This window comes from Arvicanthis niloticus, chromosome 22 (genome assembly GCF_011762505.2).
Source record: "Arvicanthis niloticus isolate mArvNil1 chromosome 22, mArvNil1.pat.X, whole genome shotgun sequence".
Taxonomy (NCBI): domain Eukaryota; kingdom Metazoa; phylum Chordata; class Mammalia; order Rodentia; family Muridae; genus Arvicanthis; species Arvicanthis niloticus.
This window is the reverse complement of record NC_133429.1, coordinates 39993457-40281814: the sequence shown is the minus strand read 5'-3', so window position 1 is coordinate 40281814 and position 288358 is coordinate 39993457. Positions and strand designations below refer to the sequence as shown.

At 42.1% G+C, this 288358-nt stretch overlaps 1 protein-coding gene, 2 long non-coding RNA genes and 1 pseudogene across 4 annotated transcripts; 1 reads left to right on the top strand and 3 right to left on the bottom strand.

Annotated features, from left to right (window-relative positions):
* The first annotated feature begins 72341 nt into the window (after positions 1-72341).
* Positions 72342-219578, top strand: LOC143435728 (uncharacterized). 2 transcript variants are annotated; one of them, XR_013106187.1, is made up of 4 exons: positions 72342-72438; positions 86410-86540; positions 102606-102732; positions 219448-219578. It is a non-coding gene; the product is annotated as an uncharacterized LOC143435728 (long non-coding RNA). The 2 variants fall into 2 exon arrangements; XR_013106186.1 differs by lacking the exon at positions 219448-219578 and adding an exon at positions 167502-167812.
* On the bottom strand, positions 205499-209850 carry Ifng (interferon gamma). The gene is made up of 4 exons (XM_076919190.1): positions 209649-209850; positions 208384-208452; positions 208112-208294; positions 205499-205837 (listed from the first exon to the last, which is right to left on the bottom strand). The coding sequence occupies exons 1-4, from the start codon at positions 209757-209759 to the stop codon at positions 205730-205732; spliced, it is 471 nt and encodes a 156-aa protein (XP_076775305.1). The 5' UTR covers positions 209760-209850; the 3' UTR covers positions 205499-205729.
* A 2782-nt stretch (positions 219579-222360) lies between the features above and the next one.
* LOC143435624 (ubiquitin-conjugating enzyme E2 variant 2-like) lies at positions 222361-222897 on the bottom strand (annotated as a pseudogene).
* A 54061-nt stretch (positions 222898-276958) lies between these two features.
* Positions 276959-288048, bottom strand: LOC143435726 (uncharacterized). The gene is made up of 3 exons (XR_013106185.1): positions 287912-288048; positions 286056-286260; positions 276959-278312 (listed from the first exon to the last, which is right to left on the bottom strand). It is a non-coding gene; the product is annotated as an uncharacterized LOC143435726 (long non-coding RNA).
* Between the last annotated feature and the right edge of the window lie 310 nt (positions 288049-288358).

Here is a 288358-nt window from a genome sequence, read left to right as displayed (position 1 = left end):
GCTTCAGACTTTCCCACATCTATTACTTTTATAAGTTTCTCGACAGGATGAATCTGAATTACATCATGGGAAAGTAAGTTTCATGACTCCCTAGGAATAGTTGTGGTATTAAATGAAAATCAATTAATAGCTAAATGCACAAAGGTTAATGTATCTGAGTGTGTGTGTGTCTGTGTGTGTTTGTAAACTTTAACATCTACATAACTGCTCAACATTACTGTTTATAGTGTTCCTGTAGCCACAGGCTCATTCAGGAAAAAGAACGTTGTCTCCTTTTGATCACTTGTAGCACCTGACTCAACCTAGAAACCATAAATATTTTTGAATGAATAGATATTGGAAGGTGATACCTAAAGCAAAAAGAATGTTCAGGAAGAACCACTGAAACAAAGGAAGCATTTGTGCCTGAGATCCTCACTGCTGGAACAGAACCTTGGTAGAGAGTAGAACGGGCCAGGCTGACAAAACTTGACGCAGAGAACAGGAAGCCCTGAGAGATACAAGAAAAAGTCAGAGAAGACCATCCTGCCACAGAAGGAAGCCCCGCAGCACTTCTTTGGGTGTTTCCCAACTTTTACCAAATGAAAAACAGTTACATGATCCTGTCAGACTCTGCATAGATCCAGCAGGAGATTGTAGACACAGGATCTGGGTCTGAAGCATGTTCATGTACCGCTAAAATAAACAGGAGAGCCAAAGTCCACCCTTGGATAAAGAACTTACATAAACACAGAAGGATGAGGTAGGAAGCCAATCACTAAAGAGACAACAGAGTGAGTGGAATCTCAGCCTGGACCTACAATCTCCTACTGGGAATAATGGCAACTGGGAAGGTCACTCACAGTAAAAGAGCTTGGCAGAACCAGGCATAGCATAGGACCATGTGGGACCGAGAGTGACTAAGGCTCTGTTTCTCTCTGGTTTCTTATTTGAATTATTAGGGCCAGCCAGAAAATGAAAGCCATGAATCCAAGTCTCTCAGATTGGCGTGTTGCTAAAGGCCATTAGGTAAAGAATTGGTAGAATACATTTTTAAACCCCTCGTTACTCTGTGTACTGTGTATTACTCTGAAATTTCTAGAATCCCAGCTCCAGGTAGTCACTCAAATGCCACACCTCTTGTTGATATGTAAAAAGTGATGACTCTTCAAACTGAATTGAGCACTCCGCAGACAACTGAATTTATTTATAACAGTGTGTGTGCTTAGTTTTTGAAATGACTTTCTTGCTCTATCTGATTTATGATGCTTTAAAAAAAAAAAGTGATCTCTGAGCCCGTTGGGAGAGGGATGGCTGTGGCAGGCGCTGTGGCAGCCACTCCCCTCCTGCCCTGGGCTAAGTCAAGAGAAGAGCAGCTTCCTGTTGCTTGTCATTTAGGTGACACAGTTGGGGCTTTGGCTGAATCAGCATTTGCCACTTTGTAAATAAAGCATTTGCTCTGGCATGGGTGCATGTCAACAAATGACTTGGGGGTTCCCTGCAGAAGGAAAGCCAGTATTTCCTGACAGGATTCAGCATGGGGATAGCCTTCCCCGATGCCAATGCATTGCACACTATGGCAGTCATGGAGACCTTTGCGCCTTCCAGACAAACCTGAGAGAGGCAACACTGAGGATGCTGGGTGTACAGGTAACCCCTGTGGAGCTCTGTACTCCTGGAATATTTCCACTGTTAATTATTCATCGGGTTTTAATTAGGAGCAGGCACTTCCCCTGAAAAAGTGCCACCAACAACTAACTTCAAAAACATCAGACTCCCTAGCTGCCTCACCTAACACAAAGACCCAGAATAACTTCAAGGTTCTCCTCAATTGAGAGGAAGAGAAGAAAGCACGATGATCAGGTTTAGAAGTGAGGTCCTGGAAGCAGCCTCCCCTTCCTGAGAAAAATCAAAGGCAACAGACCTCTTTGTGCGTGACGTCATTGTGGCAAAGAGTGGCCATCAGAGCCAGCGGGGCAGCACACACCAGTAACCCCACAGCACCTTGGGAGGTGGAGGTAGGAAGAGCATGATTTTGAGGCCAACTGGATTGTGCAAAAGATCCTATTAAAAATAGGAGGCGAGGAGGGGGTGAGAAGAATAAAGGCAGGAAGAGGGAGACAGGCAGGAACGAGGGATAAGGAAGGAGGGTAAGGGAGAGGAAGGGATAGAGAAAAGGAAAAGGAAGGGGAAGAGAACAAAAGCTCCAAGATCCTCGACTATGGAACTCTTCATATGTTAAAATTCTAACATTGGTTGGGGTGTCCAAGAGACCCTCAAAATGTTACATGCTATTGCTGTTGCCCTGGGTTGCCCCACAGAGGTGGCAGGTACATCCCTCTTTGTAGTCGGAACAGAAGGAGCCCCTCTATGTAAGCTCTGGGGTCCAGGACTGCAAAAGCATCTCCTGCAGGAGGACCTAATTGAGAACTGCCTGAGAGATGGAGGATTACTGGTGCAAATGATGCCAGCCAATCAGGAATTGCTGTTCAGAAGAGATGCTTTCTTAGGACCAGTGGCAGTGTGGGTGGAGGGTATTAATGGAGCTTACAGCTGTGCTCATATGAGCTTTCTGCAGTGTTCCTCACCTGCTCCTGGGGTCTGTGTCATTGATGCTGCACCAACTTGCTCCCAAATCCCAGGGGCAGGTAAGTCGGGCTGAGAGCTGGCCAAGGCACAGGCAACACCTGCTGCTGAAGGTTCACCATGCACTTCAGACACAGGAGATAAAGGATCCTGAACTGGAAGGACCTGAATGCCCACTCCCTGAGGATTAGCTTTTATGATATCAGAATACACCATGCAAGCTTCCTAAGGAGGGAGACAACCAACAGGCCTACTCGGCTCCAGCACCTGTGAGTTGCCACAATGACCCAAAGGATGCAGTAGTGACACACACACCTCGGTGGTAGCCAACAGTTCTCAACTTGGACTTAGAACTAACTCAACAAGAGGGAGTTCATGGCTAGTACTAGAAACCTCAGCAACTTCCCAGAGCTACGGAAGGCATGGATCTTGGAGGAGAATCTACTATGGCCACTTTACTAAACATGAAACAGTATTAACTACATTCCAAACATCTGCCCTTATATTCAGGGACAAATGTAGTCTTTGGGTTTTATCAAGGAAAGTTCTCTTGGCGATGAAAATCATTACCAAAGACCATACCCAATCAAAACGAAGAGTTATAGAGCCCCAGTCTAGAGGATGCATCTCCAATACGACTCCACCCCCTAATGCATGGGGATCACTACAGAAGGAGTAGAAAGATGGTTTGTACCAGAGAATCAGGGAGTTTGCTATGAGATTATGTCTCCTAGAAATGCTAGAAACTATACTCATAAAATCTCACCAACGTTATTGCCTAAACACGAATAAGTACTACAATAATAAACATGCCAAAGCAGATGGGGAAAAGCCGATGAGGCTTCAGTCTTCACAAAGAACCACGGAAAACTAAGGAATGTTGGAAGCCAGAGGCACAGTCTCCCCTAGGAGACAGCACATCAATTGGTGATCTAATACCAAATTGTCAGCCTTGAAACATACACACAAGTAACATTGTACACACTGAGCAAGTAGCACTTATATATTAAGGGGCGTGTGAGTGTCTACCAATGAAAGAAAGAGGCCATGAATGCAATGAGAATGAAAGCAAGGAGGAGTAAGTAAGAAGGTTTGGAGGGAGGAAAGGGAAAGGGGAAGTGATGTAATTATAATCTCAAAAATAATAATAAATAACTAAAAATGAATTTACTTAACCAAATAAGAGTCCTAATGTTTTAGAGGAGACATAGAAGACCAATCCCTGGAGCAATCAGAAGTGCCTGTGGCATATAGAGCAGACGGGGACATTAGGCTCATTTACCTCCAGCCAGACTGTCTAGGACCCACCTCCTAAGCATGCCTGACATGTTTCACTTCCCAATGTGTGCTTCTCTTGCTTTTGCCAAGTTAAATGCTTGTATTACTCTACCCTGCAACTTTTACCTTTCCAAATCACATGCATCTTTTGGTTTCCCTGTTGTCCTTCACTCTCTCAGGATATCTAACCCAATGTTCCCCTCAGGTTCTCCTCTGAAAACAAAGCAACAGTTCAGGTGACCACCTGTCTCCAGGATTATTTGTTGAGAGAGCGGCAGGGAGACATGAGAGTGTATGGTGATGAGAACTAAGTGATGAGATTTGTTAGCTTCATATATGATCTTTCAAAATTCAAGTATTTCTTTTCCCCACTTTGGACTTTATGGTGTCTGCCTTAGTTTTTTGTTAACAGGGCACATGTTCAACAGAAGAGAAACAATGTGGCCCCTGGGTCCTGGGCAGGAAATTTACAGACTCATGCTCCCAGGGGAATAGTAAGAGTGAAGATGGAGACTTGACCCAAAGTGAAGGCTAGGGATTTGAATGTCAGCCTGTGGCAGTTAAAAATGTTGAGTCAGAGTACAAAGAACCTCTAAATAAGGAATTAATGTTTGGAATAAAATACCCTGTGACATGAGAAAGCTTCTGTTAGAATGTCTGAGAGTGAGGAGGGAAGGCTGGGATATAGGAACCATGAATAGCAGAGCTGACCAAACAAAAAGCTGACAGCAAAAGAGCCAACCAGCAGAGGCTTGTTGTCTGGAGATGTTGAGAAGTGCATTAGGAAATGAATAACACAATAGTGACGGGGATATGCCCTGCATAAGATACATTTGAGAAATAGTGGCACAAACAGTTAAATTACATTTCTTTTCTACAAGATATTTCTGTCTCCTGTGGGTTGTGATTTTTCCAAGAAGTTGATACATTTGACCTAAGATTCCCTCCCACTTTTTTTTTTTCAAACTGTCTCTTAGAATCAGTGTTTCATAGGCATAGACAGTCTTAAAAAGAGGTTCTCAGAAAGAGAGAGGACTTTAGCATTCTAGAGACATAAAAGAGACGGAGAACTTCAAAGCTCAGGGTGATTAAAAACCACGTATATTATTCTCCCTAGATAGATAAGTAGAAATGTAAGTAGAAAGTTGTAAAAGTTATTTGAAAAATCGGAGGGGATAAGATGCAAAGATAACACAGGATGTACATGCCGTGTCTCCTATTTGACCTACAGACACAACGCTATGGATGGTTTACAGGGCTTTGAGGACCCCCAACTATAGATGAAAACACTTCAGTGAACTCCACAAGGCTCCTACAGTCCTGTATGACCCCACCCACCCATCCTGCACTCTCATCGGCAGCCCCATCACTCACTGTTTCACCACCTTATAGTCTAGTCCAGTTGTTCTCAACCTCTGTATTAACTGTATTAAAGACTGCAGACCTCCAATGCAGTTCTTCATGTTGTGCTGGCCCCCAACCATAAAATTATCTCTTTGATGCTTCCTAACTGCAGTTTTTGCTACTGTTATGAATCACAATGTAAATATCTTAAATGCAGGATATCTATATGTGACCCCTGTGAAAGAGTCAGCTGACCCCCAAAAGGGGTCGTGACCCACAGGTTGAGAAACACTGCTCTAGTCCCCTTGAGTACTTGCAGGTTTTGAATGACTTTCATCTCTGACTCATTGTGTTTCCATGCCCCTGTCTGGAATACACTCTCATTCTCTTCTCTGCTAACTCCCAGCCTTCATTGAAGTTTCCATTCAGATGGCTCTTTTTCCAAGAAGCAGTCACCAAGTCCTCCAGACTCCTGTTAGGGGGCTCCCAATACCCTGGTTTCTCATCCTGGTTCACTGTAGTACTTTCTATGCTTGTCTTCATTGCTATGATCTCTAAGCATCTGAGGGAGCACCTCTGACAAGCTGCTCCAGCAATGCATTGTGGACCAGACAGGCTCTAACAGCTCCCCCCCACCCCCAACAGACACACACAGAGAGAGAGAGAGAGAGACAGAGACAGAGACACAGAGAGAGACAGAGAGACAGAGAGAGAAAGACAGAGAGAGAACACCAAGGCTCTGGTACCACTCCCATGTGCCATACACTTTGAAACAAGGAGTTATGCACTTACAAGTGTATTAACAAAAGGATGGACACAATTCTTTATTCTCTCTCTTGAGGATCAAGGCCCTTCCTTTGACTATTGTAATTCCGGTGACAATCTGTTAACATAAGGGGACTGTCCTGATGTGAGAGCTGCATCTACAGGTTGCTAAGTTGCCCACTGGCTCGGCTGGCTCATGAGACAGGCTCATGATGCCCTTCAGTTCACTGGGTATCACTGGCATCTAGAACGGTTCCTGGCACGAAGCACGCGGTAGGTAGGTATTCGAGACTGGTGGGCAATTTGGTGTCCAGCAGAGTTTCCAGTCATTCCTGCTCTGAGAAGTGCTACAGGCTGACCCCCTCAGCAGAGTGTCACCCCAGAAATGAGCTAGAGAGACTGAGTAGCCCATGGTCATGCCTTCTCGTGGGGACAACCTTCAAACGATGACTGCTCGGTGTCAGAACTGTAAGGCAGAGATGCTTAAACTTCTTCAATTGTGGTCTCTTTTGCTTGATAAATCTTTTCGTGACCCTAGGACCTTATATGAAATGGACATACAAATCATTTACAGACAATAAACCAGAAAAAAGTTATTATAAAGTAATGCTTTGGTATACACATAATTTTAGCCTTGAAGATAAAACCAAATGCCTGTGCTAACCCAATGGATGCACCTGTTCATTTTTACAGGAAGGATTACATGTCGCTGAATGTTTGATACTGCAGGACACAGAGCACCGGCAACACTTCCAAAGAGTGGATGAATATTGTGATGATACCATCATCCGTGTGTCCATGCTGAGAAAGCTGATTTCATATACACATGTAGCATATTGCAGAAGAATGCTTACGGTCATTTCAGAAACTCTCTTAATCTAAATCCAAGATCCATTCAACAATATTCTATGAAAATTAAATCAGCAAGTCAAACCCCAAGTTTTTAAAAAAATCAAACATGCTAATGTAATACAATCCAAAATGAACTAATTATATAATATATTTAACATATATAATATATATTATATAATGTATATTATATGTAATATGTATATGTATACATATGTATGTATGTAACACATATATATTGCATGGATATGTATATATACATGTGTATGTATATGTATGCATATATATATATGCATACACATATATGTATATATGCATATATGCATAGATGCATCTATATAAATGCATATATACATCTACCATCTACATATCTATGCATATATACATGTATACATAGATACATGTATACCTATATACATATATCCCTATATACATATATACATACATAAAACATATATATACATATACATGTTTTATGTATGTATATATCTATCCATATATATGCATATATATGGATAGATGTATATATATATATGGGCCTTGACAGTAAAATACTAAAATATTTTGTTTTCCATAGCAAGCCATTTTGTGTAAACTAGACAGTCAGGTCAATGCAATTGGTAGCATACAACAGTCTCAAGTCTGGAGCTGAGATGTTCCCGGTAGTTCTGTTAGCTTGTGTGGTGAGATGGTGTGGGGTGTGCACAACACGACTTTTCAGAATCAAGGCTGCAGGGAGGTTGCTCTCAGAACATGCATGAGCACTGCCAGAACACCCAAATTCATTACACATTTGAGTCTGAGTTACATTTTGATTACCTCACATTCGAAAACCTTTTGCTTTTGCAAAATTTTCCATGATTCCTCCCATTTGATTACGACACAACCAAGTACTACTAATAATGTTTTCACGTGTAGACTCTATTAACAAGGACTTTGGGGATCAGCATCTGAGACATGAACACTTGAGTAGATGGTTACATCGATGGGAGTCTCTACCTGTTCAGTCAGCTCTGTCCCATGTGCCAGGACCACGTGGACAAGGCAAACAGCATCTCTAATTTTAAATGGCTTTTATTCTCATGAGGAAGTATCAAAAATGACATTTCAGATGGTGGTCAGAGCACTGTAGCTAGGTAATCGAGGGGTTCAAGATGAAGGGGCAGCCTCGTGTACTTATCAGAAAAGCCTGCTTTCATGATGTCATCGGAAATGTTCATTTAAAAAAAAAAAACCAAGGGCTGGACTTATAAAGATCAGATCTCGTTGAACAGTCGTGATTACTGCTAAGGCCAGTGGCTGGATTGAGGCTGGCACAGCTGAGGAACTCCAAGGTTGTGTTTCTCTGCCACAGTGAGAGAAAGAGAGAGTGATTTTTGATTATGCTGCAGAGGAAGGCAGGACATTGATCTCACAGGTCCTGTGGCCCAGTAAGGGAACAACTAAATTATACTACTAGGCTTTTAATAGCAAGCATTTATAATTGTCTCTTTCATCCTTGCTGCTACCATTAATACAAAGAGAGAGTATTATTTTTCCATATAGGGTTTTCAGCTATCATCCAAGAGAAAACTTAAGGGCCATAAGTTTCCTTCCTTTGAAGTAAGTATAGGGTGTGTTATGAAGTCTCTTCGCACTGTGCTCCATGTCTGAATTCTCCAGCGATTCAATTAGGAAAATCTACACATGACTGAAGCTTTCTCTGGGATGGTGAAATCACATTGAGGTTGGGGGTGGGGAGTGGCTGTTTCACCTGCCTTGGCAGATGATTGCAATCCACAGTTCATTAAGATCTGATCCTGTGACTACAGAACCAGGGAATTCCAGATAAAAAGCATTAAGATCAAAACGAGTTACAAAAAGATAATTTTACCAGCTCATCCATTAGACTATGATCACAATTTAAGCACTAAATTAATTCTGCCATATGATTATCCAAGGCAGATGAGCAGTGCCATTTAATCTTTTGGTCTGGTGGAAGACAAGTTGCTTCATTTTTAAGGCAAGAACAAAAGCATCCTTACAGGTTATAGAGATAACGGCAAACTATTCACGTGGATCTTAATCACAGGGACTTGGAAAATCCAACAGAGCATAGCTGCTACACACACACACACACACACACACACACACACACACACACACACAATTTCAAACATATTCACAATGCCATTTTTTATATCCTCTCTTGATTTGAATAACTGAGACCACAGTACATGATTGTGGTTAATGTGGCCCTTTTGATGAGGTCCTGGGTTGTATGGTCAAATTTAATTTAGTTGCTGACCAGACTCTCATTGATCTGATGGATGGTTAGTGTTCCCTTGAACGCTCACAAATACATCATTCATCTTAATCAAGATTATGACAGTAGGTTAAGAGCAGGGTCTCTGAAAACAGCCTAAGTGCAGATGGTCCATCGTGTGGGAAGAGAAATCTATAGGATGATTAGATGCTGCACCATTGAGCCTTATCTGAAACACATTATCCCAAGGCACCAATCATAATTGTCTCTATACACCACCCTTCCCTTCTCTGGGCAGCTTGATGCCTCACTGAGTCTGTCCTCTCGAAATCACGTCCTTCCGTCTGTCCTCTCTCAAGCTTGCTGTCTTCCAAACACCTGCTGCAAGCTATACCCTTTGTCTTTAGACCCTGAGTTTCTACCTCATTCCCTTCTCTGCCCTCCTTGCCTGTGGCCCTGCTCTCCAGCTGCTGCCTAAACTTGTGTGCACTTCCTTTCAAGCCTCTGCCCAGCTCCCCAGTAAACCCATAGTAACACTGAGCATCAATCGAACCCCTTTGAAATGTTTATACCACCGTACTGCCATCCAGAAAATAACATTAACCACAAATGGAACTTTAAATTTTGTAGTAGCCGTGTTCCAAAGTAAACAGAAGCAGCTGGTTAATTTTAATAACTTATTGTACTTCATCAAATCTATTTGAAAACTATCACCCAACATAGAACCAGAATCTTTTTTTTTTTGAACTTTTGATTGATTCCTTGTGAATTCTACATCATGCACCCCAACCCCACTCATCTCCTTATCCCTTCATATCTGCCCTTCACCCTTGCAACCTCTCCCACCAAGAGAAAATAAAAAATTAAAACCAAAATAAACCCTAGTCATTGGAAGTTATAGTGTGTCACAGTGTGACATCCTTTTTCTACACATCTTCACTTGCAAATGTTCATTGCAATGCGTCATTGGTCTGGTTCAAGGCCTCTTAGTACCCAGATCTCAAGAACTTTAGAGATGACTCAAGGTCCAGTGAGTATTTTCGATGTGCAGTATGTCATCACTCTGTCTGGATTTTAAGTACGCAGGAGTTACCTGAGACTAGTGGCCGCCATGCTGGATAGCACATCTCCCAGGCTCCTCAGGCAGCTTCTGTCTGCAGCCCTCAAAAGTACTTCGAGTGGCCAGGCTATTGCTGTGGAGTCAAAATTTAAGTTTTAGGACACAACATGTCAGGACAAGGACTCAAACAGTGCAGAAATCCGGAGGCAAGAGCTGACACAGAAGGCACAGTGGGATGCTGCCTATTGGCCGGCTTGTTTCGCACAGGCCCAACCTGTTAAATTATAGACCCTGATCTCTAATAGAACCATCTGCACAGGGATGGCCCCACCCACAACAGGTTGAGCCCTTTCCCGTGATTACTAATGAAGAAACTGCCCTACAGCCAGTTCTTATGGAGGCATTTTTAAAATCGAGGTTCCTTCTTTTCGGACAACTCCAGCTTGTATCAAGTTGACGTAAGATTAGCCAAGACTGTTTTATTAGCTCAATTATTCATGTAACAAATATTTATGACGTCCTTGAAATACGCAGTACAGGGCCAGAGAGAGGAATTACCATTCAGGCTATTTTGGGGCTTTCTCATTTACTGATGACTAGTGCAGAGGGTCTGGTTCAACTCCCAGCTCCCACATGGCAGCTCACGGCCATCTATAACTTCAGTTCAAGGAAATCCCACGTCTTCTGACCTCCTCAGGCACCAGGCACACGTGTGATGCACAGACATACATGTAGGTAAAACAGCCACACACATTAAAAAAATAACTCAGAGGGGTATGTTCAAAGGATTTCCCCACAATAAAAAGTGCATGTCTAATAAGGACTATTGTCTTCCTTACACCAGGCACGGTGGTGTGCATCTGTAATCCCAGCAGTTGCAAGGTAAAGGGAGGGGGATAAGGAGCCTAGAGTCATCCCTGGCTGCACATCAAGTTCAAAGCCAGCTGCACACATGAGACATTGAAGATCAGTAGTGAAGGCCGAAATAAACATGGAAAGGAAAGAAGGGCCAACTGGGTAAAGCATCCATTGGGGCTTGTGGTGGTTTGTATATGCTCCACCCAGGAAGTGGCACTATTAGAAGATGCGGCCTTGTTGGAGTAGGTGTGGCCCTGTTGGGGTGGGTGTGTCACTGTGGGTATGGGCTTTAAGACCCTCATCCTAGCTGCCTGGAAGCCAGTATTCTGCTAGCAACCTTCAGATGAAGATGTAAAACTCTCAGCTCCTCCTGCACCATGCCTGCCTGGATGTGGCCGTGTTCCCGCCTTCATGATAACGGACTGAACCTCTGAACCTGTAAGCCAGCCCCAATTAAATGTTGTCCTTATAAGAGTTGCTTTGGTCATGGTGTCTGTTCCCAGCAGTAAAAGCCTAATTAAGACAGGGCTGCTGTGAGAAGAGACAAGTGACTATGTGATTATGGAGGGCACCTTGACCCCAGATCTTGTTGTGAGGTTTTCTTCAGTCATAACTGCTAAATCAACATCCAATATTGCTCAATCTTACCTGGTACTCCCTTCTATCTACCCCTTCCCCCACATCTAAATACACACACACACACACACACACACACACACACACACACACACACACGAGGGAGAGGGACAGAGATGGACAGGGTAAGGACCACTTGGGGATTTTGCTTCAGTGTGCTGTAATTCATAGCCAGCTCTGTATCTGGGATCCTGGTTGCTCACAGCAAGTAAAATGGAAAACTGCTGGGCTCCCAAATCACAATAGTTTGTTGGGTCTTCCAAGAGCAATGAGGCCCCTTCCACTGTGTTCCAGCAAAGCTCTCTGAAAATGAGACAGCTGAGAGTCAGCTTGGTGTGTTGACAAGCCGAGACGAGATGCAAGTAATGAACCTGATGCGCCAGCAGAACAACACAGACAGAACCTTGCTTTCAAAATAAGGAGCTATTGCCATGGGGACTGTGCTAAGAATATAAGAGAGACAGTAACAGCCAGCCAGCCTGGGGGGAGCACATTATCTGGAAGTTCTACCTAAAGTGTTGCTAATAAAAGTGTGGGTGGAGCTTGTATCTGGGTAGACAATCCACAGTGACAACTTTTAGGGTGTTGCTTCATCCGTTAGCCTGGTACATGCTGTATATGTAAGACATTGTGCCAGATACTTGCAGGGCTACAAATGGGACATATTTATATACTCAAGGGGCTTTTCAGTCCAGGAAGAAACTGGGCAGCTATAAAATAAAGAACAGAATTAAGGCGACTTGGGCTCTAGGAAAATAATTCCTTGAAGACATCACTTATGACAAGAGATATCAGGGGAAGTATCTTGAAAGCATCAAGCTGAGGCCAGAGCATATAGGCTCAGATTACTATGCTTCAGGAAGAGCAATGGGCACGTACATAATATAGACATTGATGGGAAAGCATCTTGACTTGTCTAGAGCAGACAGCCTATGGAAAGATCCAAAGGAATGAGAATCTGGGGCTGTCATTTGGATATATCTTTAAAATGTCTTGACTGTTATCTGAAGATGGTGGGCAGGGACCAGCAGATTCATATATCCAGAGTTGGATGGTCCCTAAAGATTGACACATAGGAGAGACCACTGAAAACTGTAGTTGAGTAGGGACAGAGCCTCATCTAGAGAGGATTGAACTATGAGACAGTAGACGTAGACCCAAATCAACACACAATGGCCTTGTGGTCCATGTCTCAGAAAAGCATGCACTGGAGGAGCCTGCGGGGTTTCTACATGCTTCTTTGTCTTCTCCAGCATGCATATGCTAGACACAGTGATGTAGGTAACCCAGAATGATTGTCATTCCCTGGTGCATGGAAATTTTCCTGGGGAGACAGAAATAAATGCCTAGTCACCCCAGACCAAAGGAATGATTCTACTAAAGTCCAGCAAGGCAAATTAACAGGTTTGCTGGAGTCACTTAGAGGAGAAGGGATAACTCAAAGATCGCAGAATCTCTGAGAAGCCAGTGATACTACCGGGTCAGTCATGAAAGCCTCATCTCTGGAGAACGCTGAATGACCCCTACGCAGATCCTCATGACTTCACTGGCTGTTCATGTGACCTTGCCAATGGGCCACTTATATTTGGATGTTCATGCATGTCTAAGTTTTGTATGCACCCCCAAACTCACAAGTTTGCCCTTCTCCTTCAGCCGGGAAAGTTTCAGTTCAGAGGAAATCACTAAGCAATACTTGGGACTTTCTCTTCTGCTCCATAAAAGTTACTTGTCAATGTGCTTGGATTGGCTGACAGTAAGCAAACAGAGGGCTAACTCTGATATCACTGAAGGAAAGGTTAGGATCAATGGGGAACACAAAGCAAAAAGAGAAGAGAGTAACTGACGTGGGTACTGCATTTTCGGTTGTGTAAACAATGGATGACTTTTAGGCTACTGTGTCTTTTGGAGGCACTACTTTAATGGACTTCTCTTGAAAAAATAAGGTTCCATTTCAGGTCTTCTTAGCTACCTCACCAAAATGCCAGCAAGGTAAATGCCTCAGGAGGTGGGGAAATCTTCCAAAGTCTCAGCTCTAGATTCAGGGCTGTGTTGGTATAAAAGCATGCACCAAAATGGAGAGAAGGGTTTCAAATATCATCTGAAAGTATACGAGTATTAAAATAAGTCTCCAGAGTCTGAGTGTTGTCCCAACTAGCTCTTCTCTGCAACAGTGAAGCTAAGAACACTATGCTAGAGGGACGATCTCGTCATCTCTTTGGTGGCAGAAATGGTGGAGAAGGAACTTACCCATTGGGTACTCTAAAGCTAGAGGCAAAGGAGAAGAAGAAAAATACTGCCTTGTCCTTTTGTAGGTAGTTATCATGTTACATGCAAACCAAACACGAACAAAAGATTCACAGGGCATCAAACCACACACCTAGTTTCCAGAAAAGTTCAAGAGGGGAACATAAAATCCTCTCTCATGACTGAAATTCACATGCTTGCTATTTGTGTGTTTCCACAGGCTTTTGGATACAAAAGCCAAATATGGAATTTAATGAGTTCTACACATGGTCAATGAAAGAAGTGGTATTGGCTCAGGTTACCCCAAGACCAAGTTCTCAGGACAAAGGAGATTTATTTTCCCAGAGAGACAAAGAACAGGAAATAAGAGACAAAGACAGGAGATAGAGGGTGAGGAAGAAGAGGAAGGGAACAAGGGAGATGGAGGAAGACTATTTCCTGGAGGGACATGAAGAACTGTCTCCGGATAGAAAAGAAACAGGCATGAGCCATAGGAAAATATCAGTTTATAAAGGTAAATGGAGAAAGTCCCTGTTAGGACGAGGTGTTTAATTTTAATTGGGCATGTTAATTAGACAAGCCAAAGGGAGCTTTTGATCACTGGACTTTAAAACCTTGATAGCTGGACCTTGATAGTCAGCCTCAGGAGGAGGAAGTGACCAAATAAGGGAACAGGCCTTGGAGGCTCACATTATCTAATGGGAACATTATCTAATTTTTTTTTTTTTTATCAAGGCAGAGAGAATAAGGCAGAAGAGCAAAGCCCTCAAGAGCCATACTTGCCATGCTCGGACTGGCTGAAGTCCTTTCAGTGTAGGCAAGAACCCCCAAACAAGGTGTGACCTTTTACACAGTTTTGTGTATTTGGGGAGGGAGCTGATACCTATCTTGAGCCCCCTGGGCATTAATTATGATGTGCGTCTTAGCCATAGCAACAGACTAAACCAGGTTTCTAGGCTAGATTTGTACTTCTGGGGTGCTTAGAGCAACTGCACACACTCACATGTTAATGCTTATCCTCAGAAGGATGCTGTGGCCCCTGCAAGGTGAAGGGAAGGACCAGGCACAGAGCAGGAGCTACAGCGGTCAGGTGGGAGCTGCGGTGTCTTGAACTACTTGCTCTTAAGGAGCAGCTGCTTGCTGGTCAGCATCTCAGCCCGATCCACTCTTAACACCTCATTCTCTTGCTTTTCTAGTGGAGACTTATGGTCTCTCACTTTAACTGCCCTTTAAAGGTGAGTTTTTATTCGCTGAAATGAGTCTCCCCGAAATTTCCGTGTTAGCCTCATCCCCGGGCATCTCAGATGGTGGTTTTCATTAGAGACGGGGCTTCAAGGAGACCATCCAGATAAAAAGAAGTCATCAGTGGAAAGCCTAATCCAGTGTGCTGGGAGCATGATGGCAAGGGCAGGGTGGTATTTTGGGCATATAGACAGACATACACAGAGATATACACACAGAGACACACACAGAGAGACACACACACACAGACACACACATCACACACAGACATACACACCAGATACCCACGCCCCCACACAGACACACACATCACATACACACACAGAGACACATACCCACAGAGACACACACAACACACACACACAGACATACACACCAGATACACACACAGATTCACACACATACACACAGAGAAACACATACACACAGAAACACACACATCAGACACATACACACACAGATGCACACACAGATTCATACACATACACACAAAGAGAGACACACACACACAGATTCACACACATACACACAGACACACACATACACACACAGAGAGATACACACACAGACACACATCACACACGCACAGACACACACAGAGACACAGACACACAGACACAGATACAGAGGCACACATAAACACACACAGACATACACAGAGATACACACACACAGACCCACACATCACACACACAAGACACACACACAAACAGACACACACACCAGACACACATAGAGGCAGACAGACAGAAAGAAACAGAGATAGAGAGACAAAGAATGGCATATAAAAATGAAATCAGAGACCAGTTCAATTAACGCCTGTTAAGAAAATCATGGTTGCCAGCAGGCTACCAGAAGATAGGCGGACATATGAAGTGGATTTTTCTTGCATGGCACTCAGAAACAGCCAGCCCTGCCCACACCCCTATTTTGGATTTCAAGACTCCAGAGTTATGAGCAACAGATCTTGGTATGGGAGCCATCCTCTTTGTGGACTTGCTTTCATCATGAGAGCCCTAATCAACCCCTGGTGTTCTTCACAACAACGACCTGTCGCCTGTCTCCCTTCCCAGGCCTCCCACTTGTACCCCATCAGCTAGCTCACTGTAGGAATAGCATTTAGCTTTATGCTCTGTTTCCCTTCTCAGCACATCTGTGCCAATGGAGCAGACCAAACATCATCTCTTACAAGAACCCTTGCTTCATCTCTGTGTATGACCATCAACCAAGAGGCATTAACCACACTCCCTGTCATAAGGCTTCTCTTTAGACCAGTGCTTCTCAACCTTGCCAGTGCTGTGACCTTTTAATACACCTCCTCACATAGTGGTGACCCCCCCCAACCATAATCTTTTTGGCAACTTTGCAACTGTAATTTTCCTACTGTTAAGAATCATAATGTAAATGTCTGTGTTTTCTGATGGTCTTAGGCAACCCCTGGGAAAGGGTCCTTTGACCCCCACGGGTTGAGAACCACTGCCTGAGATCATCTTCCTTGCTCACTGCTGTCTCATGCTGTAAGCTGCATATTTACTCATTTGTCTTTGTGTGACCCCCTACATGGTTTTGAGCCCCTGGAGGACAAGCATAAGTATGGTGACTGTGTTGATTCTCCTTGGATACACTGTAAATATTTCCCTCACTGCTTGTCTATAGCCATGTATCCGTATAGTAGACTATAAAATGAATACACGGTGGGAGGAGAGAGAATGGGGTCCTGATTAAATGAATGAGTAAACGCAGTGGGCTAACGCATTCTTCCGTGGGAATGGAGTTGAGAACGAAGGATCTCAGAAAGTAGAAAGGAGAGGAGACTAAATGGTGGAATGCAGGCAGCTTTCGGTCTGCTATAAAAAAAATATTCCCCTGAGACTATGGTTTATAAAGGAAAGAAGGGTACCAGGCTCAGCAGTCTGAGAACACCGTGGGGTATCTGTGAGGGCCTCATACTTCTACATCTGACAACATAGAAGTGGGAAGGCAAACAGACACATTAGGAGGAGGAGGTACATAGAAAACACAGGGTGGGGATAAAGGTTTCCATTAATGACAACCTTGTCCTTTGGGAACTGATCTATTCCTGAGAAAACTGTACTAATCCCTCTTAACTACGATCACCTCTTACACTTTTTACTGCTTCTCTACAGTTATGCCAGGAACAAATTTCTGCCTAGTTTCCTAAGGCATAGAATACATCCAGGCATAGGACTCATCCAGGGCTTGTCTGATAAGAAGTTTAGTTATCAGGCTTCCTATTTTCTCAGTCACTCTGGGAACATAACCTCGAGAGGTAGCTGCTTCCCAGACTCTTTAGCTTCTCGCTATTGGGTCTTTGGTTCACAAACTCCCTCTGTTTTGTCTTCACACTTTTGGAGTGATGTCTGTCTAGATCTGTCCACTAACCAGGACAGTGGGTGAGCCTTGTGTTGTGTCATAATGTCTCATTGTGAATAGAGAAGGTGACTTTGGGGCACTCGGGAGATGGATGATGCAGTCAGTAAGGTTCCTGCCTGGAGAGCATGGAGAAGACCTGAGTTTGGATTCTCCGACCCACGCTAAAAAGTCAGGCATGATGCCCCTCGTCTATAAATCCATTGCTGCAGCTGCAGGGAAAATGAGTGAGGAGAGAGCAGACAAGCAGAAGGTTGGAACATGCTGGCTATCCAGTCTACCCAAACTGATGAGCTTCAGGATCAGGGAGAGATGCTGTCTCAAGAAGTAGAGTGGAATGGAGAGCCATCTAGGAAGATGGTGAAAATCAATTTCTGGCATACATACATATGAGCATGCACTTATCAAACACATATGCAAGCAACACACACACACCACAAATACCACACACACATATACACACATACATACACCTATACATATACACATACATACACACACCACATATACACATATCACACATACACATACATACACACCACACATACACACACCACCACCCCTACACCACACATACACATACCACCCCATCATCCCACACCACACATATACACATATACACACCCCACACCACAAATATCTATACACACACACCATACATACACACACCATCCCCTACACACGCCACATACACACACGTACCCCACCCCTCCACACAAATACCACACACACACACACACACACACACACACACACACCCCACACACATACTGGCTTGGGGCTGGGGTTATGTTTGGTTCCTAAGAAGTCCGACAACAAAGAAAATTGGCTTGAATTACATCCGTGTGAGTGTCTCAGGTCTAAAATGACACACTTGTCAAATTGAATTAATAAGCTGCCGTTCTGATAGCTACGCAGCCTCTGTGGGGTTGGGTTAGCGAGAGCTAGTGAGTCCAATCGATTTGAGCCTTCAGAAAATGAGGAAATGAGGGCGCGGAGTACAGGAAGAGACACACTGTAGACACTCGGGGCTTAATAATAAATCGTGTTCCTCACTCTTACCGTTCCTCACACCGCCCTTGTCAGTCACCAGTATCTGCATTGGAGCCAATGCGGGCTGGCTTCCCCAACCACTCCTCCATCTTACTTTTGAGACAGGGTCTCTCACTGAACCTGGAGCGTATTGGTTGGTTAGAGTGTTGCTTCACTTCCTGGTCCTAGAACTGTGGGCTTGGCTTCTCTCAGGAAGCCTGAGGATCCAGGCTCAAATCCTCATGCCAACACAGAAAGTACTTTGCCAGCTGATGCATTTCCCCAGCCCCTAAATGTCTATTCTTAATCTCCGTGCTAAACTACATCGACACTATTTCTATGTTTGAAAATATGATTCCTATTTCAGTTTGTAAGCAAGGGCGTTGCTTTGCCTGTCGTGCTTCCCGGACAGATCAAAACGTCGATGGAGACTTTTCTATGTCATAGGACAAAAATCCAACGGACTAAGTCCTAATATCCAAGGCCTGTGAAAACTTTAAGAACGGTTTTCGTGAAACACACTGTGGGGAGTTTTAAAGGCAATGGCTCTGAGATTCCGGTGAGCTTTGAAGACATTGGAATTTGTGGGCTGTGACCCTTCTGTACTGTCTCCCAGCCCTGACTCCAGCACTTGCACACGGGTAAGAATTTGCATGCTCACACCTGTACATGCCTTCAAGAACACACTCACTGTTGACAAAAGCTAGGTAAAACCCAGTAGCCCATTCCAGGATCTTTGAAGTTATCGGTCAGCCTGACAGGGGCCATTTCGGTGTATAATCCCTATGAGAAAGAAGGCACCAACAGTGGAATCACTTGAATCACTGTTTCCCATTTCAGAGATGTTTGTGAGCTCCCCGCTGTCTTGCTATCACTCATTTATACCTGAATTCTCTCATGTGGGAGAAAAAATTTCTGTCCAAGGAGATGGGAGTTACACAAAGCTTGCAGAACACTTCTGCAAGTTGTGGCTATAGTCTTAATAAGTCCCAATAACTAAATTACATCTCTGTTATAATACTGTTTGGTCTAATTTCTCCACTAAAAATGTGGAATTTATTCAGATTGACAGTAAGTGACAGTTCTTTAATTTTTTAATATATAAAGATATGTGTTCTTTAGGTGAGATAATTAATTCTAGCTTTAGCTTTTTGAAAATATACATTTCAAGAAAATATCTAAGACCCAAACAAAAGATTCCATGAAAGTAAATTCAGAGAACTCTGTATATTTTTTCCCTTTAATGCTTCACAGCGTACCTTATTTTATTGAAGTCTCTAGATACCCCACAAAAGAAGCCTGATTAATTTTCTATGACTTAGTTCTCCAAGCTAAGACCTGATTAAGAAGCCCTTATATTTTCTTTCTCTAGGCATATTATCTTGCCACAGAAGTAGTATAAGATTGAGTGTTGGAAATCTTGCTATTAATTTCTCCTGAGGCAGTGTTATTGGTGTATATTTGTTATACAAAGAGATAGATTGCATAAGGACATTTGTATAAGTATCTCATATGCTTTGAAAACATTCATTCTACTCACTTTTTCCTGTCCTCCCTCCTCCTCCATCCTCTCTGTTCCCTTCCCAAATAGTCTTTCTTCCACTTTATGTCACACACACACACACACACACACACACACACAGAGAGAGAGAGAGAGAGAGAGAGAGAGAGAGAGAGAGAGAGAGAGAGAGAGAGAGAGGATATTTATCTTTCTGGAGGGTTCTAGATTTGTTTTTGGATTTTTTTTTTTTTTTAACAAATGACATCACTCTGTTCCATTCTTCTTTATATGAATAAAGCTTTATTAGTCTTTTCTCTGCATTCATCTGTTAATGGACATCTAGGCTTAGAGAACAGTGCTTTAGTACACGTGGATGAGCAGCACATCTGTTGTGTGATGACTTCATGGAATTTCCAGGAAAGGTGTAGCTGGATAGTAGTTACTGATTTCTGAAAGCGAATCTGTTGTTATTCTTGGAATTCCCTCCCATATCTTAGAAAGGAAAGAAAGAAAACAGAAAAGAAAGAGAGAGGAGGAAGGAAGGAAAGAAAGAACAAAAGAAAGAAAGGAAGAAAGAAAGAAAGAAAGAAAGAAAGAAAGAAAGAAAGAAAGAAAGGTAGAGATGGGTGAGGGGACCATTTTATTTTTCTAAGTACAGGGACCTAGTTCATACCTGTTTTGTAGGTTTTTATGTAAGTAATGACTCAGCTCTTATCAAGAAGGAAGCGAGGAAACCATGCACACCAACTATACTGCCATATGTAGCTGACATGCATAGGAAGGATGGAAACATCCAGCATTCCAAAATCCTATCTTGCACACACCTCCCATTCCACGATAGGCCTCAGTATGTGAAGACTTCACCCCACACTATTCACCATACCCTTTGCATGCCCTTTCTCCAAGGCAATTGATTTCTGCTGTGCCTCAGGAAAACATCACAGAAGACAAAGAGCCTGCCCTGCCATCCTGACGGAGCTGCACAGCAACGACAGACACAAGTGACCTAAAACCGACCACAGTGACAGTGTCAAAGGTGGACTGATACTTTTGTGCATGTTTCCTTTGCGCCTAAGAACACCTTTTGCCAAAACAAGCCTAAACAATGAGAGAAATGTGGCTTTTGCCAGCGCAGAGGATTAACTGTACTGCTGAGACTTTAGGGATATTTGGCATGAGATTACAATTTTCAGTCTTGCCCCTGCCCCTGCCCTCCCAAGGATTCTCCACAAAAGGTTTTCTATGAAGCAGTTAAATGAATTTACTTTGCCCCACACTGCTCAGGGAAGGAATTAAGAAGCTAACTATTGAGACAATTTATGTTGCCATTTGGCTCCCAATAAGTACACGACACAGTTACTCATAGAAAATAGTTTCAGCCAGCTCAAACATCCCAAGGCCAAAGTCACGGGATTTGGACAGACTTAACATGCCCTATTTGTTTCTGTTCTTCCCCCTGGGCTTGTCTGAGCAAGGAGGCCATCCTTAAAGCAACCCAACCTCTCTCTATGAAGCCAGCATTGCATCTGCTCAGGTTCTTGCGAGTGCTTCCTCCACAAACGTCTTCCAAGGGTAGACCTAAGGTAGAACTTACATTCTTTTCCACCCAGTTCTATGCATGCATATATTGACACAAGAATGGACAACAAAAAACAAACAAACAAAAAATAAAAAACCCAGTAGTGTTTGATGTACCTGTAACTTTTTCATATATATATATGTGATATACATATGTTTAGTTATTCATACCTGACAACTAGCCTTCTTTATGGAATGTACTGTAGACTACCTATACTTGGGTGTTATCTCAGACTATCTATCGGACTTGATAAATAATCTGATATGCTCTTAATCCTGTTTACTAAATTGCTTATCCTGGAACTTCTGTGTCCATGAACACTAGAAACTTTCTGGTAGACACTACTTGTAGATACGCTTGAGGAATATTTTGTCTTCTCTTAGATCCCTCAGATGATGAAATCTAGTATAACTTTTTTGAGACAGGGTCTCTCTAGATAGCCCTGCTCTCCTAGAACTCACTATGTAGACCAGGCTGCCCCAGAATTCACAGAGATCTGCCTGCCTCTGCCTCCCAACTACTGAGATTAAAGGCTTGCACCTGACTGAAATCCAGTATGATAAAGAAACACACTTAACTTAAACTTAGTGTTTGTAGTTTATTTGCCTATGGAATTTAAAGTTCTCATAAGCATACATAGTCCATCCAGAGAGGCTTAAATTAGCTGGCATTCAAAATCTTTGGAAAGTAGCCACTTGAGTAGCTAGCCCGTGTCCCAACTCAGCTTGGAGAATGTTACCTGTAGCCATAAGCCAATTACTAACCAGAGTGGATTAGAGTGTACTTGCCTAAGAGATAGGACATATCTATCTCTTATCTATCGGCACTAGGTCTTATTAAATCCACTTCAGTTTCCCTTTGCCTGGATCTTAGTGTGCGTGAGTGAGTTTCACAAGTCAGTCCTCAGATCCACTGTCTGTACCACTGCCTTCAAATTAACACTGCACACAAGTTTCTACAGGACTTACTGCTATGCAGTGCCAACCTGCTAATTTTGATGCTTCTTGTCTGACGACTTCTTTGCAGTACCATCTCTGTGACTTTGGGGAGTCACCAACCCTGTTTCCTCATCACTGCCCTGCAACCAGGAGTAATGACAAGTGGCTAAATAAGAGCTGAAAGATAGCTGTGACTGAATGATAGATGATAGATAGATAGATAGATAGATAGATAGATAGACAGACAGACAAACAGGTAGATAGATGATAGAGAAATAGATGGTAGATAGATAGACAGATAGATAGACAGGTAGATAGATAATAGAGAGATAGATAGATAGATAGACAGACAGATAGACAGACAGATAGATGCTAAAGAAATAGATGGTAGATAGACAGGTAGATAGATAGATAGATAGTTAGATAGATAATAGATAGATAAACTTCAAGTGGCTAAATAAGAGCTTCAAGATAGCTGTGACTGAATTGTTGGTAGATAGATAGATAGATAGATAGATAGATAGATAGATACAGATAGATAGGTAGGTAGATAGATAGATAGATGTAGATAGATAGATAGATAGATAGATAGATAGATAGATAGAGACAGGTAGATAGATGACAGAGAAATAGATGATAGATAGATAACAGATAAAGAGATAAAGATATGGATTCATAGACAGAGATAGATAGATAGATAGATAGATAATAGAGAGATAGATGATAGATAGCTGATAGATAGCTGATAGATAGATAGATAGATAGATAGATAGATAGATAGATAGAATAAACATTCGGCAAATTTCAAGTCATTTTCTAAAAACAAAATGTTCTATAGTCTTAGTAGTAATGAAAAATATTGTTAATTGCAGTGGCTGAAATAATCCCACTGTGGGTTCTGGTTTTAAATGCATCATTATACATGCATCATTATTTTGGGTCATCAAGCCTCCAGGCCTTGCTATAGATGACCCACCACTGCCTTGGGCTGAGCCCAGCATACTACCACTAAAGCATGACATGACAGCCAATAGCGTCATTCAGCTTCTTCTTCCTGGATTTTCTCTGGTTCTGGGCTGTCCCTTCTACTTCCTCAGAACTCTCAGCCTAATCAAGTAGAACACTTCTGATCGGGTCTGTTACTCCAGCAGCTTCAAGGACATGTATTCTTCCCATGATGCTTAGCTCTTTGCTTATAGCTCACTCTTGCCTGAGAAAAGGAGACTTCCAGACTGTCTCTTAGTTTCCCTGTCCTCTTCTCTGGCCTGTCTATGATCTTCGTAGGTATCCTGGATCACTAAGTGTTTCCTATGAATTCTTAGAGGAAACTCTGCCAAGTGTCTCAACAGTATTCTCTAAAACAACTTGGTCTAGCCCGTAGTACTCATTGTGTTCTCTATGATGCTTGGATATTCATTTTACACAGTACATGTTACATGTTCACTTCCACAAAAACGATGCAAAGCAACAGTGAAAAAGCCAATGCTGAGCAGAAAGATTAGCCAAGTCCCTTTGGGAGAAAGATCACTATAATTTGCTTTAATACTGACAGATATTGATGCCGATGTGGAGAAGATAAAGGGTAAGGAAATGACCAGAGGGAAATTACTGAAATATTTAATTTTTCAAACAGGCATTGATCTAAATAAATTATGATGGTTGAGCTTTGTATAGAAAACCAGATTAAAGGCATAATTAGGAGAAGTATCAAGCGTTCTCCCACTTTTAAAAAGTAAACTATCTGAAATAAATCGAATGATTTACTGAGAGTCATAGAGTAAGCCAAGGACATGTTGCAGATTCAAATCCATCTTCGGATTCCACATCTTGGCCACAGACGTTATCCTGGTACAGACAAGAGGGTATCTAGGTTGACACAGGTTGTGTTATTGACACAGGTTGTGGTGCTGTATCCAGGTTGGGTTAGCAGAGTCAAAAGAAGTAGAGCGGACCCCTACAGGAAGGATGAGGAATAGTCCAGTAGCAGGTGCAGCTGTGGTTCAAGGCTGGACATGCTCCCCAATGCCTTCCTCGACCACCGAGATGCATTCCAATTTTAAATTTTAAATAAAACACATCGCATCTTAGAACTTTGTCAACTCTAAGACTCGATCAAATACATCCCATGCAATCCAGTCCAGAGAATGACCAACCAGTAAAAGTCTCTGGTACAAAACTGCTTGCCCCAAGAAAGGCATGTCTACCTGTTTCTATGAAACGGGTAAGAGGAAACAGTTGAAAATCAGATGTGATGCGATCACTGTGCACTGTAACTCCTATCAAGAGGTCACGCCGTGCCTGGAAAGAAATTCAAATCATACAGGAACAAAGTGAATGACAATCAGAGTCAACTGCCTTTTCAGTGTAATCCGGTATTGATTCGGAGCTCAGGTCTGCTAGGTAAACTAGAGGGTTGTACCTGACAACAACTAGGAGAACAGCTCCCATAGGTTGTTTTTGGTTTTATGTTAATTAAACTTAATTTATGAGTATTCTCTACAGTTGATTCTTCAGTTTTTGCAAGTACAAATTCTCTCTTGCTTTCTCTCTCCTTCCCTCTGGCCATGATTTCCTCCTCTCCATGTATTTATTAGCTTGTTACCTACTCCTGTGATAAACGACGGTGACCAAAGGCAATTGGGGAGGAAAAGGTTTATTTGGTTTCCATATTTGACCACAGCCCATCACCGAGGGAAGTAAAGACAAAGCCCACAGAGGAACGCTGTTTACTGGCTTGCTCCCCATGGCTTGTTCAGCCTGCTTTCTTAGACAACCCAGAACCATCTCCCCAGGCGTGGCCACACCCACACAAAGTAAGCCACGCCCTCCCACATCAATCATTAAGAAAATGCCTCCCACAAGTTTCCCTATAGGCCAATCCAGTGAAAGCATTTTCTCAAGTGAGGTTCCCTCCTCCAAGAGTCCCTGACCTTGTTTCAAGTCAATGAAAAGCTGACCACACTCGTTATAGCCTTCATAACCTGTGATTGAGAATATGCCCAATCAGCTTCCTGGTCCTGCCCTCGGGAAGGATAAAAGGATGAGAAGCAGGCTGGCGAGAAGGCTCTTGTAGAGCAGCTGAATTCAATTACCAACACGCACAGAGGGCAGCTTATACCTACTTAAAACCCTAGTTCCAAACGTTCTGATGCCTCTGGCTTGGCTCCAAGGCCACTGGCATGCGTGCACACACCCACACATATAAGCATAATTATAAGTTAATGACAACTTCTTTAAAACGATGAGAAGAAAGGGTGAGACTTGGTTGTCACCGAAGTAAAGTATGTCGTCAAGGCTGAAAAAGAACAGTGTCTATATTCCTTTAGCTGACCAAGCCTTCTTTTACATCCCTAAGAGAATAAGGAAGCTGTAAAAACAAACAAACAAGATTTTTAAAAATGAACAAATGAATTGCTCTCCCATAGGGTTTCAAACCCTGAACTTCCTGTTTTGGTATTTTAAAACGTGAGAACATAGTTGATAGTTTTGGACATATTCTCAATATCAGAGAAGAGATCTCATTTCAATTAAATAAGTTTTTTAAATGAGAGGACTCTTTACGTTCAACCTGAGTGCATTGTTGACCCTGGAATTCTTTTCTCTCCATTTAATGGAGCTCTGGCATCAAGAACTCAGAGTTCTCCCTGGCAATGCTGCTACGATCTCTTTCACAGCCCAGAGAAACAGGAGGAAGAGTTGATGGGCTATCCTGCCTGCCTCAGAACTGTCTTTCAGCTGGTATGAAAAGACAATGCTGGGCTCTATCTCACCACTTTGAAAGATAAGGATCTCTGCCCACCCGTGGGACTAGACTTATCATCGATGGCCACACCCTATGAACTTTCCTCAAAACTTACACTGACCCAATGGATAGAGATTAACTTAGAAACAAGCAGAAAAAGAATTCATAGACTTAGTGTTTTAGCATTAGATTGAGAGAGAGAGAGAGAGAGAGAGAGAGAGAGAGAGAGAGAGAGACAGGGAGAGAGAGAGAGAGATCTCTAGAGACATGAGTGGCCACATGGAATAATTAAAATTACAATTAAATAAAGTGCGACATCCCAGGACTGCTCTATAACTCCCTGAAGATGACTGAATGCTGGGTAAAGGGAAAGAATTGCTTTTTGCTTTCTCGGTGTACGAGAAACCTCCAGACTTCCAGAGTCAGAGAAGGCCATGCCCCACATGATAACATTCCATAAGCAGTGGACACTGCATGTGAGAATGGTCCCCCATTAGGCTGCAGAGGAACAAAAATCATTCTAAACCCTGTAGAGGTGGTAGCCATCCCAGCATCATAGTAAAATATGTCACTCAACTGTTTGTGATGATACCAGTGTAAACAAACATACTGCCAGTTGTATGGTGTGCAACACACAAAAATCATGTACATATTATATCATATTATTTGTATATCATAATATATCATATTGTATTGTATTATATTATATGACAATAAATGACTGTCACTTGTGTGTATACTTAATATTTTTTAGCACTTCCAGAGTTTACTCCTACATGGTTTATGGGCTGTGAAACCGTGTTGCTGAACTACATCCATGAGGCATCCCACATCGGTTTTTTTAACTAGGTCTTAATAGTCTCAAGAGGTCACATTGATTAACTGACCTACAGCATCCCCCCAACCCCCCACTATCTATTTTGTGCACGTGTTCCTTTGCACAATGATAAGACTGCCTAGCAATGGATTAAAAAAAAAAACAAACGTCTCATTGTTTAGAGATTTCCATGGTCAAATGTCGTTATCCACTTGACTGAATTTATATTCACCACGAGAACTCATTTCTTGGTGTGTCTATGGGAATACTCCCAGAAAGGTTTAAGTGAGAAGGGAATGTCCACCTTAAATGTATGGGCCTAGGACAGAATAAAAAGGCGAAGGAGGAAGCCAGATGGGACACCAGCATTCAGCTTTCTCTGCTCCTGACTACACTACGGATGCAAGCAATATGGCGGCTGCTCACTCTCCTGCAGTGGCTTCCCATAACGGATGGGCTATACCTTGAAACTGTGAGCAAAAATGTGTCCTTCCTCTAGTCACTTTTGCCAGGAATGGTGTCCCCGCATTGAGAAAAGCAATTAATACAGTAGTAAATGGCTGTAAGTGCCAGGCAGGCTCGGCCGACATTACTCCCTTCCCAGTCCGGTGCACGTCACCGTTGTCAGCCTCGTGGAGAAGGAAATTGACCTCATACACTTCATCTTCAATCTCCTCGTTACCAGAATCAACACGTCAATAACAACACGAGTTACAGGGTTGTCGGGATGCCCTAGGGCCAGTGCATATGGTACGTTTGATGTTTCATCAGTAACATATCGAACACAAGCACAAGAGTGTCCCAGGACTGCTGAAGAAAATGACAACATTCAGTGAACTGAGCTCTTGAGTTCAGGGGGTATGTGAGCTCCGTGTCTCCGTGGAACTGGGAACTGAAGTTGGAAACACCTTCCGACCAACTTAGCGTGGGCTTTGGGAGTGGATGGGGCTGGGGGGAGGCCTTGAGCATCTCCCCTTCTCTCCTGTGAAACGGAGAAAGCCAGAAAGCTAGGATAGCTGAAGAGTCAGAAAGTGGCTCCCTTTCCACAGGTCAGTGTATGTATGCCCACCTAGAAAGTGACCTAACAACTCCGGCTACAAAAGCCCTCTTTCAAAGGATCATCTGCTGGAGCTAGAGAAATGGTACTGTTCAGGGCACGTGCTGCCCTCCCAAAGGACCCTTGTTGAGTTCCCAGTGCTCACTTCAGCCGGCTGGCTCACAACTATCCTGCAACTCCAGCAGCTCTCCTCTCCGTAGGCATCTGCACTCACATACACATACAAATCCACATACACACATGCACGCATATAAATAATTTTTTTAAAAAAAAATCATTTTTAAAATCACCTATTAAAATTAAACATGGCTAATTGTAACAACTTTAGATTTAAAACAACTTCTCTTGAGGGTTCAAAGGCTCAGAACTTACACCAGCACTGGAGGGACATTAAACCTGCAGCCTCTAGCCCAGGGGTTCCCAACCTTCCTAATACTGTGACCCTTTAATACAGTTCCTCATGCTGTGGTGACCCCCCCCCCAACTGTAAAATTACTTTTGTTGCTACTTCATAACTGTAATTTTGCTTCTATTATGCACCATAATGTAAACACCTGTGTTTCCCCATAGTCTTATGTGACCCCTGTGAATAGGTTGTTTGACCTCCAATGGGGTTGAGCCCCACAGGCTAAGAACCGTGCTCTAAATAAAGCAGTCGACGATTCCTCAAAATGTTAAAGACTGAAGTTCTATGTCACTCAGCAGTTCCACAACTACATACACATCCGAGGAATCTGAAAACGTGTCTACAGAAAACACGTTCACTAATGTTGCAAAATTATATCCTCCAAACTGAAGCCCTCCCTCCTTTAGAGGAGGAGGAAAGCTGGTCAGAATCAAGTAGGTCCTAAAGCTCACAAGGTCCCTCCCCCAGGTGATGCAAGCAGGAAAAAAATAAAGGGTAGGGTGGGGTGAGGAAGGTGGGTGGAGTTATGAGCATGTTACACAGGAAACCCCAAAGATGCAGCTTTTCAGGGTCGGAACCCATGGTGTAGTGAGCTTCCCAGTGAAGCAGCTGCCTGTGTCTTCCGTGCTCCTATGGGTGTCCACAGTAAGCTAGTCATTTTACTAAATGAGACTTGGATGGGACCATTTCTGTAACTGTCATCGTGGGGTGAATAGACATTTGTTGACATTCCCCCAGGAAATAGAAAATAATTCACAGAAGCATTATTTCAATAGTCTCCAAATAGAACCAACCCAAATACCCATCAACTACTATGTGGACAAACAAAACACAGTCTATCAGCACATCGGGGAGCTGGGGGTGAGAGGATTTACTTGGTCCTAAGTAAGAATGGGTCTTTACTTGAAAAGGCTATGCTAAGTTAAAGGATCCAGACACAAGATCACGCACTGTAAGAGTCATTTGTATTGGCTCTCTGTAACAGGCAAAAGGCAGTAATAAATACAACAGAACATACGTTTGCAGCTGCCAGAGACAGAGCAAGGAAGGAGATAGTATTTGGTCCCACATGTATGTGGGATTTCTTTTTGAGATTATAACAATATTCTGGAATTTGGATAGTGGTTTTGGTACACAACTTTGTGAAAATATTAAAAATAACATTCAAAATGTAATTCAAATGTAGACTCAGAAGGTAAATGTATGAAGTATATATAGATCATGTTTCAGAAAAAAAAATCAGTACCCACTTCAACAAATTATATCAAAAAAATTGAAGGCCAGCATGAGCCTCGGTTTTCCAAAGCTTCCTTTAGCTACCTGAGCAGTTGGCTGCATTCTGGGCTTCTCATCTGGAGAGAGATTAGAATAACACTTGCCAGCCACATCTGTGACGAGGCCTGTGTGTATTTTTGAAATGCCGGTTTCCAAGCAAGAGGTGATATAGAGACACAAGGTATTGTTATGATGATAAAGGTTACATTGCATTCCATGTAACTCTAAATAGAGTCAGGATGTGGTAGGTGAGTCTCAAGTGTATGCCCAGGTATTCACTGCTCACTGCCAGGGAGTGGCCCATTTAGTGCACCATTCTCTGTGTTGGACATCCGCAGATGCAAAGCCTGGAAAATCCTCAAACACATGTACTCAGGCACATAGACACACACAGGAACATGTATGCATGCCTGCACACACATGCACACACATGCATATGCACACACCTACACATCCATGCACACACTCACACACACAACACAAATGCAACTCACTCAACAGTAATTTACTACATTATATAGTTGTCTGGGGAAAATAGGTGCATTTGTGTGCACACTTGTGTGTGAATGCATGCGCCTCTACATGTGTGAATGTTTGCATGTATGTAAAGTGGACTAGTGTTCCTGTTTTACTTGGAGAAAAACCTTCAACTTTCTACCTACTTTTCCATGTGTAAACTCAGTATAACTTTTCTGAGGTCTCACTATAAAAATTAATAACCCAAGTTAGGACACAAGGACGTCCCTAAAGAACAGATGGGAGCTGGCATCTCCCCAGGGGCCTATCGCTGAGGTAATGAGCAGAGGAAGAGCGGTGGAGTGAGCAGCTTACCTCACAGGCAGTACCTGCTCCTGTGGAGACCAAGCTTCAGGAAACGAGGGGATAAAGACAGTTCACACAGCCCACACACCAGGTCATACAGTGTATGTGTGTGTGTGTGTGTGCGCGCGTGCGCGCATGTGTGTGTGTGTGTGTGTGTGTGTGTGTGTGTGTGTAGGGGTGATGTGGGGGGGGTATATATGTGTATATGTATGTATGTGCACACTCCTGTGTGTGTATGCCCACCACCACTACCATCCGCCCCACTGTTACACTATCACCTGCTTTGTTTGTTACAAAGGCATTTTGAGGGAAAGCTGAACAAGAGTGATCAAAAGCAGGCTCACTGTTGAAATTACCTTCATCCCTTTAGATCCCTCTTCTTCTCTATTTTTGAGAGAGCCTCTCATTCTGTAGTCCAAGATAGCCTAGAACTCACTAAGTATAGCCAATGCTAACCTTGAACTCACAGTAATCTTCCTGTCTCAGACTTCAGAGCATTGGGATTATGTGGGCATAGCAAGACGCTCAGCTGCTACCTTAAATATAAATTTGAAAAACTAATATAAAATCTTGGATGTTAATCTTCCTTTACAGAAAAGTGATGCTTTGTGTCTAATAACGAACAGTGGGGTTGCTGAGACGCTCAGCGGCTAAAGGCACTTGCTCAAACCCTGGTGATCCATGGTGAAAGGAGAGACCCAACTCCTGAAAGTAGCCTTCCAACCTCCACATCCATGCCTTAATGAGTATGCACGCACACACACACACACACACACACACGCACACGCACACGCACACGCACACGCACACGCACACGCACATACACACACACTTGCAAATGAAGTTTAAAAGTATTAACGTAGATTCACAGTTGATGTTTGCTTTTTTCCAGTTACACAAACACTCAACTCTGTATGACAATGAATTCACTGGGAGAAAATCCGGTCGATGAATCTAAAAGTTGTTTATGTTACTTCTTCGGGTTCCAATGACTGTCTCTGTCTGTCTGTTTTCCAAGCATCAGCTATTGGACAGGCTTTCGTTAATTGAAAAGGATAAGCCCTGCTTCCGCGTATGCTGGAGTCCTTGAAAACTAACGTCAATTCCGAACTCACTTACAGTGCCATCCAGCTCTGACAACGAACACTGTATGTAAATCTATTTGCCAAATACTGTCTTGTAAATGTTTCCCTAGCAATATTCTATAGCTAGTAGCTATCCTCTGAGCTACTCAGAAAAGGGGGAGGATTCGATGCTCTCATTGAGCCGCTCAGGGACTCCCACAGCAGGCCAGTGTGTTGGTTGCCCCTGGAACACAGGGTAAGCAGCCCTGTACAGTTAGTTCCAGGGATCTAATAAGGAACCACCCGGGCTGACCCAACCAAGCCCGGAGTTGGCCCCACTCACACTGGTTGTGTCTGAAATTGTCCTCTGGCAAAACTGAAAGGTTTCGAGTGTAGTATGAAACGCCTCATCCATTTTCTTTTCAGCTCTTGGCTAAGTCCCAGCTGCACATTTGCAAAAGGAGTGATTTGTGTGAACAAAATTGGATGTGTTACCTCAGCAAAGTGATTCAAAGAGCCGTCCCCTCCCCCATCTCTATTTAAAATGTGCCTGGAAGAACTAGGTTACTCCAGCTAAGAGGTGCAGGAGTGCTGGGGTTTAGCTTTGTCTGTGGCTGATGTAGAACTGTCAGCATTTGCTTTCTGATACAGGGCTGTCAGGAAGGGGCCCAAGGGCTGGACGAAGAGGTGTGAGTTTGTCAGTAACTGATAGCCAGCGCCTTCCTCCTTCATCCCTGCCAAAGGAGCCACCAGCAGCCAGTTCAGAGAACAACCCGCAAGGGAATGCCCTTCCTTTTCATTGGAATGACTTAAAGAGTTCTCGTCTGGGAAGTGGAATTTGAAAGATTGATCTCCCTGGGACTAAGATAAGCTGGTTGTACTCAAAAGAGCAAACGGTGAGCAAGCAGCCAGGATAGGAAATGGATTGCTATGTCCCGTGTTAGAGGCGTGACCTGATGAGTGTTCACCGGAACTTCAGTTCTGAGTGTTGTTTTCTGGTGTTATCTCTCTGAGCATTGCCAACACAGCGGTGCCGGTACCGTGTGATGTTTCATCTCCTCATGTCTCCTAAGACGGAATATTTGTTAGTAGATCAGAAGAACGCGTTAGTAACCACAGCATCTTTTATATATTAACTATAGTCAAGTTTTAGCTCAGACCTTTCAAATTGCTCAAATAATTACTTGTCCTTGAACCAGAGTCACGAGGAAGCCTGCATAAAACCACATGGCCTCCTCATCCCAGGTAATCGTAATTTAGTAGTTTTTTTTTTTTTTTTTTAGAGGAATCTGTGTTTTATCATTTTTTATTACTAATCATTTTATTTGTTTACATTTCAAATGTTACTCCTCTTCCTAGTCTCCCCTCCATGAACTCCCCCCCACACACCCCATTCCTAAAAAGAGGGTGCTCCCCCACCCACATTTTATCATTCTTATAGATAATTTTGCAGTAAGCCAAACTTTGAAACCGACTGAGTTAGAGGCACGCTAAGATAGTCATTTTGATTTGTTCTAATAACTTTATCCATTAGAGTATAAGGAAAGGGACACCAGCCGGTTATATAACCCCAAATTCTCAGCCCTGCAAAATATCCAAATATATAGATGAAACATGCTATATTTGGGAATATAGATGTATGTATATATACATTGTGTGTATAACAAACAATTAATTTTAAAGGGGGCCATGAAATGAAAGAGAACAAGGAAGGGCATATGGGAAGACTTGGGGAGAGGAAAGAGAGGGGGGAAAATGATATGATTATATTGTAATATCGAAAATAGAAGAAAAAGAACTAAAAGTTATAACTGAACAGCAAATCAGTTTTGCAAATCTTACTTGTGCATGTATGAGTGCATGTATGGGTGTGTGCATGAGTGTGTATGGGTGTGTGTATGGATGTTTGTATGGTGTGTGTATGAGTGTGTGTATGTGTGTGTATGGGTATGTGTATGGGTATGTGTATGAGTGTGTATATGAATGTTTGCATGAATGTTTATATGATGTGTGTATGAGTGTGTGTGTATGGGTGTGTGTATGGGTGTGTGTATGGGTGTGTGTATATGAGTGTGTGTATGAGTGTGTGTATATGGGTGTGTGTATGGGTGTGTATATGGGTGTGTGTATGAGTGTGTGTATAGGTGTGTGGGTGTGGGTGGGTATGTGTATGAGTGTGTGTATAGGTGTGTGTATGGGTGTGTGTATGGGTGTGTGTATGGGTGTGTATATGGGTGTGTGTATGGGTGTGTGTATGAGTGCATGTATGAGTGTGTTTATGAGTCTGTATGGGTGTGTGTATAAGTGTGTATGGGGAGGGGTCAGCTTTCACAAGTCTGACCTCTCATTTCACTATTGGTCTCAGGGATTGAAGTCAGGTTGTCAGGCTTGTGCAGCAAATAATTTTATCCAGTGAGTCCCTTTGGGAGTCTACAAAGCTTTCCTTTTACACATAGGGATGTAGACACAACCTGTGTCCCTTTCAGGATCCTATTTGACTAAGTCATGAAGTAGAAACTGAAATGCCTAACTCTGCAGACTGTAGAGTTTAGGTTTGAGTGCCACAATTCTGCTAAACTCTGCCTGGAAACCACATCCTCTCCCATAGTGATCAAGGTTCCTTTGATTCCTACCTCTTAACAAAAGTACGCGAGATTAGAGGCCTTTCTAATTAGTTGTCAGTTTCTTGAGGGGTGGAGCCTGTCCGATGGACACCTCCTCCCTCCTCCAGCAACACAGTAACAGGTTTGCAGTAAGCGCTATCTAAATGTATCTTAATCTTTACTAGTTTGTAAATTTCTAATTTATACTCATTTTTAAAAATTAAGAACGCCGATGAAATTTAAATGTAATTACTGTTAACAGTTTGAAAGACTTGTGTGTATTTGCAAGTGTATTAAACTCTTTGGGGAAAAAAAAAGAGATGTTTTCTAATTTCAAGTTATTTCTCTCAGGGATGGGAAAATGCTGCAATTTGCTTCGAAATAGACTCCCAAGTGTTGATTTAGCATCTTTCATAAATACAATCCCTACGCCTCTGCTTGTAAATAGAGTGGCAATGGGTGTATAATAAACAGATCTCTTTACAAACATCTGAAGACACCATTCAAATCCACCAACACACAAGACAAAGCTATACATCAATTTGCTGAATACTTAATTATCCTTCCTAACCATCTAATACTATGAGACTCCAATACTTTGCTTCCCGCTGACATAACATAAAGCCATGAGAGGGGGAGGCCAGCAATGGTGCCCTGACTAGCCAGAGGCTTCAAGAATAAAAGAACAATAACCAGTGGGCCAACACCAACCCAGTTTAGCAGGGGCTTCTAAAGCGGTCTCTGTCCTTTGTGAGATCACAGTCTGGAGAAGTCACATGCATCAACAGTCAATTACTGTGAAATCTGGAAAAGGCCACGTGGTTATGTATTGGGAAGAAAGAGAGAACTCCCTGGAGTCAGGCTTAAGAGACCAGAAACATGTGATCGAGTCTTGAAGGGTAAACAAGAGGTTCACCCAACAATACTCCTGACTCTGTAGACAGGAGTCAAGTCTATTCAGGGGAGTTTTCAGGTAGTTTGGGATACCTCGCCATGTGCTCTGAAATGGCTCAACAAGAAAATGTATGTGCCAATGAAGGACTGAGGAGAGAAGCCAGTCTCAACAGAAACCAAGAGTCCAGTCAATACTCTTAGACCATAAAAAAAAAAAAAATCTCGTTATGCTCATGGAAATGCAGGCAGCAGGGTGCCCGGCTTAATAGATCAGAGGAATGGAAGCATCCATAAAATACGATTTACTCACTTTCCCTAGTAAGGACCGAACCTCTTTGTGTGTTCTTGTTAATTTATAAACTTTCCGATTCGTATTCCAAGGACCTATCCCGCTGTTTTCAAATAAGCGTTAGGGATAATCGTCAGGGTTTTATTTAGACCATATGACCTTAATTTTTATTTCTGCTTCACTCAGCGCAATGCTACTTATTTGCCAAAGTCCTAAATTGGACAGCCAATTAGATTACTTACCGACACCTAGTGGCAAAGATCGGAACTGAGGGCTATTGGGCCGGTGGCCCTTGTGTGTCTAGCCATCCCCTGCTGGTCCAAGGCAGCGTTGGCATTTCAGTGTCTCCTTTACACTCCCCTCATCCCAATGATGCTAACGTTTATCCATGTCATACTTTTGGCTGTAAAAATACAACTGAATAGAGAAATGAAGGCAAAGGGGAAAAATAAAGGAGGAGAGAATCGATCTTCTGAGGGTTAGAACCACTTAGAAGACAAAGTTAACAATAGGGCTTAAAATTTTTTTTATTAGGCATATCCATACCAAGAAACAGAGTAAAAGGTAAATTGCTCGATTAATACTCTAATTCTATTGTTTCCACTTATTTTTTTTTGTTTTTTTGGTTTTTGTTTTTTGTTGTGTTTTGGTGTTTTGTTTTGTTTTTGTTTTTTTTGTTGTGTTTGTTTTTGTTTTGTTTTTTTTTTATTGTTTTTTTTTTTTTTTTTGTTTGTTTGTTTCGTTTCAGAGGCAGAGTTTCTCTGTGTCTTGGAACTCCATCTGTAGACCAGGCTGGTTCTAAATCAGAGACCCACCAGCCTCTATCTCCCAAGTGCCACTATTAAGTGAGTTTAAGATAACTGAAAACTAAGATATAGCTAAATTTAGATTTTGTTTAAAGAGACCATGCAGCTGTCATATGTTGTAAAGTGTCTTTCTAGTTACTCAATTTCTGCTCACTCCACTGCCCGCCTGCTTGCCTTACGATGTCTGCTTGTTTGTCCTAGTAAAGACATCAGCTGTGATGGGAACATTAGTCTATGAGTTAGAGTTGTCCAAAAAAAAAAGCGGACGATGACTTGCTCTAACCAGCATGGTTAACAACTAAGCAAGCAAAAACATAAAGAAACATGACAATTAATGCACTATTTAAAACAAAACAGCAAACTCACTAGAAGATGCTGGGAGACCTCTGACAGCTTAGAGTTGGGAGAGGAACCCATCTTAGATAAACACCACCCATGGGTCTGGGGGAAAACACAAACAGAAACAATACTGACAGGTAGAACTCTACATAAAACCCAAAACAGATGTTGGGAGACACAGGCAAGAGAGCCCTAATCCGTGGCAGATGTCCTTTTGCCAACATTTTAGAATCCAGAACATTCACCAAGACATGGAGTTCACCACATATGGGCTGAGGCCTTTAAGACTCCAGCTCTACTGGATGGTCACCCAAAACAAAAAAAGCTACTTGCTCCTTGGAGGTAGATTCCATAGGTAGTGTGACACAGTGGTTGGGATTCTTAGGTCCAAATAAGAGAACTTTAAGAGAACCCCTTCATCCTTGAATCTAGCCAGCTATTCTCCACACACGGCTCCCTTACAAGTGTTCTTTCCTGTGTCTGAACTGCCAGCCTACACATGCGCACGCGCACACACACACACACACATATACATACATACACATACATATATACACACATATACATACACACATATATACATACACATACATATATGTACATGTACACATATATACACACATACATTTGTATACATATACACACACACACATATATATATATACATATACACATATTCATATACATCATATACATATATATAGCCTTTGACTAACAGTCCAGTCTATTTCACTATCAGCTGAGAGTATAGTATGCATCATGCTAAAGTGTGTTTCAGGAAAGAAGCAATGAATAAGATACAGGTCCTTCCCTCTGTTTGTTCACTATCTCATAAAAAAGACAAAAACCAAGCATGAAATTAAATTCTTCTAATGTTTTCTAGTGAATGGCATGCTGGGGAAGTTTTGGGATTCTGAGGAGCACAAAGTAGGTGATGTTTGGGAGAACTATTGTGGATCCTTAAATAGAACCTATACAAAAGGTTCTTGTGCTGGGCAGTGGTGGCCCATGCCTTTAATCCCAGCATTTGGGAGACAGAGGCAGGTGGATTTCTGAGTTCAAGGCCAGCCTGGTCTACAGAGTGAGTTCCAGGACAGCCAGGGCTACACAGAGAAACCCTGTCTCAACACAACAAAACAAAACAAAACAGAACAGAACAAAACAAAATAAAAAAAGGTTCTTGCTTAGCCTATATTATTTGTATTTCAACTAATGGTGCAGAAGAAATGCCCTACCAACACCACATAGTACCACTACCAAACTATATATGTAGGAAAGGACTCCCTTGTCTGGCCTCAGTGGGAGAGAATGGGCCTAATCCTGTAGCGACTTGATACTCTAGGAAAGGGGGAGTGAGGAGAGAGTGAGGAGAGAGGAGTGAGATGAAGGGGGGGGGGGGCGACATTTGGGATATAAGTAAATAAAACAATTAACTTTTTAAATTAATAAAAAAACCCTCATGCATATAATGCTTTAATGTATTATACTTGATGGTATACATTTTAATGTTATGAATATCTGTAAGTTATTAGCAGACCACAAATTTGTTCTTTAAATTTTTTTGCTCACTGAAAATAATCAGGCAATTTGACATTAAGTGTCTTAATTAGGGTTTTACTGCTGTGAACAGACACCGTGACCAAGGCAACTCTTATAAGGACAACATTTAATTGGAGCTGGCTTACAAGTTCAGAGGTTCGGTCCATTATCACCAAGGTGGGAGCACAGCAGCATCCAGGCAGGCGTGGTGCAGGAGGAGCTGAGAGTTCTACATTTTCATCTGAAGGCTGCTAGCAGAATACTGACTGACTTCCAGGCAGCTAGGATGAGGGTCTTAAAGACCACATCCACAGTAACACACCTACTCCAACAAGGCCACACCTCTTAATAGTGCCACTCCCTGGGCCAAGCATATTCAAACCACAACATTTAGTAAATGAAATTTTAACTTGAAATCAATTTTCCTTGTTTATTTTTCTGAATATTTTAGAACAACTTCTACATAAGTATACTACCAATGCTTCAGACATATTGTAAATTAAACAACAATTAGCTTTGTGTTGATATTGAAAAGTCCTTCTTTCAATTGGTGCCTGTCCCAAATAAAAATGGGCAAATTATTTATTAAATATCTTTGTGGTCCTACAAATCTTAAAGCAAAATCTCACCTTCAATTATATAAATGTTCGATATCAACCCTCAAATCTCTTTACCAGTGAGAGAGAATATAGCTTTCTGTTTTCAGACTGGAGCTTTTGTTATCTTTCGCTGAGGAGTTATTTTGAATGAAAACATACTTTGATGAATGAGAGTATTCACTGAAGTATTTTTTTCAGCATCGAAGTTAACAATAGCAATAAGATTTGTTAGAAATCGGTGTCTAAATATGCTGTAAAAGACCTTCAGACAGGATGGGTTAGGGTGCTCCTGTAGACTTTTGATGATGTGAACAAACTAGAATGCTCCCAGTAGAAATGGGTGGAGTCTGTGTCCATGTTTGCTCCAAAACTTCAACTAGTCTCTGTGATTTTAAAATTTTTATTGCTGTGTATTTCTTATACAAAGATGGATTTTAGGCATCACTCTCTCCTGTTCCATCTCTGCCCCACTGAACCTCTTACTCTTCCCAAATGGCCCTATTTCCCCGTCAAACATGCTTGTGATTTGCATTTCTCTGACAACTAAGTATGCTAGACATTTTTCATGTGTTTATTGGCTATCTGTAATTCACCCTTTGGGAGATGGCTGTTTAATTTTCCCTTTTAGTCTTTGAGTTTGTTTGGTTTTGTGGTGTAGTCGTTTTTTAGTTCTGTATGCATTAGAGAGATGCATCCCCTGTCTGGCTGATTCTCCTATTCTATGACACTCAGCCTCCAAGTCTGAGTTACCCAATTTAGCATTATATTTTTCAGTACCATCTATTTCCCTTCTAATTTCATCATTTCAGTTTTATTTATGGGTGAATAAAATTTCAGTGCACATGGATTTACATGTTCATTATTATAGGTCTACTGATGGACATCCAGGATAATTCCATTGTCTTCGTATTGTCAAGGAACAGCAATGAACATGGATGTGTTCCTGTGTCTATGGTAGGATATAGACTCCTTTGGGCATAGGCAGACCAGAGAGGTTGAATACTATTTTTAACCTTTGAGAACCTTACATACTTGTTTCCATAGTGTCTGCACCAGTTTAAACTCCTACCCCGTTAGCATAAAAAAGTTCACAATAGCCGAGACAAAAAGAGCCAACTGTGGTTTTGATTGTATTATGCAGAAATATGGCTTCTTTTCAACTGAAAATTGTGGTCAGAGCATTTTGGGGGAGCAAACTGAAGCCCAGAATGAGTAGTTAGACATCAAAGGAACACTCAGTTGCTTTTGATAAGATGAAGTTTCCAAGTCTGAGGGAATTACATCACACAATACACAAGAACAGACAGAACCACTCCTGTGGCAACTCATGAGGAAGCTGGCCCACAGGAAGGGCTTTGCCTGTGGCATGCACTGTCATTGTCCTTCAGCTGTTCAGGCTCAGTGATTGGCACCTGCACATGGGGCCTCAGCTGAAGGACCAACTTTAGGAAGCTTTGCCCTGGCTCTGGGCAGAGCTTGTGGCTGCAGGCACCATATTTATTCTGAGCCTGTTTACCTCACTTCCCTCGGGACTCTCATCACTAGATCCTTCCTGTCATCAGTTGCACAGGCTTTATTCCCTGTCGCATCCCCAACACAGTGGACCACACCAAGTCCTCAGCGAGTACTTCTCCAATCAATGAGTCAACTGCGTTGACCATCTGATCTTTCTCGTTGAAATTCTTTCCTCTTTGGACTCCAAAGCAAAATAGTCCGAGCGTGAAGTCATCATAGTCACTAAATGGCAGACTATTGAGACCCTCGGGAGGTTAAAAATTTTGTCTCATCCAAATGGTTAGGTAAGTAATATCTAAAACTCTTCCATGCCACTCAAAACACCAAAACAGTCACAATAGATTTGTAGTAGCACAGGTTTGTCAGGACATAGGCTAAGGGTTTTATTTTTAATGCTAGAGAGGTAAATTGTCTTGTCCCCACAGATGGCAGTTGTGGCAGGTGCCAATGATCCCCACACCTGCTCTGCCTTCGGTCCCTGCTCTTTGAACTGATTTCTCCAGCCTAAGTAGCCAAGGGCCACACTGGATAGCTTAAACAGAAAAAAAAAAAAATCTGCCCTTGAACTTTTGGAAGCTGGCAGTCCAAAATCAAAGTGGATCAACATCAGTGTGTTACCATTGAGATTCTGAGTATAATCCATCCTTTCCTCCCTGCCTCTGCTGCTGGCCCTCACAGATGAGCGCCAGCCCACTGCTATATTGCTGCAGGTTTGGCTTCTGTCCACCTCTGACCCTTTCCTTGTGTGCCTGTCTTCATTTTCTATGAGGAAAGTTTAGATGATGGTTTGCCTTAACAGCCTCACCTCAACCATACCTACCTGTAAGGACCGTACTACCACATAAGATCACATTTGAAGGCGCTGAAGGTGAAGAATCGGCATGTTTTTAATGGACACAGTTGATCCAGAACCTCCCAGTCCACTCACCCACACACTGTTCTGCTGTTTGTCTGTGGAAATAAATTCACACCATTTTATTAACCTCAGGTCTACAGAGAACAAACTGTTCTGAAAAGGCACCACAGACTAGCACAATGAACCAGAGGAAGGCTGCAAGCCACATCGTTTTTTTTATCGTCCATCACCGTGTGTCAGTTAATAAAATGCCTTCCCTAAATCACTGCTGTGTTTATAGAGATGCTGTTGCCATGGTGAGGTTTAACGGAGGGACGCACTGATTTTTGGGCACTCTGTTGGGGAGACTCGTGTGTGTAGCTTCTGAGTTTCTAGAGATCCAGTCTCACAGAAAACGTTTTGTTCCTCTGGCTATTACAATATCCCTCCCCACCTTCCCACAATGATCCCTGAGCCTTGGGTCCAGTAGTCTTGATACAGATGTATCAGATGCCACTAGGCTCTGTCTTTGATGGGTTGTGGTTTTCTGTTACAGTCTCTATTTGTTGCAACAAAGTTTCCTTGATGATCCCTGAGAACTACACTCCCCCGTGGGTATCAGGGCAAATACTTAGAATATACCTAGAAATTGTGCTGGTTTCAGGAAAGGTCAGTGTTAGGCTCTCCTCCAAAATCCACAACTTCACCAGCCCTGGGTAGATGACCTGAACATGAATGTCACCAGTAGACACACTCACATGGAAGGGCAAAGCTCAAGAGGACACAGTGCTACACAAAGGACTGTAAGCAACTAAGGAACGTTGACAGCAAGAGAAATACCCTTCCTAGGGAAGAACACATCAGTTACTTATCCAAAATCAAGTGTCAGCCCTGAAAGTACACATACAAGTAACAGTATACAGACTGAGCAGAATTTGTGTGTGTGTGTGTATAATGTTTATATATAATGTACATTTATATATAGTATGTGTGCATATATATGTATGTATATTTAAAAAAAATTAAAGAAAAAGAGGCCACGAGTTTGAAAGAAAAGCATATTTTGGAGGAAATAAAGAAAAGGAATGAATGAAATAATTATATTATAATCTCAAAAATTAAAAATAATACCTAAATGCTGATTCCTTCCTCTTTGGGATTTGACTTCATGTCATAGCTAGTCTTTATTGTCAGCTTGATGGGATGTAGAATCACCATGGTAACACAGCATTAAGTGTGTCTGTGAGGGTGTTTCCAGAAAGGCTTAAATGAAGAGGGACACACAGCCTGAATGTGGTCAGTGTCATCTCAGAGGATGGAGTCCCAGGCTGAAGAAAAAAGAGAAAGTGAGCAGAGGATCAACACTCACCTGGCTCTGCTTCCTGACTGCGGACACAATGTGACTTATTGCTTCCTGTTTCTGTGCTGGTGACTTCCTGGTTATGATGGCCTGAACCCTTCATCTGTGAGTGAAACAAACTCTTTCCCCTTAAATAGCTTCTGTTTTGTCTTAACAGTGAGAAAAGTAGCTAACATTTCTCACTAAAATAGGCTAAGATGACAAATACTAAGAATGAACTCAGTGAGTTGGGTTTTATGCAGGTGATTAGCAGTGTTTGACCAAAGAGTAATGCAGCTTTTATGACAGATTAAAAACAAACAAACAACAACAACAAAAACACCAGCAGAAAAAAAAAAACTATCTATATGCAATCGGTGCTTCCATTTCAGAGGCTACTAAGGAGTATGTGATGCTTGCCCACTAATGGGACAGTCATTGTAGGAGAAACCATGCGGCAGCCTCTGCATAAACACTGGGGGCCATGCAGCCAAAAAGGCATCTCCTGAAGGAGGACCTAACTGAAGATTTCCTGAGAGACCAAAGAAGCAGACAATGCCAGCCAATCGGGAACTGCTGTTTTGAAGAAATGCTTTCTTGGGACCAGTGGAGCATGGGTGAAGGGTATTAAAGGAGCTTGCAGCTGTGTTCAGATGAGCTTGCTACAGTGTTTCTCACCTGCTCCCAGAGTCTGTGTCATTGACTCTGAGTCATCTCACCTTCAAATCCAAGGGCAGGTAGAATTAGGCAGCGAGTAGTCCAGGACACAGGCAGCGGGGTAGGAGTTGAGTGGAATCCATCACTGATAAATTTCTTGCTCTTTTCTCCTATGCACTGGTTGGAAGAGAGGCCATCGAGGTTCTGGAGGCAGTAGATGGAAGGAGTCTAAGAACATGAATCAATATGTAGAGAAAAATGGCTTCCCAGCCAAGGATTTCCTGGGCCTCAGTGTTAGGTGGGACTCATGAGGTACAACAGTTGACAGTGTCATCAGTAATATAGAAAGCTGAATTTTAGCAAAGCATCACTAGAGATTTTTAAAAGATAGATTAGCTTAGAGATCATGTGTAGGCAGTGAGAAAACAGGTAACATGTGCTGAAAAAACACAATGGAAATCCGTGCTCCACAGGGGGAACACGTTTAGCAAAATAGCCTGTCTTCACTTCAGCAAGCCATGCGTCTCCCGAGTATGTGGCATTAAGGAGAAGGAGTTAGGCATAGCATTCACAAAGAGTGGCTTTTTGTGCCACTTTTAGCAAGGTATTAAGTGAGCAACAATGACTTCGTGAAAAAAAAATGGCTGACTTGAAATCAGACTTGGAAAGAAAGGAAAACGCTAAATCGAGAACCTAAGAAGTGAAAGAATGAAAATTCGAATCTCTGAAAGATTTCCCTCCCAGTTTAATAAAGTGATTTGGTCCTAGGGCAAGTTGAGCATGCATCTCACTCAAGCCTGTCCTTTCCAGGGTCTCCCAAGCAGTTCTAACTGAGTCAAAAGAAAGAGACGCAGGAAGACATATTTGGTAAAATAGACATAGGAACCTACGGTTAGGGAAGAGTCTAGGATGCCATTGATAACTGACAGGGAACTTGCTGGAGGCAAGCAGATCAGCTTACTGTGTTCCTGAGAAAACTCTACTGCCAGAGACAATACTAACATAATCCATTAATTATCTGAGTGTTAAAGACCAGAGGACCCCAAGCTTCTATAGGCAAGGCCCAATATACTGGCTGCTTTTGGATCAATTTGACACAAGCTAGAGTCATCAGAGAGGAAGGAGCCTCAGTTGAGGAAATGCCTCCATGAGATCCAGCTGCAGGGCATTTTCTTAATTAGTAATGAATGAGGGAAAGATGAGCCCATTGTGAGTGGGGCCATCCCTGAGCTGGTGGTCCTGGGTTCTATAGGAAAGCAGGCTGAGCAAGCCATGAGGAGCAAGCCAGTAAGCAGCATCCCTCCATGGCTTCTGCATCAGCTCCTGCCTCCAGGTTCCAGCCCTGCTTGAGTTTCTGTCCTGACTTCCTTTGCTGGTTAATAGTGATGTGGAAGTGTGAGATGAATAAACCCTTTCTTCTACAGCTTGCTGTAAGCTTTAATTCTTTTCTAAACCTATTTAATTTAGAGTTTTTGATTGCTCTCTTCTAGTCCATCAACTAGAGGTAGGTGAGAAAGAAAGTTAATAGGAAAAGGTGGGTTGTGGACCAGTTTAGAAGTAGTTCTTTGGGGTGGTTCCACTCTTTGTCGTCAGGATACCAGAAGTTCAGTCCAGTAGCAAACACCCAAACATGAATCAGTAGTGGTGGCATGATCCAGCAAAAACTGCAAGGTTTCTGCATGATGTCAGTGGAAGTGGGCACAATCAGTTGGAATACTCTGAGAAGTTCTTTGGTACATTTCTCTCTACAAAGTGAGGACCAGCAAAGAGCAGCCTCTCAGTGTATGTGGGGTGCTATTTATATTCTTTCTAAACATCATATGCCCTCTCAAGTGTCTGTTTTCAGCAAAACATCACATGACATTTCACAAAGCAGCTTCCAGAAAAACATGATACAACTGAACTTTTAAAGAAACCAGAAACTTCGACTTCAATTTGCTTTTGCTCCTGGTGTTTCATTGTAGCAATAGAGACCCTGAATAAGACAACCAGGAAAAGTACTACAGACCCTCAACAGAAGTGCACAGCTCTCATTGACTTCCTAAGATGGCCTCAGAAAGCTGGAGAAGAAGCAGATACTGTGATGTTTTATGTTACTGTCACTCTGACGAGATTTGGCTTTACTAGGAGACAAACCCAGAGCCACACCTTCAAGAAATTATCAAATACCTAGATTAGACTAGCTTCTGAGCATGGTAATCTAGAGATTATCTAGATTAAGTTAAATGAGGTGAGAAGACCTACCTTAACTGGGGACAACACCATGCCATTGTTTGGGGCCCTGGATTAGGTAAATACAGAAATCAGGCGGGCGCCAGCATTTACCATCCTCTGCTTCCCAACTGTGGATACTTTGTTACCTGTTGTCTCCAGACTCTGCTGCCCAGACCTCCTCTGCCATGATGGATCTACCTATGAGCCACAATAAACCCTGGCTTTCTTAATTTGCTTCTACTAGGTTATTTTTCACAGCGATGAGATAAGTTACTAATTAGATGTCATGAGAAGGAGTTTCTCCCGGATATAGATGTTTGGAGAGAGCATCCAGGCACCATAGCCTGCAATCTGCCCCTCTGGGCTAGGCTCTTTTATCTCTGTGATGTGTCTCAGCTTTCAACCTTATTCAGCTTTTCTTGCTGACCTGTATTTTGTTTGTCAGATGTGAAGTCAGCTCTAAATAGCAATATTATCTCCAGAAGTCCAAATTACTCAAATTCAGAACAACACTTTTGTAACTGAAATTTGGTGCTGTAATTAATGTTGGGTGTGTTTGCATCTGGGCAGAAGAGTTAGGTGTGGTGATGAGGACTAGGAGCTATCCACACACATACCTCTATCTACACATACCTTTGAATATAGCAACTACGTATCCATGTATGTGTATGAGTATGTGTAACTATGTGTCGATTTATTTAGGTAAATATCTATCAAGTTATTATCTCCCCATATTTCTATCATCCATCCTAAAATCCAAGAAATTGTCATCTTGTTCTGGCTTTCTCTGTCATTCTTCTATCTACATTTGTGGCTCTTTTATTTAAAATAAAACTATTTCCCTCTTTTGAACTCATTTGCCTAATTTAGAAAGTTCTAGATTTGCTAGTTCCTATTACTACAAATAAAACACCCCCCCCAGAAAACCCCACAAAACAAAAACCCAATTAGAGTGCATATCTGTTTTCAGTCCTTTGTATCACCAGCCTGACAATCTAGAGAGCACACACTATATTAAAAAATCATTAATTTCCTTTTTCTTTATAGCTTTGTTATGAATTTGAAATGACTCACACTATGTTTCTATTTTGAAGTTCATTTTTCCCAACCTGGGTGATACAAATTTTTAGTATGCTTTGAAAGTCAGAATCATAAAATAAGGTGTGCATCCTGAGAAATTCCAGTCCCTTCCCACCCTTCTATTCATTTCTCACATACTGGAATAGCCAACCTCATTAGTTTCTGGTCTTTCATGCCTGTGTTCCTTACTTAGATACATGTTTAGTACACTATAATTGATCAACACAATCAGTACCATGTGGGCATAAAATAAATGAGAAATACTTCTGTGGACTGACAGTCAGTGGTTTCCATAGCATATTATGAAGTGATAACAGTAGCATATAGTGCATTTATGTTTGTCCCTAGCAGAACTATGGGAAAGTTAGCCAGAAAACAGAATGACTGTATAACTTCTGTTTGACTTATGACCTCTTTTGTTTAGCTTTTAAATGAACTTTTATTTTAGGGGAAGGGACCCCTCCCAGTTGGGAGCTCGTAACATCAAGAGGTTAACATTCTCAGTGGATGGGGGAGGTAGCCAAGTAGGGAGAAGACTTCCGAGAGTGTGTGAAGCCCTGAGTTTCTTCCCCGGCACTACAGAAACTGGCCATGCCTATGATCCTAGCATTGGTGAGAAAGAGGCTGAAAGGTCAGAAGTTCTAGGTCATCCTTGGCTACATAACAAGGTAACAAGCTGAGGCTAAATTTAGCTATATGAGATGAGGGGAGGGGGGAAAGGACAAAGGGATGGAGAATGAAAGTGAGGGAGAGAGGAGCAAGGAGGGAGGGAGAGAGGGAAAGGGAGGGAGGGAGGGAGGGAGGGAGAGAGAGAGAGAGAGAGAGAGAGAGAGAGAGAGAGAGAGAGAGAACACGCAAGTATCCTGATTCAGCCTTCCAAGTTACTCTGGGACTATGGACACAAGCTACCATGATCCAGTTCTTTCTGGTTCTCTGGTTCTCTGGTTCTCTGGTTCTCTGGTTCTCTGGTTCTCTGGTTCTCTGGTTCTCTGGTTCTCTGGTTCTCCTCTGGTTCTCTGGTTCTCTCTCTCTCTCTCTCTCTCATGTGCATGTTGTGTGTGTGTGTATGTGTAACACAAATAGTCATCTCAGCTGTTGCTAAACATTGTGCTTACGATTTTTTTCCCACTGTTTGAAATTTCTTGTCACAAGAACCTGTTACAGAGAGGTAGTTGATTGATGACCCTGATTACCATATTTCCAGCCCACCAGGGCATTCTCACCAAGAACAGCAGCCTGTGAGGGTCCTCAGTATGATGAGTGCAATAGGAGTCCTGCTTGGCTGTGTAACCCACATTGGTCCCAGCAAGGATAAACCTGTGCTGTTTCCTGATGTTTTTCTGTCCAACCTTCCTGCTTCTATCCCATTTACAAGTGGCAGACCTGCCCTGCTGTTTAAAGATTCACCCTTGCTCCCCCTAAGCAGATTACCATTGTTTCCAGTAAATTCTTCTTAGGTTAATATCTCTCTGGCTTCTGCTTCCTGGGAAACACTGTGTAAAAACATACCATGTCCTTTACAAATTAATACACACATAGAAATATTTTAATCTTACTTCTGATTTCTTCTCTGGTATAAATGTTCCTGTCTTAGGGTTTTACTGCTGTGAACAGACACTATGGCAAGTCTTATAAAGGACAACATTTACTTGGGGCTGGCTTACAGGTTCAGAGGTTCAGTCCACTATCATTAAGGCAGGAACATGGCAGCATCCAGGCAGGCATGGTGCAGGAGGAGCTGAGAGTTCTCCATCTTCATCTGAAGGCTGCTAGCAGAATACTGATGAAAGCAGTAGGCAGCTAGGATGAGGGTCTTAAGCCCACACTCACAGTGACACACCCACTCCAACAAGGCCACACCTCCTAATAATGCCATTCACTGGGCCAAGCCTATGCAAACCCTCTCAGTTATGCAGGAGTTTGTTTATGTCCAAGTCCTTGAGATTTGGGGGCCACCCTTTAAATGCTATTTTCAACCTTGTTGAATATGGTCAGTGATAATGGCCTAGAACACATATTTAATTTTTCACTCATATTTTCCTTAGTCACTTGAACAACTGATTTTTATTAAATGTCCATGAATACCATGTACCTGCATGTTGAGTTTCTATCTGTCAATGTAATTTGTGCAATTACTCATTGGAGATCATTTCCAGTTCATTCTACATACATATTAAGTCTGCTGGCACAACAGCATTTGGTACATGTATTTTTTTAATCTTTAGACTATATTTTCTGTATGTGTTTAGCTCTTAGATTTTTGTGCATACAGTTTGACAATCAGAGCCCCTGATTGAGGTGTATACACAGTTGTACATATTCTATCTTGAATTATATGGATAGCTCCATTCTATTCCTGTTTCCTGCTGGAAGCCAGCCCCAGGGGGGCTTCTTGTCAGTTCTTATTGAAGGAGCAGAGTGGAAAGAACATCTGTGGGAGTAAGACTTGGTCTTATGAGATATTTAGGGTTGCTGTATAATAAAAGTTTACTTATCTAAGTTACTACTGTAGCTGACCTGCTTTCTGTGATCCTCTGAGGCCAGAAACTGCGGTTTCTGGCACTTAGCACCTCATCCTAAAAACAGCAAAGGATTAAGTAAATAGCCTTTGTACTATCTCAGCAAGAACTGCTAGGCTCTAACTTATGCCTGTTAGTCTGAGGTCGCAGGAAGAAAAAAACATTTAGAGAATTTATTATAGAGTTTATTACTAAGTAATAAACTCTATAATAAATAGTACTAAGTAATAAACTTTGTAAAAAGTTTCCTATGAAAGCTATCTAAGGGGGAAAGTGGACAGATCCTAAGTGGGGAAAAGGAAAAAAATCTAATAAGAAAAAAGTTCTAAGGGAAAAAATTCTCCTAGGGATAGAAAAGGAAAGGAAGGAACAAACGATCTCTCTTTGTCTTTGTCTTCAGTACTTATACATCTTTCAGAATACATGACCACATGTTACAAAGTTCATCACAAGTTCACACCAAAAATCAAATCATAAATTGAAATAGAAGTTTACAACAGAGAATGTTTACATGCATATCAATTAGGAGTAATTATCTGGCTAAACATCCATCACCTGTCACAGCTCCACAGGTTCACTGAAGGTTTAAAACCATAACTAAGTTATTAGTGAAATTTTGTATAGATAAACCCAGGTAATATTTTATCTTCTGTCCCAGCACCTATAATAAATCATTAGTTCCCTTTAATGACATTTGGTTACTTGTTTTACAACCTCTTGGAATGTGCTCTGAGTAGGAGAAAGTCTGGTTACTATCTAAGAGCAATTAACTGGTGACACTTGGGAGACTGGCAGGGTTCTCATTGAGGTTTTGACTATCAGAAAAGGACCTAGTAGCAGTCGCACTATAAAAGAGCTTAATAATCATTGATATAATTTTAGGAATTCTTATAGGATCATCATTAAGACTTAAGAAGTCATCTATTTGTCTATATAGCACCACTACAAGACAGTACATCTTCATGGATCTGCAGAGATCTGCTCCAAATGGTGTGCTATTACTTAATGATTATTATATTTGTTTAATAATAATAATAATAATAATAATAATAATAATAATAATAATAATAATAATAGGAAAAGCATATTAATAGCAGGAATCTTTCCTAAAATAAGTCCCTTACTGCCTTGATGAATAAGGGCTCACTTGTCCCAGACTATATAATAATCCAAGGCAAGCCATTTCAGGATGATCACCTGCTAATTATTAGCTTGTCCCATTATGGCTCCTGACAGTTTCCCCAATGGCCTTGAAAATGAGATATCAAATATTTCTCTGTGCTTTCTCCTTTAGAAACACCCCACTTTCCTCTGTTCCCTGATGACTAATTCCTGAAATTGCTGAAACTGTTCAATTTTATGATTATAGGTTTTAATTAGATTTTTCTTGGAGATCTCTCCTCAAGATGTAAGTGTTATACACTCCCAAAGAGTCTAATGATCTGTTTGTATTTAACTGAATTTCACTGTTCATTACCAGGCTTGATCCTTAACATTTGTAAGACCCCAGAAGGAAAAGATGAAGTAATGTCTACACCTAGGCTAGAAATCCAAGTTAAACTATTTAATTAAATGTGCCTTTTCCTCCACTGTTAAGTATACACTTCAGAGTCTACAAGGTGAATATGTGTAGGTGAAGCTGTGGCTTTTAGATTACCAAAGGATGTCAGAGTATGAAATGAAACTGAATACAGTGAATGATAATATCACAGGAATGTCTGCATATTCTGTTGACGATCCAGGGATGTTTAGCTGGGTATAAAATAAAAATAATCCATGATGGCAGAGTATGAAATGAAACTGAATACAGTGAATGATAATATTTCAGGAATATCTGCACATTCTGTTGACAATCCAGTGGTGTTTAGCTGAGTATAAAATAAAAACAACCATCACTTCAAGTTATTGTGTGTTTGTTATATTAAGTTATTAAAATTACTAATTATTCTCATAAAAATTATCTGAAGCCAAAAGTAAAATGTAGCTTAATCACAAGCATAAAAATTTAATTTTAAGTTGGAAAATTGGATATATTCCAGATAAAGTGCTTTTCATGAAAGTGTGAGGACCTGGGTTTGGATCCCTGCTACTCATGTAAAAGCCAGGCAGGCTCCCTGGTCATCTGTAACACTTGTACTCTGGAGGCTGAGATAGGAAATCCCTGAGGCAAGCTGACTGGCAAGTTAGGGATAGTCAGAATTAGCAAGTTCTAGATTCAACATGAGACTCTGCTTCAATAAATATGGTGGAGAACAACTGAATACTACACCCGATAATGTCAACCTTAATCATCCCACAGCAAGTGTACATATGTGCAGCCACACTGGTACACATTAGTGTACCTATGCACATTTGAACGTGATCCACATACACCCACATATATGAAAGAATAGAACATAGTTTCATTGAAACATAGAGTAAGTAGAAAATTACCTAAAATGTTTTCATAGCCTTAAAATTTTCTTCAAATTGGCTTTAAATTGTCTAACTTAAAAATAGTACATTTTATAGTTACTAAATACAAATTTTTCCAATCAAATTATCTTTTTATTTTATTTGTTGTTATTTTTAACTCTGTATAGGTGTGTCTGTCTTTGTGTGGGTATGTGCGCATGAGGTCAGGTGCCCATAGAGATCAGAGGTGTCAAACTTCGATAGAAAAAGAAGGCTGTGAGCTGATGGATGTGTGTGTTTGCTCTAAACTACTAAATACTCACTCATTTAGTACTAAATACTCATTTAGTAAATCTGGAACTCTGGATTTAGTAAATGGAACTCTAAAACACTGAAATGGGTGTTTATAGTATTTAGTAAATCTCAATGTATCATTAACTTAAAATAAATAGCTAGATGGGTATCCCTATAGTCCCGAGTACGAAGAAGGACTGTTTAAGATCATGAGTTTGAGACCATCCATAACAACACAGCCAGAGCCACTTACCTAAAATTATAAAACACAACAACAAAACACAAAACAAAACAGAGAGAACACTATTTGCTCTTAACCACTGAGATATTCCTCCATCTCCCTAATCAAAATTGTTTTTAAAGGCTGAATTTGGGAACTGGAGATATGGCTCAGTGGTTAAGAGTACCTCCTGTTCTTGCAGAGGGTCCAGATTTGGTTCACGGTACCCATATGGCAGCCCACAACTGTCTATTACTCCAGTTCCAAGGAGACCAATGCTTTTTTTTTTCTTTCATGGCCACCAGGCATACATGTGGTGCACACACATGCATGCTATCAAAGCACTCACACACATACAAGAGGGATGAATTTTGACAGGATTTTAAGTATTTAGTAAATCTTAATGTAGCATTAACTTATAAATAAGCCGGATGTGTATGTCCACAGTCCAGTTAAGAAGAAGGACTATTTAAGATGATGAGTTTGAGACTCTTGGCAACACAGCCAGGCTCACTCCCCTTCAAAAAGAAATGGCAAACAAGACTATATCCAATTTTGAGAATTCAGTGTTTACCCAGTGTAAGTGATTTCAGAGTGGATATCATATCTCATACATGGTATATGCAACAGACATTTGTACAAGTTAAGAAATATTTTGCATTGTTGACATGAAAAAATATTCCTTAGCCCCCACGGGCCACTATTGAAAATAGTATTCGGTCTTTCAAAGCTCAGCAGGAACACAAACAGTAAGAGAAGAGAGACAGACGGAAATGGAGGGACTGTGGCATTGGTGTGATCTGAGAGAGAGGATGCCATGTTTTTAACTAAGCCTTCTTCCTTAGCCTAAGCACACATGCCACTAACATGTCACATGCATGTCTACTTTGGGAAGGACCCGAGAAGCATTCCCTGGAAGATGCCATCTCAAGAGTGAGTGTTTTCAGTGCTGCTTTATACTGCAGCTGGGAGAATTGCCCCTGTAGCAGGGCCACCTCTATAGAAACTCTGGGAACCGCGCAGCCACAAAAGCATCTCCTGCAGGAAGACCTAATTGAAGACTGGCTGAAAGACTGAGGATTGCTGGTGCAGACAATGCCAGCCAATCAGGAACTGCTGTTTAGAAGAGATGCTTTCTCGGGACCAATGGGGCCCGGAGTCTGTGTTCTTGACTCTGTACCACCTCACCTCCAACCGCCAAGGGCAGGTAGGGTACTGCGGTGAGTAGTCCACGGCACAGGCAACAGTCCCTAGACATCAAGGGGCTTCTAGATCTAGGAGTGTCTAAATGTTGTTTAAAAAATGAGTCACAAAACAAAGGTCGCAAAAATGTGAAGACAATGGCGGGCAAGAAGGAGGCTGATGGAATGGGAGGGAGATCGTGGCAGATGGGAGCTGAGCTGAGTCAGATATACATCACATATAGATTTGTCATATATAAAATATGAATACATATTACATAAGTCCGTTATGAAATTCTCAAGGAACAAAATTAATGGTTATTTTTGGTTTGCCTGTGACCTGAGAGGCTGGATGAGGTTTGGGAGCAAGATCACCTTACTACCCTAAAGTGAAGGAAACTTCGCTTTCATCTTCATGAGGAAGATGCATTTCCCTAAACTCCATCACCAGGACAGAATAAGACAGTCTGCTGTAGGAACCTGGAGTTTAGTTATTTTTCATAGACTATCTCCTCTGTTTTGCAACTAGCAGTTTTGAGTACACACAGGCACGTGTGCGCACGCGCGCGCGCGCGCGCGCACACACACACACACACACATACACACACTAGCAGTTTTGGGTGCATACACATATACACACGCATACTCGTGCACACACGTACACACACACACACACACACACACACACACACGGGGGTGAAGGGGGAATGCCACGTCTGTGATTTTCACATCAGCAGAGTCAACAGAGCATAAATATAAAAACAATTTATTCAAACTGGTTACTGGTTTAGTCTTACAAACAATGGATGTGCTGTAGCCATTTACATAGTATGTATATTTGGCATTAAGTTTCACAAAAGACCTGGAATGATTTAAAGTACACATGAGAGTACATGTAGATTACATGTGACTACTATACCCTTCATACCTTGGACGTCAGCTGCTACAGATCTTATGACGTCACGGGGTCCTAGACCAACCCCTTTCTCCAGACACAGAGAGATGGCTAATGCATAATCACAGCAACCCTGTGCATTAAACTATGCACCAAGCGCTCTTCTAAGTCCTGTATGCCAATTAACTACGAATTAACTTAAGTGTCACAAAGCGCAACGGATGGGTTGATACCCTGTCAGTATTTTACATATGTCGTAAACTACAACACAGTTAGGCATCTTGGTGTTTTTGCTTGGGATCCCACAGGTGGTAGACGGAGGAAGGAAATATCAGAAACCTTACTCTTTATTCTTAGCCTCCACTCTATACTCACTCTATGGTTGAGTTTTTTTTCTTCTTTGGGGGAATTTTGTTATTTCTTTCTGGGGACCATTTGTTTTTCTCAAGAATCTTACTGTGCTATGCTCAGGAACGCCATTTCTCTCCAAATTTACTTAGAATATAGTATCTTTAAAAAAAAAAACCTATCAGCTAAAATTTCATCTAGACAACCTGTCACAGAGAAGTGGTAAACCCACAACATCTCTCTCCTTCTTTATATTTGTCTCTTTATGAAAATCCACTATTTTTGCAGTGAATCTTAGGACTCAGATCTATTTTTTTTTAAATCATTTCCAACTAATTGTCTTGTCTGTTCTTAGATTTCATTTTCTTGGCATTTATGATCACTAATAAAATAAGAATATAAACTAGAAATAAATACAATATAAAATAAAATAATATAAACTAAAAATAATATAAAATAAAAACCAATAAAAATTTAACCAAAGGGTCATTATTTTCTTCTGTTTATCTGAAACCCATAAAGGTAGGTGCTGAGAAAATATAGCTAAACAGTTACAGACCTTGTGGTGGCTTGTTTAGAATCACATTTAATGTCTATAGCATGGTGGGTGACAATGGTCTACCATAGCGGTTCTCTGCCTTCCCAATGCTACAACCCCCTTTAACACAGTTCCTCATAGTGTGGTGACCCCCAACCATCAAATCGTTTCTATTGCTACTTCATAACTGTACCTTTGCTACTGTTATGCATCATAATGTAAATATCTGATATGTAGGACATCTGATCTGTGACCTCTGTGAAAGGGTCACTTGACCTCCAGAGGGGTTGCACCCAGAAGTTGAGAACCACGGTCTACTCTGTAGAACTCTGTGGGGCAGAGGCCAGAGCTGGAAGGAAGTCTTCCATTTGTTCCTCTTGCTCAGTAGAAGACAAAGCCAACAGTGACAGAGGTTCCTTTACGCTCCCTGGGATCAGCAACCGCTGTCACACGAATCATCTGAAGCTAAGAACAGCCTTAAACTTCAGGGACATCCAGCCTTCTGATTTTGCATTACCAAGTTGTTATCTACAAAGTTCATACTTAAGAAGCATGCAATTGAATTAGAGTTAAAACATACATACACACATATAAACACACACAAAAATATCCCGTGTTTAGGTCCATTTACAATTCTGTGTTGGACACCACTCATAGACACCCTGAAGTGCATTTGACCTACAGGTTATGTTTTGGTAAATTTCTATAACATGGATATATATATTCATAACAGCCTTTGGATCATAACTTCTATCCTGAAGCTCTTGAGTAGACATTCAAAGCTTTGGGTGAATTCTTAGGGAGAAAGTCTCAGTCTAGCTTCCTGCAGTGATTTAAGATTTAACCAAGAGTCTAGAACACACTGGTCCTTCTCACAGACAGACAGGGTGAGGAACTGAGGGGGAGTTTACATTTAGGCTGTTATCCATGCTTCCAGAATCTGACTTTGAATTCAAAGCAGCTAAACTAGAATGGAGTAAGTAGTGGAACACATTCTCTCTCTCTCTCTCTCTCTCTCTCTCTCTCTCTCTCTCTCTCTCTCTCTCTCTCTCTGTATTTCTCTTTTTCTTTCTCTCTCTCTCTATCCCTCTCTCCTTTCTTCCCTCCCTCCACCTCCCCTCCCCTCCTTCATTTCCATATACAGTGCTATGATGGTCAAGAAAACTAAGAGCTAAGCCATCTGCAGTAGCAGAGATGGCCTTATGGAAAACCATGGGACACATTATTTCTTTAGGTTTTCTGTGTCTGTTCAAGAGGTATTAAAAAGATTTATAAGCTACAAAAAATGGAATTATCAGAATTAACCATATCTGCTTCATAAAGTTTTATGGAGCAGAATACATTCTAGTTTGAATTAAGTGGCTTTTCTGAGTTTCCAATTATACTGAGTTCCCTCGATTGCTCTGTGTGGCTCTCCGGAAAGCAAGAATGACATATTGGTTGACTATATGACTGGCCAGCTTTCTATTTCTGTCTCTTGATGGTGTCAGGTCTGCATTGACTAAGGATGATTTGTTCTTGTGGAAGCAAATACCATGTGCTGTTTAATAATAAGTATCTTGGCAGGAACGTTGATTTATTAAGTTCTTTCAACCAGTGAATGCCCTCAAAACAAGAAAGAAGGTTTTTATTCCTTGCAGATGTCAAGTTGAATATGCTCTGACCTAACAACTAACTTGCGTGTAGTATTTTAAGATCCACAGTTCCATCTGTGGAAGGCAGCATTCAATGCTAAAAGTCCAGCTCTTTCCCAGGGGCTCCTTACAGACTTCCTTGTGAGGAATTATCTGTGGTAACAAAGGTGAGCTCAGATTTTGTTCTTCGGAATGCCATTGCCTTTGATTTCATTTAACAAGTTTCCTCTAAATAGCTTTCTTGGTTCAGATTCTGTCTTCTTTTTACACCTGCACAAAAGACGCTGTCAACTGAGCCCCCTTTACAAGCAAGGACTAATTAGTATGGCTCATGGCTTTTAGACTAGAGCAAAAAAAAAATGTATTTTCTCAGATCGAATCAGAAATAAACTTGCTAAAGTTGTCTAAGACTCAAGAAAAGACGCAGAAAAACAAACTCAACAATAGCATCTTAAGCAGGGCCGGGGATTACACTCTGTCGTCCCAGCTACTGTGAAAGCTGGGGAAGGAGAATTACAAGTTCAAGGCCAGCCTAGACTACACAGTGAGTTCAAAACTAGCCTGGGCAATTTAGTAAAGACACTATTTCAGAAGGAAAAGACACAAAAGGACCTAGGCTACAGCTCATTAGTAGACATTTGTTACCATACTCAAGGGTCTAGATTCAATGCTTAGTAACACACACACACACACACACACACACACACACACTTAAACAAGTAAAGATAAAGGAGAGTGAAGGAGAGTAGTTTTGCTCCCATATTGCTGTTGCCCTTGAGTCTGTTAGTGGGCCACTGCTTGGAAGTAAGTCATGTAGGGACAGGAAGCTGATATAGTTGCCACAATATAGATAAACAGCATAAATGGTATCGCTCTGTATGAGATATTTTGTTATTGCTGCTTACACACACCATTTCCACTTCTCAGCTAATAGAATCCAGATTGGTTCAGAGAGGGACGCTGGCCGGGAGTAGTGAATCCTCACTTATCTGAACCAGGCATTCTAATTCCTGTCTACTTGGGTGTGATTGGTCGGATGAGGGGAAGGTGACCTTGTGGGTGAACCTGGATAGGGTTTACTTTTGTAACCAAAAGTCAAAGTTGTTACGAATGGAAGGAAGGAAGGAAGGAAGGAAGGAAGGAAGGCAGACAATAGACAGACAGACAGAAAGCAAGCTTCAGCTCTCCTCTATTCCTCATGGAATACTGCTCTGATTTCTGAGGTGCTGCAAATACCTTGTGATACTAGCAAAACCCTAAAGCTGACACAACAGGTAAGACCAGGTTATTTGCCACGACCACTAGACAATTGGTCCGGGCATTAACCGACAACAGAATGCCTCATAGAAGTAGATTATCCAGAGATTTATTGGAACACTCTATTGCCAATTAATCATCAATATTGATGTCTGTGTTCAGGCTCCCTCAAAAGTGAACTGTGAGGTAGTGATTGGAGTACGAAGAATTCACTTCAGAAGAAAACATCAAGGATGGGTTACAGAAGGGAAGCACCACAAAGAATGATGCAGGCAATAGAGGGTACAGTAACAAGCTCATTACACTGTGAGAAACTCCAAACCAATGGAAACCAATGTTCCCCTGAGTGCAAGGGAGCCGGGATATTTATCTATGAATTCCCATTCATCACTAGTTGAGGGTGCAATCTCAGAGAACATTAATTCTTTGACCTATCTGCTTGCCGCATAGAAATCAAATGAGGCTCTTCGGTCAGATAAAATTCTCAGGGGGAAGTGCATAGCTTGGGGACTAGAAGTGCAGCCAATTATAATACGTTGTGCTATATTACCATGTCCATGTATTAATATGTTATATTATGTTACATTATCATACTCCAGGGCTAGAAGATACACTAAAGAGTTAACGGCTACACCTATTGGTGTTGAATTAGTGCTTTGAGTCTCAGTGTGAGTCCTAGTAAGATATTTCAGAGGCATTTGACAGACAGATGTGTCTCGCCAGTGGCACCAAGGCTAGATCCAGTCAAACATCTCCATGTCTGATACATCACCATGGACTGTCCTTCCAAATCGCCAAGCTGTCTTGCACTTGTGGTAAATGAAGCAGGCTCGGCCAAATTAGGGAAGATGGTGGTCTTCCATCTGTATCCACTTCCTCTCATGTTACAGGAAGTATGATCCTACTTTGCTATGAAGCACAGCCCCTCCCCCCATCCCTCCCCTCACCCTTCCCCCCTGCAATCTCCCCCTATTAAAGCCTGGTCACCTTGTCTCATAGTTTCTACTCCATGTTATAATGCGACCTCACGATATGTTCCCACTTCACTTATATTTTATTGGGAAAGCATGTTTTGGAAAAAGCAGGATATAGCTAATAATAGGGGTGCTTTATAAAATCTGAATCCTTATGTCAGATGATCACATGCAACGTGTTTACCTGACACAGGACTCACGTGTCCGACCAGCCAACCAACCAACCCGACTCTGAGCATCTAATTCTTCAGCTGCTCTAGAACATGGATGCCACTGTGAGTGTTGGGCTTTCATTTTGTTCTCCATCTTAGACTGTTTGTTCCTAAAAGGTTCCCTATAGAGCTGGAGTGCTCACCCTATGGGTCGTGTGTGTGTGTGTGTGTGTGTGTGTGTGTGTGTGTGTGTGTATGATTTTGATAAAAGAGTGACATGACACTTTTAGACAATGTTCAATGTTCTTTATGGAGGCTAGAGGAGAGAATTGGGAAGAACCGTGAAATCGAATAAAAATAAAAAATATATTAAATTATTTTTTCAAATCATAACCATGCTTTTATTCTAATTGAATGTACATGTATATCCATACTTTGGGAGTCTGATCAGGAAATTTAACAGTAAATAAGTTAAACTTATATAAGTAAATCTTTCAGGAGGTAGGATATTATGGTGGTATGTACCATTTAGCTTAGTATTTAGGAGACTGAGGTAGAAGGATTGTGAATCGTTGAGCTCCACACCAGCCTGGGCTACCCAGCAACATCATAAAAGGTAATCTAAGAGAGAAAAGGAAGCATGGAAGGATGGAGAGAGGAGAGGAGGGATTGGGAGGAAAGAGGGAGGAGGGAGGGATGGAGGAAGAGTAGGAGGAAGAGAAGAAGAAGGGAGAGAGAGATGGAGAGAGGGAGGAAGGAGGAGGGAGAGAAGGAGGAAAGAAGAAAGAAAGAAAGAAAGAAAGAAAGAAAGAAAGAAAGAAAGAGAGTAGGGAGGGATATGGGGGGATAGAGGAAAAGAGAGGAGGAAAAGAGGGAGGGAGGGAGAAGGGAGGGAGAGGAAGGTTAGAGAAAGAAGGGAGGAGGGAAGAATGGGAAAGAGAAAGGAGAAGAAGAAGGGAGAAGAGGGGACAGGAGGGAAGGGAAGGGAAGGGAAGGGAAGGGAAGGGAAGGGAAGGGAAGGGAAGGGAAGGGAAGGGAAGGGAAGGGAAGGGAAGGGAAGGGAAGGGAAGGGAAGAAGGGAAGGGGGATGGAAAGCTTTTCAATGAAATGCACCTGATAATTTTGAAGTTATTCCCAAGCTCTCTTTTGCCTCTATAGCTCCTGCCATTTTACACACGGCAGCTCAGTATGCTTCAGAGGGGAGTAGCCTTCTGTTTCAAGCTTCCTGGCCACTATCACCACTCAGCACTCTGTCACTCTGAGAAGAAATGCCATCTTATCTGGGCCGTTTGTCACCCGAATAGCTCTCTGAAGCTTCGTTGCTTCACAGCTAAGGTGGGAGTTAACCCAGTCAGCAATCCAGACCTAAAAAAGGTCAGCCTGACACAGTCTATAAGCAGCATGTTTCCAGCTTGGTCTCCGTCCAACCTGGTCACATTTGCACATGATAGGAGGCAAGAGTCCCGAAGTGACAGCGATTCAGCTGGCTGCCAGATTCTCCTGTCTCCACTGAAAGAAACCAGGGCACATGTCCGGGATCCAAGTTCTATTTGTGTGCCTGCTGTGAAACTTCCATTGATCTATTTCCCCAGTGGTGGCCTGAAATCTAAGAGATGCTGGTTTCAACAGGACAGCCACTATGTCAAGGATGAATGCCCCAAGCTCTGTGATAGTCACCCACAACTCTGATCAGGAAACATTTAACTGGGGCTCACTTGCAGTTCAGAGGTGCAGCCTATAGTTATTGATGGGATGCAGGCAGATATGGTGATGAAGAGGCATCCTTATTTCCTAACCATTGCAAATAGGATGGGGAATAATCAGACTTTCAAAAACAAAAATATCAAAAAGCACCGTACAGAGAGTCACACAATCCCAACCTGCTTTCTTCAATGATCGACTGTCCAGCATGTTCCAATGGGGATATGAATAGTAAGAAAAACAGTGGGACTCTTTAAAATTCTTCACATAGCATGTGCCCAGGCTACATTTTAATCGAATGCTTGCAGAAGTGCTTAACTTTTGAGCCATGCAATATCCCAGGACAATAAGAAATTTCCAGGGGAAAATTGAGCTGCTAAAAAGTCATCTCTGAAACCTTCCCTCGATCCTATTTCACTTTACTGACCTTCCTACTCAAAAAAAATTTTTTTTTAAAAAAAGAGCTGATATTTCCTTCTCTGGTAACTTTTTTTTGATGGTGAGTTTTGTGGCAGCATAATAAAAACATTTGCATACTATTTTAAGTGATTTTCACATACCAAATCTCCTTTGAGCATCACATCACCCCAATCAGACAACACTTGATTGTCTGCTGAAGCAGAGACAAGAGACTCAATGGGATTAACTAACTCTGAAGGCTAAATCATGGGGACAGAACTCTAACCACAATTCCACAACTTTCTATGAAACACAAAAAGTGCCATTTGATTGAATTATCACTATCCTTTTAGCAAAAATAAACAGTACTGTCACAAGCACTGGTGACAAATCTTTTATCTCACTTAAATTGCTTTCCCTATGTACTTATGAGTTTACACACACACACACACACAAAATAACATCTATGTGCAACATTGACAGAGAAATTCCCAATGAAATCCAGAAGACATTAAAAGAATAGGCATTGTATAACTATAAAAATCATGTGTTTAGTGGAGAGGGAAGGAGGGGAGTGTCTTGTGGGTGTGAGGATTTTTGTTTTAAGATGATGAAATTTAGAACCGAGCGTTGGTGAAGATTGCACGGCGCACGTACACTTCAAATGGATGATGGGAACTTTAAAACTATTTCAACATTGTTTTAAGGTGGGTAGATGTTCATCCCTTGAAAAGTCTGAGTTATGTGGCAATTAGGATTAGCTAATAAGATTCATGTCCCACAAAGGTAATTTGGTACATTTGACTTGCATAGTTAAAATGTGTTTTCATTTAAAAACAATAACACGAGGAAATATTCGTGTGATTTTAAAGTAGAGAAAAATACAAGTTATAAAACAGGATAAAGTGATGTCACAGCTTTGCTCTTTCCCAATAAAATTTGCAAAAGTCCTCACTTTTTATAGGCCAAATAACACATATTTTAGTATTAATAGCCATGTATGGGTTCTACAACTTATTCCGAGTGTGTGTGTGTGTGTGTGTGTGTGTGTGTGTGTGTGTGTGTACATGAACTACTATAATTAAAGCTCTTAATAGTTTAAAAGCCATTCTTAACTGGAGGTCTCACAAAAACAGGCTTGAAACAGGTTTTGCTCCCCAGAAGACCCATAAAACAATGGAACCAAGGGTGACTTTTATTTCCCTTTTTATGGTTTTCTACCTTTTCAAAATCCTAAAGCTATGAGCATGTGGTCCACGTCTATAATTTTAGCTGACACTCAGTAGTGTACTATAATCTGAGAGCTGGATCATGTTCTTTATGTAATGCTTTTCCTTCGTCATGAGAGCCTCATAAAGTCAATAGCGCGTGACTACCATCTCACCTGCCACCTAACAAAGGTATCAAGCTCTGAGAGGTGTCCTGAGGGAAGATGGACTACACTGGATGGGGGTTGGGGGGATGAGGGGTGGGGGAACCAGCAAATACAGCGAGGAAGCTTAGTGCAAAGACCTTCAGGACACTTTGCCTGTGTGCCTGGGAATTTATTAAGGAAAAAAAAGAGATAATAATAGCAGTCTCAATGTCACCCACTATAGCAGATGAGGTGAGGATGTCGTGACGGAAATGAAGCTGGCGGTTTCTGCCTGGGACAATATACTCCCTTAGAAGTTATAACTGTGTCCTCAGGACTGAGCTGTAGGCTGGACAGGCCCTTGCTGTCTGCCTCTCTCAAGAAGGAAGCAGGGCAACCAAGAAGCATTCAAACTCCAGTATTCTTCAAATGACATTTTTTTCTTTATGACTATTTATTTAGTCTATTGTGTGTATTTGCCACGTTTTAAATCTGGATATCAGTTTGTAGAGACCTAAGCTGCTCTCATAATTGGCCATTCTGGAAGAAGCATGCTAACTTGGGTTGCCTTTGGAATTCCTAGGGGGGTGTAGCTGGAATGCATGGTAATTCTAATCTCGACAAAATTTATATGTACATCAAAGTTCATGTTATCTTCTGTCCTCAGAGAAGACATAGGCAGCTCAAACCAAGTTTGTTTTTTATTTCCTGAATCTTTAAAAAAATAAACTTTTATCTCTCCCTATAGACTTTTTAAAAATCGTTTACGATTTTTTAATTGGGCATTATATTTACATTTCAGATTTTATTCCTTTACCCCACTTCCCACCACCACCCAGAAACCTCCTATCCCACCCCCCACCCCACCCCGCCTCATGCTTCTATGAGGCTGTGCCCCTACCTACACCCCCCACTCCCACCTCCCCACCCTCACATTCCTCCCCACTCGGTGTTCGTCCTTCATGGGACCAAGAATCTCCTCTCCCAACTACCCTATAGACTTCTTTATTTTTCTTTTTTATTTTCTCTTTATTTTTATTTTATCTTTTCAATCTTCATTTTCTAGTTTTGCACATTGTCCAAGGTGATCCTAAGCTCTCACCTTTTAGAATCCAAGCTCCTATATTTGTCAAATTTTACAAAGATATTGTCTCAAAAGCTTGGTTCCATGAAAGGAAAATCCAACAGGAATGGAATATTGCCCTTGAGACATCTTGAGGGCAGAGGGTTTCATGGAGCTGCTGACCAAGTGACAACAGAACCTTCTGTTATTTCTGCAGGAGCACGAGGTTTAGTAAGAGCCAAGGATGAGCCCGCAGCTATCTGACTCAGATGACCAGGCGCCTTACTCACAGGTCACGCAGTCTTCCCGTCATATTAATCAAAATAGTAAGATGCTTATCCGGCCCACGAGGATGGCAGAGTCCTGGCTGGCTAATTACAGGGTCCTTATTCTTCAAGGGAGATAGGAAGCAATGGCTCCTGAACTAGCTCTGAGCTGCATCGCCCTCTTGCATGCTTTGGTTATATAGCATCTGTCCCAACTAGAAAACTATTTGGCAAAATGCCCCTGTGGCGGCAACCAACCAAAGACATGCTCCAGCTGACTTCCGCTTTGCCCTTCCTTTCCTTTCGACCCGGATGAGCTCACACACTGTGCTTGTGCCCGGCTAACGTGCTTGCTCTGTCACTGCACAAAAGAAAGACGTTTTCCGTTTCTGTGGTGTTGAGTCAAAGAATCAGCCTGCTGCTCCGGCTGGCATGAGGGCAGAAAATGCCAACGTACCGGGAGAACAGGCTAGGAGCCGGTGGGAGCGTGCATCAGGGCACCACCATAAACTCACCCATATCTTGGAAGTCATTATCTGGCTGTATTCCATTTCCGTCTAGCTGCCTTCTCTAAGTCCTTATTGCCTTAAAGCTTTGAAGCTTAAAAGCAGTTATATCTACTACACATGCTGCCCCTCTGGGTAAATTCTCTTCATTTAGTCTTCACAGAGCTGGCCACGTGGTGCTGTGTTCGCTGGCAACTCTCCAGAAGACTCCTGACTGACCCAGCTACCTGGCATTGTTTCCTCAGTGGTTCGATTACTTCCCTCTGGTCTCCCCTGGCAGCCACAGCTCTAGTAATTAGAGCCACCTGTTTAGTGGCTTGTCCTCCATTCCCTAAGAAGGCTGAAACGCCACTCGTCACTCCATTATCAGCTTGCTGCTGTCCACGATTGAATCAGAGTGCAGAGAGGAACCCCCAATCCAAAGGACCCAAGGGAAGCCCCGCATTCCCAGAGTGCTTTGATTTACACAAATTGTGGCCTGAAAAAGCAAACGTTAAAAATACCGGAACAATACATCATCCTTGATCCTAAAGGAAACTTAGAAGCCATTTACTTCGTCCCTCTCTGTAATATAAGCGTGCTCTTAAAGTCCTCTGTGTCTCCTAAGGTAATGTTCGGGCATCCGGTGAGAAGGGACGCGCTTTCTCAAGTGGAGCGCAAAGACAGAGGAAATGTTCTCCCGGCGTGAAGTCAGGCCAGGAACAAGCCCTTGCACAGTACAGCGATCTCATCCAGGTAGAAAGGGAAGACTAACGCGCCTGTGCAGAGACAAATTGGACAAGTTGGTCAAATTCGACTTTGATGTGTGTCCATTAGTAGCACCCTGTGTCACATTCAGAGAGACACACTAATTTCTCCCACATATGAAGCCAAAATCTATCCTTTATTCATCCCGTGCTCTTAACATCGACACCTGAAATCACATTCAGAAAGAGATATCCCTCCCAAACTTCAGCTATTGAAGCACAGTTGAGATTCTCCACATATGTCCTTTGCTTGGTCACAAAATAGACAAAATAACCCCAGTGTTCGAACCTTTCTTTACAGCTTCATGATTTATAGTTGGGTTTTTTTGTTTTTGTTTTTTTGTTTTTTTGTTTTTGTTTTTTTGTTTTTTTGTTTGTTTGTTGTTTTTTGTTTTGTTTTTTTTTTTTTGTTTTGTTTTGTGTTCTGGTTTGGTTTGGTTTTGCTCCTTCGTCACAATGTCTTATCCTTTCCTTTTCTCACAGAACCAAACCAGAGATCTTGTGCAGTGTAGAATGGGGATAAAAAGGAGGCCCAACACTCCCCTCACCTTAAAAACTACCTCCCGCAGGTATGGTGGAAGATTTGGTACTAGACAGAGAAAGCTATGCTTGTTATTCCAACAAACAAAGCTACAAACTCAACCCTAGCAAAAGTTACCTCATAGTCTGGTGAAAATCTGGGATGCCATCCCCCACCCCCAATCTTGTGTAAAAGACACTGGGTCCATGGTCCTCCAACAGATACCCTGAACTGTGGCAGCAAGGACTGGGTGGTTACTTTGAGTTTAGAAACCAAGACTGGAAGCAACTTACATTTCATTTATTAAAACAAAAGCCTTTTTAAAGTTCAGAGAGCAGAGCCTGAAACAGGACACGTGTATAACACCCGCTACTACCCCCACAGCTCAGAGAACAACGTGGTAGGGGGAGGTCTGTAAAAAGCCAGAAATGGGGAAGGGGGGAGGGGGAGAAGGACTACTTGAGTTAGTACCTGCTGGATGCAACAGGGCCTTTGCACTCATAAACCCAACAGATGTGGTTCTCTGCACAAGACCTGCTCAGGATCGAGCCAATCAGCATTCAAGCATGGAAGGGGGCGGGGCTGATGATGCCCCCACCCCTAGCTCAGGAGCTATTGGTTGGCTACTCTGGGAAGGAGAGTCCTTTATCTCCAGGTGTGTGTCCTAGCGAGGTTGCTTCTGCTCCAAAAAAAAAAAAATGGGCTGCACACTCATTCACAGGGACAGCACTAACTGTTCTCAGTAGGCTTAAACAAATTTTTTAAAAGATATGAATTGGGGGGTGGGTGTTGAAGGGAACAGGAGGAGTTGGAGGAGGGAAATGGGGGTAAATATGATTAAAATATAAGTATACGTGTATAAAATTCTCCAACAATAAATAAAAGATATTATTTTAAATAAGGAGAACATAGACTTCAGTGAATTTCCAGAAAGAAGAGGCGATGTTGAGAAGGCCCAGTTTTGTCTTTGTCAGAAGTCTTATTTCCTTTCTTGCCATTATGTCTTGAAGACACCCAGGGAAGTTGGATCCAGGTTATGTATTATCATTTATATATTATCATTTGTCTTTGATATGATCATAGGTTTTAGATATATAAGCCAATAACATTATTTCCATGTCACAAATGAGGAGGTTCAACTTTAGAAAAGAGAAATTATAGAATCAGGATTATATCTTAAAGTTTTTAATTTGTTTGTTTGCTTTTCCGAAAAAATCTATGTAGTCAACTCTTTTTATATTTAAATGCAGGATACTGCTTTTGATTATAACCAACATTTAAAAGCACAGGATACATGAAATTTTGGTAGATACTTGTAGGCAGCCAGAGTCTTTATCTTGGGCCCCCTTCCTATCATGTGTGTTTTGTAATTCTCTCTTGGCAAACATGAGGTAAATTCAGAATGAACTCTCATATTCAACAAGCCAAACTAGCTGAGAAAATGAAAGTGGTCATATTAGTCAGTGCTAGATAACAAACCTCAAGAACGGGTGAACGTGAACATTGGTTTCTCATAAGCTTGGGGTTAACGAGAACACCTCAGCTAGAGTGTCTGCACTGTGGGACCCTCCACATCCTCTCAGACTTTTAAGACCCAGGCTTAGCTCGAGTGCTGCATCACGCTGGCCAGTTTCACTGGTTGAACGAGTCACATACTTCAGGGCCACAGAAAGGCAATGCTTCTCATTAGCAAAGAAAGCTGAATTGTAGCAGCTCATAGACACAGACAAGGATGGGAAACTGGTCCACTGACTTAGAACTCTCTAACTTAACTATTATGAGACTCCCAGGACTTACCCTACCCCATATACACTAGTCAGAGCCCTGTAGTGCTTTGTTTGTTGTTTTCTGCTGTCTTGACCACGTACCACAAGCTAGATGGCATAAACAAAATGTATTTCTCTCCAGCACGGAAACCAAAACTAAAATGAAGGCGTTGGCAGGACTGGTCCCTCCTGAGGGCTGGCAACCCAAATGTTCCATGCTCACCCGTAGCTTCTGCTGCTTTTATGGACTTACTGGTTTTCTTCCTTTGGTGTGTAAATCTAAAGTCCTGAATGGCGAGGTGTTGAGTGGGAGACCTGGGCAAGAGAAATAAAGAAGATGAAGGCAGCAGCTTAGGATAAAAGGTCTTGCATAAGATGACTTCATCCAAGCACCTTTACTAACATGTATAGCATCATATACAGTATTTGTAAATGACCAGTGTCCGCAGAGAGCTAGGTCAAACAGTGTTGGCAAAGCGAACATGGGATACCTCAGGTTTAGTTGTCTTAGGACTGTTAACCACTGCATAGGGGCAGGGGAAGGGTGGGGGGACTGGCTCCAGCAGCAAACAGGCCTTGCCAAGTCCTTTCTTGGACAAAGACACAGAACCAAGTCCCTTTGTCCTTTCATCGGGGGCTCTATGGAAGTCTCGGATTGATCTGGCTCCTTACACCAATGTCTCACACTGTCTTCAGAAAAATGTTCTGTCTTTCTCTGTTTGTGGCCCCCTCCTCACTCCCACATATATCCAGACTACTGCTTTTCATTAGTAAACCAGCTCAAACTGGATTACTGGATACTGGATCCTACTCTAGTACAATGTTAGCATAGATATATCAGCTATGGTCCCATTTCTAAATAAAGTAAAATCCTTATGTCTTAGGGATTAGAAGCTTGCAGTTGCTAATTTTGTGTACTAACTAGGCTACAAGATGCCCAGATAGAGTACGTTCTTGGTTGAATTCGTGGAGGACACTACTGTTTGAATCAGTAGAGTAGTAAATAAAGAAGTCTTCTGCTGGAGTTGTTGGAAGTACCAGGGAGGAAGGTGACCTTTCCAGCATCAATCTCAGACCTGAATCTAACACTAGGGCCAGCATAGATAACCGCCTTGTTCTAGATGCTTTATATATCTCAGCCCTCATGCTGGTGATTTGGAAGAACTGTGAACATTGTCTATCCCAATTTTGGGGGTACAAAGTCTGTCCAACTCCAACACGATTATTAGAGCTCAGAAAAGTGACAGCAGCTCCTGTAGAGGATCCCAAAAGTTACTGGTTGTAAACAAAACCCTAAAACTAAATCTCTCCTCTCTGTTACAATATTCTTCATAGATAAGAATCAAGATAACAAATGCCTTTAATCATGCATTCCTAACACTTCTTCTCTTCCAAGTAGCACATTCAGATTTCTTCTCCTGATTCTTGAGACCTCTTCCAGTCCATCTTTGTATTAATCAGTGATAAACAGTATATTTATTTGTGCTTTCCAATTTAAAACAGTAATCTGGAACATTGTTTTATCTTTAAAATTTAATATAGCACATAACACACAGTAGGTGCTATATTAAAGTTTATTTAAAATATAATTAAGTATATCCTCAACATGTGCAAACAGGATACATATATAAGATCTCGATCTCTCTTTCCTTCCCCTTCCCCCTTCCCTCCCCTCCTCTTCTCCTAACTCTCCTCCCCTGTCTTCCCCCTCTCCTCCTTTTCTCCCTCTCTCTTTCCCTCTTCCTCCCTTCTCTCCTTCCTCCTCTCTCCCTCCTCCTCTCTCCCTTCTCCTCTCCCTTTCCTCTCTTCCTCTGTCATCCCCCTCTCCCTCTTCCCTTTCCCCTTTCCTTTCCCATCTCTTCTTCTTTCTCCCCTCCTCTCTCCCTCCCCATCTCTTCTCCTCTCTCCCCCTCCTCCTCTCCCTCTCCTCCTCTCTCCCCCTTTCACTTCTCTTATCCTTTCTCCTCTGTTTTTTTTTTCTCCTAACAATTCAACATCTTCTCAAAAACCCTGTGAGAGAGATCCTACTGTTGTCCACACTTTATGTAAAGGAAACAAACTCAGCAAAGAGAAGTCTCTTGTCCCAGAACATCTATTTAGTGGCTGTTAATGGAGTCAATCCTGGACTTCATTCTATCCATCCTTGCTGGTGCCGTTTAGATAATAGCTGGATTCGTTATGGATGCCTTTAGTCATTTATGCAGTGTAAAAAGTGTCCTTTAAGACAAATTAAAACTTAGTCAGCAGCTAACTGGTCACTTGTGAAATTCACTCTAATCTTAGAAGAAATAGTTTCTTCTCTTTCCAAGGAACAGATGCAAAGCTGAGGAAACTCACATGTGTAGCCAGGAGAACACCACCCTGAGTTGATGGTCGGTCACTCAGAAGGGCCATCTGGGGGCCATTCAAAGGCAGGGCATGTACAGTCTTCACACTGTTGGTGTCCAAGGTGCCAGGGACAAAAATGACCTTCCCAACATCAACCTTATGTCTCCTGGCTCCAGTCCTAATCCAGCATTAGAACCTGACGAGATTTAATTACCCTGCTCTCTGAACTCCCATAACTCAGTTCTCCTGACCACTGTTTGAAGTAAGTATGGAAATTACTTCCATTTATGAGAAAGGAAACTTGATCTTGCAAAAATGCCCAACGATGCACCGAAGCTCACTCACTTAGTACGTGACAGAGTTGGAATGTAACCTGGCTTCTTCCTCAGTCACTGCTCTTTCTTTCAGTGAAGCCTACCAACAAATCAGCAGTATTTATTTTGAGAATTTCAAATTCAAACCGTCAAAGAGCTTTGATTACAACATTTACACAGCTATGCCCCGAAGGTTTGCTGAAAACAGTTTACTTGTTGTCTCCTTTGATTTTCCGGGGGAATCATTTCCAAGTCAAAAATCAGTCTGCCGCTTGACTGGGTATTGGTGGCATACACCTTGAATCCCAGCACTCTGGTGGCAGAGGCTGATAGATCTGAGTTCAAGGCCAGCCTGACCTATGTAGTGAGTTCCAGGACAGCCAGGGCTATGTAGAGAGACCCTGTCTCAAAAGCACAAACCAAAAGTAAATTACTTTGTTTCTAAATGGCTAGCCCTTGCTTTAGCCCTTGGAGATTGTTTTTAATCAGGATAACATTTTCTTTAAATTTTTCTTATGAAAATGAGTCTTTCCATCCTGGCACGGACACTGTAAGTCACAAGAAATGTTTCTTCTTATGTTTTCTCATTGGCCTTGACAATCATGCTGTGTACAGAGTGTGCTTCAGAACCTCCGACCCTCTTACAGATAGGAGGGCCTTATTCTTTGGCACCCCCAGGGCTTCTTCTGCCTAGCTGTGAAGAGCAGCGTGTGAGCGGATAGAAGCAGCGATCCATTAGGTTGTCTATAATGCAGGAAGCTCTGTCAGGGACAGGCAGGAAGTAGTTACTCCAATTGAGGTACTGGCTGGATTCGAGGACTCGCTAACCTTTCCTTACTATGTAATCCAAGTGAAATAATTCTACTCAGGAGCTTTGAAACCTTATCCGCTTTAGTGAGGTCGGTTCCCAAGGAATGATCCGTTCTCAAGCACACTGTTTGGCTGCTCTGGATGCGTTGAAAGCACTTTGTTTCTAGGGGTGAACAAGAGAAAGTACCGGAAGCTTTTCCTCTCCTGGTTCTTCATAGTCATTCCTCCCCCTCAACGCTTTGTTCAGTCACCCATATATACTCAAGCTCTCTCCTGAGGCATCACTTTTAAAGCCGCCTTCATTGAACAATTTTCTGAGTCTTGTGTTTCCATAGGAAGTGGGAAAGAGATTTGCCTAAAATGTCAAAAAAAAAAAAAAATCTATATGTTGAAAGGATAGGTAGGGTTACTCCACCCAGTTTTATACTTCCAAATGAAGAAACTGAAGTCCTTGGAGACAGAAGGCTTGGTAAGCATGTGTACTGTTCTCCATACCCACATGGGGACTGCACTGTTTACCAGTGTCATTCATGTGGCCTCTACCCCCCAGCTATGAAAACAGTTACCAACATTATGCAAACCAACATGGGAGGTAATGTTTCTTTTGAGAATCTTTAATCCGTTTCTCTGTGACCACATGAGTATTAGCATGGTAGCAATTAGGTGTCTCCAGTCAAGGGATTTGGTTAATCTAATTAACTAACAGAGGTATGACTTGCTTGCTCTAGATGTAGCTAGCACATACACATATCACAAGCTGGCCTGCCCAACTATCTCCAACAGCTTAGAACTTTCAAACTCAAGGAGGGGGCTTGATCTCAGTGGCATTCCCATTAAACACATTACTAAATCATATACGTGCATACAAGAATTTACAAGAGAAAGAAAGAAAGAAAGAAAGAAAGAAAGAAAGAAAGAAAGAAAAAGAAAAGAAAGGAAAAGAAAAGAAATCGTGAAGGACTGAGATGACTCCATGTTTACTTCAAGGCTGATAATCTGGGTTTGATTCCCTGGACCCGCATGATGGACAGAAAAAAACAAATCCTGCACAATGTTCTTCTGACCTCTGAATGAGCGAGTACATACCCTTTCCTTTACACATACTAAATGAAATAAACATATTTTAAAGTGAAAATACAAATCTGAAACATGGCACCTTATAAGTAGTTTTAAGGCTAACATGGGGGACAGCAATACATGTTTGCGTTGTTCCCTGTACATGCCTAAGGTCTCTCTTCCTGTTTCACATAGAACATGTTCACTGAATAAATTAATCAATCAGTGAAAGCATGTTCCTATTATAGGAACCTGCAATAATAGCAAATACGTTATCTCCCAATTCTCATGTGCTTGGAAGCTCCCCATTGCAATGATCACTCAGCTTCACTTCTGCACAAACGAATCTCTACAACAAAAAGGAAAACTAGAGAAGCTATAGACAACCATCATTCTCATTCCTGCATCGTAGTCTCCAAATAACCCTGCCCTTCACAAGTCTTCCCTTGTTCCCTAGGGCACTTCACAGTCTTAGAGTTCATAGTGGAAACATCAAGAAGCATCTGGAACCACCTCAGAGTGAACACCCTGCTCCCAGGGAGAAAGTCACACATTGGCAGGTGCTTCCTGTTTTTTCAAACACCTTGCCCATCTTCTGTGCAACAAGTCACTGCTCACTCTGCAGCCTGTGACCCCCACAGGAAGCTGCCTGCAAACTCAGGTAGCTTTTCTGATTCTTAAAGAGGTCTTGAACATTCTCGCAGAGAAACGCCAACCAAAAGTGTAGTCATCCAGGAAGAGAAGAGCCTGAGAGAAAACTAGCACTTGGACTGGCACCAGGAGGGTGAGGATGCTTTTCCTTGAGAGGGCCTTTGGCAGAGTACATTTTTAAAACAAATAAACGTGTGTTCTTTAAATGTGGCATTGCTGTGGGTGGGATTAGGAGATGCTGCAAGTGGGCGATGTTGTTCGTGTTTCTGAGAAGAAGTGGAAAGGACAGGGGAAAGGAAGGCTTGCATGGGATGGGAAGAAGCTAAAGGGAACGGGTGTTCTAAGTCAGTTCAGGGGAAGGGGTTGCTCAAAAGATCTACTTGTTTCCGGAAGCTCACACATTCTTCCTGAGATTTCAGAACCAGCTGGAAGGAAGTACGTAGAGCCTCCATCCAGCTGGACTCGAGTCCACAGTAAGCTTTGGTTGATCTATTCTAGTGACGTGGTCCCGGGGAGACTTGTGGGAATGTACTTGGTAGGTCTCTATTGCAAAGGGAGTTAGTTAGAGATTCCCTTTAAGGTAGTGGTGCTAAGTCTCACACCATAAGTCTTGGATAACCAACTGATCTTTTTAATAACAGAAAAAAATAACAGGGAAAGTTAATAAAAATTTATAAGATTTCTGATAATTCTCTATAGGATCAGCTCCAGTAAGTGACCTCTTGTTTGTTTTTTGCTGTGTCCCATTTCTCCAATCCATGTTGCTGATAAAAGCACATTCCTAAATTTTTGTTTAGAAAATTGAAATTAGGTTCAAACCAATATCCTGAAAGTAGGCTTCTCCAATTGACTGATAAAAGGGCCAAACGAGAGAAATCATGTCTTCTGGGCTCAATCAGGTCTCTGCAACATTCACTAGCCTGAAACGGCTCCCTAGTAAGACCACCCATAGCAATGACTCACTGGCGAATGGTAAGAATGATTGGTTTCGTTTTCTTATAGTCACAAATCTAGAAACGCTGGTTCATCTTCTAGGACAAAAGGCAACCTTCTAATCCTCACTTCTGAGGATTAGAAACTTTTTACATATTAGCATTTGAAAAGCATTCATGGTTTTTAATTAATTAACTAATTAACTTATTTATTTCGAAGCAACAGACTGTCTACACAAGCGTCTCATCCCCTTTGACCTCTCTTGTGTGGGTTAGTCAGTTGGTCACGTGACACTATCTCACACATCCTTGTGTGAGTATCTGTCCATGTATTGGAACTTGGGTTTTAGGAAGACCCAGGATAAAAAAATAGTACAAACAAGTAGCAGATGACTCTTTAAGCTGGTTCTGAGAAGGGGGATGTTCTTTCGTTAGGTAAGCTTCTGTGGTTTGCAGAGGTGGCAGCAGAGGCTGGGAAGTGAGCAGAGCCTGAGAAGGAGGGGGAGCAGTTCAGAGGGGACAGTAAGCTATTAGGAGGTGCACAGAAAATGGACAGAGCAAAATGACCTTTGGGCGGGTGGCAAAGCTGTATTCTCTTGTCTTAAGGAGAGAGGAGAGGGGCTGGCTGTAGAAGATGCTTGGTTACTGACTGACAGACAGATTGACAGTTTCCACCAACCAGTGAAGTGGCAGTTTCCTATTTCCTGCTCTCTGCCCCCTGACCTCATTCCCTTTTCTGAGTCAACTCAGTTTCCCAGGATCTGTCCTGCTCCAGGGCCATCTTTTCAGACGTTTATCCCAGCAGCTATATTGAGTCTGTCCCCATCCACGTTTATTCTCTTAAACCCTACTAGGCTTCCATTAATTGCATAGGAAAAAATTTTCAAATAATAACAAAGGCCCACCTTTCCCTGTAAAATATGATAATTAAAGCAAGAGTACTAGCATTTCAAATGACAGCAACCATGTCGAGTGTACAGAGCTCAGACAAGCAATGGTTGCAGTTTAGAGATACTGCCCTGGGACCATAAGAGAGCAGACTGGTTTCTCATCTGTTATATTTATTTCTGACTTTGCTGCAGTCAAACCCTTCTGATTCCCTATGGCTGATGTAGGTACCTCCCTTGCCCAGCTTGCTCATCCGAGCTCCTCAGCCCGTGTCTCTGTGTCTTGAGCCTTAGCAAAGATGCAGAACCTGCTCGCCTTAAAGTTTCACACACATCCCCATCTATATGTTTAACAAAGGCATTAGTGCACCCTGTTCAGTCTCTGCCTTATTTAGCACCTGCTGTCATGACAGACTGCATGGACTTAGAAGTATGTTTTCAGGGTCCAAACCCCTAGTTACTTAGCCTGTCTCCTTTGCCTGCCATCCTTTATAAAGTGTGAGAATAACAGCAAAGTAAGAATATAACAGCATGTCCTTCGCGGGGCTTCGGGAGGAGGGTCTTGAATTAGCACCTGCAATGCTTGCGAATGTCCATAGCACACAGTAAACCCTCCAGACAGGCTCAGGCCACCGGGCTTCTCTGAACCTTGTTCTTCACCTTCTCCTAGAAGCTATGAAATCATCTCCCATGTACTCTCCCACCCTTTTTACACTCTAAAGCCAGTTTTCTGGGTCTTTCCTGGTTTTTGTTGCAGCATTACACAATGTTGCAACATTGTGCAACTGTCTCTTATTTGTCCCATTCTCCTTCCCACGTTCATTAAACATTTATTTAAAAGTCAACGACGCACAGAGCAATATCCCAGATGGGAGGGAATGAGCCTTTGGGATAATAGACACATAAAGAAGGTGATGTAGAGTTTGCAGATCCGGTGAGAGAAAGATTCCAGCAGGGTTCACTGACGGGACAAAGGAGAAGGTGGTCAGGCACATCCCCTGACATAGGACAAAGTAGCATGGACCCCGGACCTGAAGCGACTGAGAGTCTGATTCTAATCCATCGGTCCTGAGTTCTAAGACCTTAAAGGTTTGTTTGTGTTACTGGTGGTGGTAGTGTTTTTGTTCTTCTGTGTGTATACTTTAAATGCAAAAAAGAGGTATTTAGAGTAAAACAAGTATTTTTATCATCCGGTATTTTTAAAATTTAATTCTTTTTGAGAGCTTCATAGACGAGCACTGTATCGCCATTACTACGACTTCTCATGCCTCCCAACTCCTCCCGTGTCCCCACTCTCCCTCCCAAAGCAATATCTTCTTCTTTAATCATTGTTACACACATGTGCGTTCTTGTGCACACACATGTACATGGGCGTAGTACATACACACACACACACACACACACACACACACACGCACAAGCTTACAAGCTCACCCTGCTTGGTTAAGTTAGTATTGCTCATCCGTGCAGTATCCAGGGCCTACCCCAGGGTTAGACAAACCACCCACCTACCATAGTTACTCACATACCCTCTGTACATTTTAATAAGAAATAAAATGGTACGGTTTAAGCTTGTTGTCCACCACTTCTCAGCTCTACTCTCTTCCTCCATGTTTCTTCCCCGGAGAGAATCTGGTGTTTGTCACTCTCATGTTCTTTAGATGTACACAAATGATGGGAATATTGTTTGTTTCTAAACCTTGTCGGACTAGCCCCACACCTTACACTCATCTTCATATCTCACTTCGATTGTTTGACATTAATTTTTTGTTAGTTGTCCATGCGGGTACACATAATTTTCATTGAATTCTTTTCTCTTCTCTACAGTCCAGTAGACCGCTGAATGCTTATTCTAAAATGTATCTATCTGTCCTTTATCTCCTTATAGTCATTTAGGGGGTTACCAATGTTCCTCTGTGTTTAACAGTGCCCTGGGATTACTGCTGTGATTAAAAACATCATGAACAGGTTACACATCCTGATCACAGCCCAGCATGAAGGGAGGTTGGGGCAGGAACTCAAGGCAGGAACCTGGAGGCAGGAATTAAGGCAGAGGCCATGGAGGGATGCTCTTTACTGACCTGCTATCCGTGACTTAGATAGCCTGCTTTCTCATACACATCACACTGGGGCTAGCACCACCCACGGTGGACTGGGCCCTCCCACACTAATCACCTATTACGAAATTGCGCACAGGCTTCCCCACAGACCAATATCATGGAGACATTCTCAATTTAGGTTCCCTCTTCCCAAATGACTCTAGCTTGTATCAAATGAACTTAAAACTATACTGCTGGACTTTCTTGAACCCACTGTCCACCAGATAACAGCACAGAGACTTAATGTTATTATGCCTTAGGCCTAGCTTAGGCTAACTCCCAGGTACCTCATCTAACTTAATTAACCCAACTATTCTAATCCACATCCTGCATGTGGCCAGTTACCCCTTTCCCTTTCCCCCTTTTTCTTTTCCCCCACCCCCAGTATGTCCAACCTCCTCTGTGTCCTGCCGGTGAATCTTCCTTCCTAGATTCTTCTCCCTGAGACCCTGTCTCAGACCAGAAGTCTTGCCCTTCCTTTCCTGCCCAGCTACTGGCCATCAGATCTGTATTAAGCCCATCAGTGATTGTGGAAGGTGTATGTTTACACAATGCTGAGGCAGGGGATGAACCATAAGAACAATAATACACAAATCTGGCCAGTACTCAACTCTCTGCCAGTATAGAATTAACAATTGAATAATACAAAGACAACCTTCACATAGTACACCCCAACAAAAGTAACCAGCACAAAGTGTTGCAACAATGCTTTAGGAGGTGTCAGGTTTCCTTTGGATCCATTGCAGAACATACACACCAGAAAATGCACAAGATATAACACTGCTCTCCAGTGCCATGTGAGAGACACCAGATCTTTACACATGCTCACTTTCATCCTTTACAGTTTGGACAGAGGGTGTTCATAATGAAAAGTTATTTTTTTTCTTAGAGTTGAAGATTGATGCTACAGATGCTTGCCAACCAAACTATCGATGATGATATATGGAAATATTTTAACCTCCCAAGAATTGAGAGGTATTCCATAGAGTAAGGGATTCCCCCAGATATCAGAGATTCAGCACGTGTGCTGAATTGGGCAGTTCTAGGAGCTAAAGACGTACTCAGTTACATCTTCATAGAATGGCAACAATCCACTTACCCTTCCTTCAGAAAAGAGTCATGGCCCCTAGCAGAGGAATCTCTAACCGATAATGAGCTAAGTGGATGCTTTATTATCCACTGTGGGTATGTAGAAAATCAGTTCCAATGCACCAGGCTCATTAGCATCCACTGAAGCATCATTACATTCATCCCAGAAGCTCAACAAGAAGAGCAATAGGTAGAAGACATCATGGTGTCTTCTCCTTTTCTTGAACTCTTAGAACATCTGCTATAATAAGAACCAGAAATTTATTCATTAGACAAATCTAGAGTGCATGTGTGTGCATGTGTGTGCATGTGTGTGTAGAAGTGTATATCTGTATGTCTGTGTATATACATTTATATGTATATTTATGTATATATGTATATGTGTGTATGTATATATGTATGTGTGTGTGTGTGTGTGTGTGTGTGTGTATCAATGAGCATGTGTTGCTATACCCCAACTTATTAAAACCCCATATAAACAACTCCTTAAGACTAGGAGAAAACTGTTTAAGCTTTCAAAACATTTGAGCAAATACAAATGCAATGTCTATACATTGTATCTTGCAATTTGCTTAATAGTGTGATCTGAAAAAGTAAGTTTCTCCAATAGGTAACCTTAGAATCTCATGTTGGAAGTAAAAGAGACTGACATGTTCGTGTGTATAATGCAAGTAACAACACTGTGTATTCTGGGAGTTTGGAAGGCAATATGAATTCATCACTCACTCAACAAATATACATTAAATGCTCACTAAGTGCTGGATTTGATACAGGATCTATAATCCAAAAACTGCCCGTGAGGCTCTTCTCTCCAGATTTTATGTAGCAAGAGTGAGAAATTTCAACATGGTAAGGTTAGTGTTAGAGCTGAGGCAGGAGAGCAAAGATAAGCCGTGGGGAGGAACCCTACCTCTACTCAGGATTAAGCACAGATCTCTTAAACAACTCAGGCAAGTGGGCCAGAGGCATTTTTATTCTTAAGGCTCACGGGGGCTATTTGGTGAGCCAGAGCTGAGCTTTTATTAGTTTTCTAGCCAGAAGTGTAATTTTACATTCGTGCCAACCAATGAAGTGCATGTTATAAGACGTTCTTTTTATATCTATGCAGCTTTCTGGTCTACCTCAGGGATACTTCATCCAGCTGTCCTGCTCATGTTCCTACTCAGTTCCCACAGTTAATGTTGGGGCATGTGGTGGTTTGAATGAAAATGGCCCCCAAAGGACCCTAGAAAAGTGGCACTATTAGGAAGTGTGGGCTTGTTGGGGGAAGTGTGTTACTGAGGGCGGGGCAGGCTTTGAGATTTCAAGCCAGGCCCAGTGTTACTTTCTCTCTCTGCTGCCTGCCAATCATATGTATAGCTCTCTGCTACTTCCCAGCACCATGTGTGCCTGTTTGTCTTCCCCATGCTTTCCCCCATGATGATAAAGGAGTAAACCTCTGCACTGTTTAGTTCACTTAATTGGTGAGCCTCAGCACCAAGTAAGTGTTTTCTTTGATAAGCGTTGCCTTGGTCATGGTGTCTCACACAGCAATAGAAACCCAAACTAAGTCGGGGCTTTAAGTCAGTCAAGAGAAGAAGGTTGAAGAACACCCTGCTCCTCCTTCTTTTGCTAGCAGAAGAAGCAGAGCATTTCAGGAAACCTACATCTTGACCTCTCAGAGTGACTAACGCTGAAGGGCCTTGATTTAAAAGCTTGTTTGTTCATTTCTTACCTTGTGACCTTGGCAGATCTGTTCCTCTTTGTCTTAGTCAGAGTTGCCTAACTACCATAAGAAGTAAATCAAAGTTTAAAGGCCTAACACAATCATTTATTTTTGTACAGCTCAGGAAAACATATTAACTCAAACAATAAAATAAGTTGTAAAGATCTCAGGCTAAAATATTACATACAGGATTAGTATTTAGTTTATATACGCGCTTACACACACACACAATTCATTAGAAGACATGGTAACAGAAAACCCCTTATTTACAATAACAATGAAGAATATGAAATACTTGGGAACATATTTAAAAGTAAATAAACTTGTGAAAACTACGTGAGAAAAATCACCCATGAGAAATGTCAGAGTGAACTTGAACTAATGCAAAGGCATTTTAAGTTATTGTGAAGCATCGCTTTGTCTCGTGAATGTTAACTCTCTCTAATTAGTGAATAGATCTGACACTATCTCTATAAAATATGAATAAGTCTTTATGTAGAAGAAAACATATTCATTTTCAAACCATGTGGAGGAACAAACAAACAACCAAAATTCTCAAAATAGCTAAAAAATACTGGAAAGAAAGAACATAGAAAAGGCTGGCATTAAACCATACTATAAAGTCCTTGTAATTTAAACAGTATGGTGTTGGTGAAAGGCTGGGTGACCAGACCCCAGAGAGTGAATTGAAAAGCACAGAACTAAATTGTAGTACATCTTGAAATGTAGAACAGTACATAATAAAAGTGGCACCACTCACTTACTGGGAAAAGAATAAATCAAGGGACAGTTCAGGGGTAATTCAGTATCCATTAGAACAAAGTAAGTTCAGAGCACACATCATGCCATATGTAAGCATGATCCCAAATGTAATTGAGATATAAACATAAAAATTAAAATTCCTGAGGGAAACCATGAATAAATTCCTGGATGTAAGGGACAAATTCTTAGCAATGTCTCATAACTCAGAGATACTTTATGAAAACATTGATCTGACTAATCGGAAATAGATTTTTTTTTCTGGATAGCAGAAAAGATCATAAGCAAAGTCAAAGACAGTTGATAAACTTTTTTAAAAATGCAAAGTATATCTACCTAAACACAAAATACAAATATTAATACCACACAAAGAATCCTTAAAATTTTGTAAGTGTACATGGGTGAAACTCAGTGGTAAAGCACTGCCCTAGAATGCACAAAGACCAGGGTTCAACCCCAGGCCTGAGATAGATAGACACATAAACAGATAGACAGACAGACAGACAGACAGACAGACAGACAGACAGACGCATGCACACACACACACACACACACACACACACACACAAATAGATATATGCTAAATGAATGGATGGATGGATGGATGGATGGATGGATGGATGGATGGATGGATGGATAGATGGATAGATAGGATAGATACATTGAGATATTTTATACACATATATATGTTTTAAAAAAAACACTTTTTGATAGCTTCTTTTGATAAGAAACTGAGAATATTCCAGCGTCAATTAGCATAGCAAGCATCCAAACATTCACTTCTAAATACTAAATACTACTCTCTGATAGAAGGAACCAAGGATCCTTGAAAAAATTAACAATTTCTATATTGGAGCATGGGAAGAATAAAATTATCCTAATGATCAAATATGAGCCAACTTGAGGAACAAAGTCAATGGTAACTGTCATGAATGGTAACATACAAACTTTCCCGACTCCACCCTAATAATGAAAGTAATTAACTAATAGATGAGGGTAAAGGAGTCTCTTCTTGCAAGGAGAACTCCAGTTACTGAATGTCAGGGAAGTTTTAGAGTAGACAAATCACCAGTTGGAGACGTTGGCAGGCCATTATACGAGGAAAGGGGTATTTTTATAGTCCTAAAGTATCTCTCCACAGGATACTGACCAAGTAAAATGCTAAATTGTGATGCTAAAATGTGGACAATTGTGATGGTTTGATATGCTTGTCCCAGAGAGTGGCACTATTAGGTGTGTCCTGTTAGAATAGGTGTGTCACTGTGGGGCTGGGCTTTGAGACCCTTCTTCTACCTGCTTGAGAGATTTGTCTTCTCCTATTTGACTTCAGATGAAGATGTAGAACTCTTGACTCCTCCTGCACCATGCCTACCTGCACACTGCCATGCTCCCACCTTGATGATAATGGACTGAACCTCTGAACCTGTAAGCCACTCCCAGTTAAATGTTGTCCTTTATAAGAGTTGCCTTGGTCATGGTGTCTGTTCATAGCAATGAAAATCTTAACTAAGTCAACAATCAGCAGGCACCACCACTTTACCCAAGTATTCAACATTAACATCCCAAAGTAAAAAAAAAAAAAAAAAATCAAGAAAATGGACCTGTTGATAGGACACACTGAGAAGTCCACAATATGACTTCTGCGCACAGTACATTTGCAGGCTACATTTAATCGCTTCTAATTTATTCATTATCTACATCCTGGACTATACAATGGGCATTGCTATGACAACCACCATATGGTGATGATTCCATAGGGTACATATGTAGTTAATAGTATGGTTTTAATGGTAGTTTTCTCATACATGAAAACCACATTGGAATTAAAAAATGTGGGATTAACCTCACATTTGGGATTGGATGAAGAGTCCCTAGATATTCTTTTGCACTGATTTGATTTGCTGAGATAATAGATTTGTTAAGGAAAAACAGGAAAAATTCCCAAGAGCGGATAGGCTTCCAAGAGAGAAAACCCACCTTGTACTACTTCTGCAAATGTTTGTTAGTCTGAAACTAGTTCAACATAGAAAGGTAATTAAAAGACTAAAAAGGAGGGTTGGGGAGGAATTGAAAACCTTTCCAGGTACAGCTCCAAATTTAATTTTTTAAAAGGACAACTTAACATCTGTCAGTGGAAAAAAATAGCTCTTTCAATAAAAGGTTAAATATGTCCTGTTTATGAAAATCTTTAAAAATACTCATAATGACATATCTATTGCATAAATTCTCCCCCAGATCAATGTGTTCCCTTTCTGACTCATTGACTTAATTTTCAAATTATTGCTCATATTGTCAGAGGATATGATCTAAAAAATGATACAGTGCTTGGCAATCTAACTGAGTGACCACGTATCCCAGTGAATTTTGAGCATCTTAGTTGCTAATTGTGATGAATGTTGCCCTAATTTTTATAAGTCCAAGGTCTTGTATGTTTATTACTGAGCCAACCTAGTGCTGAGAATAGAAAGCAAGAGGAAAAAAAACACCCCCCCCCCCAGTAAAGCACGCCCAACTAGCCAGAGTATGCATCTTTAGTCTGATATGGCAAAGTATAACTCTAATTCAGAATAACCATGTGCATTGATAAATGCCCACCTCTTTAAAAACCCAGTGGGTTCATCTCCAACATCTCCTCTTAGAATTATACTTCACCTTACTGCATTTTCAGTGGAAGCCATTGGGCATGGGTTGTTTTTGGTTTTTAGTCCGGGAATGCTTGATCCTGAAAGTCTTGCCTAAGAAGACACAAGGGGGAAGAGAGTCAACACACAGGGCCATTATGACAGAGAAACACACAGAGAGATGACTTTATTAAATTTTTAATGAAATGTTTTTACTTTGGCCTCCCAAGGAAAAAACACAGCAAATCTCCTAATATCACCACCAGAGGGCAGGAAACATTAAGAAATGGGGCAAAGGAAACCCACTTGTCTAAGAGTGTCTCGGTTGTAGTGTAGGCATCCATCTCAAGGAATGCACTCTTGCAGAAATCAAGTAAGATCTTTATAAATAAGAATGGAAGGGTAAGGATGGGAAAACTGTGTTTTTATACCAGTAAGATCTTGTACCATGCTCTTACTGCTACTCACTGTTATACATTTGTTAATTACTATATTGATTTAAACACTTAAGGATATTGGCCATGGTAAATTGTAATCATCCCCCTTCAAGTGATACATGAGTATAGTATTGTCTGGCTGGGGCGCTCTTGCCCGGAAAAGGGAGAGTGAGCTGACTGAGCTGCTCCAGAATCAAAGTGGCCACAGTCTTGGGTTTGATTCACATATGGGTGGGTGGGTGAATATCTCTGAAATCAGGGTCATGGGTCTCTCCTTGACTGGCTCAATGGCTATGGTGGGTCCCAGAGATTGTTACCGAAGAGTCACACTGTGCTGGGACACTGAGGCCAACTGCATGTTCTCCTGATGTTGGACCAATGGTGTGTGTGTGTGTGTGTGTGTGTGTGTGTGTGTGTGTGTGTATTTGTGTGTTTGTGTGTTTGAGTGAGTATGCATGTGAGTGTGTCAGTGTCTGTCAGTGTCTATGAGAGAGTATGTGTAAATGGGTGTGTGCGAATGTGTGTGTGTTTATGTATGTGAGTATCAGTGTGTAAGTGCGTGTGTATGTGTGTGTTTGTGTTTGAGTGTGTGAGTGTGGGTATGTATGAATGTGAGTGTGTGTGAGCAAGTGAGAGTATGTGTGTGAGTGCGTGTGTGAATGTGTGTGCAAGTGTGAATGTGTGTGCAAGTGTGAATGTGTGTGTGAATGTGTGTGTCACTGTGTGTATCCGTGTATGTGAGAGTATCTGTAGTGTGTGGGTGTATGTGAATGTGAGTGTGTATGAGTGAGTGTGTGTATATTCTTGAGGGTAGAAGCTACTTGGAGTCAGATAATACAAATATCTCTTGTTGCTTTCACCATCACTTTTTATTTTCTATTTCTTTCCTGTTTAATTTCACATTTCTATTTTCCTCATTTCTATGTATTCTCCTCTCTTCCTGAGCGCTATCTAGCCCATGTTTTTTTCTTCTCATGGGATGCATTTCAAAAGCATGGTGAGTGGCTGGTTTTAATGGTTCAAAAATAATTTCAATTTTGCTCATAAGTTTGCCCCTGTAAAAAGATTTTGCACACGAAGGCGATAATGATCTTAAAAGTGGACTAGACTAGTCTATTCCAATTCCCTACGTGAGATGACACTTTACCAGATAGAAGAAGACATTCCCTCTTCTTTGTTTATAATTCCTTAGCACTTATTTCATAAGAGGCATATACATCTTACCTAGAATCAATTGGTGTATCCCAAATATACTATTTCTCCCCAGAAGCCTGAGGATGTGATCATGGCTAATAACACTTGGGTGAACTAGAAAATCCCACGAGCCACACGCTTTCGTGTGCTGAGCAGGAAAAATCCAGGACCTAAAATAATCATATGGGCAACTGATAGCATTCTTGACATAAGCACGGGACTGAATATGCAAACTACTTTGTTTGTTGTCTTATGTTTGTCGAGTATGTTTTTGGTAACTGGAAACGCTTTCCTTACTTTTTAATCTTATTTCTATATATAAACTTCACTCTACCAATGTTCTCTGCTATCTTAAAACTACAGAAGTCCACTTTATCTAAAGTACTTTATTATTTCACCTTTATCCCCTCGCTTCCGGGTTTTAGTCTCTCCTCTACTGTAAGATTCTGTCTCTTTCCTTAGAAGCAAGCAGTGCGGAGGCAGTCATATCTGTGTGCTATTCGCAAGCAAACCATCTTTTGAACCTGGCAAACTTGATTTTTCTTATTGCTGGGATACCTTTGGGGACCAAATTCTCCCTTAATAGAGCTGAGCTCGTTCAAAGGAAAAACCTGACTATGTTGTGTTTTGGCCCATGCTGGACCTACTCAGTATAGCACCTCAGAGCTCGGTCCTGTCATTTTGTTCCAAGCACGTGACTGAGCCAGATGTGCCCCCTCACTGAGCTCAAGTCAGAAGCATTTTGTTCTTTTCCAAACTTAGATCTCTTTCTTGCTCCAGTACTCACATGATCATGTTATCTTGGAGAGTAGGTGAGGCTATACAGAGCTATCTACAGTATCCTGACTTTCTCCGTATCCATGACGAAGCTGAGGTATGCTAGGAAGAGCTGGGCCCTAGTATGATTGGGGCTTGCATGGGTCTCAGGTTATAAGTACAAATTTAAAATACTACATCAAACTTAGGAAGAAATGCAGTTCCTCTGATGTGTATAATCAAGCTGGTCTTTTTCAGACACTCATCTCACCAGGCATGAGGAAAACATGGACACGTGCCAGGATTAGGTATTAAAGTAGCTTTTCTTTTAACTGGACTTGTCTATGATATGCAAGCTCTGGGATAAATGCTCAGTCTGTCATACTTCCTCTCGTCCTATGAGTACCCAAAGATGGCAAGGCTAGAGCTAGCCTCATGATACAGGCAGTATCATCAGCATCAGCATCCTCTGGATGCTCAGTGGATGGCCTTGTCTCCTCCCCTTGGTGTAGCACCAAGTCTGCCGAGTTGAAGGAACATTTTGGTGAGCACTCTGGTCCTTAACACCTCTTCTGTCAGTATCTCCACACACGGCTCCTCTGTGTGCACCTTCAGACAGCCACCAGTTGCCTTGTCTTTTCATGATCAAAACATACATTCAGTGTAACTTTGAAGGGATTTTCAGGAGCTCTGGAACTCAAACTTCTACCTCATTTATCTGGCCACCTGCCAGGGCTACCACGGCATTGATACCTCACATGATGACCAAAACCCTTCCAGTACATCCATTGCCTTCTAGATGTCCAGTCAATGGACCAAACTGGACTCTACTTTGCACTTCTCAGAGTAGGATTCATGTATTGACAGCCTGTTTGACTGTTGTCCTTTCCTGTCTCCTTTAGGTGACTCACTGTCTCACAAGAATAAGCATCCACTTCTTTCTAAAACAAAATTTTGTTCTCTAGGAGATGAGAGGTTTAACTCACTCTCAGGAAATGAGTGACAAGCCATCCCTCACATTTACTTTTGAGTCACCAGTCTCAAGGTTTTATTGTGGATGTGCGTGACAGGGCACATGTGTGTGTACAATGTATGTGTACATGTGTGTGTACAATGTATGTGTACATGTGTGTGTACATGTGTGTACATGTGTGCATATATGTGTTTGTACATGTGTGGAGGGCAGAAAACAACTTTGAGTGTTTTTCCTCAGGAATATCTCTCTCTCTCTCTCTCTCTCTCTCTCTCTCTCTCTCTCACACACACACACACACATACACACACACTTTGAGCTGGGGTCCTTCTCTGGCCTCATATGCTGGGCTGGATGGTTCCAAGGCCCCAGGGATGCACTTGTACCCATCTTCCCACTGCTGTAATTCCAAGTCTGTGTCACTTTGTTCAGCTTTCTTAGTGGACTGTAAAGATTGAAGTCTAGTCCTTCCGCTTCTAAGTTGAGCATGTAGTGGCTGAGTGGCAGTTTGTAGGACTGAGTTAACCACTTAGAAACTTTTTTGAAAGAGATCCTCCTGTGTTTCATTGAGGCCAGAAAGAGAAAATACAATCTCCACTGCTTCTATGGCCTCAAAGGAAGTGACATGTCCTCTCCCCTCTGTATTTTGTAGAAGAGGATATAAAACTCAAAGAAGAGACTTTGCCTGTGATGACCCCTTTATTGAAGCTTTTCAAGATGCTGAGCTGAAGACCCAGGGAAGCTGCATCTGGACTCCTGACCATGGAATCTGAGCTCATAAGAGTAGGTTGTTCTGGTCTAAGTTTGTGCTGATTTCATATAAGGCATTGGAAAAGGATAATATGATTAAAATGCGGAGCAAAAGCACAGTGCATCCATATTCATGTAGCAATGGTGTGAACAATGAGTAAAGGCACAGGGCCCAAAGCCATGTTGGGTGGATTTGTGTTCAAGCTCCACCACCTACATGTTCTGTGAACTTGGGATATTCCTACATGTTCCCATTCTTTGATTTTTCACATGATAAAATGAGCTGGACAGAGGGCTACTCTCGGAATTACCTTGAGGATTAATGAATCTCAGCATTGTCACTAGAAGAACAACTGGCGTATGACAGGCACTCTATAAGACAGTAGGCATCCTCATATGAGCCTACTCTACTTATGCCAGTGGCTCTGGACATATAAAAGACTCTCATTATATGCCAGGAAAGAATAAGTTTGGTTATCTTACCATAGTCAAAGCATTTGACAAAAAAAAAGACGAACTTACTAATGTGTTGTCTTTCAAAAATTCAGTTAAGAGAACATGGATAAAGTCATATAGTGAGTACCATTGCAACTTTAAGCTGCAAAGAGAGCACGTGTAACCATGACCATATCTGAAGATCTTGCTGCTCCCTGCTATGGTTAGATATGGTCTGAGAGCATCTCTCGAAACTCATGCAAGGGAAGCTTGGGCTGCAGTGTGGTGGTACTGAGGTGAAAACCTTTACCAAGTGATGCTTGGTGAATGATAACTGGGTCATGGGGCTACATGGAGGTTAGTGTTTTTCTCTAGAAGGAGGTCGAAAGGATGCCATCTCCTCTGACCTCTCTGACTCTTCATACCACCATTTTGTCTCTTTGGCACATGTTCATGACATTGTGATACCATCTGCCATGGGGCCCTCGCCAGAGCCAAGCAGATGCTGAGGATGCTGTGATCTTGAGCATCTACAACTCTGAGATAAATAAGACTTCTTCTTTTACAATGATGTATCCCCATAACAGAGAGAATGCTTAATTAACACCCACAGGCCCTGGTTTCAATTCTCAGAACCACTGGAGGAACTTTATAAGATACCAAGATCCACCCAGGGTAATTTTATAGCACCATAAAATGAACTGAACTGATATTCCTTCTGCCCCAAGATTTAAGAATCAAACAAATTTCCATAGTCACAGTCATCACTAAAACACTTGTGAACAGCTACTGAGATCTCATATTGTAATTGCTGTATGTCATTCTCAATGACTTTGAAACAAATAAAACAGAATGAAAACATTTTATGGTATATTACAGAATAGTTGGGCAGAAAGATGACAAAAGATGATAGATAGATAGATAGATAGATAGATAGATAGATAGATAGATAGAAGATACATACATACATACATAAACAATAAATAGATGATGAATAGATGGATGGATGATAGATGATAGGTAGATAATAGACAGACAGACAGACAGATAGACAGACAGACAGATAGATAGAAAGAAGATAAATAGATGGTGGATAGATATGCCTTGTAGTTCTTATGATAAATGGAAAAATACATTTAAATCTGGGGTGATCAAAATAAAACGATTGATTTTTCAAAACCTTTTATATAAGGCTGCATTAGTAAGGCACTTGTCATGCATGCCTGAGTTTGGATCTTCAGCACCCTGAAAACACTGGGCTTGTACATCTATAATTCGTTTGCTGGGAAGGCAGTGCAGGAGGATCCCTGGACATCCCTGGGCAGCCAGACGATCCAGACTATCTAGTTCATCATCCAGGCTCAGTGAGATACTTCATCTCACAAAGAAAGGGAGAGAGTAATGAGAAGATATGTAGACTTCTGCCCTACACGTGTTACTTGTAATAACACACACACACACACACACACACACCACACACACACCACACACACACCACAAATCTCTGCAAAGGATTATGAAGCTAATCTGCAGTAAGCAGAAAAAGCAGATTTCTAAGTGTCAGCAATAACAATGAGCAATGCAAATGAATGTCTGCTCATAAATCAGCTCTTGGTAAGGTTGGCGGGGAAGCCCTTCTTCATACAGGAAGTAGTTCAGTAACCCAGACTCTTTCTATCCATGGCGTCACTACTCCCAGGATTTCTACTGTTCCTTACATCTGTAGGATAAGATGAAAATGGCACTGAAATCCACAGGGGTGGGAGGATAGGGCAGGGTGTGGTAATCGACAAGACTGGAAGCAGCAATCTTTCCCCTTTGCTTTCTTTTCACTAAGGACAACCCAGTCACATGGCTGCACCTCCCTGCAAGGGGCAGATGGCTCTCTCTGCCACGAGCACACCAAGCAAGCGGTATCAACATACAGAGCTGTGTGTGGCTGGAAGGCAGCATTAGACGGCATGGTTTCTAAGTGCAGATAATCTAGGCTTGAGCTTCTTTCTCCGTCTATACCTCGATTTCCTCTGTTTCTCCTCTTTTCAGTGAAGATTTTAAAATGTTGTACGCCTTAAGGATCCCATGACATTTAAATTGGATGATGTGTCTGAAAGCGCTAGGAGCATAACTATCATTTAATCAGTATAGAAAATGTTTTCTTTTAATTATGTCGTTGGTTTGGGAAGCAAAGCAGCCGTTCATTTCTGCTAAGCACACAACCATATGGGCGCGCTAGGAAGAGCATTTCATTTCCCTTAGAATGGCTAGGCTTGGGAAAGTCATAGAAGCAGAATCTTAATTAAATGGCTGATGATTTGCTGCCATGAAACACTCTTGGCCTGGTGTGTTTGGTCTGATTTGTGGTGTGTGTGTGTGTGTGTGTGTGTTATTACAAGTAACACGTGTAGGGCAGAAGTCTACATATCTTCTCATTACTCTCTCCCTTTCTTTGTGAGATGAAGTATCTCACTGAGCCTGGATGATGAACTAGATAGTCTGGATCGTCTGGCTGCCCAGGGATGTCCAGGGATCTTGGCTATCACCGTAAGAGCATTGAGAGATCTGGTCTTTTATTACTGGTGGCTCCTCTGTGCCTTAGGCTTTACCACATCCTTATTTAGTGTATAAAGATAACCCTAAGAAGGCACTACCACATGCTTCTATCCCAGCTAAGACAAGGATATTCAAAGCTCACATAAAGAAAGCCTACTGTCATTTCAAAATAAAACTTCAAATGTTAAACAATTGAAATCAACTACTGTTAATTCTGTATATATTGAGCTGATATTTGCAATAATTTACAATAATGATGAGCACACGGGCATTTAAGATACTATCAGGTGTAAGTTTTGTCCCATCTAAATGTGTGCCACTGCACTGTCGGAGCCCCATGTGCCACCTGGAGGGAAGGTAGCTTAGGTCGGCGCAGGTTGGGTTGGGTGCGGGATCTCAGTTGGCAGTGGGTACAGGAGAAATAAATACACCCAGGAACAGCTTCAGAGAACTGCCTCGTTTATTGGGTGGGGAGAGAAAGGATTATTAATGCCCCTGGGGAGATATCCAGGGTCTCTGGGGTATATCACCATTGGCTAGGGCAGGGATGTTGGAAGGTACTTCACCTACATACTCAGGGATTGCAAGGCCTGGGATAAAACCCTTCTAAGGTCAAACAAGGAGTGAAACCTTCTTGGCTTGGACACTAATAACTGGCAGGGTAATAAATTCCTGCTAGGGTTGATCATGGGGAAGCTGGCTTTATGACACCAGGTAGTGAGTGGAGAGGTAGCCAACTCCTGCTCCCTCGACCCTTCTTCCCTAACCCTGGATTTTGGTTCCACACCCATGAATATCCCATTACGGGAGATGAGCTTCTAGGTGCTGCTGATCACTGGGAGCAAACCGCACCACTGCTGGTGAGCTACAGGCTACAACATTTACAGTGTGAGTCTACGCTCCGCACAGTCTAACCCGTGCACGTATCCAGCATAGGCAGGGGAGGGACGTTTGCCCAGAGTTTCTCAATGCTCTGTAATAATGCACAGACTTCTTTTAGAAACAGATAATGGTCACTAAGTCACACGACTATATCCACTGTGCATTCCTGTTCGGACGGCAAGGCAGGAGGAGTGCCCCACGTGTATTTCTATGCCTTTCTCCAACTCTCTCGATTTCAAATCCCATGTCTGCCTTGATGCACACACATACCCCCTACTCCTGTGCCACAGCCTCACGTTTTTTGATCTGTCCTCCCCATTAAGCATCTTACAACATGTTCTTTTCCAGCTGGCTTCCAGGGTTCCACTCAAGTTTACTCCTAGGGCACGATCTCCACAAAAGGCTTACCTTAAGCCTTCTTAAATATAATGAGCCTCTACTAACCCGCTAAGGCAATGGCCATTGCTCTCCCTGATAATTTTCCTCTTCTGAGGGCTTGCCTTGGCTACTACTGACTAGGAAAGTGGGAGCAAGGGACCTTTTGGGTAGCCTCTCTTACTGCCCTAGTACCTTGGCAAGTCACTTCAATATTCCAGTACCCCTTCCCTTCCCTACACAGCAGAAAAGGTGATGATTTCCTAGAGTTAATAACTAACCAATGCTTAACTCAACTGCCCATGTGGGCCACTGTTTATTCAATTCTTTGCTACATGCTGGGTCTCTGCCAATTATTAGATCACATTTAATCTTCACAGCATCCCTGTGAGATATGTTTATAGGTGAGAAAACCAGTACAGAGTCATTAAGGCACGCCATCGGATGAGGGGTCTAGCCCTGGACTCTTTAGAGCTTTTGTGGAGATCATGCCCCAGGTGGGTTTCTTGTTTCCTAGAGCACAGAAATGAGGGACCTGTCGTAACCAGAGGCATATCTAGAATAAACACCCAAATCCCACACTGCCCACTCAGGTCAGCACCATTTCCGTGCTAATTCCGCCACCCCGGCTTGCTTCACACAGAGTTGACACTAGAAACTTAAATTTGACCTAGTTTAATCTAACTGTGGGTTGCGGTTCAATTATTCAACAATTGATTACTAAGAACTTAGCTTTTGAGCAACCACTATCAATGCAGTCTTTCTTCTCTGGCCTCTCTCGTAAACTAACCTTAACTACTTTACATCCCCATGACTAACCCCTACCTCTTCCAAATGACCTACAAATGCAGAAGGAGCAGGTGTCATATTCCAAAGGGCAACAGGGATACAGAAGAGAACCCTGGGGTGTACACTGAGGTGATTCTCTAGCTAGCTCAAGCTCCAAATGCCATCCCTTATGCTTATTTTATGCAGTAAACTGCAGAAATGTTGGTTGATTTTGCTGGTCTATAACCTGCATTGTTACATTTAATGGGCAAACCATATGGAGAAGAAAGCAGAATGATCCTAGTGGGCAAGGATCAAGAAAACAGCTGGACCACATCACACTGGGACTCATCGGTAGTGATTCCTTCCCTGATGGTACCATAGAATCAGATGAGAGGTTCCAAAGGGATCTTAGCTGGCCTGGCTGTTGGTTAACAGAGAGCCCACTTTATGAGAGCCGAAGACTCATCTCTGCTTAACTTTTGCTCAGTCTACAAAGCAAGAAGAGTGTCTCATAGAGGATGATAGAGTGTGAGCAGAGACACTTCACAACAGATCCCTAAATCCTCTTGCCCCTGGGTGTGGGAGCCGAGTCCATCCACCCTGACATCAAACTCTTATCTCCTTTACTTCTGGTCTCCAGACTGAAAGCTCGGGTTGTTTTGGTTTTATTTCTTGCTAACTTTTTCACTCAAGTGTCTAAGTCACTCTGAGGACCTAAAAATAGCGATGTGTTTCATAAAGACAGTTTCATACGTGTCTTCTTGGTGCTTTGACTACATGTACCCCCACCGCCATCCACTGTTTCTACTCCTTCTCCCTGACAGTCTTGTTTCCATCTTTGTGATAAGGACCAGATAAATTGACCACTATGGGAAGCTTCTTTTGTTCCCTTGCCAGGACTAGATGGATGGGTTTGTCAATAATGCATCCTTATGCTTTGACCCCCATGGAACGGGCCTCCCCCATCGCACCAGCATTCTTGAGTTACTCTAAGTTCAGTACTCGAGAGTCATTGGGTATAAAGGGAAGAACATGAGTGGATTAGCCACGACAGAGAAGTTGCCTTGCCGTTAAAGATGAGAAAGGACCACAGGGAGATACTTGTTGCATGTAATTTTAAAAACACACTTGCTCAGCCTAGGCTCTGGGACTAGCAGCTGCTCGCCAGCCATCTAGTTAGCCCCCACGGCTCCCTAATGCTTTCCTGTGGTCCTGACTATGCTCTGAGAACAGCCACCATCAGTATTCCCGAGAGCTCTGCCCATTCCTCCTTGCTCGGTTCTGGCAACGGCTGTCTCACCTGCTCCTTTTAGCCCCAGGAAGAAAAACACTAGAGACTTTTATATTTTAAAACTGACCGGACAACTAATATCCTGCTTCACTCTTGGCGGAGGCCACAAACTATTGGTCCCCGAGAGTTACCTATCTGCTACCTCCTCTCCACTCCACAGCCTGGTTCGAACTCCTCAATTCTCCCTGTGTCCCCATTTCTTCTTGTCCAGCCTGGAAACCCCGCCTTCAACTTCACCTAGCAATTGGCTTCTGCTATCTTTATTGATCCAATCAACAATTAGGCAACCTCCCCCTACAGATACTGCCTACAGGTCTCCCTATATATCAGAAGGAGCACAATAGACTAGAGTTTGTATAGTCTCCTTTCTCCTAAGGAGATTTCATAGGGAATCACGTCAAAACTACTGATCCCACCTGCGTCAATGGGATGGAGACCCTGCACTCATCCAGCTGCTCTCATTCCATGAACTCCAATTCAACTAATGTTGATTTATATACCACTGACCACACCCACTGCTATCAAGCCCTGTGCATAAAATAGTTCTAGCGTGTGGGCCTTTCCAGTAAAAAAAAAAGACAATTAGGATGCTCAGAGGGTGAGGAGGACTCTGTCATCCAGCACAGGAGGAAAGCAGTGTGTGTTGTCTATAAACAAGGAGAGCTTTGCTCTTTCTGTGGTGTCCAGGGTTTTGGTTTCTTCAGAGCTCTCTTGGAAAGGAAGGAACTATGAACGGCAAAGCAGGCAAAGTAGATGAACACAGAAAAAAAATGAAAACAAAATGCAAAGGAACTATGGAGAAGAGCACTCGAGTGGCCCGGCCTCCTCAACGCTGGTGTGGACGCCCTCACGGTGTTGCCTGGGATTGACTCGGAGCCTGTGGACGGCTGAACATGAGACTATGGTTCTATTCTGTAAGACGCATTAGTTGCAACACTTCCTCTCTGCAAGTTGTTTGGGTAATGTAACCACGATAGGGGCCACCTCCTTTTCTACAGGCTTCTCCTCAGAGCTAAAAGGCTCCCTCCCAATTTATTTATTTATTTATTTATTTATTTATTTATTTATTTTAGCTTTTTTATTAGTTCTTTGACAGTTTCACTGTGCTTTAATTGTTCCCAACTCATTCAACTCTTATAAGATCCATCCTTCCTTTCCACTCAATTCTGTGTCTCCTCTTGTTCCCTCTCCTCTCCTCTCCCCTTGCCTTCCCTCCCCTCCCCTCCTCTCCTCTCCTTTCCTTTATCCTTCAATATCAGTTTGTGCTGCCAAATATCCTCGGCTGTGTGACCTCCTAGTGGAGAGTACCCAACTTACCAGAGACTACATTCTTAGAAAAACTCTCTGTCCCTCTCCCAACAGCTCGCAGTTGTCAATAGCTCCATGGCTAGGGGTAGGCATGTGTGCCCAGATCCCCCCTTTCTATGCTGGGATTTGGGCAAGCTGGGGCTTGTGGGAGGCTTGTGCATACTGCCCAACCAATGTGAGTTAACATGTGCAGCTGCTTATTGTGTCCAGGAGATAATGATTCCTTGTAGACATCCACTCCCTCCGGCTCTTACCCTCTTTCTCCCACCTCTTCCGAAGTGATCCCTGAGCTTCAGGAGCGTGTGTGTGTGTGTGTGTGTGTGTGTGTGTGTTTTCCCTTTAGGACTGAGCAGTCTACAGTTCCTTATTCTCTGTGCTGTGCCTTGGGCATTTGTGGGTCCTTGTGTTAATCACAATCTATGCAAGTAGAAGCTCCTCAGAAGAGGGCTGGGAGATTCATTGATCTACGGGTTTAACGAGAAGTCATTAGGACTCGTATAATACTATGCCCACTTGGCAATGTAATAATAGTAGTAAGTTCATTACTAGAGCCTAGGACCTATGGTCTGTCTTGCCATAGGTTCTTACCCCAGTACTGATATGAGGTAATAGATTTATCTCACGGAGCAGGACTTGAGTCCAAACAGACACTTGTTTCCAGATTATCCCAGGTAATCAAATAAATTCCACTATTATTTTCTTTACTGTATATACTTATATAGTTCTTTTATGAGTCCTTGAGAAAAGTATGATTTGATTAGAGAAAACAAAAGATTTTGAATATGTCCATATTAAATTCTTCAACATATCAGTATCAGATTTGAACATCATTGGGTTTTACTTATGGTGTTCAAATGTTTCACTTTAAAAAACTGCTGTGTGGACTTTTTAAAAGCTACTAAATGGATTTTTGACTCAGATTAAGACAGAATTTCCAACAGTTTCTGAAGGGACCCCAAATATGCCCCTGCTATTTTTGTACTGAGCATTTTATACAAAGCAATGTTCCCAGTACTGACTGTTATAAAGTCTAAATGTCAGTCCACTCTGAAAAACAGTGAAGATGCTCTGTGTTCTGCAGCATCAAGTGTTCAGCCAAGATTTCCTTATATAAAATGTACAAGTATATCTGCTCACTAGTGTGCAAATTTTCTTTCATTTTCAATGAACATAAAGCTTACTTGTACACTCACAAATTGTTTTAAAATAAATTTCTCTGTAATCAAATGCATATTATCAGTATTACCTGTTGGTACACTTATTTGTCTAAATATTCATAAAACTTTTTCATACTAGAAGGGTTATGAGTGGAAACTCTTAAGAAGCCTACAGGCATTAACTCCTCCTGATTCTCCAGCAGATTGCTTGTGGGTTTCAATTACAAGTCTCTTGTGGGTCTCCAATCCTGCCTTCCTGTCTAGCCTGGATGCACCAAGCCTCCACAACCCCATAACCCAGTTCCTTTAAACAAACCTGTTACAACACACACACACACACACACACACACACACACACACCACCACCACCACCACCACCATCATCATCATCATCACCACCACCACCAACAACAACAACAACAACATACTGGTTCTATTTCTTTAGAAAACCCTGTCTCTGTGGCACGCCTTAAATCCCAGCTCTTGAGAGACAGAGGCAGGCTGTCTCTGTGAGTTGGAGGCCAACCTGTTCTGAGGCTCTGTGAGTTGGAGGCCAACCTGTTCTACAAAGTGAGTTCCAGGACAGCTGGGGCTACACAGGGAAACCATGCTTCCAAAACCCAAAGGGGTTGTGGCAGTTAAGAACATAGGTGCTCAGCAAAGCCAAAGGACCAAGCATGAAGGCGAACAAAGCCTCCTGCTCTTCATAGCAGCTGGGCAGAATGGTTTCTGCTGACAGCGCAGACAGAAGCTTCCTTGCTGCACTGCCTTATGTATTAAGCATGTTAGGAAAGTCACCCTACCTACCGTAGAGCCACATCCCCACCCTCTAGGCTAGCGTTGCTACCTGCTCTGTAGCTCTATTTCCCTGTCTGCAAAATGGAGATAAGCAAAAAAGATAATACGTCCGTCTTCTCAGAAACTGATGTGAATTCTCATTACTGCCTATATGACTGATTCATTCCTAATGCAGGAAAGGTACATGAACAAGGGGGAAACCAGCAACAGCTGCATGGCTATTAATGCTTTGTGCATTATTTTTTTATCATCCGAGTGGTGAGAAAATACTTTTGATGAGACAATGAAGATGAAATACCCCCAAGGCTCAGCTGAGAAGAAGGACTGACAATGATGATAAGTTTTCGTGGTCAACTTGCTATAGTCTAGAAACACCTATGGAAAGACTCTTGGTAACAGATCAGGTTGGGTTGACTAGATCAGGTTGGGTTGTGGGTGTGTCTGTACAGAATTATCTTGATTATTTTAATGGAGATGAGAAGCCCCCTCATGGACCTGGGCATGCTGAGCCCTGTGGACTATGGGCAAGGTTTAGAAAGAGTTTGAGGGGCAGCCTAGAGCCCCTAGAGAACCCTGATGCAAGGGTGACATGCACTGTGTGGTAGAGTATGGAGTACTGGTTTGGGGGAAGCTGCAAGGGAAGCTGGAAGAACACTGGGGTTGGCAGCCTTGCTTGTAGATGCTGGAACTTGAGATAGAAGGGCCACTGGGGAACTGGGAAAACCCGGCAAGGAAATGGGTGTGGAAGATAAAGAAGGACATGTCGAGAGCTACTCTCCAGCCATTGGTTTATGCTTCTGGCTGGATAGTGGAGCCACGTACACTGACTGAATTGTAGAAACAGGATCTTCATAGTTCTAGGAATCTCCCATGAAGTTCTGCTAGTGAATCTTGGCTAGAAAAGATCATCTACAGAGGTGGTTTTTTAATCATAAAGACCAAGTTTAGTGGCTAATGAGTTTATCTTTCTGTGGAGATAGCTCGCCTTTTTTGAATCTTGTCACTCAACTGTCTATATCATGCATGACATGTCTCAGTTAAGGTTTCTTGATGTGAGAAAACACCATGACCAAAAGTGATTTGAAATGTCTATTTCATCTCATCCCTGCACCCCCTCCCCCCCAATCACAGTCCATCAATGGAGGAAGGTCAGGACGGGAACTCAGGATGGGAACTCAAACAGGACAGGAACCGGGAGGCAGGAGCTGATGCAGAGGCCATGGAGAGTTGCCGCTTACTGACTTGCTCCCCAAACGCTTGCTGAGCCTGCTTTCTCACAGACCCCCCCCCTCCCCAGAACACTAGCAAGGAGTGGCCCCACCCACAGTGATCTGAGCCTTCTCACATCAACCAATCATGAGTCAAGAACAAGCACACCAGCTTGCCCGCAGGCCAATCAGATGGGAGCATTTCCTCAATTGAGAGTCTCTCTTCAAAAACACCTCTAGTTTGTGTCAAGTCCACGGAAAGCTTACCCAAGTGAGTTTCCGCATTCACTCGGGAGCGCTTTCAAGCTGCTGTTTTTAGAGCAGCCTGTTGAATGAACTCAACTTGATTTTTCTTTAAGCCTGAGCTCTTGTTCTACGATTTGGTGTGTTTACTCTTCTTTCTGCATAAAGAGGGAGCTTTCCAACTTTCCCATCAGAGATACTTCCCTACCAACTACTTCCTCAGACACCACTGGCCCCAGCCAACCACATGGACCCTGATGTCTCCGGCTTCTGTGGGCTCAGGGTTCTCTATGGCTACGACCACTGCAGAATGCATTGTGGCATGGCGTTAGCATTGGATTGTCTTCTAGGCAGAACTTAGAACTTCTTGAGAAACCTGGCCTTGTCTTAGTTTTATCCACAAGTCCCAGAATGAAGCCAATAACTCAAGGTCAGGGGAAAAATGTTGAATTTAATTGAGTTTAACTAAGTTAAAAGTGTAATACTCCAAGGAAACTCATCTTGCCATCTAAGTCTCTTGATTAATTAGAGGAACATGTGAATGCAGACACAGCAAAGTATACCCAAAGGACGGATTTTTTTTTTTTTTTTTTTTTTTTTTAGAAAAATCACCCTAAATGGCTATTTAGGCCCAAACTTAACATTAAACCAGTCATGCCAAATATAACACCTTTCTTATCTGCCTCTCACCTCTGCTTTGCCCTTCCTGAGCAATGTGGGGCCCATGCTTTTCTGAGGAACAGAGGAAAGAGGCTGCGGTGGAAGAATTACTCCTACAGAGATAGTCTACAACTTTATAAGATTCCACCTCAGTCCTTAGTAGGGCAAGAAGGGTGTAGAGGGACGTGACTGGGGCTGCACTGAGCATGCATGCACAGGAGCTGAGCTGGAGGGCTGCGCTGAGCACGCATGCGCAGGAGCTGAGCTGGAGGGCTGCGCTGAGCACGCATGCGCAGGAGAGACCCGCAGGTCGTTAGAGTCCTTCCTCACCACGTGGCTGTGTAGAGCCGATGAGAGCAAAGCAGGCTAATACTCCCCCTGCACAACTTTTGTCAGGGGACCCAGGGTTTTTAAGATGCCATCAAATAACAGCATGTGGGCTTTCTCGAGCTAATGTTTCTGGAGCCTTCCGCCCCTGGGAAATAAGTGTGTGGTACACTGCTCACAATTTTCCAACAAAAGGAACTAGATGAAGTAAGTCCTCAAATCCCTAAGGGAGAAATCCAAGAGGTCTTTCCACTCCCTACTCAAGACCAATGGACAAAGCAAGAAGCAAGTTGACGCACACGCACCAGAAGGTTTCTAATCCAACTCCATCTGGATCCAAATCTAATCCAATCACTTCTGACTTCTACCTTCACAAGCCAGGATAACAAAGATGATGATAGTAGTGGTGGTGATGATGATGGTGATAGTGATGGTGATGATGATGGTAATGGTGATTGTGATGGTGATGATGATGAAGGTAGTGTGATTACTGCTACATACCAACCTCTGTTCTAAGAGCTTTCTGTAAATTAACCTATTTTATCCCTTTTTCTTTTTATTTTTTATTCTCTCATACAATACATCCCAAAAGAAGCCTCCCCTCCCTCAACTTCTCCTAGTCTCCCCTCACCTCTCCTCTCCCCCAGATCCATTGTTCCTCTGTTTTTCTTCAGATAAGAGCAGGCCTCCCAGGGATATCAACTGAACATGGCATAACAAGATGCCATAAGACAAGGCACAACCCCTTAATCAAGGCTGGATGAGGAGAAGCGTCCCAAGAGTAGGAAAGAGAGACACCCCACTCCCAATATCGAAGTATTGCAATGAATGAATGTGAGGTACAGAAAGGTTTAGTCATAATCCCAGATGATCAAAGGACAGCCAGGACTCAAACCTACATAATCAGGCTCCAGACTTTGACACTGTACTTGGAACTACTCAGGAGCCGCCATCGGAAGTGTAGTCTGAATTTTCTTGGTTATAAGGGTCACCTAAAAATCTCAAACTCAGTGAAGCCTAAAGGAGATTATGTGAGTAGAACCCTGAACACCAGAAGGGCATCAAGAGGAGGTGTCTTTCAGTTTCAACTGCCACACTCATCAGAATCCTAAGAACATATAATAAAATTCTGAACTATCTCAAATTCCTGAGAACAGTAAATGTATAGCCATGGTAAATAAGCTAGAAGCACCAATGTTTACTTGTGGGAGCTTTTCATTGTTCTAAATATAGGCTTAGTTAGGGAATGATTCTATGTCAACGTTGGCAAATAGACTGAGGTTTCTGTTACTGGAGTCCAACAACCAGCTGGAGGGGTGAGTCAGAAGTTGTAGCAGCCCAGAGGAGATCGGAATGAGCCACTTAGAATCTAAGTCCTTGAAGCGTCACTAGAGTAGATCCAGAAAGAAAAGAGGGAAGCTCCATTTATTGAGGAATTTGCAAGCCCACCAGGAGTCAGGAGAAGTTAGCCAAGACTAAAAACGTACAAGGACCAAGCACTTTAGACCCCAAAAACACAAGGTCTTTGGGAATGAAGGAGCCCTGGACAGCTGAGCAGGGGAGAGGATGTGAACGGCACTGTTACTGTAGAATGGCACTGGAGAGTGGTGGAGAATTTTTGAAAGGACTAAAAATACCGAGAGCTGAGCCTTAGTAAATAATTGCCACAGCATTTTGTGTGGGTGGAAGTGGGGACATGGGGGTCAGGCATCCCCGGCATCCCTGGCTTAAAGTTAACATGGAGTCGGATGTAGATAGTGCATTATTCCACTGGTTGCTGGCAGGCTTCTGTAACAAAAGCTACAACTTATTTACAAGTATTGAGATAACACACTTCTCAAACTAATACATCAATATGTTAATGAACGCACCAGTGCACCTCAGTGTTAAAATCCTGAGAGATGATGTTTCAGAGCTGTTTGTTGCTGAATAAAAAGAGGAAATTACAATTTTTAAGAAAGGTTAAGGATTTAGGGCGAAGTCACCACGTATACTTCCAGACACGTAAATATTTGTCAAATTTCGTAAATATTTCCACCGGAAAATGGAATCTGGGCAGATGAAGAATAAGCAGCGCTCACATGTTAAGAAATGCAGTGTCTTCAAGAAGAGCAAGTGTTGTTTTCTCTGTGTTTCCTTAAGAGAAGTGGATAGTGAAAACTCCCATCTGAAGTGACAGCAAAAATAGCAGCCCAGTATGAGTAAACCACTGGGTATTTTGTCAAAGTGTCAAGTGACAGCACTTTCGACTCACATCCCCTACAATAAGAACTGAGAGAATGTTTCAAAGAATCAGGTTTGAATACTGGAAAACAGCCAAGTATATCCCTACTGTGCAAGGCCGTCACGGGGAGTGGTCCCATAGTAATGCTATAACAGGGGGTAGTCCCCTAGTGCACTGTAGTCACAGGGAGGGGCCCCACAGTGCAATTCAGTCACGAGTGGCCCCACAGTGCAGTGCCATCCTGGGGAGTGGTCCCACAGTGCAGTGCCATCCTGGGGAGTGGCCCCACGGTGCAGTGCCATCCTGGGGAGTGGCCCCACGGTGCAGTGCCATCCTGGGGAGTGGCCCCACAGTGCAGTGCCATCCTGGGGAGTGGCCCCACAGTGCAGTGCCATCCTGGGGAGTGGTCCCACAGTGCAGTGCCATCCTGGGGAGTGGCCCCACAGTGCAGTGCCATCCTGGAGAGTGGTCCCACAGTGCAGTGCCATCCTGGGGAGTGGCCCCACAGTGCAGTGCCATCCTGGGGAGTGGTCCCACAGTGCAGTGCCATCCTGGGGAGTGGCCCCACAGTGCAGTGCCATCCTGGGGAGTGGCCCCACAGTGCAGTGCCATCCTGGGGAGTGGTCCCACAGTGCAGTGCCATCCTGGGGAGTGGCCCCACAGTGCAGTGCCATCCTGGGGAGTGGCCCCACAGTGCAGTGCCATCCTGGGGAGTGGTCCCACAGTGCTAACTAATATAAGATTATATTGCTGATCACTTGTTCTTCCTCCAAAGACTATTTCTTCCAAGCGCCTCCCAAGATCATCTTGCTGAGTGACACATCCCTTAAATGTCCATCTCTGCTCAGACCGGCCACCCTTCTCAGTGACGAAGGTTAATAACCTTCTAAGACTTCTTAAAAATCACTCTTTGAATATTATTGTAGACATCGTTCCCTCCTCTGGCTTAACTGCACATATCTTTACTTGGAACTATTTAAAGCTAGCTCTGTGATTTGCCCACTGTCTCTTTTGTGGAATATAAAAATCAAAACTGAAAAGTACCGATACTAATACATAGGCATCTGTTTATGGTGGCCGAGAGCACAGACATGGGTTTGAGAGTTTTACATGTATTGACTGATTTCATCACTGTAACTGGTGCAGAAGGCTATGATCTTTTAGGGCAAGTAAGGTTGGACTTGAAAGAAATGAAGCACTCACTCCCCCCAAGGTCACTGCAGGATTTTGTGAATCTACAAAGCATTATTAACATCTACACCAATGAAGACTTCAGATCTGTGGATGCAAATCACTGCTTTTCTCTGCCTTGCTGTGTGATAGAAAGACAGATCTGAGGAAAAGGAAGAAGAGGAGGAAGGAAGGGGCAGCTAGATGTCAGTCAGTTTAGTGGTGGGATGAAGGTTAGCTTCATCTAGTAGACACATCCTAGAATGACTGGAAAGACAGTCTCAATGGGGGATTATCTATATTAGATTGACCTGTGGACATATCTGTGGGGATTATCTTAATTAAGTGATCTGGAAGACCAAGCCCACTGTGGGCAGCACCATTTCCTAGGCAGAAGTTCTTAAGAGTGGAGAAGCTGAGCTGAGCACAAGCAAGCGAGCATGTGTTTATTCCTTTCTCATTTGACTGCGGATGTGACGTCATCTGAAATCCTAGTCTCCTGTCCCCGTGATTCCCTTTAATTATGGATGATAACCTGGTATGGTGAACTACAATAAACCCCTTCCTCCCTCCTGATTTTTGCCAGGGTGTTTTGTCACAGCAACAGAAATGAAACCAGAACAAGCAGCAAGTAGAAGAAAGGTCCGAAGCAAAACATCACCTCCATGCTGAAATGGCAACTTTGTTCTCACTTTCTAGCTAGCCACTGGGTGTTGTTGATGTACTGCAAGAAGAAGCAGAGTAAGCTAGATGGTGCCAGTGGAGTTCAGAGCATCCGCAAATCTGGCACCATTCTTTGACACCAAGTCCCCTGAAAACCACCATGGTAAGTACCTGTTTTGTTTTATTTTAAACACAGAATGGCACACCCTACTTCTAAGGAGATCTCAGCCATGAACACCACGGCTATGGGCCCAGTTTTGCCAACTTCTGTGTGACCTATTTGCTGTGTTTTACTTCAGATTTTCCAAAGAGATACTCTTTAGTGACTGTCCCAGCATTGCCTCTCCAGATTTCTGGGCTTCAGAACCTAGGATTCTAGTTCTATCTGTTTGACCACTCAATCCACCTAGCCAGCTATGGGTATTCTCTTAGAGTAAGTACAATACAATAGTTGGACAATAGATATTATCACATCATAAGTTCTGGAACAATCTTTACATCTTGTCATTCTTGCCTTCATTGAACTTACAATATACCATGCACATGGCACAACTGGACACAGCTGGTGAAGGGAGAGAAAGGGTTAATTTCAGCTTACGTGGCCCAGTCCTGGAGCATCTTAATTTCAGAGAATTGATCCACCACTGATCTACTGCTCGGGCCCAACTTGGCAACTTTTTAAGATTCCTTTCCTCAACATCCTCCACCAAGCTCATCAACAACCATGTTTGTTGTATAAACTTAGAGATTTGAATAAACATCTACTCACCCACGGTAGCACACCAATGACAGAAACAAAGAAATGACCTCACCCAAGTGGAGGTTGGGAAAACAACAAGTTTAATTGCAGTTGCTTACAAAAAAAAAATGTGCAACTCATGAGTCGCTATCTCACCGAAGGAAAAAAAAGTCTCTCTCTTAACAACTCAGAACTTTTTGGGGAAAGATGGAATCTTGTAAACCCCTCCCTACTCTGTGATTGAAAGTTGATGTGTCTATATTGACACAGGTCCCTTGTGGGTAGTAACAACTGCTGACAGTTCAACAATGAATGGCCAGGTCATGCTCAAGGGCGCCTCACAAGGGTCATCGATACCAGGTCCATGTCTCACCACCCATAGTGTGGACACAACCTCTAGCACCCTCTTATACTTTGTATTGCATTCTCTGTCTCCCTCCCTCATCTTCTCTCTCTCTCTCTCTCTCTCTCTCTCTCTCTCTCTCTCTCTCTCTCTCAGATTTATTTATTTATTTTATGTATGTGTCTTCAAACACACCACAAGAGGGCATCAGATCCCACTACAGATGGTTGCGAGCCACCATGTGGTTGCTGGGAATTGAACTCAGAGCCTCTGGGAGAGCAGTCAGTGCTCTTATCCACCGAGCCATCTCTCCAGCCCCATTGTATGGTCTCTTAACTGGTTTTACTGCTTTCTTTTTTGTACCACAACAGTACACTTTGAACAAATCTACTAGAATTGTCCTGCAAAGTAAATTAGAATCCATCGTTTTCCTCATTCAAGTGTTCAGCCACTTTGCCTTCATGTTGCACACAAAGCTCATATCTGTCCTACAAGATTGCGTGTATGGTCTTTGCCAATCTTCTTAGAACTTTCAAGAATTGACTTCATATGTTTTTTGTTTATGCTTTTGTTGATGTCTCTGCTCAAATATAATTTCCATAAGAATCGTTGACCTGACCTCTTGGTGTAAAGTACACAGCCCAACCCCATTCCTCTACCTTTCTTTATTTTCCCTTTAAGCATTTACTGTTTAGATTATATTGCATTTCTATTTGATTGTTTGTTTATCATTTGTCTTCTCCACTGGGCTTTATACTTTATGAATACATTTTGCTGTCTGTTATAAACCCTAGCAGAGAGAACGGTCTTTTATCCAAAGGAGAGGGTCAACAAATACTAACTGGAAAAACACTTGTGTCATTTGTAGCATCTGATTGTGCAAACTTGATCATACAGCTCCTTTTCCTAAGCTGTGCCATGCCTCCCTGATACTCCTTGTCACTCTGAACATTTCCATGGCACAAGACCCTCCCACTTACAGTTTCTCCCCTGACTGCTTCTATCACACAATATGAGGTCCAGAACACACTAACCTTTCCACAGCCAGTGTGGTGCTGCTCCGGCTTGGACTCTAGCATCTTCACCCTAAAGCACCTACCACCTACTTAGGTGCCCTAAGCACCTACCACCAGTAAAGGGATTCCATGAAGCATACCGTGAATAGAATCTTGATTTTACAGTTAATTTGGTGTTAGTGATTAGTGTGTTGGTTAAATGATGACAATACAATTGGCAGTATTTTAGCTCACATGTTATTTTGTAAATCAAATTAATCCAACACCTGTTCACGGGACACCTATTGTGTGCTAGACACTGCTACCTTAGGGATATTTGAATGAGCAAAATTAACAATGACTTGTGTTTTGTGAAACGTATACTCTAGCAAAGGAAAGATCACACAGGAGTAATGGGTACAACTGGGAGAATGGAGCCGGAAGAGTAGGGTGTGTCTGGTGTCTTATGTACATACGTACATACATACGTACATACATACATACGTGTGTGTGTGTGTGTGTGTGTGTGTAAAAGAGAGAGAGAGAGAGAAAGAGATAACCCCACAGAGATGATGGCATGAAAGAGAGACTCAGAGATGCTGAAGAGAGCTAAGGATAGAACAGAAGGGACATTAAACAAAGTAAAAACTAGTGTCTACAAGGTTCATACAATGACCATGTTCTGGAGCATAAGATAACTTCCAAAAAGTATAGCCAGGGGCTGGAGAAATGGCTCAGCAGTTCAGAGCACTGACTGCTCTTCCAGCAACCCATGACAGGTGGTTCACAGCTGCCTGTGACTCAAGCTCCAAGAGGTCTCCAAGAGGGTTGTTTAGCCTTTCCAGATACCCATGTACCTATGTACCTACCCATGGCGTATTGTTAACACAGACACAGACACAGATGCACAAACACACACACACACACAAACACACACACACGCACACATGCACACATGCATGCACACACGTGTGCATATACATATATAAAAATAAGCCTTTAAAACACTCTTATTGTTTTAAAAGCCTAGAAAGCTTCACACCATGCACAGTGTACTACTGGTCACCCGCAGATTGAATTAGTATCAGCTTAATGATAAAAATGAATAATAAAAAAGTGAAATAACTAATTTCTTATTACTTGGAAAGGAGACAGCATGCTTCTAAATAAGCCATAAATAAAAGAAGAGATAAGAAGGGAAATTAAGAAGTATTTTATACAAGGGAAGACAATACACAAGGGAACTGATGTAGCACGTGCAGAAAGGGCTTTTAGTAAGGTCAGCATGGGGTAGCCATTTGTACTGAATGCTTTGAAAAAAAATCCCTGTAATCCAGCACATGGGTAATTTGATGTTTGGAGTCATAATGCTGACAACTCTTCCTCCTCCTCCTCCTCCTCCTCCTCCTCCTCCTCCTCCTCCTCCTCCTCCTCCTCCTCCTCCTCCTCTTCCTCCTCCTTCTCTTCCTCCTCCTCTTCCTCCTCTTCTTCCTCCTCTTCTTCCTCCTCCTCCTCTTCCTTTTAGCAGTGTCAGGTATTGAACCTATCACCTCTGATGAGCTAGCAAGTACTCTACCACTGGTCTGAAGCCCCAGCCCTAACTCACTTTACCACACTTACAAACAACAGCATGATGCTGAGAGCATTTCGTCCCTCAGCAGGGAAGAGTGTGCGCCGGATGTGAATGCCATGTAAAGAATCTCCAGCCTCATCCACCCCTGAAGTCAGTTGTGCTGACATGTAAATGTTACTCACAGGTAGACGCTGCAGTTTCTGTTTAGCATCAGACCCTTCCACTTGGGAAAGCCCAGTTCGTTGGTGACATTTTCCCGTCTGGTCACAAAGTCACTTACCGGCTTACTGCGTGCTTTAAAGTGATGTTTTCCAAAGCTAAACGTTATTTTGGAAACTGCGCATGTTTGTTGGTATTGAAACAAAGGTGTTGAAGCAAGTGGTCCACATATGTCATTCTGAAATCAGAGAGGAAGTTACTGCCTACGAAACACATACAAACCTATACACAGCCTGGTTTTGGTGTTGCTGAGTTTTGCCAGATTCTTTGGAATTTGGTATGTTTGGAATGTTTGAAATACATGAAAATTTCTAGAAACTTTTGTGCCAGTATTTTCCTTTATAGACATATTCATCATGTATATTGGGTTTCTTTTATGCAGACGTATGTTTCTGGAGTAGACATGCATTGAGTTTGCCTTGACCTTCACATGCACTACAATTGCATGAAACTTGAATTCCTGAACTCCGGAGCATCTGTATAAGGGGGGATGGAAGTCTACCCAAGGCACTGTTGTGCAGAGACAAGCAGCTGACCAGTAAACACAAGACATGGAGTTAAAGTGGAGGAAGTGGCTTTTTAAGACGCTGCTCTCTTGAGCTGCAGATTGTATTTGAACCGATGAGTGATTCTGAGTAACTCGTTGATTGAGGAAAGACGAGGATCTGTAGGGGCACCTGCTGAAGACTCACCTGATGTGTGGCTTTGGGGCCTATTAACCAGATGAAACTTGATAAGGTTTTGTCTGTTAGGGCCTCAGCCCTTAGAAGCTCATCAGTACTGGGCAGGCATTTCTGTCTGGTAAATACTTTTTATTTTTGAGAAGTCATGTCTAGGTTTGAGTAACTTTAGCATAGTTCCCCGATGTCCATGTGCGGTGTGTATCTGCCTGGGATGTGCAAGGCCCTGTTTGGTTTCCCCAGGACCACATATAAATTACATGTCGTACTTTTCTTTTTTGCATCCACATTCCCTGTAAGATCATAGTCATAGGTTCAAGTCGATGCTGAGTTACAGGATTTAGTTGTAATCTATGACTATTTGTGATATACCCGACAAATCTGATGTTAACACTTGAGTGAATTAAAAACTTTTGAATGGAGAGAGAGAGAGAGAGAGAGAGAGAGAGAGAGAGAGAGAGAGAGAGAGAAAGAAAGAGAGAGAGAGGGAGGATGGGGTGATTGACAGTTTAGACACTAGACTGGGGGTGCTTAAGTTGGTACAGTACTTGCCTAGCATGCTTAAAGCTCTGAGTTTGATGCCCAGCACCATATAAAAAAGATAAGGGTCACACACACACACCTATAATACCAGCACTTAAGAAGTGGAGGCAGGAGGATCAGAAATGTGTGGTCATCCTCTACCTCACAGTGAATTAAACACTATCCTGAACTATATGAGGCCCTGTCTCAAAAAAAATTAAAGATTTGATCAAAGATCAGCTGGAAAGCTATGTCTGCTTGCAACCTCAATGAACTGGACAGGCATCTTAAGTGACGTTTACAGAAGACAGAAGGAGGTGTTCAGGAAAAAGGGCTAATTAAAACCCATCACTGCACTGATGAAGTCTTCTGCCTGTGCCTGTTATACAGTACCAAACCAGTGGTTAACTTTAGCTTTCTCCTTGTTGTTGAAAGTGCTGTGATCATTTTACGTTTATGAAATCATGATGGTGACAATATCAGCACAGGCTTATTTCTCTTCACTGTTTTTATTAGACAGGCTCTCCCAATGTTGCTCAAGCTGACCCCATATAATCCTCCTGCCTCACCCTCCTGAGTATAGTCATCACAGACCTGGGCCCTCACACAGCTTATGCGGAAGTGTGTTGGAAAAGAATGAAATTTGTCCAAAGTATTTGAGCAGGTGCACTAGCCAGTTATTTACTGTGTTGATCTTTTCTCAGCCCTCTGGGTGCCCTGAAAATGAACCACTATGTGTGGTAACTATTAGCCAGAAGTGTAAACATTCTCTTCTTGGACTCTTCTGAATATAACCTCTTCTAAAATGAATCTATACATTCAAAATGACTCTAGACAAAGTTCCAGTGGCATCCCCCACCCTGACACAAACAGTCACCAAAGCGCCTCTAAAATAAATCAGAAAAATAATAGCTCTCTCTCTGTGTTCTGTACCTTCCCCCCTCTCTCACACACACAACTGAAAGAAAAAGAGAAAAACAATAAAAAATAAAGGAGAAAATAAAACCACTACAGAGATAAGTGTCGTTAACGGTATCCCAACAGATTACCTACATGTTCCCTTGCTTCTGAAGACTGCATTAGTGCATTGGTAAGCCACCAATGAACAGCAGGGGTGGGGAGCCTAGAAAATAGAACACAGCAAATATAGCCTACGGTCCTGATAAAAGATGCTTCAGTCTGTGAGAAATTGAAGCCAGTACTGTCTGAGGAGGCAGTGAGCAATTTGAGAAAAAACACTTTCAAAGGCTCACATTTACCTTTTATTCTGAATATATATATATTTTTAGATAGTTAAGGGAAATAGACATATAAGAATCAAAGGGGGAAACAGCAAAAAAGAAAGTGAAATCAATATTTACTGAAAATCTAGCGATAAAAAGGTTTACTAAGCTTGAAAATAATAACACCTCTAAGGAAGACAATGAAAGATTAAACCGGAGACTGTGTTGAAACTTTATTACATAAACTTTAAATAAGCATATTATGAAAATTCCTTCAGAAATACTAAAAAATGTAAATTTTTATTGTATTATGAACTTGTATAAGTTGCCAAGATCTCTATAAGGAAAACAGTATTAATACACAAGAAGACAAAATATACTTTCCCTTTACAATTAATCAATGAAAATTCTGTATCCATTATAATGAACACACAAAGCACCATCAGGATGTAACTGGTTTGCTATTGTAAATAGTGTTTTCTAATAAACAATATTAATGGTAAATGGAGAGGTGGCATCGGGTGGTTTGTGAAAGCCAGCTGTTAGGATCTTTGTCTTCTTGAGTTCTTAATGTTTTTTTTTTAAAGATCCTTATGGGCAAGTATTATTTTTATAATTGAAAACTTTAAAACGATAGCACATATCTACACCAATTGGGAAAACTGTCTTCCCTGATGGGTGAATGCACCCAATACACCCTGAGTCATGGGCATCGGCCCTTCCACTTGTCGTCAGTAAGATTCTGATTAGAGACAACAGCATCTCTCAGTGAAAAAGAAGCTTTCCATCCTTCGGCAGCTGCAATAGAGAAACACCACCTGCCTGTTGGCTTAAAAGGATGAGCAAAAACATAGGTTTGGGGACTGGAAGACGGCTCCGTCTATAAAGTATTTGCTGTGTAAGCATGAGGACCTGAGTTCAGATCCCCAGCACTCAAGTAAACTCAAGCACAATGGTGTATGTCCATAACTCCTGCGCCAGGGAATTGTGTGAAGAGAGGAGTATCCTTGTGTATCCTCACTAGCCAGCATTCGTATCCAGCAGAGCGACTACAATGGGGTTTCCCAGGCGGAACGACTGAAGCAGCGGCTGCTCAGTTCCTAGGAATTTTCCTGGAGCTGGATTGTGTACACAGACGAATCTCAGGACGTTTTACCATCTACCTCCCTTTTGTTTTAAAAAAGGACAGGAGTGGTACAGCTAGGTCTTGAGGTAGAGCTATTCCCAGTTTTCTGAGAAACTGCCAAATGGATTTCCAAAGTAGTCATAGAAGTCTACACTCCCACCAGCAGTGGAGACCTGTTCCCCTTGCTCCACATCGACGGCATGTGCTATTTCTCAAGTTTTATCTTAGCCATTTTGATGGGTGTAAGATGGAATCTCAGAGTCGTTTTGATTTGCATTTCCCTGATGACTAAGGACGCTGAACATTTCTTTAAGTCCTTCTTGGCCATTCAAGATTCCTCTGCTGAGAATTCTCTGTTTAGCTCTACACCCCATTTTTTTTATATTGGGATATTTGGGTTGTTGGAGTCTAACTTCTTGAGTTCTTTATAAATTTTGGATATTAACCCTATGTCAGATGTAAGGCTGGTGAAGATCCTTTCCCAATTGGTAGGCTGTCATTTTGTCTTATTAACAGTGTCCTTTGCCTTACAGAAGCTTTTCAGTACCATGAGTTTCCATTTGTCAATTGTTGATCTTAGAGCCTAAGCTATTGGTATTCTGTTCAGGAAGTTATCTCCTGTACCCTGATTGTTCAGGGTTGTTTTAGCTATCCTGGGTTTTTTGTTTGTTTGTTTTTCCATATGAAGTTGAGAATTGCTCTTTCAATGTCTATAAAGAATTGTGTTGGAATTTTGATGGAAATTGCGTTGAATCTGTAGATTGCTTTTGGTAAAATAGCCATTTTCACTATCTTAATCATACTGATACATGATCATGGGAGATCTTTCCATCTTCTGATATCTTCCCCAATTTCCTTCTCCAGCAACTTGAAGTTCTTGTCATATAGGTCATTTGCTTGCTTGCTTAGAGTTATATTTTATATTATTTTATATTTTATATTATTTTATAAGATATTTTATATTATTTGTGGCTACTGTAAAGGACATGGTTTCCCTAATTTCTTTCTTGGCCCTTTGTACAAAGGACAGAAAACTGGGAATAGTTCTACCTGAAGACACAGCTACATTATTCCTGGGCATATGTCCAAAAGATGCCCCACTATACCACAGGGACACTTGCTCAACTATGTTCATAGCAGCTTTATTTGTAATAACCAGAAACTGGAAACAACCTAGATGTCCCTCAACTGAAAAAATGGATATAGATAATGTGCTGCATCTGTCTACACAACAGAATACCATGCAGCTATTAAAAACAAAGACAGCATGAGTTTTGAGGGCAAATGGATGAAACTTGAGAATATCATCCTGAGTGAGGTAACCCAGACCCAAAAGGACATGCATGGTGTGTACTGACTTATAAGTGGATACTAGCCATAAAAGGCAGGATACCCATGCTGTACTCCATAGATCCAAAGAAGCTAAACAGGAAGGAAGACCTTAGCAAGGATGTTTGAATCTCACTTAGGAGAAATAAAATAGTCATAGGAGGCAGATGGAGGAAAGGAAGTTGGTGGGAGATGTGATGGGGAGGGGAATTGGAGGGGGTTCCAGATCAGGTATGGGGAGAAACAGGAAAGATGCCAAGATGGCTATGAGAATGAATGGAAATCTGCAACATCGGGGCATCTTGAGGACATGCCAGAGACCCAGGATAGGGAAGGCTCCCAAGAATCAATGGGGGTGACCTTAGCTGATACTCACAGCAGTGGAGATATGGAACCTGAAAAGGCCACCTCCTGTAGCCAGGCAGGAACCCCAATGGAGCAATAGTGATACCAACCCACCCACAAAACTTTAAAGCCCAAATTCATCCTGTCTACTAGAAATGTATGGACAGGGAATGGACCAGAGGCTGTGGGAATGTCCAAGCAATAACCAGTTCAATTAGAGACCCATCCCATGGGCAAGCACCAATCCCTGACACTATTAATGATACTCTGTTATACTTGCAGACAGGAGCCTAGCATGGCTGTCCTCTGAGAGGCTCCACCCAGTAACTGACATAGAGCAGGGGCTGCCCCTAAAGCTGTTGCCTATCTGTGGAATCTGTTCACCTAATTCAGCTATCTTGTCTGGCCTCAGTGAGGGAGAGGCCCCACAGAGACTTGATGTGCCAAGGTGGGGGTGTATCCAGGAGTGGGGGAATCCACCCTCTCAGAGGATAATGGGAGGAGGAGGGAGAGAGGGACTGTGGGAGGGGGTATTAGGAGGGGGCAATGATTGAGATGTGAATGAATGAATGAATGAATGAATGAGCAAGTAGGACAGGGAGCAACAGAGGCTTTGGGATTTCTTTCCATACAATTGTAATGCTGCTCCAATGACCCCATCTGTACACAATTGCTCTGTGGAGGGAGGCACGTGGTGATGGAGGTGAGGCAGTGAGATGACTCAGCTGCTCACTGGTATCTAAGTGGACACATAAAAGAGGAACTCAAGGTACAGCATGCAAATAGGACAAAGGGTTTGGGGAGAGACCGCCACAAAGGGTAACAGAAACCATCCCAGAGCCATCTTGCTCCTGGTTCTGAAAACGATCGCTGGCTTTTCCTCTGTTCTTTTCCTCTATGTAGAACACAGAAGACATAAAATTAGGGAATTTCTTTTTAAATTAGTTTATAAAATTGTTGAGCCAATCAAGCACAGAAATGCACACCTCTCGTTTGAAAGATATTTATTTTGGGTTGCTTAGAGTGTCACTGCCTTATGAAGACATTTTGGAGAATGTGCCCCCCTGTGATTCTGATTAAAACTGAGTCAGGAATATGGAGTGGAGAGAGCTGGCCTCTGAGGTCGCTATTTTGGCTTCTAAAATCAGTCCTGTAAAATTGAGGCCTCCCTGACCCTATCCTCCCCAACAACTGTACAGGAAGTGGACTGGGAGTCTCCATCACCACCCTCGGTGGGGATTTCCAGAGCAGGTTCTAGACAGCATCATGTGAAGTAAGAACAGGGCATGCAAGGGTTTGTATTTTTGCTTCTACTCTGGAAACATGCTTCAGGAAAGATGGAAATGCAGACTAGAATTGGAACTGGGGATTTGCCTAGCACTCATGAAACCCTGTGGCCCATCCCCAGGACCATAAAAAACAAAAACAAAACCATAAGCCATGATGGTGCACACTTGTAATTCCAACGAATTGGAGGTGGGGACAGAAAGACACAGAGTTCAAGTTCATCCTCAGCTATATAATAAATTAAGGCCAGACAGGGATTAGAGGAGACTCTATTTTAAAAGAATAAGATTGCAACTAATATGAACTTAGTTTTAAGAAGGCTTACCAGATCCTTCCTGAATCTAAAACACCATTAAAAAGAACCACAGATTTTTTTTTCCAACAAAACTTGTATAGAAACATACACACACCAGAACAAATAAGCACTTATTAAATACACATACAATAAGGAAAATCCAAAATGTAGACATAGCCTTGTGCTGGTTCGTCTTGGTTGTCAGTTTGGTGTATCTGGGAAGAAGGGGCCTCAGCTGAGAAATCTTCTCATCTAATTGGCCTGTGGGCATATCTGTAAAGCATTTTTTTGATTGGTAATTGATGCAGGTGGGTCCAGCTCTCTGTGGGCAGTGCCATACCTAGGCAGGTCAGCCTGGGACAAATAAGAAAGGCAGCAAGCAGACTGTGAGCCTGGAAACAAGCCGGTAAGCGGCCGTGCTTACTGCCTTTGATTCTGTTTCTGCTCCAGGCTCAATGCTGGACTATCAGCTAAAATAACCTTTCCCTCCCTAAGTTGGTTTTGGTTGGTATTTATCACAGTAACAGAAAGCAAACTAGGAGAACCATTTTTACCAAAATAACAAGAGTGTTGGAAAACTCTACAAGAGGGTTAAGTAGAAAGACCCTTTATAAAACTGTCAGTCCTCCTTAAATTAACAATTATTTAATGAAAATTTTATCTTCATTCTAATAGCTTGTTTTTAAACATACAAAAACGAATGCAGCCTAAAAAGCTTTTAAAGATGAAGATGAAATGGAATGGAGTGTGGGCATGCGTGATAGGACAATCACATAGTCGCAGAAAAACTACTTCCAGATTCATAGGATCCTCTGATAGAAGAGGCAAAGCAGAGGCTCTCAGAAAACATTCAGTTTCCCAGGATAACACGGTAATGAAAGATTAATCATTTGGATCTGACATGGGGGAAAATTTCGATGAGTTGATAAATGGTGTAGCTGTAGGTCCACAAGGAAGACGGAATAGGTTTAATAGTTACCAGACAAGTAATATAAAGGTTTCAAATACACTCAGCATATGCAGTGTGCATGTGTGCATGTGTGCATGTGTGTATGTGTGCATGCATGTGTGTGCATGTGAGTGTGTGCATGTGAGTGTGTGTGCATGTGTGAGCATGTGTGGGGATGTGTACATGTGTGTGTATGCATGTGAGTGTGTGTGTGTGCATGCGTGTATGTGTGCATGCATGTATGTGTGTATGCATGTGTGTACATGTGAGTGTGTACATGTGAGTGTGTGTGTGTGTGTGTGTGTGTGTGTGCATATGAGTGTGTCTACAAACTTGGTTTCTTTCACTTGTATCCTAGCAGTTTGATTATTTAGATTCATCTCACTGTTGCCTATTTACTTTTGAATGTAACAATTTATTTTGCTTCTCAGCACTGGGGATTGATCCCAGAGAACAGTCTCCCTCTCCCTTTCTCCCTTTCTCCCTTTCTCCCCTTCTTCCCCTTCTTCCCCTTCTCCCCTTCTCCCCTTCTCCCCTTCTCCCCTTCTCCCCTTCTCCCCTTCTCCCCTTCTCCCCTTCTCCCCTTCTCCCCTTCTCCCCTTCTCCCCTTCTCCCCTTCTCCCCTTTTCTCCCTTTTCTCTCCCTCTTCCCTTTCTTTCCCTTCTTCCCCTTCTTCTCCTTTTTCTCCTTCTTCCTCTTCTTCCCCTCCTTCCCCTTCTTCCCCTTCTCCCCTTCCTTCTCCCCTTCTCCCTCCCTCTCCTCTCCTTTCCTCCCCTTCTTCTTCCCCCCACTCTCTCCCTGTCACCTGGCAGTTAGGAGAGAGCCTCTGATGTCAGTCAGACATTTTCCTTTGAGGCAGTGTCTCATGGTGTTGGCCTGGAGATTCATCACATAGGCTAGGTCAGCTGGCCAGAGAACTCAGTGATCCTGTCTCCACCTCCATCTCATCACTGGGATTACAGCACACACTACAGCCCGGCTTTCTGCACAAGTGCTGGACACGAGCTCATGTTATCACCCTTGTGAGGCAAGTGTGTTACCAACTGCACCCTCTCCTCGGCTCAGTGAGTCCTAGTTGATGAACATCTAGGTGCCTGGGGTCTGGGTTTGGTAAGGTTATAGTCACAGAGGAGCAGTATCAGACTGGAAAGGCTCCTGCTTTAAAATACCAGTGGGAATTGTTAAATTCCTGACATGAAATCCCAGAAGACAGTTCTCACAACTTTATTTAGAGGACGGTTGTCTGTTGATTTGTGGGCGACTTCATTTACTCACCCCCATGTTCACCCCTATGCTGTCAGGACACATGTCCACTGGGCATTTTCTTTGCTCCTAACTGAACTACAGATTGAATAAGGATTTATAAGAATAGGAGGAATAGAGCAGAATTTCTTAGCCTCAAGATCTGAGGAAAAAAAAGTAGGAAAAATGCAGTCATAGAAATACCAAATTAGACAGCAAAATCTATTACACATACTTTAGAAGAATTGGAGGTAAAATAAGTAAAAGACTTTGACATATAGAATTTGGCTATTTATGCTGGGCGGTGGTGGCACATGCCTTTAATCCCAGCACTTGGGAGGCAGAGGCAGGTGGATTTCTGAGTTTGAGGCCAGCCTGGTCTACAGAGTGAGTTCCAGGACAGCCAGGGCTATACAGAGAAACCCTGTCTCGAAAAACCAAAACAAACAAACAAACAAACAAACAAAAAGAATTTGGCTATTTTCTCCACCTACATTAACCCAAATTGACTGTGATTCTAGACCCATTTGGATTTGACGTTTATGCTAATTATTGTTGATGACAACCTCCATGATAATTAATTGTCTGAACAAGTTCTTCTACGCCATCACAAAAGTCAGTACACCAAATGTGATGGTTACTCTCATTTGTCAACTTGACTATATCTGGAATGAACTATAATCCAGAAATGGAGGGCACATCATGATGGGGGTTGGGGGGAGGTATATGGGGGTAGGTAGCTCCGTGGCAGCAGGTCACAGTCAGCTGCTTGTTCACACCCCAGTGGAAAGTCATCAGAAATGAAATGAGGATGGCCATGCCCACCTTACAGAGATTCACTTCCTCCTGTTAGACACTGCCTCCCAATGTTTGACGACATTCCAAAAGCAGCTGAGACACAAATGTTCGCACTTAATACATCTACACCATAACACTCTGTCAGAATCAACCAAATGGAAGAAAATGCTAACTAAACAGAGGTAAGCTTCTAGCATTTAGAAAACAGTATATTATATTCCACCGACTGTCTGACACTGATGAAAAAAAATCTACCCACCAAAGTTGACAACTAAATCTGAGCTTTTGCTACGATGTAATCTTAAATGTGTTACAGTCTCCTGTGTTGAAAACTTGGCTTCCAGCTGGTGGCTACTGGCAAGCTGCAGAATCTTAGGAAGTGGGATCTAGCTGGAGGGAGTATGCTAAATGGGGGCATGTCTTTGAGTGGGTATATTGGGACGATGGTCCCTGGACACCCCTCCCATCTGTCTCTCTGCCCTTCACCAGTCTCTATTTCTCTCCTTTTTCCTCCCTTCCTTCTTCTCTCCCATTCTCCCTTCCTTTGTTCCTCCTTCTTTTCTGGCTTCTTTGCAAAGAATATTCTTTGCTCTGCTATTTGCCATCTGCCAGGATGTTTCAACCTCACCACACCAGCCCAAAATGATGGAGCCCAAACACCATGCAGGAAACTTCTGAAACCACGATTGCAAATACCCACATCCCATTTAGCTTTTTTTTTTTATCTCAAATCTTCTCTCACAGTGGCAGACAGCTCCAGAAAGCTATTTAATAGGACCTGACTGTTTGAATGGCCAAGGTGTCAATACTTCTAGATAAATAACTGCCTCTGCATCTCATTAGGTGTCTTGGAACTCTATGGCCCGAAACAAAACACAATGTAGTAAATGGAGAAATGGGACCCACAGGACAGAAAGGGCATCTTTAGAGATGCCCACCACTTTCTCCCAACCCATACTGGTAGCTGAATTGCAAAGCCGACTGCTAAAGGCCTTCAATCTAGTGGGATACTGAAACAGTGTCCTCATGATACCTCAAATCATTCCTCATGGCGCCACCTTCACCAGGCAGAGATACTGTCTTTAGTTCTCTGGATGTCTCAAAATGTCAGTGTTAAGTCCTTCTGATACTGTCCTGTTACACTTTTAGTCCTAGAATATAATTTTTTTCTCCTTCCAGCTTAGTTTCTTGCAGATGTCACAATGGAGAAAGTGAAATCAGAAGTGGCCATAATTATACTGTCCCATAGATATCACCTTTTCTTCCAAGGCTAGAAGGCAGATAGGGATGAGGGGTGACATCCCGGTGAACAGACGTGAAATTTATTACTGCGGGTTTTTCACTGCTGAAAATGAAGAGGGAGAACTGACGTGGCAGGCAAATGCACATGGGGAATATCCCAGCATGGCGTGTGAGTAAATCACTTACAGTTTCGAGTGATTCACAGCTGCAGACAGAGCTGGAAAGAGTTCAGTCCTCGGGGCCAATATCATCATAATAATTTAGTGTTCCTATAGGTCTCAAATCTACTTTGTTTTCAAAGGGCACTTGGCAAAAGTTTCAAATGATCAATATTAGAAGATTGATGCATGAGCCAGTGTTGATGCTGTTTAACTGGTTCTGGCATATTCTGCCCACCATGACATCAGCACTCCTTGCATCATTCTCCCTAGAGCAGAATCACCACAGAGGTTTCTTGAAAGGATGAAATCAACTTAAGTCATAAGGGAATCTACATCAGTGATGATGTCCCTGGTGACCTAAGAATGGAGAGCTAGGAACATGGAAATGGTATTCTAACCTAAGAAAACTTGATCGCTTCCCCAACCCCTGATTTTTTATTTTTGTCGTGTGTGTGTGTGTGTGTGTGTGTGTGTGTGTGTGTGTGTGTGTGTAAATCAGCAGGCAAGCAGGCAAGCCAACAGGAGCACCTAGCAGAAAATGATGTCTCTGCTTCTATCCTCTCCACCCCCATCTTCAGTGTATGTGAGCTGCCCCAGAGCCCAGGGTGAAATAAAAACCCCAAAGGAACAAAGCTGTAGACCAGGCTAGGAAGCCTAGTCATTCTCCTCTACTCCAGTGTAATAATAATCTCCTCCTCCTCCTCCTCCTCCTCCTCCTCCTCCTCCTCCTCTTCCCCCTCCTCCTCTTCCCCCTCCTCCTCTTCCCCCTCCTCCTCTTCCTCCTCCTCCCCCTCTTCTTCCTCTTCCTCTCCCTCTTCTTCTTCCTTCTTCTTCTCCTTCCCCTTCTTCTTTCTCTTCCTCTTCCTCCTCTTCATCCTCATCATAATCATCCTCCTCTTTCTCTTCCCTTTTTTCTTCCTTCTCCTCCTCCTTCTTCTTTTTTGGGGGATGGGGATCACAAAGGTCAGGGGACTTGGGACAGACTGGGAAGTGAGTGTGATCTGGGTTCATGATGTGAAATTACAAATAATCAACTTAAAAAGTTATGAAGAAAAGGAAAGGAAAGGAAAGGAAAGGAAAGGAAAGGAAAGGAAAGGAAAGGAAAGGAAAGGAAAGGAAAGGAAAGGAAAGGAAAGGAAAGGAAAGGAAAGGAAAGGAAAGAAAAAGGCCCGTGCAGTGACGGATGTGAGACGTGACCATAGAGGCCAGTGGGCATGGGATGCTGGCTTCTCCATGCTCTCTTGTCTTCACTGTTCATATTGCTCTCACATCAGCTTTCCACATGCTTTACAAGCTGTTTTTTACAGCAGAGCCATAGACGTTTCTCAGAAATATGCCCGAATGTCTTTGTAGCGAGCTGAGTGCGAGCGCATCTTTTATTAGCCTCTATTTAGCTCGGCCAGCCTTTCCCTGCTTGACATTGCGTGTTTCTGTGTGTGACCAGAGTTAAAGAGTGCACAGCTCATGTGGACTGTGAGAGCTCTTTTGATTTCAGGAGTGATGGTTCTTCTGGAAATAACAGTCCTAATCGCGCCCCCATCATCTTTATTGTCTGACTTTAGACCTCAACACTTTTTTATACATGTGGGATTTCTTCTTTCACAAAATAAAGACCACTTTCTTCCTTGCAGCGTTGATGTGGTGGTGAACAGGACAAAGGCCAATGCTGCAGAGAGATAAATACTGCTTAGTAAGCGTGATGACCACACGGCGGAAGACTCTTGTTTGGGACTGTGGTTTTAAGACCAGGATATATGAACCCCATTTTTGCTTAGCTGACTAATTACTCTGTCCCTTTGATAACACTGGTTAGAGTTTTGTTCATATAGAGGAGAGGCAAAGTGATAAGATGTCCTCTAGCTCATTAATAACAACCTGGGAAGGAAAAGACCATCAACAGAGACCAGTAAGGTAGCTGGCACATAAGCCAGCTACAAGGCGAAACCCATCTTGAGAAATGAACTATGCAAATGAACATATTTTGCCAATGCCAACCCTATCTCGATTTCCCACTCCACCAAAGGGAAATCACTGGGCACAAACTCTAAAACAAGGCTACCTTGTCTTCCTTTGGGTCTAGCTTAGGCCCAGGGTGAGGCATTGCTTGGGTAAGGTACTTGGTTTTCAGACTTGGTTGCCTGAGCTTTAAGATGAAGCAAATACTAACATGTGCCTCACTGAACTGTCCCAGACAACAGAGGACATGGGTCTGTGGTGTTCAGAATAGTTCTTTCCTGGAAGTGAGCATCACCTACTTCTTGCCTGCCGCCGCCTCAGGGATACAAGTGGAACAGTGTGACTCACGGCCCCTAGAGGACAGCAGAGCAATGATTACAGACACTCACAGTGACAGGTGTGCATCAGCTATCAAAGACGGTGCACTGTCTAAGGAGAAAGCAGGTGAGGAGAAAGCTGGTAACTTGCCATGCAACATGGAAGCTGAGCCAGGAACCATACTGTATACCTTGGCTAGGGAAGTCATCTTAATAGTCCAAATAATCAGGGTAAGGAAAGTTAAAGATGTGGGTTAGCACGCTGATAGAAAGGATTCAGGCCTGACTGTGAGACACACTTCTGAGAAGGTGTGACCAGAGGTCTATCCAGTAGACCTTGGCTGTGGAGGTTGAGCTATGCTGCTGTCTCTCTGTGACCTGGGTTTTCTCACAGCATGCCAGGAGGGTTACAAGACTGAGTGTCAAGTTAAGGGAAGACAGAAACCACATCACACTTTGTGGTCCACCCTGTGACAAGATGAAGGTCACAGACCTGCCTCTTTTGAGGGGCACAGGGTATAGACCCCAGTTACTTTGTAGGATTTCTTTAGTTTGTTTTTCTTATAGATATTGCCTTCATTTTTCTTCATTTGTTTGGTTCTTCTTTTGTTTTGTTGTTTGTTTTGAGTCAGAGTCTCACTATGTAGCCCAGAGTGGCCTCATATTTGTCAACTACCTGTCTCAGCCTCCTAAGTGTCAGGGTTACAGAAGACATCTGTTTCCATTTCTGACTTTAGGCCTGACCTGTTGCTGGGAGAGTTTGGGGGAAAAGATTCTGGGGAAAAAAAAGGTAAATATTTGCCCATGATTTTTAAGACAACCAAACATCAAGTAATTTTCTGGGAATGAATCTGAGCGTCCATCTTTCATTTTCACACATAAAGCATAAATAAGTCTGCACAACGCACCCCAAGGGCATCTAATCTCAATGCCTCTGCTGTTCCTAATGGCAGCCTCTGGAGGTGCAGCTGCCTGTGCAGTCTGAACACCACACCTCGCCCTCCCCTCAGCTGTAGGGCCTCCCCTCAGCTCTAGCAGGGGATCCTGACCAACTCTGCAGGAGGGGATGTCAGGATGGTCAGTGTGGAGCAAAGTTCAATTAGAACATTTTGTTTAGAAAAGGGATGGTGCATGCCCACCCAAGGCATGAGTGTGGGCTTCTCAAGAGAGGAAGTTGTGCAGAGATGTCTTTGAAATGGCTGCATATATGATTCTGTGGCTTCCAAAGTTAGCATGCTTGTTTGTTTTTTAGTTTATGTAGCAAAACAAGCCAAAGACTCAGGGATTCTAGAGATAAATTAAGCTGAGCCTAGCTGGGGGATTGTTAGCATGCCATCGGGTTCTATATTTGAGCTTTTCAAATAACTTTTGTGTGTGTGTGAATCCTTATGAGGTGAATGAAGTGTTGTGCTGGACAGCATCTCCTTTGTAGAATCCCAGGATGTTTTCAGTAGCCCACAAGGCAGGAAATTAATCAAAACCACAATGCAAGTATATTACAATGAAGTCAGAGACTTTTGAGAATGGGGACCCTACTGGTGCTCGCATGCCTGGGTGCCTATGTTGTGCGTGGTGCGTGGGGTTGGGGGAGGGGGCAAGGGCAATGGAGAAATTCCCTGGGAAAGCACCAGCCTGGGTTTCTGATGCAGCAGAAAAACTCAACTGAAGCTTTGAGGATGTTTAACCACACAGAGTCATTCTGACCATTGGGAGACACAACTGCCACAATTCAGAGTTAGAATCTTGAAAGGATCTGATTTACAACTGTATTAATAGGTTACATATTTTTTAAAATTAAGTAATATTTTAAATTAAATATATGATTTAGTTTGTTTATATATCTCATCTTTAAAAACATATTTTATGTGCATATGTTTGTTGTGTGCATGCATGTGCACTACATGCCTGCCTGGCCAGGAGAGGTGGCAGATCCCCTGGAACTGGACTCACAGACGGTTGTGAGCTGCTATATGGGTACAGGGAACTAAATGAGGGGCCTCATCAAGAATAGCAAATGTTCTTCACCACGGAGCCATCTGCCCAGCCCTTACATCTCTTATCCTAATGAATTCCTCCCGTAAATGAAATTATAAGGTAGTTTATGGGATGCCCTGTTCAGGTTCAGGTTGGAGAGAATAATGTCGGTAACTTAATAGCAAGGTCGCGGGGCCTTGAGACATTTGGTTTGGTCCAAAACCAGATTTCAGCTTACGTTCTTTTGTTTGAAATGGTTCCTACATAAGAGATCGTTGCCTCTCTGTAGGTAATCATACAACGACTTTTGCTAGATAAATTGAATTTTTTTTAAACTTCTAGCCGGTGAGGAATAGAGGAGACAGGATGTGAGGGCCTTTCTTTCTTGTGGCCCTTTAACTTACTTACTGTCTTGTCTCATTCCCATCTTGGTTAACGCAACATGCATGACAACATGGATGATGCTTCCCACTGCCACACCACCATGAGCCCACACTCCCTACCCATGAGCCCATACTCCCTACCCATGAGCCCACGCTCCCTACCCATGAGCCCACACTCCCTACCCATGAGCCCATACTCCCTACCCATAAGCCCAGGCTCTCTACCATGTTTACCTCTGCACTAATTACAGAGATTGTGAGAATTTTGGATTTGGTCTGGCCATCTCTCATCTTAGAACTGTCCGGAAGTTTCCTGATACACTAAGGTCAAATTTCAACCCCCTAATTGTAAACCAAATACTCTCCATGTTTGAGGCCCTGGTTAACAGTTTTATTTTCAAGCTTTCCCTGCCTCACACACACTGCCTTGCCTCTTGCTCCAACATCTCTGTGCACTTGCTGTCCCAGGCTCGTCTCTGACCACAGGTCTCTTCACAACTGTGCTGTCTTGTTATTCAAATCTCTGCTCAAGCGTCACCTCCCTAGGCCACCCACTACAATGAACACACCTACTACAGACACTTCCTTATTGTGAGAGATATTTAAAACTGTAGCATTCAATCTGGCTTTTTTTAATCAGCCGCCATGTTCCCGACTAACCTAGATCTGCAGCCAGGAGCGGCTCCAGCCATGCCGCCCAGGCCATCCGCTCAGGTGGTGAGAGACACCAGCCCTGCCACCCACGAGACACCAGTGTGGGAGATGGCTCTGCCAATCTACCACGCTGTATCCACAATGCTTGGCTGAGCCCAGACCACCCTGCCATCCACGTAGGCTTGGTACAAATGAGACTCCAATGCTTAGATTATCCAAAGGCTTTATATGTTTGGTAATGCTTACTAACAAGATGCCCATACAATCAGAGGTGTAACCCAATGCCCAACCTAGATATACCAACTACCTTTGACTGCTAGAGACAGGTGCACATCTGCTTCCATGTTTCTCTCTCTCTCTCTCTCTCTCTCTCTCTCTCTCTCTCTCTCTCTCCCCTCTCCCCTAGCTCCTCCTCTTCCTTCTCCTCTTCCTCTCCTTACTCCTCCTCTTCCTCTCCTTACTCCTCCCACCTTAGGTCCTCCTACACTTTCTGTCCCTTCATCCTCCTGAATGTCCTTCAGTATTTATGTGGTGGCACATCATACTATGCAGACATGCAATCCCTTCTCCTGTTTCTCTAGGAAAGTAAGCATTCCAAGGGCAGGACTGACCTTTGTTTTGTTTACTGATTTCTTAACAGAGCTTAGATCCATCCAATAGTTAAGATGAATTTTTAATAAACGATATGGTGGTTTGAACGGCCCCTTAGGCTTATATATGTGCATGCTTAATCCCCAGTGGGTGGGCTGTCTAGGAAGGGTTAGGAGGTGTGGCCTTGTCGGAAAAGGTGTGTCACCTGGGGTTGGCTTTGAGGTTTCAAAAGTCCATGCCAGGCCCAGTCTCTCTCTGTCCATTTCTGTCTCTGTCTTTCTGTTTCTCCCTTTCTCCCTGCAACTTGCAGAACAGGATATAAAGTTCTTAGCTACTACTTCAACACTATGCCTGTCTGCTTCCTGCTATGATGATCATAAGCTAGCTCTGTAAAACTGCAAGCAAGACACCAGTTAAATGCTCTCTTTTATAAGAGTTGCTTGCTCATGGTATCTATTCATATAGTTCAGTGACTAAGGCAAAGGGTGTAAAAAAAAGAAGTTCTATGGCTTCTAGACTGATGGTTGTAAAGATTAGAACCCAACCATCACTTAATAAAATGTACATGCTATCTGTGAGAGCTTAGCACCTCCATCCTTGCAAAGTATAGTTTTATGAGCTCTGGTTTGGGGAGGGTTGAGTATTTCCATGGTAGTGCTTAGTAAGAGTTCTTGCTTAAATCTATGGGTTTCTAGTGAGTTTTGAGCTAAAGTCATGTCTGGACATGTTTGGTGAGTTGGTGAGAGCAGGCCACAGAGAATTCAATTCTAATGAAGGCTTTGGTTTTACATGAGGAAAAAGGAAGGAAACAGTGATTGCATTGGATGGCAAAGATAAGATGAAGGGAAAGGAAGGAACTCTGAGGGAAGCAGCAGTGGCCAGGGGAACACATTGTCACTGTTCTAGACTCCATGCAAATGAACCCATTTCCTACATTTGGAGATTCCCCCAGGGTCCTTTGCACCTGAGACATTGAGCTGTGACACAAATCCTGAGAGTGACATACCTGAGTATGTGACACCAACAGTCTGCTCTGTTAAGAATGGCAGCAGGGAGAGCAAGTTTCCGGAGGGAATGTGCTGCAGGATATTTGGTCACACTGTGAACCCTGAGATTGTGGTCTTTACTTGAAAAACCTGTTTTTAGTTGTGGTGTGGCTCAGCCCTAGACACACCTTTAATCTAAGAAATTCTTATTGTAAACAGGATTAAATAAAGTCAACCCCAGGTCAAAAGGTGAATGAAACAACCAGTTGACAGAGAGTGAACATAGGGAAAAAATAGAGAGGAAGAGGAAGTCAGGAGGATGGATAGGGAGAGACACACAGTAAGTAGAAGGGAGGGACATTCGTTTTGAAGGGTTTTTGAGACAGTGTGGAAAAGGAGAGCTTCCCTTTTCTTTTGAGATGTAGGCTGTGGAGGACGGTCAGCTGAGTGCTTACTTTGTCTCTCAGAGCTAGCAGGCTTTCACCCCAACATCTGGCTCCCAAGTCTTTATTGGTAAAATTGAACAATTGAGATTTTCTTGAGTACAACAAGAAAGATGGCCAGGAGCCCAGCATCATCAGAAGCACTGAGCTCAAGGCAGGCTCCAGAGCCATTGCCACCAGAACACGTTCTCAGGTGTGATTCAGAGCACTGGTCTAGCTGGGAGCCTCCTGCATGGCCCCTGGGAGCCTGAAAATCCTCATTAATGGTTGCTTTCCTACCGTCTTATATCTCAGCCAGACTCACCTGAGAACTTTGACAGATAACACCAAGGGGTTCAACTCCGTCTCCACTCACATATTAGGCCTTACAGTTTAGAGAAAGGAGCTAAGGCAGTGACAGGAATTTTGTGGTCAATTTTGCGACACTCAGAATTTGAACAGTGGTACTCTGCACTCCAGGCAATGAAATTCTGCTTCCAGCAAGATTGCTAGCCCTAACACTTTTCGCTGGAGCACGACCAAAGGCCAGCCTTCAGAGAGGCTCAGCTTAGCTTCAGATGAAGGCAATGAACCACAGTGACTGGAATGTCCATTCTTAGTTTCTTTTCTAACAAGTTGATCTCAACCTTCCTAATGCTGCAACCCTTTGATACAGTCCCTCAGTTTTGCTACTGTTATGAATCATAATTAAATATCTGATATACAATCTCTGTGGGAGTTCTGACCCACTGGGTGAAAACCACTAGAACCATTAGAAACCATGGGTTGATAGAAAAATTTCTAACATAATCTGGTCAAGTCTGAGGAAATTGGTGGCAAACCTCTCTATCCGGCCTTGTCTTATCAGAAATATATATATTTTCAATTGCCCGAGGCCTTAATAAATGGGCCCATCAATGTCTGTTGTAACCTCAGTACTGTAGAGAGCAGCAACATGGGTTGATCCCAGTTTCCTCTCTGCCTGGCTCTGTGAACATTGTCCATAGTTGCCCCCCCATTATCTTGGGTTGGAATCTTCATCAGCAAAATGAACATGTAGAAGAGTTCTTTAACATCTATGTGCCTCAAAATGCACAGAACAGTGACCTCATAGTGTTGTGAGGGGAGAGTCTTAAATGGCAAGGAGAGAGCCAGAGATCTGTGGGTCATAAAATAGCATCTCTGTAAGAGCGTTTTCCTTCCTAGGCACACACTCAACTTCTTAATTAGGTTGCTTCTCTTAGCTCTGATCCAGCCTGATTGGAGTGACTGAAGTATCCAATGTCCCTGTAGGCTTGAAAGACATAAGTTCCTGTAGGCTTGAAAGACATAAGATTAAGATCAAAAACAAGCAAGCAAACAAACAAACATACCTACCAAAAATCATAGCAAGGAAATTTCCCAAATAGAAGAAATGCACAAAGTCTTGTCATCAGAGCTTGGCAAGTTATTTAGAGGAAGAAAAAAAAACAGACACTGAAGATGAGATGGGCACTCACTTCCCACAAGTTTAGGGTGACCATATAGCCCAGCTGAAAAAACTCTGGTTCATCCTTATTGCTTACAAAAACTTTGACATCACCACCTACCACCCTTCAATATGGGTTCAGGATGGAGCCGTTCTGTTGCCTTCTAGACATAATGCAAGCAGGCTCAAAGAGCGTCCAGACATTGGTCTAGTTAAGAGGTGGGTCGGATATCAGACAGGGCAATGAGAAAGGCTAGGATACAATATAGCATAGGTTTAAAGACCTTCAAAATGAAGCTGTCTGTGCTTCAGGCAGGAAAGTTTCCCTGGGATCCCTTTAGCAATAGAAACTAGATAATACAAGGATGTGGAGCCTGAAAGTGTGGTCCAACTAGCCTCACTTCAACAGGAAAAGGTGGGTGAGACACTCAAGAGGTAGAATGAGGACAGATCAAAGGATTCACTGCCTTCAAATCCAGACCATGGCGAGGCAAAATTCAGCCGGTGCCTATTGTCATGATCATTTGAAAAATTCATTTCTTAGATTAGCATACGAAGTGATGTGCTGCATCACGGCACCTGCACACGTGTATGTCACTATATAGTGTCTTCACTGGTCCCCACTCCCGTTCCCTCAGAAGGAGGCATTAGCCCTGAAGAGGATGCCTCAGTAGGTTCCCACCCATCCTCCCCTCTCCCAAATTTACATCGTCGGCTCCAAAAGTCCTTCTCGATTATTTCCCGTGGTAACAACTGCCTCTAAAAACTGAGTTCACCGGTGTCCATTTTTTTAAGAGTGGAAAACTCAGCTGATTGGAACGTTCTTCAGTAAAAATCAACAATAAAGAGCAGATAATCACAAAGAACCCCGTGCTGTGCCGTGGCTGAAGAATTTGCCAGCCACACAGACAGCATGATACATCTTAGGAAAGCACTGTAAAGAAAAGTCAATTTTCAGAAGCCTGCAAACAGTGGGATCAGTTTTAATAAGGCTCAGGGCAAGCAAAAGCATGGGGTCTTATGTGCACGTACCTGCAAATGATCTGTAGACATGCAAGAACATGATAACCACAGCCTACACGATCCAGGTCACCTCTTCCAGAGAAGGGAGCCCGTGATGCAGGCAGGGCAGGACAGGGGCCCGATTTAAAGCTGGGAACATCGATCAGTGTATTTATCTTCCTGTGTTACTATGCTCTTTTTGCATATGGCAAATATTGTGAAATATAAGTATTTAAAGACTGACCAAAGGAGCAAGAGCCGGGAAAGTCAATTAGTAAGTGAAACAGTTCACCTTTTCGAAATGGCACAAATTCTATTATTAAAAGGGAAGGCTGCTCAGACCCTGCCTTTGACTATCAAGCACCAGAGGCCTGCTCCCACTCACTGAAAGCTGATGGAAGACAATGCAACGCCAACATATGTGTTTATGATAAGAAGCACCCCCCACCCCATGCTGCGCATCCTTATTTAGCATAGTTAGCATATGCTTGCCCTGCAGCAAAACTCCCTAGGAATAATCAGAAGCCTCATCATTGACACAGCATAGGAGTGCAATGTCAGCTGGCTGGTTGCCTGGTTTCAGAATACATTATATAAGAGGAAAAACAAACCACAGCTACTCAGTGCAACAGAAATGTACCACAGAAATAGAGGAACAAAAAGGAGGAGGAGGAGGAGGAGGAGGAAGAGGAAGAGGAAGAGGAGGAGGAAGAGGAGGAGGAAAAAGAAGAAGAGGAGGAGGAGGAGGAGAAAGAAGAAGAAGAAGAAGAAGAAGAAGAAGAAGAAGAAGAAGAAGAAGAAGAAGAAGAAGAAGAAGAAGAAGAACTCTATACTCTTATCTATTGAGGTGGCCGGTGGCCTCGATGGTCATCATGGTTTAAAAAAAAATGATTTTAAGATTTAAAGGGACAGACAGAATGAGAACACAACAAAGGAAAAATCTAAGCTTCCAGTGTCATTCCTAGGGAGTGTCTGATACTCCCTAGTGACATTTTTTTTAATCATTTTGAAGGTTTATTGTTTGTTTTTTTTTGTTTTTTTTTTTGTTTTAGTTTTTGTTTGTTTTTGTTGTTGTTGTTGTTGTTGTTTGTTGTTTTGAAACAGGGTTTCTCTGTGTATCCCTGGCTGACCTGGAACTAGCTCCATATTCCAGGCTGGCCTCGAACTCACAGAGAACCATCTGCCTCTGCCTCCAGAGTGCTGGGATCAAAGGTGTGCACCACTCACACCTAGGGCTGGCATTACTCATCAATCACATCGCAGTGTCCCTTGCCCAACATTATCTTATCATCCTTTGCAAAACACGATAGAAGTCATCAGCTGGGTTGCTATAGAAGCCCAAAGTTATAATATGGGATCTTGAGTAATGGGGGAATTCTGGACTGTAGCCCAGCATCCTGACCAAAGGGTACCTGAAGTCCTCTGACCCCACCAGGATCAGCCTACTGACTGCCCTTTAAATGTCTATGCCAGGGAAGGAGGATGGGGAGAGGAGTGGGAGGGTGCAGGGGTGGGGAAGAACACTCTCTCAGAGGTAAAGGGGAGGGGTGGGGTGAAGAGCTCTTAGAGAGAGGACTGGAAAAGGGGGGCAACATTTGGAATGTAAATAAATAAAACTATTTAAAACAACAATAAACTTACCAAATACAGTAAGTCATAAAAAACATCTATGCTTCTCCAGACAGTCCCCTCCCCCAGCTCGCTGATTCTGAATGTTTGTTATTATCTGACCTATTATTAGCTCACTTATAACCCCTTTCACAAAGTTGCTCTCCATCCCCAGCCAACATGGCCGCCTCCCCTTCTGAAGGCCTGAGTTTGACTTGGTGTTTGGTATTCACTATCTTGCATGGGTGCCTGTATTTTCAAGTATTTCTGGGTGCTTTTCAGCTTTTTCGGTAAGGTAGGTCCATCCTACTTTAGATCACTTGCAAAATTAATATGGTTTTTCACTTTGTGGATATTTCCTATTTAATAAGAAAAGGTTCTATAGGTACTTGCTCTAAAAGGTGTGGCAAGAAATGAATGGAAGTAAAACCTGCCATGGGCATGTATTGTGATTACCTTTTAACTGTATTAGTAAATTATGTCAAGGTGGGAAAAGGGTGTGCATGGTGGGTATCCAGCCTATCAAAGCCAAAGGATCAAGCCAAGATCTTTGTAAAATTCTTCCATTTCTGTCTGACATAAAATGTATTTGTGGTTAGACAGATAAATTGATTGATTGATTGATTGATCGATCGATCGATCGGTCAGTCGATAGGTAGGTAGATAGATAGATAGATAGATAGATAGATAGATATTGTATTGATATACATGATACATATCAGAATAATAATGTAGGCAAGGGAACTTACTATTTGACATTTACAAAGATGTATTACCTTTATATTTTCAGTATACAAAGTTTGAAGCACAAAGAAAAGAAAAAGGATAAAACAGGAGTCCCTGAAAGCCTTGCCACCTTGAGATATTCATAATCTGTTGTATATTCTCCCGTTCTTTTTTAATGGCATCCAGGTGCTAGCTGTGCGTACTATTCTACATAATGAGATCATGTTTCTTCCACTTGCTGATGTCCAGTCATCCGCCATGGGCATTCTCTAGCTTCAGTGACTCTTGCTCCACGTCTCCCTCCTGAGCATTCACTGCAAGCGACAGAACTCCAATACAAACACATGTTAGGAAGAAGGGACTTATCAGGTGGCCACATCAAGGACAGCTAGAATAAGTGAGGTAAGGTCAAGGGTCAAGGATGCTGCAGATGCCCAAGAAAGGCCAAGAACAGGGATTCCCAGAGGCTGAAGATGCCTCGTGCCTGTTTTCTTCACTAGGCCTATCCCATGAATTATTCCAACTGGGCAGCTTTCTCCACACCAAAGGAATTGTTACCCTGACTACACTGGCTGGGACTGGGGAACACAGCGTTCACAGTCTCATACTGAATGCCTTTGTCCCAATTGGCTGTGAAGTGTGGGAATCTCCCTTGTTCTGTGAGAAATGACAGAGGCATTTCCTATGAAAGTAGCATTCCTGGGCAAACAAGATGATAACATGATCTATGAAATCAATATTTTGTCCATGACATATATGAGGTTTATGACTTTTAGTACCACTTTTTATTAATGATGTTCAATAAACAGTTTAAAACTGTCATGAACATAATAAATTGACTTTTAAGACATGTCTGATACTATTTATTATGATATACTCTCAAGTATTGGAGTCATTCAATTAATTGAATCATTCAATAGTTTTTCTATCTGCTCACACCAGTGAGTGGGCTGGGATTATTTCTCTCTACGTGAGTGAAAATCATGAATAGAAAAGCAGCATTTACAGTCCTGGGCCCTTGGCTGCCACAGGTTTATGGGCATGCAGTGCTGTGTGTTTAGGTCAGAAAGCTTACTGTTCTGGGCTGTGTGGTTGCCAGCTGCTCAGCACTGAGAAGCTGGGCAACAGCTCCCGTTTCTACCAAGGAGGCGTCTCACCTGAGGAGGGACAGACAATCAGCAGCTTTGCATAAGAATAAACACACACACACACACACACACACACACACACACACCATCCATTGTGAAAGAAGAGATAACCCTAACCCTATCATGAGCATAGTGATCTGTAGTCAGCTGTAGACTTTGTGAACCTGAAATGTCATCCTTCAAAGTGTATCCATGTTGCACAGGTTAGCTGCACAGGTTGCAGCAAGGTCTCAAAAGATTTATGTGGGTTTATTTGTCGAGGTTCTTGAATATGGGCGTTACAAAGATGACAAAGGCCTTTGGTGTGATTAGAAGAACATGGAGACTTTAAGATGAAGGAAAGGGAGATCCTGCACAGAATTGCACAGAATTGCTGAGGTAAGAAGCTGTCAGCATGTCGTCTTAGAGGGAGGTACAAACGCTGCTGATGAATAGAATGAGAATGGATAGATGACTGCTGCATTTAGGAATAGGGGCAATTACTGGCGAGTTTCCATTTGGGGTGGTTAACATCTGGGGAACAGTAGAAGGGCTTGACTGCAACAGGCTCACCACAGAATAGGAAGAAAATGGGTACTGTGAGTGTAAGCAGCTATGCCAGGGTTAGTTTTCTTTTTTTATTGGATATTTTATTTACATTTCAGATGCCATCCCCTTTTTCCTCCCTAGAAAGCCCCTATCTCATCCCCCTTCTCCTTTTTGCTTTTATACAATTTTTTAAATGTTAATCAAAGGCTTTATAATTTTGGTAATGTTCAATAACAGGATGCCCATACAATCAGAACTGTAACCCAGTAGCCAACCTAGATATATCATTTATCTTTGACTGGCCGAGACACTCAAACTTCTGCCTTCATGTCCCCCCCTCTAGTCACATAGCTCCTCCTTTCCTTCTCCTCCTCCTCTTCCTCTCCTTACTCCTCCCACCTTAGCTCCTCCTACATATCACTCTTCCTGTTAAAATAAAACTTTTCTCATAAAATACAATTAGAGCATAACTATACCAATTTGTGTCAGTAAGGTACAAGATAGACCTAATACCCAGTCCATCATTTTGTTGACTAACCAGGACCTCTCCTAACTAAAACACTTAGTTCTGAACCTGGCTTTTGTCTTGGCTTTAAAATGAATGTCAGCTGAAGACCATCCTCTCAAATCTTTTCTCTCAAAATAAATAGCCGGGATTAGCTATGAGACTATAAGTCTCCAACCCCGTCAGAAATCCAGAATGACTGAGGTAACTGAAATTATGGGAAGCACAAAGCATAGCTTCTAAAACTAAGCCAATTTATAGAGACCACTGAACACCTGGACAGTCCCTATACTACAAAACGTTGGAGCATCCGATCTTCAGCCTTCTGGCCCAGGATCATCTGACAGATCTAGTGATGCAGAATTATTAAGGGCTGATTACTCTGTCTTGACAGATATAATCAGTCAACTATCCTGCAAGTGTGTCCTTTTCTGGACAGTGATTTGCCTGTAGATGGAAAGAGCCAATTCTTCCCTAGTGGCTGTCTCACCACAGCTAGAGTAACTACAAAGATACTCAGTTTCTTCTTAGAATCCAAGATAGGAAGCTTTCAGGAGCAGACAGGTCTCTAATCAAAATAAACATTAATACAAAAATGTTTGTAATGTCAATTCTGTGGACTTCTGATGTTTTGAAAACCATCTATTCATGTAACGCAATCTGGACTGTTGTCTGTTAACTCCTCTCAGCTATTTCATAATAAAATATAGAAAATACTCTAACAATAAACTCAGAGCCACAAATTTGCTATAGGCCCTTAACTCACAGGCTAACTATCTCAAATCAGTTAGAAAATTTAAAGAAGGACTGGGTCTAAGCCTTGTATTCCTAAATGTGTTATATAGGCAGAATGCTTATGAGAGTAACAACATTGATCTCACTTTTAAATCAATAAAAAGCTCATACCAATAAAAACCTTAAATTTGAAATGAAAGTAAATTTTGTACCATTTAAGAAATTATAACTTCATCTTAATAACAACTATATATATTTATACCAATAGGTTATGGCTATGCAATAAATCCTAGCTAATTCTCCCTATTTCAACAAAACCACTACTTTTCCCTAGAAAGACAGCCCAATATTAACCACCTCTGTCCCCAAGCCCAGGGAATAGGGGTGCAGACTCTTCATTAAGTTATTCAAGCTGATTATGGGTGTTGATATATTAGAAAAGGGGCAGGGGTGAGAGTAAATTGATAAGACTCTGATGCTGTGTCTTCACTGCATCCAGCTGGAATTCCAGGACATCAGAGGTTCGAGCAGGTCTGTTCAGCTTGCTCAATGAGTAGCTACACCAAGGCTATGTATTCTGCAATATACAATTCTCAAAACAAATTTTAGTATCAAGATAATTGTTTGTTTGAATTCTGGAATCTAGTCTTCTGGCAGCCTGCCTCTGTCATGTCTAATCCATATAATTCTGGGAGTTTCTACGAGGGTATGCTCCCACCATCCTCCCATTCATGCCTCCTTGCTCTTGAAATCCCCCAACACTAGGGAATCCAAACTTTCAGGCACCAAGGCCCTCAGTTTCCACTGATGCCTGGCAAGGCCACCCTCAACTACCTATACAGGTGGAGCCATGAGTCCCTCCCTTTGTATTCTTGGGCTGGAGATTTTAGAATGGCTACTCCAGCTTGTTTCTTAGGACCATTTGCTTGAAAATTGTTTTCCAGCCTTTTACTCTAAGGTAGAGTCTGTCTTTTTCACTGAGGTGAGTTTCCTGTATGCAGCAAAATGCTGGGTCCTGTTTATGTATCCAGTCAATTAGCCTATGTCTTTTAATTGGGGAATTGAGTCCATTGTTGTTAGGAGATATTAAGAAACAGTGATTGTTGCTTCCTGTTATTTTTGTTATTAGAGGTGGAATTATCTTTGTGTGGCTAACTTCTTTTGGATTTGCTCTTTCTAGGGTATAATTTCCCTCCTTGTATTGGAGCTTTCCTGCTATTATCCTTTGTAATGCTGAGTTTGTGGAAAGATATTGTGTAAATTTGGTTTTGTCGTGAAATATCTTGGTTTCCCCATCTATGGTAATTGAGAGTTTTGCTGGGTATAGTAGCCTGGGCTGGCATTTGTGTTCTCTTAGAGTCTGTATGACATCAGTCCAGGATCTTCTTTTATAGTATCTGGTGAGAAGTCTGGTGTAATTCTAATAGGTCTGCCTTTATATGTTACTTGGCCTTTTTCCCTTACTGCATTTAATATTCTTTCTTTGTTTTGTGTACTTGGTGTTTTGATTATTATGTGACAGGAGGTATTTCTTTTTTGGTCTAGTCTATTTGGCATTCTATAGGCTTCTTGTATGTTTATGGGCATCTCACTCTTTAGATTAGGGAAGTTTTCTTCTATAATTTTGTTGAAGTTATTTATTGGCCATTTAAGTTGGGAATCTTCATTCTCATCTATGCCTATTATCCTTAAGTTTGGTCTTCTCATTGTGTCCTGGATTTCCTGGATGTTTTGTATTGAGAACTTTTTGGATTTTGCATTTTCTTTGATAGTTGTGTCAATATTTTTTATGGTATCTTCGGCACCTGAGATTCTTTTATCTCTTATATTCTGCTGGTGATTCTTGCATCTATGACTCCTGATTTCTTTCCTAGGTTTTCTATCTCCAAGGTAGTCTCCCTTTGTGATTTCTTGATTGCTTCTACTTTCATTTTTATGTCCTGGATTGTTTTGTTCAATTCCTTCACCTGTTTGGTTGCATTCTTTTGTAATTCTTTAAGGGATTTTTGTGTTTCCTCTTTAAGGACTTCTACTTGTTTATTTGTGTTCTCTTCAAATTCTTTGAGAGTGTTATTTATGTTCTTCTTAAAGTCCTCTATCATCATCATTAGAAGTGATTTTAAATCTGAGTCTTGCTTTCCTAGTGATATGGGGAATTTAGGACTTTCTTGTGTGAGATAACTAGGTTCTAATGATGCCTAGTACCCTGGGTTACTGATGCTTATGTTCTTGCACTTGCCTTTCACCATCTGGATCTCCTTAGTGCTATCTGCCCTGTCCCTGACTGGAGCCTGTCATTCCTATTATCTTGGTTGTATCAGAACTCTGTGGGGTGGGTGTTACTACTGGGGTTAGAGCTGGGGCCAAAGATCTGCTCAGTGCTCGGGCGTAAACTGGAAAGAACCAGTGCTCCAGGCCAGGAGTGACTTCCTGGTTCCTAGTGGGTCCCAGTTACTCCCTGTTTGGGGCGGGTGTTACTGTCTCCTTACCTAAGATATTGCCCAGGTCAAAGCTCCTGGGAGCCCTACCTCCTCTGGGTTCTGTGAGATTGGGGGCAGAGCTGCCACCCAAGATCTGCTTAGTGCTTGGGCCCAGACTGGAAGGAAGCAGTGTCAGGGTTAGTTTTCAAAGTGAGTAAATAATTGAGCCTGCAGATAGAAGAGAATCAGAATCAAAACTAGGTTTTGGAATGGCAAAAATTTAATGTTTACATGCTGGTGAGAATAATCTACTATAAGAAGGTGTTTGTGGTAAAGGGGAAAGAAGCCATCATTGCCAGAGGACATCCTCCAGGAGGCAAGAGGGAAAAGCATTCCAAGTACAATGTGCAGAGGGCAGAGGAAGATATGGGTGGCAAGGCAGAGGGACGGAGCAAAGGAAGCTCATGTCTGACGCTTTCTCCATGAAATAGCAAGCAAGTTCATGGGTACGGATGATGATGCTTCTCCTGGTTGGTTTTGTTGTCAACTTGATACAAACCTAAACATAGCTGGGAAGAGGGAATCCCAATTGAGAATTGGCTTATAGACAAGCACATGGGGGCATTTCCTTGCTAATATTAACGTGAAAGGAGCCCAGCCACTATGGGTGGTGCTATTCCTAGGAAGATGGTCCTGGGATGTATAAGAAAGCATGCTGTGCAAGCCACAAGGAGCAAGATGACAGGCAGCCTTCCTTCATGGTTTCTGCCTCAGTGCCTGCTTCTAAGTTCCTGTCTTAGCTTTTCTCAGTGGACTGTGACCTGGGATACATATGCCACATGAGCCCTTCTTGCCCCCCCCCCCCCAGGTTGCTTTTGGCCAGTGCTTTATCACAGCAATAGAAAGCAGACTAAGACGAAGTTCAAGGAAGAGGTGCCAGAGTTAGGAGAAGAGAAGAGCAAGTTCACATTAGTTATCGATGGGGACAGAAGCCTTAATGGACATGACATGGCCAGGCAGCAATAAGATCTGTTTGCGGGTTAATGATCATGGATGTCAAGAAAGCCCAGCAAGCCTTGCAGATTTTTCTCTCCAGCAATATTCAACTGTTGAAGTGGAGGGAAGTCCAGGAAAATAAGATATGACTGGAGATTGGTTTTCCTGAGTAAGAACGGCAAAGGGAGAGAGGGAAAAGAGAGCTGAGCATGCTAGGCAGATTTTAATGATGGCCCCCACAAGCAGAGCCATCTCAAATGCTCACAGTTTAAGAGGGGTTTGGAAGCATGCATATATTGGCTTCTTTTGCCTGCTAAGGCAAGTGGCCATGAATGGAATGCATAAAAGCTAGCTCTGGGAGCTTTACCTTCAGCTCACTAGCCAATTTCTGTCCTTGAGTATTGTTTTCCTGTCTTAAAAATACCCCTATTTCTGCTTCTCAGAGAACAGACCTTGAAGATAAGATCCTATGGCTGAAGACACCACATTCAGACACAGGACTTGGACCTAAACTGGAACTGACCTCCTCCCTGTCTCTTATACTGTCTCTTATAGTACCAGAAGCTTCTGTGCAATCTTCCAATGGAGAAAAGCAATTAAAAGTCCTACATGGATGTAAATCCAACAAACCACAGCATGGCACCATGTACCTAAGCCTGCAATAGTGGCACTTACATCTTGGCGTAACCAACACCCACCTAACTGGACTTAAGACCTACTTATAACAGAAGAGAATTTCCACCTGCTACCATAAGCCTAGCCTTCCCCCTGTGGTTGGTGAGGTCATGGGCCCTAGAGGAGAGCTACTGTTTGCATATTCCTATGCATCAGTGTAACTCCCAGCTACATTCTAAATACCTATAGTTAAACCCCTCACCAAAGAAGCTTCTCCTTGCTCTCAGAGACCAGCACAGAAATCTACAACTGACCAAAATGAGGAGAACAGCTGACTACAGAGTGCCCATCCCCCACTGGTACATCCACAACAACAAAGCCCTTGCACCTGAGCTTCAGGGAACATTGTGAAAGATGGAACAGAAAGACTGTGAACTAGAGGGCCAAGATACCCACTGTGAGATTAGTGCCTTCTAAATGACAAGGGAGCTGCATTCATAACATCTAAACAATATGGTCACATAAACAAGATCTGTATGATGCCCATAAACGGCAGGTGGCATCCCAACATACATGGAAAAGTCTTATGAGTCCTAAATGAAGAGCTACAGGCAATCAATGACTTCTATGAGTAGGAGAACCAATTATTCCTGGAAATGGGCCCCCTGATGAGTTCTCCATTCCCAGGCAGCCATCCCTGAAAACATATATACATGAACAACACTAAGTGGATTCATTGAGTTACATCCATGCATATGTATGTATAGCAGTAGTAACTAGAGAGGAAGAGGTTACAAAGTTGAGAAGAAGTTGGGAAGGACGTTGAGGGAGGTTGGAGTGGGAAATATGGGGAGGAGATAGTGTTACGTAGTCCTTGAGTATGAAGTTCTCAAATAATAATAAAACAAATGTCTTTTAATCCTATCAACTAATTGTCTTATGGTTCTACAGGTTATAAGCCTGATCCTGGTCTCCCCAGGATAAAAGCACTGTATCAGTAGCATTGTCCTTCTCTGAAGGCAGCAAGGAGATTCAGCGTCTTTGTCCTTTGTAGCTTCTGAAGGCCCTCCTCCTTCCTTAGTGGGTGGATCCCCTCCTCTGACTTCAATGTCTCCACATAAAGCAGTGGTTCTCCACCTTCCTGATATAATGCCCTTTACTACAGCCTCTCATGCTGTGGTGACCCCCAATCATAAAGTTATTTCCATTGCTACTTCATAACTATAATTTTGCCACTGTTATAAACCATAATGTAAATCTCTGATATGCAGGATATCCGATGTGCAACCCTCAATGGGGTCATGACTCACAGGCTGAGAACCGCTAACATAAAATCTTCCTCCTATTGTATCATCCTGATGTCTTCCATCTCCCTGACTTCGGCTCTGTCTTCACTGTGATATGCCACCAGGACGACGTGGGCACTGTAGATAACCTCTTCAAGTTAACTAAGAGCCCTGATTCTTATCTACCATCTCACTTGTCCTTTGGCAAAATAAAGTCACAGGTTGCAAGTTCTTTTGCAAGAAAGCTCTAGGTTCCTGAGACATGAAAATGCAGCTGGTGGAAAGAGTAAGTTTTCTTTTCACTTCCTCTGAGGGATTTCCTCAGCATGTGCCCAGAGGACTAAGCCTGGTGACACCGTACCTAGTTAATGGCTCAGATCCATGAAGGCCAAGTAGCCTTGGCTTCCCTAGGTCACAAGGTCTAATGAGTTCTTTCTCCTAAGGCATTTATGCTCAAGAGGGATGAAGTCTGGGCTTCATCCCTTGGTCATTTCTTGGACACACCTCCAGGTGAAAAAGGCTGGAGATACCAACCCGACCTTTGAAAATTGTGGTTAGAGTGAGTTTAGACAGAGGAACAAGGATCCAGGATCTTCCCAGACGTCAGAGGCACCTGACATTTTTAATTGTTGATTATAAATGGGAAAAATCACTATAGTTTTCTCTTGCCTATAAGAAATCCAACTACTTTTATATAAAACAACTGGCTTTTGAAGTGGTTGTGATGGTTTGAGATAGACTCTCAATTCGTACCTCAAACAATCCTCCTTCCTCAACCACCTCAGTGCTGGGGTCGTGGGCATGTACCTCCACTCCTGCGTTTGCTGGGATTATGGGCAGGTAACTGGGTTTCTGCCTGGCTTTTATCATGTCACCTCAGGTGTACTGTCATTTATCATGTGACCTAAAATACAGCCCAGGACATGAGGAACTGGCTCACCTATTACCCACTCCCCCACTCACCCCTAGGAGGTAGTTATACCTGTCTCTTACCCAAAATCTTACATGTGCATTTAAGATTATCTTTCAACTCAGCAGGCACTCCAAGGTTATAAAGAAGTTCTTCTTGGAAATTTTATACTTTTATTTCCCATATTTAAAGATTGGTCCATCTGTACTGTAGTTTGAAGTGTGGCTGAAGATACGGATGTAGCGTTTTCCTGCAAACCGTTCTCTGATTGCTGTAAGCCCATTTCCAGAATTAATCAACTTTTTTTTTTTTCATGACATAAAGTCTCTGTGGGGTGAGAAATACAGGCAGATACACTTTAGCCTTGTTTTATAAGTAAGTCATCGCCACTGGCCAAGGATGGTTAAGTGCCTTAAAGTAAAAAAAAAAAAAAAAAAAAAAAAAAAAAAAAATACACTTATGAGCCAGGAATAAAATACCAATTAATATTCTCCCAAGAAAAAGGTTCTCATGTAGTTAGTTTATTATACTTAAAAATAATCTGCAGGAAACTTTGATAGTAGAAAGACAGTGATATGTGGCCTTGGACCAAACCCAGGACCAGTGTGATTTCTTCCCCTTGCCTTTTCTCAGAATGCGTTCCAAGGTAACATGGCACTTTTCCCTTATCTGTCAGCTACACAGAGCTGTCTTTTCTGATAATCGATAGTAAAGTTTAGGGACCATGCCAAGTATAAATAAACCACAACACTGACTTGAACACCACATTAAAGAAGACATACCAAAAACAAATCGTTTAACTCTTTCTGGTCAAAAAACAGGTACAATTTTTAAGATGCCTAACCTATGAATTGTCTCTCTCCAAACATCATTCCTCAAGCTCTGTAAAGGGCAAGATTTAACAAAATCACACACTTTATATTTAATATTTTATTGTCAGTCTTTAAAAATATTTAACAGATCAGTGTGGCTTCCTTCCTTGAAAATCTGCCTATGGTTTCTACGAATTGGGAAAAAAAAATCTTGTAATTCTCTGGCCTGAGCATGAAGCCAGCAGCGGGTACTTAACAAAGTGGCAACTGTCTTTCTAACCACAGATAAATGTAATCTTCTAGGGTGCCAAGGAAGTCACGCTCATTCTGTCCTGGACACTGACCAGAGGCCACCTGCCCTTGAGACAGAGGAAAGAATGTATACAACAGACAGACACTTTATCCCTGTGACATCACCTCGAACAGGAGACTGGGGTGCTCAGGGGGAAGTGACACAAAGGTCCTCTGCAATGCTCTTTGCAAGCCACAGCCCAGTCCTCTTGGCACACCAGGAGTGACACAGGACTTTGTATTTAAGTCTCTCCGGCCTGGTGATGGGTGGTGGTGGGCAGCAGCAGCACACACCATTAATCCCAGAACTCTGGAGGTAGAGGCAGCTTAATCTGTAAGTCTGAGGCCAGCCTGGTCTATAGAGCAAGTTCCAGCCAAGGCTACACAAAGGAACTCTGTCTCAAAAAACAAACACAAGACAAACAAACAAAAGAGATGTTTCTCCCTTTAATTAGTCTAAAATATTTTCCATCTGTAGGATAAGATGGTATGTCACTAACCATCACCTCCCTTAAAGCCTGTGCAAGCCACCACAGACCCTCTGTAAGTCTCTAGTGAGAAGGAACCTTCAAGTAAAGTGAAAAAAACAAAACAAAAAACCAAAAAACAACAACAACAACAAAAAGCCCCAACAATCTGGGCCTTTGAGCTAGACTCTGGATAAAAATGCTAGCTTCATTTTTCTCCTTGCATCAAATCATGTTAGCATATCACTTGACAAATGAATAAGTTGTATGTCCAAGAATGTTCCAGAATTCTCCATGTCAGACATGCACAATCCATCAACACAGCTCTAAGACAACAGCTCTGACTGTTACACCCCAAGGAATCTAAGGAGAGGAATGGTCCTTTCCCTGGGCCAGTCTCTGCAACCATTTTCCTCTCTCCATCTCCTACCTAGGATCTCATGGCTGACAACTGTAGGCTCAGAGGATTCTGTGGGTTCCTCCAGAGCTACCTTCAGGAAATGACAATCCCAGACCCCAGGGAACTTACACTAAGGTGTGAGACTGAACTTGGGAAGGAAAGGAATAACACAGCACCTCGCTGTCTTTAAAACTCAAATCTCCATCAAAGCAACACCCCTTGAGTCTGTTTCACAGGGTCATTTCAGTAATATGGTGATTCCCTGTTTGCAAAGTATCTGCCCAATACATCCACTTGTTTCTCTTCTGATTAATAGGTATTATGAAACAGGAATTATCTATAAATTCAAGTACATTGAAAACATAAGAAGACTCAAACAGTCACAGCTTATCAAAATAAGATATTTTTATTTCATATGAGAAAAAAAAAGTGGAAGTATAGTGCAGTGGTCAGGTACTTGTCAGTGTAGATGATGAAGCCCCTGGGTTTGACTTCTTGTAACCCCTACCCCATCACCCCCAGAAAAGTAGCAGAAGCTTAAAGGTGAGGTTGCAGTGCTGGCTTTACTGACAGCAGGGATCCAGACTCTGTTTCACCATCTTCAATGGGTACTTTCCATCCTCTGGTCGACCTCATAGTAACCTTTCAGTTGCAGCCAGTTGCAGCCAGTTGCAGCCAGTTGCAGCATCTCCACCACAGTCTTGCTCTGGATAAGAGGAGGAACACTGAAGAAAGGGCACATCCCCCAGCTGATTACTTTCATCTGAAGTGCTTTCTCATTGGCTACTTCCACCTGTAAGGAAGGCTGGGAAATGTAGTTTATTTGTTCAAAGATAGACACAGATCTACCCATGTCTATGTAGGGATCTGCTGCTTAAAAGGTAGGGGGACTGGATTTGTAATTTGTAATCTCTAACAGGAATCAAATGATAGACTGTGTGATGTGGTCAGAGGATTTCTTAAGTATGATTCCTTTAGAGCATTCTTCAGTTGATAAATAACCCTAAGTGAGATAGCAATATCGTATTGTATCTAAATGGAGTTCTTTTGTATCTTAAAGGGCACCGATTGCTCATGCAGTCATAAACGGCAGCGTGCATCTTCGTTCTGCACTTGATAAAATTTTGTATGTGCAGTAGCCGTCCCTCACCTTTACAACCTAGAGGCCTGCTTGCCCCACAGTAGAGCCCAGTGCCCATGGCTGCCTGGTTCACAGTGGGGACTGACATCCCCTCCATGGTACCCTTTCCTTCTGAGTAAATCAGGAAGTTTGCATTGTATTGATTTTCTTCAGGTTCTTGTTGTTGTTGCTGCTGCTGTTTGAGGTGTGTTAATTACTGTGTCATGGTCACTAAATGGCCTGACAGGAACAAGAGAGGAGAGGCTTGCTTTGGTCCTTGGTACATGTTGGAAAAGATGAGCAGAGAAGCTCATGACAGATGGCCACATCCTAGCCACCAACAAAGAGCTCAGGCCAGAAGTGAATGGACCATGACTTAGGAGGTCTAACCTCGGTAGCCCAAGTTCATCTGCCAGCCAGGCTCCCTGTCCTAAAGTCTCCAGAACTTCTCAAAATAGCGCCACCAGCTGTCGATCAAGTGTTCAGACACTCAAGCCTGTGGGAGACATTATACATTCAAACTGTAACAGACAAAGTAAGTGAACTCCAGTTTTCAGAACTGGCTTTTTTTTTTTTTTTTAAACTGTCATCTGTCTCAGGGGTTGTAGGACTTTTGTAACATTAATAAGGTGATACTTGGATTTTCATGGGTGATGTTTTCTTGTTTATAATTATGAAGGATCCAAAGGAAGTGTTAACAGCATTTCTTTATTTGTTTCCCTTTTATTGAAAAGATTCTTCTCTCATACCATAATCCTGATTAGAGTTTGCCCTACCTCTGTTCCTCCCAGGTCCCACTTCCAGATCCTCTCCCTTTCTGTCTCTCTTTAAACAAGGATAGGGTCATAAGAGAGAACAAACAAACATGGTAAAATAAAAATATAATATACTGAAACAAAACCATTCTATCGAGGCTGGACAAGGCAACCCAACAGAAGAAAAAGAATCCTAAGAGTAGGTACAAGAGTCAGAGACACGCTTGTTCACACACTCAGGACTGTCAGAGATGCTAAGCTGGGAGCTATAATACACAGAGAGAGGACCATTGTGTGGATCGGTGTGGGCCGTGCGCTTGCTATTTCTGTGAGTTTCTTTCTTTCTTTTTCTTTTTTTTTTTTTACTTTTTTTTTTTTTTTTTTTTTTTTTTTTTTGGTTTTTCGAGACAGGGTTTCTCTGTGTAGCCCTGGCTATCCTGGAACTCACTCTGTAGACCAGGCTGGCCTCGAACTCAGAAATCCACCTGCCTCTACCTCCCAAGTGCTGGGATTAAAGGCATGTGCCACCGCCCGGCTTTCTGAGTTTCTATGAGCTCTGCGCAGTTGACTTAAAGGGCCCTGTTTCTGTGCTGTCCTCCATCCCCTCAGGCTCTTATAGTCTTTCTGCCTCCTCTTTCCCAGGGTTCCCTGAGCTCTGAGGGGAGGGATTTGACATAGACGTGCCATTTAGAGCTGACTTTACTAAGTACTCTCTGCATAACATTGGTTGTGGGTCTCTGTATCTGTTCCCATCAGCTGCATTATAAATAGAAAGAAATTTTTTTCAGCCATGGTTTTTAAAATGTATATGTTGGGGACCACACTAGTCCCACGTTGGGGCGGCTAAAAAATGTCTCGGCCTGAGCAAAATGTTGAGGCCCGGGCCGACCCACGTTTGGGCGGCCACTGTATCCAGGCACAAGCTGCCGCTCCGGTCTGCAGGTCGGGGGTTCAACAAGAGCGAGGGTGAGGGCAGATTCTACCTAATGTCTGAGATTCGTCTCTGATGATCCCCTGTATTCTCTGATCTCTGGTTCTGTCTTCTATAGTCTGACTTCTAAGCCACGCCTCTAAGTTACACCTTTAATCATGCCCTTAGGTCTTGTCTCTAACTCTGATCTCTATAATCTCAAGGTATCTAAACCAAGATTATCAGAGTGTTCTCAGCTGTTGTAGGCTATTGTAATTCAAATCTCATGTCAGGGTATATGGCTCAAGATGGCTGCAAAGCTGATAGCCGCTTTCTGCTAAAAGTCGGCCCCCAACATTTATATATTATATTTTATAATATGTCACAAGGGAATAATTGAAAAATAACTAGATATATCCCTCCACCCAACCCCCCCCCCAAATATTATCTCTTCTTTTAAGAATTGAATTCGGGTTCCGGGACAGTAAAAGATTCTGGTTCTATTGTTTTAGATTTTATTTTATTAAGTCATAAATGAAATCCCATCCAGATGTTGCTTTCCTTATAAGATGGAATACAGTTACTCCTTCGCTGTGCACAGACCTCTCTTGAGGATGCATGAGTGTGGGAGGACTGTAAAATCAGGCAAAAGGAACACCAGTGGGTTTCCAGTGTCTCTTGGGATCTCTCCTGGGATCTCTCTTTAATTGGGAAATAACTGAGTTGGAGGGAATCTCCAGGAGAAGCCAGCAGAGTCCCAGGAACCCAGCATGGCAAAGAATTTCAGTGCCTGCTAGCCACAGGGCAGGGGTGCTGCTGGTACCCCACCCCAAGCAATTGCCTGAAAAGCAAATGCACTGAGTCTTGGCCTCTTGACTATGTTCAAATTCCTCCAGAAGAAGGGGTGCTTAATATCACCCAGCTTCCACTCCAGGGGCTCCCTTGTTCCAGTGAGGCAGACTCTTCAAGTTTTCCTTACTTTCCAACAGAAAACTATAAAGTTGAAAACAATTATTTTAACTTTTGGGAGCATTCACTTAATATGCTCACCTCTGTTTCTCTGGTGACTAGAGGAAGTTGATCCAGTTACACGTGGCCAGATGACCACAGCATTAATTAGTGAATTAGTTAATTGGTAAACAAGACTTTTATTCAGAAACTCCACTGAATGAATGAGTAACAAGTTTCACAAAACATTTAACCTTAAGAATTATCAAGATAGAATAGGCAAGGTAGCATAGTCGATGAAGGCCTAAAAAGCCAATTAAGGGAGAAAATATACTGACAAAAGTCCTCACTGCATGTCTTATTACCTATGAGTTCACGTTTTTAAAAAAGTGTGCAAGAGTGAGAGTGTATGTGTGTGTATGTATGTGTGAGAGACAGTGTTGTTGGGAGCCGACTTTAGCAGAAAGCGGCTAGATCAACTTTGCAGCCATCTGGAACCATATACCCTGATGAAAGATTTGGTTTTCAATAGCCTACAACAGCTGAAGCACACTCTGATATCCCACATATTTTGTGTTGCTGTTTACTGGCCCCAGCTGCAAGGTGCACGTGGTAGTCACGCCTGCAAGGCAATGCAGTTCACGTGCTGTCCACGTGCTATCTACACCATACATGCCTGTAAGGCACACGTGCTATCCACGCCTGCAAGGCATTTCGGTGCACGTGCTGTCCACGCTATAGACGCCTGTAAGGCTTACGTCATATCAACACCTGCAAGGCACGTGGTATCCACGCGCCTACAAGGCACGTGGCAAAAGCCTATAAATAGCTCCGAATTCCCTTCAATAAACGAGACTTGATCAGAATCTCTGTCTTGTCTCCATTCTTCGCGTCTCTTCCCCTTTATCCCCACTCTCTCTCTCGCTAGACCCTGACCCTCGGACCGGAATGGGCAGTACGGGCTGCAACAGTTTGGCATCCAACATCGGGCTCCAGTAAGCGCAACACAGTGTGTCCTTGTATGACAGTGTATGTGAGAGTATATGTATGTGTGTATATGTGTGTGCATGTGTAAATGTGTGAGTATGTGTGAGGGCATGTTTGTGTGTGCCTATGTCAGAGTGTGTATACATGTATGTGTCACTGTACTGTGAGTATGTGTGCATGTGTGTGTGCATGTGTGAGTGTCTGTGTGTGAGAGTGTGTATTGTGCATATGTGTGTATGGTGTGTGTGTGTGTATGTGTATGTGACTGTGTGTGTGTGTGTGTGCGGTATGTGTGTCTGTGTGTTTTCTACTGTTGCTGGTTTTGTTATTGCTTAGGAAAGGCAGAAGTTTGCCTGAATTATTTACTCAGTTTGGGAAAGACTTAAAACATACACAAAGGTGGCGGCACTGGAAGAAAATGTTGACCAGACAGGCAGCTGATGCATGAACTATCATCAGACAGTTTCAGCACCATCTAAGCCCTGTTACAACCACAGAGATGGGAATGGAAAGTCTATGATTCAGTTACTGATTTGCATACTGGAGCCACATGCAAATACTGGAAGAGCAGCCCAGAGCTTGGGCCTCTTGCATCTCCCACAGGCCCCTCTGAACTTTTCTCACTTGTAATCAATACCACACAGCTCACTCCATAGTCATGCTTGTGTGAACTCCAAGTTCATTGTCAGATCATGTCATAGAGACATGTGTTATGTCCGTCATGTCTCTTTCACAGTTCCGATTACTTCCCTGCATCCATCCCTCCATCTGTCTGTCTAGTGAATATTAAAAGCCAGGACCTAGTCTATAAATATGCCAAAAGCACAGCCTGAACAGGGCTTCTAGGTCTAAGACGTTTATGTGTACAGGAGATGAAGGAATATGCAAACAAGAGAAGCATCAGAGGTGGGAAATATGATGGGAGAATCCAGGTGAGCCAGAGAAAGGAACATTGGATCAGAATACCTCTCCACAAAACAAATATTTAGATAATGACCCAAATGACCAACAACACTCAAAACCAGCTGGCTTGGTGTGCAACTGAATCCTAGAAGCACAAAAGAGTCAGGACACAGAGAAGGGGCATTTGAAATGAGCCGAGAAGACAGTAAGAGAGACTTCTGTCTCACAGTTTCTAAAAGCCACGGTAAAGCATGTTGATTGCATTCCAAACGCCATTAGGGACTTTACTTGAAAAAAATGAATGTTCTGATTTGAACTTTTGAAAGATTCACTGCCTTGTGTGTGCAATTAGAGCCAATGGGGTAGGAGTGGGGTAAGGGGGTAGGGAGAGAGAGAGAGAGAGAGAGAGAGAGAGAGAGAGGAGAGTTAGTTTTATTATCGCAACAGTCCATGAGTAAGATGTTATTAGAGTCAGGAAAATTTTTGGAAGATTTAGTCAAGAAGATTTGCTGATGGGACAAAAGCCCCAGAAGACTCGGATCTTAACAGTAATCAGAGGACCTGGATGCAGATCCCAGCACTCATGTTGGGCACCTCAGAGCTGCCTCTAACTCCAGCTCCAGGAAACCAGCACCCTCTTCTGTCTCTCACGGACAACTGCACACATATACATACATGTACACACACACATAAACACACAAATACACACATGCACACATGCATACACATACACTCTCAGAGACAGAGAGAGACAGAGAGAGCCCAAGCAGGCAGAGAGAGAGAGAGAGAGAGAGAGAGAGAGAGAGAGAGAGAGAGAGAAACAGACAGAGAGATCAAAGACTGCCCCATATGTTTCACATAAGAAATGGAACAAATGAGGTTGTCTTTCCCTGAGCTGGGAGGAGGAGCCGCTGGAGAGGAGGTGAGAGAGAATGGGAAGGAAACCAAGTGATTTTTAGTTTGAGTTGCTCACTGAAGACTCCAAGATTGACAGGTCAACGAGGCAGCTGAATACAAGGTCCAAATGAGAACTCACCAGCCCGTATACAGCATCTCAAACCATAGCTCTGCATACAGTTACATCCAATGATAAATCGGAGACTCTAAAAGGAGGAGGGGCTTTCTAAACAGGAAATAAGATTAGCTGTCGGCAGGTGATGAAAGCTAAACAGCTAAGATGTTAAGAGAGTTTTCATGACGTACCAGAAGGCAGAAACATGAGGGTCTAACTCTTGTCCAATTTTTGGCAGAAAAGGAGATTAATTAGAATGTCTTTCATATCTTCGCAAAGCCATTCAAACTGGGAGGCTTTGATAAAATCAGAGAGAATGGGAGAGTGGACAGTCTCTCACTGGAATTCCATTTAAGTGAGTAATTGTGTGTGTTTCCCATTGTTTACATACTGGGCTCTGAATGAACACAGTATTTATGAAGCAGAATACTGGAAGGACATCTGTCCAGAGTGTTCTATAATTCCCTTGATCTAAGAAATAAAAAAAAATATTTAAAGGGTTTCTGGCATTTTATTGTAGCTCCTATGAAAAACTTTCAGTTTAATAAGCATACAAATAAAGCCGGAAGATGGCGGAGTGGGATAATGGAGTCCTTTCTCAGAGAAAAATTTGTGTTCTCCTTCTTAAAAGCTTTGAGTCAATATGTAATGAAACATTTGTGTTCAAAATCAAATGTAAAAACTCACGCCCACTTGGTCAGAACTTTCCATTCTTCGAACTGTCTCGAGATTAATCACGCTGCCAGGTTTTAATGAATATCTGGAATTTTTTGCTGCTTAGCATGTGGATACATGGTTGTATGTATATCTATGTGTGGAAGGGGTGTCACTGGGGGCATACAAAAGAAAGTATTGCTGCTTCCTCCAGGCCCCCTTTTATGAAGCAGCTAGAGATGACAGATGGTAACAACCCTTCTCTCTGGGGAATTATTGATTGAGGAGAGGTATGATCACCTTCCTTCCTGAGTACAGTGGGCAGAAAAGGCTTGGTAGAAAGTGAGCAAACAGAGATACAAAAGGCCTTGTGGACTCCCTCTGATTCAGTGTGAGTCCTAGAGTACCTCAGCATGACAGAGTGAGCGAGCCCTGATCTGAGCCCATCTTCCCGCTTAGCATCCATCCCCCATGCTCTTCTGCTTCTCCCATGTCATGTAAGCATGTTCCAGTAAAGGCTCCAACAATCACCATCTTAGCCTCTGCTCTGTGGGATACAGTCAAAACGTTTTTTATATACTCATATACACAGATACCACAATAGAGTGTGTGTGTGTGTGTGTGTGTGTGTGTGTGTGTATGTAAACTTACTGACCCCATTTAGTGTTGTTTATATGAACATGTTTTGCAGGCTGACCACTTGGCACCGGATAACCTATCAGACTAATTCTACCTGTAAGAAGCCATTGCTTACCTGTTGCTCTTCATTTACGGCGGGGCCTTGTAAAATTTCCCCGGTTCCGCAGTGGCATTGCCAGCCTGTGCTGTCATTATGTGAGTCTTGTTTAGAGAACCATATTGTTGACATTTCACGGGTGTGCTTTCTCTGTCATGTCTAGAAGACACTACATAGCACTGCGTGCCCTGGTCCTATGGTTTTTACATTCTTTCCATCCCCGCTACCCACCCCCACTCGGCAGCCCACGATAACTCTGCATTCTCTGTATTTTGACCAGATGCAGATGATCTAGCATAGCCACCATCTGCTGAAAAAAAAAAAAAAAAAAGAAAAGAAAGAAAGAAAGAAGAAAGAAAGAAAGAAAGAAAGAAAGAAAGAAAGAAAGAAAGAAAGAAAAGAAGCATCTTTGATGAGAGGTTAGAGCTATGGGTCTAAGCATAAGTACCTAAAATACAGTTAGAATTTAGGTGAAGAAAAACAGCAGTGGTTGGTGTTCTGCACCACGCAAGGTACTAATGTTCCTCCAAAGACCCATAAGACAAGCAAATCCCCCAATGCTAGGCATGAGAAGTCTCCCTGGATTGCTGGTCAGGATGGTCCAAGAGACTCCCAAACCAATACAGCCTATTTCTCTCACCCTGGGCTTCTTTCTAAACTTGAGGAAAAGGCTCTATTTCTGAATAGATGACATACTTTAGATACAGGACTTGAGAGGAATCAAGCTGGAACTGACCTGGAAGGCTCTTCCCTAAAGACTATCTCTCAGAAGGTGCTGTGTAAACTGCCGAGGGAGAAAAGCAATAGTCTCACCCGAGTGTAAATCTGTGAACTGCACCAACGCTTCATGTTCCCAGTAGTTCAGTGAAGGAAACTAGCAGCTGTCTAATTGAACTTAACCTCTTTTTAATAGGAGGGGATTTCCTTCCTGGTACTGTAAACCCAGCCAACTACCCATACCTGGAAGGCATTTCCATGATTAAAATTAACTTGTAAAACTTGGCAAAAATCCCCTTTGGAACCTTTATTGAGATGATAATGAACGCATAATGTAATTTGGGAAATTTTCAATCGGTAAGGTAAAAGACTGAATCTTTCCAGTCTTCAACACCGGGTTTATTTCCGAACATACCAAATGTGCTGGCTAATTTTATGTCAACTTGACACGAGCTAAAATCATCTGAGAGGGGAATATAAATTAAGAAAATTCCTCCATAAGATCAAGCTGTAGGCAAGCCTGTAGGACATTTTCTTAGTGATTGATGGGGGAGGGTCCAGCCCATTGTGGGTAGTGCCATCCCTGGCCGGTGGTCCTGGGTTCTGTAAGAAAGCAGGCTGAGCAAGCCATGGAGAGCAAGCCAGGAAGCAGCATCCCTCCATGGCCTCTGCATCAGCTCCTGCCTCCAGGTTCCTGTCGTGTCTGAATTCCTGTCCTGACTTCCTTCAGTGATGAACAGTGACATGAAAGTGTGAGCCAAATAAACCTTTCCTTCCCAGGTTGCTTTGGTCACGATGTTTTATCACAGCAATAGAAACCCTGACCAAGACACCAGGTTTTCTTTCACAGCCTATAAGTTATAAAATCTCCATTTTCTCATTCTTCAACTTAGTAACATCACTGTATTTACATTATTTCAATACAGAATGTAATCACTTTTTTTAAGACTTCAAAATTGACACCAGATGCTCTAAAGTCAAGATTTATTTAAAAAAAAAATATCTAGTAACCACTTGCCCCCACTGCTCCAAGCCACCATGACTTTTTGTAACAAAACAAATTGCAACAGCTTCCTTGTTGTGGCTGAAACATCAGCTTCCCTTCAACCTGCCTGTTCGAAACACAGTAACCAGAATGAGACAGTCCCCTGCCTGTCAGATAACACCATGCTCAAAGCCTTTGGTGGCTTTTCATTTTGGTCTTATCGTCATGGTAGTGGTATGTGTAGCCATTAGACTGACTCCCCTGAATCATTTCCCCAATCCAGATGTGTCTCTCTCCAACTCCAGATGGGCCTACCCAACTCTCTATTGACCCTCTCCTCTCAAAGTAGCTTGAACTGAGCATGGCCCAATCTGAACTTGTGATTTCCACGCTTTTTCCTAAAGTTACCCTTCCAACAGTCTTCTCTGGCTAGGTAGCTAAATGACATTGCTATTTTTACATTATCTCAAGTAGAACGCAATCATCCTCTTTAGAATTACCTTCAGTTCTTCAAACTCTCCATCAGCTGATCTATGATCAAGATTCTGGTTTTTTTTTTTTTTTTTTTTTTTTTTTTTTAATGATCTAATTTCAATAGCTTTCTTGCTTTTGTGTCCCTTGGTGCTTCACTCCAGTAACAAGAATGAGGCTGCTATCTGAAAGTCAGGTAACATCATGAATCTGCCTACGAGCTTCCAGTGTGTTCTCAGTAAAACTCCAAGTGCTCTCGATGGTCAGCACTGCTCTTCCGTGTGGTCCCCTCTGCCTCTCTGCCCCTGGTCTCACCCTTTCATGCGTCACACATGGATCTGACATGTCTAGACTGTCGTACATTTGTAAGTCATCATCTCTTGTGGGACAGACTCCTCACCTTCTTGCTCTGCAGTGGCAGCTGGGACTTCTTACTGTCCCTTTCCAAATTCATTGTAGAACTTGTTGATGAGATCTATTTTAATGAACAAATAGAAAAACCAGTTAAAATGATCTTCCAGTTTCTATTACAGAATTATTTGAGGAATATTGGTATTCACTCTTTGAAGGTCTGGTGGAATTCTGCACTGGATCCATCTGGCCCTGGGCTTATTCCTCTCCCAACTCCTCCCAGGTCCTTCCTGCTTCTCCACCCACCCAACTTCCTGCCATTCTTTCTTTCTCTTTAGAAAATGAAGAGGTGACATGATGATAACAATATTGTTTTAAAAAACAGAAAATACACACATGCAAATTCTACAAAAACTCAAATTCAGAAAACATAATATACAGTCAAAAGGCTAGTAAGGCAGAGAGAGAGAGAGAGAGAGAGAGAGAGAGAGAGAGAGAGAGAGAGAGAGAGAGAGCCCTAACAAAGCAATATGGGACAAAGAGTCTCCAAAAATACCACTGAGTTCATTTTGTGCTGGCCACCATATGCTGGACATGGGGCTTGGATGGGAGAGTTTTAATTACTGCTTCTATTTATGTACATGTTATGGTGAAATTAGTATATCTTAATTTAACTTCAGTAGAATATATATATATATATATATATATATATATATATATATTGTTCATTTATTTGAGGTTTTCCAGTTTAATATAACTACTACCCAGATACCAAAACCATACTAAGACCCAGAACAAAAGAAAATTATAGTCCAATATCCCTTATAAAGACAGATGTAAAATTCTTATTAATTATGAACTAAATTCAAAAGCATGTTAAAAAGATTATTAACCATAATGGAGTTGTCTTTGTCTCAGAAATGTAGAGACGGGGATGATTAGAGAAACATAGTTAATAATCATAATCCACCATATAACATATGGGAAAACAAAAACTACATGATCATCTCCGAAGATGCAGAAAAGACCTTCAGCAAAATCCATTATTCCTCTATGATAAAAGAGACAAAGATGCACTTAAAGATAGTAAAGGCATTTTACAGCAATCTCACAGCCAATATTATCCTAAACAGAGAAAAACCCAAAGCATCTCCACCGAAATCAGGAACAAGACAAGGATGTCCACTCTCTCCATTCCTATCACATATCATACTTGAAGGTTTAGCTAGAGCAATTAGACACCTGAAGGAGGTCAAGGGGAAACAAATAGGAGAAGTCAACATATTTTTATTTGCAGATAATATGATTGAATACATAAATTACTGTAAAAAAAAAACTCCATCAGAAATCTTCTACAGTTAATAAACACTCTCATCAAAGTGTCAGGATAAAAAATAACAATAGTCAGTAGCATTCTTATCTACAAATGACAAATATACTAAGGAAAAAAATCAGGGACACAGTACCCATCTCAAAAGTCTTAAAAAATACATCTTGAGATAACTCTGACCAAGCAAGTGAGAGACTTTTATAGTAAAAATCTTTAAGACACTAAAGAGGAAACCAGAAGATGGAAATATCTTCTGTCCATGTGGATCAACAGAATTAATATTGTGAAAATGGCCATCCTATCAAAATAAAGATTCAGTGCAATCACTGTCAAAATTGCAACATGAATCTCCACAGAAACTGAAAAAAAAATAATCTTCAACTACATATTGAAAACTGAGAATAGCTAAAAAATAAATAAATAAAAATAAATTTTGAATAGAACACCTGAAGGCATCACCACCCCAGATGTTGAGCTGTTTATAGATCCATAGTAATAAAAACAGCATGGATTTTATTGGCCTAAAAACAGACATGTTGTGCTCTGGGATTGAAATAAAGACCCAGACATAAACCAGACACCTGATTTTTGACAAAGAAGCCAAAATTACATGCTGGAAAAAAGACAGAGCCATCAACAAACAATGCTAGTCAAACTGGATAGCTGGATGTAGAAGAATTAAAATAAATCCATGTCCATCACCCTGGACAAAATTTGATACAAATGGATCAATGGCTTCAATGTAAGGCTAAATGCCCTGGATATGATAGACGAAAAGGTGAAGAATATCCTTGAATTTATGACACAGGAAAGAACATTCTGAACATCATAGGACAGGCACTAAGAACAACAATTAATAAATGGGACCTCGTGAAGCCAAACACTTCTATATAGCAAGGATGCCATCACTCAAGCAAAATGACAGTCTGCAGAGTGGAGAAAGTCTTTATCAATTATTCATCTGATAGAGGATTATTATCTAGAATATAAAAAGAATTTTAAAAACTGAGCATCATGAAAACAAATAATCCAACTTAAAAATGGGATATAGAGGGCTAGAGAGATGGCTCAGTGGTTAAGAGCACTGACTGCTCTTCCAGAGGTCCTGAGTTCAATTCCCAGCAGCCACAAGGTGGTTCACAACCATCTGCAATTAGGTCTGACGCCCTCTTCTGGCTTGCCTGAAGACAACTACAGTGTACTCATATATGTAAAATAAATAAATAAAATCTTATTTAAAAAAATGGGATATAGAACTACACAGAGAGTTGTCAACACATTGCTGAGAAACAGTTAAATTTTTAGTAGCCTTAGTCATTGGGAAAATTAAAATTATTTTGAGATTTCATCTTACCCAAATCAGAATGGCCAAGATCTATAAAAAAAAATGACAGAACATTCTAGTAAGGGAGCGTGGAAAGGGGGAACACTTCTACACTGCTGGTGGGAGCACAAAATTTTATAGCCACTATGGAAATAAGGTCAGAGGCTCCTCAGAAAACTGAAAATCAACCTACCTTGAGACCCAGTTCTACCACTCTTGGACATCTACACAAAAGCATATGCTAATCCATGATTATTGCTTCTCTATTCGTCATAGCCAGAAATCGGAAACTGTGAATGTCCATCAGCTAGTGCATAGATAATGAACATGGGCCATGTTCACAAGCTGAATCTCTATCAGGCTGTTAGGAGAAATGAAATGTGCGGGCAAACAGATGGAACTAAGAACGATAGCACTGAGTGAGGTAACCCAAACCAAATACAGCAAATACTGCATGTGTGCTCTATGTGGGCGTTTTCTTCCAGGCTTTCAAAATGAGTCTGTGTCTGCATAACTACAGAGATCACATATCGAGGTAGGGACCAAGTGGGAAGAAGAGACTCCAAAGAAGGAGAAACAGAAGATAACTTTATGGAGGGATCAAGTGGAAACTCGAATAAGAGAATTAAATAGGGTTGGGGGTAGGAGATAAGGGTGAAGGGGGCAATATGTGGAGGACCAAGCAACACTAAAAAAACATTTGAAAAACCCATATGGAACCTATGACTGTAGAAGCTTCCATATATAATTAAATATAAATGGGGTAACCAAATAACAGGGAGAGAATGACTGCCAACTAGACCTCTTATCCCCCTTTACTTGCTGGGGTTCACTAGCGTAACAGAGCTTATAGAATAAACCTATACATATGAACCTCCCACCCACGCATCACAGGCTATTGCCTGCTCCTCAACCTGAAAGTGAGGCCCTGCTGCTGAATGCAATACTTACGTCATCAAACTGAGCTGGTCCCAACTAGAAGCTTTACTCCTTCTGATAGGCCTTAATAGTACTGAAAGGTACTCAAGCAGGCTACCAGAGAAGACAAAAGTAACCATCAATATCATCCCGCTTCAAACTCTGAGATCTATAACAGGGGTGTCCATAAAGATACAATAGTGCAATAGTAATATAAATGCTATGAGCAGAACCAACCACTTCCTGATTAGATTTAAGGTCTCACTCCATGAGATGGAACCCATACATCTGACTGCTAAAGTGACCAAGAGCCTGACACAAGATAGTTTTTGGCTCTAGGGGATACTTCCTCTAACTGTTCTTCTGCTAAAGAAATAACAGAAAGATAGTAATAAAATGAGTCTTAACATATTTTTCCCACTCTGCTTCCAAGTTATTGTAAAATCAACCTTGATATAGAAAGGATTGCACCGTGCTAGTGATGTCTTAACAAAGCTGCTACAGGGCTGGGTGTGGAGTTCATGCTGGACAACGGATTTTTATACCCACAGATCAGTAGTACCTTGCTCAGGTCTCATCCGAAAAACTTCTTGTAGATTTACAGAAGCTTCAGAGACCCATAATAATTGGATAACATGCAGAGAGTGATAGACAGTGTTTCTGCCTCCTTTTCTACATAGATAGTTCCCTGATCTCTGAGTGTAGGGGTTTGATGAAACCATCCTATTTAAGACCAGAGATGATAGATGACTCCAAGTTAACAGTATCTTCCAGAACAACAATATCAACTTACCAGACCCCTACCCCCAGAGTTCCCAGGGACTAAACCACCAACCAAAGAGTACACATGGAGGGACCCATGGCTCCAGCCACATATACAGCAGAGGATGGCCTTGTCGGGCATCAATGGGAGGAGAGGCCCTTGGTCCTGTGAAAGCTCGATGCCCCAGTGTAGGGGAATGCCAGGGAGGTGTGAGTGGGAACACCCTCATAGAAGCAGGGGGAGGGGGAGGGGATGGGGGTTTCTGGAGGGGAAACCAGGAAAGGGGATAACATTTGAAATGTAAATAAAGAAAATATCCAATAAAAGAAAAGAAAAAGTGTCTTCCAGACACAACAGGACTCGTGCAATACTAACTCAGAGACGCTGAGGCAGCACACACACAAGGCCTGCAGAGATTAAAGCAAGAAAGCAAGACAGGTTCTCAGCTCTGAGAATGAGAACTGCAAGTTCCCATCTTTAACCTAGAAGCCATTTGTAATCAGAACCTGCAAAGACAAAGGAAAATCAGTTTTCCCACTGGAGTGACTCTTGGGACTAGACTCGAGGTAGGCTCTGTACCCAGGGGTAGTTGACCAACCCAAAACTGACTCTATAATCATTTGTTTGGACTTTTTCTTTTCTTTCTTTTGCTTAAAATTTTTTTATGTTATTGATTTTTGGTTTACTTTGATTTTTGTTTTTGTTTGGGGAGAGAAAGAATATAAAGTTAGGTAGGTAGAAGAATTGAGAGGGGGCAAAAGCATCATCAATACATTGTATAAAAAAATACTTTGAGTAGAAAAAAAGAAAAACCAGTAAAGATATTGATTGAATTCCATTGACCCTTTAGATTAATGAAGGGAAGATGGGCATATATAAGTCTGTGTCTTCTTACTGATAAATATATGAGAACATGGCTTGTCTGTTCATTTATTTGGATCTTTTTAGTTTTTTGTAATAGAGGTCTACAAGTTCCCTCCTATGATTTCTTTATCTTATATAATTCTCTATCAAAATGCCAATTTTTTTCCAGTATTGAGAAGCTGATTGTGGCCAGTAGGTTGTTCAGAATAGGACATTAGAGTTACAGACCTCACCTCAGTGTCCTTTATAAAAATTAGCTCAGCCACTCAGATCAAGCAATGCCAGGAGAGTAGATGAGATTACAGCTTCAGTCTATACTAAAGCTTGTCATCCCCTACTTGTTATCTAACAAGCTAAGAAAGGCTCTATTTTCTCTTTAGAGTCATCTTAAGAGTTCAACAGCTATGCTTTCTTGCTATGGTGCATGATGACGTGATATAAGAAACATGTAAGCATGAGTCACACAGCAGTATGCCCCAGGACATCTGTTCTATGTAACTGGAATTCCCTCCCACGAAAGGTAAAGCTTGAAGCCAGACCTCAGGGAGGGAGACTTACAAGCGTTAATCGAAGTCCTTGGAATGCCAGTCCCTGTTGGGGATTTATAGTAAGTGACTAGTTCTAGAGAGATCCCTAAGCAACCAGAGAGGATTCCAGCTGGAGGGAGCAGCCTGCCTGTATCCTGGGGCCAGGCAACCAGCGAATCAATACCAAGGGAACATATACAGCTCTGTCAGACCTATCAGACCGCCTTACCGAGGTGAGGAAGTTTTCTCCCTCCTTGATCAATGGTGTGACTGAGCTGACATTTAAGATGCTGACATTAGCCAAGTGTGTACATCGATAAAGGGAACAAACACAGGGCTTTGAGCGGCTAGAGCTGAGGGAGAACCTGAGGGGGAGAATCACTTGCCTTTTGCTCTTTTTCTTTTCAGAGGAAGGAATGTGGGGGCACATTTGAAATGTCACAGCAAGTGACCAGAGAGCAGGACCCACTGGGGACCCCAGAAAGCCAGAAATGAGGCAGAGGTCATGAGTGAACACAGAACAAATGGGAACGAGTTTTCTTTCCAACAGAACTAACTTAGCATCGCCTCTTAAATCAGCCTTACCGTTAGAAGAAGAGTGACACTGGCTCATGGCCAATGAACAGCATTGAGCACTAGATGACAAGGACACTTTATCCTGTGCTTGAGCTAGTGAACATTTCCCCTTGTTTGGGAGTTGAGGGACTGAAAGTCATCTGGACATGGATTTAGAGTTCATAGATTGCGGCTCAGAATCACCTGAAAGGCAAAGGAATCACATTCAGATCATAGCCCACCTAGTGGTCCAGCTGCCCTCACTGAGCCTCGGGATTTCCCTTCCACACATGACTTTGACCATTAATCAATAATACGAGAAACTTCAACAAGAGCACAAAGTTATTCTTCTGAAGTCGGTTTGAGAAGTCCCCACCAGAGCTGGTTTTCTTTACTGTTCATCTGCCCCCCTTCCTCTAATATTACTTCAGTGACAGCGTCTTATTGGCAATAGATGGGGTGTGGTGGTGGGTAAATTTTCCTTCTTGCAACTTAAAGCCGAAGCTCTGTGGTGGGACCCAGCTGAGACGCATGCTTCCTGTCGGTGCAGTGCTCCTAGCTACTCTTGCTCCGGGCTGCCAGGGCCTGTGGTCTGAACTAGGTGACAACCAAGATTCAGTTACAGTAAAGTTTCTATTGACTACTGACATTTCCAGTAATCTTGTTGTGGGTTCAACATGTGCTGAGGGTAATCGGAGAAGCTTCAGGGGAGACTAAGAAAAGTTTTGTTGACAAATGGTCATTTAGAGTTTCTCCTCTGATTCACTCAGCATGAGGGATGAAAGGCTCTGGGTTCAGCAGACATGGCTGAGATTAATTTGATTGATCTTTGGGGTTCAGAGACTTGGAGGCCTGACAGGCTTTAATGCTTCTCTTGATGGGAGAGATCTAGAGAAGTCCTTCTTGATTCCTCTTTAGCTCCCTCTGACCTGGTCACAAATCATACCCTATCACACCAATCCTCCCTGTGAAGAAGCTACACAGTCCTAAGCAATACACAGCCCACCCACCATCCATGACTGCTCTTTGTATATGCAATAGAATGCACTTATTTGAGTGAACTAATGTCAAGATTTCAACAAATTTATCATGTTCTGGATAAAGGCACATAGCTTATAAGATAATTCAAATACCTATCTTATAAACCCTGAGTTTTCTTGGTTTGAGAGTTCTAATCATGTTGTATTTCTGCGAAAGATTTTGTAGAGGGTAAGTCACCTCTCCTCCTTTCTCTAGTTTTAGGGGATCAGACAAGCCATAGATTCTTGCCTGCCTCGATGCACAGAAATTTATGGGACTTGGTCTCAAAATGCCAAGTGTCAAGCTATAATATTTATTAGTTGGAAGAAATTCAATGAAAGTTCGCATATCATTTCATTCTTCTTCAAGGATGCACAGCTGACAGGTTTAGATGGCCCACAGGTATCCATGTTTTTATTATTCAGGTTGAAGAGTTTTATTTAATATATTCATCTGGTTGGCTAGGAATAGTATGATATATCATGTATTCCTGCATAGCGGCAATATAAAACTCTGTGCTTGAACATCCAATTAGAACAGCATGTCACAAACTTTCAACTCTGTGGCACAAACAGGAAGAAATTTGGGAGGGTTAAATGGTAGGCTATAGGTCTAATATAGCTAGTAAGGAAATAATAGGGTGTATGTTATGCTATTCAGTTAGACAAATAGTACATGCATTTCCAAAAGTTGACATATCCCTTTGATAGATACATTGTTTACAACAAATGAACTGTCACCATCTGAGGCTGACTTATCTCATCATTATTCGGGGAGAGGGGAGGTTAGGGTCTAATCTCTTTTGGAACTAAACAGTTTTTCCAGGATAATATTTTAGGCTTCCCCACATCACCATTGGACCCATTACAGATACTTAACCCAACTATGTCTCCTAGGACTTTTTATATGATCGACGAAAAAAAAAAAAAATACTCCCTGACTTAGTTAGGGTTTTACTGCTGTGAACAGATACCATGACCAAGGCCACATGTTCTCTTATAAAGAACAATATTTAATTGGGCCTGGCTTACAGATTCAGAGGTTTGGTCCATTATTATCAAGGTGGGAGCATGGCAGCTTCCAGACAGACATGGGGCTGATGGAGCTGAGAGTTCTACATCTTCATCCAAAGGGAGACAGGAGAAGACTGACTTCCAGGCAGCTAGGATAAGGGTCTTAAAGCCCATGCCTACAGAGACACTTTTCCCCCACAAGGCCACACCTACTCCAAAAAGGCCACACCTCCTAATAGTTCCACTCCCTGGGCCAAGCATGTTCAAACCACCATACCCCTAAATTGGAAGGCTCACAGGCAGAAATGTTGGTGAAAGACTTTTACAACTTGACTGTCAGCCTAGTACCAAGCTTCCTTCCCTCTAGTAAATGATCTGCCCCAAGTCTGGAACAGAGAAAGGAGTATCCTGAAGGAGGCGGCTTTCACTCTAGATAGAAAAGTGTTTAGGCATTATCATGGACAACAAGATAGTGGCAGGCAAAATTTGGACATCTTCTAGATAGAAGATATTCCCATGTCGAAAGAAGAAAACTAAGACGTGTTGGACTTAATGAAGATCCGTCCATGTGGGCCATGATGTGTGCAGCATCACATTTTATCAGCCTATAATACACATGGGGATGCTTTTGAGAATGTGAAAGTAAGAAACAGTTTTGGCAAAGAGTCTAATCCAGTTCTTTCCTGCTGTCAATGTCATCTAGCAGGTGACCGTGACATCTAGGAGCTTCTTGGCAAGGTTAGAGAGCGCAGCAGAAGTTCTGGGCAAACTATGTATGATAATACAAGTTCTGTGATATATTTCTCAGACATTTTTTTTTGGTACTGTGGATCTCTTTCCAACTTGTCACCAGCAATATACAATGAATATAGATTGAGTGTATATTAAATGCATATATATATAATATATATGCATTTAATATACACTCAAGTATATTATATATATATATATATGCATTCAATATACACTCAAGTATAGAGTATAGAGTATAGATTGAATGCATATTGAGTGTATACGAATGACTTAATTATAATTTCATGCTTGGTTGGACCAAAAGAAACACCCACGAGTCTCAAGTTCTTCTGCAAGCTTTAGAAGCCCTAACTCTGAGATGAAGTGGAGTCATTTGAAAGGCTTTAAATGGGCCATAGGTAGCTTGGATAGAATGTATTCATTATAGTATATGATTAGATTTTTTTCCTGGTTTTCATAAGTTTGCAGTAAAATAAATCAACCTGTGTTATTTTATAATAGCAAATAAGTGTATTTTGGAACTGAAATAAATCAACATCTCTTAAAAGATCCTGGTCCCAATGTATATACATCTACAACATACTCCCAAACCTAAGGCTTGAGGAGCATTGAGGCAGAGGAGGCTGAAAGATTGTGTGAACCAGAGCATCAGGGAGTTTGTTGGGAGGTATGTCTCCTAGTAACATCAGAAGCTATACCCATAAAGTCTTGCCCTAATATTAACTGAACAAGGAAAACACCAAGGGACAAACCATACTGAATGGAGAAAAACCATGAACCCTCAACCCCACACAAAGACCTGTAGACTGAGAAAATCTGGGAGCAGGAGAAGTGGTCTTCCCCAGGAAAGAGTGCACTGATTGGCTGTCCACATGGTCATCCCTGAAACCATACACATAGGGGGCAGTACATGGTCTGAACAGGTTATATTTAAGAATATTTGTGTATATATCTATACATATATGCATGCAAAAATTATTAGTAAAAAAAGAGGCTATGGATTTGAAGGAGAGGCATGACAAGGGGTATTTAGGAGGTTTTAGATAGAGAAAAGGAAGAGAGAAATGTAATTAATTTATAATCTCAAAACTTAAAATATTACAAACAGATTACCCTGGCTTACGTTCTTCACAGGGATGCCGCCAGAGTTCATCTACTCCAACAGGACTTCAGCTGGGAACAATTCACTAGAAGAATTGTTCTCAGAGTTTAAAAACAAAATTCCAAGAAGCAGACAGAAGCACACTAGTGATAAATGAGCTTCAGTGACCTCTTAATCCTTGAAAAATCAAATGAGCCAAAACTCGGGAAGGAGGCAGAAGCAAGATGAGAAAGGAATGTCATCCTTTGGAAAGCATCGCAGAAAGACGCATGCACGTACTGTGCCCCCGCTGTGGCACTAAGGCCTTCTGCCTTCAGAAGTCAACCTGTGGCAAATGTGGCGACCCTGCCGAGTGCAAGAGAGCATATAACTGGAGTGCCAAGAGTAAGAGATGAAACTGCCTGGACTGGGCAGATGAGGCACCTGAAGATTGTCTATAGCCGATTCAGACATGGGACCATGAAGGAGCAACACCTGAACCCAAGGAGGCAGCTCCGGAAGCATCTGGTTCTTGTTGGGGATTCCAATCAGTCATAAATTAAACGTTCTGGTTTCAAAAAAAAAAAAAAAAAAAAAAAAACAGCAAAGAACAAAACAAACAAACAGAAAACCTCAGGAAGAGTTCAGAGGACGTAGTGATGCATCCTCACGGGAAATGATTACGGCTTCCTCGACCGCACCTTTGTCAACATTCGCATGCACGATTAGGCCCACTGTCTGATGTAGGTCTGTTACAACAAGGTGCAGAACTTCATCACTCAGATTCTGAAAGGAGAAATCCAAAATTAAAATGTTGCTACTTCTTTATCTCAAGATTCCAGAAACTGTGTCTTTGTCTCTTCCCCCGTTCTGCTGTTGGCAGCCATCTTTGGCCTTCCTTGGCTTGTAGACACAGTTCTTAAACTTCTACCCACGTGGCCACACCGTTTCTCTGTGTGTCTCTGTGTCCAGGTTTCCCTCCTTCCGTAAGAACCCGATCATTGAATTGGGTCATTCTAATACAATCCCATCTTAACTTAATCACTCCTGAAAAGATTGTATTTGTGGGCTCACATTCACAGGTACCAGGAGGCAGAATTTCAACAGCTCGTTTAGGAGGATAAGAAAACTCAACAAGTAATATACAACACAGAAAAAAAAAAAAGATAGTGACGTGAAAAAAATACTAATAAGTATAAAGAGAAAGAAATTTACCATATTGAAACAAATAAATATTTTCACTCATTTGTGAAAATCTGATGCAAAAATGAAATCCAATAACCCAGAGTCTATGAAATAGACTAAATAGACTAAGAAATAGAATTTTAAGTAAATATATTTAAGAGAAAATTCATAGACTAACACATCAAAATTACTAGATAAAAAAATAAAATATAGAAAGGAACCTCGTGATAATCTTAAGAAGTAGAAGAGTGTGGTGATTCAATATTCTGAAAATATTCCTCATATTCTAGGAGTCTGGAACTTTTGCTGGACCTCACAGCCAAAGTTAATAACAAAACTCTTTGAGGTCATCTGAGACTTAAGACTGCTTGTCTTCTGTTGACATAGCCTGCTCATTTAACTTGGCTTTAAGACAGGGGTTCTCAACCTGTGGGCTGCAACCCTTTGGGGGGGGTCACGTATCAGATATCCTATATATGAGATTTGTACATTATCATTTGTAACAGTAGCGAAATAACAATTATGGCATAGCAACAAAATAACTTGATGCTTGGGGGTCACCACAGTGGGAGGAACTGTATTTAAGGATCACAGTGTTAGCAAGGCTAAGAACCACCACTTGAAAGAGAACACATAGCAACCAATCTTACTTGCCTTGGATTTCCCATGCAGGCAACTTTTATAACTTAAGCTAATGAATAGCTGCAATCTTAAATTATAAGTATTCTTCCATGCTCCTGACTCAAGCACTGCGTATGTGTCATTTGCTCAAAGCAGCAATTATAGAAAGAAACCTCCTAAAACATATCACAGAGATTGAAATCAACCATTTATGGATATTGGTTGACAGACAATAGTGTTTGTTATCCGGGTCAATTGCGGTTGGTTGGAGGCAGAGACTGATCTCTTGTAAAACTTTGCTAAAGATCTAAGGATCTCATTTCTTTCCCCATGCGATGATTTCTAGACTGTTCAATAAATAGAGAGTGAAGCCCTTTGTTAGAGACAGACGCCACTCACAGATATAAACACATACAGTCCATCCAGATACCAGACACCACACCGCTTACAACAGTCACACACAGGGATAGACAAACATAGACACGGGAACAAACAGACTCAGGAGACAGGCTCCAGGCAGGCATAGAATCAGACTCACAACACACAAACAACAGAAGACAGGAAGCATGAAGTAGAGAATTCAAATCTAGACTCACTCTTAGTATTGGAAGCTCAGGCTTAATCCCTGATGCATTATAATCTATATAAGAAAAGGCAGTGCTCCAGACAGTATCTAAGGCTAATGAATCAGAAAACAACCGGGCTTCTAAAGACACTTAAAATAAACTGAATCCTTGAGAAATAAAATAAAATATGCAAACCATCAGAGATTTAAATAAGTAGAAGAGGAGAAAAGAGGAAAATCACAGTTATAAAATAGAAGTATAGGATAATGACATGGTCAACTTTGTACAAATAACTGCAACACTAAAGAACTTGATGATTTCATTAGACTTCTGATCTAATGAATGCTAAAAAAAAAGAATCTCAAATCAACCAGATGAGTTGGTCCAGATGAACCATTCACTTACCTAGATGCTAGAGAGTCCAAATCTATGTCAATCCAAAGACGTTTTCTTACCTTCTTATGTACAGTTCAACACTTGACTCATTGTAGACAGTGTTTCCCAAAATTCCAGGACACAAAAGCTCATGTCTCCATCTCTGTGCTGACCACATGGCTACCTCAAACACCATGTTAAAACAGCCTAGTTACAGACTCAACAGATAGAAGGCGGGTCTCGTGTCTAGCCAGGACAAGGGTGAAATAAAGAAGAAAATTAGGATACAAGATGCATTAACTGAGGTAGTTAAGGGAGCAGCTGAAGGGCCACACAGAAAGTAGTGACAAAATGCATAAGTCTGATGTACTGTCAGGGTGGAAGTGATGTCATCAGACAGAGTGGTGATGGACATGGTGACCATAATAAAAAATAGACAAAGACCACTGAAGTTTACCTATCATGTGTTTAACTGTATACCTATCATGTGTTTAACTGTATAGACTTGATCTTACTATATAGTACACACACATATAATATATAGTACACACACATATAATACATGCACATATATTTTATATATGTATAGTAAATACATGTTTCTAAGATGGCGAACAGTGTTTCTATATAAATTGGGGGCATTTTGTTTATTCAGCACTTTAAAGAATTTTCCACCATTTTAGAACATCATGTCAGGACATGCTATGTCCTTTGAGGTGATTGCATAACATCACTCTTTAAATAACAATGGCTCTCATAAGCTCAGACATTTGATCACTTATTCACCTGGGAGTGGTACTATTGAAAGGATTAAAAGGATAAAGAGGTGTGGCCTTGTTGGAGTGGGTGTGTCACTGGGGTTGGGCTTTGAAGTTTTAAAAGTCCATGGCAGGCCCAGTCTATCTTTCCTGCTGCCTGCAGATCAGGATATAGGACTCTCCGCTATTTCTCCAGCACCTGCCTGTGTGCCACCATGCTTCCCACCATGATGATAACAGACTAAACCTCTGAATTGTAAGCCAGACTCAGTTAAATGCTTTCTTTCAAAAGAGTTGCCTTGACCATGGTGTCTCTTCACAGGACTAGGACAGTAACTCGGAAACCTCAACCCAATCCCTATCTGTCTCTGGTCTTCTGCATGCAGCTGCCTTGGTCATCATGATGCAAAACATACAGCGTGTTTCTTAGGCTCTTAGTTCCATATTCCAGATATAAAGAAATGGTCGACCAGCATTCCGCTGAGAAAACCATAACCTCTTAAGTTCAACACATGTATAAAAGTAGGTACTAGTATTGGAGCACCTCAGTATGCCTAATGTGGTTTTATCCTAGCATTGAGAGATAAGATTAATATTACATTTCCCGTAAGAGACCTGGGTTAATTTTTTTTAGCTATGTGCATAGTTACATTATACTCACCCATGAATTTCATTCCAGGATTAGAAAATAAAGTTACAAAACAGTCCTTTTAATTATCCCAACTGTCTTCCCCAAGGGGCATATACTTCTAGTAGGCTTAGGTCTTTGCAACACCTATGACAAACATTCATTCTTGTTACCAAATATCCTGCTTTCTCTTGCGTCGTTCTCTACCACACAAAATCACAACTCTCTCTCTCTCTCTCTCTCTCTCTCTCTCTCTGCAAGCAGCTACCCTAAATTCTGCAGAATCCTGCAGCCTCTTCTTCTGGGAGGATGGGTAATTATCTGGACTTCCTGTGCACACATTTGTATCTTTCAGAAGTAACTCTCATAACACCTTTGGGTAGCTTACAGTGGGGGGAGCAGCAAGTTGGTATAATTTAGTCTTCAAGAAGTGTTATACAGCCACGAAATGGAAAAAAAGCACCCAACCCTCCCCTGCAAAGACTTAAAAAAACAGAATGGAAGGTGTTGGGTACAGACCACACTGTCCCACACAAGACAAACTACTGTCACTGGATGAAATTGATTGAAGAAAAGGCCCATTCACAGTGGTTCTTTAAAGTTTCAAAGTAGAGCTATGCTTCAGAAAAAAGCCTCTCCCTTCTCTCTTCTAAACTACCAAAATTATACAATTACCTTAAACTGTACTCAAGAGATTTATTTTTGTGTTTATGAAATAGTTTAAGAAAGGCTCATTTATGAGAGAAAAAGAAAGAAAGAAAGAAAGAGAGAGAGAGAGAGAGAAAGGGAGGGAGAGAGGGAGGGAAGAAGGAAAGAAGGGAGGGAGGGAAGAAGGGAGGGAGGGAAGAAGGGAGAGAGAGAAGGGAGGAAGAGGAGGGAAAAAAGGGAGAGGGAGAGAAGGAGGCAGAGGAAAGGAAGGAAAAACACGGAAGGGAAAGATTTGTCTTCATGTTCTCCAAAAGATCCATCACAGGTGAGAAGGTTTCACTCTCCTTTACAGCAGAAATGAAGAGGGCAATTGGGCATGAGCCTACGGCCTTGAAGGTCCTGCACACACACACACACACACACATACACACACACAAACACACACACACACTGCCAAATAGGATCCATTCCATTGCTACATTCAGTCAGGCACCCATCCATTTGCCCAGATCCTTACCATGTTCCAGGTCAAAGAAAAGCAGAATAAAACAGTAAACACACACACACACACACACACACACACACACACACACACACACACACGATGAAACTCAGCAGATGAACAGCAAGTAGCCAACCAGGAAAAGCTAGAGCTAGATCAGAGAGAAGGATGCCACCGTGTATGTACTGTCACCTCCCAGGACCCTCTACAGAGTCATCCCGAGGTCCCCACAGACACCAAAGCCCCTCTACAGCACGCAGTGTAAAGCATCCCTCTCCTTCGTGCTTCATGCACTTTCAAGGACACTCTTCCTAAGGACAAAGTAATTGTCTGCTTTGTTCACAGCCCAACCCCAACACAAGAAAACGCGGGAAACTGCTTGTGAATGAGTGCCGGGTGGGCGCCTTCGTCTACAGATCCCAGCCTCTCCTAATTCCTAACCCATCCTTAGCATATTCACTCAAAATATTGTTCGAAGGGGGATACTTATGTGCTTAAAGTGTCCTGTTCTGTGGTTTTAAATAGGAAAACTGGCCTCCATTCATAACACAAAGTGCTGTGTTTGGAACTTCTAGCAATTCAGTGCCACTAAATATGTTTACAGACTAATAAACTATGAGTGAAAACTTTAAAACTACATTGTTTGTTGTTTGTTTGTTTGTTTGTTTGTTTGTTTCGTGACAGGTGTGAAACAGCTGCCTACCCAAGCTGGGAACTTTGAGCTTCTTCAGTACAACCCAGCTGGATAGACATTCTCCTAAGAAGCAGGTTCTAGCTGGTATGCTCAGGAGTTGGTATCTAATATGAAAGGGGGCATCTGGTAATTTCCTATGAGGTTTAACCTACAGAGATCTGCATGTTAACATAAAATGGAGTTTACTGACGAAACGTTGTTATGTCTATAACATATCTCCCATCCCAATATCCCAGCACACATCTGTCCCGTCAATGTCCCAGCACACATTCACCCCATCCATCCCTTCTTTCTGGAAGAATCTGGACTGCTTTTCCTCATTAAACTGTCACATTGAATTGATGATTTAAAACATAAAATAGTGACGCAGTGGCTCTTTGATATTGTACTGTGATTAGCATATGGATTGGAACACTCATGCACAAAACACATATATCTTTACTTTTAGTTGCATAAGCTTACTCCTATAGTAATACATCATATATGTGACAGTTGTACAAATCATATATAGTAAGATGAAAATATCAGTGTTATTTAAAAATCTGTGAGTTTTGTCTGTGTCCAAACACACAGTCTTGAACATCCCCTAGAGCGTCCAAACACACATCCCCTAAAGCAATGGTTCTCAGGCCATGGGGATGCGACTCCTTTGAGGGTCAAATGATCTTTTTACAGGGGTCACCTAAGACTGTCAGAAAATGCAAAGATTTACATTATGATTCATAACTGTAGCAACATTACCATTATGAAGTAGGAACAAAAATAATTTTATGACTGGAGGTCACCCCAGCATGAGGAACTGTATTAAAGTGTCACAGCATTAGGAAGGCTGAGAATTACTGATTTAAAAGAGCAAGTGCCATGTTGGGTCTTTGGGGATTTTTTTCCAAGATGCCTTGGTATAATAAAATTACTTATACAGAAAAGTTAAACTACACTCAGTGCTTTGACTCAGCAGCTTCTAGACTTGGTGAGAACTCGGCATGTATCCGAGAAGAGTGAGCCTGCTCCGGTGACATAGGCAAGTCTTTCTGTTGCAACAATAGCTTGTGGGACACCAAAGCCAGCAGAAAACTCCCCGCTCGGCCTGAGAATCAAGCGAAATGATCAACAGATGGCATGGATTTAAGCTATTGACTTCAGGAATGATGTATTTGAACGACTGTAATCATGCTAAACAAAAGATCTCATAAGCAAAGATTCTTATTTTGTCTGTGCATCCATAACACTGGGACCCAGAGAGTTCCCACTGCATACAGAGTGGATATTGTGTCTTTCCTATAGGTCCCTGCCTAAAGGAATGCCTGACCATCTGCTGACATTCAGGGGAAACAGCTGTATAAAGCTTGTAGAAAGCATGTATAAAGCATGTATAAAGGTTGCCTTCTGTCTTAACACTGTTGGGAAGAGGAAGAAACTGGGAGAGGTAGACACTTCCACTGGAGACATATCCTAGAAAGGGAAAGCAAATACAACTCTGGCCTTTTCATCTTGTATTTTCCCACCATGGTGTGAGCACACGTGGGCTGCCTCCTCCTCCTGACATGTGCGGGCTAGTGTCCCACCAGAGACCTCAAAGCAAAGGTCACACGTAGCATGGGATGAAAACTCCAAAACTGAATGTATGTACCATATTCATATTTGGAAACCTATCTTCCTAAAGGATGGTATTTAGATCTGAGGCCTTGGCAATTTGATTAGATTGTAAGGGGGAGCCTGTATAAGTGGGACGTTTCAGAAAGGACTTCACAGAGTTACCAAGTCATTCTACCATGTAAGCCCTAGGAACAAGAGGGATCTCACCAGAAACAGACTTTGCCAATGCCTCAGTCAGAGACTGTTCAGCCTCCACCCAGAGGAGTAAATGGTCTTTGTTAAATCAGCCAGTCTGCATTATTTTTATTACAACAGCTCAAAGAAGTAATCCACACTGAAGATATCACAATGACAAAACACTACAGGACAATAGCCAGACAAGGAAAATTAGATTCTCACAACATAGATCTCTGTTGGACAAATGCTTTCCTGGACCTGTTTCAAAAAAAAAAAAAAAAAAAAATAATAATAATAATAATAAATATTTTTAAAAGCCACATGGTTTTGAGTAATAAAATAATAAGATAAATAATAAGATAATAATACAAAGAATAAAATAATAAGTAAATAAAAATAAATTTTAAAAACCCCACATGATTTTGTCAAAAATCAGAAAGACATCTGTTGCTCTTACCCCAATAAGTATCAAGGTATCCATGATCTTACTGACTTCTTTGAGAGTCTGCCTCTCATAGTAACCTCGAAACAGAGTTTCTGGAGAGAGTAGATGCCAGAGATAAGAATAAAAGAAATCTAATGCTGCTTCTGACGCCAAAGTCCTTGGTAAGCCCTTATCTTCAGTCTGAGCCCTTGCCTCTTCTTTGCAGCGAAGTGTTCCTCTTTTTAGCCATTTAGCATTTATTTCCTATTTTCCCTACTCCTCTTTCCTGTTCTAGCATCTTACGTTTGTGCCTATTTGTGTTTTCTTTCTCACACACTGTCCTACTCCTTACTCTTATAATTTACCTAGAATAAATTAGGTACCTCGAAAAATCGTCCCACATACTCCTGTCACCAGCCCCATGAGTTACATGTCCTTTTTATTAGTTTACAAATAGGAAAACCTGGGTTTATGAAGATTAAGCCAGGAGTTCAAAGTCCCACAGCTAACAGAGCAGCCAAATGCTAGACCAAGACCCACCCAGGCCTACAACACAGGAACCTGAAACACTGCGAAAGGAATCAAGCATGAAGTTAACTCACATCTTCATGGGGCAGGGGAATCAGGAAAGTTAAAGACAAGCAACAGATTCTTCTGAAAATAACCATGGAAACTTTGTTAAGCATGATACAGATTATATTACTCAAGAAAAATGTTTCTTTCCTCCACTTCTGTGGAGTCTATGAGCAAGCCATCTTCCTCTTTTTCTTAGAACCCTGACTCTGCAGGGTCAAGATGAGCCAACAGCAACCACATAAGTGAAGAGGCAGATTGAGATGATATCAGAACTTCATTCTTGTGGTTGTCATAAAGTTCTGTACCACAGTCATTCTTCAGAAGCATGCATGCAATCAAAAAGGACAAGCTTCTAAATTCTGCATGTTGTTCTAGATCAGAGCACAAGAACATGGGAAGCTGACTTATTGCCATGGGAAAAGACCAGGTCTAGAGTTGTTGAGTTTTCTAGGCTGCTACAAATACCCTAGGAGGTTAGCTAAAGATGGGGATAAGAATATTTTAGTAAGATACCTTATAACTAAATGTTGTGATCCAGACGTGAATCTCCAAATGCTTCGACCCTGTACTGCCCTGTCTTTGTAGTGCACTGCTAGAGCGTAGGTACTACAGTAAAGCAAAACTAACATGTGATCCGAGTGTGCTTAGGACCAATGATTCCGGTTGATATCTTATTAGTTGTTAATTCTATACTCGTAATTTCATTCAATCTCACGGCACTCGGGATGCCTGCAGCTACTCAGTTCCCAGAGGGAAGCCCATGTGTTCAATGACTGGTGTCAATCCTATTCCCCCAGTCAAGAAGCATATAAAAGTCAAGCTATAATTTCTAGTCATTTTATTAAAGAAGCAGCATGATATGGGATTTAGACGCTAATATGCTGACATAGCAATATGTCATTAAGAATTATTTTTACTGCAATATTTCTTTAACAGAATAATACTAGTATGTATTCCCCTGGGGCCCTTTACCTATCCAGTTCCAAGTTGTTATCCACGTTAGCAGTGTCTAGCATGAGATCCATTTCACGGAGTGTGCTTTAAGTCTGTTTTTAAAGTGGCTGGTGGTTGGTTGTGGGACAGTGAAAAGGATAGCTTGGTTTCTGGTGGAGCACTGGCTAGAGATAGCCAGAGACCCTACAAGGACAGAATACATTTCGTCATGCTCCCAGACCCCAGGCTCCTGACATGTGGTCTAAGACCTCCATTGATCCGTGCCTTTCAGTCACATAGGGCAACGCCCCTACCAGCCCCTCCACAGGTAGAGGGCGTGACTACAGGCCTCAGGGCCTCAAGAGATTTACATACTAATGAGATACCTGAAGGCCAGAGGGTGTAGCCAATTAAGTATTCCTTCTCAGACCCTCCTCCCTCCCTATTTAACTCAGGTCTACCCTGAGAATCAGGGTGGTACAGCCAGATTCATCTACCATCAGCCATGACAATAAAGCTCATAAAACTATGGACTTCCTCGTATCTTTGGGGGCCCGCCATGGGGAACCGTGGAGAAGGCCTCTTATGAGCTGCCACCACCGCCTAATCTCCCACTGAGAACTTCTCTACCTTCCCACCATGGAGGCCACGAATTCATCCAAGCTAGCCGAGCCAGCCAAGTGAGTCCTGGTAACATAGAGTCTCTACCCGTGGGGAGCTGTTGGGGGGGGGGGGGGAGGGGCTTTTCTCCCTCTCATCTCTCTCGGCTGCAGGCCAGTTCCACCAGCATGCTCACAGTCCCCATTCTTCTGCAGCTCTCAGTGGCATCTGGGAGCCCAAAGGCCACAGGACCCCAGGTCAGCCACAAGAGCCCGGAGATCCCCCTCCGGAGCCCTGCCCCCACGGGACATCAGGCTGAAACTTTCTGCTCCCGGGCTGGGCCCTGCAGCACCCGCCCAGTGCTGTGTGGAAGGAACTCGGTCAATTTCCCATGCTTCTGCCACTCTGAGCCATGGTTCCAGCAGACTGAGCCGTAGCAGACACGCAGGAGCCACAACTCCGCCCAACAGGACCCATGCCTGCACACGCGCGAGCTATCAGCCCCACAGTTGGTAGCCCCCATAACATTTGTGACAGCATTGCACTAGTATATCTTGCAGGCAGGTAACTGTCGCGGGTTTGTAGTTGGATGATACTGACGAATATCTTGCTCTTCTGGTAGTGCGCAGAGTATTGTCAGGTATCATGAATGTTAGTCAGTTGAGGTGAAGCTTCTTGTTAGACACCTGCATGACATCTCCATGTTCAATAACACAGGTAGATGTTGTGTTGTCTTCAACAATACAATCTTATCATAAGAATAACTAACTTTAAAATTTTATTTTTTCTGGGTCTGGTTTTCCCAGTGTTTTTAGAGGCTAGGGGGCCACTTGACTTTTACAGTCCCCTGCCTTAGAACTCGGCTAACTCTCTGGTCATCTTCAAACATCATGGATAAACATGGAGACCCTGTTGTTCCTTTAGAGCTCCTCAGGTTCTGTTCTCCAGATAGCCCCCTACCAGTCCACTCAGCCTCTGTTCAAAGGCCTCTTGCTCACAGAGTTTTGCCGTCACCTTCTCTCTAACAGTCGACCATGTTCCCAGGTTTCACTGCCACCCACTCTGATGCATATTTGCATGCATGTCTGTTTTCTGGATCCTTCCACAAGAACCAAGCTCAAGAAAGAAAGAGTGAGTCATGTGCCTGCCTCCATACATCCCAGCTTGCACTTCATCAGGATTTAGTCAACGGCTGAATTTCAGCTCTGACCAGAGCACAAAGCTCTGGGTCATATCAAAACCACAGGCAGATGTGAATTAATTTTAGGAATCCATACAAGACTCATGAGATTCCTGAATTAAGGATGGGAAGCATTACTTAATGGATCCACTCTGTTCAATGCAAAGTGATACCTAAGGAAAAGAAGAGAGTGAAGAAGCCAGAGAGATGGCGAGGAGAGAAGCCAGGTAAACTGGACAAATAGGGAAGGGACCTTATTACTGCACAGATCTGAAATCATTTCAGGAGCAGTGGGACAATCAGAAAATAAGGGTCTGACCTGTTCCTCATGCTGGCAGGGTTATAGCTAAACCAAATGCCACTCTGCATCAGCCCAGAGCCAGAGTGTGAGCCAAGGTATGCTGTGCAGTATCAAACTTGGAGAAAACTCCAAAGAAGAAGAAAAGAACAAAAGGAGAGGAAGAAATAACTGTGGACATCAATAAAAGAAACTAGAGGGTGATGTGGAAGGAAATGGTAAGAAATTCATACAATGAAAGAAATACTTTCTCTGTCAGCCTCAGCTAACATCTTACTATAAAAGGCTGAGCTAGCCAGGGCTCTCCGAAGGGAAAGGGGTGATGATGCTTCCACAGAGAAGCCACCCCAAAACCTATAGCTTCAGAGGCACATAAACAGAAACACACAATGTGTTATGAAGTCTTCTTACAGGATAGCATTGATGGTCATAAGAGTCAGGGTGTGTTGGGGAGTTTTCTATTAGGATTGACATGGGCAGCAAGTTCTGAATTCATTCCTTCTGTGTTTCTGACCTCTGTATGAATATGGTGGCAGCATGGTGTTCAACTGGATGGAGGAAAAATAGTTATATCAGCAAAAATACCAGACCAAGTTGTCCCACCCAGGCCGGCTTCTGCCATCTATCCTTGAACTTAACCATCTAGCTTCTTCTATCTGAAAACTAACTCACCAGAGTCACAATCCCTAACAGTCCCATTTCCTTCCATGAGAAACTAAAATGCTAGACCATGAAATAATAAAATGGGAAGACTTCTTGTGCTAACTATGGATTTACAAATTAAGGCTTAGAAAAGAAGCATATATAAAGCAAAACTCAAACATTAAAACTCTATACAATAGAGAGTAGGAGAGAAAGCATATTACACATGGATGATACCTATATAGAGAGCACACTACACAGAGATGATATCTGAAGAAAGAACACACTATACATGGATGGCATATGTATAAAGAGCACACTACACATTGATGATATCTATAGACTATCTATAGATATAAGTTATAGATAAGTCCGTCCAGCTTTTTCTCTGAAGACACAGATTATCCTTTAGTTAAAAAATAATAATATGCATCATTTTGCCAACAAAACAGTAGCCAACTACTGTTCCCCCTAACAAGTCAACACAAAGTATTAAATCATTATATACAATAACAAATTCATGTGCCTAATGTTACACGCGTCTGATCTAACCTCCACTTTGAGAAGCTCATGCAGTTACATGCAGAGTCTTTCCCCCACTGTTCAGCTCTATGGAGCTCCAGGTATTTTATCAATCTGTCACCATCGCCTCCTTCTCTTCCTTCAATTTAGTGAAACTCACTAAGTGAGATGGAGAGACAAGGATGTACGAGATCGAACGGTACATTCTCGCCACCCCTCGCTGACAATTTTAAATGAGCTGAGAAATGGTACTTACAAATGAACTTCATAGCTCCTACCAGGACTCACGAAAGTACAGAACAGAATTATTTTTTAAGTAGTGTTGAAGCTTAAAACAATTGGTAGTTATGTTTTTGTTTTATTATTTATAAGCAGAACTGAGCATTTCGACATAGTAGGTCACATCACTGTAAACTCCTGACATAGAGAGCAGATTAGAAATTTGGAAAGACAATTATGACTCTCCATCGTGAGCCCTCTAAGTTTAGATGAGCCTAACATCAAGTCTCTGGTTGCTTGCTTATCCAGTATTTAATGGTTGCAACAGTTTGTTGATAGCGTGTTTGTCTGCACAAGCTGCCGTAACAAAATACCACGGAATGGAAAGATAGAACCAACAAGACTTTGTTACTGAGAAGTTTGAGTGCAATACTCTAGCAGAGTACTCTAGCAAAAGAACAAGGACCTCAACTCTTTGCTTGCAGACAACTGTCACATCTTCATGTACCCACATGACCTCTTCCTGAATTGCAGGGGGCACTCTAGTCTTTCCTGTTGTTTTGTTGTGTTGTATTTTGTTTTTATTAAAAGTTGAAGTAGCTCCAGGTTGTTCAAGCTTACCCAAAATTCTTGAGTCAAATGATTCTCATTCTTCCAAGTTCATACATAACTAGGACTAGAAGTCCAGGCCACTGTGCCCAGATGTGTTGCCTTCTTATGAAGACACTAAGACCACCACCAGGATTCTACCCTCATGACTTTGTGTAATCAGAACAACTTCCTAGCTTTAAATGTTATAATGTTATACCTTATGAGTTTTTAAACCACGAACATTCAGTCAATAATGTGTGTACAGCAAAACAATAAGGTGCACTAAGGGAAGGGAAGACATTCCATCCTGCAGGGAATCTCATTGAGACAGGAAGTAAAAAACTCAAAATAACTTCAGGAAGTCCCTAAAACCAACCAGAATCACTAGGTATATAGGTGGTAAGGACAAGACTGCTAGAAGCATTCTCAGATAAGCCCAGTAGCCTAGAGACTAGCCAAACTGCCTAGAAGATGATTGCACAAGCCAGCTTGCCTGGAAGATGATCAGACCATCTGTGCTGCCTGGAAAGGACACTCTCCTACATGTTGAGCTGCCAGCAAGCTATGTAGTGTGCTCCAGATTCACAGTTTCTATGAGCTGTCACCTGAATGAAAAAATTTAAAACTGAATGATATGACTGCTCCTAGGTATGGGTGAAGGGAAGGTTTATTGTAGATAAAAGGCAGAGCATAGCCGGAGACCGGGAGAGTCTAGAGTAGACATGACCTTGAGCTATGTCATATGAAGAAATGAGTGGGGGGAGAGCCAAACCACGATGTCAGGATGATAATGGTGGACCAAAGAGGGAAAAGAGCTGAGTAATCAAAATAACTAAATTATATAAGAAAGAGCAGCCCAGGCCCTAATCTGGAGAAGTTTAAGGTAGGAAGCAAGGTATGACAACCATACCCTGTAACAGGTAGTGACTGAGGGTTGCCGAGAGAACCTGGTGGTCAGGTCCACTTTGACATGTTAAATAGGTGCCTCAGTCAGCTATGTGTCCTAGGTTTGATACCAAACACCACCCGTGCTGGGTCAAACATCACCCATGCTAGGTCTTTGGTGATGAAGCTACCTTGGGGTCATTTCTGCTCCTGTAAATAACCCAGATTTCTATAAGTAACACAAACAAAATGTACCGGCTCTCCAAGTCAGACTTTGGTACTGTCTATTCTATGCTCTGTCATCAGTCCCTTTTCTGGAATGAGTAGCCTGGTGTTCGCAACTTCTTAGGAATAATATCACACAACACCTACTTACTTTACTAGACAGCGGTTAGGAAAACTAGATTGTGAGTCTCCCATTCATTCTTTCAGAAACAAGTTGTCACAAAGTATCATGAAGTTGGAAGCCCTGAAGTGGGAGGAAACTTAATAACAATAACATCAAGCCAAATTTTGTAATAGTACTTTATTCTATCTATATTTTGGCGTGTGCTTGCTCAGGCTCCATGGGTTCTTTTGCTATAGCTGTTCCCAGATGAAGACACTGCGTCCCAGGGAAAGTGTTGCTTGCCTAGTACCACAAAGTCACGGACATATTCGAAGGTATGTCTCAGAAATCCACATTCAATGTTCTATATGCTTTGACCAGTTTCCACTTAGAAATAGACAAAAGAAAGAGCCATGTTATGAAAAGCCAGCTACTTCTGTTTTCTAGACCATCTGTGTGGTGGTCAGCCCCTTTGTTTTAGAAAAAAGAAAAAGCATAGAAAGTTCTGCCATAGCATAGGTGGAAAGCTAGTAAGTGTCCCCCTTCCTGGGGAAAGTGAAGGCATGCTGAACTCTCCTTATGTTCTTTAATTCACTCCACATTTACCGAGGACTGTCTATCCACCAGCCCCTTCTCAGTAAGAGACTGACTGTGTGCCATGTAAAGCATGTGTATTTGGGCAAATCTTTATTCCTGTCAACTATGTTTCAGGGAGACAAATGGCTGGTTTGTCATCTGTTTGTGTTGGTTGTCAGTTTGACAGGATCTGGCTGCCCGGGGATTATTTCAATGAGGTTAATTGAAGTGAGGAAACCACCTTAAGGGGGAACAAAATACTCATGGGAGCAAATACAGAAAGAAAGTATAGAGCAGAGACTGAAGGAAAGGCCATCCAGAGACCTCCTCACCTGGAGATCCATCCCATATACAGTCACCAAATGCAGACACTATTGTGGATGCCAAGAAGTACATGCTGACAGGAGCCTGATATAGCTGTCTCCTGAAAGGCTCTGCCAGAGCCTGACAAATACAGAGGTGGATGCTTGCAGCCAACCATTGGACTAAGTACAGGGTCCCCAATGGGGTCTCCAAATGGAGGAGTTATAGAAAGGACCAAAGGAGCTGAAGGGGTTTCCAACTCCATAGGAAGAACAACAATATCAACCAACCAGAACCCCCAGAAACCCCAGAGACTGAACCACCAACCAAAGAGTTCACATGGAGGGACCCATGGCTCCAGCAGCATATGTAGGAGAGGATGGCCTTGTCAGGCATCAATGGGAGGACAGGCCCTTGGTTCTGGGAAGGCTCAATGCCCCAGTGTAGGGAAATGCAAGGGTGGGGATTCAGGAGTGGGAGGATGTGTGAGGGAGGGGGGATGAGATAGGAGGTTTCTGGGGGGGGGGGGAGGGAGACCAGGAAAGGGGATAACATTTGAAATGTAAAGAAAGAAAATATCCAATAAAAAAGTTTTTAAAAATAATAAATAAATAAATAAATAAATAAATTAAAAAAACAGGCAACACAATTTTGTGAACCAAATGAAAAAGGGAAAGCTAGCTGGACACAGGCATTCATTAATCTCTGCTTCTTGGCTGCAGACACCATGTGACCATCTGTCACAGGCTCCTGTTACCATTACCCACCTGGAAATATTAACCCTTCCTGCCATCCTTCAGTTCATGTTGTCAAGAGCAATACAGCTATAGGAAAATTAACTAAGCCACCAACTTGACTACTTACTTAACTCAAACCACGTTTGAGCCTCCGAGTGAAATGGGTGGGTTGAGCGTTGAACTCTTTGCAGGAGCTGGGAGGACACAGATGTTTGAAAATCTTTTTACCTTTGACCTCAGAACAAGAGAGAAACTACAATGGACTTTAATGCTATCCGTGGTCAGGATAGCAATCAGAACCTACTGGAAGTTTAATTTAGCAGAAGATGCCAGAAGTCAGCAGCATTAGTGCCTGCCTTGAGTCCCTGATGATCTGGGAGAGCTGAAGCCTAGGCCTGTATTCCTACAAGCACAGGCAAGGATTTTCATGAAGAAAGTAGACACCCCTATTCTGTTAACATACAAGGACATTAAATCCATCGATAGCTTGAATTCTTCCCAGAAGTTGGGTGATAGGAAAGAAGCCATGTCTAGTGGACAGCAAGTGAGTATCACAGAAACAGACCTGACTTTAAGGCCCAGAGAAAAGTACAGTAGGAACATCGGGGACTTAAATTTACTGCTTTCTGATGTTGGAAGGACATAGAATGAAAGTGGTCCCTGAGAGAAGGTTGTTTCAGTCAGAGAAGCCCAGTCCTGAAGCTCATGAACAATACTGGAAGGAGATGGACCAGAAAAGCCCTCTGATTCCAGGAGGTGATGATTTCTAACAGTTGGAACCAAAGTAGGTCAGTTAATAATTTAGGCAGTTATAAAATTAGATCGATAACAAGAAGGTACTTCAGTTCTGAGATCACAGAGATGACACTTAGGACATGAGTCTTCTGCACCTAATTGCCTTACCCTTCATGTTATGAAGGGCGGTGGGTTCATGGGGAAAAGGTACCCTGAGAGTGGGTTGGCAAAAGGCTTTGCAGACGCTGTCATGCATGTCTGAAGTAATTCACAGACACACATACATACCCCAGTTAATTCCTTCTTAACCATTGATTTTTTTAGTGGCCCCACCACTGTCTCTTGGGCTATGTTCTAAAGAGTCTTTGGGTCTTAAGCCAAGCCCAGCCCAGGCTTTAGTCACCCAAACGTATCTGCCTTCTGCCTGCTGACCCAAGAGACACTTTTTGATGTCCTTAAGCAGGCTTTAAACATTTGTAGGAATTAGGTACAGGGGGAAAGGGAACAACTCTCCATAGTTCTAATTTAATCCCAATTTAGTGTACATCTTATCAAATGGGCAGACTTTTCTATTTTATCTTTAGTGTGTGTGTGTGTGTGTGTGTGTGTGTGTGTGTGTTGTGTAAAATATAAGTCATATAGAGGTAGACCTAGAACCAAATAGAGTCCACTTAGCTCTATTTAAATGGCACTACAACTTCCATGGGTTAAGACCATAGATTTCAGTCATATCTGATTTTATTCATTATCTTCAAGATAATTTATTTCATGTCCCCAAGCTGCAGCTGCCCCTGAGTGAAATATGGCCATGTTAGTAGATGGTAACAAATGCCTCAGAAGATGACCAAGACAAGAACAATTCGTGAACGACATTTAGGAAAACACCCAGGCCATTGTTTTAAGTGCTCAGCAAAGAAGACTATGCGTGTATCGGTGTTCCTAAAATTTTGCCCGATACAGAAACTGATGACTAGGGTATCAAAAAGATAGGCCTAGAACGGAAATGACTGGCTCTATTCTGAGCTGTACGGTAACAGTGTTTTGACTTTGTCTCTTGCCACTTCCATCCTTTGCTTCTCTATAGCATGCTGGAAAATCAACCACAGCCCGCTCTACCACCCACACCCCAGCAGCTCTCTAAAGCTCTTCTTGAATGAGTCAGCACACAGCCAGGCATCTTGGTCACTCATCGGAAGTACAGGGCTGCAGGTTCCCAAACAGACGGCTGCTGCTGCTGCTGCTCTCCATAAACAGGCTGTGGCAGAAAGGCAGGAGGGATCTGGTGGGAGTCACAGGTAGGCATCTTCTTAGGTGTGGGTCATGGCTTCCTATTATATAGAGAAAAAAAAAACCTGGAGGGTTCACAGTGCCTGTGGCAACTGTGAAATAAGCCCAAATGCCCAGAGTGGTGCAAGGCTGCTCAGACTTAGTGGCTGGAGGAAGTTTGATTGGAGGAAGCGTCATCTGCCCACGTCGCACCTTACTGTAAACACTGAAAGCCCCAGTTTCACACCCATCAACTGCACATAATGAGCCGAGCTGACTGCTCTCAGCTATCTAGATTTTTCTCCTTCAGAAGGGGTACCTTTCGGAAGCTGGAGCGCTGGGACGTTCTTACTTAGCAAAAGCTGTGGGCAAGAACTCGAAAGTTCGGAGTGAAATTCCTGAAGCAAAGGAAATGGGCTTCCCACAAGTAAAATAAGAATTGTTTCTCTATTCAACAGGGACCACAAGGTCATGATCCTTTGCAAAAAAATAACCTATATATGTGTGTGATATGTATATACATATATGTTGTACAAAATCCTAATTAATGGAACACTCAAGACAAGAAAGTGCTCTAGTCTTCAAACACGAGAGTCACTAGTAAAAGAGTGTCCGACAAATACATTCAGCCACTGAAAGGGTACACTGTAATAAAAATTGTGTTTCAAGGATTTGGAATCCTGAAATGAATGCCCCAAGGACAGTTAAACAGTGTATATCTTTTTATTTTCATCATTTATATTCCAAAACTGAATTCTTGGGGGGGGGGGGGCGGGAAACTCTGTCTATTCAACTTCCAGTTATGATTTATATTTTTAATGCATTGACTTTTTTTCTAGAGGGACATTGGACTGAAATGTACTTTTCATGTGAAAAGGAATAATTTTATCTATGGTTCCTAATCGAGAAGCTCAAGCAACTTGGAAAGTTAGATCCTTGGAAAAAAAAAAAGAAAGAAAGAAAGAAAGAAAGAAAGAAAGAAAGAAAGAAAGAGGTTGGAAATCTTGACTTAAAAGACCAATTATACTCATGTTGCACAGAAAGACTCTGACTTGTCTAGATGTGTCTTCAAGGCTTATCCTAGTTGAACCCAAGGTCACAATAAAATGCCATCGCCATCGCACGCATAATGCTTGGTAGAAGGCATCAGTGGACTACACTGGCTCCCATGTCCTAATATAGACGGATTCTATTTATTTCTCATCCTTTTTTTCTCTTCAGCCCACTGCTTTCTAAGTTCTGTTTCCTATGCTCACTGGTGCCTCTGACACTATGTCTTTTAAAGGTTAGTGGTGACCACAAACTGGCAACTCAGGGGACTGGTTTCCAGTCTGAGCACTTGCCGGCACCTGGTGTCACCTACCACACCCTCTTCCTCTGCTGTCTTAGATGCTCTTTTGAGTCTCTGCAGCTTGGCTCTCTCTTTACAGACCCTCCACACCTTCCTATCCCTTCAGGTGTCACCATTATCCAACCCTCTCCATGGAAACATGCCATCTGGAGACTTCAGAGACCGCCACACTCCTACTTCCCCTGGAGACTAGGAGGCTCAGACCTTTCAGTCTTGTCTACATGCAGCAGCTGAGCTCCAAACCTGTGTTCAGCTGCAGCTGGGCCTCTCCATGTCTCCTCTTCCTGTTCCTTGCTCAGATCTTGCTAAGTAGAAGCCCTACACATCAGTGGCTCAAAGACATTCAGGGCTTCCTAGTCATCCTCTCCCGTATCTGCTGTTATCAATCACAGGCAGAAACTCTGTCTCCTGGGCTTATGACCTGCTCCACTCATCCTCCCATAACATCGCCCCATGGTATATTCAACAGCAGAAAGCAACATTGGTTTTTTTCTATCTCTGTCTCGTGGAGTCTCATCTTATGGAATGACCGTATCAAAGCGCTTCGTTTTAGGTGTGTTTTCATGAAAAAGCTCAACTTTCCCTGAAAAACCATTCAACTACAAAAAAAAAAAAAGTTCTTGATTAAAAATTTTTCCTAAAGAATGTAGAAATAGAAGGCTGGAGAGATGGCTCAGTGGTTAAGAGCACCAACTACTCTTCCTGAGGTCCTGAGTTCTATTCTCAGCAACCACAGGGTGGCTCACAACCATCTGTAATGGGATCCGATGCCCTCTTCTGGTGTGTCTGTAGATAGCAACAGTGTATGAACAAACATATAATAAATAAATCTTTAAAACAAACAAGCAAAAATAGAATATAGAAATAGAGCCTGAAGACATGGCTCAGCGGTTGCTATTCTTATAGAGAACCCAAGTTCAGTTCACACCAGCATCAGGTAGCTCGCAACCACCTACAACTCCAGGTCCCAAAGCATCCAATGTTTTCTTCCGGCCTCCACAGGTCCCTGCACTCACACACATGCACACACACATGCGCACACACACACACATTCGTATATACACACACGTGTGTGCACACACACACAAATAAAAACTAAATAAGTTTTTAAATGTGCAAATATCTATCCCTTTCTAAGGTATCTTATGGATACCAACCAGAATCATGATTATTCCCAATAAGTTTTTCAAAGGATGATGACTATTTTATTAATCATTTCTTGTAAAACAAAAAAACTGCCAAAATGTTGCTTGGCCATTTTGTGCTAAGTGACAGGATGTCCACACTGAAGTGGGCTGAGCTGAGCTGAGCTGGGTAACATATTGTCAGTACATGAATAAGGAAATGACAGCTACTACTACGCGCTCTGCAGGATGTAACAGAGAGTAACTTGGAAACTGCTTTAGCCTGGTGTCTTAGTAGGGTTTCTGTTGCTGTGATGAAACACCATGATCAAAAACAAGTTGGGGGAGGAAAGGGTTTATTTGTCAACATCACACATGCACATGCACACGCACACGCATGCACCATCACCACCACCACCACCACCACCACCACCACCACCACCACCACCACCACCACCACTGTTAAGCCACCATCTTTTCTTTCTTGTTTATCCCGGAGATCACACATCAATCTAAGCACCACAATAGGAAACATTTTACAAACTTAAAAAGTCCCAATGGTCTTACAAATTCAAACACTTAAAGATTTCAGTCTCTTCTCAAATCCAAAGTCTCTTTTAAAATCAACAGTTACTCAACCGTGGGCTCCTATAAAATCGAAAATAAGTTATATATTCTTGTTTCAAGAAGGAAAAAGCAGGCACAGTCACAGTCTGAATAAGGCAAAACAAAACTCCAACAGTGTGCGAATAACCCAATATCCATGTCTGGGATTCCTACATGATCTCCTAGACTCCTCCAAAGGGCTGGAGTAACTTGTCCAGCTCCATCCTCTGCATCACACACAACTTGCCTTCTAGGTTCCAGCCAGCTCAACTCCACCACTGCTGCTGTTCTTGGTGGTTGTCCCATGGTATAGGCATCTCCAAAATATTTGTTATATCCTACTGCAACTGGGCTGCACTTTCGCCAGTAGCCTCTCATAGACTCTCTTCCAGGACTCCAGCCCTCCTGCACATTGTGAAGCCTCAGCTGTCCTCCATGACCCCTTCATGCTTTCAAACCCAGTACTACCTGGGTGATTCTTGTACTACCAGCTGCCAGCATGAGATACAACTTTGGCTGCCTCTGCGATAGAGCTCTGAGGAAATGTTTCCCAGACTTCATCTCAGTGATGCTGGTCTCTTCTTAACTACCAATAATTTCTTCACTCCAGCTAACCAGCATCAATTGCTAACCAGCAAGGCAAAGGTTTCACTTTAGTGGCTCTGGTATCTTGTTCATCGCAGCTGGTTCTTTACAAGAATCACAATTTAACCCAAATAGTCAACACACTCCGTAGAGACTTTGAGTGACTCTCAACTTCTCTCTGGAACTGATCAAGCCAGATCACTATCATGAGCATCTCTCAACACTCCTGCTTACACACTCCCACAGAACAGCTCACTAAGCTTTTAACACTCAATAGCTTTTCTAGTCCAAAGTTCCAAAGTCCTTCCACAATCCTCCCCAAAACAACAGTCAGGTCTGTCACACCAATACCCCATGATCCTGGTAAGAATTTCTATCTTTGTTAGATTTCTATTGCTTTAATAAAGCACCATGACCGAAAGCAAGTTGGGGAGGAAAGTGTTCCTTTGACTTCTTTTCTCACGTCACTGTCCATCACTGAAGGGAAGTCAGGACAGGAATTCAAACAGGACAGGAACCTGGAGGCAGGAGCTGATGCAGAGCCCGTGAGGAGTACTGCTTACTGACTTGCTCAGTCTGCTTTCTTGTAGAACCCAGGACTACGAGTCCAGAATGGTACCACTCACAATGGGCTGGACCTTGCTACACCAATCACTAATTAAGAAAATGACCTACAGGTTTGCCAACAGCCCAATCATGGGAGGTATTTTCTCAGTTGGGATTCCTCCTATCTGATAACTACAGCTTATATCAAGTTGACATAAAACTAGCCAGCACAAGCAGATAGTGAGGCATGGTTTTTCTAAGAGGATGACACCCAAGTTTAAAAACACAAGCTACCAGAGGAACCATTGGGAGGAAGACCATTCCAAGCCAAAAAGCCTCTTTATTGAAAAGCTAGAAATCTGGTAGACACTTGGTAGAAAGAAAAGTTAGTTGTGAACAGTACAAATACAGAGTGGGGAGCACCACTGGCTTGTTAGTGTTACAAACGTGGCTCACAGACACTAAACTGGTCCTATGAGGGAAGATTTACTATTTTCTCCTATGCAGGGGTTTTCTTTGTAGGGTCTGTGATTCGAAAATAGCACAAACACAATATGTGTGATATCCAGGACATTTTCCAAATGATACATACCCAACTGCACTGGACCTAAAAAAAAATAAGTTGAGCTCAGGTATTTATCAGTTTCTCTGACATTTTGACACAGAAGGAAGATTCTCTTATGAGCTCTTTGTGTATTCAAGAGAGCCGCTGAAATGTGTGAAGCTTGGTGAAGTAAGCCCAACATTCTTAAAAATTCTAATGTTTCCATCTATTTAAAAAAATGTTTGTGCTTCTTGACCACAAAGTAGTATATGAGTATTTAAAGTAAAACAACATATATATTTAAAAAAAAAAAAAAAACTGGCTTCTTAAGGTTTGTGGGTTCGTTTTATTTTGTTTTATTTATTTAATTTTATGTGATTCTAAACATGTCCAGGGGTATATAAAGTACACACCTTCAGGGGCTAGAGAGAGGTCTCAGGGGTTAGGGGATGTGCTGTTTGCACAGAGGACCAGGGTTAGGTTCTATGTGCTCATGTAAGACAGTTCAAAACAGCCTGTAACTGCAGCTTCAGGGGAATCTGATGCCCTGTTCTGGAGCCCAAGGGCCCTGCAAATTCATGTGTCTATACACACACACACACACACACACATGCACACATGGAAGCAAAAAATCAAATTTATCTTTTAAATCTTTTTATTAAAAAGGAAATACTTTCCATGATCGCTCAGGTCATGACAGAGCGATATCAGCATTGGGAAATTGTTTTTATGCCTACTTCTATTGAGCATGCCCTTCCTAGCACAAATATCTAGCTTTTATCTTGATATTTGCCATGTCACGTAGTTCATCATGCTTTTACTATATTGATAATAATTTATAGATGGATTTTCATCCATTTGACTTTATGTTTTCAGGCTATGTTGCTACTTATAACTTCCACTTCCAAAGTGGAGGCAGAGTTGAGGGAAAATAATTTAAAAATTGGTCAAGGAAAATAACTAGTAAGCTTTTTAATCCTTATTTTTATAATCACTTCCAAACGGTAAACACTAAAGTAGTTCTCTATTGAATAGATAAGTTAACTGTGATGCCTACATTCAATGGAATGTAATTTAGTTAAAGAAAGAAAACAGCAACCAACCAGTGAGCCGCAATACAACGTGAATGAAGCTTTAATGCATTTTGTAAATTAAAAGAAGCCAGCATGGATGTTTATGGCTTCCTTTTTATAATGGTTTAAATATACAAGGCTGGGAAACAGAGTAGTTACTGATGTTAAGAGATGAGGGTAAGAGATGACTACAAGGGGAAAGATGGGGAATTTGAGGGCTAATCAAAAAATGAACGTATGGTAGAAAACACACAAGTCTGTGAACTTGGCAAAATGCACAGAAATCTGCATCATTAAAAAAAAATAAAATCAATCAAGAGCAGGGTATAGAAGACAGACTGTGTATTTTTGTACATGAATATCTTCTTCCCCATAGTGGTTTAAATGTGAAATGTATCTCCACACACAGGCTCATGTGTCTCAACGCCTGATCCATAGCTGGTGATGCTGGCTTACGAGATTATGGAACCTCTGAGACATAGCACCTACAACAAGCATGAGACCCTGGGGGTGGGCCTTAAAGACTTAAAAACTATCTAGTTTTAGCCCAAACTCTGTGTCCTGATCTGTCAGGATATGGAGCTTCTTACTTCATATGCCTTCCTGTTAAGTCCCACCTGGCCATGTAAGGGATGGAATAACATGGCTCCTGCCCCTGGAACAGAGCCAGCAGGGTATGGGCCTCTACCAGTATTGATGGTTGCTGTGGGTGTAAGGCTTGTTTGTATATTAATGTGCATATTTTCATGTTCCTCCTTCAAGGAATGTACTCTCTGCCAAGGTTAATGATTCCACAATAATCAGAGACAGCAAGAGTCCAGGAGGTGAGGGTGTGACTAATGTCTCAGCAAAATGGTAAATGCTGTGTAAATGGGACAGCCCTTAAGGCTGTGGGAACGAACTCTGCAAACATGGAGACAAGTGTATTTAGAGATACCAGAAATATGGGTTGTCTGCCAAGGAAAGGTGCAGTCACTGAGTGGAGCTAGGCCAAGAGATATAGAGCCAGGGCTACCCAAGCCTGTTCAATGGTGCATCATGAACCCATGTCCACATCATGACAGAAGTGGAACTATGTGGTTTGGTATTTGAACCTAATGGGTTTAATATTACATTGGTCTGGTCTTTTCTGCCTATGGCCCCATTCCACCCTTTGTAATGAGATTGTTTAACCTGTGCCATTGTATACTGGAAATAAAAACCTGTTTTCCAGTTTCATAGAGTTAAGATTGTCTTGAGTCTCTGAAGAGACTTCTACCACTAGACTTTTGAATAATGTTCAGACTATTAAACTGTGAGCTATTGAGTTGACAAAGGGTGAACCTGAGGTGGCTAATTTCTGTCCTCAACTTGACTGGGTCACCTAGAGACACACCCTTAGGCTTATCTGTTAAAAGTATTTCCAAAGACGTTTAACTGAGGAAGGAAGATACACCAAAATTTGGGCGACATTATCCCATGAACTGGGATCTAAATGAATAAGAAATTTTAAAAGGAGAAGGTGAGCAGAACACAGGCATTCATCTCCCTCTACTTCCTGTCAATGGAGACAATGAAGATCAGCCTTCTCATGGGCCTACTGCCAGAGCCAGAGTCCCGCTTGTTGTGGCAGACTGTCTCCCTTCAAACGGTGAGACAAAAGAAACCCTTTCCTCAGTTGCCATTGTCAGGCTTTCGAAACAGCAGCAAGGAAATGAGACTGGCAGGAAACATCTGGTGGCTACAGAAGGCTAGTTAAAGCTGATTTAAAAAAAAAAATGAAAAAACAAAACCTGGTCTCTTTGACCCCACAAAAAGCTCAGCAGGGGCTGGCAGTGAAGTTTTGTTACAAAGTGTCTGCTTGGCATGCAGGAACCTCTAAGTTCATTATCTCACCCTGTAACAACAACAAAGGAAAAAGTATCTATATGTTTACTGTACTCTCATGGTTTGGTTTTTTTAGTTGCAAGTTGTATCTTTTCATAATGCATATTCTTAACAAATTATTGCAGCTACATTATATTTAATTTTGCCTTTTAATCTTTGTGTAGTGATTAGTGGGTCCAACATCATTACAATTTTACAGTATTCTGATTTTGAGAGTGTGCTCTTTTTATGACTGACTTCATGTCACTAGCATTTTTCTCTTTCTGTTTGTTGACTCATCTTAGCATGAAAAGCTTATTTCCTCTTTGGCATTTTTATTTCCTTTAAGGCTTCAAATATATTGTCTCTCATTGTCTCTTGGGCCTATAAGACTTATTTCTAAGAAATCCACTGCCTGTTTTATTGAGTATCCCATACATAGTGTTGTCAACTGATAATCTGCTTAATAGGTAAAAATATACTCATAAAACCAATAATAGCTTAAGTGGAATAAAACAAATGAATTTCACACAAGGAATACCACATAAAAATACTACCTTCAGAATTGTTGTGATGGCATACATTTTTCTCAACCTACTTTAAAAAGGGTTCAATCTCTCCTCCAGCCCACCACCCACCAGAGGTAGTGGAAAAGAAAAGTTATTAGGACACGGGGAAAGAAGACCTCTTTAGAAACAATTCTTTGGGGGGTGAGTCCAATCTTCATTGTCAGGATATCAGCAGTTCAGTCCAGTAGCAAACACTAAACACAAACCAACAGCTGAAGACTATGGCCACTCGGCAGTCACCACACATGAGCCAGCAAGGGCAGTTCAATTCATAAGAAATCACAAGGCTCACCAACCACAGATAGTCGCATGTGCAGGCAAGAGGCACCAGGAACTTTCTCTCTACAGCATCACCACTAGCGGAGCTCAGCAATGCAATGTAAGGCAAACCAATACATGTGTGTTATTAGCAAAGAATAGCCAGGCAGAGCAAAGCAAACCAGTGCTCCAGCTCCCACTATCTTTGGAGTCATGTTTATATTCATTCATCATGGGTCATTTCACGCATCTGCTTTAGCAAAACATGCCCTCATCTGTGTGCCCCAGCAAAACATCATTTGACATAACTGACTTTCCAAAGAATCCAGAAGTTTCCACTTCAATGTTGCCTTTGCAGACACTGACTGGCTCATACCTGACGCTCTATAAACATTGGATAACCCCCAAACACTCTGAAGTTTCCCCTTTAGAACTTGGTTATTTCAAAATCAAGTCTTTTGCCCCTTAAAACTGTTCTTTGAAAGCATCAGCATTCTTAGGATAAGTCACTCCAAGTTCTGCATCCAGTCTGCGGATTCCTTATGTGATATTAGTTCATCATTTATCTTCCAACTTGTAAGGAGAAGCAGTGAAAATGCACTCGGCTCCAGGCTTTTAGACACAGAAGGACAGGCCTAAATGAACCATCATATAAAAGAGAAAAGGAGTTGAGTTCTAGAATAGGTAGAGGGGGAAGAAAGTAGATGCAGCAAAATTAGTTAACTAATTTTAAATGGAATTTAATAATAAAATTAATTGATTAATTAATTTTAAAAGGTGATGGGATTGAATATAGGATTTGCACTTTGAAATGTTAACCGAGTCTCTCTTGTCCTTCTAGCTTTGACTTTCCTCTCTGACTTTCTGTGACCAGACCTGAGAGCTGAGTTCTCTCTGTAGCTGACTCTTCTCTTGGGGACTACACATTTCCCTGTTGCAGAGTGGCTGTCACAACTGACCAAGGACTTCCTCTCCTCACTTCAGAAGCTGCCAGAACACACAGTAACCATGGGCAATGGGAGGATAGAAAGGATAGAAGGCGGCCCTGATAGAAACATGCTCTTCCATGAGTGAAAGGAAGAATGGAGGGGTGTGCAGAAGCTGCAGGCCAGCGGGATCAATGACTGCAGGTCCTGCCCTTGTCCCTGCCTCTGCACTCCAGCTCTGTGATATTCCCTGACTTTGCCATGCAAAGGAGACCTATTTCTCTCTTTAAAAAAAAGTTTTTCATTCAGTGTACCTTGACTATGTTTTTGCTTCTCCCAACTTCTTCCAGATCCTCTCCGCTTCCCCATCCACTCAACTTTCTCTCAGTCTCTCTCTCTCCCTCTCTCTCTCTCTCTCTAAAACAGAGAAAGAAACCAGAACAAAAATAAAAAAACAAATCAAGAAACAAAAAAAAAAACCTTCATAAAAACACATAGGCAAAAGACCAATGGGGGGGGGGGCAGGAAAAAACAGAAAGTACACAAAAATACCACCAAGTTCATTCATGTTGGCAGACTACTCCTGGGCATGGGACTTACCCTGGGGTGTGGTCGACCTAAGCCCTGCCCCACCCTCACCCCAAGCTCCTCCCACACCCCACCCTGTGATACTCCATTATGCACCAATTGCACCAATTGCCAGTATGCACCAATTGCAGATAGCTTCTTGGCTGGCTAAGACCCTGTCCCTTTCTCCTTTCCCATCCAAGCTTGGATCCCATCTGACTTGCACCAGTCTGGGTCTCATGTGTGCTGCCACTGTCTTTGTGAGTTCATTAGTGTCTCACTTCTGTTGTTTCTACAAGACAGTGTCTCCTTAGCATCATCCATCACCTCAGACTCTTACCATCTTTCTGCCTCCTCTTCTGTATAGATCTCTGGGCCTTAAGAGGAGAAGGTCTGTACAGTCCCATGTAGGACTGATGCTCCAACATCTCTCACTCTCTGCATGTTGTCCAGATGTGGGTTTGCTGTGTTAACTCCCTTCCCTACAAGAAGAAATTTCTCTGATAATAGTTGAACATGTCCAATAGCCCTGCACAACACTCAATGTCAAATGGATCAAGGACCACAACATAATGCCTGATATTCTGAATATTATAGAAGAGAAGGTGGGAAATAGCCTTGAATTCATGACACAGGAAAGGGCTTTCTGATTGGGCATTGGTAGCACAGGTACTAAGAACAGCAATTAATAACTGGGACCTCATGGAGCTAAAAGGCTTCTGTATAGCAAGGACACCGTCACTCAAGCAAAGTGACATTCTACAGAGTGGAGGAAAGTCTATCAATCAGACATCTGGTAGAAGGCTAGTATCTAGAATATACAGAGAACATCATCAAACAGACATCAAACAGATATCAGGAAAATAAATAAGCTAAGGGAAAATGGGAAACAGGACTAAGCAGGGGGTTCTCAAAAGATGAGACACAAACCGCAGAGGAACAGTTACTATTCTAAATCCTTAGCCATCGTGGAAATGCAAATTAAAACCACTTGGAGATTTCATCTTACTCCCATCAGAATGGCCAAAAACAAATAAACCAAACAACAGAACACATTGGTGAGGATGTGGGGATGTAAGAAGACGTATTCGCCATTAGTAAGACTACAGATCGGTACAACCGCGATGGATATCAGTATGGAGAGCCTCAATCAAGCTACCTCAAGACTCAGCTACACTGTCCTCGAGCACATACCCAAAGGCCTCCACACATCACTACGTCTTCTTCCACGTTCACTGCTCTCTCTTCATAAGTAGCCAGAAACTCCAAACAGCCTACATGCCCATCGGTTGATAAATGGATAATGAAAATGTGGTACATTTATACAATGGGGTATTATTCAGCTGTTAAGCAAAATTAAATTAGGAGTTTTCAGGCAAATGAATAAACCTAGGGGGGAAAAAACATCTTGAGTGAGGGAAACAAAAACCCCGAAGAAAAATATTGTATGTTTTCTCTTGTATGTGCATATCTTCCAAGGAAGGAAAAATAAAATACAGTACTATGGAGTGATAAATGAGAATTATATAGGAGGAGATGGGAGAGAAGGGTAAAGGGAAGACTATGAGGAGGGGCATCTAACTATAAAGACCTTCTTAGCATACAATGCTGCTTACACTGGACGGCCCTATGGGAAGAGTTGCTGATGACGATGTGTTTTCCCTGTCACTTTCTGGGTACTTTGTCTAAATGCAGGTGTCTGTAGATGTATAGACCTAATATCTGGGTCTTCTATTAAACTTCATCCATTAGTGTGAGACTCATTTCTTCTTTTTCAAGATTCACTGCCCAGACATAACTCCCTAGCAGGTGTCAGAATCTCCCCCTCCCCAACCCCTGACAGGCTTCTCTTTCTTTGAGGTGTATTGAAGAAGGGTGTGGCCTCTGGGGTTAGGTATCTGGATTTGATCTTTGTGTCTGCTTCTTACTAACTGAGGGGTCCTGGGATTCAGCTTCCTCACTTGTAAAAGGAAATTAGCAATACTAATACCCTCATGGAGCTACCTTGAAAGATTCAGTACCATGTAAGCGTGCATGAAGATGCACGAATACACACACATACACACATATACACAGAAGGAAGGGGAGGGAGGGGGGAAGAGGAAGGGAGAGGAGGAGGGAGAGAGAGAGAGAGAGAGAGAGAGAGAGAGAGAGAGAGAGAGAATATCTAAAATAGGTTCTAATTCCAACTCTTGGAGTACTGAATCTGTTGCTGACCTGCACCCCAACTCTCTGATGATTCTAGAAACATCTCTCTTTTCACTTCTAATGAGGTGACTCTAATCATCTCTTCAGTCTCCCTGTTTCTCACCAACTTCCCCCCAATAAGAAGCAGAAATCAAATACTTAGCCTTGATTAAAACAGCTAGGAAACTGTTTCTTTTTTAGACAGACCTACAATCCGGATACTGCCTAGACCAAATATCTTCATGGTTTGGCATTTGAGATACAGCTGTTTGGGGAGTTGGGTGTGAATCGGGCCTTGACAACACCATTCTGGCCTCATCTCTGAGACAAGAAGAAAAAAAGATGAAAATAAATGTTCTCACACTTTAGCATAGAAAATCCAGTCTGTGGTTTGGCTGGCACTGCCTACCACACCACTGAGAACTTTAAGGTGCTCACTCCCATGGTGCTACAATTTTCCTTATTTGCTGAGCTGGTGTTCAAAATAAAAACCAGTTTCCTTACTAGCATTTGATTTTGATTTTTACTGAAACTTGTGTGGTTAAGAACATTCCTGTACTAGTCAACATGTGACCTTTAAGCTACTTGTCAGGGAGAAAAACAAATCTCTTCAAAACAGAACTTTTCCTCTCCCAGCTCACTCTCTTCTCTTCAGAAACAGCAACCCAAAGTGACACTTCTCACGGCTATGCCCCAGAATCAGCCAGTCTTTTCTTCACTTCTCAGTTCCAAGAGAACTCAGGGTCTCTGTACCATCACTGTGTGGCAGTCACCAGCCAAAAAGGTTTGAGACTTAGCTTTGTGTGTGACCTGACCTAGGTTCACAAGCAATGGGCATGGAGAAGCAGCAGATGGTGTGGGGGCAGCAGCAGCTTCACTCATGTACTATTTGTCTTAGTTAGGGTTTTACTGCTGTGAACAGACACCATGACCAAGGCAACTCTTATAAGGAAAACACTTAATTGAGGCTGGCTTACAGGGTCAGAGGGTCAGTCCAGTATCATTTTGGTGGAAAGCATTGCAGAGCCTAGGCAGGCATGGCGCTGAGAGTTCTACATCTTGCTCCAAAGGCAAACAGGAGAAGACTGGCTTTCAGGCAGCTAGGATGAGGATCTTTAGAGACCACACCCACAGAGACACACTTTCTCCAACAAGGCCACACCCACTCCAACAAGGTCACACCTCCAAATAGTGCCACTCTCTGGGCCAAGCATATTCAAACCACCACAGTATTTTTATTATTTCTTTGAGAATTCCATACAATGTATTTTAATCATATTCACCCTCTGTTCATCTCCCTAACCCCTCCGAGGTGCACCCCTATCTCCCCACCTCCTCCAAACTTCATGTCCTCCATTTTTGTTTTTAATTTAATTCATGAAGTCCAATTTGAGTTGCCAATATACTCACAGGTATGGGGCCATCCACTGGACATTAGTCAACCTAACAGGAACTACAACCTTGAAGAAAACCGATGCTCCCTTCACTATCAGCCATTAAATAACAACAGTTCATCAGTTAGGGGTGGGGCTCGTAAGGTTCCCCCTGTTCCATGCTAAATTATTAACTGGCTTGAACGTGTTTGGGTCTTGTGGAGGCAACTGGAGCTGCTATGAGCTGTAGCGGACCGGTCGTGTTAGAAAACAATGTTTTTCTCTAGGTCTTCCAGATTTCTGGCTCTTACAATCTTTTTGCCCCTCTTATGAGATGGTCCCTCAGCCTCAGTGGGTGGGTGATCCAGATGTAACATGTACATCTGAGGAGTCCACTGACATTTATTCTCTGTACATTGATCGGTTGTAAGTTTCTGTGACTTTTATCCAGACCAAAATTAAATGAGGTCGTTCATATCTCTCTAATACACACATCTGTTAAGAGTCTAAGAGCTTCATGCTTGGATAGATAAGTCACCAAGTCTCAGGCATTGAGAGCACTGGCTGAAAGTCAAAAGAACTTCAGGGGTGAGGAGCTGTGGTTTGTCAGTGACTCACAGGGCATCCTCTTTGCTCTTGCTTTCTCTGAGTTTGTATTTTGTGCTCTCCTGATTCACCTCAGGTAGCCCTGAGTCATGAATAAAAGTAGAATTCATGGGAACAGTCATTTCTTTTGACAGCATTACAACAAACTGACTTCACTAGATAAGCTTACAGATTGATCTCATCTTATAGTCTTGATCTCACGTAGACAGAGTCACACCTGCAGGTGACATTGGAGTCTGACCCCTGAGTTAAATTCCACCCCTCTCAGTGCTTTAGCCTAATGGAACTAACTGTGGGGATTTCCTGACTCCTAAACCAGAGTTTCCAGCCTGTCATTTTCCAATTGCTTAGCACTTTCTACTCTGTTCATAGAAGCACATTTAATGATTAAAAAAAAAAAAAAAACAAAAAAAAAAACCAAAGTTAGGTGAAGCTTATTTATCCAGAATTCTTGCTATCCCCAACTCACATTAATTAAAAAATATATATATATGACACATAGTTCTGAAGACTCTGGTCTAAGATTAGGAAGCCTCACTTCTTTGGACCCCTAGTAAGGGCAGCACACCAGGGCTGGAGATTAAAGCATAGCATGAATCATGAGGTAAAGAGGGGCTCTACAGGAGTTCCACAGCCCCTAAAGACTTTTCTCAAGGATCTGGCTTCTAAAGTTCCATTTAGTGGTACCAGCCTAAGGTGTTTTTGTTGCTGTAACAAGATACCATGACCAAGGCAACTTATAAAACAGAACATTTGACTGGGGGCTTATGACTTGGTTTCAGAAAATAAGAATCGTGTCAAGGATTAGAGTGACAGGCTGGCAGACATGTCACTAGAGCAGCAGCTGAAGGATTTCCATATTGATCCACAAATGGAAACAAAGAAAACTAACTGGGAATGGCATGAGCTCTGCAAACCTCAAAGCCTACCCTGGGTTATAAACCTCCTCCAACAAGGCCACACCCCCTAATCCTTCCCAAACAATTCCACCAACTACGGACCAAGTATTCAAATATATAAGCCAATGGGATCCCTTCTCACTCAAACCACTACACATTAGAGATCAAGCCTATAACCCATGGATACTTGGGCGGGGGGGCGGCATCCCTATTCAAGCCAAAGCACTCAGAAGCACGATTCTTATTTTCCCAATGCTTTCAGTGTCTTGTATGGAGTGCCCTCAATGAACAGAGATCAATGAATTGCAGTGTATTTCAAATTGCCACAACAAATGCTTTGGAAGATTGATCATATAGCATTGATAATAAATAAGGGAAGAGGGATTGGGAAGGCGGCTCACTGGTTAAAAACACTTGCTGCACATGCATGAGGTTCCGAGTTCAACTTCCCAATATCATGGGGAAAAAGATGTATCATGAATATGTTTGTAACTCTGGTGCTAAAATGTAGGAACAGAGGGTCCCTCTACTAGTTAGCCTAGGCTAAATGGCAAGCTCCAAGTTCAGTGGGAGACCCTATCTTTAAAAAATAAGGTGTTACACAATAGAGAAAATACCCAACAGCCTCAATTTCTGGCCACTGCATGACCATGCACGGGTGCATGTATACACACACGGAGGGGGAGTGTTCAGGGGGTGTAGGTGCATGTACACACACACACACACACACACACACACACACACACACACACACTGGAAGACCCCTTAAAAATTTAGTTAGTAGTTAGGCATGTAATATATAACTTTAATCTCTGCATGCAGAAGGCAAAGGTAGATGGACCTCTGTAAGTTCAAGGCTAGATTGGTCTACATAGTAAGGTCCAGGCCAGCCAAGACGACATAGTGAAACCATGTCTCAAAAGAAGAAAGAACTTAGCATGTTGACCCTAGGGCTAAAGAGTGGTACCCACTGCTTCCTCACTACAAGTAGTTCTGGAAATTTGTGCAAGTAATAAATTTTTAAGATGACAAATATGTTCATTTCCATGAGTTAAATGTTACATACTATGCACATCCTATGCAAGCATAAAAAACTTAAACCAGGGACCGGAGAGATAGTACAGTTAAGAGAACACCCTCCTCTTCCAGAGGACCACACAACTGCATATAACTTCAGCTCCAGGATATATAATGCTGTCTTCTGGCCTTCCTGGGCTTCTGTACATGTGTTTCACACACACACACACACACACACACACACACACACACAGAGAGAGAGAGAGAGAGAGAGAGAGAGAGAGAGAGAGAGAGAGAGAGAAGAAAAAGATACAGCGACATATAGAGATAGATGATAAATAGATATAAAAATAAATCTTAAAAATAATCCATCAATATATACATAATGCATCATGTATTACATGTGTGCATCTATCAGTTAAATCAAATTATACCCAATAAATATCTGTAATTGCCAGATATAGAATTCAAAAAACATATTGTTACACATGTGTCAGAATGACACACTGAATTCCCCTAAATAGGCACAAGTGCTAGGTGTCCATTTAAAGCTCTTTAAATGGTTTTCTATTTTCTTTTTAGATTTGTTTATGGGGGTTAAGTGTACATAAGTAGAGGTGCCCACTGCATTCAGAACAGGGGGTTGTACCCTTAGATTCACCCCTCAACATGGATATTGCTCACCCCGAGGAAGCACTCTTGCCCACTGAGACACTTTTCCAACTCCAATTCAAACTTTTTTTCTTTCTTTCTTTTTTTTTTTTTAATGAAAACTAACAAGAGTCTGTCATGTAGAGAAAGCCAATGACAGTGATTTGGTAATTTTACTCAACAAAATTTAGATTCTGTCACCAATAATTAATCATTGATTGAGCATTGTCTTTCTTCAAGGCACCTCTCAAACCTTTTCTTAAATGCTCCTCACAGCTGATTTCCGATTTCCCACTTTGCATCTGAGAAGCATGGGATTCGAAGACAGTGAATGACCTCCCACCATGATCCTTTTATGAAGCTTTGCCACGAGTGAGATATACGTTTGGCCGAAGGCCATTAAGGGCCCTTCCCTGCAGCCTTCCCCACAGCACATGACCTACTTGCTCACCAGTACTATCTCATACTTGGTTGTCACACATCCCGGGGGTAAGGGTGGTCATACCCAGGACACCAAGGGTTGTCTAATGTGGCTTTACAGTTACAACTCACATGGGGTTGGCACTTTCATCTCTAATCCTATGTAACCATCTGACTGAAAGAAGCCTTCTCGGAAGCAGCTGGGCCCTCTTTCTAAGCAGCCAAGCGATATGAAAACTTATATTGGTTTTTCACCCAGAAAATTCAGATTCTGGTCACACTACAGGTGGGCTACTATGTCATTACTTCCTGCCCATGCTTTCAAACTCCAGAAATGAGTGCATTCTTTTAGAAAGTTAAACTTTTATTCTTTGTCTTGCTGATGACGTCGAAAAATAGAACCCACACACCAACACTGCGACCTGAGATTATAGGGAAGACTGACAACAGGGTCGTTGTAAAAACTGAGACCAGCTGCACCTACAGGGCTGACCTAGCAGGACTTAGCCACCATTCTTCCAGTACAAGGTAACTCAACTTCCTGTTGATGCAGGATGTTATGGCTGGGGGTCACCACAGCATGAGGAACTTGTTAAAGAGTTGCAGTGTTAAGAAGGTTGAGAACCACTGGCATAAAGAATCTCTAACCATCATACCATCCCAGACCACATTAAGCCTTCAGCAGTTCACCAAAATTATCATTGAATTACTCTTAGCAGTAGCCTGGTGGTTTCTAATACAATTAAAGCAGACCGAGGCCAAGAACTCAGCTTAAGCAAGAAGCATCATTTATTTTCAGATTCCTCAAGCTTTCTCTATTTTAAATAATGGAATGACAATTTCCACACTTTGTATATGTCAGTGCTGGAATTAGAAGTATGTCCTGGTTTTCTGTTTTTATCATAAGCAGCTTGGTGTCCAAGGCTACCATCATCTGATGGCATACACATCAGCCTGAGGATTGATACTAGTGTCACTGGGACTGCCAGCTAGAATGTCCACATTCATTTCCTCAAAGCCATCTGAATTTTTTAACATAGTGGAAGATTCTAGGTAGAAAATGTTGAGAGTGAAGAAGGAGCAATACATACATAGATGATAGATAGATAGATAGATAGATAGATAGATAGATAGATAGATAGATGAGGGTGAATAGGTGGATGTATAGATAAAGAGATGATAGATAATAGATAAATTATAGATAGATAGATAGATAGATAGATAGATAGATAGATAGGATGATAGAGACACAGACACATAAGAGAGTACCTAGTTGACTTAGAAGTTACCTAGCTACACTTCCAACTCATGGGAAAAATACAATCTTCTGCTAGGATAAGGAGAGGGGCACACCCCACATCGAAAGGGCAAGAGTCAATCATACTGTGTGAAGAGTCTCAGGATAAGGTGAGCATGTATGTATGCACGTATGCACGTATGCATGCATGCACGTATGCACGTACATATGTATGTATGTATGTATGTATGTATGTATGTATGTATGTATGTATGTGTGTGTGTGTGTGTATGCTTTGGAACTTTAACCCTATAACCCTGTAACAGGTTATATATAGGTAACTCAAATTTATGTGATATGATAGGAATAAAATATTTCAAAAGGTTTTAATTTACCGTACTGCAACCATGAAAAAGTCTCACAGTGGCTTTACCATATTTTTAACTATTCAGACTCAAAGTTGTGAAAGCTACATAGTTCCCAAGTCATCTCATAGGAAGTTGCTGACTTGACGACCTATCATCTCTGAATGCTTTCTCATACATTTCTCACCCACAAAAATTTTCCCAACATAATCATGACACAGCCATCAAAACCAACGGCTCTACACTGGTAGATGACTGCCAGAAATTTCTTCAGATCTTATTCTGGTTTCACCAAGTGTTCTAAAAACACCCACCCACCCCCCTTTGCAAAGATCTAATTCGGTATCATATTCAGCAGTCATATATGTCTGATCCAGCTGTTCTCAACTGGTGGATCTCAACCCCTCTGGGAAGGGTCAAATAATTCTTACACAAGGATTGCTATAGGCCTTCAGAAAACACAAATATTTATATGATGGTTCATCACAGTAGCAAAATTACAGTTATGAAGTAGCCACAAAGACAACTTTATGGTTAGGGGTCATCACAACATGAGGATCTGTATTAAAGGGTCATAGCATTAGGAAGGCTGGGAACCACTGGTCTAAGGCATTTAGCGTGAGATTATTAGTCTAACTTTATTTACAACAACCAGCTATTTCACAGACATTTCTTCAACTTCTATTCATATGGCGTTTTCTCATGATTAAAAGACTTTGTGTGTCTTTCACAGGGATACAACAAGGGAGGGGTGTGATTTATTTCACTACATCCCATAAGGTTGTATGTCATTTTCATCTATCCTCTTACAAATATGATTCACTTTATCCCTGACTACTATGGTGTCTGCTAAGCTTCTCCAACTTAAAGTTACTCTTTTCCCATCCAAAATTAATCAATATCTTATATTTACAACCATGTAAACATTTCACTCCTCATCAAACAGTGTTTATTCATTTGTATCAACATTCATTCATAATTTCCTATTCTATTCCCTAGGTTATGATAGATTACCATCACTATCGACTTTCATGCTCAGTTTTTTTACATATTGAGTGGGAAATAGTCTTTACAGCTGGTTTGTAAGCATTTTGATATGCCTCCATTATTATCTGAACATTTCTTGTTTCCAGTCCAGTGAGTCATACCTTATTCACCTTACCCCCACCCAGCCCTGAAAGTAGCCAAGTCTCCAAGAACTCCTGCTACCTTATAGTAAAATACATACATATATGTGTATATATATATGTGTGTGTATATGTATACACACACATATATATATGTGTGTGTTTGTATATTCATATTTATATACATATATTTTATATGATTATATGTATAAAATATGTTTAGATATTGATGTGTTTTTAAATATTTATATATTTTAAATATACATATTTTATCAATATGCATATTTTTATAAATGTATTGTGCATATGCATACATGTATATACACATATGTATTTATATATTTAGGAATCAAGACCCAGGCACTAGGAATCCTCATTACTAATGAGAAATTGCTGCTATCGGGGGACAGGAATAAGAACACACACACAAATAGGTTCTTATAACCACTGATTCTTTCTATCTCATTATATCAAAGACCATATGTTCATACTAAATATCCAATTCAAGTTCAGTATTATCAGTGGGTTCTGTAATTTCTCCTTTTATACTACAATTCTCTTTTCACCTCTTAGAATGCATATTACATTCTACATGGAGAATGCAATACATAGGACTATATTAGGAAGGAAAGCCTATTCTTACTCCTAACATATGCAGTACTCAGTGCCCTGATAGCAACCAGCTTTCAGTCTGTGCCAGCACATCGACACACTGTCTCAGTTTGACTGCTATTCTTACTTCATTCTGATCCCCACACTGAGTGCTTGCAGTGTGCAGATGGCCCCTGCATCCCGCCTGGGCTCAGACACCCACTTTAGGCTATCATTCCACATGGACAACATTTCTTTTGCTGAAAGTTTGAGTACACTTACTAGATGGCCTTTCTGCAACACTGCAGAGATGTCTATCTCTCTAGTCCCAGAATCTACAAATGCCACTTTATATTGTAAAAGGGATTTTCCAGATGCAGTTAAAATATCTTGAGATGGAGTCATGATCCTTGACCTAACTTGCTTCTCTGTTGTGATCAAAAGAAACTTGGAAGGAAAGGGTTTATTTGACTTACATGTCTCAAGCACAGTCCATCACTAAAAGAAGTCAGGGTAGGAACTCAAGCAGAAGCAGAGGCAGGAACTGTGCAAGGAAGACTGGCTGCTGGATTTCTCAAGGCTCACACCCAGATACCTTTCTTACACTTCCTGGGACCACCCATCTAAAAATGGAACCACCCACATAGGCCTGGACCTTCCCACATCAAGCAACAAAAATCAACAAAACATCACACAGACACATCAACAGTCCAGTTTGATGAAAGCATTTCCCCAATTGGGGTTCCTTCTTCCCAGATATGTCAAGTTTACACCAAGATTCACCATGACAACATGAAGGAATGCAAAAAGGAGAATGAAGAAAAGAGAGAGAGAAAGAGGAGAAAGCCTGTCGATACTAACCACTATGTTCTGGTCATCCAGACACCAACAAGCCACTAGCAAAGGTATACCAGATGGTTCTGAGAGATTTGAGAAGGAAGGGGCTCAGTGCTACACCTGTGCTCTTACTCCAGGCCTTAGCTGTTGCCCCTGTTACTACTGGGCCAAGAACGATACCTGTCCCTGTTAACATAGCACAAGAATAATTACCACCCTCATCTTCCTTATTCTAAAATATAGCCACTCCCTTCTGTAAGTCCTACAACACCCATGAGAGTAAATATGAACATTAAAAGAGAGAGAGAGATGATGAAATGCAGAGAATTATTGACAACTACTGAGTAGGCCAGGGTCAACTCAACTTCTACTGAAGGGTATTCCCCCACTTACTCCCTGTAACCATTCCAGCACATGATACAGTTTTCACTTTTCATGTCTTGGAGTCTAGGTCTAAGTGACACCACCTCCACTCACAGTAAAGGAGAGAATGTTAACCTAGTCCCAGACTGACACCCCTATGCTTCACTTTCTACTCTATGATTCATCACTTCTCAAAATGAAGGGCTTTGAGAAGTCCTAACCCCTTCCCCATAGATATTATCTGGCTCTGTGGTCCAAATCAAACCATCTCACAGTAAGTTTACATCTGCAGTGACTTTAAAATCTGCCCAACATACCACAGGGGCACGTGTTCCACTATGTTCATAGCAGCCTTATCTATGATAGCCAGAAGCTGGAAGCAACCCAGATGTCCCACAAAGAAGAATGAATAAAAAAAAAAAAATGTGGTTCTTTAGTTGACTAAAACCACCCAAGTCTCCTTACTCTTGGATAATTTGAACAACTAGGAAATACAATGGAATACTATTCAGCAATTAAAAATGGGGACATCATGAGTTTTGCAGGCCAATGGATGGAACTAGAAAATATCATCCTGATTAAGGTAATTTGGACCCAAAAGTACATGCATGGCATGTACTCAGTAATAAGTGAATATTAGCAAAAAAAAATACAGAATACCCAGGATACAATCCACAGAACTCAAGGTTAACAAGCCAAAGGGCCCAAGTGAGGATGGCTCAATGCCACTTGGGAGAGAGAAGAAACCAATCACAGGAGGCAGAGGGAGGAAGGAAGGGACTTAGCTGCAAGAAAGGAGGAAGAGGGGAAAATGAGAACTCTATCAGGTATTGGCAAGGGTTGGGGGAACAGGAAAGAAGCCCTGAGGGCTACGAAAATGAATGGAAATATGGAACCTCGGGGGTGGGACATGGGGGGAACTCTCTAGAATGTACCAAAGACCTGGGAAGTGATAGATTCTCAGGACTCAAAAAGAAAAACCTTGGATAAATTGGCCAACAGTGAGGAGAGGGAACTTGTAGAGTCCACCTCCAGTAGAAAGACAGGGCATCAAGTGGAGGGATGGGGTTGCCATCCCACAGTCAAAAACTATGACCCAGAATTGTTCCTGTCTAAAAGAACTGCAGGGACAAAAGTAGATAAGAGACTGAGGGAAAGGAGGTCCAGTGACCAGCCCAACTTGAGATCCATCTCAAGGGGAGGCTCCAAGGCCTGACACTATCACTGATGCTATGAAGGAGCCTAGCATGGCTGCTCTCCAAGAGACCCAATAATCAACTGACTGAGACAGACCCAGACACTTACACCCAACCAATGGACTGAAGTTGAGGACCCCTGTGGTTGAATTAGAGAAAGGCTGGAAGAAGCTGAGGAAGAGGGAGACCCCATAGGAAGACCAGCAGTCTCAACTAACCTGGACCGCCGAGATATCTCAGACACTGAGTCACCAACCAGGCATGGAACACCAACTGATATGAGGCCCCCAACACAGATCCATTGATCAGTAGCATCTCATGTCAGTCACAGGTATGCCAACATTGGCCTAAGGTTTTTCATTCTCTCCTCATCTAAGACTTTAAAGTTTTGCAGTCAGGTTGCACCCACTGTGGCCTAGATACCCAGTAATAATTACAATAACCACTGATTATTGCCAAGGACTAAAATGACCCCTTGACACAAACTGTTTTGAACAATGGCGCCATTGTGGGAAAGCAAAGTCAAAACACTGAGAAGGAAGCTCCTGACAACTAACGTGTGTCCCTTCACATTCCTACTTGTATCTCCTTGTGTGTGTCCTGAAACCAGCCGAAATCATCTCATTACAGCCATTATTCTTGTTCACATAAGTGAGCATAAGTCCAAGTTCATAACACGTTCATATGTACTTTGTAAGACCATCTTTTGACAACTCCAAGAATCTTCTAGAATTCACAACCCAGAGCGTATCAAAGTCATTACATCTTGAGCCTCCGTGTACTTAAAAGGCACATGCCTCTCAAGCTTCCCCCTTCCTCTTCCTCCTCCTCCTGTGGTGACTAATGTCCCCTCCCCCTATTTTTTTCAGGATTGCCCTTCAGGTCTACTCTTCTTTCATGCCTGAAGAATCTTCACTCCAAAGCCTTTCCAAGGGTCTTGCCTGGAATCCAAATGGGTATCACCCTTGCAAATTCTTTCTCAAATAGTTTTTCTTTGATTAGGAAACTGTAACCTACTTCTCTTGTTTTAAAACACCATGAAATTTGAGGAGATAGATATTGTTATCTGTTTCCTAGCTGTTCAAATTAACCAAGAGCATGGAGTCTTGTGTGGTTTTAGTCAACTAAAGTATCTCAACTACCTAGGCAATTACCAGGTGCCACAATAAATACATTTTAGTTAAAGAGTGAATCACATGTAGTATTGAGAGGAAGGCCAACATTTAATTATTTCCCCTTTTCAAATAAATGAATAAAAGATTAGAGAATATAAAGAAGTTATTAAAGGTCGCCCAGCTTACAGTGGCACAGTCTTGGTTCCAATCTATGCCCGTCTCCCTAGAGCTAACATTCATTCTGTCACACTGAGTCTATTGTGTTATTTGGGAAGAGGAACCTTAAAGAAGTTTTCTCCATCACATTGCTTGAATGTAAGTCTGTAGAGCATTTTCTTAACTAGCAATTGACATGTGTGAACCCAGTCCACAGCCTACAGTAGGCCCGTACCTCTCTTGGGCAGGTGGTCCTGCATTGTATAAGAATGCAGGCTGAGCAAGCCATGAGAAGCAAGCCAGTCAGCAATGTTTCTGCATGGCATCCACTTCAGTTCCTGCCTCCAGGTTCCTGCCTGGAGTTCCTGTCCCAGCTTACCTCAGTCATAAACTACAATCTAAGGGTAGAAAAAAAGAAAAAAAAAAAAAAAAAACCCTTTCTTTGCCAAGTTGTTTTTGGTCATGGTATTTTCTCACTGCAATTGAAACTCTAAGACATGCACCCATGATGTCTGCCTACTGTGAACGCAGAGGAAACGCTAGGGCGTTGCTGAGACAGAGTAGGAACACATCCATATGCCGAGCTAAGCAGTTTGCATGCTTCGCACTGCAGGAGCTCTACGCTGAACTGCAGCGGGCGGCGGAGGCGGCGGCAGCGATGTGATTAGACACACATCTTTGAAAGAAAATTCAAACAGCTGCCAACCAGAGCTATGAAAACGAGCACATTGTCAGTAGAAAAAAAGCACCACCACACTTAATGGGGCTTAATGCAGCTCCGAGATTCCCGCAGCTGAAAATGACTTATTTCCTTCCCATTCATCACTAGGTGGTTCATTCACCCGAGTCCTCCCTTCAAAGAAGTGTGACACGGTATGATTGGTTGCGAAAGTACACTTTATTCATACGCCATTAGACAGTGATAAACTATAAATGAGCGGGTTATTTGTCATTTGGGTGTAGTCACAGTTTTCTGCAGTATATGGAAGCACCAGGTGTAAAATCTCCTGAGACACTGCTTTCCTCCAGGGACAGCCTGTACTATCTGACACATTGAAGTGCTGTCTGACCTGCTATTAAAGCGCTGGCCCGGGGTTTCCTCCCATCAGCAGTACCTCACAGGGTCATTGCAGCTCTGAATGTTTCCCCATTGGCAAGCGAGGTAAGTGTGCAAGCCACAGTCTGAGTTCAGTCAGCTAGTTGGCTGCCCCCCGCCCCCAGATACAACCTCATAATCACAGTCTTGGTTAATTAGTCAGAAAGAATAATTGATCAAAGAGAAATACTCAAGGATACAGAAATTATAAATAACACATATATTAATAGAAATTCATTCTTATCACATATAAGTGGTTACTATAAATACTTCTTTGGTTGATGAGTCTAAAATATATTCTCCATATAAATAATTTTAAATATTAATAAATAGGCTTAGATTTAAAAATTCATATAGTGCTGGCAGAATTATTCTGATTGGGACAATCTCTACCCCTGAATTAACACCGACTCCTTTTACGCTTCCTGAGGCTAGATTCTGGAGACAGTTGGTGGATCACTCTGATGAGTTCACGGACAGCTCTGTGCTGGATCTGTGGGTTGTTCACCTAATGGGGGAAAAAAATAAAATTAATTCCAAGCATATAAGCCATTGGGCTATTCTTCTTTTTGACATCATGGTCAGTGAAAATAGAAATATTCCTTTTAAGAAAAGTAATACAGTAATACATCCCTCCCACTTGTGGTACTCACTTCTGCAGTAGTTAAGACCAGCAATACATCCCTCCCACTTGTGGTACTCACTTCTGCAGTAGTTAAGACCAGCAATACATCCCTCCCACTTGTGGTATCCACTTCTGCAGTAGTTAAGACCACTAGGATCATTAGATTTTAGTTGTCCAACAGGGAGTGAGTGGCCTGAGTCACCTTATACATCTGTCTTCCCCTTAACTGCTACAGAAATCTCAAAATGGAGAACTAAAGAGACTCTTGGGTGGAATGAGATGGGGGTGAATAGACAGTAACCCTGAACTTGAACCCAGACATTTAATCTGCCGGAATGTGTTTTCTTGTGAAGATATTGGCAAGATAATTTCTTATCTACAATGCCTGCCTCCTTCTTCTTTAATTAGTCCTCTCTATTCAGACCAAGAAAAACATTTATATTAACCAACGCTCCCTTTGCTCTAGCAGAATGTTTTTGGAGATCTACCAAGGAGCCCAGAGACCCAGATGCTTTTGTGAGCTAAATTCCCAACAAGAGATTCTGATACAAGCTGAAATTTGAGACCCACCAAAACAGTCTAAGTACTATTCACGATTTGGAGGTGCAAAAACATTTCCTGTTCTCTGCTTTTTACACCATTAATTTAACTACTTAGGCTTCTCCATCCTAACCATAAGGGGGCCACTTGGGCAATTTTGTGTTTAACAAAATGAAGACCATTTACTGTTATCTGGTTTGTTTGTTTTTTCTAATACTGAAAATACTCTGAGTCCCTTGCTACATTTCCAGGAAGGACTCAGAAGTTTATAGGACTAGTTACTAAAGAAAGTGTGTGTGTGGAAAGTGTGTGTGTGTGTGTGTGTGTATTCCTAAAATATGTTGACAATGTATCAAAATAGGACAAGAGTTTCGAGATTGCTCATGGTCACCCATAGGAAGCATAAGACCCAGGGTTTCCAGAAAGATGAAACCAAGGCCTTAGGAGTAACAGGTTTCTCACAACTGTGTGTTATGAAGACAAATGTATTTCCTGGTTTTCAGAACAATGCAAGAATCCAAGAGATTTAGCCAGAGCTGAATGGCAAGCCAGAAGCGAAGTGAGTTAGGAACAAGTGCTATATCCAACTCTAGTTGGTGAACTAAGATGGGCTACCATCTCCCAGCTCCTGAGAAAGTGCAGGAGTCTAATTAGAGGCTGACTCAGGTAGACTGAAAGCTGAGCATGAATAATTAGGCCACAGATTGTAACAAGACACCTGTCCCCTTCATTTGACATCATTCATCATCAAAGCCCACGAACTTTTGGAAGTGCCTTTGCCTTCTATATAAAATTTAGAAAGCCGAGAATTGCCTTTATTCTTTCAAGTTATCTTTCAGGTTCTTATGGGCCAACTTTAAAGGTGTAGGATGATTTCATGATGCAAAGCATGGAATGGCTGGAATACCACCATATCTGAAAGTTAATTGACCAAGCCTTTCATAAGACAGAGCAATTCTTTTAAAGGATGTCTACCATTGCTTTGCCTGAAAACAAACCGGGCAGCATAGGGTGAGAGGCTAGCCAGAGCTGAGAGGTGGGATGCCCAGAAGCCTCCTCTCATCCTGTGACACTGTGGGGGTTTCATTTTGTTTTGTTTTTGACAAAAGAGATAAAACTTATGTAGCAATCCCAGCTGGTTCCTCTCGAGATGGGGAAACTACACCCCGGCCTGTTGTGTGAGTCATTTGAAGTCAGCGTTCCTTGTGGCCTGGTGAGGAGGAGGAGCAGGAGGAGGAGGAGACGAACACAAGTCTTCTCACTCCCTCCCACTGCTCTTTCCACTAACACACAACCTCCCAGCCTAAGCAAGAGTTTCCATCACACACCATGGAGGGATCACAAGAGCTCTACTCAGTGCTCCATTCTTCTGCCTCCCTCCGCAGAGTATTTACCCAGCATGTGGGCAATGGTTTGAATGTCTGTGTTTTTCCAAAATTGACCAAAAAAGAAAATCCTCCCAATCTGTCTGCAGTGGGGGAACACCTAAGATCGGGCTTCATCTCCTAGCTCTATCAACTGATGGCGTAGCTAATTTCTACCGTCTGATAATTCAAGACGATGCAAAAAGAGATAACAACAATAATAATGACACAGTAATTTGCAAAGCTGTCTCACCTCAAACTTGGTGATACTCATGAATGCATCCTTTTTGGCCTTGCTGTTGCTGAAGAAGTTAGTAATCAGGTGTGATTCGATGACACTTATGTTGTTGCTGATGGCCTGGTTGACTTTCAAGACTTCAAAGAGTCTGAGGTAGAAAGAGATAATCTGGCTCTCAAGTATTTTCATGTCACCATCCTTAGGAAACAACACAAAGAGAAGACTGTGAGGACTGGTCCATTAGAAACAACAGGAAAAACACGGGGAGAAAGAAATGTTCAGCTCACCTTTTGCCAGCTCCTCCAGATATCCAAGAAGAGGCTCTTTTCCTCCATGGCATCTATGGTACTTGAGTTCTGAGGAGAAAAAAAAAAAAAGAATGATCTGTACAGTGCTGACAATGCTCACTACTTTTCTTCTTAGCCCTTCCATTTACTTCTAACAAGTATCCCCCAAAAGACTGCCTTTAGTCAAACACTATTGCGTTCTTTTAGCTGCAGGATATACTGACCCAGTCTTAGAAATCGCAAGGCCACAAACAAACTCAACAAAGTTGAGGAGGTTTCAAGTACCTCAGTTAACTGTAGTGAGCTAAAATGAAAGTTACCCTCAAATTAAGAAAGGGAGAAAGAAAATCATCAGAGGAATTCCACTGTGCACACTGCCCCCTTATGGTCCAGGCTTCTGGAAGAAACATCAGTCTGTGTTCTAACAGGGCTTAATCACTGCTTTAAAAGATAGCTCCAAACACATGTGTGAGGCAGCCTGATTTACACTGGGAGGATAGAATTGACTGTAAATGCTTGAACATTATTATAATAACGACATGTATACTAGTATATACATTTGGGACAAATTATAAAATTTTAAGTGTATAAAATTTGTTCCTGTTAACCATTAATTCAAAAAACTTACACACACACACACACACACACACACAAAAAAAAAAAAAAAAAAAAAAAAAAAAAAAAAAAAAAAAAAAAAAAAAAAACTTAAAACTCTAAGAAATATAACTCTTCTCAAACCTCACCAAGTGGCTGGCTTTGGTGACAATTCGATTGTAGTCAAATTTCAAAATTACTCCTGAGGGAAGAACTTCAAGGAGGCATTTCTTAAGCAGAAACATTAAGAACTTTGCCTTTGGTTACTTTAAGCAATAAGCTGTTTCCCTGGGTAGTTTTAGTTGTGATATTCATCTCTCACTATCACTTTCAAGATATCCGAAAGAATGAGAACCATGAAGGTAAGGATATTTCTTATCACGACTAAATAATAAGAAATCACAAAAGAATCAGAATCTTTGTACCTCGTACCTATACTATGTCTATCTTTGGGGAGACTGGTAAATGCCCTCTGACTCTATAGTTAATTGAACAGAGGGTTAAATCGATATTGAGATCATTAAGTCAATAAACACCTCACCAGCAAATAGCAATGTAGCACCCCGTCTTCTCAAAATGACTGTGGAGCAGAGACGGCAGTCTAGCGTTCACTGTAGCAAGCCAACATCAGCCACGGTCAACCACAAGCATTATTAAGAGATCATACTTACAAAGTAGTTGTTCAGACTTTCTAAGCTTTCAATGAGTGTTCTGTGGCAGTAACAGCCAGAAACAGCCATGAGGACGAGCTGGAAAGCCAAGATACAGTGTGTAGCATTCATTGTCTCAGAGCTAGGCCGAAGCAGTAGAAGCCTAGAACTCCTTCCTGTACTAAGTCAGAGGGTCCAAAGGATCAGCTGATGTGTCTTCTCTAGACCAGCCGATGGCAGCTATAGCCTGCACCTCTCTTTCTTCCAGTTTTATACACGATCGAAGGCTCCTCGGGATTACGTATTTTCACAAGTTTTTTTTTTAAGTTAAGATGGTGACAGATAGGTGGGGGAGCCAAGTTACTTTGCATTATAGCTATGGTTTTGTGGCATGTTAGAGTTTCCTTTCAACTCCTTGGGCTCTCTGACGATGAGACAGCCCCACCGTGCCCACCTGTGCCGTTCTTGTGGGATTCTCTGAAAGCACTTTTACTTCACGCCATTGGGGAGGGGGGCTGGAAATTGCTTTTACGTCTCCCCCTTTTTGCCCTTGTAATGTGAATTTCTCATCCACAGAGCACAGTCCTGGGAGCATTTGTTTGTGGTTGGGGACGACTGAACAAAAGGAAACTCTTGGGCTTCTCAAACCCTGCCGTGGGGGAAGCCTTTTCAAACTTTTCTTGCAAATGACCAGAAAAGCAAGGAAAGCATACGGTTACAAAGCCAAATGTGGCTAGGAAGCCTTTCATCACAGGTGATTGGTAAAACACCTACTACAAATCACTCGAGGTCAACCTGCCCAGAGAGAAGAAAACGCAGACCACATATGTAAAAGAAAATCGTTGAGTTTCTCCATTAATAAAAGGAAAAGATGCAAGATAGAATAAAAATAAAAATGCAAGAATACTTCATTAAATACTGCATTTCAATCAAAAATAAAAAAAATGCAAGCATACTTCATTAAATACTGCATTTCAATCAAAAATAAAAATGCAAGAATACTTCATTAAATATTGCATTTCAATCAATACACTCAAGGTCATATTTCAATGTATATCAAGGTATATGATGAATAAGAGTTTCAATTCCTCTGCCATTAGATCTTTCAAACCTGGTGTATATCTTATATATACAGCAGAAATTACTTCAGGACTAGCCATATTTCTAACTCTCATACCCCATGTAGCTAAGCCTATCCCAGTGAATAGTCCAGCACTAAACACATACTTGTCCCAAATAAGAATTAATAATTGAACATTGTTTCCCACATTAAATTTATCAAACAGTAAGTTTTCTTTCCCTTCTTTGGGGACTTATCTATGAGATTCAACCCTTCAGGATGGCTCAGGAAGCCGTTTTCTATTTTTCTTCCAGCCCACTTGTATGTCTGCCTTCCCTGTGTACATGAACATTACGCAGTGGTTATTGGTGCAGACTTGAATCTTTCATGTTCTAGCTGTGGGGTCTTGAGTCAGCATCTTTATGAGCTGTGACTCAGTTTCCACATTTATACAGTGAGCTTAATACAAGTATTTTCTTTCGGACTTCCGCCAAAAGTTCGATCAGATGATCCATGCTAAGTTGAGAGAATTCTTCCTGGGATTCCATAGTCACTCAAGAAAAGTTATTGATTGTTATTTAGGAATGTTGAATAGGTAGCATCTTTAACAACGCTATGCATCTTGTTCGTGCGGTTCCTTTGGCCATGTGTTCCCTTGCCCCCATCTGAGCACCTCAGAGTGGTACCCAGTTATCTTGGCCCAGGTGATAAATACATCATCTGTTTTGGTTCTCCCCTAAACCTCCAGCTTTAAATCAGTCTTTCTCCTCTATACTGGGCCAGCACTTTGTTCATATTTTTCATGGATTCTCATTTCCTCTTTCTTATATATGAGGTAACTATCCATGATTTTCCCCCCAGTTCAGACTGATTTCCTTAAAATCAGAAAGTGTTTCATTGCTTCTGTGACTTGATTTGTTTTCCTCAAACACATAAGCATAGAGATTTACACACACACACACACACACACACATATTCATTTGAATGTTTGCCTAAGAATCTCTGTTTTGATGGCTGAGAACATCGCTCAGTTGGTAAAGTGCTTGTATAACAACCTTGGCTTAAAATGGGCATGAAATTCAGATGGAGACAAACGTAAGATGATCAAGAGTTCAAGGTCACCTTCTGCTTCTAGAGACTTGAAGTCCAGGTGGCTTATACCTTTAATCCCAGCACTCAGGAGGCAAAAGCAGGCAGATCTCTGTGAGTTTGAGGTTATAACTGGTTTACAGAATGAGTTCTGAGACAGCGAGGGCTACACAGTGAAATCCTTTTCTCAGAAAAAAAAATCTATTTTGAGTTATTGCCCTCAAGTTGTTTTTTTTTTTTTTTTTTTTTTTGCAGTTTCAATGCTAGTTCTTCTAGTTTATAAAATTAGCTTTTTATTAAATGCGATTTATCATTAATGCTAGAAAAAGGAGCTGTCTCATTAGCTAACACCTGATGTCAGGGACCGTTCTACATTCTTTATTAATTTTTAAAAGTGATCTTTGCACTACCAACCTCAGTAGAGGAGTGTTCCCCTTGTTTCACACCAGCTACTTGTGTTATTGATCTTAGACGTTCTGACAGCTGTAAGATGGAATCTCGGAGTTGTTTTAATTTGCATTTTCCTGACGACTAAGGATGTTAAACATTTAAATGTTCCTCAGCCATATGACTTTTCACTGTGGAGAATTCTCTGTTCAGATGTGTGCCCCATTTTTAATTGAGTTATCTGGTAGCAACAAAATGACTCCTAATGGCATGTTCTGCTATACTCGTAGATGAGTGGCTTGCTCATCCACCATCAAAGAAGCTTCCTCCTCCAACAGATGGGAACAAATACTGGGACCACAACCAGACATTATGGAGAGAGAGAGAGAGAGAGAGAGAGAGAGAGAGAGAGAGAGAGAGAGAGATTGGAACACACAACTCTACATCAGATGTCACCATCAAATCAGAGCTCAAGGAACCCCAAAGAAGAGGAGGCAGAGAAAATGTAAAAGCCAGAGGGCTGGAGGACATCAGGGGAATAGGACCCTCTAAGTCAACATGAGCAAAGCTCATAAGAGCTCACAGAGACTGAGGCAGCACACACAGGGCCTACTCGGGTCTGTGACAGATCTTCTGCACCTTTATTATAGCTTTCAGTTTAGTATCTTTACTGAGTGTGAGAATGAGTGTGCCTCTGATTCTTGTGCCTGCTCTTGGGGCTCTTTTCTTTCCATTGGTTTGCCCTGTCCAACTTCGATGTGATAGTTTTTGTTTGATCTTATATCTTATTTTGTCATGTTTGGTTGTATCTTTTAGAAGCCTGTTTCTTTCTAATGTGAGACAGAAGGGGAGTGTATCTCAATGAGAGAGGAGGAGATGAGGAGGAACTGGGAGGAGAAAGAGAACAGAAAACTATAATCAGGATATATTGTATGAGAAAGAAATCTGTTTCCAATAAGAGGAATGGAGTTAAGCCACACAAATATATAGTTAATTGAGTATAAGATGAAAATAAAGGTAAAAATTTTTCAAATTTAAAAAAGAAAATGGTCTTGGTAGAGTTGTCGTCTGAAGGAACAAAGTCAAAACCAAGTGCTGAGGTCAAAGACTCCCACGCAGCAAGAGAAAAATATGGAGCCCATGCCTCTGCTCACAGGCTTCTCGTTGCTCTCTCTGAGGAGAATGCAGACTAGAGAAGGTCCTTGAGAAAGACACAGTCCTGTAGGTCAAAACATCAGTGGCTACAAGCCCACTACTGCCACTCAGTGCCCTCTAGACACCAATACCCAAACTTCGAGTCTCTGGAAGGAATATTGGAAATTTTCTGGAATAAAGTCAAAGACAGTTCCATGTATATCTTACTTCTCCCACTGGAATACAGTGTCAGGAGAGAAGAATTAAGAAAAATGGGGAACAGACAAGATGACTATATGGGTTAAAGTGCTTGCCACCAAGCCTGAAAGCCCAAGTTCAAATCTTGGGACCCACATAGTAGAAGAGAGTCAATTGTTGCAAATTGTCCTCTGATCTTCATAGGCACAGCATGGCATGACCACGGCCCTGTTCCCAGCACACACACACACACACACACACACACACACACACACAAATGTAATTAAAAAAGCACTTTTAGAGAACTGTGGGATCTATTATAGCACCTTGTCTGTACCCCCATTATTTGTAAGTTAAGAATTACTATTTGAGATTAAAGATACATATTAAAGCTATACATACAATTTGACCAAATTTTTAGGTCAGAAACTGCGTGGTTAAAACCCACGATCTAAGGACACTTGGTGTCTGATCGAAACACAGATTTGTGGACTTACAGAAGCAACCAATGGTCAATCACTTGTTGGCATGAAGACCCAGGAAAATCAAAGTGACTCGTTTAGATTCTTTCAACTAGCTAATGAAAAACTGAATCTAAAACTACAAGATATTTTCCTTAACCAGTGCCTTTCCTACCTGATCGATAGCTACTAAAACTTGTGGGTTTCTAATTTCTATGTTAGATGTGCAGGATGAAATAGTTAAATCCGATAAAGTTTGGGTTTGTGTAGAATTGGTGAGCGCATAGGTACACTATTCCTTTACTACGAATACAAGCTGCTGTGGAATCCTGGTCTTGGTATCCCAGCTTGACAACTACACAAGCAAGCAAAATGCAAAATCCACCAAGACTCTGAACCCTGAACAACCCACATTCCACCTGATTGTGGAATTGCCCTATTTTTCCCTTGGAATTCCTGAGCACTTTTGCAGGGGTCTCATCCTTCACCTGGCATCTCTTCCTGCAGATTGTTGTCTGGTCTTGGCATCCCACACGGGAAGTGAACCACCCAGGTTTCCCCTTAAGGGCACAGGAGTCTCTGATTTAGAATACTGTCACTCCAACAGCACATCCTTTTCTGACCTTTTCCTTTCTGATTAACGTCACAAAAAGAAATCTCTCTTTGTGCTGCCTGTAAAGCACTTTCTGTTGCACATGCAAACTAGAGGTTTCACACCTTGCTAGTTTGGCCAATACTGAGCCTGTAGAATCATTCACCACCACGGTATCCTTCAAAGCCCGTGGCGAAGCCACCAGGAGCCAAGGTGTGATCACATTTCTAAAAGAAGGGGACTGCAAACTTTCTTTTTTCCTTTCAGTTAAGAGTTTCTTTCTGAAAACTGGCAATGGATGTAACAGGGAAATTTCAGTGGTATCTCCGCAGACCCAACTCTGAACAGGTCGGTCGTCTGTAAGACAAAACCTACATCCTGGTTGCCCTTTTCCTCTACATCAGCAGCCACTGTGCGTTACCTCCTCCAACCCTTTAGGCAGATTTCTTCCACTCAGTATGAGTAAGTGCTGGATCCATGCCCCCCACGTTGGTTCAACTCCTGGAACTCCTGACATCATGAGGGCTGGGCCTGCGGAAGAATCATGACGTAGAGAATGGAAGTCCACACGGAGTCAGACTTTCCCCGCAACGTGACTCATAGATCCCATGGAGCGTTTTCTGAATCACCTTATTCCTTTAAAGACCATCTGGACAGTTTTGAGGGACAATTCGAAGAATGTTGAAAATGTGCTATGTATACATTAAAGTGACGACTTTACGATATTTTTTATTTGAAGATAGAGGAGACTGTAATCTAGAGAGTCATAGTCCTGCCTTAAAGGGCATATTTTTTTCATTCCGTAAGAAATTGTAAAGCACTCACTGAGTCCTTGGCATGGAATTACTAAAGCAGGATGGAAAGTCACGTTGCAAAATATTGATTTATTTCCTAATTTCAACCAACTACAATTGCTTTATTGAGTATTTACTATGTACCCATAGCTTCAAGGACTGCAGAGAAGTGAGGAAAATTTCCTGGAGACTTAGCTATAGTTAATGTCTTAGCTCACATCACAGGGTGGAAAGACAAGCTTTTTCTTTCTTTCCATTGTTATTTTGCCATGGTATTTAGATAAGTAAGCCAGTTCACAATTCTAACATCTTCTTTTCTTAATTATATCACATTTATTTAGTGTGTGTGTGTGTCTGTGTGTCTGTGTGTCTGTGTGTCTGTGTGTGTGTCTGTGTGTGTATCCATGCATGTGCATGTGTCACTGCAGAGGTCAGAGGATGTGTTAGAAGCCAAATCCATCCTTCCACAATGTGGACCGGCGGGCTTAAACTCAGTTCATCAGACTTAGTGGCAAGCACCTTTACCCACTTAGGCCAGTGGTTCTCAACCTTCCTAATGCTGCAACTCTTTAATACAGTTCCTCATGTTGTGGTGACCCCCCAACTATAAAATTATTTTTGTTGCTACTTCATGTAACTGTAGTTGTTACCGTTATGAATAGTAATGTAAATATCTATGTTTTCTGATGGTCTTAGGCAACCCCTATGAAAGAGTCATTCGACCCCCCCAAAAGGGATCACAACCTACAAGTTGAGAACTGCTACACTAGGCCATATTGCCTGCTCAGGGCTCATCTGGAGACAGAGTCTAGGCTGGAAAGATGGCACAGCAGTTAAGATCGCTTGGCTCTGAGTGCAGGTCCTAACACTCATGTAACAAGGTGGGTGTGGTCCAATGCCTACATGTGACCTCAGCACTGATGGGGTAGAAGCAAGAGGATCCATGAGGCTTGCTGGCTGCCAGCCCAGCTAGAAAAACACTAGCTCCCACTTCACAGAGAGACCACAACTTAAAGTAACTAGGCAGAGTGTGACACCCTCCTCTGGCCTCCACATATGCATAGGCACACATTTGCACATACATGACACATGAGTATACATCATGAGATATATACTCCTCCATATATCTACATAGATATACATTATGTACATATATGCATATATGCATATGTATACATATGCATATATGTACATTGCATGTATATATACATACGCACATATAAACATGCACACATACACATATGTACATGTACATATACGCTGACCATTTCTTGGAGAGACATATTCTAGATATTTGTTAGCATTCTAGGAGCCTAGGAATCCTTAAGGACACTTTCATTAACCAATCCCAAGTTAGGGGACCCCAAGTCCACGCCAATGTTTAGTATCTCAGTGCAGGGTCTCAGAAAAGTCGATTATTCATGATTATGATTTATCATAGAATTAAAATACAAATCAAAATCAACAGAGGAAAGCACACAAGCCAGGCTCCAGGATCTCCCATGAACAAAGTTTCCAATTGCCAGAAGAAGAATATTCAGTGAAACTTTTCTCAGTAATGATGGACAACTGTAGTTATCATGGGCACACCTGCTGGGGGAACTTGCCCAAGAAGCCTTGATGTCCAGCTCTTACTTGGCTTGATCACATAGACAAGGCTGACTTCCTGGTTGACCAGCCTTAGACTTCACTGCTTCCTTGCACAGATTAGTCTGACACTTTGCAACCCAAGTTCTACCTGTTAGCACAGACTGGGTCAACGTCCTCAGTCACACAAGGAAACACTCGGGCCTAGTGCTGACCTCTCTGGGCTGAAGGACACACTTTCTTTTGGGTAAAATTAAACCTTCAGTCCATAATTCTGTCTTATTTTACGTTTTCTCTTTTTTTTATACAGCATGTTGTATGACATGCGGAGGCTTTGTTTTTCGTGACTCGATTGCTTGCTTCATTCTTAGTGAATGCGGAGATGTTGATAAACCATAAAGTTCATTTGGTTTGTAGTAGATTTTTTCCCACATATACTATTTTCAGAAAGCCAATATATGTTTTCTTATGATTAGGCAAACATCTTAGCAATATTTAAAGTCATTAGGGGGAAAAAGTGAAGCAAGTTTTACAACAATGTTTCATTTTAATGCAGGTAGTAGTTGATTAAAGGAACTCAAAAACTGGCCGAGCTTTCAACTCTGCAATGGAAATACTATGAAATGGAAAAGTCCTTCCCTCCTGTGCCAAGCAATAGACTGGGGAAATCAACTCCATCGTAGGTCTGGTTTTCAATTGGGATGAAACTTTTGCTTATTATATTTTTATTAGAACTTTTGTTGGTTATTATATTTTTTATTAGAACTTTTGTTGGTTTTTATAATGGTGTTATTATAAAGTTTAAGTAGTAATGCATGACTCTGTGCTGGTTAGTTTTTGTCAACTTGACACGAATTGAGTCACTTGGAAATATGGGGGATTGTTCCATCAGCTTGGACTGTAGATATGTCTGTGAAGCCTTCCCTTGATTAGTGATTGACCTGGGATTGCCCAGCCAACTGTGAGCAGTATAGATCCTGAGTTATATAAGAAAGCAGGCTGAGCAAGCCCCAGTAACATTCCTCCACACTTTCTGCCTCTGCTCCTGCTTGAGTTCCTGTCCAGACTTCCCTCGGTGCTGGGCTATGATCAAGAGATGTGAGCCAAAGACACTCTTTCCTTGATCAAGTTGTTTTGGGTCAGCGTTTTATTACAGCAAGAGAAAGCAAACTAGGAAAACATATTGGTCTCTTTCTCATTGTAATTAAATACCTGAAGGCAGGCAAACATTAGAACTTTGCTGGGCATAGTATTGTATACCTATAATCCTAGCACTCAGGAGGCTGAGCCAGGAGGATGGCTGCAAGTTTGAGGCCATCCTGGGTTGTACAGTGAGAACCAAGCAATCCAGGGTTGCTTGGCATAACCACACTTCAAAAGCAAGGAAGAAAAAAGAAAAGAAAAAAAAAGCGCTATTTAGCCCCCCAGAATTAGTAGCCAAAAATCCAACCAGAATACTGACAGTTCTTGCCATCTCTTCCTCTTTTTGACTGGTGGCAGAAGACAATGGTGAGGAGACAAGTCAGAGGAGCAGAAGAGAATCCAGAGGTGGATGGGGTCTCACTTCCCTTTAGAAATGTTTGGAGGACCACAGTGGGCCTAAAGGCCTCACATCCAGCCCCTCCCTAAAGGTTTTATCTCCCAACAAGAGCTTTGAGAACCATAATTCCAACACATAAACCTTTAGGAGACCTTAAACCACAGAAAACCCACAGCAAACGCACTGTCGTCCTCCCCCCCGACCCCCACTGTCTATTCATCTCCAGAGATCCTGCTGTATTTAATTTGCAGACTATATGTGCCTTGATTTCCCAAATGTGCCCAGGTAACGATTAGTCAAAACAGGACTCCTAATGTTAACGTAAAGACCACAACGTCCAAGAAAATCTAAATAAATATCTCTTTTACTCCAGTAAGACAAAGTTTGGACATAAGTATCGCGTGCCCAAATGTTTCTGACAGAAAAAAGGACAATATCAATATCAAGTCATAGCTACCTATGAAGTACAGAAATGGGCCTCTCATTTAATTCCGACATTGATTTATAGAAGATAAACTTATTTTCTTTTCATAGGCCAAAAAAAAACATGAGACTCAGGAGGGATAAACAACTTACCAAAAAAATCACTGAGTTAAGAAGAGACAAGTTTCGTGTAGTTCAACCAAAACTGGCACTCTTGACCACGCCCTTGCAACCAAGCTAGTATCATTTGACCACGCCCTTGCAACCAAGCTGGTATCACTGTCTTTCACCCTAAGTGCTTGATGCATTTGCTATGATATTGATGGTTCTTTGTTCTCTGATTTAAAACACCTGTGATTAGTTTTATCTATCAGACATTTATGGAGGAGTCTGGAAGATCTCATAGATGAACAGTAGAACTAATGAACCAAATCCAGCAGACCATCTATTCCACACACTCAGATCTCAGCCCGGGAACGTCAGCCCTCTCATAGAGCACCAGGCAGAAATAAGTGAATGGAGTCTAATACTTATATTTTCATCTTTGTGTCAAAGCGGTCCAGGAAAGTGCATCTTACTGGCTGGTCATGGATCTGTTGACCATCAGAAGTCAACTGGTAATGACTGGTGACTGGTGACTGGTGCCTGGTGCCTGGTGGCAGCTCTTCTAGATACCCAACCTGACCACACCTACTGAAGGTGGTAAGATTCTCCAACAGAAATAAAGAAAGAGGAAGATGTTTGGTTCCCAACAACCTTGGAAAATGACCTAATGAAGACTTTCAAAATAACAAAGTCCTTTGGTAGAATTTGCCAAGTATTTTCATTGCTTCTTTAATATTATAATACAATTAAATCATTTCCCCACTTCCCTCTTCTCCCTCCAAATCTTCCTTGTTATTTCAAATTTATGGCTTCTTTTTTTCATTAATTTTTTATACACTCCGTGTGTATGTGTGTGTGTGTGTGTGTGTGTGTGTGAGAGAGAGTGCATGTGTGTACATATATATTACTAAATACAGCCATCTTGGTCTGTGTGTTACTTTATGTGTGTTTTCAGAGCTGACCATTTTACAATTGAGTAATGGTATCCCACTTCTTCCTGAGAAAGACTATCTCTTCCACTCCAAGTGTTCTTGGTTGCCTCTAGTTCTTTGTGTACTGTTGTACTGTTTAGACTTGTCGTCTTCCCTTTGTCTACTTTGGCGTGTCTACTGTGGCCATCCTTGTTCATCTCACATTAAGTCATCACTTTGGTGAGACTTTTTGAGTGTGGCTTTTGACATTACTAGGAGATTAAAAAAAAAAATCCTCACAGTAAACCCTGATCTTCTAGTTCTTACAATATCCCTACCACCAAGTCCACCCTCAATGTTTCCTGAGCCTTAGGTACAGGGGTTGTTTTATATCTGTTGGGACTGGGCTCCACAGCCTTGCATTTTGATTGGTTGTAGTTCTCTAAAATGGTCTCTATCTGTTACAACAAGAACTTTCCTTGACGATGGATAAAGGCTACATTTACGTGTCATATAAGGTCACATATTTAAGATATAGTTAGGGGCTGTGCTGCTTTAGTAAAGTGGTGATTGTACTCTGAGATGCATGACTTCACTAGCCCTGGAAAGTCGGCTAGCTTTCCAGTACTAGGCATGATTTCCCTCTTGCTGAACAGGTCTTAAATATAATTAGAAAGGCGCTGGTTGGCACCAAGGCACGTGTAGCATTACAACACTCTTAGGGTCCTGCCATGCTGGTCCTGGTATGGTTCACAGGCATCGTATCTGGGATGAACTGTTGATTGCTCCATCCTCTGGAGGCTTGCGTGGTACCAGAAACATTCCGTTCAGTTTCAGCTCAGAGGCCTCTAGGATCTGTGTCTGAAGTGCATTGTGTCTTCAGCAACAGAGACTTTCCTTCCACCTCTGAGGACAACCAAGGGCGATAGCAACAGCCTATAATGTTTTGGGAGCCTCTTAGACAACCCTGACCAACAACTCAAAAGAAGGCTTCTCATCTCTAGTGAATGTGTTTTGTTAGGTGGTCTTTGACTTTTGGAGGGTACATTGTTGGTCCAGATGGGAAATTTTTTCATATAAACTATGTGGGTGTATTTATACATATACTTATATGTATTATCGGGTCTTCTTAGATGGATAGTTAATAGTATGATTCCTTGTGACTTTTTAATATATCCTTATGATTATTTTACCATCTTCTCTCTTTCTTCTATATTTATCTCCCTGTTTCTAATTAGAGCCCACCTTTTTGCCCAGCTTACCTATCTAGTATCCTGTTTCTGGAACACAGAAGCTCTCCCACTGAATCAGCCCATGCGTAGTTCCTCTGGGAAGACTCTGGGTACAGGACAGCCTTGGTAATCCATCCTCTTTCTGGCACAGAGCTTGCCCACACTTCACAGACACCCTTCCTCTATATGCAGAGTTCTGGCCCAGGAAGAGAGACTCATGGATTCTGTTCCTTGGGCTCTTCTTCTGTTGCCAACCTTGACATTAATGTGTGGCATGACCTTACAGGCTCAGTACTGAGGATGGCAAAGTCACAGAGTGACAGTGGTCCTGCTTGGAGTGGAGGCACCTACTGCTCTAGTTCGTTCATTTGGGACTTTACATGAGCAAAATAATAATAATAATAATAATAACAAACTTTTAGGTTTAAGCCATCATGCAGTTGGGGACATTCATATCACATATACTTGTGTCTAAGTTAACTTATGTGTGTTATATATGTAACCTATCCCCTAAATATATTACCTGAAGTTACTATATCACTTACAGCATCTTTTTTTTCCTGAAGACACATTCCATATTTTATTTACATTTTAAGACTAACTTTCATCTCAAAAGCACACATCCATAAACCTATTTCCTTTTTGTTGACTTCACTTAAAACTTCTAAGCATGTTTTATTAGACAACGACTATAAACAAATTATGTCTGTTATACATAACAAACGGGAACAGCTTTTAACAGAAATTCAAAACCCCAAACATCTTTTTATTATAAATACAGGTATCAAAACAATCCTGAACCTATTTTTGATACTAACAGTGGTCAGTACCCACACTTCTTCAAGAATTAACACAGTTGATGACTAGTCATTCCATCTGCTACTTTAAACAACTCCAACGGCAGCTCTAAACATGATGGATAAAGCATGCCATCTCTGTTCTTCCTTCTTGAGACTTTACTTCTCAGAAAAACAAAGGTTTCCATGGCCATTTGACACTTTTTTTAACATGCTTCTGTCTTGAAAACCTGAATTCCACTTTAGGTACTTCAGGTTCATGTTTAAACGATGGTACTTTAAGAAGACAAAAAAAAAAAAAAAAAAAAAAAAAAAAAAAAAAAATGTGCCTCACTTCTCTTGCTACCTGAAGACATAATAGGTGTACATATATTAAATATATTCTTACAACTGTCCAGGTCATGTTTACCAGCTGCAATTCTTTTACTTAATGTGTGGGTATTTTGCATGGTGATATTTATTCAAGACAATAACATGAGTAGAAGGTTGTTGATTTGATTTAAGACAAGTTTGAGATCCACTAGAATTAGTTGTTGTAGTCTGTCCTTCCGGTGGCTATGGAAGCTTCCTATTTTCTTTGGACATCATAAGACGTCTTACCTCTTGAAGCACAACTTTAATGCTATAGGATTTTACCATTTTGCTAATATTAGTATGCTCCGTGCATCCACCATTCCACTGGAATTATTGATTCCATTCATATTAATTTTTGTTACAAATCTAACTGATGGAGGAGCTTCTGAGTATTTAGATCCACATTCTACTTTCAGGCTATATATTCTGTTTTCATAGTTTGTCCTTGGTGGCAATAATCATGCCTGTCCACCTTGTAAGTGTCATGTCTTCATTGTCTTCAAGGCCCCAGCTAACCGTCCCATCACCTACTCCTTTTTTTCCTTCTTCATGTTCTCCCAACAAACGAAAATTACGAGGAACTTTAACTCCTGTGGAGACCACCATCTTTTCCTGTTCCCAGACCCACCCCACTTACAACATCTTAATTAGTAGCATCAGTAGCTATTCAAATGGCATTTACTTTCTGGAGTTTTCACTCAAATAAGACATGCATATTTGCATCTGTGTGTAAAATTTTCTATTCATTTCAAAAACGTCAAACCAAATATTGGGACTAGTGATATATTTTAGTTGATAGGGTACCGTGCTTAAACTCCCGAGTTCAATCTCAGCTCATCATAAACCTGCCATAAAGATGTGTGTCTGGGAGTTTGGGCTCAGATCTGTAGTTCAAGGCAATCTGCAGCTATGCTGTGAGTTTAAAGTTGACTCAGAATACATGAGGCCCTGCCTCAATGTGGATAGATAGATAGATAGATAGATAGATAGATAGATAGATAGATAGACAGATAGATACATGGATACATGGATACATGGACAGATACATAGATACATAGAAAGATACATAGATACATAAATATATAGAGAGATAGATACATAGATAAGTAGATACATACATACATACATACATACATACACAGATACATAGATAGATGGATAGATAGATAGAACATGCATACATACATACATGGATACATGGATAGATACATAGATACACAGATACATAAATACATAGATAAGTAGATACATACATACATACATACATACACAAATAGATACATAGATAGATACATACATACATACACACAGAGATAGATACATACATAAGTACATATATACATAGATGATATATTAGATAGATAGATAGATAGATAGATAGATAGATAGATAGACCATACATACATACATACATACATACATACATGATACATAACTACATGGATACATAGCTACATGGATACATAGGTACACAGATAGAGATGTCTGTGTGTACACCTGAATACACACTATCATTACCAACACAGATTTATGTTATTCAAAAACCTGATCCTTCATAGTAACTAAAGTTTTGATGTGTGTACATATATTTTTCTTTGAAATGTTCCTTCTTTAGACTCTTTGAGAAGCCTGCACACCCTTCTGCTCATTTTATATTCATCACCCCTTTTTGAGGCACTGTATCTATATGTTGCTTTTTTAAAATGATAATCTCTCAAAAGACAGAGATTAAAAATTGTTCCCACTCTTTTCGTTTTCAAAGATGACAGGTACAACACTAGACATCTTTAATCTTCTTCAGATTCTTCTTGAGACTGTAGCCAGGATTTATCACTCCAAGCAACTCTCCACATATATCAATGTCTCTAAGATGTGGCATCCCACACTGGATGATATATGATTTCCCTTATTTGAAAATTAGACGCTTAATTTGCTAATTAGAATCATAGATCATAACTTGTTATGATTTTTTTAGGAAGTTTATTAAGCAATAACAAACGCCCTGCATTTTGTCATGGGAGTTTCCTGTAAAATAATAGAACAAAGTCAATGCCCAGAGAAGTAATCAAAATGGCACATCACAAGACCATCTGTACTTCCATCAGGAAAGTGAAGAAACTTGAGAGAATGGGAAAGATTTTTTGTCACCCCAGGTGGAGTTTGAAGGGTTTTTTCTACCCGGTTCTTTCAGGAAGCCTGTTAACCTGCTGCTCTATTGGCCTGTGGTCAGGGACTTCCCCCAACCTGCCTCCCTGTCTTTTGACAATGAGCAGAAATTTGGCCTCTTAGGTTTTTTTTTTCTAGTCACCTGATAGGATTTCCCAGGACAGAGGTGTTAAGCCAGCTTTGATCTGACTTCCCATCTCCTTCCTGTGGATCACTCTGAGAAGAAAGAAGTTGCCCTCCCCCCCCACACACACCCCCCTCAAGGCGCTGACATCATGCTTCCGCTCCACAGAGCAGGGCGGTTCATGCCCATGTGCTCACAGAAGATATGACCTGAGCAGGAAGCAGAGTCATTTAAGGACAAGATGCTCTCTTTAGCTTCCTTTTTGAATAGCTGTCAACCACCTGCCGGAGTTCCCAGGCATGGAGATTTGGAACACGTCTACAAGTTCCTCAATGGTATTTTCAGAGATGGTGTTTAGCTGTGGAGGGAAGATGCACCCTGAATACAGGCCCTCCCCCCCGACCCCACCCCCACTAAGAGGCCAGGCTGAACAAAAGGGAAAAGCAGACAGAAGCTAGCTGGGCACCAGCTTCACTTTTTTAAATTTACTTATTTATTTATTTATTTATTTATTTATTTAAAACTCCAAATTTTATTCCATCCCTGGTCCACTGTTTCACATCCCATACCTCCTCCCCACTCCCCTTGTCTGCATAAGGATGTCCCCACCCCAACCCCCCACCCCACCAAACCTCTAAACTCCCGGGGGCCTCCAGCCCCTTGAGGGTTAGGTACACCTTCTATGACTAAACCCAGACCCAGCCTCCTCTCTTGTATATGTGTTGGGGGCATCATGTCAGCTGATTTATGTTGCCTGGTTGGTGGTCCAGTGTTTGAGAGTTCTCTGGGGTCCAGGTTAATCGAGACTGCTGGTCCTTCTACAGGGTCATCCTCCTCCTCAGCTTCTTCCAGCTTCTCCCTAATTCAACCACAGGGGTCAGCAGCTTATGTCCATTGGTTGGGTGCACATATCTGCATCTGACTCAGCTGCTTGTTGGGTCTTTCAGAGGGCAGTCATGATAGGTCCCTTTTTGTGAGTGCTCCATAGCCTCAGTAATAGTGTCAGGTCTTGGGGCCTCCCCTTGAGCTGGAGGTCACTTTGGGACTGTCACTGAAACTTCCTTTCCTCAGGCTCCTCTCCTTTTCCATCCCTGCAGTTCTTTCAGACAAGAACAATTATGGGTCAGAATTTTGACTGTGGGATGGCAACCACCACCCCCCTCATTTGATGCCCCGTCTTCCTGTTGAAGGAGCCAAACATATACAATGGAAAAATGAAAGCATCTTCAACAAATGGTGCTGGTCTAACTGGCTGTCGATATGTAGAAAAAATGAAAATAGAACCATATTTGTCACCTTGCACAAAGCTCAGGTCCAAGAGGATCAAGGACCTCAACATAACAGCTGATACACTGAAGCTAACAGAAGAGAAAGTGGGAAAGAGCCTTGAACTCATTGGCACAGGGGGAAATTTCCTAAACAGAACTCCAATGGTTCACACTCTAAGATCAAGAATTGATAAATGGGACCTCATGAAACTGGAAAGCTTCTGTAAGGCAAAGGACATAGTCGATAAGACAAATCGGCAACCTACATATTGGGAAAAAAAAATCCTCACTAACCCCACATCTGATAGAGGGCTAATATCCAAAACATATAAAGAATATATATATATATAACAAAAAATGAAACAATCCAATCGAAAAATGGAGTATAGAACTAAACCAAGAATTCACAACAGAGGAATCTTGAATGGCTAAGAAGCACCTAAAGAAATGTTCGAAGTCCTTAGTGGTCAGAGAAATGCAAATCAAAATGACCCTGAGATTCCGCCTTACACCAATGAGAATGGCTAAGATCAAAACCTCAGGTGACAGCACATGTTGGTGAGGATGTGGAGAAAGAGGAAAACTGCTCCATTGCTGGCAGGATTGCAAACTGCTACAACTACTCTGGAAATCAATCTGGAGGTTCCTCAGAAAAGTGGAAATAAGATCTACCCGAAGACCCAGCAATACCACTCTTGGGAATATACCCTAAAGATGCCCCAATATTCCACAGGGGCACATGTTCCACTATGTTAACAGCTTCATTTGAGATAACTAACCATACCTCCTCTAAAAAGTCAACAACCGAAGCCAAGAAATTGTTCAAATACACAGATGATTACCTGTGAATGCAAACCTCAAAATAAATTCAACTCAAAAGAATAAAGTTTAAGGTATCCTCCATATGCTTGTCTCCCCACTAGATGGTAATGTGCAGTATTGAAAGATCCTTGGTCTTCTATCTATACCAAAATGCCCATTTACTGCTTTGTCCAAAACAGCTAATGACTCTTGATTAATTCCCAGGTCCGGGGAATGGTAGCTGGGGTGGTTAATCTTCATGTCAATTTGACTGGATTGGGAACACCTCTAGGAGTGTCCTAACAGTGTTTTCAGAGATGGTGTTTAGCTGTGGAGGGAAGACCCACAGGCCCTCCCACCCCAAACACTAAGAGGCCAGGCTGAACAAAAGGGAAAGGCAGACAGAAGTTAGCTCCCCGCTCTCTGCTCTCTGACTTTAGACAGCACCTTACCTTCCCACCCACCATGCCCTCCATACTATAAGATGTATCCCCTAAAACCCATGAGCAAAAGTAAACCCTTCTTTCTTTAAGTTGCTTCTGCAAGACACTTTGCCATAGCAACAAGAAAAGGAACTAATAAAGACACACTATAACTAGGGTTACAAGCTCGGAGACCTCACTGTTTAGCCCAATGCCAGAGAACAAGATGCTATTAACTCACACACCTGCCCTCGGTCTCCCTAGGGCTTGCCTTGATGTAAGTTACAGAAGGCAATTCTGGTGATCATTCACTGGGGGATGTAAAAGCTAAACACTTTCTTGGGCAAATGATTAACTAACAGTATAAAAAGATGCTGAAGATGATTTATCTCCTAACCACTTCCATTTTTATGGTGACTTCCTTACCTTTGGGGTTATATCAAACATCAAATTTCACTAGCTTTTTGGACTATTTACGTGTGTGTGTGTGTGTGTGTGTGTGTGTGTGTGTGTGTGTGTGTGTGTGTGTGTGTCTGTGTGTCTGTGTGTGTGTGTGTGTGTGCGTGCGTGCGTGCGTGTAGACAATGCAATTGCATGTAATACTTGCATGATTGTATGGCATCACTGCTGTCATCCTTCTAAAACAGTTTTTCATTGTCCTGTGGTTGTGGAAACTAGATTCTGTTTGAATCCTGGCTCCAAGTTATGCCAGTGTGTGAACCTGAGAACATTCTTCTGGGTTTAACTGGCAATAATGGCATCAACCCTGGAAAGAGGGGTGTGTGTGTGTGTGTGTGTGTGTGTGTGTGTGTGTGTGTGTGTGATGTAAAGCACTTGGAACAATGCTTGACCTATCCTAAGCACAATTTGGTCATATTTTTATTTTGTTTTCATGTATTCTCATTTGTAACCTGGTTGATAAGTCATATTTGCTTACGTCATTATTTTTTTTATTTACTTGTACATGTTCAATTGAAGGAAGGGAAAAAAAGAAACAGATTGGGTTACTCCAGACCCAGAGCTGGAGTTGAAAATCAATTGTGCAGATGGTGATTCTGAGGAGCACCAGAAGAGAAGAGGGGAAGGGATTTGGGTAAGAGAAGAAGTCAATGCAGGGGACTTAGCAAGCTCAAGTCACAGTGGGCACGGGGACTTAGACCTATGGGCGAGGGCATAGAATGCATCCAAAGGACCCAACTTGGAGTAGAGAAACAGGGCTTTCTACCCACCAGTCTCTGGGGAATGATGGCAAGACATTGAGGCATCCATTCCCAGCACTTACATTTTTCCACAGACCCAGAAGAAACAATGTTCCAACCAGAGAACAATAAGTAACCAGTCTATTAGAGGCAGTGAGTAAGGGCAGGAAGAGAGGCCACTGAGAGGTTCAAATAAATGGTGGCGGCATCAGCAACCCACTCAAATTTTGTGATATGACCTTACTTATTCCTGAATTAATTTTCTTCAGTCTTCATTATATCCTTTATATTCCAGGGTTGGTGTTAGCTCGCTGGCATCTTGCACGCACCGAAATACTCTGAGTAGCAAGAGAGGGAAACTTGAGCAACACTGTTTCCAAGAGAAAGATTTATCGGGAAGACTCCGGCATTGTGGGTAATAGAGAAATACCTCAGAAACAGCTGGAATTAAGCACTAAGAATTGGCAGGGGTGTCTTTCTGACTCTCAAGCATGCTTGTTTTAGTGAGGTGTCAATCTCTTCTACCACAGGGTAGGATTCCTTAGAAGAAAGGGGATCATTGAGACGTCCCTCTAGCCGGGCGGTGGTGGCACATGCCTTTAATCCCAGCACTTGGGAGGCAGAGGCAGGCAGATTTCTGAGTTCGAGGCCAGCCTGGTCTACAGAGTGAGTTCCAGGACAGCCAGGGCTACACAGAGAAACCTTGTCTCGAAAAAAAAAAAAAAAAGAGAGAGAGAGAGAGAGAGAAAGAGAGAGAGACGTCCTTCTATAACTTTATACTCTATGAGATTTACTCCCAAGAATAGACATTCTTTTTTATTTGAAGCATACAATAACTTATCAAGGACTAATCGAGATCCACACTGTATGTCCTCATGGATGTTTAACTAGGACAACAGCAAGAGTCTACCAGTAGCCTATTAGAGTGACCGACTCTAGAACACAGCACACAGAGCTGACCAGGACACAGAGGAAAGAGCTGTCAGCATGAGGCAGCTTCATTAGGAGACAAGTTGACAGTCTCTGACAAAACTAGTTACACTCCTGCCGTATAGTCCAGCCATTGTCCTGCTCAGACTTCCCTCCAAATGTGGTAAAAGCTTATACATATTAATGTGTAAATGCAGCATGTAATGCCAGCTTTGAGTGTTGGTTGTATGGCTTTTTGCATGATGAGCAAGCGTTCTACCACTGAGATATACCATAAGCCCAAAATTTTTATTTGTAAAAATAGGGATATATCTTGCTTTAAAATATATATTTTGCAGGGCTGGAGAGGTGGCTCCGCAGTTAAGAGCACTGACTGCTCTTCCAGAGAATCCAAGTTCCCAGCACCCACATGGTGGCTCACAGACACCTATAACTCCAGTTCTTTGGATCTGACTTCATCTCTGCCCTCCACAGGCACCAGGCACACACAAGGCATACTACATACATGCAGACAAAACATCCATACATGTAAATTTAAAATTAATTCCTAATACTTTGCTTTAAAATAAATTTTATTTATAATTGGTGCATAAAGATGGTACATATTTAGAGAGTACAGTAATGGTACTTTAATATATGCATAAAATGTGTGACAATTGGATTGAGAGTAAATTGTATATGTTTTTGATTAAACTAATAAAATTTATTTTAAAATACACAACTCAGTATTGACATTTTAAGTCATCAAAATAATTTATAATAATTAAATGCCTCTTAAATATACATGATATCTTCTGATGCTAAAAGTAATATGCACTCAACCACTTTTTAAAATCTATTTGGAACATTAAACAGGATAGAAATAGAAAAACTCTAAGGATAGTGAGATGACTCAATGGTTAAGAGCACTGACTCCTCTTACAGAGGTCATGAGTTCAAATCCCAGAAATCACACAGTAGCTCACAACCATCCATAATGAGATCTGATGCCCTCTTATGAGTGTCTGAAGACAGCAACAGTGTACTTACATATAATAAATAAAAACCTTTGGGCTGGCTAGAGCAAGGCAGAGAAGAGAAGGGGGAAAAGAATGCTAAGAGAGAGAGAGAGAGAGAGAGAGAGAGAGAGAGAGAGAGAGAGAGAGAAACAAAAGATCTCTTATGAAGTCCTCTATGAAAGAAGATTGTGACAAGTTCCTGATTAGACAGAAACCGTTCCATCTCCAAGGGAGAATACGCAGCATAACTGTGGCTTCATAGAATGAACTGGGTAGTGCTCCTTCTGTTCCTATTTTGTGGAATAGTTTGAAGAGTATTGGTATTAGGTCTTTGAAGGCCTGATAGAATTCTGCACTAAACCCACCTGCTCCTGGGCTTTTTTTGGTTGGGAGACTTTCAATAACTGCTTCTATTTCTTTAGGGGTTATGGGACTGTTTAGATGGTCTATCTGATCCTGATTTAACTTTGGTACCTGGTATCTGTCTAGAAAATTGTCCATTTCATCCAGATTTTCCAATTTTGTTGAATATAGGCTTTTGTAGTAGGATATTTTTATTTCCTCAGTTTCTGTTGTTATATCTCACTTTTCTATATCTCCCTTTTCTATATTTCTGATTTTGTTAATTTGGATACTGTCTCTGTACCCTATGGTTAGTCTATCTAAAGGTTTATCTATCTTGTTGATTTTCTCAAAGAACCAGCTATGGGTTTTGTTTATTCTTTGTATAGTTCTTTTTGCTAAAAGTTTTTAAACTGCTGTTTTTCACTCGCGAGCAAAGAGCAATCTTCAAAGCCAAGTTTTAAAGATCACTCCTGCAAGTGAGTTTAATGTACTATAGCATTTGTCAACTACATGTGCATTTGTTTATACATTTACCACATCATCTGCCCTTGTATTTTATACTCCAGTGTCGCTACCCCTTCAGACCCGCAGAAAGAAGCAACACGCGCAGTTTACTCAGGAACTTTTTTACAATATCTCTCTGGAAGCCCCAGATCCCAGTTCTACTTTCCCTTTTATCCCCATGCCTGGTCACTCAGAGCCTGCGACGTGGGCACACACCATTGACACACGTCAAATGGCCTGATTCTGCGTGGCAGCAAGTCTGCGCAGTAGTTCTGCGGATGTGGCTCTGACCCGGGTGTGTGAGGAAGTCAGGCGCCATTCATAAAATTTGGCAGGTGTCATTCATAAGCTTTGGCGGGTGCCTCAGGTGCCATTTTAGCTGGCCGCCACACCCGCTACCCACACTCCAGTCTTACTCATTTTTCATAGAACACTATTCTCTATCTGATTGGCACTAATGTGTTTTAAAGATTGACTTTTAACTCTTGATATCAGACCACCATTCATCTTAGAGTAAGAGCCACAACCCAAGCTCCAGCCTCAGTTCTACTGCTTTTAGATACTGATAGCTTCTAAACATGTCTCCAGGAAAGGTCTCTTGCTAGAACCTGTAATCTGGCACTTCTCTTCTGCACAGCCATAAAGAAAAACAAAATTATGTCATTTGCAGGGTAATGGATGAAGTAAAGATTGTCATACTCGGTGAAACAAGCCATAATGAGATAGACAAGTATGTTTTCTCCTATCTATAAAACCTGACATGTCTGTCTGTCTGTCTGTCTGTCTGTCTGTCTGTCTGTCAGACTGACTGACTAACTGACTGACTATTGTATGTATATGACACAAGAGTAGAGGAGGGTTATTTTGGAAGTGAGTGGGAACTATCAGGAGGATTATGAAGGTCCAGGAGGATGTTTAAAACATGCCTTTGTTTAGGAGCATTACTAATCAATTTTAGATAGGATAAGCACATGTGGGGAGCGGAACTCAAGATGGCGCCTGGCTGGGTGCCAGACGCCCATGGCATGTTGGTTCACCATTTCAGGAAGCCTGGGTGGCATGTAGGCTAGGCTTTACTGCTCATGCATTTTGCTTGTTCATCATTACGTAAGATCGGGCCATGTGACGTATGTGCTCAGCACCAATCGAGAATGACTTCGTGACAGGTTCTGATTGGAGAGGACACAGAGATTTAAGGGCTGGGAGCTAGAGCTCGGGGGGGGGGGGTGCGTTAATTCAAGGTTTCTGAATAAACTGTGTTGGGAAGGAGATCCCGTGTCCATTGTCTTCTGTCTGCTGGTCGGTTTGGGAGGCAACAAGTGGTGGCCTGTAACAGACAAAAAAAAAAAAAAAAAGATTATTTAGTCTAATATCTTATATTTTTCTCAGAGAATTCAAATCATAAATTTTAGCCATGGTCTAAGAAATAGATATTTTCCTCCTTCTCCTCCTCCCCCTCCTCCTTCCTCTCCTCTCCCTATTATTATTATTATTATTATTATTATTATTACACATTTCTGTACACAATTACCACAATTACTTTATGAAGAAAAAGAAATTTTGCTTTTCTTCCTGGGAAAGAAATGTTGACCATTTCACAACTTGACTTTTCCTTCCAGATACAGAAACCTAACTGCACCACAAACATGGTTTATTTGGTTTTTTTTTTATTTTACTAGTGTAATTATTGCACAAAATGATAGGTTTCATAATAACATTTTCATTTGCACATATCATGTACTTTGACCATATTTATTACCACTGCCCTCTCCTGCCCCATCCAACCTGCCAGTCCCTTTTCTCTTCCGATGATCCTCCTGATTCTCATGTCATATGCATGCAAGAGATCTGAAAGATAGATAGATGATAGATAGATAGATAGATAGATAGATACATACATACATACATACATACATACATACATACTAGATAAAAGAGGCAGGCAGGCAGATAGATAGATAGATAGATAGATAGATAGATAGATAGACAGACAGACAGGTAGACAGGTAGACAGATGATAGATAGATAAGTAATAGAGAGATGGAGAGATAGATATAAAAGATGACAGATACATACATATAATAGATGATAGATAATAGATAGATATGATAGATATGACATATAGAGATAGATGATAGATAAGAAGAAATATAATACATACATTAGATGGATAGATAGATATTCCGGTTAAACATATAGAAAGACAGGTGATATTTGTCTATCTGATTATGGTGTGTTTTATTTAACATGGTGATCTCTACTTCATCCATTACCCTGCAAAAGACATAATTTTGTTCTTCTTTGTTGTTGCATAAAATTCCATTGTGTCCACATTCCAGATGTTCTTTATCCATTCATCTGTTGACAGATACTTGAGTTGACTCTGAATCGGTGTACAGAGTATCCTGCCTCTGGTTCCTTTGGGTATATTCTGAGGAATGGAATGAGACAGACTATCCCCTGGCTGCTCCCACCTCCTCTCAGTGTTGCTGACTCACAGTTAAAGATGCGACACCATCAAATAGACTTCAGTATACACTGGGCTGAACCTTCTACCACAGCGGTTCTCAACCTTCCCAATGCTGGGACCCTTTAATACAGCTCCTCATGTTATTTTCATTGAAATATTTCATTGAAATAATTCATTGAAATAGAATTATTTTCATTGCTACTTCATAACTGTAATTTTGCTTCTCTTATGAATTATAATAGGCATATCTGATATTTAGGAGATCTGGTATGTGACTCCTGTGAAAGAGCCATTTGACCCCCAGAAGGGTCATGACCCACGAGTTAGGAACCACAGTTTTATCACTGCATGCCATCTACTTTTTAAAGCTATGTTTAAACAGTACCTGTTTCAGGAAGCATTTGCTGACTTCCTTTGGGTCAGGGCTGTGCTTGTGTGCTTTGTATCTGCAGCGTATTTTCCATATCTCCACTCATGTCCCCATCATGTCTTCTGGTGATTCCATTATGTTTATTTGAGCCACCATTCTAGGAGATATTTGGGTACCAGCCATTTTCTTTTATTCTCCTTTGTGTCAGTACATCTATCACAGTGCTTGATGTCTAACGGATGCAAAATATAATGTGTTATAAATGATTTATACATGAAAATGAGGCTTCTAAGAGACAGGAAAGAGAAGACACAGAGTGGGTTACACACAGACACAGATGTGGGGGAGGGGGCTTCATTTGGGACTATTGATATGACTTCTGGCCCTTCCTATCTGTAGACCTGCTTTTTCCTGCCCACTGTCAAGCTCTAAGTGCTCAGCACAGATTCGGGCTTCACTATACCCTCCTCTTCCCCTTTTAGCAATTAGGTTTTCTCATATACTTTTTGGCTGGACTAGCCACTTCTGAGACATCTTAGCTCTGCGTGGTTCCCCATCTGGACTTCTCCCCACCTAGGGGAAACTGTTATAAGACAGTCAATTAAGGGGATCTCGAATGGAGCATAAGCAGTTATCCATTCATTTCAGCATGTGACATGACCCAGACAACCAAGTTATCAATCTGGTCCAACTGAACAACAGCACATGTCTAAATTACCTTCCCTCTCTACTCCAGAAACTATTTCCCAAAGATCTCAGTTTCCTAGATGCTGTGCTGGGATGGTTTAGAAAGGCTAACACAAGATTAACCTGTTTATAGCAAATGCATCTTAAACATGACCTTTATGTTGTTATTCAAGTTTAATTGGGAGTATGGCTTTAGGGTATCACATACATCTAATGAGGACCCAGGGCTTATATTGCAAATAGGTTTTTTTTTTCCTGCTATAGTAGTCTCCCTTCTTGGCTTTTGGTTACCCACAATCAACTATAGTCTAATACTTAACAGGAAATAAATCGAACTTCAAAGTCGTACATTATGTGCCATCCTAAGCAGCACGATAAGATCTCACCTTGAGCAGTATGAATCATCATTCGTCTAGCACATGGGCACCGTGAGTGTTGCTCGTTATTAATCCATAGCCGTCTGAGGCATCAGCCTTTCTGTGAGCTATCGTGGTACCTGCCTTCAACGAGCTCTTACTTAATTCACACTGTTCTCAAAGCCCAAACTTGGAGCTACCTGTAATTTACCTGCGCCAAAGGAAAAATCCATAAAGTGCTACCCCTTTCTTCCTGGCTTTGGGTTAATTGAAAAGGAAGACACAAAGAGGAAACAAAAAATACATATAAATATTCTATACAGATAAAGTTGATATTAGTATAAGAGCCAGAGGATCAAGGACTTTTCTATGAGATTATGTCTCCTAATAACATCAGAAGCTACACCTGTAATGAAGTCTCAACAACACAACTGCCCAGATCTGAGCTGAGCAAGGAGGACACCAATAAACATTCAGGGGAAAGCCCATGAAGCTCAACTCTACACAAAGAACTACAGGCAACCAAGTAAAGCTGGGAGCGGGAGAGGCGGTTGTTAAAGGTGAACCCTGAAAACATAGACACAAGAAACATTATTTGGAGGCAACATGTTGTATGCGCATGCGTGCATGCAATAACAAGTAACAAAAAATAGACTATGAATTTGAATGAGAGTGGAGAGGGGGATGTAAGAGAGTCTGAAGAGAGTGGGGAGAAGAGAGAAATGCAATTAAATTGCAACAACAGGAAAAGCACTGATATCAGTGCATATGGCAACTCAAGTGTGTGGGCAAAAGTGAGAAGAAGACAGGACCTCAGAATTCCAGATCTAGTCAACCCATGGACAAAGGCCAACAACCTCTGCTGCAAGCCCCATGGAGCAAAGAAGGGAACTCACACACCATAGGCATTCCAAGAGGGAAAAAAAGAGGAAAGCACTGTATATACATGTCCAAGTCGCCTTCCCAACAGCAGTCGGCTGACTCCCCATAAGATATCATAGCAGTCAGCTGAGTCCCCATAAGATATCATAGCAGTCAGCTGAGTCCCCATAAGATATCATGAGCTGCCCTGGAGATATTCTACACACCAACAGAAATAGACAAGCCACCATAAGACCTGAAGAGTGAAGTTGTGGACCATTTCTTGCCAGCTCCAAGAAGCCAGCTCCAGGGAGTTGTCAGGGAGGACTAGAGTGCCATCTCCCCGCATGAGTTCCATTTAACATGATTTCTATCTTGTCTTTTTCCTTTTCCTTTTGCTTTTTTATTTATGTTTTCACAAGTGAATTCTATATCGGGAATTAGTATAAGGTGAATATTAAGATCCCAGACCTTAGAACCAGAAGCATGCTGTTTGGAATTTTCCTGACCTACAATTTAGATCACAAGGAATGTGACTTCTTTTCTTGGGCCCTTTCTTTCCTCAGTTTAATTTAGAGAAGATACTAGCTGTCTGCATTGAGTTCTTGTGAAGAATAAAGCTATCGTTGATGTTCATAAATCAATTAGAAGCTTATCAGTCCTATAATTTCTGAGGATTTTACTGATGATGGTAATGGTGATAGTGACTGTAGTCAACCTCACTGTCACTGGTACCTGGCAGAACTTGGTGGTTTGCACTGCGTGTCCTGTGTTTTAAATGCTTGCTTGTAATTTAAAGTGTCATCAGACACAAGACTCAGTTTCAGCAGCAGAGAACTGAATGTAACCATAAGTGAAGTTTTGCCTGGCGAATTTCGTCAAGACAGGAAAGGTAAAGGATAGACCATAAAATTTAGGTTGGCTATTGAGGGAAAGAAAAATGTAAATAGAGATGCACAAAAGGTAGTAATGGTGGTGGGTTGTCAGCTTCATGGGTGCTGGACTGTTGTGTTGAGTTATGAAGGAATCAAGCTGCAAGACTGTAGAGTAGATTCATAAACCCAAAATCATTCCAGGATGAGAACAGTCCTTGCTATAAAGCAAGTTCTAGAATCTTCATGCTGGGAGAACTGGCTTTGGGTATTAGGGTTAGGGTTAGGGGTTAGGGTTAGGAAGAAGATGACGGAATGAGGAGACAAGCATGTTTGAAGCACTAACGGTGTACATATTGACAACACGGGAAGAGTGAGAGCCAGCCAGTAAGTGAAGTCTTCCTACAAAAGGACCACCTTTAGCATCAACCATTAAGAACCATGGAGGACTAGTGGGTGATACAGTGTGATACCATGATCTTCCAATCAGGAAGAAGCTGAAGACTCTTAGTGTGCAGCTACGGGAGTGAGTGACGTATACCCTGATTAAACCACAGAGAACATTTAAACTTCCTCTATCTCCAGACTCAGACATGCAGGGAAAGAAGAGCGCCATATAAAAAGAGAGAAACAAGGGATCCAGCAAACCTGAGAGGGTCGGTTCGGTCAAAGTAAGCAGATGAAGTTGAGGAGAAACATTTGAGACTGACAGTGAGTTCAAAGGTCATATGGAAGGATTTAGAAGTTGGAAACAAATGTGACGTGCAGGAAAGAAAGAGGAAATTTAGAGTCAATATAGAAACAAAAACCCAGGACAAAGTAGTCCCTTGAGCTTTGTGGGGGCATCTGTGCTAAAATATGAATGAGAAACGTCATGGAATTACTATAAGTAGACTCAAAGCAAGCAATGATTGGCAAATTGATCATGGGAGATCCTGCCCAGAGCACAGAGTTAGGCTCTCCCCCTTCCTCTATCCCACCAGTATCTCCTAGGAGGCTGAAGGAACAGTAATCACATCTCCTGGAGTGCTGGAAGCCCTGGGCTGCTTCTTATCCACCTGGGAAAGAGGATGTCTACATCCCCGCGGAAGCAAAAAGACAGAGCCATTGGTTCCTATGTCAAACCATGGAGGAGAAGGAAGTGAACATGACTTCCCTCTCACCGGCCAGCATGGAGCCCGGAGAAAGCCGTTGGAGCTGTGAGGAGGTTAGGGGTCTCACTGAATGTGTTCACCTCAGTGAGAAGGAACAAGGAGCAAGTGGATCCAGTGTGAGCAGGAATCTATGTATGACATATCTTAGAAAGTAGAACCATTTAAAGGCATGTGGATTCAGTATTTGGAGAACTGCTTATGAATAATGGGTAAAACCTGTTGTAAAAAAAAAGGATCACTGGCTGCATAAAACTTCTGCTGGCGTGTTATTGTGAGTGGCCTCAGTTACGGCGCTAATAAATCCATATGGCTGAGTAGCATAAGTTGATTTTTTTTCCTCAGATTTGGTGCTGCTGTCACAACTGTGGGTTCTGAACACAATTTCTTGTGACATGACAAGAAATCATTAGCTTTAGAATTTACCATCTGGGGTACTCTCAGGGATTTTTTGAAAAAAAAAAAAAACTAGCTTAAAAAAAATAAAATGCATGTGAAACATACTCCTGAGTTCTCCAGTGATTCTTTAAGAAAACACTGTTATCCCAAGATTTAAATTTCTTAAGATAATTTTATATGTGCGCATGTGCCTATGTATGTTGGTGTGCATGTGAGTAAGGATGCATTTGTGTGTGGGCGCAAGTGTGTGTGGGTACATGTGTGTGGGGGTGCATGTGTATGTAGGCACATGTGTGTGTGGGCACATGAGTGTGTGGGCACATGTGTGTGTGGGTGCATGTTTGTGCACTGAGGTCAGAGATTGGTATTGGTTGCCTTCCTCAGTCTCTCTCTGCTTCAGTTTTCTCTGATGCAGTCTTTCGCTGTGCCTGAAGCCCACCTCTGTGGCTAGACTGACCAACATGTCCAACAGATGCCCTCTTTCCACCTCTCCAATTAGGGGTCACAGACAGATGCCACCATGCCCAGCCCTTTCTTGTTTTAACTTAACTTACACTGATACCAGAAACCAAACTCAGGTGTTTCTGCTCATAGGGCAAGCACATGGCTGGCTGAGCCATTTCACCCGGCCTAGTTCTCTCAGGACTTTCAGAAATTACACTTTCCCAGTGACGAAAAAGCTGAAGAGAACCCATGTGATCTTAAAACAACAATTTATTAAATTGATGTTTGTGACATTTGATAAATTAACTGATTTTTAAAAAAAACTAGATGTTTTAGGATTTGTCTTAACTATTCTGAAAGTTTTAACTGTACAGTAGAGGCTTTGCAAAATCCACCTTGGTACTTTGAAGACCCCAAATTATCTCTAATTTAACGAATAACAATATTCAAAGAATTTCTAGAAAACACAAGTTGCTTTCATATCTTGGGCCCTTTTCGGTTTTTTTATGATTGAAATGTATGTTTATATAGTTTATCATCTTGCAACCCACTTTAAGGCGAGATAAGAACTGGATCATCTAGCTTTCTCCACAGTGTGCTAGCAGCCGTTGACTTGGAAACCGAGTTCATGGTTCTCCTCTTTCCAAGAAGCAGCCCCCATGCGACGCCGAGGTGCCACTAACTATCATTTCCACTGACAGCTGAGACTGTGGTTCACACTCTGCACTTTTTTTCCTTGGGAGGACTTAGAACAAAAATGTCACTGATATAATAAAGTGAGTAAGCCACCAAACCTGTGGTCCTGCCTTCAGAGGTTTGCTTTCTCAGTAGGAAAGTGCCTTGGGCCATTCCCAGGATGATGCATACCAACAGAAAAAAAAAGTGAACACTGTCAGCTTCTACATTTTGTCTAGGAAATAAGACTTAGTTCTTCATTTGCGGTTTAAAGCAAGTTGCTGTGGTCACACACACACACACACACACACACCCTTTCTTCATTAGAAGAGCAGAGCAGGAAACAGCAGCCTGGGTGTGTCATTAATGGAAGCTTTGCACTCATTTTGTTTACAAAAATGCAAACTTAACTTAAAAATCAAATCCATGTGCTTGTGACATTTTCTCCTTCTAGAAAAACAATTGTTATCTCCAAAAATAATGTAGCTTACCTTAAACTGTTGTTTCTTTAAGCGTTTTTCTTTGGGGGGAAAGGAAAAGAATTGAGGCAGGAGAGAAAACACTTGCTGACCAAGCGTGAAGACCTGAGTTTGAACCTCCCTGGTCTCCAGCACAGCATGCATGCGTTGTAACTCCAGCACTCCCGCAGGGATGGGAAGTGAAACAGGTGGGTCCCCAGAAGCCCACGTGGCCAAAGGAGAGGCCCTGCCTCAAACAAGGTAGAAGGCAAGGACCAGCATCTAACGTTTTTTCTCTGACCTCCACATGCATGGAAAGACATGTCAGCACACACACACACATACGCACATATCATACACATCACACACACATCCATACACACATCACACATACACAGATACATCATACACACATCACACACACATACACACACAAAATCATACACACATCACATATACACCCATCATACACACATCACACATACATACCATACCACATCACATGCACACATCGTGTACACATCACACATACATATACACACATCATACACACAACACACACATAAACCATACACACATCACACATATACATCATACACACATCACACACACATACACACACAAAATCATACACACAGCACATATACACCCATCATACACACATCACACATACATACCATACCACATCACATGCACACATCGTGTACACATCACACATACATATACACACATCATACACACAACACACACATAAACCATACACACATCACACATACACACACCATACACACATCTTACACACACACACATCATACATACATCACACACATACATACACAATCATACACACACACACAGAAATTTTTAAAAGAAAAATCCAATAACTGATTTGGGTTTCTCTCAAGGTTTGCATACTGATTGGTTTGTTTTCCCACTAATTTTGAAACAGAGAATGTGAAAACTAACCTGTTTGTCTTTAGAATCAAGCTTAGTTCCAAGACCACAGTAGAAAAGCTCTGAGAAAGTAATTTGGGACAGGGTTCAAGTCAGGAGTTCACAACAAGTACACGGTCGCTAAACTGGAGTGATAGCCACAGTCTGAAAGCTGACATGGTGAGAACACTTAGGTCTCTCCAAAGCTTCTAGAACAGAGCCTTCCTCCATGGCCACTCATCTTCTTGTGCAATTCTCTGACATCTCCCATGAACCATTGCAAATGGTTTGATTACCTTCTATGTGTCCACACCAAGACTTGAGGAAGAATGGATACAGCTTTAGTCTGTGGGACTATTGTCAGCCCTTGGCAGCTGATGGATTGTTTTGTACAGTTTGTTAAATAAAAATATCCCTTCATATCAACCCTCACGTTACAAAGGCCAGAGTGAGCTCTATAACATAAAACACCACTTGCCGTTCCCCTGATTATAATAGTTTGATCTGACTGATAACACCTGAAACCATTAATGTATATATATGTATATTACTACCAAGAACCGGGAAACTACCAGGCAACCTGTGCTTCTCCGATCAATGCGACAGATCAGGATTTCTTGCCCCAACTCAAAACTAAATGTGATCTTGTCCACCCATCTATTTATCGGTTGACGGGAAATCCGGGGCCTTGGGTGGGAGTTAACGTTCATCATGAAGATAAAACATGTTATGAGATGGATGAACTGTCTCCTTCAACAACTAAAGGAGCAAAGGGTTATACATGTAATATATCTTTCCAGTTATTTGAAACTCTATCCAACCTGATCAAATACAAAAAGAATAATTGCAGCATCTTCAATTTTGCGGTATTAAATACCTATCCGTTTTTATGTGCATGGCTGTACCAAGCGCTGATCATTGAACTCACTCTTGGGTCGTGGCAAGTGTTGTACCAACGACCATCTCCCTCGATGTTCTGGATTGTCCTTTAAACCACACTTTTCTCTACTTTTTGCTAATAATATTCTTACAACTATTAACGAAAAGGAAACCTGGAGGCCTTGTGCCTCCTTTGTGAAGAAGCAGAGAGGGGATTTCAGGTCTCCGAGGCCAATGAGGAACCCGAGGCAGCAGGGAAGATGGAGAAGAATGGTCACATTAATTCAAAGGTGGCAGACAGGACGGTTCTGTGGTGAAGTTTAAGATTAAGAGGCAAAGCCAGGCAGTGGTGGCTCATGCCTTTAACCCCACCACTTGAGAGGCAGAGGCAGGCGAATTTCTGAGTTCAAGGCCAGCCTGGTCTACAGAGTGAGTTCCAGGACAGCCAGGGCTACACAGAGAAACCCTGCCTCGAAAAAAAATTAAAAAAAAAAAAAAAAAAAAAAAAAAGATTAAGAGGCATACATGAGATTCCAGTTTGGTGGGTGACAGTCAGTGAGACAGACAGCCCCGAACAGCTGGAAATGAAGAACAAAGATACTATTAATGTGTTCCAGCAGCAGAACAGGCAGCACCTACCACAGAGGGAACCTGTCACTTTACCCCAGAACTCTGTGGCAGACCAGAAGACATTCTCAGTTAGAGAGCCACAATCCTGAAGACTACACCACATCCTGACTCTGCTACAGCGCAGTGTTCTGTAGTCTTCCCTTCCATCTCTACCTTCCATCCCATTAGTGGACATAAAGTAGACGACGCACGGGCACGAGCATATAGTGCTTGCCTTTTCTTTTATTGACTAAATGGCCAGTGCTCTGTCCTGGTTCACATCGGATGGAGACAGTCTGTGGAAAAGTCCTGGTTCTGTGGAAACATCCCCTTTCTTCATTAGTGGCATGTTTATTCAGCTCTTTTTAATTTCTGCTTTATTTGGTTTTTTTTTTTTGACACAGAGTCTCTCCATAGCCCCAGCTGTCCTGGTACTCACTATGTAGACCAGGCACTCAGAGGACCACCTGCTCCTTCAGTTTGTATCTTTATATTGCAGGAAGTTGTTTCTCTCATTGTATTAATAAAAGAACCCTACAACATGAAACTCCTTGAATACCTTTCTTTGGGTGGAGAATTTTAACGATTTTCCTGTGCCATTGTAAAACCTAGCACAGTTGTGTACCTGTTTCATACATAGCTGTTATGTGTAGGGCAACTTGTCTTCAAAAGGAGAAATTTGTTAAAAAAAAAAAAATAACCCTAGATAGATTTCTCTTTGTGACTAGCATCTTGTTGTTTACACACACTTATTTAGAATTATTTTTTAAAGAAACCCTATACATAACAACTTCCAGAATAAAATTCAAAGCCCCCCATCTTGCCTCGCAATCTAGTTCTTGTTTCTCTCAGCCACCTCTCCCCCATCTCACTGAGGATTACTCTCTAGCCATGCTACGTTCCTTTTCTGAAATTTCCCGAGGTCTTCCCACTTCAAGGCCCTCTGAATTCACTTGCTCTTCCGCACGGCAACTTCCCCCGCAGTTCATACTGCTGCCGAAGCTCGGATCTCCCGAGACTCAGCTCCAATTCCACGGCCATAGGACCTTGGAAATGTGTCCTCATCCTCAAATACAAACCAACCAACCCTTGCACAGTCACCAACTGTCACTCGGTGCTCTGTGACATTGCCGTCAGAGCTTCATCATGAACACCTGCGTTCTGAAGTAACCCGGTTTGGGTCCTGTAGTAAGCATTCCTAGTGTTGTTTGTTTTCTGCTTTCCCAGAAGGTGTCAGGCATATTGATGGTAACGCCTATTTTACTCTCAAAATACCTATTCTCCATCTTTGGAAAAGTACCTAGTACACCATGAACACTCAATAAATACATGTTGAATACAAGTTTTGCCGAAAGTAATCAACTAAAAAAGATAATATCAAGGAATGTGAGTTGATTAATCAGTTGAGTACTGCTTCCAAAAACAAAAAGAAACAAACAAACAAACAAAAAACTAGACAGAGTCAGACTATAGAAATGGATCAACCCTTGTTGCTCTTACAAAGAACCTGAGTTCAATTCCTAGCAAACACACAGTGGCTCACAACCTTCTATAATTCCAATTCCAGGAGATCTAATGCAATGCCCTTTTTTGACTTCTTTGGATCCAGGCATACATGTGGTACATATTGCATACGTGAAAGCAAAACACTCATACGTATAAAATAGACTTAAATAAAAACCTAGTCAAAAGCAGAGTAAATGCATTCCCTGGAGGAAATGAGGCAAGTGGTTTCTAAAATGTTCCTTTCAGTTGACCCAGAGATGACCGTTCACCAGTGGCATGCAACATTTCCAAAGTCATCAGGTGAGTGGATCTGAGCAATGATGGTCTCCACAATAGAGTACCTACCTACTGCCCCATCATACCAGTCATTCAAAAGTCTATGGAGGAGACAAGTGTCCATCTGAATGCTTAGTGTTCTTCTCTCCCTCCAGGCCTTCATCCTCTAACAATGCATGGACTCTCAGGTCAGCGAAAGATCAGAATGTATAGGTTCTTTAAAGAAGATTGGTTTACTCTCCTGCTTGAACCAAGCAGGAGAAAAGATCAGTGCATCAACATGGCAGGAATTCCTGTTCTTTTCATTCTTACAAATTTTATTCAATGGCATTTTGAGGAAGGCAAACCACAGCTAAACTCTCTTACTAATTCATTCTCAAGAAATTGGTGTCAAACCAAAACCGAGAACATCACCTTCCCAGGAATCTGGACTCCTGACTCGGGAGTGATGACAGAGTCATGGTCTTGATAAACTATAGTTCGTGACTTCGTCCTCCTGGGATGCCTTTCTAAGATCATAGATTGACCAATGGTGGAGCCACCTTGACAAAGAGCTTCCCTTGTGTGCACGAGGTGATGGCACCAAACACCACATAACTGGTTAAAAGTAATTGCTGCTCTTGCAGAGGACCTGAGTTCTGTTCCCTGCATCTACTTCAAATGACCCACCATTGCCTGCAATACCACTTCCGGACCAATTCTTTCTTCTGACCTCTATAGGTGTACACATGTGTATGCACATACACACACACATAAATAAATAAATAAAAACTAAAATTAATTCATTATATATATATATATATATATATATATATATATATATATATGGAGGAAGGGAGAGAGGGAACGAAAAAGGAAGGAAGGAAATTTTTCTTTCATTACATCCTCAAATCACTGATAAGCTTATCTGAGGAAAAACTATGATATAATAAGAGACTCCAAGAAGTATAAAGTCTTCTAGATTATAGATGTGTATGCCTTACAATAATTCCACCCTGTTACTGAAAGCCCCTGACCCCGTCTGGCCTCAGAATCTACATCGACATAAATTACAGCAACGTGACAACAATAATCCATCTGTTGTTCCGTGTCTGCGTGAAACATTACAGAGCCTGCCTCCCCACATTTCTCAAAGAGCAATCACTAAATCACTCCCTGCTTTTCACTCTATCACCACCACCATCACCTCCACCATCACCACCATCACCTCCACCATCACCACCATCACCTCCACCATCACCACCATCACCTCCACCATCAACACCATCACCTCCACCATCAACACCATCACCACTACCATCATAACCATCACCTCTACCACCACTACTTCTACCTCCACCTCCATCCCCACCACCTCCACCTCTACCATGACCACCCACTATCAACTCCACCCCTACCACCATCACTACCATGTCCAGCACCACCACCACCACCTGACTTGTTCAGGCTAGTCAAGTTCTCTGTCACTGAGCCACACTCGCAAGGTGCTTCCCCTTCTTTACACTTGAGATCATCTGATAAGCTTCATCCTTTCAGCTGGAGTGGAATTTTTACCCGTCTAACCTTCAAACAGAGCCCGACCCATCATATGTAAGGCAAAACAAGTTACAGCCCTGTTGGCTAAATGACTTTTAAAAAAGAAGGTTAAAATCTGAGAGGAAAAAGAAACTTGGAAGGCTGTGTTGGAACAGATTGGAAAAATTAAAAAAGAATACCAAGAATATTAGACTTACTGTGAGGGTCTAAGTATTGACAAAGTTCGCTAACATTGGGAAGTTAATTAGAAGGAAATCTTCAGCGTACATTAGCATAGTTGAAAAAGACTTAGTAGACCAGAGAGTCTACTAAGAAGATACAGAAGATCTGTAAAGAAGATACAGAATACAACAAGAATTACAAACATGTAGAGGGCATTGAAGGTGGCCAGTACAGTGTGGGGGGATATAAGCTGGTCTCATAAGGAAAGCACCTATTAAACATAGTCTCAAAGTAAGCATATAGTCACCAGGAGATGGGCTTGCAAACTCGGCCTCTATGCCAAGCTTTTACCTAGGGCTAACTATAGCAGGTGCCTGATGAAGGACCGTGATACCATACTGTCTCGTGAGGGTATTTTGAGGATTATCAAGACAGTTCACCCAGAATGCTCTGTGAGCCAATTTGTTCTACGATGATAAACATCTGGATCATCATCTGGTCTGGTGAGAACAAGCACACTAGACCGTGTGTCTAATCAGAGAGCCACAGCCAACCCATTGCTGAAGATCAAATAGTGTATCAGGATTTAGAAAGCACAGCTGTCGGGAAAATGGAAAAAGCCAGAAGCTATTAATAGATAAAGTGGTGCCAAGAAATAGAATTTGCTGAAAATAACTTCTAAACCCCATTTTTTTCTAAGTTTGGACCCAGTCTCTAGGCAATAAGAAGAAAAAGACTATTCTTCAACTAACAAAGTTTCTTCTGCTTCCTGAGAAGTCATTTCGTGGAGATGGACACATGGTCAGCAGAAGCAAGCAGCTTCTGGGGACGTCTACTCGAGCCAGCATCTACTGGGGACACGGAGAAAATGAAGCAGAGCAGCGTTCTTCAGAACACGCCTCCATCACTTGCTGGGTCCACAGCAAGTCTCATGTTTCTCAAAAAAAGCTCTTGATATAAAAACTATTCCCTTTATTACTCGCCCCCCCCCCGTGCCCCAATGAAGTGATTGTGACTCTTTTCATTCTGAAAACCTCACAAACCTGTCTCCCCGTGTAACAAATAATCAGCCATTTAGTCATCACTCTTCTTCGTTCGAAACTGTCTTTAAATGTTGGCAATACTCAGTCACCAATGTTGCCTGCTCCCAGGAGCCTTCTGATGAAGGTAGAGGTTAAGATGGAGGGTTCAAAGGTTTCGTGACCGGCGGCATTTGTAAATGTTCAGCCAAGCAGAAGAAGAACCTAGGGAATGCCGACTGGGCTTGGAGTGGGGCAGAGAGCATGGCATCTGGCAGTGATGAGCGGTGGGCTGCAGTTATAAACGCTGTGAATAATCATGGCGTTTGTGTTTCAGTGGGGCCAGAGGAAGGAAGACGATGAGCAAGAAAAAGAGACAAGGCCCATGGCAAGATAGATAAGCAGATATATCCACTTGGCAGAGGTTATAAGATAGATGAGCATAAAACTCAAGGACTCGGTCAGTCCCAGAAACATCGACACGCTGGTAACACGTAGAGCCTCAGAGCTGAGCCAGGACAACAGCGCCTACAGATTAGCCCAAGCTAGCCCCAGCTCCTCTGATTTGTAAAGTTCAGTAGAAAGCACTCACTCGCAAAAGCAAGAAGCAACTTCCAGGTGAGGAAGGGATAGAATCTGCAAGGAGTGTGGTTTCTACAAGGTGTGTGATGAATGTTGGCTTCCTTCTCATCCAGACTCTGTCCTCAGGGTACATGGTAGCCGCTGTAGTACTTATGGTCAGGTTTTATTAAAAAGATACCTTTCCCCCCAGGGCCCATTTATGAATACATGAGATTTAGCCTGATCGGGCCTTCTCAGATCATCAAGCCATTCTTACATCCTGCATGTTCATCGTTGCTGGGAGACCCTTAAGGAGGGATCCAGGTGAAGTGGATGGATAAAAAAGATGACATGATGCCAGTAGCCTCTGTTCACTCTACCTCCTAAGAAATTATTGCCATGATTCTTTAAAGATTTATATGTGGGAGTATTTTGCCTGCTGGGTACCACAAGCATGAAGTACCCACAGAGGCCAGAAGAGGACATCAGATCCCCTGGAATCTGAGATAAAGACGCTTCACATGAGCTCGGGAGCTGTCCCATAAGTGCTAGGACTGAGACCAGGTCCTCTGGAAGACCAACCGGTGCGCTGACCACTGAACCACTGCCCTTAGCCCTTCACCAGAATTGTTTAAACCATCACAATTCAAAATCACCAGAGCGATCCGAGTTCTGTGAAAAGCGTGCTTTCTTACCACTTCGTTAGAAAGAGCACCCAGAGGCCGTCTTATGAAAAAAGTTGCTGACACTTGATTCTGTCCACATCTAACTTTATAGGAAACATTCTCTCCCAGGCCAAGCCACTGAACACCTGGGTCTAGAAAAACTCGAACATAAATGGCATGGGTAGGTGGAAAACAGAAAGTCAGCCGCGACTCATTGTGAATCTACCGCTTCGAAACAGTTCTATTTAAAGTAAATGCCACCACAGTTTGGGAAGCCAGTTCACCCACTCCTTGTAGGAGTTTGAGTATGGGAGCCCACCAGGAATTCAAGCATCTTTAGTAATAATGTCCAGGTGTTTCCCCTGTGGTATGAAAATGTCATCCACTCACTAACTCATCGGTGGCTCCAGGAAGGAGGCTCAACACCTGTTAGGGAAACAAATGAAATCCTTGCTGGCCAGAAATTTAAATTCTACCAGAGGAAAACTGATACCACTTAAATAAAAAAAGAATACATATTTATACAACATTTGAGGAGGAGAAAGGTGTAACACAGATGTGTACTGATTTGAAATGTTAAGAAGGGAGCTGTCTCTTTTTGACACATCTTTTCTACATTTTATTTATGAGGCATTTGTGTGTGTCATCTGCCTTTCTTTATGAAGATTTAGGTTTTTACGAGTAAGTTAATGATGGAAACCTTGTGGCACATGAAGATCTTTAATGCAGAGGAAGGGTTGGGGCTCCAGAAATCCCTGGTGAAGCACCCCTGGTTCTTAAAGGGGGCGGGAGTTCATGGATCAGAATCTGCTCATGGCAAGGGGAACAGATAGCACCCATCGCAATCTGTGGGATCAGCTGGCTTGTGATTTGGAAGCAGGAAGCAGAAAGAACTGGGGAGCAGAAAGAACTGGGAGACACTTTGAGCCTGACATGGGGTGAATACAGAAGGGCTCTTTGGCCTGGAGGATCCTCTGCCTCCCAGAGATGGTGTGAACATGTCTGTGGTTCTTTCCTGAGCATCCAGAACATCCCAGAGTCTTAGTAAAACATTCACAGGCGAGGCCAGCAGTACAGTGAGAAGGTGGCCGCTTACAGGCTCTCACTGAAAGCTGTTGGCCTTATTGGGGATGGAAAGTATGCAGGCCATGCTGATTCTGGGCAGGGTTTAGGCCAACAAATTATCTGAAATATTAAAAATAATTAAAAGGTAGCATCTGTGTTTAGGTTCAAGTAAATTTTGAAAAGAGCCTTTATAAATAAGTGGGGTTTTTTTCTGAAAATGTTTGCAATGCTCTATGTAACTTTACTTCATGTGTTCTGCATGCCAGGAGCCATCACTTAAAGCTCCATCCTTCTTCGGGTGCTTTGTATTCTTTTCCATTATTTAATGCAGTTACTGGCATTGAAGGTTGCAGGCAGAGCAGTCACACAAAGCTCATTTACCCAGTGTTAACACCCAATAGAAGATGAAGCATCTTATATTTAACTATGAAGCATTCCACTCCACCAAATAAATGACAATACTGTTTTTTAAAAAGAGCAAATATACAATATTTTATAACTAAATTTTCTTAGAGATGTTTTCTACAATACTAAATATTGGAGCATCGCTTTCTATAAATTTTCAAAGTGATTCTGTATCTTTCAAAAGCCTTAAATGCACATGTAAGTACAGAAAAGCCAGATGATGCTCTAGACAGTACTTTCTAATGGTTGATTTATTGGTACTCCTTACCGCGTCTTTTCCTATAAGTGTGGAAATACAATAACATTTTAATGACCAAATGATGTTCTGTTTATATTTAACCATTATTCATATTCAGGCTGTTCTCAGTATTTTCCTATGAGAAGCAGTAGCTATAAAATCTATGGATAGCTAATTCTCTGAATCTTGATCATATACGTCACTCACAGAAAGTCTTTTATATTAATTCCTAGATATGGGAGTTCTGGATCAAGCAAAGTGTCTTATTCTGACTCTTTAGGAACCCTAGTCTACATTAACATTGTGCTAAGTTAGAAGCCTACGAGCAGTGTGACTTGTTTTGGTAGTATTCATTTCACTAGAAAAGGTCAGAAGAACATGTAATAACCCACTATGATAAATTGAATAAATATATGAGGTGCTAGCTGCATGTTGCATTCTTTCTACAGTTACTATTTTTACATTTTTTTCTTTTAGTGAAAATAATTTTTTTTCTCACCTAATATGTGCTTATTAAGATTTCCCCTCCCTCCACTCTTCCCAGATTCTTCCCACTTCTTCTTCTAACTGGATCCATCCCCTTTCCTTCACTCATTAGAAAGCAGACATTTCCCTATGAGATAATATCATTAATATAATACACTTAATATAACATAATAATACATAATATGATTTTTAAAACATCCATCATAAATGTATTTTTAAATGAATTTTTTAAAAAGCCCAAAAGAAGTCACAAGAGTAAGAGACCCACACTCAGAAATCCATAAACCAGTAAACTGGAAGCTGTAACAAACACACAGAGGACCTGGTGCAGACTCCTGCGTATGGCGTCTGTCTCTGAGTTCATATGAGTTTTGCTCAATGTTGACTTAGAGGGTTTTGTTTTCCTCCATCCCCCTGATTCTTACATCCTGCCTTCTCTTCCTCAGGGTTTCCTGAGCGCTGAGGGGAGGAATGTGATGGAGGCATCCTATTCAGGGCTGAGTATTCCAAGGTCTCACTCTCTGCATGATGCCTGGCTGTGAATCTATGTTTGTTCCCATCTGCTGCAAGGGGAAGCTTCTCTGGGGATAGATGAACAAGGCACTAATGTATAAGGACAGCACAATGTGTTTAGGAGGCATTGTATTGCTACAGGTTTTTGGTTGATTGGCTGGTTTTGTCTTGTTTTGTTTTGTTAGAACAACAGTATCCAGTTCTACCTTACATCTCTGGGCTATCTAGTCTGAGGTTTTTGGACACGTAGGCAGTGTAGGGTTTGGGTTACATTTGGTGGGGTGGTCATAAGTCCCAGAAACTTTGAGCCACCATGGCCCCAGAATATTGTACAGGCAGGACAGCAATGTAGATCAAAGAGTCTGAGGCTGGGTTGGTGTTAACATTTCTCTTTTGGTAGTGTGCAGAATACCTTCCTTTACCGAAGACACCAGGATGTAAAGATGAAGACTCTATGTAGGCACCAGCACAATCTCTCCATGATCAATGAGCTGTGTAGGTGTTATCTTCAGCAATACAGTCTCACCATCAGTTTGTGGAAAGCAACCTATAGTCTTGGAAACAGCCTGGGTCACTTACGAATTCCCATGATACCCATGTGGCCAACAACTCAATTAGATGTAACCCAATCCCAATACTGGAAGCTCCATTTGGTAACTAGAGATATCTCCCCATTATTTGGCAAATTCATTTAGATTACTTTCATATATGTATATATTTTAGAAATCTATATAATATATAAGATAAAATATATAATATATAAGATAAAATAATTACATTACAATTATAATACAATTATAATTACGTTTAATTACATATAAATTATACTTATATTTAATTAGTATAAATATTTAATTAATATAATTAATAATATATAATTGATATAAATTTCATTTGTATTAATTATAATTTATATATATTTATAAATTTCCATGAATATATAGACTTATACATATAAAACTATATAAACTTATATATATATAAATTTATAAATATATAAATATATTCTATATGAATTTATATAAATTCATATAAATTATAATTAACACAAATATAATTTATATTAATCTATATAAGTATAATTTATATTAATTATATAATTATATTTAATAATATGTAATCATAATATTACATACTATATGTTATATATTATATATGTTATAATTTAATTATGTTACATGTTATATAGTTAATGTTTTATATATTACATAGTACATATTACCATTATATTACATCATTATAATATATAGTATAGTATACTATACTATTATAATATATATATACTATAATATTATATTATTATATATATTATACTATTATAGTATATATACTATAATAGTATACTATATATTATAGTATACTATAGTATATTATACACTATATAATATACTACACTATATTATAGTATATTATAGTATAGTATACTATATTATAGTATAGTATATTATAGTATACTATACTATAATATATATACATATTATATATAGTATAATATATGTATATATATTATACTATATATAATATGTATATATTATACTATATATACTATATATAATATATTACATATTATAATATATAATATATTATATATTATATTATATTATATATTATATAATTATGTATAATATATAATATATTACTATCTAATGTATATTATATTATATATTATATTATATATTATATATTATATATTATAATGTATATTATATTATATATTATATTATATATTATATATTATATATTATATATTATATATTATATATTATAATATAGTATATATATTATATATAGTATATTATAATATATAATAATGAGGGATATATATATATCCCTCAGATGCCCTTAACTTCAGCTGTCTCTCTCTGTATTCCCTCCCTGGTTCCCCTCTTTCACGTCCCTCCCCACTTGATCTTTCTGCTCCAGCTCAACTCCATCTGTCCTTAACTATCGATTTCCCTTTTCCCACAAGATCTACCCACCCCCTTAGTCCCTTGCGGCACACCCAGCCTCTGTGGTTGTACGGATTGGAGCTAGAACTTACCTAGAAGTGAGTACATGCCATATTTGTCTTGAATGGTTTTTTCTAATTTCATCCATTTACCTGTAAATTTCATAATTTCAGGGGTTTTTGGGGGGGTTCTTTTTTTAACAGCTTAGTAATACTCCATCATGGGAACATACCACATTTTCTATCCATTCTTCCATTAAGTGAATGATCTATGTTGTTTCCAGTTTCTAGCTATTCTAAATAGAGCTACAGGCAGCATAGTTGAGCAAGTGTCTCTGTGGTCGGATGAATCATCCTTTGAATCATCCTCTGGTTAGAGGTCCAACAATGCTATAGCTGGATCTTGAGATAGACTGTTCCCCATAGTCCCAAGAAGCTGTCAAACTGATTTCCATAGTGGCTGTACACATTTGCAGTCCCCACCAGCAATGGACAAGTGTCCCCCTTATTCTACATCCTGACCAGTATGAGTTGTCACGTGTATGAGTTATCATGTGTGTGAGTTGTCATGTGCATTACTGTTCTTAGCCATTCTGATAGGTGTAAGATAAAATCCCCCATGAAGTTTTGATCTGTATTCCTTAATGGCTAAGGATGTTGAACATTTCCTTAATTGTTTTTTTGCCATTCAAGTTTCCTCTTTTGAGAATTCTGCTTAGATTGGTACCCCATTTTTACATTGTGTTGCTTTTTTCTTGATAGCTAGTTCTTTATATATTTTGGATATTAGCCCTTTTTTCAATGCGTAGTTGACATAATTTGTGTGTACTCGCATGCACGTGTGTGTGTGTGTGTGTGTGTGTGTGTGTGTGTGTGTGTGTGTGTGTCTTGAGACAGGTTTTTTTTTGTGTGTGTAGCCCTGGCTGTCCTGGAACTCAATTCTGTAGACCAGACTGACCTCGAACTCACAGAAATCCGCCTCCTGGGTGCTGGGATTAAAGGTGTACAACAGCACCACCTGGCTTAATTTTTTCCACATCTTATAGGCTGCCACTGTCAGAATGACAGTGTCCTTTGCTGTGCAGAAGATTTCAGTTTCATGAGGTTCTGTTTATTTATTAATTGATTATCTTAGTGCCTGTGCTAATGATGTTCTGTTCAGAAAGTCTTTCCCTGTGCCGAGTTCAGGACTCACTTGTGGTTGTGTGGTGCCCACTGTCTCTTCTATAACACCTGATAGAACTTCTTCTATCAGATTGAATGTGTCTAGTTTTATGTTTAGGCCTTCGAATCATTTGGCGTTGAGGTTTTTGCAGACTGGTAAATGTGATTCTATTTTGATTCTTCTACATTCAGCACTATTTGTTAAAGATGATGTCTTTTTATCCAGTGCACACTTCTGGCTTCTTTATCAAAAATCAAGTATTATGGGTGTATGAATTTATACCTGAGACATCAATTGATCATGATGTCTGTTTTTTTGTATCAATACTGTGCAGTTTTTCTTACTATAGCTCTGTAGTATAACCTGAAATCAGGAATGGTGAGACCCCTAACAGTTCTGTTATTCTTCAGAATTGTCTCATCTGTCCTGGGTTTTTTTGTTTGTTTGTTTGTTTGTTTGTTTCCATATGGAGTGGAGAATTGTCCTCCCGAAATCTGAGAAGAATCATGTTGAAATTTTTTGATAGGGATTGCATTGAATGTGTTGATTGCTTTTGGTAGGATGGCCATTTTTTACCATATTAATCCTTTCAGTTCATGAGCATGAGAGTTATTTCCATCTTCTGATATACTCTTCAATGCCTTAAAGTTTTTGTCATACAAGTCTTTTACTTGCTTAGTTAGAGTTACCTACCATAAGATAGTTTATATTATTTGGGGAATTGTGAAGGGGGTTGTTTCCCTGATTCCTTTTTCAGCCCATTTGCCATTTGTATGTAGAAGGGCTACTGATGTTTGGGGGTTAATTTTGTATCCAGCTACTTTTGAAGACAGTGTTTATCAGCTGTAAGAGTTTTCTGGTGGAATGTTTAGAGTCACTTATGCAAAGTATCATATCTTCAAATAAAGATACTTTGGCTTCTTCCTTTCCAATGTGTATCCCTTTGATCTCCTTCACATGTCTTATTGCTCTAGCTAAGACTTCAAGTACTGTGTCAAATAAATATGAAGAGAGTGGGCAACCTGGTCTTGTTCATGATTTTAATGGAATTCCTTTGAGTTTCTCTCTGTTTATGTTTATGTTAGCTATGGGCTTGCTGTAAACTGCCTTTATTATGTTGAGGTATGTCCCTTGCATTCCTGTTGTCTCCAGGACTTTTATCAGGAAGAACTGCTGCATTTTGTCGAAGGTCTTTTCTGCATCTAATGAGATGATCATGTGGTTTTTGTCTTTCAGTTTGTTTGTATAGTGAATTACATTTTTTGATTTACATATGTTAAGCCATCCCTACATCTCAGGGATGAATCCTACTTGATTATGGTGGCAATCCTTTTTTGCAGTATTATTGGATTTGGTTTGCAAATATTTTATTGAGAAATTTTGCATCTATGTTCATAAAGAAAATTGGTCAGTAATTCTTTCTCTGTTCAGTTTTTATGTGGTTTGAATATCAGAGTAACTGTGGCTTCATAAAATATATTGGATGGTGTTCCTTCTGTCCCTATTTTGTAGGATAATTTGAAGACTATTGGTGTTAACTCTTTTTTGAAAGTCTGGTAGGATTCTTTGGTAAAACCATCTGGCTCTGGGCTTTTTTGGCTGAGAGACTTTAATGACTGCTTCTGTTTCACTAGGGGTTATTTAAATTGTTTATCTGATCCTGACTGAACCTTGGTAAATGGTTATATAAAACAGTTATCCATTTATTTTAGATGTTCTAATTCGGTTGAGTACAGGTTTTTAAAGTACGAGCTAATGATTCTTGGGATTTCCTTGGTGTCTGCTGTTATGCCCCACTCCCCTTTTCGTTTCTGATTTTAGTAATTTGGATATTCTCTCTCTGCCTTTTAGTTAGTTTGGATGAGGTTTTATCTGTCTTGTTGAGTCTCTCAAAGAACCAACTCTTCATCTCATTGACTCTGTACTGTTCTCTTGGTTTCTACTTTATTGATTTCAGCCTTGAGTTTAATTATTTCTTGCTCTCTACTCCTCTTGAGTGTGATTACTTCTTTCTGTTCTAGAGCCTTTCAGTGTGCTGTTAAGTAGCTCGTATGAGAGCTTCCCAGTATCTTATGCAGGTGCTTAGTGAGAGGAACTTTCCTCTTAAGCTCACGGAACACAGTGAAAGCACTGCTAAGTATGCTGTGTGTTCATTTTCAAAGAATTCTAGAAAGTCTTGAATTTTTTTTGACTCATTTTTCATTCAGGAGAGAGTCTTTCAGTTTCTATTAGTTTGTAAGTTTTCTGTTGTTTCTGTGATTGCTGCTAGCCAACTTCAACCCATGGAGGTCAGATAAGGATTTTCAGTGTTTTATATCTGTTGAGACTTTTGTGTCAAGAGTATGTGGTCAGTTTTGGAGAAGTTTCATGAGGCGCTGAGAAGAAGGTATATTCTCTTGTGTTTGAGTGAAATGCTCTGTAAATACCTAGTATGTCCATTTGATTTATAACTTCCGTGGGCTCCAGTATTTCTCTGTCTAGTTTTTGTCTGAATGACCTATGGATTGGTGAGGGTTGGGTACTGAAGTATCCTACTATCGGTGAAGGACTCTCAATATGTGATTTAAGTTAAGATAGTGTTCCTTTTACAAACTTGGGTGCCCTTGAGTTTGAGGCATAGATGTTAAGAATTTAAATGTAATCTTGGTAGATTTTTCCTTTGATGAGTGTGTAACATTCTTCTGCATCTCTTGTGATTAGTTTTGGTTTTAAGTCTACTTTGCTTTTGTTAAATATTAAAATGGTGACACCAGCTTCTTAGGGCCATTTTCTTAGAGTATCTTTTCCCAACCCTTTACCCTAAGGTAATGTTTCCTTGAGGAGTGTTTCTTGTATGTAGCAGTGGATGGATCTTGTTTTGACATCATTCTGGTAGTCTGTGTCTTTTTATTGAGAGACATTAATGAGTAGTGTTTATTGGCCCTTGTTTTTCGTTTTTGGGTGTGTGTGTGTGTGTGTGTGTGTGTGTGTGTGTGTGTGTGTGTGTGTTTCCCCTCTTTTGATTTTCTGGTCTGGGATTATTCATTCTTTGTATTTTCTTGGATATGGTTAACCTCTTTAGGTTGGAATTTTCCCTTCTAGAACCTTCTGTAGTGCTGGATTTGTAGCTAGATATTGCATACATTTGGTTTTATTGTACAATGTTTTATTTTTTCCATCTATTGTGACTGAAAGTTTTGCTAGGTATAGTAGTCTGGGGTGATATTTGTGGTCGCTTAGAGTCCAGAGAGCATCTTTCCAGGCCCTTCTGGCTTTTAGAGTTTCCATTGAGCAAACATTAGATTTGCCTTTATATGTTACTTGGTTGTTTTGTCTTGAAGCTTTTAATATTATGCTGCTGCTACTGCTGCTGCTGCTGCTGATGATGATGATGATGATGATGATGATGATGATGATGATGATGATGATGATGGTGGTGGTGGTGGTGGTGGTGGTGGTGGTGATGGTGATGGTGGTGGTGGTGGTGGTGGTGATGGTGGTGTGCCAAGAGGACTTTCTTTTCTGGTCCAGTTTATTTGGTGCTCTGTATGCTTCTTATGCCTTTATAAGCATCTCCTTCTTTAGATTAGGGAAATGTTTTTCTATGATTTTGTTGAAAATATTTTCAGTTCTTTGACTTGGGGGTCCTTCTGCATCCTCTATTCCTATTATCCTGGGGTTTAGTTTTTTCATAGCCCCAGGTTTCCAGGATGTTTTGTGACAGGATATTTTTAGATTTAATTTTTTTTCTTTGACCAAGGTATCCAGGCCTTCAATGCCTGACATTCTCTCTCTCATTTCTTGTATTCTGTTGGCAGGGCTTGCTGCTGGTGTTCTCGTTCACGCTTCTAAACTTTTCATTTTCAAACTTCCCTCAGATTGAGTTTTCTTTGTTGAGTCCATGTCTCAAGACTTTCAGGTCTTGAACTATTTTATTCATTTATTTCCAGTTTGTGTTTTCATAGATTCTTAAAAGATACTTATTGATTTCTTCTATACGAACCACTATGATGTGCATAAAGGCTATTTTAAGGTCCTTTTTCTTGTGTTTCAGCTAAGTTCCAATACCCTAGGCTTGCTGTAGTAGGATTCCTTGTCCTGGCTGTTATTGTGTTTTTACACTGGCATCTAAGTATCTGGGTTTGAGAAGATTATAATTCTAGGTCGTGATACCTGGTTTTTTTCTTTGGTGGGTGAGCATTTTACCCCCTTGGTTTCTGTAGTCCACTCTGGTTCTTAACAGTATGTGTTGCCTCATGAGAGATTCTCCTTGGATCCTGATAGGTGTGGCCCACTGGCCGTTCCAGGTAAAATGTCTCTATATTTATTGGGAACTGACACGTAAAAATGGGGATGGTCTAGGAGAGGGGTGCTGAGAGGATCCAAAGGAGGGAGGGAATCGGATTCTTCCAATAGGATCTGCTTAGTCCCCTGGGAATGGGGGCAGAGAGTGAGGGAAGGCTTCAGCAGGAATGCTGGGATATCAGAGGTGGGGATAGGAATGGTGGACTGGACTTGAATGGAGGGAGAGATGACGATCTGCAGTTAGTCCATCTGGGTTTTTGTCAGGCATGGCCTGTTGGGGGCTCAGATAAAGCAATGACAGGAGGGAGAGAAATTAGGAGGGGAAGATGTTTTGTGACCCACTGGAGATGGGGGATACTTGGTGGGTGGTCTGCAGCAGAGCTGAGGAATGAGACTAGGAGATTTTACAAGCACAGAGGAAGAGTTAAAGATCTGCATTTTCCCTAGCCAGAATCTCAAATAAAATCTATAAGTTATGTTGTGAAAGTCACATTGAACTTCATGGATACAGAAAGTCTCATACTGTGAAAAGTCATCCTGTTCAGGTTTGCATCTCACACCAGAGTCTTCTTTATGAGACAACCCCTAGCCACCACTACAATTCTTAGAAACCATTACTTCCTGGAAAGAGCTTCTCTGCCCTTAAACGGTAGCTGCCTGTTAGAAAGTTATATTCATCTGAAGGCTATTCTATTGCAACATATATGTTCCAGTTCTACACCTTAGCATATGGAGACATCTTAGCCCAGCATTTACAGAACAGGTGGATTATTTAGGATATGTGGTGAGGAAGAGGAGGCCTTGACCTATCTTGTAAAAAGCAAAGCCCTGCAGTAAGAGACATCTGTGACCAAGGTTGAGAGCGGCACAAACATATGGGTATAAAAACAACCCCAACGCACTTGTTCAGCCACAGTGAGGTGCTAAATCTCACTATAATGCATCATTATGAATTCTTATAAAGTTCAGTTCCTCTATACCAACCCTGTATCACCTAGTTGGTCATCAACCAGACCCTACCCATTTTAGTTCCTAAATCAGCTCCCAATTTTGTCTTCTTTTCCAGCCTTATAGTCACTCAGTTATTCCATTTTTTTAATGGCTTTCTGGGTACCTCCTATGTAACAAGCTCTATCCTGGACACTAAGAACATAGTGGTGAATGAGACTGATCTTCATTTCTTGTATTCTGTTAGTGAGGCTTGCTGCTGAGGTTCCCGTTCGTGATGGTTTGAATATGCTTGGCCCAGGGAGTGGCACTATTATGACTTGTGGCCTTGCTGAAGTAGGTGTGTCACTGTGGGTGTGGGTTTTAAGACCCTCATTCTAGCTGCCTGGAAGCCAGTCTTCTCCTAGCAGCCTTCAGATGAAGATGTAGAACTTTCAGCTCCTCCTGCACCATGCCTGCCTGGATGCTGCCATGCTCTTGCCTTGATGATACTGGAATGAGCCTCTGAGCCTGTAAGCCAGCCCCAGCTAAATGTGGTCCTCTATAAGAGTGGACTTGGTCATGGTGTCTGTTCACAGCAGTAAAATCCTAACTAAGACACTTCAAGTTCCTAAACTTTTCATATCCCAGTTGGACATGTGAAACAAATAAACACTATTCTGCAAACATGTTACACAAGCGTCATAGAGCCCTGGGGATAGGAGACATACTGACCTTGTACTAAATCTTGAGGGTACCTTACCTCAGACTTCACCTCTTCACAAATGTGTGCCACCTGTATCTCCTTTATTTTTCTGTATTACACTGTCTTCCTGGTTGCCTTCACATCCCTTATACACTTACACACACACACACACACACACACAATGAAACTGCTACAAAGAAACTTTGGGTTTTATTGTTATGGCCTCAGCCAGCACTAGTAGTAGATTTCAAACATTCATTGAGTAGTCAGAGCTCACTGGCTTTCACACTAGTCGGGATCGCACAGGCACAGAGAAAGGCATGCAGTCTTGTGGATCCTTGCAATGTGCCGCCATTCCCGACCCCATCTGCATCTGCTTCTGGGTCTTCCTGATGCACTTCCTGCTCCATTCAACCAGGTTCACACTTTTTGTTCTTCACAGTGGGTGCACATGTGCAAAATCTAGAAGCTTCCTAAGATAGTAGGCAACATTTCCTTCAGCCTTTCCTGCTGTACATAGTCACACTGAAGCTGCATCACCATGGCTACTGGACCAGAGATGTACAAGGACAAGGGCCGTAGGACCTAGCTAATGTCCTCCGTTAAGGGCCACAGTCATCAGAACCATGGGAGGACTGAGAGGGTGAGTGGGGTCTGTTCACCATGGAAACAATGACAGGAAGCTTGAAACCAGTTTCAAACCTGAATGTCACAGCTTGACTTTTCCTAAACTGGTGTCTGTGGCCAGGTTAAAATTTCAATGTATTTCTAAGCCGGACCAGAATGAAGACGTGGAAATTCATTAAAATGCAGTGTTTGCCAATATATACCAGACATGTTCTACCCAGAAGCTTGTGAGATCCCCTTCTGTGGAAAGCCAAGCGTGTGCTGCTTCAGGAAGAACACCTCTATTTAAGTAGTCTATTTTTGAACCACCCCAACAGTTGTAGGGAGGCAGGAGGAACCTTATCATTAATCATCCAACGTCCACATACTCAGTACTTCCTTGCTGGTGGCAAACGTATATTTCTCAACATCACTGACATCTACAGACCCTAAGAAAAAAAAAGGCTTCTAAAGGAGGGTGTGTCGCACCAAGACACGCCCCTGACAGGCCTATCTCAGCCACTTTGAAGCCGGTTTTTAGAAAATACTGAGTACTCTAGAAGTAGATCTAGGAGAGGCTATGGTACGTCGTCTCCCCTTTGCTCCATGGCAAAGCCGGAGGAAAGGTCCCAATACCCAGATGCCAGCTCTATTATGTTCCCCAGGCTATCCCGTTGGGATGAAGAGCCAGCCCAGAAAACTACCACTAAAACCAAGAGAGAACTCATCCTCCAAGCGCCCCTTCTCTAGTTGCCAGCTCCTCTCACTGTCTCTTTCCCCATCATGATTGTCTAGTAAGGAGTAGGTACTTCATATGAAGTCCCCACAGATGTAACATGTGGGACCACTGTGCTTTGATACGGAGATAATTAAGAGAAGGTTGTTCCTAAATAAACAGAAATTTTGCCTCGTGCACCACAGCGTCACCTATAAACAGCAAGTGCATAGGGAAAGCCTTGAGAAGTGAACTGGTAGGTTGGCTGGCTGGCTGCCTGGGACATGTGTGCAAATCTGCCCATGTGTTCTGACATGTGCCTATAACAGGGAGGCAGAGTCTCAAACGCCCAATATAGCCAGACCGTATCCCTCAGTTAACTGAATGGAGACCCCTGCAAGTGAGGTTTGTAGATATTTCAGAAACCGCACTCTTGGGTTTCGCTTTGCCTCTACCTTCTCCTTATCTTCCAGCACCCAGAGAAAGACATTAAGTTTTAGCATCACAACACCCTGCTTTCCTGAATCACAATTTGGTTTTGGTGTGCTGGCCAAGGCATTCCTAATAAACATTCCAAGTAGTAAATGAACTAATATGTTCTGTCTGATCCGGTTGTTACCCATTGGACTGATGAAATTATAGTGTGCTGTTGTAGAGAATCTACCAGGAGAAAACCAAACACTTTTTATTTAATGTCAAAATATGTTAAGTTCACCCACTAGGCATCATTAGAGATCATCTGACCATTAAGTAGACAATAATCATGTGGATAGGATCCACTCAGTATAAATGGCACTGCACCATATCACAAACGTTTGACATTATTCTTTTGGAGATTTTATGAGGTAAGTTGTTATATGTCTCTGTTAAATTTATACAGCATAGTGTACTTGTTTACAACACAGTGACCAGGATGACAGCATTCTTAGAACACATGGAAAATTACGAATTAGCAATTTTCTTAGCTCCAAATCCTTGCTGTGGCAACTTTGGAATCATCTGACATAGCAGTCAGTATCATATGCAAAACTTTTTGAAGAAATGTTGCTGTAAATTTATCTCCAGTAGCACTCATTGCATTTCAAAATAACTCAAATTGGTGTCCTTGGTTTCTGGGTTAATCGGAGGCTTTATAAGAGCTCTTGACTCCACTTCAGATGAATATTCAGTTTCACTGATACTTTTACAAATTCCTTTGTTTTCAACCTGTAGATAAAAGCAAGCTGAAAGGCCATAACCAACCCAAAGAAAGCTGAAAAGCCATATCTAACCTCCAACCTATACGCTGAGATCATCCTGATAAGTGTAGTTCTAACTCTACATCAGTAGATGGAGACCATTACAGAAAACCACAACAGGTCAGAATGCAGGGGGCACCAGTTGTGGGGTGCCTGGTCTCAGTTGTTACATCTTTAACACAACTCCTGTCCTTAAGGATGAGGGAGCATCACACCATGTAAGACAGGACAGGAGGACCAAAGAGGTCACACCATCTAAGACAGGACAGGAGGACCGGAAGAGTTCATACCATGTAAGACAGGACAGGAGGACTGGAAGAGTTCACACCATGTAAGACAGGACAGAAGGACTGGGAGAGTTCACACCATGTAAGACAGGACAGGAGGACTGGAAGAGTTCACACCATGTAAGACAGGACAGGAGGACTGGAAGAGTTCACACCATGTAAGACAGGACAGGAGGACCGGAAGAGCTCACACCATGTAAGACAGGACAGGAGGACCGGAAGAGCTCACACCATGTAAGACAGGACAGGAGGACCGGAAGAGCTGGAGAACGGGAAGTTGGCCACAAGATTGTGTCTTCTGTATATGACAGGGAAACTGTACTCATGAAATCTCAGGATTATGACTAATAAAGACCAAACAATGACATCAGTTGACAAGCCAAAGTGGATGGGGAGCATCTCAGAAGGTCTCACCCCTAGATGAAGAGCTACAGGCAACTAATGAGCTAAGAGAGCGAGAAAATTGGTCTCCCCAGGGATGAGCCCCTAACTGGTTATCCAATACCAAGTGATCAGCCTTGAAAACATACATAGAAGCAAATGCAAAATGGACTCAGCAGGTTGCATTTGTATTTTGTATATATACACACACACATGCATACATACATACATATATTATAAATATGCAATGTATACATAAATACTATATATAGCTATATCATGTATATCGCATAAATATATAATATATACATATATACTATATATAGATTTTTTAATATGTATTGTATATTTATATACATATGTGCACAGTATATATGCATATATATGTGTATAATATATACATAATATATACATATATATGCATATATACTGTGCACATATGTGTGTATATATGTATATATATATACACATATATGTATATATACATACATATATACACACACACAAAACATAATAGTAATTAAAAAGAGGCCATGAATTTGAGGGGGAGTGGAGAGCATGGAAGGGGTTGGAGAGAGGTGAAGAGGGGGAATTATGTAAAAACAGTACACATATATAAAATTTTTAAAAATAAATGTAATAAAAAGAAATGAAAAAGCATTATTTTCATATTTAAAACAAAATACTCATAGACAAGGATTTCAAATACTTATCTCGTAATCACTCTTCGTCATGGTTGGCGACTCATCTCATTGGCAGGCAAAGCACGGAGCGCTGAGAAGCCAATAGTAAGGTCAGACGGAATTGCTAAGAAGGTATCATGTGCTGGGCACTGTGTGTGTGTGTGTGTGTGTGTGTGTGTGTGTGTGTGTGTGTGTGTGTGCTGGCAAATACATAATCCAACATCTCTGTTCCCAAAGAGCATACAATTTCATTGGCAGAGCAGGGAGGGAGGACGGTTCATAAATGAAAAAGTGAAAATCACAAATGATAACTACAGACGTTTATAAAGCTAACCTACTCTCTCCGGCTGGGTAGAAAGTGAGCGTTCCTTTGAAAATTCACACTTAAACCGAGATCCAAGAAGAGAAGGGAGCCAGCTATCTGAGGCACTGAAGAGAGCAGAAAGGGATGTAGAGGAAGCGTGGGGATGGATAACTAGAGCGTGGAGGGGCGGGGTTCAAATCCCTGGGGTAGAAAAGAACTTAGTACCACCTAGAAACTAGAAGAGAGGAATCATAGCTGGGGAACCAAGCTGGAGAGAAATGGACACATGCACGACTTGGCAAAGACAGAGCCCGAGAACGAACACAGGGAATGCTGCCGGGGTCTGTGGAGACAGCTGATACTATGGGGAGCTGCTTTACCCTGGCTGGGTCCCCTCGTGCTGTGTTGACCCTCCCCCCCCCCCCCCACACACACCATAAAATTGTTTCATTCCTTCTTCGTAACTTTAATTTTGCTAATGTTATGAATTGTAAGTATCTGATATGCCAGATATCTGATACGCGACCCCTGTGTAAGGATCGCGACCCACAAGTTGAGAACTGTTTGTTTAGACGCTCTCTCGAGGTTCTAACAACAAAATAGTGTGGGGGTGTGTCAATCAAGATAATTCAGTGGAGATTCCAAAATACAAGCAGCTAAATGGCAATGTCATTTATCAATCAAAGTGGCTGGCACGTGGTCCGCTCAGCGGTGGACCTCTGCAGTGGCTCTTGGTTGATAATGTCCCAGCTCTACTCAAATGGGGACTGTATCTTCGGATCCATTCTTTTAAAAGAGAGACTTACTGTACAGGGGGCTCTGGGATCAGGGCTGCAAGCATGGAGCCAGCGGATTAAAGAGTGGTTTGGAGGACTCCAGCGTGCTGACTCAGACCAGCCAGAGCTGGGAGACCTGCATATAGGACACGCTTGCACTGAACTACGCAGAATGGAGTCCTTCTGACGTAGAGTAACTGACGACCCTCACAAAGCATTTTTCCGTGTTCCAACCACAGAGGGGAAAAAATGCTTTTCAAAGAGCTGAGCCACAAACAGAGTGTAGGGTAGGATAATTTTAGTGTGTGCATGTGTGCATGTGTGTGTCCATGTGTGTCCATGTGTCCATGTGCGTGTGTGTTAATTCCCAGTATAACTTCTACTCATCAAAAGGAACTCTTATTATAATTTAGCATGTGAATAAAAAAATTCTTAACCCAGCACCGGGGCTCCACAGCATAACTTTAACAAAGATGTTACATCATTAACCAAGCAATGAATTTGTTGGCAAAAGATTCTAACAGAGCAAGGAAATGTATTCATCAAGATTAAAGGCAATTGCTCATAAATTATCTCTCCCTGCTTAAAGCAAGACACTGCTATTCGTTAACATATTATTCACTGCAACATCAGCGTTCAGCGCTGAAGAGATATTTGATTATCTAAGAAACTCACTCTCTTGGAGTCAGGAGAGATGTAAAATTTTTAATAGCTGTTCTGTGTCTATGAAGCAGTGAAGAAAGACAACAATGGGGTCACACAGGCCTGCCATCCCACACTCAAGAAGCTGAGACAGGAGGATTGCACATTTAAGCTAGCCTCAGGTGCATGGCAGCTTTCAGGATGACCAGGCCAAGTACAGTAAGACTTTGTGTCAAAAAAAAAAAAAAAAGAAGAAGAAGAAAAGAAAAGACAACCAAAAAAATGAGCAAAAAGACAAGAATTTTGCAGACCTACTGTGTGCCAAACCCTTTCTGCTGTTTACTTATTTTTTTTCCCAATAACCCTAACTTGAGGTTACTCTTATTATTGAAGGCACAGGATGTCATTATTAATTAAAAATAATACATAGTCGGTCCCACAGCTGTTTCCTGCCTTACAGTTGAAGCCACTGCAAGGAAACAAAATGGAGAGGTTGAATGGTGGGCGGTGTTTTACACTTTGATAAGCTAATTGCAGTCGACAATACAAATCACTCACCAACTGCCTTTGGGAGGCAGAGTTACTCGACTCATTTTTTAATCCCATTTACTCGGACTCAGATTTTTAAATGCAATTGCAAACAATGAATATAGAGAATGCATCTTTCTAATTACCAGTAAGTCCTCGGGCTCTCAAATTTTAATTAAAGCAAATGAGGAAATGTTAAAAACTTGTGGAATTTTCTTCTTCTGTCTCAACTTTGATCAGTGGCAATAAGGCAAAATTATCTATCGGAGGACCTCGGTGAAGCAACTGAGGCTGACAGTATTTAAGCTCTGTAAGAATCCTTCAACTGCACCCCGTAGGGCCGATGAGATGAGCCGAGCCGGTGAGATGGCTCATCAGGTAAGAGCCGTTGTCACCAAGCCTGCTCCTGAGTTCCATCCACGGAGGAAGGAAACCCTGAATGAATGGACTTGGACAACAGTTATCATTGGCTGCTGATATCATAAAAGTGAAGACCATACTTTGTACCTTGGTGAAAATATGAAAATATTCAACACTGCCTGTGAAGTGTTCCAGCCAAAGAAATCAAGCCTGCTTCTGAATAAATCTGCCTGTCTAGTCCGGCGGTGGTGGCGTCCACCTTTGATCCGAGCACTTGGGAGGCAAGACAGGTAGATTTCTGAGTTCGAGGCCAGCTGGGTCCATAGAGAGAGTTTCAGGATGGCAGGGCTACACAAAGAAACTGTGTCTCAAAAAAATCAAAAGATAATAAATCTCCATATCTAATTATGAAAAACAAAAATATTAAATGATGACATAGAAAAGGAAGGTCTCAGATTGGCAAGCTGAGCTGCAAAGTCAATAAAGATGATGACATGGGATCCTATTTACTTTAATTTATCATGATGATGAAGAAAAAGGAATATTTAAAAAAAAAAAAAAGAAGAGGAAGCATATGTCAGAATAGAGAGCAGACTGGTACATTTAAATTAAACTTCATTAGTCATCACTTTAAACGTGAGTAGCCTGGGGCCATGAGATGGCTCATGAGGTAAGAGCACTTGCCTTGTAAACCTGAGATCTGAGTTCAAGCCCCAGGACCCACATGAAAAAAAAAATAGTGGTTCTTGAAATTCGTGCTTGACCTCAACATAGCACGAGTCCCCTTCCTCTCTCATTTCAGATGTGAACGGCTTAACCACAGCAGTGGAGAGGTTGTGGGGCAGTATCTTCAAATTACAGCTGCCTACGAGAACCCCACTTTAAATAAACAAGGACCCAAATAGATGAAAATGCATTGTGAGTTTCTTAAAAGCCGGAGTGAATCTCTTAGTATCAAAAGTAGGCTGCAGAAAGAAAGGGAAAAAAAAAACGTTAAAATAAGGAAGGTACATTTTATAATGACAAAGGGTCAGCTCGTCAAGGGGACGAGACACTCATTTGCATATGTCCCTAACAACGGTATTTCTAAATTCACTGAACAAAAACCTGCTGTACTGTGAGAGACATGGAGGAATCACCACATGAGACACACCCATACTTGATCCAATTAAGAGAGGAGGGAAAAAAGAAATAAAGATGTGAAAAATTTTTTTAAAGTTACAACTAGAGCTAATGGAAATTTCTAGAATTTACTTAACCCAACAGCAAAGGCCACCGCCCCTCTTTTTCTTTGTCATGCATCTCTCAATGTAGCAAAGATCAGCTAAGCAGGTGTCTGTCACTGTCCTTTGAGTCCTGTTTTTTCTCTCTCCAAACATCACGTGCCCTCCACGGCTCTTGCTTCAGCACCAGTTTGTCTTACAAAACTCCACGTGACTCTGTCTCAGATGACGTCATTCTGCCAACCGCCTGATTCGCAGAAGTGGCAAGAAGCCGAAGGAACCTTAGAAGTTTTTTGGTGTGTTTTCCTCTATGGAGTCTTGAGTAATGAAGCTCAACAATGCAATGTAAGGCAAACCAGTGTGTGTGTGTGTGTGTGTGTGTGTGTGTGTGTGTGTGTGTGTGTGTGTGTGTCTGTATCTTGCGAACCACGAATCCTTCATCACGTGTCCTTTCACATGCTTGCTTTAGCAAAACATCCTTTCACCTGTGTCTGCTTCAGGAAAACATTCCTCCACTTGTTTGTCCCGGCAAAACACCATCCGACACAACTGACTTTCCAAAGAAGCCAGAAGTTTCTACTTCACTTTGTGATGATGTATCTGCCAGTCTAATTCCTTTCCTCCGTGCACTGAACATGTACATTCCTCTCGGGACAATGCGTCTAGCAACTGCAAGACTACTCAGATGCCCGCCTGCAACAGAGTATCGGTCTGCCCGTCTCTGAACAGTTTTAACTCAAGTATATTCCCTGTTTATTCATATAGGAAAGATAGAAGGGCTGACCAAGTCTGAAATGGCTTTGGAGGCCCACAGAATAAGGCACAACTGTCCCCAAGATATCCTTTAGGGAGAATCCCCTATTACAGTGTTGTGTCTATGTATAATGGGGCTTGCATATAATTAAAATCAGATGCATTATGGGAAAGAACATATGGAGTAGAAAACTGGTCACATGACCTAATCTAACAGAGAGCCACCCTCACTCTGCCCCCAGCAACCAAACCCCTTCTCTTCAACGCCATAAAAGGAAACCCCAAACGACAATCAAGGCCCCTGAGGCTCTCCAGTCACGTGGCCTGACGTCCCGGACAGCAGATTCTGAACTTTTCTACTGCTTTGCTTAAAGTAAAATTTCCTTGCTGCTGCCAAGTCTGTGCGGGCTTTTATTTCATTCTAGAATAAAATGTCAAGGACACTACATGCTGATATCATTGAATTTAAAATAAAATAACAAATTAAAATGCATTTTTATCTTTATTAAGTCATCCATTTTGACCCATTCTGGTGCCCATGACAAACTGTCAATAGAAACAAAAACCCAACAAGGTCAAAAATATTTAAAATCTCATATGCTAGAAAAATATTTATAAAAATATAGAAGTAAAGCTGTCTAGCGGAACATAGAGGAGGAAGAGGGATAGAAAGAGGCAGGGGAAGAACCATGAGAGGACCCCCAACATACACTGCACACTTTATGAAAATGCCCTTATGAATATGGGGCCGTGTACATGAAAATGTAAAAATAAAAACAGCCGTTCTTCCTATTAGCTTCATGGCATTGAGCCAAAATAAGTTTCCACTGACTTGCAGGATCTGTTGGAATATTGGTTCTTTAAGAGGTTTTTTTTTGTTTTTTTTTTTGGTGGGGGTCATGAGGCAGAAAGCCAAGTTTTCAATGTTTGCTGTTGACATAGTTTCAAGTGTGACACGTACATGTTAAGGAACTGGTCTGTATGGGAAATTTCCGTTTCCTTCCTGAAGTGTTGAGAGCAGGCAGGCTGGGCAGCAGTGTAGACGAAGCCCTAGATCCTATTCGCTGATGGTAACATCATCCTGCATACAGTCCTAAATCCTAGACGGAAACACAGGCCATTTCCTCTCGCTTCTTGGTCATGGAAAGAAGACTCTGCCAGTTTCAACGTACATCAAGGATCTGTGGAAACAGAACCCACAGGACTCAGATGGAGCGGAATGGTGCACGCTGGGAATCCCAGCACTCAGGAGGCGAAAGCAACAGGATGAATTCAGTTCACATCTACCCTTAGCTCTATGGCGCGCCTGAGGACAGCCTGCGCTGAAGGAAAGCCTGGTCGGGGAGAGGGCTTATCGGTACCTTTTCTCTTCTGTCCTGAATTTTTCACATCTACTCTGAACCCCAGAACTTTCTAAGACTCCTGTCTATGTACTTTAACTCTCTTCCTTATGTGACAAATGTCTATGAAGTTGCGGTTTCCTTCTTTCTCCATAGCCCTCTGAATGCACGCACGCGCGCGCGCACACACACACCTACTCTCAAAGGACATATTCTACATTTTCCTCATGTTTCCTACAACAAACACAATGATAGAGCCAACAAGGACAAATGCAGAAAGTATAATCTGTTTCTATATGTTTGCTGTTTATATACGATCTATATATCGTATATAAACATATATTGTGTACAATATATAGCATATACTGTTTGTGTTTTACATATACATAAGTATCTGTTCTTATTAAGGAAACATTCAAATTAATGTCACTCCCTATGTTTTATAAATTCTCTCTGACACTCTGTCCCGAAAAAAAAAATAAGAATTGCTTGCAGAGAAAATGCTCAATAAAATTTGTTTAACTGATACAAAGTTTTCTGCCAAATAATATAAACTTATGATCAGAGGAAAATTAAACACGTAGCCAAGGTCTGCTTTCCCACTTCAGTGCCTGAGGAGGAAATATAAATATCAGTCTGATGGTGTGAGTTTCTACTTCCCAGGGAGATTGCTTTACACACAGCACTGCTGGAACAAAGCCGGCTTGAGGTGGAAGATTGGTGGGTTGCTGTGCTAGCGAGTGGCCACAAGAGGGCGCAAGCCACTTTAATAAACTGCAATTATTCAGCACACCACTGCCCCACCTCGTGGGTGGAGTTAGACTAGCAAAAGCTCCAAAACGGACAGACAAAATGCATTTAGACTAACAAGTTAAATCAGATGGCTAATAGCATCCGAATAGAAACTGAACATTCTAGCAAGAGCACATTTCCCAAATCCCCATTTTAAACAGCCTGCATTCCAAAGCAGCCGTCTTTCTGGCAACTCCACAGGGCTCCCCTCGATATGAAATCCTTCTCTTTGGATTCCTGGGTGACATGAACCTCTCTTGTTGGGAATGGCAATCCCGTAGTAAACTGGTGATCAGTGAAACGTATACTCGTATAATGGTTAACATACGTAACAAGTCTTAATAAGGTGGCTTACAAGATAAATATAGAATAAGCCGAATATATATGACAAGTTTTCCATGATTTCAGACAAGGGATCCAACCTGAACCCCTCTCTCTTCTGTTCCACGTAGAGGCATTAGTTTGTAGTTTTTCTTATTTACTTATTCACCTTGATAAAAACAAGAATTTGTGTGGGGAAGAGAGACTGCAATTCAAGTCTCTACCAAACATGAAACATAAACACAAGCTAAAGAGAAACAAGCACGTGAATTTGCTGACATTTCTTAACGATCCAAACATCCACTCTGAAACGCCTGGGCACTAAGCCTTGGAATTCTTATCCTGAGAATGGACATCCTAAGCCGGGAGGTGCTGACAAAAATCTTTATCTCGGCACTCAGTAGGCAGAGGCCACCGGATTTCAGTTCGAGGCCAGCCTGGTTTACAGATCACGTTCCAGGACAGCCAGGGCTACACAGAGAAACCCCATCTAAGAAAAACAAAAAGACATCCTTAACTCTAACAAAAACCCAGCGTCACTGCCAGTGTGTCGGTCTCGAGCATGTGATGAGGGCGGTTCCCAGGCTGCCGCTATTATATCATCACCCACGTGCGCACTTTCTCCAGCGGAAGGGTAAAGGCTAACGCAGCGTTGTTAGCACACAGATCCTCTCCCACAACCACGTCCTTGCTCCTGTGGAAGTTTTAATCAAAACTTCGACACTCGTGTTCTGGATTTCTTATTGTTCAATGTGACAATAACAGGCATCAGATCGTTTAGGTATGAAATAAGACATGCCCTTCTTTTTGTTTTATGGTAACTATAATTAAAATGTTAGATACATGTACTGGCTGGTTTTATGTGTCAACTTGACACAAGTTAGAGTCCTTAAAGAGGAAGGACTCTCGGTTGAGAAAATATCTCTATAAGCTCCAGCTGTAAGGCTTTTTTTAAATTTGTGGCTAGTAGGGAAAGGCCCAGCCCATTATGGGTGGTGCCATCCCTGGGCTGGTGGTCCTGGGTTCTATAAGAAAGCAGGCTGAGCAAGCTATGGGAAACAGCCAGTAAGCAGCACCCCTCCATGGCCTCTGCATCAGCCCTTGCCTCCAGGTTCCTGCCCTGCTTGAACTCCTGTCCTGACTTCCTCCAGAGATGGACTATGATCTCGAAGTGTAAGCTGAATAAACCCTTTCCTCCACGACTTGCTTTTGAGTCATGGTGTTCCGTCACAGCAATAGAAAATCTAAGACAAGACATAGATAAGAAAAGGGTGATCCTTAGCTGAGTGCGGTCACACAGTAAGCAATCCCAGCAATGATGCTCACCCTCCCCCTCCTCCTTCTCCTCTCCCTCCTCCTCCTCCTCCCCCTCCTCCTCCTTCTCTCCCTTCCTCCTCCTCCCCCTCCTCCTTCTCCTCTCCCTCCTCCTCTCCTCCCTCCTCCTCCTTCTCTCCCTTCCTCCTCCTCTCCCTCCTCCTTCTCCTCTTCTTCCTCCTCCTCTCCCTCCTCCTCCTCTCCCTCTTCCTCCTTCTCTTCCCCCTTCCTCCTCTCCCTCTTCCTCCTCCTCTCCCTCCTCCTCCTCTCCCCTCCTCCTTCTCCTCTCCCTTCCTCCTTCTCCTCTCCCTTCCTCCTCCTCTCCCTCCTCCTCCTCTCCCTTCTCCTCCTCTCCCTCTTCCTCCTTCTCTTCCCCTTCCTCCTCTCCCTCTTCCTCCTCCTCTCCCTCCTCCTCCTCTCCCCTCCTCCTCCTCTACCTCCTCCTCCTCCTCCTTCTCCTCTCCCTTCCTCCTCCTCTTCTTCCTCCTCCTCTCCCTCCTCCTCCTCTCCCTCTTCCTCCTTCTCTTCCCCCTTCCTCCTCTCCCTCTTCCTCCTCCTCTCCCTCCTCCTCCTCTCCCCTCCTCCTTCTCCTCTCCCTTCCTCCTTCTCCTCTCCCTTTCTCCTCCTCTCCCTCCTCCTCCTCTCCTTTCTCCTCCTCCTCTCCCTTCCTCCTCCTCTCCCTCCTCCTCCTCTCCCTTCTCCTCCTCTCCCTCTTCCTCCTTCTCTTCCCCTTCCTCCTCTCCCTCCTCCTCCTCTCCCCTCCTCCTCCTCTCCCTCCTCCTCCTCCTCCTTCTCCTCTCCCTTCCTCCTCCTCTCCCTCCTTCTTCTCCTCTCCCCTCCTCCTCCTATCCCTCTTCCTCCTCCTCTCCTCCTCCTTCTCCTCTCTTTTCCTCCTCTCCCTCCTCCTCCTCTCCCTCCTCCTCCTCTCCCTCCTCCTCCTCTCCCTCCTCCTCCTCCTCTCCTTCCTCCTCCTTCTCCTCTTCTTCTTTCTCCTCTCCTCCCCTCTCCCCTCTCCCCTCTCCCCTCTCCCCTCTCCCCTCTCCCCTCTCCCCTCTCCCCTCTCCCCTCTCCCCTCTCCCCTCTCCCCTCTCCCCTCTCCCCTCTCCCCTCTCCCCTCTCCCCTCTCCCCTCTCCCCTCTCCCCTCTCCCCTCCCCCTCCCTCTCCAGTTGTGGCTGTCCCGGAACTCACTGTATAGACAGGCCTCCTCAGCCTCCCAGGTGCTGGAATTAAAGGTGTACACCACCACACCTGGCTATGCTGGCCATATCTTATTGCCATAGCACAATCTTTAAAATCATGCAATCTGCTGTGACAACGTACCCAAAGTTCTGATGGGTTTTTTTTCCCCTTTTTAAACAGAAACCTGACCTTGCCAGTAGATTTGACCTTTTACACACCACAGAAGGTGTAGTCAGTGTTTTTTTAATCATTATTATTATGAGGCAAACTCTAAAGAAAAAAGCCAAGTAATTGTCTTCTGTATGAACTGTCAGCCATTTTGATGATATTCTACTAAAGAGGTGGCTTTAAGGGCTGAGGCAGTAGACTATCCTCTCATGGAACCCAGGGGACCAGCTTTGGGGACAGTAGGAATGGCAGGACTTAAGAACCAGGAAGAGGGAGATACGGGTGAGCCACATGCTGAGATAAGGCCTGTCTGTGCCACAGGGTCTCTTACCATTGCCATGCACATTACCAGCAATCACAATCATTTGTCACCAAAAATCCTTATTCAGAGGGCGCAGAGTCCACAGCTGTTGGCACACTCTGTCAAGGGGGCCAGGCCCCAAAGCAGCGGTTCTAGTTAAGTTTCAAGCTCTGCCGTGTAGTGTGAGCAGGGGATAATAGGATAATAATCCTGATGCAATCTCTTCTTTTTTTTTTTTTTTTTGTGGGACCACTGCATTAAAAATGTATAACTGTTTAAAAAGAAATTTAAAAAGCTATTTCTGGTAAGCTAGAACACCGTTTCCATTGTTACTTTTCAATGTGTCTGGTGCTCTTCGGTCTGTGGTTTCCTTTTTTTTCCAGACAGTCATTAAGTAACAATGTTGCAGTGACATTAGAAACAAACACCTAATTCATGGGTCCCCTTGCAATTTCTTGTACTTTATACGTAGAAAAACTGCAGGCTCCAAGAGCAACTCCGTCCTTCACAGAAGATGCCTTTGCTGGATTCCAGGTATACATTCACCGGGAACTTGACTTGGTGGAAGACTTTCAAAGTCTTACACAGAAACTGAGCCCAGTATGAAAGTATCCACCATGAAGGGCAAACTTGCAAGTTGGAAAATCTATCTAAAATGGCATATGGGAAGCTTCATCCACACAGCATGGGGCTTCCGTCCGAGGAGAGGCTGCCACTGGAGAAGAGCCTCTTCAAGCCGCTATGGGTTATGTGCTAAAGAATACAACGTGATAGAAAAGGGCTAGGATAGCCTGGGATACCTCAGGTACAGGTGTATTTAGTTATTCTTTGTCCGATTATACATTCACAGAATCGAGCAAAGACATGAAGGAAGGACAGAGCTGCTCTTGGAGTCTGCAATTTCTCTACAAATAAAGAACATAACAAGGAAGCTCAGATTGATGAGTTCTGATTGTTAAGCAAGCTTTAAAAAAAGAGAGAGAACCACCAGACTTGCTGTCCGTTTATAAACTGTAGACCATCCCTGTCTGTATCACATCAGAGTGGAAGGACCACGTAACAGATACTTTAACACCAACTTTGTGCCAAAACATTCTAGAATGTTCTGTATTCTCCGTTGTTGTTGTTGCTGCTGCTGCTGCTGTTGTTGTTGTTTTTCAAGACAAGCTTTCACTGTGCAGCCTTGACCATCCTGGAACTCACTCTGTAGACCAGGCTAGCCACGAACTCAGAGATTCTCCTGCCTCTGCCTCCCGAGTGCTGGTCTTTCTCCCTCTTTTATCTTTCCCGCACACACTCTACGCCCGCTTTTTTTTTCTCTTTTTTCCCCCATTAAACTGAAAGTTCCTGGTGCACATGAGACCAGTGTATGCTTATCTCTAGTTCTCAAAAGAGACGGAAGGGGCAGCCCTGGGAACTGGGACGTTGGGCGTGGCTATCTCCCATACCGGTCACATGTCCCACTCTTCCACTCTTCCTCTCTGAGTCTTCGATCTACACCAGCATTAAGTCTTCCTCTCGTTCAGACATTGGAGCTCACCTGACATTCTTCTGATTTCACCGGATCTTGGGGGGGGGGGGTGTATAATTTAAAAGGTCGTCCATCTTTGACAGGACAGTTTCTGCTCAGGGTTTCTCTGTAACTGGTATCCTGGCTGACCGGGTTCTGCTTGCTTTTCCTCCCTGGTACACTTGTTCCCATAAATGTTGTATACCCAGAATGTTATCCTAGGAGTTTCTTGAGGAAAGGACTGTATCTTTATCTGGAGATCTCAGCCTCTTACTACCACGCTCTACCACCTACTAAAGCAAAGAGCATCCAGCACTCTCTGGGTAAGAACCTTCTTTTCTCACTTGCCACAGGCTGCTGTGTGACTATTTGCAGTTCATTTACTCCATACTCAATTTGTTTAAGGAACCCCGATACAAAGAACACATGCGAGCACTCGGGGGTTGAGCAGACAGGGCCGCAGGGATTGCGGGAAGCCTCAGTTCTGCCTCAGTCCGTTCTGTGATGTGGGACAAAGTGGCGACAGGTAAACTGCATTTGGGGCAGCAGCCCTGGTGTAAGCAGCAGGCGCAGCTTAGATTACATACACAGAGAAACAGATTGAGGTCAGCCTGTCGAGAAACAGACTTAATGTGGGAAAAGGGCTAAGTAAACCTGCATTGTTGACTGTGACAAATCTGTCACAAATAGATGATTCATAAAAAGCGATAGATCCAGACACTCAATTCAAAACCAAAGGGAGAAGAATAAAGAGGAGAGAAGTCTAGAACGCCGCCCTCCCCCATGACATGACAGAAGAGTGACGGGCAGAGGCAGCTAACAGGAGACACCTGGTGACACTCGGTGAAATGCTATAAAAAGTCAGGGAATGAGAACATTGTTTGAAATTGGGAGTGACTGGGGTATTTGAACTGAAACAAGGTTCCTGAGATGCACTTCTCAAAAGGGAGTCTAGAATTCTAAGTTCCTTCAGAAAGAGTGTGAACTCCAAGAGATCAAATGTTCTCGTGTCATTTGAGAGCGTGGGATTAACGTACACTCCCCGAGGCTGGATATAGGACACTTGCGGTCAAAATACTCATACTGACACCAAGCTCAAAACCTGCTTAATTGTAAAGCCTGTTAACGTGCCCCATGTGTCTGCAATAAAAAGGTCCACGAAAAACACTTGCAGGAACAATGACCCACCTAGACCCACCAATTTGGGATCCCCAACAAATGTCTACACAATCCAGGTTGTACATAAGACTAAATAAAGCCGATTGGGTAGTGTCTATTTCTCAAGGTTTGGTGACCCTGTTTCCATAGATGTTTTATACCCTTAAAATCATCACCTAAGGTAGACTACATCCACCCCATGAATGTCTTTGCTTTGCACAGCCCGCTCTCAAGAACTCTAGCCACATAGGGCTCCATTTGGCAGCTACCACCTGTTGAGAGCAGCTGTCTCTGTCAGCAGACCTGCCTCAATCCATCAAACAATGTGTGCACAAGTAGTCACTTTGACAGAGACCCACATGAGTCCGAAAACTGCCCAAGGGAATCTCCAAGAGTGTCAAAATAACAAGAATTGTTACAACGAGTGTGTGATATGTGGAGGAAGGGGTGACTAAAAGCCAATTCTCAGATCACTGGAACACACGTCTATTATATAACTTTCCTATCCTTGTGAAGAAATGTATGGACAGCACTAGTAAGTAATTTATTTTCAGTTTTTTTTTTTTTATTTTATTGAATATTTTATTTGTTTACATTTCAAATGTATCCCCTTTCCTGGTTTCCCCTTTGGAAGTCCCATCCTCCCTCCCCCTGCTTCTATGAGGGTACTCTCCCACCCACACACCCACTCTTACTTCCCTGCCCTGGCATTCCCCTACACTGGGGCATTGAGCCTTCCCAGGACCAAGGGCCTCTCCTCCCATTGATGTCTGACAAGACCATCCTCTGCTACATATGCAGCTGGAGCCATGGGTCCCTCCATGTGTACTCTTTGGTTGGTGGTTTAGCTCCTGGGAGCTGGGGCGGGGGGGGGGGAGGATCTGATTGGTTGATATTGTTGTTCTTCCTATGGGATTGCAAACCCCTTCAGCTCAGCTCCTTCAGTCCTTTCTCTAACTCTTCCATTGGGGACACTGTGCTTGTGGGGAGCTGACATAAGCGGTTATCATCCTTGCAGCCATCTTGAGCCATATACCCTGACAAGAGACTTGTTTACAACAGCCTACAACAGCTGAGCACACTCTGATAACATCTTGTTTTAGATAACCAGGATCTTCCCTTGGGTGTGTGAGATTTAAAGGTGTGAGACTTAAATGTGTGATTTAGAGACAAGACTTAAAGGCGTGACTTAAAGGTGTGACTTAGAAGTGAAACATATAAAAGGCGAGAGGCAGACAGAAGAAGGTAATTTGAATCAGGACTTGAGACTCAGAAGAAGGAACTTGGAACTGGGAAAGAGACTAGCAGCTGGAACTAGGAACTAGACACTTGGACTAGAGAACTGGGATTAGGAATTGGTGCCGAACCCAGGACTTGAGACTTGGAGGCACTAGGCACCAGGGACTAGGGGCTAGGAACTCAAGACTTGGGACTTGGACTAGGAACAAGAGACTTGGAGAGAAGAGAGACTGAAGAATAAACGGGATTGAATCACACTCTGTCTGATCGCCATTCTTCAAGTCAGTCCTCACTCACTCTCTTGCTGAACCCCGACTGGGTGGACCGAAGCAACTTTTGGCAGTGCGGGTTCCAACATTGACAGAGCGGTCCGAGACATTTTGGCCTTCAAATGTGGGGTAGTGCAGCTCTCAACCTGTGCTCAATCCAATGATTAGCTTCAAGCATCTGCCTCTGTATTTGCCAAGCTCTCAGGAGATAGCTAAGGGATTTTGTTTTGAAACTAGGATCTATATTCATGCTGGGTTACCCGACCTCCCCCTTTTCTCTAAGCATATTTTTAATTTTTTAAATGTTTTGAATACCAAGACAGAAATTTTAAGATTGAGTCTTATTATTTTTAGGGGTGGGTGGCTGTGTGCGTGCACACAAACATGTATGTGTATATATGCAGGTGCCTACAGAGACCAGAACCAATGATCCCCCCTGAAGCTAGAGTTACAGGTGATTTTTGAGCCATCAGACTGGGTGCTGGAAGCCAAACTGGGTTCCTCTGCAAGATTAGTAAGTGCTCCTAACTGCTGAACCATCTCTCCAGCCCTGAAATTTAAAAAGAAAAAAAATGTTTACTATTGACTGTATACCACCAATCAAATGTTTAAAATATGAGCCAATGACAGTGCTTTGTGTATGTTTTTCTTCTAGGTTTTCAAGCATAAATAATAATCTATTGCATCATTTATTTCAAGAGCTGAAGGAATTCTCAAAAAAAAAAAAAAAGTGTATTCACCTCTCATCAGCCACCAGTCGGAAGTGAGCATCTTAAAGCAGCCGCTGCAGAAGTAGAGAGATCACGAAGACTGGCTAAGTTAACAACCATTGTGTATCACACACACTGTGCCGTGAGACATAGCTTCTCTCTAACAAATAGCAGAAGTGCTTGGAAATGAACCCATTGAACGGAGAAGTGACAGACAGTCAGGAGGTAGTGATGGATTAATACTAGTTACCTCCCCCTCCACATAAATGAGCTAGCATTTCAAACATGGAGGAACATGATCTCTTTCTCGATTTAGTATTTTGTCCTCCTTGGAGTAGAACAGTCAGGAGGGGTGGAGACATGGCTCAGAGGTTAAGGTTCCTTGCTGTACATGAAGCGGACCTGACCTCTGTTCCGAGCATCTACGTTGGGTGGCTCTCAACTACGTCGAACTCCAGCTCCATGGGACCCAATGCCCTCTTCTGACCTCTACAGGCAGGAACACACATCTCACACACACACAGAGACACGGCACATAAATTCTACAAAGTCAAAGTGACTCTTCAAAAGTGGGTAGTTATGAGCGATAAAGAGAACACAGTGATATCCATGGCAGCCACCGAGCATCAGATCAGGAAGTAGAGGCCACACAGCAAGCAGAAGTACATGTATAACTCGCTACATAATGTCAAAGGTCACTGTGAAATTCGGAACACTGACAAGTAGTTAAAGAAATTGAAAGAAAGTAACAGAGAAGCAGCAATCCCCCCCTCCATTGGCCGTGTAAATGTGAAGAAGCCGGTGACTCTCGCAGACATGCAGGGAGCAGACTATGACCATCAGGAAGTTCCTCCCGTGTGATGCTCTTCCATAGGGAAAGAAGAGGCAGACCACCGGTCCTTCCCTAAACACACTGGCTGCTCCAATACTCATTTCTTTTACAGTTTAAGCCCATCCTGCCCACCACAATGCCAGCTCACAACAATGCCACTGATGGTCCAGCATGCCCAGTGAGGCAGAGAGCTCACTAGCTCCCCACACAAGCACAGTGCATTTCTGGTCCCCCAGGCTAGTCTTTAGGAGGCCAAAGAGAATGGGTATCCTACTTAACTAATCCGTTAAATTAAGCTGTAGAGCACATTTATACACATTGAAGTATTCTTCTCTGGAATCGTGGGTCTCATAATATCCACTTAATGCATTGTTCTTTAGCGCGCACGGGCTTCTACCTGCTCGCAGCGCCCGCCCGGCCCTTCAAATGAAACGTGGGTCGACACCCCCATTTAATGTCTGCCTTCACAAGGACTGTGATTCAACAGGGACACCAGGGGCCAAAGGTTCAAAGAAGGACAGAGCAGCAGGAAATACATTGGCCAGAACAGAAGAAAGTATTTGCCTCTGGCAGGATTACTAATTGGGTATTGTACTCAAAGAGCAACAACCTGGTGAATGTGGTTTTTCCCTCTTCAATGGGAAAATACATCCGCTGACATACAATGTTTAATGACTTCAGGAAAATCCAGCCTTTAAGGATGTCAGTGATTGGTACTATCCCCCCACCCCCAAGGCCATACATACATCTGAAACCATTACTACAGAGCAGTAGTGGGTGGAGCCATGTTAAACCAATTATCCTAAGAAAAAAGAATGATGGTATACTTTTCAAAGATAGGTCCAGAGGGCACAGTTGTAAACAATATGGGAGGCACCGAAACACTCTGAGTGCAATGAGTGTGGGAAGACTGAGTGTTACCACTGTAGTCTATTCCCAGCGAGCATTAACTGTCTGTCTATGACGGCTAGGATCAGGATGTCACATATAGATAGGTTCACGGATTTAAGCATTTGGTCTCCAGTTGCTGGCACTGTTTGGGGAAGTTTAGGAGGCACAGCCTTGCTAGACGTCTTAGTTAGGGTTTCTATTGCTGTGATGAAACACCACCAACAAAAGCACATTGGAGAGGAAAGGATTTATTCAGTTTACAGATCACAGTCCATCACTGGAGGAAGTCAGAACAGGAGCTCAAATAGGGCTGGAACCTGGAGCAGGGGCTGATGCAGAGGCCACGGAGGAGTGCTGCTTACTGGCTTGCTTCACATGTCTTGCTCAATCTGCCTTTTTATAGAACCCAGAACCACCAGCCCAGGGATGGCACTATCCACAATGGGCTGGGCCCTTCTCCACAGAACAATAATTGAAAAAACGCCCTGCAGCTGGATCTCATGGAGGCATTTCCTCAACTGAGGCTCCTTCCTCTCTGATGACTCTAGCTTGTGTCCAGCTGACACACAAAACCAGCCAGTACAACTCAACTGACCCCTTGTCAACTTGACACACAAACACATCACTATTAATCCTCAACCCTCCCTTTCTTATTCATCCCCAGGATCTCACATTTAAAACATAAGTAACTTTAAAAGACCCATAGTCTTTGCAAGTTCAAACACATCAACATTTCAGTCTCTTGTAAAATAGTCAATCTTTTAAATCTAAAGTATTTTTAAATCAAAGTCTCCCAGCTGTGGGCTCAAATCAAATGCTTTCTCACATCAAGGGGAAAAATTCAGGGCACAGTAACAATCAAATCAAAGTGAAATCAAAACGCCAACCATCCAACGTCTGGGATTCATTCATCGTTTTCTGGGCTCCTACAAGGGTTTGGGTCTCCAGCTCTGCCCTCTGTAGCACACAGTGTGTCTTCTAGGCTCCAGCTGGTTCCACTCCACTGCTGCTGCTGTTCCTGGTGGCCATCCCATGGTACTGGCATCTGCAAAAAGCTGGGGTCTTCTGCTACAACGGGCCGCACTCTTACCAATAGCCTCTCAGAGGCTCTCTTCATGATGCCAAGCCTCAACTTCTTTGTATGACCCCTTCAGTGCTAGGCTTTCAACTACCACTGAGGCTGCACCTTCATCAATGGGCTCTCCTGGACGCTCACAGTGCCAAGCCTCGACTACTCTCCATGACTGCTTCATGCCTTCAAAACCAGTACCACCCTGTAGGTAATGGCTGGAAACCACAGGGTTCCTCACGACAGGCTCAGGCTGTGGGTAGTTGGCTGGGAATGCCCTGGGTTCCTCCAGCTGGAAGTTAGGCCTGGATGCTGTGGGTCCACAGTTCCTCATGGTGTGGCCCCAACGACACACGAGAAAGTCCTTGGGTTTCCAGAATGGGTTTATTGACATGACGGATCGTGAATGGATCTGGATGCACCACCCCCCCCCCATAAAACCCAGGGCAGTCCTGAGTTAAATAGGGAGGAAAAGAGGGGGGCTGGGGAGGAATGCTTAATTGGCTCCACCCTCTGGCCTTCAGGTACCTCATTAGTATGTAAGTCTCTCTAGGGCCTAAGGCCTGTTTATCACCCCTCCACCTGTGTCCTACATGACTGAAGGGCGCAGGTTGAATGGAGATTAGACCTCGTGTCAGGAGCCTGGGTTCTGGGGGCGTGGCCAAACCCACAACCACCCAGGCAACTTTTGCACATTACCAAGTTCAACTGCAAGTTGGAAGTATATCCTTGGCTGCCTCTGAAACACAGCTTCTCTGTGTTCTCAAAAAAACACTTCCCAGAAGATTTCACCTCAGCGATACTGGTCTCTTCTTAATCACTGCTAATTTCTTAGCTCCAGCTAACCAGCATCAATTGCCCCAGTAATGCAAAGGCTTCACTTTAGTAGTTCTGGTGTCTCGTTAATCACAGCTGATTCTTCAGCCCCAGCTGACCAGAACCATAGACTTAAGTCAAACTAGCAAACGGTTCTGGTCGAGTCTTTAATGTTCCCTCTGAAATGTCACAGGCCAGGCCTCCATCTTCTGCACTGCTCCCAGCATTCTTATCCTCCAAGCTCCCACAGAACATCCCACTGAGCTCTCAATACTCAGTGGCTTTTCTAGCTCAGAGATCCAAAGTTCTTCCACAATCTTCCCCAAAACATGGTCAGGTCTGTCACAGTGATACCCCACTACACTGATACCAATTTGTCTTAGTTAGGGTTTCTATTGCTGTGATGTAACACCATGACCAAAGAATACATTGAGGAGAAAAGGGTTTATTTGGCTTACAGCTCTAGATCTATAGTCCATCACTGGACAGGACACTCGAACAGGACAGGAACCTGGAGGCAGGAGCTGATGCAGAGGCTGTGGATAGACACTGCTTACTGGGTTACTCTCATGGCTTGCTCAGCCTGCTTTCTTAGGACCACCAGCCTAAAGATGGCTCCACCCACAGTGGGCTGTGTGCTTCCCCAGTGATCACTAATTGAGAAAATGCCTTACAGCTGGATCGCATGGAGGCATTTCCTCAGCTGAACTTCATTCCTCTCTGATGACTCTGGCTTGTGTCAAGCTGGCACACAAAACCAGCCAGCACACCGGAGGAACCGGCTGACGGGGTTTTGAGCGTCTAAAGATGTGTACCATCACCAGCTTGTTCTCTCTGCTTCCTCCTTGTGGTTCAATGCATGTGCTCTGAGATTTCTGTTACAGGCTATGCCTGCCACCTGTTGCCATGGCTCCACTGTCATGGAGGCTTATACATCCAGAACCATAAGCACAAATAAACTGCCCCTCCTATAAGTTACCTTGGTGAGAGTGTTTGAGTTTCATCACAGCAACAAAAATGTAACTAATACATTGTTATTTGGGATGATAAATTCCCATTGATATTATTTTTCAAATGTCTGGCCAGTTTTTCATCACACTAACATTCACCCAAGAGTATTTAGCATTTATACTACTATTTATAATACTTGTATAACAGTATTTGCCAGTAAATACCCACTCGTATTTACCCAACGGTCTACTTAAGAAAAAAGGAAGTTGATTCTGTTGGTCATAAATACAGACATTTTGGGTTTGGTTCTCCAGAAGAAGTCTGCCTCTCTCTGTTGGGTGACCCTGCCCAGAAACTCTATTTTACCCTCTTAACGTAGGCAAGGAGAAAAACATATGAGAGGAGAGAAGGAAGGGTGGTGTAAAAGAACCAGGCAGGAAGACAGACGGGAGATCGGCAGCTAGGCACGTAGAGACGGGTGCGACTCTGAGACCTTCCCCCTGGTTTGAGTCGTGAGTCCGCAAGCAGTCACTTGTTTTCTGTAGGTTTCAACTCTTCCTTGGTTATTTTTTTACCCCAGTCACTTACAGGGTGCTTGTTACCTTTAAGTCTCTAGGTAAGGTTAGGGTACACCAATAAACAAATGGACAAAAATCTTCTCACAAACATACTGCTAGATAGCCCAATAAATAACAAAGCTGGGCCTGCGTGGTGGCTCGGGGCTAAGGCCACTTCCTGTCAACCACGATGACCTGAATTAAATCCCTTGGACCAAGTGGAAAGAGAGAACTAACTCCATGGGTTGAGCTCTGACCTTGACATCTGTGCTATGATACACTTAACCACCCCCATACACATTGAAATGCATGTATATTGTATATAAATCTACAGAACTGTATATAAATATAAAAATAAAGTATAGGATATAAATATAAAAAAATAAAAATAGTTTAAAAGAAGTAACAAGAGGGTAATAAAGTATGTCATAAGCTGTATACATACTGTGTTTGTAACCCAAGTGTTTACCAAAGGTCTGTTATGATAACAACCCTTGGTCCCCAGATCGAGTCTTTAATGTTCTGTGTGGTAGAACTTTGGTGATGTAGGGCCTCATTGGAGTTTATTGCGTTTGAGAATTTCTCAGAAGGTCCCTTGGTCAATTCAAAGGCCCCTTGAGTTCTCTGGATTACTGTACGCAGAGCGAGCCTGGTGTGACCTTTTGCTTTCTGCTCCAGTTTGAGGTATGACCATTCGCTTCTGTGAGTGCTTCTGTGGCACTGTGGTACCCACCGTGCTCACCAGAGGCCAGATCAATGGGGTCAACCGTCTTTTTAGCATCAGTAGTGTGTCAAGGATTACGTCATAGTGATGAGAGGCTGGGTAGGCTGCTACAGCCATGAAAAAAATAAATGTCTTAGGAAAAAAAGATAGCATAAGGATCTGTCATCGTAAAAGTAGAGAGCGCTTATCTGAAAGTTAATTTATCAGAAAGTTAATGGTTCAGGGAACTAATTTCCAATGGCAGCACATATTCCATAGCAAACTGTTGAGAAAAAAAATAAAGGCAAAACAAAGAGGATGGGCTTTTATAAAACAATCTCTGGATACAAGGACTGTTGTGTCTCATGTCTGAAATCTTCCCCAAGGTCACGCGCCAAAGCCTTGCTTGCTAAGATAGGGAAGAAAAGGATGGATCAGAGAGAAGCCCGCTCCAGAAAAGAGAGATGGTAAATGACAAGGAAGGGTCGGAAAGAAGGAAGACTGAAACTCAGCAGAGGAAGCATTAAATCCTACAACTCTCGCTCCATGCTTGGGCGTCAGGAGCATGCGCTGTACTAATGTGAGGTCCGGCAGGCTCAGACAGCCTTGTCTCTACAACCTGGTTACCTGTAGCCCTTATGGCTTCTTCCTATTGACTATGGCTGTCCTACGGAACATTCCACGTTATTGACATCTCCAACACCATGAGGTTTCTTGTGGCAGAAATTTTCTGCCCAACGTATTTGCAGTGAGAGCTCTGTCATTGGACCGGGAAGAGGGAGGCGGAGCTAGGAATGGGGAGGAGAGAGGAACACAAGGGAGGCGGGGAAGGAGAGAGAGGCGAGACGAGATGGTGGCAGATATTACCCTCTTGCTGCTAACAATCTCAGGTAGTTATTCATATCAAGGTTCGATAATTGGGATAACAATTCTAATTGTGTGGCCATCTTCTGTATTGAGTATTTGCTGATATATAAATCTCTTTGGTTAATCTTTAAGCATCTAGAGTTTTGACTTACTGGGTTACTGGAAGGTGGGTTCAGCGACAACCAGGTGGTTATAGCTGTGTAGGAACTAGCAGTTCCAGGGACGAGTGAACTGGAGCTGGAAGCACAATGACTGGTCACTATGGGGACAAATTAGAGAGAGCAGCCCAGTGGAACCAGCACAGGAGCTCCGGCCCTGCTGGAGAGTTGGCAGGCCGAGAGTAGTCCGGCAGTAGCACGGGAAGTCTGTGAGTTCATTTTCTAATATCTCCCACTCCAGTTTCTATTTGCAGTCTGTGCTCACCCTCCAAGCTTTAAGCATTTCCCTCTTGGGGAGAGCTTTTGGTGCTGCTTCTAGAAATTTGGAATTTGTCACTTGGTTAGGATAAGGAAGTAGGCTCAGATAAGAATATTAGAAACAGTGACCACCAGGCATTGCTTTGCTTGATGACTGATCTCTTTGTCTTTGATCGAAGAGCTGACTAGGCTTTTTTGGATGTACCTAGTTCAATATAAAAGCACAGTGGGGAAAAAGAATAAAGCTGCTTCAGCCTCAGTACTGACTGGAATCATGTTCTAAAGCTGACTAATTGTCTTTTTCTTTTCAATCCTCACTCCCTCTCTTGCCACCCTGTTGACTGACTGAGCTGACTTGGTCACTGTCTCAGGAGCTGCCTGCAGGGATCCCGACCCTGGCACGCTTTGACTTGACTCCCAGGCTTCCCTTGAAGCTTTGGTAGAAAGGTCCATGACTTTGTAACTCTTGCACTCTGCATACCTGTAAAACCAGTGTCCTGTTGTGATGCCAAGTTGTAGCTCCAGGCTGGAGCAGTGGCCGATGCATTCCTGGACAACAGCTAACATGGCCTCTGGGTGCCTTGGCAGCTGATCCCAGGAAAAGCACTTCTCTGGATGGTCCTGTGCAAGCAAGGTATGGCTGTGAAGCTTTTGCAAGAAGAGTTTACAGTTCTGCAACCTTGAGCCTACAATGGACAGAGTTTGGTCAGTTCTGGAAATCCCCTCAAAGCATCTCTCCTATTGTCCTACTTAACGTCGCCCGGGTTCCCATCAGCAATGTTGGTCTCTTTAGCAGTCACCTCCTCCTTGTCTACAACATCGACTCCTGATCACCATGCACACTTTGCAAATCTTCCACTCTGCTTTTTACTCCAGATTCTTACTACAGATGCATCTAAAAGTTACCAGCCTCGTGCCACTTCCTAAATGCTACACTGTCATGAAATATCCCCTGCAAAACCAGTGGTTCTCAGCCTTCCTAACGCCTCAACCCCTTTAATATGGTTCCTCACGTTGTGTCGACTGCCCCACCATAATATTATTTTTGTTGCTACTTCATAACTGTAACTTTACTACCGTGGCGAGTCGTCGTGGTGTAAATATCTGTTTCCAACGGTCGCTGGTGACTTCTGTGAAAAGGTCAATCAACTCCCAAGATTGAGAACCACTGCCTTAGTCTGTTATCTTAAGTTCAGACTTCCACAAAGTTTCGAGATGTGAACAAAACAGACAACTTATTTGCTGGAATTTAACATGAACGGCCTTTAGTCTACTTCTTGATAAGAGTTTTCACTCCCCTTTGGAACTTGAACCTGACTTTCCCCACCCACATTCCTATGGACATCCGTGTGTGTGTGTGTGTGTGTGTGTGTGTGTGTGTGTGTGTGTGGTGTGTTGGGGGTGGGGGAAGCATCCTCTGTGCTGCACAAAGAAATACTCTAAGAAAGGAAAAGTAGCCTGCAAGGCAGTTTTGGGTGTTTTGTTTTGTTTTGTTGTTTTCTGCAGAAGGGGTATGCCATTGACCCAGCTGGGCTAGTAAGCACAGTGGGGCAGGAAACTTTTATTCTAGGGCAAGGGGTGACTGTCTCTCATCCCAGTGGTGGGAGCTCTTCATGATCTGTCATGAGGGAGAGGGTTGTGGTACGAGAATCCAGACTCAGGAAAGTCAGGGACTGGGCAACCACAGGTAAATCACAAAAATGATGAAGGCTTATGGCACAAAGCCAGGGAAGGACAATATTGGCCTTTCTCAGGCTACCTACTTTTTATTAAAACAACAACATAAAACTAAAACAAAACAACAACAAAAACGGTCACTCACACTCTTCTCAGCTCCCAGCAGAATTATTAAGCCGACCTTGCATCTGTCTCTGCGAGCTCCACTGTATCTGATCCCAAGATCAAGCATTACGGTAACAGAGGCATGGGGCAGCCGTTACTCACATCAGAGTGGACAAGAATCAGAGCAAGTGGCAGAGAGGAACGAACGAGACAACCTTCCAAAAGCTGCTCTTAACCCTTTTCCCTCACTAGATCCGTCCTCTCAAACTTTCCAGAACCTTTCAAAAAAAAAAAGCACCTGCAGCCTGGACCAAAAATCCAATGTATGAGTTCAGATGAGGTCATTTTGTTTATACCACTGTTGTATTAATTTTTGATTAATTAATCCTGGCGTGGGGTTGCTTCCTGCCTCAGTGGTTTAGGTTCCTGAATGAAAGACACATGCACAGCCTTCATATTCTAAAATGCCTTAAGCAGCACAATAGCTGGACGATTGCCTCTCCTCCATGCTGGCAGACTCTTACCTCCCACCAGTAATTCTGAGTTACTACTTACTAACTACTAAGTTCCGTCTTGGCTGCTTCGGACCCATTTGGGCAGCCTTTTGGGCCGCCCTTTCTTGGCCCAGAGTCCAGGAAGTTCTCCTTGCTTCTCCACGGCATGATGGCCTCGGTCTCTCCCCTATCCACACTCTCCTAAAGCATGGCCGATCTCCTTCCTCTCCTCCTCCCAGTAAAATCCTGTCTCTGTTTGTCCTCCCCAACTATTGGCTGCTGGCATCTTTATTTACCAATCAGAACCAACTGGGGGCGGGGTCCCAGAAGCTACCGGCACTCTTGTGTAAACAGATTTATGAGAGACACAAATTAGCATTAGAATGCAAGCAGCTATATACCATAGCAATAAAGAATATCTGTTTTTCTAGTGATAGCTAACTCTGAAGATGTCAGTGACTCACCTGAGGGCACAAAGCCAGGGAAGGACAACTTGGGCTGGACCCAG

What these genes read in the sequence shown, in the direction of transcription:
- Ifng (XM_076919190.1), bottom strand. Translation starts at nt 209,759, where the DNA reads ATGAATGCTACACACTGTATCTTGGCTTTCCAGCTCGTCCTCATGGCT. An exon ending in AAAGTCTGAACAACTACTTT is followed by an intron (nt 208,453 to 209,648) that starts GTAAGTATGATC and finishes TTTTCTCCTCAG; the next exon opens with AACTCAAGTACCATAGATGC. An exon ending in TCTGGAGGAGCTGGCAAAAG is followed by an intron (nt 208,295 to 208,383) that starts GTGAGCTGAACA and finishes TTGTTTCCTAAG; the next exon opens with GATGGTGACATGAAAATACT.